General features: G+C 39.7%; 8 protein-coding genes and 3 long non-coding RNA genes across 41 annotated transcripts; 4 read left to right on the forward strand and 7 right to left on the reverse strand.

Moving 5' to 3' along the window:
* The first annotated feature begins 24,014 nt into the window (after positions 1-24,014).
* Positions 24,015-30,981, forward strand: LOC103722451 (uncharacterized). 6 transcript variants are annotated; one of them, XM_026810543.4, is made up of 2 exons: positions 24,015-24,202; positions 24,998-25,685. In XM_026810543.4, exon 2 carries the CDS (start codon positions 25,058-25,060, stop codon positions 25,202-25,204), a length of 147 nt encoding a protein of 48 aa, XP_026666344.1. In that variant the 5' UTR covers positions 24,015-24,202; positions 24,998-25,057; the 3' UTR covers positions 25,205-25,685. The 6 variants fall into 6 exon arrangements, with proteins under 6 accessions (XP_026666344.1, XP_026666342.1, XP_088559002.1 ...); XM_026810541.4 differs by lacking the exon at positions 24,015-24,202 and adding an exon at positions 30,680-30,981 and having other exon boundaries at positions 24,209-25,229; XM_088702876.2 differs by lacking the exon at positions 24,015-24,202 and adding an exon at positions 29,508-30,671 and having other exon boundaries at positions 24,209-25,229.
* Positions 30,982-31,276: 295 nt separating this feature from the next.
* Positions 31,277-73,722, reverse strand: LOC103722450 (flowering time control protein FY-like). Of its 4 annotated transcripts, none has more exons than XM_088702874.2 (20): positions 72,928-73,720; positions 67,652-67,743; positions 67,308-67,491; positions 50,176-50,218; positions 49,794-49,862; positions 48,142-48,246; positions 46,199-46,294; positions 46,024-46,106; positions 45,839-45,910; positions 45,660-45,757; positions 37,792-37,851; positions 37,634-37,694; positions 37,467-37,554; positions 35,909-35,972; positions 35,146-35,224; positions 34,765-34,854; positions 33,740-33,825; positions 33,020-33,567; positions 31,787-32,035; positions 31,277-31,628 (listed from the first exon to the last, which is right to left on the reverse strand). In XM_088702874.2, exons 3-20 carry the CDS (start codon positions 67,319-67,321, stop codon positions 31,524-31,526), a joined length of 2,010 nt encoding a protein of 669 aa, XP_088559000.1. In that variant the 5' UTR covers positions 67,322-67,491; positions 67,652-67,743; positions 72,928-73,720; the 3' UTR covers positions 31,277-31,523. The 4 variants fall into 4 exon arrangements, with proteins under 4 accessions (XP_088559000.1, XP_088559001.1, XP_038972960.2 ...); XM_088702875.1 differs by having other exon boundaries at positions 67,461-67,491; positions 72,928-72,947; XM_039117032.3 differs by lacking the exon at positions 67,308-67,491.
* Positions 73,723-80,686: 6,964 nt separating this feature from the next.
* LOC113462875 (uncharacterized) lies at positions 80,687-88,480 on the forward strand. Of its 5 annotated transcripts, none has more exons than XM_039117034.3 (12): positions 80,687-81,291; positions 85,023-85,745; positions 85,829-85,930; positions 86,047-86,136; positions 86,296-86,475; positions 86,559-86,644; positions 86,728-87,057; positions 87,171-87,334; positions 87,413-87,506; positions 87,587-87,682; positions 87,755-88,015; positions 88,100-88,480. In XM_039117034.3, the coding sequence occupies exons 1-6, from the start codon at positions 80,989-80,991 to the stop codon at positions 86,601-86,603; spliced, it is 1,443 nt and encodes a 480-aa protein (XP_038972962.3). In that variant the 5' UTR covers positions 80,687-80,988; the 3' UTR covers positions 86,604-86,644; positions 86,728-87,057; positions 87,171-87,334; positions 87,413-87,506; positions 87,587-87,682; positions 87,755-88,015; positions 88,100-88,480. The 5 variants fall into 5 exon arrangements, with proteins under 5 accessions (XP_038972962.3, XP_089780929.1, XP_088559003.2 ...); XM_089924803.1 differs by having other exon boundaries at positions 87,587-87,639; XM_088702877.2 differs by having other exon boundaries at positions 87,587-88,015.
* A 1,778-nt stretch (positions 88,481-90,258) lies between these two features.
* On the reverse strand, positions 90,259-103,565 carry LOC120105004 (uncharacterized). 10 transcript variants are annotated; one of them, XR_015968003.2, is made up of 7 exons: positions 103,424-103,562; positions 102,744-102,796; positions 99,708-102,088; positions 91,889-91,955; positions 91,190-91,787; positions 90,673-90,739; positions 90,259-90,567 (listed from the first exon to the last, which is right to left on the reverse strand). XR_015968003.2 is itself a non-coding variant. In XM_089924802.1 (2 exons), exons 1-2 carry the CDS (start codon positions 93,896-93,898, stop codon positions 92,318-92,320), a joined length of 1,491 nt encoding a protein of 496 aa, XP_089780928.1. In that variant the 5' UTR covers positions 93,899-93,924; the 3' UTR covers positions 92,130-92,317. The 10 variants fall into 10 exon arrangements, 1 of the variants encoding a protein (XP_089780928.1); XR_016396170.1 differs by lacking the exon at positions 102,744-102,796 and having other exon boundaries at positions 103,424-103,565; XR_015968002.2 differs by lacking the exon at positions 99,708-102,088.
* Positions 102,803-104,248, forward strand: LOC113463769 (uncharacterized). The gene is made up of 2 exons (XR_003388603.4): positions 102,803-103,320; positions 103,429-104,248. It is a non-coding gene; the product is annotated as an uncharacterized LOC113463769 (long non-coding RNA).
* Positions 104,249-110,032: 5,784 nt separating this feature from the next.
* LOC103722443 (putative ADP-ribosylation factor GTPase-activating protein AGD11) lies at positions 110,033-134,166 on the reverse strand. Of its 4 annotated transcripts, none has more exons than XM_008813002.5 (9): positions 133,920-134,166; positions 133,659-133,760; positions 126,506-126,599; positions 119,387-119,462; positions 114,108-114,271; positions 113,818-114,022; positions 113,563-113,679; positions 113,371-113,466; positions 110,033-110,579 (listed from the first exon to the last, which is right to left on the reverse strand). In XM_008813002.5, exons 2-9 carry the CDS (start codon positions 133,699-133,701, stop codon positions 110,298-110,300), a joined length of 1,077 nt encoding a protein of 358 aa, XP_008811224.3. In that variant the 5' UTR covers positions 133,702-133,760; positions 133,920-134,166; the 3' UTR covers positions 110,033-110,297. The 4 variants fall into 4 exon arrangements, with proteins under 4 accessions (XP_008811224.3, XP_026666335.3, XP_038972958.2 ...); XM_026810534.4 differs by having other exon boundaries at positions 110,133-110,579; positions 126,490-126,599; positions 133,920-134,164; XM_026810535.4 differs by having other exon boundaries at positions 110,439-110,579; positions 113,258-113,466.
* Positions 134,167-140,019: 5,853 nt separating this feature from the next.
* Positions 140,020-156,189, forward strand: LOC103695627 (uridine 5'-monophosphate synthase / UMP synthase (PYRE-F) (UMPS)). 4 transcript variants are annotated; one of them, XM_088702882.2, is made up of 7 exons: positions 140,045-141,042; positions 141,580-141,663; positions 154,266-154,348; positions 154,463-154,550; positions 154,643-154,897; positions 155,176-155,244; positions 155,344-155,482. In XM_088702882.2, the coding sequence occupies exons 1-6, from the start codon at positions 140,236-140,238 to the stop codon at positions 155,194-155,196; spliced, it is 1,338 nt and encodes a 445-aa protein (XP_088559008.1). In that variant the 5' UTR covers positions 140,045-140,235; the 3' UTR covers positions 155,197-155,244; positions 155,344-155,482. The 4 variants fall into 4 exon arrangements, with proteins under 4 accessions (XP_038972952.1, XP_088559008.1, XP_088559007.1 ...); XM_039117024.3 differs by lacking the exons at positions 155,176-155,244; positions 155,344-155,482 and adding an exon at positions 155,801-156,189 and having other exon boundaries at positions 140,020-141,042; XM_088702881.2 differs by having other exon boundaries at positions 155,176-155,474.
* Positions 154,743-159,069, reverse strand: LOC148702685 (uncharacterized). The gene is made up of 2 exons (XR_015968009.2): positions 158,030-159,069; positions 154,743-157,952 (listed from the first exon to the last, which is right to left on the reverse strand). It is a non-coding gene; the product is annotated as an uncharacterized LOC148702685 (long non-coding RNA).
* Positions 159,070-160,062: 993 nt separating this feature from the next.
* On the reverse strand, positions 160,063-166,829 carry LOC148702686 (uncharacterized). Its single transcript, XR_015968008.2, has 3 exons — positions 162,886-166,829; positions 162,479-162,646; positions 160,063-161,401 (listed from the first exon to the last, which is right to left on the reverse strand). It is a non-coding gene; the product is annotated as an uncharacterized LOC148702686 (long non-coding RNA).
* A 3,416-nt stretch (positions 166,830-170,245) lies between these two features.
* Positions 170,246-176,152, reverse strand: LOC113461124 (uncharacterized). The gene is made up of 2 exons (XM_026800593.4): positions 175,315-176,152; positions 170,246-175,224 (listed from the first exon to the last, which is right to left on the reverse strand). The coding sequence occupies exons 1-2, from the start codon at positions 175,393-175,395 to the stop codon at positions 174,484-174,486; spliced, it is 822 nt and encodes a 273-aa protein (XP_026656394.4). The 5' UTR covers positions 175,396-176,152; the 3' UTR covers positions 170,246-174,483.
* Positions 176,153-188,796: 12,644 nt separating this feature from the next.
* On the reverse strand, positions 188,797-242,142 carry LOC103695628 (ABC transporter C family member 2-like). Of its 4 annotated transcripts, none has more exons than XM_008776998.5 (29): positions 241,590-242,142; positions 240,662-241,095; positions 239,885-240,063; positions 238,894-238,933; positions 238,504-238,663; positions 238,264-238,378; positions 238,095-238,175; positions 237,934-237,958; positions 236,963-237,019; positions 231,041-231,106; positions 228,313-228,387; positions 225,512-225,619; positions 224,043-224,177; positions 219,854-219,960; positions 219,667-219,760; positions 219,350-219,517; positions 214,445-214,585; positions 212,399-212,605; positions 212,215-212,313; positions 211,886-212,038; positions 210,156-210,547; positions 206,928-207,108; positions 206,455-206,778; positions 197,937-198,693; positions 196,867-196,988; positions 195,989-196,234; positions 194,102-194,203; positions 189,763-190,084; positions 188,797-189,347 (listed from the first exon to the last, which is right to left on the reverse strand). In XM_008776998.5, the coding sequence occupies exons 2-29, from the start codon at positions 240,992-240,994 to the stop codon at positions 189,250-189,252; spliced, it is 4,887 nt and encodes a 1,628-aa protein (XP_008775220.3). In that variant the 5' UTR covers positions 240,995-241,095; positions 241,590-242,142; the 3' UTR covers positions 188,797-189,249. The 4 variants fall into 4 exon arrangements, with proteins under 4 accessions (XP_008775220.3, XP_008775222.3, XP_008775219.3 ...); XM_008777000.5 differs by having other exon boundaries at positions 240,662-241,101; positions 241,590-242,081; XM_008776997.5 differs by having other exon boundaries at positions 241,451-241,787.
* Positions 242,143-288,358: the final 46,216 nt, after the last annotated feature.

Raw genomic sequence — 288,358 nt, forward strand, 5'->3', positions numbered from 1 at the left:
ATCTTTCTCCAAGTTTTTGACACAACTACCGCTAGAATGTATAATTTCTTCTCCAAGCATATCACAAACGTTTCAACTGTCCAGCTTATTGATCCACAAAAAAAACATGCAATTTTTTCAATCTGACAACGCCAAGTTATTATATCTTGCATTTTTCTTTTCACGGAAGCTAGTGTTTATTTGTAGGCAAAACAGTTGAATATGACAACCCTAAAGAAGGAGCTAAGGTACTTCAAATCAATCTCTCGACTTTCGTTGAATTTTGTATAGCTGCATCCAAGTCCGTCTTAATGAGAATTTGAATCCTAAATGTGGAATACTTTGTTGGTCGGATTTTGCTAAAAAAATGATTGGAAATAGATCAAGAAACCCTCTACCCATTTCCCATGCTTTTCTGATTCTTTTTACCCTTTTTTTTCCAGCCACCAGCACAGCCGTTCCTTGACACTGGATCCTTGGGCCAACTCCTTGGCCTCCTTATGAACCTCCATAGTGGAAATCATGCCCATGGGTTGCCCAAAACAAAACCATAAAAAAATCAGGGTATATTTTTCGGCCCTTTTTCTTATTTTTTTTCTTGCTTGCTAGTCATCGTCACTAGCTACTCTCTGCCACCTGCCACCACCGCAGCACCCTTTGAGCCACCACTACAACTACCATCTAAACCACTAGTCCACCGTCCCTTCTTCCCCAGTATTGTGGAAGAATAAAAAGAAAAAAAAAAGAAGAGAGAGAAAGAAGAAGAACCATCCCTCATTTATTTCTCTCTCTCTCTCTCTATCTGATTCATGGATCCTAATAGAGGGTCTCATCTCTTTTTTCCTATGGATCCAAGCTTACCCAGTGACAGAGCCTAGAATCACATCGATATTAGGACGACATGTTGACTCATCACTCCAACCCTTGTCGGGTATCTCTAAAATATGGTCACCATTAACGCTATTGAGTTACCAAAACTATAACTGATCTTGACGAGTTAAGTTTATCTTGTTCGGATTGACTCGGGTAGTCAGTTATCGCTGCCTGGCTAACCCTATCCTTTCTATACCCTGGTTTGGGTATGAAACAACACACCCTGCAATATCCCAAAGTGAATCATTTTCCCTAATCTTAACCCATTCTCAATTCTCTTGAGTTTCAAAATTATTGATTATAGATTTTAATGCCTTTGAATAGGTTTGGACGATTTGCATAGTTGAATTTTGAAGGTTCAAAGCAAAAAGTGATAAGTAATCCAGACACTCCTTCTAGTTTTCAAACTACCGGTTGTTTTATCGTAAAAAGAATGATTCTATGTTTTTCTTATAATTAAGCATTGAGCATATGGCATTTTGAAAATATGATTTGTTATGAAGGAATGATTTATGATTTTATTTAGAATATATGCTTCAAACAATGTTTATGAAATATTGATGATTTGGGAATGCATGCTTGCCTTTATGACTCATTTTATCATACTATACTATAAAATACTTTATTTTTGTAATATATATATATTTAAATGATACATTGTTTATAGAAAAACTTATACTTGATCCGGTAAGATAGTGTAAATTTTACTTACTAGGTTGTGTTGCTCACGTCTCTCTTTCTTCTTCTTCTTTTTTCAGATGAATAGAGTAACTAGGAATGAAGAATGGTCCAGGCTTAGAGTTCGCACTAGCAAACTTGGCGATTCTGTTGCAGAATTTTAATTTTGTAATTGACTATCAATTTGTAGTTGGTGACTTTCTGAATTTCAATGTTAGAAATTTTGGTATCTAAATTTGGATTAATCTTTCTGAACTTGTACTTGTTTAATTACTTAATGGATAATGGATTTGGACCTTTTATTTTATTTGAGATTATGATTGTTGGCTTCATATAAACGTGGATTGTCCCCGTCGGTGGCATGGCCATATTATGTCCCAAATTTAGGGCATGATATTTTATGGCATCATTGCATAGGTTTGCTCATGGATGGAACTTAAAGTCTAGCAATGGGTAATTAGGTCTCGGTTACTTAGATCACATTCACTTGAATAAGAGTAGATAAGTTTTCATAAATATCTATCGTTCATTTGAGAAAATTGATTGATATTGTATTTTTGATAGGTGATAGAGAAATAGTGAGGGGGAAGTCTTGGTAAACTTTGCTGCTAGGAGAAGAGGAGAGAGCAGTCATGAGGGGAGAAGACAACTAGCCGATTGAGCAAGCTCCAAATGCTCCAGTTACCTAGGTAGACATTGCTGGAGTATGCCAAGTGGTGGAACTACTTCTGAATTAGCAGCAAATACATACCACTCCTCGACTTGCACCATGTTTGGAGTCGTACTACGAGAGGTAAGAAGCTCAACCCACCACCATTCAAAGGTGGAGCTAACTCTCTGGTTGTAGAGATCTAGATTCAAGAGATAGAGAAGATGTTCAATGCACTACAATATTCCAAGGATGTGAAGGTCAGGCTGAAATGCTAAGAATTAGTTGATGTGGGAAGAGTTCAAGAAAATATTTTATAACCAATACTTTTCCTAGTCAGTGAGATTAGAAAAGGAAAATGAGTTTCTAATTTTGTGGTAGAAGGAACACATGATAGTGATAGAGTATGCAAATAAATGTAATGAGTTAGGCCACTTCTGCCCTCACCTCATAGAATCCGAAAGAAGCAAAACAAATAGATTTTAGCACGGTCAAAGATATAGTATTCGGTCTTGCTTGTCCTCTCATCTTTTTAACAACTACAATAATGTGCTAGAATGGGATTTGAAAGATAAATCAGAGATAAAAAGATTTGATTAGGAAAGAGACAGGAAGAGTCCTAGATTGGTGAGAACTTAGAACGACCAACAGGAAAACTCAGAAAATAATTCAAAGAAAAAGAAGGGAGCTAAGACTTGTGGGTATTATGGTAGTGGGCCTTGATTTAAGAAACTTGGAGTGTGCTTTGAGTGCAGAAAGAAGGAACATTTGGCGCGAGATTTTCTTAACAAGAAGGATGACTGCAAGTCAACCAGACCAACTGATCAGAAATAGAAAAAGAATACACTCGTATCTACCTTGACTCAATAGGATGCCAGTGCAGATGATAGAGTTGCGACTGGTACAATTCTAATAAACTCAAAAGATGTTGTGTGACTATTTGATTATAGTTTTTCTCATTCCTATATTGTTTACTACACTTTTGAACTATATATCTTAGAAACTAAATGAACCGCTATTTGCGACTCCTCTTAAGCAAGTTGTTCTTGTTGATGTTGTGTTTAAGAATTGCATTATTCAGATGATGAAGCTAAGGTTAATAGAAATAGGTCTAGATTATTGGGTCCTAGAAGCATGGGTTTAGATTATTGGGTCTCCCTCTTTTCTCCCTTCGAGTCTAAGGCTCCATGTTCGTGTCTATTGGAAATTAAACTTGAAGAGCTCGCTAGAGCCAAAAGTAAGCCCCAATTCTCCTTCCTCCTCTTTTTACTTAGTGGTACGATCCCTTGCTGGTCTGATTTTGCTAAAAAAATTGACCAAAAATCGATCAAGAAAGCTCTCTGCCCCCTTTCCTTATTTTTTTCAATTCTTTTTACCCTTTTTCCAGCCATCGGTGCAACCACCCCTTAACATCAGATCCTTGGCCGAACTCCTTAGCCTCCTTAGGACCCTCCACAGTGGACATTATGGCCACTAGTGAGCGGCTAATGCCCAAAACAAAGACACAAGAAAATCTCCTATTTTTAGGCTGTTGCCCAAGGTGACAATCCAAGAGGGGGGGGGTGAATTGATTTCTTCTCAATTTTGGTGTTTTAAAAGCTTTCTTAATTAAGTGCGGTGGTTGCTTTCTTAGATTATTTGAATGAGTTAAACTAGAACAAAGATGGAAGATAATGCAAGAATAAATGTAAACACAAGCACAACACAAACACAACAATATATAGTGGTTCGGTGCTCTCCTTAGCACCTACGTCCACTCCCCAAGCGACCCCTTGGGAATTCACTATAATCTCGCGGATTACAGTTGGATTGTTTTCCGGGCTCACAATCCAAAAACCTTTGTTGGTTTTACGGGCTCACCAACGAACCTATACACTTTGGTTTTCCGGGTTCACCAAAAACCTTTGTTGGTTTGCGGGCTCACCAACGAACCTATACACTTTGGTTTTTCGGGTTCACCAAAAATCTTTGTTGGTTTTGCGGGCTCACCAACGAACCTATACACTTTGGTTTTTCGGGTTCACCAAAAACCTTTGTTGGTTTTACGGGCTCACCAACGAACCTTTACAAATAGTTTGATAAACAAAAAGGAAAGATTCAAACTCCTAAATGAGCAAACGAAACAATATTAACTACAAAGAAGAGTTAGAAAGTATTTATCGCTTTGAAGTGGCTTTGCTCTTCTTTGTCAAGGATGCTTCACTCTTCAAGGGAGGATGGAGCTCTTGATGACTCTTTGAATCTGCTCAACCCCTTTCTTTGATTCTTGAATGAAGCACTTGAATGAAGAAGATTAGGGCACTTTTGTTTTCTTATGTACTCTTTGATATCTCTTTCAAAAGTTATTCTATTTGATGAATAGTGCCCCTTTAAATAGCTTCCCACATCCTTTGGACAAGCCCCAATGGTTAGATTTGAAAAACTAGCCGTTACTGACCTTGGGAAGGACAAAAAGTACATCTGCAGAACTAGCCGTTATGCTTCAGCCCGTGTTTGGGTCGGCTCAACCTGTCCTTGGGTCGACCCAACATTCACTTGGGTCGACTCAAACATTCCTTGGGTCGACCCTCTCAGAAAACACAGAAACTTGAAATTTCAGCCTTCCTTCCCATGGGTCGACCCAACCATTCTTTGGGTCGACTCAAAGTTCACTTGGGTCGACTCAACTTCTTCTTGGGTCGACCCTCTCAGTAATTCCAGAGAACCATTTTCTGTCTGCCTTTCTGTCTTGCCTTTGGGTCGACCCTCTCAGGGTTTGGGTCGACTCAAGCTTGGGTCGACTCAACCACTGTTTGGGTCGACCCTCTCAGTAAATCCAAAGAACATATTTCTTTCATATTTTGAGGTTCTTGAAGTTTGGGTCGACTCATGCTTACCTTGGGTCGATCCAACTCACTGTTCATCTGTGCCAATTTTGCAGAAATGTGCCAAATGACTTCTTGATGTGCCGAGGTCGACCCAATCAACCTTTGGGTCGACTCAATCTACACTTTGCTGCATCTCAAGGTTAGATTCATTCAAATGAACAAAGATATGTATCTATATCAATTCATACAAATTTACTGAGAGTAATGAACTTATAAATGAAGTATCAATTTAACTTATAATATACTCTAGATAATTGCTTGTTAATCATCAAAATAACACTATCATCCTCAATCTCCTCCTTTTTGATGATTACAAAATAAAGAGTATAAGCCTATTGATACTTGTCTTTAAAAACAGTTTATAAAAGGGTTTAAATTGCTGAATTTCAGCTTTTCATATATAAGAGTGAAATCTCCCCCTATATTATTTAAATGTTGCCAATTTGACTCTTTGAATTGCTCCCCCTTTCATTTATAATTCATTAGCGATGAAACTTTAAAAATTTGAGATAAAATATGAGTTTCAGGTTATGTATCGGGGTGCGAGAGGTGCGTGCCAAATTCTGAATTTATATGTGCCAAATTCTGAAATTTGATAGAAATTTTTGATTTAATCAATTTCATTGTTACAAATTGCTCTCCCTTAGATGTATAAGCTTTCTTATATAATTTTTAATTTGTTTGCCCAATTATTTCTCTTTTCTTGCATAAATTCTTATTTCTTTTTCTCTACTTCTCCTTTCTTTAACTTACTCTAAAGATATCTTTACTTCTCCCCTTTTTGTTGCTTTATCTAATCTACACAAAATCTTTACTTCTCACCTAAGATCTTTACTTCTCCTCAAATAAATACTCTTTCTTTACTTCCTAAAATAAATAAATACTCTTTCTTTACTTCTCCCCCTTTTTGTTATCATCAAAAAGATACATGGAAAAGATGCAATAAACAACAAACTTCAAACTTCATTGATGAAAATAGAAACATTTTCATACATTCATGTCCAAAAACAAAAAAAAAAAAACAGATACAATGTTCCTTAATCAAGATTTAAAGATACATGATAAAAGCAAGATACATATGAGAACTAGATATCTAGCCTAGGCTCTAAACATAGATGCTAAGATCAGCCTAGGGAGACTCTAACGGCTGGGATCTAGTCCTCATCCTCCTAGTGTACGTGGCGAGGGGAGGTCGAGCCTGGTGAGACTGTGTCTGGCGTGGAGCACGATGAGCTGGATGACTCTGTGCCGATATCTCTGACTCAGCAGCCTGTGGCACAGATGGTCCATGGGTCTCTCTCTCTCTCCGGAGTGCTCCTATCTGCTGCCTCAGATCACTGATCTCAGCAGACATGACATCCAACCGGGCGTCCAATCGGCTCATCAGCCCGTCAGTGATAGTCCTCGCCTGAGCTGACATGAGCTCAGTCATCCTGCTCCAGAACTCATCCGTATCTGTCGGAGGAACGGATGACGATGGTCCAGCCTCTGAGGGTGCAGTAGGATGATCCATATGCTCCTCATCCTCATCCTCTGGTGCATCTCCCTCTGGCGCCTCACCCTGAATGCCTGCTCCAGTGTGAATCCACTGCCCGTTCACTTTCTCATATCCCATGCGTATAAGTGTCCGTGCAGTGTATGTATCAGTATGATGCAGACTCTTGGATGCCTCCTCCTCGAGAGGTAAACCGTGCTGACGGAAAATCAAGGTGAGTATCATACCATAAGGTAGTGATACCCTGTTGCTGCACATTACCTTCCTCATCTGTCTCAGTATCATAGCCGGAAGATTTAGGGCCCCGAATCATACACTCCATCACAGCTAGATCTCGCTCTGTGATGAGATCGAATCTCCCGGTCTTTGGAAATAAAATCCTATTGATCATATTAAGCAGTAATCTCATTTCAGCGGAAAGAGAACTAGCTATTACCTTCGTGGAAAAGTCGAAGTTCTCATTTTCCATGATCAACTGTAGAGCTCTCATTTTGTTTTCTGGCTTTTCCGGAGTGGCTCCTATGCAGGGTAGATGAAGTAGCTCACTTAAGCTCTCCTCGGAAACTCAAATTCGAACCCCTCGAACTTCCGAAACAAGCCCTTCCATACCAGTTTTGAGGAAGGCATAGAACTCTTGTACCAATCTGGGGTAGATAACCACATCTAGGGAGCAAAGATACTCCCAACCTTGCCTTTGGATCCATTCCCAAATCCGAAACCCTTCTTGATTGAAGAACTCGGAATGGATCCTTCTCCCCGTTGTAACCGGCCTCCCCGCAAATCTTGCAAGTATCACTGAGGGGGAAGGAGGAGGAGGGCCCTCCGCACGTGCCTCACGTCGTGGAGACACGGGAGATGGCTCGGTAGGTTGCCTTTCCTCCCGTTGGATCCGTGTCACTCTTCCGGATCTCTTGGCTACGGCTCTTTTGGGTCCCATTTCTCTAAGATCTCAAGGAAATCTACTGTTTGGAGATGATTGGAGAAGATTTGAGAGTGGAAAAAAGGTTTTTCGGAAGAAGACAAAGGGCAAACAGTGCCCTAGAAATGCTCTCGGGTCCCCTTTTAACAGTGGGGTCCCGACGTTGGGTCGACTCAAGATTTTTCTTGGGTCGACTCAACGTTGGGTCGACCCTATTCTGGGTTGGGTCGACCCAAGTGCAGACTTTTTCTTTTCTCTTCCTTTTTGCTTCTAAAAAGTTTTTCTTGCTTCCAGTCCTTATAAACTCTTTATGGGACAATGATACATGAGTAAGGAATCTATGGATAACAAATTTGACTCATGTTTCATGGGATTTTTGAAATTAGAGGAGTGTATCATGAGACTTCTAGCTCCCTTTTATATTTCTTCAATAAAAAGGATCACATATGCCTAATTCCCTCCTTAGCATGCAGAATCTATCTTCACTCAATGATTTCGTAAATATGTTGGCTAATTATTTTTCCGTGCATATATGCTCAATACATACATTTTCATTTTGCACATGATCCCTAATAAAATGGTACCTTATTTCTATGTGTTTGGCTTTGGAATGCTGAACTGGATTTTTAGTAAGATTGATAGCACTAGTATTATCACACTTAATAGGAATATTATCTAGTTTAACTCCATAGTCCTCTAGTTGTTGCTTGAGCCATAATACTTGAGCACAACAACTACCAGCAGCTATGTATTCAGCTTCAGCTGTGGACAGTGCCACTGAATTCTGCTTTTTACTAAACCATGATACTAAGTTATTTCCTAAGAATTGACATGTGCCACTTGTGCTCTTTCTATCTAATTTGCATCCGGTAAAATCAGCATCTGAATATGCAAGCAAATCTAGACAGGAGTCTCTCGAGTACCATAATCCTATATTGGTAGTTCCTCTTAAATATCTAAGGATTCTCTTAACAGCACTTAAATGTGACTCCTTAGGATCCGATTGGTATCTAGCACATATTCCTACACTAAATACAATGTCGGGTCTACTAGCAGTAAGATAGAGCAAGGATCCAATTAGTCCTCTATAGAGCTTAATATCAACACTCTTTCCTTTTTCATCTTTGTCTAGCTTACTAGTAGGATTCATTGGAGTGCCAATTCCCTTATGATTTTCATTCCCAAACTTCTTTAGTATTTCCTTTGTATACTTAGTTTGATGAATAAAAATGCCTTCTTTAGTTTGTTTGATTTGTAAACCTAGAAAGAAGCTTAGTTCTCCCATTAGACTCATTTCAAATTCTTCATGCATTAAATCAGCAAATTCTTTGCACAGAGTATCATTAGTGGCACCAAAGATTATGTCATCTACATATATTTGTACCACTAATAGATTTTTGTCCTTTCTTTTGAGAAATAGAGTTTTATCTACATTTCCTCTACTAAAGTTATTATCAAGCAGAAATTTACTTAAACGATCATACCAAGCCCTAGGTGCTTGCTTTAATCCATATAATGCCTTATGTAGTTTAAACACATGATTTGGCAATTCATGATTCTCAAATCCTGGAGGTTGTTCTACATATACTTCCTCCTCAATAATACCATTTAAGAATGCACTCTTCACATCCATTTGATATAATTTGAAATCCATGAAATATGCAAATGCTAGAAGTAATCTAATAGCCTCTAATCTAGCTACAGGAGCAAATGTCTCATCAAAATCTATTCCTTCTTCTTGATTGTATCCCTTAGCTACATCTCTAGCCTTATTTTATAACTAATCCATTTTCATCTAATTTATTTCTAAATATCCATTTTGTTCCAATTACTGAATTATGCTTTGGTCTTTCAGTTAATGTCCATACATTACTTCTTTTGAATTGATTTAATTCTTCTTGCATGGCATTTATCCAATTAGTATCTTTTTCAGCTTCTTCATAAGTCTTAGGTTCTAATTGTGAAACAAAAGCAAGATAATCATTTAAATTTCTAAGAGATGATCGAGTTCTTACCCCTTGTGATGGATCACCAATGATTAAGTCTTTAGGGTGTCCATATGCATACCTCCATTCCTTTGGCAAATTTTGGGGTTGTGGTGGCACGCAATCATCTCCCTTATCTTGATTTGGCACGTCATCAATATTCAACTTTTCAAAGTCGATAATTCCTGTATCATCATCAACAATATTTTTTTTTCTAGCAGACTCACTATCAGACTCATCAAATATAATATTGACTAACTCTTCTACTACTAAGGTTCTTTTATTGAATACTCTGTATGCCCTGCTAGATGTGGAGTATCCTAAAAAGATACCTTCATCTGACTTGGCATCAAATTTACTTAGAACACTTTAAAATATTTAGCAGTTGGTTTCTTATTCTTCCAGAGTTCATAAGGAGTTTTCTTGGTTATAGGTCGTATTAAAACTCGATTTAGAATATGGCAAGAAGTGTTTATAGCTTCAGCCCAAAAGTACTTTGGAAGATTTGACTCACACAACATTGTGCGTGCCATTTCTGCCAATGTCCTATTTTTCCTTTCAACAACCCCATTTTGTTGAGGCGTTCTAGGTGCTGAAAATTGATGTGATATTCCATTTTTAGTGCAAAATTCTTCAAAGTGTTGATTTTCAAATTCCGTACCATGATCACTTCGAATTGCTACTAAGGTGAGTTTCTTTTTATTTATGATATTATTATATAGTTTCAAAAATTCTGAGAATGCTTCATTCTTATGTGCCAAAAATGAAACCCATGTATACCTTGAGAAATCATCAACAATAACTAGTCCATATTTCTTCCCTCCTAGACTTGTAGTTCTAGTAGGTCCAAATAAATCCATGTGTATAAGTTCAAATGGTCTAATTGTTGATACTACATTCTTCGATTTGAAAGATAATTTAGTTTGTTTTTCCAATGAACATGGTCCACATATTTTGTCCTTTTCAAAGATCAATTTTGGCACGTCTTTTATTAATTCCTTCTTAACTAGTTTTGATATTAATTCCATACTTGCATGTCCTAATCTTCGATGCCAAAGCCAACTAGTTTCATTTTTCTTTTTTTCATTAGTAATTAAGCATAATCCATTTTTCTTGCCTAACTCATGAAGATCTACTAAGTAAATATTTCTTTGCCTTTGTCCTACAAGTACAATGCTATTATCTTTAGGATTAGTGATTATGCATACAGATGCTTCAAATGTAACTTTAAACCCTTTATCACAAAATTGACTTATGCTAAGAAGGTTATGTTTCAAACCCTTAACTAATAAGACATTTTCTACAAAAATAGATGGAGCAATGAAAATTTTACCCTTTCCAATGATATGCCCTTTACCATTGTCTCCATAGGTTACTACTCCACCCTTCTTTGATTCCAAGGTGACAAATTGATCTTCGTCACCGGTCATGTGTCTTGAACAGCCGCTATCTAGATACCATCGTTTTTCCACTTTGTCAGCTGCAAGACACACCTGCAATCAAGATCAAGAAGAAACTTTAGGTACCCAAACTAAGTTGGGTCCTTTAGGGTTAGTACTCCATGTTCCTTTTGGAACCCAAACTTTCTTGAATTTAATCTTTTGATTATAACTTAATTTGTTTTGACTGGATTTTCTAAAGTTACATTCATATGCTCTATGTCCTAACTTATTGCAGCAATAACAAGTAATATTTTCACTTTTAGCTTTTACAAAAATGTTCTTTAAGAATTTTTGTTTCCTATTTGTTTTATATCCTAAACCGGCCTTATCATATACAGCTTTTTGGCTATCAAGAATCAAATTTAATTTGGTAGAACTAAGAGTAAATTTATCTACCAAAGTTTTATATTTTTCAGCATCTTCTTTTAGCTTGATATTTTCAGCAATTAGATTCTTGGTTTCATTTGCAAGTTTCCTACTTAATGTTTCACAGTTATGAGACAGTTTTAGCTTATCTTTGACAAGAGATTGATTTTCTTCTTTTAAAGCTTTATTTTTATTAATTAGTTTCTTATGTTCTTCCATGAGTTCTAAGAAAGCATCATGTAATTCATCAACAGTAAAATCACACTCAAGTTCAGAATCTACCTCATCGTCATTGGCCATATGACACATTTGGGCCGTCTCTTGATGATCTTCCTCCTCCGAACTTGATTCCTCACTTTCACTCCAATCAGCCATGAAATTTTTCTTTTTCAACTTTCTTGCCATCCACTTCAAATCTAGGCAATCTATCTTATAATGCCTGGCTTTGTTACACTCATAGCAAATGGGAGTTTCTTTTTCCTTTTCTTTGTCCTTACCCTTTTCTTTGCTTGAGTTACCTTTAAGGAAGGCTTTCTTTTTATGGAACCTATTCTTACCTCTCATGAATTTTCTGAATCTTCTCCCAAGCACAGCCATCCCTTCTTCATCGATTTCTTCATCATCATCTGAATCTTCCGATTCAGTTAGTTGTTTAGGGGTGGTAGTCTTTAGGGCAATGGGCTTTCTTCTCTTGACCTCATCTTCTGAATTTTGCCTCATTGTCAACTCATGGGTCATGAGAGATCCTAGAAGCTCCTCTAACTGCAGTGTGTTGAGGTCCTTTGCTTCTTGAATAGCGGTTACCTTGGCCTCCCAATTCCTTGGTAGAGACCTGAGAATTTTTCGCACCAAATCAGAGTTAGAGTAAGATTTTCCTAAACTCTTAAGCCCATTTATAATGTCAGTAAAACGAGTAAACATATCAGTTATGGACTCAGTAGATTCCATTTTAAACAATTCATATTTGTGTACTAATATGTTTATCTTAGACTCCTTAACTTGATTGGTCCCTTCATGTGTGACCTCAAGTCTGTCCCAAATTTCTTTGGCGGTAGTGCAAGCAGATATTCTATTAAATTCATTTACATCTAATGAGCAGTAAAGTACATTTATAGCTTTTGCATTTAACTATGCTAATCTTCTATCACTCTCATTCCAATCCATTTCTGGTTTGGGTATGATAGTGCCCTCTATGTTAAGTGTGGGTGTGTGAGGTCCTCTAGTGATGATTTGCCATAGTTCATAATCTGAAGCTTGAATGAATATCCTCATTCTAGCTTTCCAATATGTGTAGTTTGTGCCATTAAATAGAGGTGGTCTATTTGTGGATTGCCCCTCACTCATTGCACATCCCACTTGGGTTGTCATGATCTTTAACTCTTGATTGTGAGATCAATGAGTACTATTAGAGCACCTTGCTCTGATACCACTTGTTGCCCAAGGTGACAATCCAAGAGGGGGGGGTGAATTGATTTCTTCTCAATTTTGGTGTTTTAAAAGCTTTCTTAATTAAGTGCGGTGGTTGCTTTCTTAGATTATTTGAATGAGTTAAACTAGAACAAAGATGGAAGATAATGCAAGAATAAATGTAAACACAAGCACAACACAAACACAACAATATATAGTGGTTCGGTGCTCTCCTTAGCACCTACGTCCACTCCCTAAGCGACCCCTTGGGAATTCACTATAATCTCGCGGATTACAGTTGGATTGTTTTCCGGGCTCACAATCCAAAAACCTTTGTTGGTTTTACGGGCTCACCAACGAACCTATACACTTTGGTTTTCCGGATTCACCAAAAACCTTTGTTGGTTTTGCGGGCTCACCAACGAACCTATACACTTTGGTTTTCCGGGTTCACCAAAAACCTTTGTTGGTTTTGCGGGCTCACCAACGAACCTATACACTTTGGTTTTCCGGGTTCACCAAAAACCTTTGTTGGTTTTACGGGCTCACCAACGAACCTTTACAAATAGTTTGATAAACAAAAAGGAAAGATTCAAACTCCTAAATGAGCAAATGAAACAATATTAACTACAAAGAAGAGTTAGAAAGTATTTATCGCTTTGAAGTGGCTTTGCTCTTCTTTGTCAAGGATGCTTCACTCTTCAAGGGAGGATGGAGCTCTTGATGACTCTTTGAATCTGCTCAACCCCTTTCTTTGATTCTTGAATGAGGCACTTGAATGAAGAAGATTAGGGCACTTTTGTTTTCTTGTGTACTCTTTGATATCTCTTTCAAAAGTTGTTCTATCTGATAAATAGTGCCCCTTTAAATAGCTTTCCACATCCTTTGGACAAGCCCCAATGGTTAGATTTGAAAAACTAGCCGTTACTGACCTTGGGAAGGACAAAAAGTACATCTGCAGAACTAGTCGTTATGCTTCAGCCCGTGTTTGGGTCGGCTCAACCTGTCCTTGGGTCGACCCAACATTCACTTGGGTCGACTCAAACATTCCTTGGGTCGACCCTCTCAGAAAACACAGAAACTTGAAATTTCAGCCTTCCTTCCCATGGGTCGACCCAACCATTCTTTGGGTCGACTCAAAGTTCACTTGGGTCGACTCAACTTCTTCTTGGGTCGACCCTCTCAGTAATTCCAGAGAACCATTTTCTGTCTGCCTTTCTGTCTTGCCTTTGGGTCGACCCTCTTAGGGTTTGGGTCGACTCAAGCTTGGGTCGACTCAACCACTGTTTGGGTCGACCCTCTCAGTAAATCCAGAGAACATATTTCTTTCATGTTTTGAGGTTCTTGAAGTTTGGGTCGACTCATGCTTACCTTGGGTCGACCCAACTCACTGTTCATCTGTGCCAATTTTGCAGAAGTGTGCCAAATGACTTCTTGATGTGCCGAGGTCGACCCAATCAACCTTTGGGTCGACTCAATCTACACTTTGCTGCATCTCAAGGTTAGATTCATTCAAATGAACAAAGACATGTATCTATATCAATTCATACAAATATACTGAGAGTAATGAACTTATAAATGAAGTATCAATTTAACTTATAATATACTCTAGATAATTGCTTGTTAATCATCAAAATAACACTATCATCCTCATAGGCCCCTTTTCTTTTTTTAATTCTCATTGGTTGGTTGCTGCCGCCAACTGCTCTCTGTCGCCTGCCACTATCGCATGTTAACACCCTTTGAACCACCACCATAACTACCATCTAAACCATCAGTCCGCTAACTAAACCACTGGTCTACCCTCCCTTCTTCCGCTATTTTACCAAAGAAGAAAAAGAGAAAAAAAGGGGAGAGAAAGAAGAAGACATGTCTCTTATTTATTTTCTCTCTCTACTCTCTTTCTCTCTCTATCTTATTCATGGATCCCAATAGGGAATCCTATCTATTTTTTCCTATGGATCCAAGTTGACCTAGTGAGGAGGCCCTGAATTGCCCCGGTACCAGGGTGGCATTTTGACCCATTATCCCAACTAGGTGTGGCATTCGAGTCGGATCAGACATAATCGGGTCGGGTCAGATGCAGGTCGGATCAAAAAATCATAAATCTGAACCCGACCTATTTATTAAATAGGTCAGAAAATTACAACCTGAACCTAACCTGTTTTTTAAATGGGTAACCCGACCTGACCTATTTAACCCTTTTAATAAAAAAAAAAACTTCTCATCGTGTTCCCCAGTCCCCACTGAACCCATTCTCCACCCGTTTAATCCGCCGACCAGATGTAGGCGAACCTGAACCCATTCTCCACCTATTCTTCCTCCCATCATTCCGCAAACCCGCACTCCCCATGGAAGAAGATAACGATCTCTGGCTCGATGATGATGATCTCTGGCTCGACGACGACGACTCCAGCGGAGGGCCCGACTCCCAGCATCTCTTCTCCTCCCCTTCTCCTAAGGGTTGGGCTCTGAGGGGTTCAATGGATCCGATGACGGGGAGAATAAAAACCTAATGGAGGCGGAGAAAGCATACCTGGGGGAGCTGCAGAACTCGTGCCTTCTCATCGTCGCCGCCGTCGACACCGAAACCCTAACCTTAAGCTGCTAGGGCAGGCTTAGGGTCTTAAGGGCTGAAGAAGGAGAATGGAGAGAGGAGAGGGCCCGAAACCCTAACCCTAGCCCCCGTCACCGCCCTTGTGCTCTCGGATTCTCCCTCCGGAGGTCTTCAAACTCCCAGTACCCTTCGTCTCCGGCATCCTCCCCACCGCTTGATTTCAGGTCGGCGACATCCAGGGGCGTCACGGGAGTCGTCGGGGCCGAGGATGGTGAGGGGACGGATCTTGGAGGGGGGCTTCTAGGGGTCGTTGATCACTGACTAAGGAGGAGGAGGAGGGTGCCATACTGCCATGGAGCTTCGGCCTTCGGGTAGAGACTAGAGAGGAAGGGGGAAATGGGGAAACGAAAGAGGATGCGGAGCGGCGGAGTTGCGGACCAGACCACGAAAAAAAAAGCACTGTTCGCATCAAATTATAAACGGGTTAAATGGATTAAACGGGTCAAACAACTAAAACATGTATCCGACCCAATTAATAGCAGGTTAAACGGGTCAATCTGTTTACGATCCGAATCTGTTTAGGCCAAACTCAAACCTGTTTATAGCGGGTCGAACCTAGGTCGGGTTGGCAGGTCGGGTAATATTTTGCCATCCCTAATCCTAACCCTTACTGAGTACCTCTAGAATCCTATCACCCTTGACTCTATTGAGTCACCTAAATTATAGTTGATCTTGACTGGTTAATTTACCCTATCAATCCGACTCCGGTAGTCGGGCACCATCACCTAGCCGACCCTATCCTTCCTCCTCCTAGTTTATGTATAAAGCCACACACTCTGTAGTATCTCAAATTGGATCGTTTTGTCCAATTTTAACCTATTTCTCAATTTTCTTGAGTTTTGAAATTGTTTATTATAGATTTTGATGGCTTTGAATAGGTTCGAGTAATTCATATAGTTGTTTCGAAGGTTCAAAATAAAAAGAGGTAAGTAATCCAGACACTCCTTACCAGTTGTCAAAACTACTGGTTATTTTATCATAAAAATAATGATTTTATATTTTTTTAAAAATTAAGGATCAAGCATATAGTATTATGAAAATCATGATTTGTTATAAAAGAATGGTTTATAATTTTATTTGCAATATATACTTGGAACCATGTTTATAAAATATTAATGATTTGAGCATACATGATTGACTTTATGGCTTGTTTTATCATATTGTACTATAAAATATTTTATTTTTATAATATTTATTATTTTTTTAAATGATGCATCATTCATAGAAAATTGTAGCTTGATCCTACAAGGTAGTATAAGTTTTACTTATTAAACTATGTTGCTCATATCTCACTTTATTTTTTTTTTTTTCTTTTCTAGGTGAATAGGGTCACTTAAAATGAAGAATGGTTCCGGCTTGAAGTTTACAATAGCAAGCTTAGCGACTTCGTAGCAAAATTTTAGTTTTATAATTAACCACGTATATGTAGTTGGTGACTTTTTTTAATTTTAAGGTTATGGATTTTGGTATTTAAATTTAGATTTAGTCGCTCCAAACTAGTATTTGTTTAATTATTTAATGAATGATGGACTTGGATATTTGATTTTGTTTGAGATTATGTTCGTTGGCTTCATTTTATCATCGGTTGTACCTCTTGGTAGCATGGCGAGTTATATCGCAAATTTAGGGTGTGACATTAAGAGACTCCGTCTACCTATCTTCTAGATTTCCTTACCTTGTGATAGGGGATGAAAAAAAAATGTTAAAGTGGACATTGCACACACACTCATACAATAATAATTGGGTATGAACTAACCTGTTATTAGGTGCCATTTACACCACTAACAACTCAGCTCAGCCATATGTCATGACCTTGGGTCCTAGAGACCTTACCAACTCCAAAAAGTGCGTAAGTAACGCAAAAACATCACTCAAAAAGTCATTCAGATGGGACACCATATCTTTTTCATCTTTTTTTATCTTTATATTTCATTCTGTCAGCCTTTCTCTTAACCCTTCCTACATGTACTAGCTTAAGATGAAAAAATAAATAAATAAGAGTTTATTCAATAAATTGGAAAAAATATTTCAAGTGAAGGTAAGGAGGATTATATAATCTAGGATTTTTGATTGTTATAGATCAGATTAGGGTTAGGGTTGGATCCATTTTTCATGGATTTAATGTGATTTTCCTAATATACAAACTAGGAGATTGGGTTGGGCTGAAAAATACTGACGCAGATGGGGATGGGTGTTGCTGAATTTTGTGGATGATGGCTAAAACTTCCTCTCCTTTTTTTTTCTTCTTCTTCTTTGCTTTGGCAATGGCAGCTAGGGTTCTAGGATGGAGAAGGGAGGAAGAAGAAGATGGGATGGTGGCTAATTGACTTTAATTGGGTCTATGATTGGCGGCTGAATTTTGGGATTGAACTGGATTGGGCTAGGCCGGATAGATTGGCTTGAACCCAAATTCTGATTTGGGTTTGGAATGTGTGGGGAATAGGACGTGGATGGGGTCTTGGAATCCTAAAGGAAGAAGGATTCTAAGGAGGGAAAAGTATAGGTTTAGGGGAAGAGTCTCACCTCCACTTAAATACCCACAAAACTAGGCGGAAGAGAAGAATGAGTCGCACCTTCTTCTTTCACCTCTTCTTGGCGTCGCACCAAGGAATGAGAAGAGTCTCTCTTCTCACGTGAAGGGCTCTCAAAACTCTCAAAAACTCAAGAAAATTTTACTCAAATTAATTCTAAATTTTATTCTACAACCTCTCCTTTATATAGAGTAAGAGGTTGGAAAAATAAAGACTCTTACAACTAGAATTTTAGGACTCTAACTAAATATAAACTCTTTTAAATCAAATCAATCATTTGACGAATCAACTGACGAAATCAACTGATGAAATCAATTAACAAAATCAGCTAATGAAATCCACTAAACCAACTAAGACTTCCAAATAACTAGAATTCTTTAAAGACACATACACTAAAAGTCCAAATCAGCTAGAACTCTTTCAAACGATACATGGCAATAAACAAAACTTCAAATAATCTAAGACTCCTCATGGCGCATAAAAGAGACTCTAAATCAACCAGGACTCTTTCCCAAATGCCACATGGACCAAATAGACAACTCCTAATCACTTAACATTAGAGAGAATCTATGACTTCTAGGACAACTCGACTTTGACCAAGTCAAAGTCTCCACATCATGCTTTGATCTTCATGCCATCTAATTGCCACTTGGCACTTAATTACATGAATTCAATCATCAAACATAAATCGATAAATTACAAACCCAAATTAAGGACCCATTGTGTTTCGAGCACACCCAAGCGACAATCCAAACACGACGCACATATAGAATGACTCGGGCTCTTTCTCCTGCATCAAATACCAAGCTCTTTCAATCATGCATCTCATTTCAAATCGATGTAGGCTCCAAACCACGCACGTGGTGGCCTAGTGGGTGGGTCAGAGGGTTGGATAACATCCCATGGATGGGGCTAGTGAAGGCAGATGGGTAGGACCCCAATTTGGATATTTCCAACTTTTCTTTCCATATCTATCCAAACTTCTAGATTATTCTTATCATTCAGGAGAAAAGCAGAAAAACTTGGGGCCTCGAGCTTCCTTCTCTCTAAATAATAGCCAAAACCTTTGAATGACTACTAGGTATTGACCGGTTATACTTTCAAATCTCAGCTGTTCATAAGCATTGTATAAAAGGACCAAAAAAAAAGTGCCGAAGAAAAGCCCTATTTTTGAAATCCTTATTCATAAGTTTTGAATATTGATTGAATTGCTATAATTGTTTTAAAAATATTTGATGAACACCAAGTATAGGATGGATCTCTTAATTTATCCCAAGCTTTTTCATCATTGGTATATCAAATGAGCAAGTTAGATGTTTGCCTTGGAAAAGGAGTTTCCTAATTTTCAAAACCAAGTAGGAGCCAATTAGGGCTATAAGTGGATTGGATTGATCCACTTCTCATCTAAAACCTATTCGAAATTAATCCAATTCAGCCCAAACTAAAATTATTTGGACTAGGCTTGGATGGGGAAACCTAACCTTTTAACATGGATTGTATTTGGAACACTAAATTTTCAATTTGAGCTCAAACCGACCCAATCCGATCCCAGACAGTTATAATATATACTTTAGAACCAACCAGAATAGAATTAGGTTAAATTCAAGTTTATTTTTTTGACCTAATATATTTGGGCTATGCCCAACCTTAAACTTTCTGGGGACTTAGTGCCAATAGCTCTTTGCTATATCATGTTAGGATGGCTTAGTTTCTATTTTTTGAGATAGGAGGATGAAAGCTTGGACAGCATTGAGTGTGTGGAGGTGATTCAAGCTAGTGGTCGATTTACTAACTCAACTACTTGCTGCTTTCATATTTATATTATCTAAGAAAAATAAAAAATAATTTAAAAACTAGCTATACTATTTAAGAATTTAACAACAATTCTTAATTAGGAGAATCTTTCATATTGAACTATCCATCCTTTTTTTATGGAGGATACCCTTCCACTTTTACTATAGTACATAGCTAATTTCAATTTAAAATTCTAATCCTTCTTTAAATTATTCCAGCTATTTAAATTCTGCTAATTTAGGAAAAATGAAATTTTGGCTTTCAAAAAGGGAAAAAAATAAGAATCTAATCTTCCTTTTATTAGGGAAGCAAGTTTTTGACACTACTTTTTCTTCTCTAATTCTAATCCAGATTAGAGGGTGAAAATATAAAAAAAAGATACTAGAGAAATATTGTTACTCTTTTAGAATTATTAAATTAGTTTATATTCATGTTTTTCTACAATAGGCATTGCATGCCACCAGTTGTTACGATTACAAAAGAAAGAAAGAAAAAAGAAAAGAAAGAGGCCAACTCATGCATTTTCTAAAATATATGTACTATTTTCAAGAAGCACTAGTTGGCCTTTCCTACCAAGCTACTTGTGTTTAATCCTTTCATTCCCTCCAGGCCACTCGAGTAGATGTTAGGGTTTGCTTTTACACCAAGGACAAATAAAATTATGCTGACCCTTAACTCATTGCTCAAGAAGATGGATTACTATCTTCCTATCTTCGTTAGCGATGGATTTGGAAGTGTTTTTGCTTCAATTTAGTAGTTATAGTGCCATGACCTACCAAGTTGAAGAACTATGCTATTCTTTTCCTTTTTCATTATTAACTCTTTTTTAAGAGAAATATGATACAAGATCTATCACTAGAGCTAGAACCTAGGATCTATTTCAAGTGGAGAGAGATACCAACTAGCTGAGTTGAGACTGATTGGCTTTCTATTAATTGTTTATTTCAAGTGTTTAGGATTTTATTGCAATTAATATCGAAAACAACAGCCTGAAATGTGGTTATTATGCATGGTTACATCTTCATATTCAAGTCCTCATATTAAGGAAAAAGACATCTAACTAATTCTCTATTACAATATTACATCATGGGATTATTATCTTCCTCTCTTCATTCGCGATGGATTTTGGAAGTGTTTTTGCTTCAATTTAGTAGTCGTAGTACCATGACCTACCAAGTCGAAGAACTATGCTATTCTTTTCCTTTTTCATTATTAATCTTTTTTCAGAGAAATATAATACAAAATCTATCACTAGAGCTGGAACTTAGGATCTATTTAGGTGGAAAGAGATGCCAACTAGCTGCGTTAAGATTGATTGGCTTTCTACTAATTGTTTATTACTAGTCTTTAGGATTGTATTGCAATTAATATTGAAAACAACGGCCCAAACCATTTTTATCATGTAATGGCTACATCGTCATATTCAAGTCCTCATACTAAGGAAAAAATCATCTAACTAATTCACTATTACAATATTGCATCATGAGCTAATGATGCTAGTTTGATTCAATGATCTACATCACATAATACTTACTTGTGAAGGGATCCTTGCAATGCTCTCACTTTCTTCACTGTTGATGTTTTTTTCTCTCGCTCGGGTGGTGGGAGAAAGATGACAATCTTATGGCCAGGTTACACGCATGCATGCTACTGGGTCAAATTAGCCAAAAATAAGATAATGAAAGAATAATGATGAAAGTAGCATAGGTCTGAGTGCTTTAACTGTCAAAGACCTTCACCACCGCCATACCATCCATTCAAAAGAAGAATAATTAGGTATAGCTGGAGCTACAATTACAGTACTCTACCGTTACTCCTACTGATAAATTAGAGTCCTATTAGGAAACTAAAAATGAGAAATTTAAAGATAAAAGCAAAAATAAATTAATGATAAACTAGTTTCATTGATCGATCGAAAAATCTCATATTCAGATGCATCCATTTAGTTATACCAAAAGACAAGCTAAATAGTATCATAACCGTCTATTTTCATCAACAACAACCACGTTTAGCCTCCACATCTTCCGACATTTTTGGTAATAGTACCAACTATTCTCCACCATCTATGTTGTCATAATGGTAAGATACTATATCTTCTGTCAAACTGATAGCTATGCTCAATCGACCTCGATCAACCACTAGTCTTCATTCAGCCTGCCCCATAATAATTCACGTTGGTCATCTCTCTTTGGCCTATACAATTCTTACGTAAAAGTACCTTGTGTCTATACCATAATTGTTTGCTTCGGTCTATCAAGCTTCCTTTCATTTCACCAGTCCTTTGGTTCTTTCGAGAGCTTTATGTCTTGGCTCAAAAGCCGAATTCCCTTTTTATCTCGTATTTCAGAGCTGCCACGTGTAAGGTGATCTTTGAGTGCTAGGATGTAGTGTAAACATTCATATAACATAAATTTCAATATTGTGGTGCACGAATGCTCCTTGTTCTTCACGTAAACTTCTCTCTAATCCACTGGCATGCCATATGGCATGATAGAGTTGGTGCTACTATAAAGTTGGTGCAATTCAAAAGGATAATTGTGTGATACAGTAGCACAAATTTCATACATCGAAGTTACAGCTGATGTGTAATTTCTCCATTGAGCATCTTGCTAATGCACAAGTAATTGACCGATGAGTGAGTTACCAACCAGGTATGTTTCTCTTCAACAAAATAGAGGCCATTGCTTGGTACGAACGTAAAAGAATTTGATGGCATGGTTCGAGTCCTGCTATAACCACTTAATACAAAAAAAATATGCAAAGGTTAGTCTCCCTAATTTGCCCTTCTAGGATCCTTGGATTGCAAGGGCCATAATTGGGTAATGACTATTTTTTTATTGGAGATATAAAGCACTAGTTATTTGCCATGCGGCATGCCAACTGTGCAGAAATATTTAGATTAAAAGGTTGGGCCTTTTATTATATATTAAACTTTTAATGTTCTAAAAATCCCAAACTACAAGAAACTTTTCCTTTAGTATCAAATTCTTTTTCGTTCTCTCAGAGTTATTGTCGCCGATGGCTCTTTCATCAGGTCAGCAGAGGAGCATTGCATTAAGAAGAGGCTTTCCTTAGCTGCTGGCACCATTGTCTGAGCTGCCCTTTTGGTTCCGTTTCCCGATCTCGATCCGCTAATGGATATGTTGCAGGTCTTTCTTATTTTCCAGCTACTGATGCGATCCAGCACCGTGGGATAGCGAATGAAGCAGCATCAGTAGTCGCATATCCAGTAGCTCATCCATCGATAGATCTAGTCACAGCCATGTCCGGTCATTCTAAGCGGTTCTTTATCTGTTAAAAAAGTTCAATATCCGTTCTTTTATGAATACTCTATAAAAACTTTTATGCATTTTGCACCATTTGTGTCGCTAGTGTGTTGCTTTATATTTTCAAGTAGCCTTTGAGTTCATACCCTTCTCGATATATGAAATTGTATAAATACCTTACTACAGGTACAAATGAGTCGGATTGGATCGGGTCATGAGTAACTCCGATCCAACATGATTCCTTGTTCGGATCCTAATGTCGGATACGTCGGATCGGATCGGGGCCACAAGTACAATTTTTGATCCAACGGGTCATTTAGATCTAGTCGAGCCCATACATAGCTCATTCTCGACCCAAAAAAGTTGCTATTTGCATGTATACCATCAAAAAACACTTGTTTTGCATAAATACCTTTCTTTTTCTTTGTTTTTTTAATGTATATACTCGTACTATCTAATACAATAAAGAAATTAGCTATTTAAAATTAAAATGATTGAAATACATTTGTACTCATGCCATCTAATGCCGTTAAGGTACAAGCGGTTAAAGTTAAAATGACTAAAATGTCCTAAATAGATATACGTGCAAAAAGAAAAATTTATAGAGATATACATGCAAATAGCAACTTTGCAAAAATATTTATATATTTTTCTATATTAAAAGGTATACATGCAGAAAACACTATTTTTGAATAATTTGTTGAGATTTAGGCCCAATGTGAGTGGAAGTTTTCACTTCGGACATGCCAACTATATAGAAATGATTTTGTGATGCATGTTTACCATGGTGATAAACAGTAGAGGTGCTTTGGAATCTTAAAGCGTGCCATGTATTGTAGGCAATTTGAAATTTTCTCTTTGCACAGGGCCTAGCCACAATTTTGCGAATCTCGCAAACGTAATGAACTGATCCAATCCCTATATGACACGTGGCATGCAGTATACTAGCATTACTCTTTAGCAACATCAAATCGCCAGGCCCAGAAGCTCATCCATATCCACTTCATGGTGGACCCAAATGTTCCCCTTTTCAACTTTCGCTTTCTGGATCCACCCACCAGGGTCGGACACAAACAAATTGGCAGCCAATTACACAGCTTTGCTTTCTACCTCTCATCGTCCGATCCGGATCTGACGGTCAGCTCCACATGCACAGCCGAATCCTCTGCTCTAAAATCCGGCGCGGGCGTTGCCGGATGGCCTGGTCAGAAACGTACCTCGTCACGTGACTGCGGCTCAACTCCTTGTTTCCTTTGTCTTGCCTGTTTTCCTCTTGAGCTGATCAGTGATCAGACTTCCCTGTGGAAGCTTTCTGGAAGAATACAGTCTTCTATGTTGAGTAACTTGTTTTTGCATTTTTAAAATTTTGTTTACATAGATCTGTGTGTTTCTTTTCCCATGATTATAATGTGAAGGATTTCCATTCTGGCTTCATCATGTGCAAATAGATGAATTTGGGTGTTGATGGATGGTTTCATAGAAACAAAGGAAGGAGGTTTTCTTTCTTTTTGCTTTTTTGTTCTGTTCCCCTTTTTCAAATCTTTCTCCTACCATTTTGCTCTTTTGTAATCTTCTTTCCTCATTCGTTAAATGACTTTGTGGACTGGGTTTGAGTTTGAGCACTCGGTTGTTGATCTATTCATGACGAAGAATTCTATTGGAATAAGAATAGAGAGTCTTCTCACATAGCGGCAAATTTTAAATAATCTTTATTTTCCCCTTTTGGGCTGGAGTCTCTCTTGGTTTCATTTTTGATAATTGTGTATTTCACGTGAATTGGGCAATTTGGTGCTGTTGGACGTATTCATGGTTCAAAACAAAGAACCTACTATAAGTGGCAACAAAAGGGGAAAAAGAAGGGGAAGAAGGCAAAGAGAGCTCTCTTGGAATCTTCCAGTTATTATCTCTCCTCTAGCCTGCCTATCCATAGCTTTTGTGAACTGGATTTGGATTAAATCCCTCTGCTGCTTTGTCTGGTCATGCACAAGGAAGCCTGTCTGAAGAAGAAAGTCTCCTCTTTTTTTTTTTTACTTTTTCTTTGGTTTCCTCCCTTGTGAGCTCGACATTGCATTTCTGTTTCATTCTGGAATTGGCTTTTGATGGATTCATATTTTAATTTGATCTTGCAGAAGAAAATCTCGAAATTAGGAAGAGTAGGAGAAAGAGACATTTGAGCTCCCATAGCTGCCATGGCCATGCCGTGGGGCTCGGCTATCTACCTGATGAAGATGGTGTGGATGATTTTGAAAGGCTGGATCTCTTCATGTCTGATGGTCGCTAATGAGATTGCTCGTGCGCTCAGAACTGGAGACATTGGTCCACTTCCTGTTGGCTGACCGTCCCAGCCTTCCTAAGTGTTGAGTAGGTCTCCATCTCTCTCGCTCCTTGCGATCCTCTCATGCTCTTGAATTCTTTGCTTATTGAATAGAATCTTGTCGAATCTCTTGTTCTTGCAGTTGAGTGAATTATGTAGTCCTTTAGTATTGTTTAACCAATTCTCTTGTTAATTTTTTGTGTTGGCTATGCTTTTCCTCATAGAGAGAGAGAGAGAGAGAGAGAGAGAGAGAGAGAGAGAGAGAGAGAGAGGTATATATTAAATTTGTTTCTTTGGTCGGGTGGGGGGTGGTGGGGGACCATTTTCACCAAGCTGGCTATTGTTTTGGTTCACCCATCGTTTACATTAAGAGAGGGGGTATATATTAAATTGTGTGAATTAGAGAAAAATTTAAAATGCGAGGTTTCTTTCCTTCTTGCAAGCTTTGTCTCATTAGATTTTGTTGTCAACTGGACAATTTTCTATCATAGAAAATTTCAGAATTTTGGTAAATTTATGTGGTTGATTATTTTTGTTGTGTGGAATCAGCATTAAAATTTGTGGGAGGACTTTTCCACATAACAAAAATGTAGGAGGAGTGACTTGGCATCATCACAAGAAGGGAGGGAGTTGAGAATATGAGGCATCTACTTCTGTACATTTCTTGCCAAAAAATAGTTCGCTGGCAGAGCAAGGAAAAGTTGAATAGACTGGGTGAAAAAATCAGACTTGGAGCCAATTTTCTCCTGCTGTGCAGTCTCTGTATAACAGAATTATTTGTCAACCTAGATATTTGGGACGAAGTTGTTTATATCCATTTTGACTGTCTGTATTGGCTTATAGAAGGGTGAGGTGATTGAGGTTCTTTGTAAGGTACGGGAAACTAACTGATCTGATGCAAAATATTGTTGATTTTAAAAATAAAATTATCAGTTATCAAGGAAAGTTGGCAGTAAAATGAAGCCTGCTGATTTGGGTTAATCACAAATCAAAATTTGGTGTTAACAAGGACAATGGGAAGAGAAGCAATACTTTTCATCATTTGCCCCACATTCTATTTCAACCACAGTGAATTTGCACTGAGAAGGGGAGATTTGTGTGCCATCTGTCCCCTTGCTACGCATCAGGATGTAACTCTCTAACTATGACTCAAGCACCGGATCACATCAAAACTCTGTAATTAAGCATCTTGGGCATAAGCAGCATAAGATGGTGAACACTTGAGAAGTCTTGTTGCAGAAAATTAAGTGACGGTGATAATAAAAGAATTAAAGAAAGAGATGAAGATGACAGGTGGTTGATACTCTTTCTTGGTGCAAGTGATATTTGTTTCGGAAATAATAGCTACCATTGATTGCTCACATTTGAACTAGGAGCTTGCTACATCTTTTAATAGAATTAGAAACAACATCAAGTGACATGACTAGGTTTATGCAGATGGAGAATTAAGTTTTGGTTACGCATTGTTCCAATTGGGGATCTTCCTAATTTTCTGAGTTTCCACCATTCTTCTTGAAACTCATAGTATTGGGCAGGGTTTTAACATTATTGAAGGTGCCAGGCTTTTTCTAATTTGATAGCATAATGGAAGCTAAGAGATTGGCTGCTTCTGAAAGTTGTTAGGAGGATGATTATTACTACTACAACCACTTGTGAAATATTATGGGTGATGAACTCTTTGAGATCTATGGTGATGTTGTAATTCAACAGCTATAGAAAACACTCACAATCAAGTATTAAAAAGCACCTACTGAAGAACGAAAAAACAAAAAAAAATGTTGTAAGTCCTTATTTTAGTTTTCAACTGAAGGATGATATGCGTATTTTATCCCGAGACCATGAGCTTCACTTGTGAAGAAATTGCTACCAACTTGGAAGGACTATAGAAAAGTTTTTCGGAACGAAACCATGGATTATCTTATAATATTTCAAGATGAGGAGATACTTGAGAGAATGCCCTAGTCTTATGCCTAAGGATTTTTCTGTAATCTTGGCTTATCACCTTTCATCTGAAAACTAGAAGTGGTGTATCTTTTTGCTTCTAACATGTGCCATGTTGCCAGTCACTTGTCAATAAGTGTCTTTTTCTAACTTTATTGCAATTGTAACATCATTATAGCCTGTAGAGGTCAAAGAGATTGCAGGTTCACATGTTTAAGATCTAGTTGCAGCAAAGCCAATCAACTCCATCCCATTTTTTTCTATCCCATTTGTTACAAGCAACTAATCTCGAGTTTCCTATTGTTGACTTCCAACTTTTTTGGGGGTGGCAGGTAGATAAAATTAGCTACCCAAGAGATGTGAGGAGAACATGACTCCTTGTTGCCATCATTTGAAGATCATACCAGTAACCCAACTAAACTTTGCAAGGTATGAGAATGCAAGTGGTCTTAAGATTGAAGAAGATGCTTGTGCTAGTACTGTTGTAAGGAACTTGGTAATTAAACATCTAAATATTTAATGTTTGGAACAAACCTTGACAAGCCCACTTCTTCCAAACAGGGATAGCCCTTCCATTCCTTATAATGATTGAACCTCCAAGCCTAATCCCAATATTTCTTAAAATAAAGCTGGGAACTTCGAGGAAAACCCCAACTAGAATAATGTTAAACCACAAACCCATTGTTTAACTTACAACATCCTGAACATTTTGTATGAAATTATGTCCATTTGGAAGGACCACATGATTTTCATGCAATCTTGACTGAAGAGTGTAACAACTCAGGACCTCATCCAAAATGGCTAGTCAGAAGGTATTATTTGTATTACTTGATTCCATATAAATATCCTAGATCTATCCGGCAAATAACCTATGTAGGACTAAACACACGCCCGCACGAATCCTCACATACTCCTCCCGTTTAAACCCTGACGTCCTCGTCGAGCTAAGGTTCAATTTTAATCACAAGTACCACAATCGGCCTATGATCGGCCCTATGGATTCGTGCTGCAGTCTCTCCTAGTCCACATAGGTTATGGACTGGGTCTGCTCTGATACCATTTGGAACAACCCAGGACCTCACCCAATATGGCTAGCCGAAAAGTATTATTTGGGCTTCTTGATCCTATATAAGTACTTTAGATCTACCCAGCAAATAACCAATGTGAGATTAAACGCGCCCGCATGAGTCCTCACATAATTTGATCATGCCATTTAGTATTTTTCATCTATATATGTGTATATTTTAAGAAAAAGAAATAAGTTTTCTAAAAGCTCTCGATAGCAATGTATGTTTCCTAGAACTAGAAAAATTGACCCCTGGAGCTAACATCCATACGATTATAGGCCCTGGCAGCGTGTGTAAAATTAACATATGAAACATGAAGCTACGTTGCCTTGTCACGGGTATAAAGTGACTGTAGCACGAATATATGTGAGCAATGTTTTGAACTATAATATGGCTAAATGATAAAAGAATGATTTATGTATTTATTTACAAAATAAACTTGGAATCATGTTTATAAAATATAAATGATTTATGCATGTATGATTGGCTTTATGACTTGTTTTAATATACTATATTATGAAATGCTTTATTTTGTAATATCTGTTTTTTTTTTAAATGATGCATTGGCATGAAAAAACTTGTGTTTGATACAGTAAGGTAGTAAACTTAGTGAGCTGTGTTATTCATATATCTTTATTTTTATTTTTCTCTCTCCAAACAAATAGGGTCAATAGGGACGAAGAATAATTTAGGCTTGGAGTTCGTGCTAGGAAGCTTGGCGATCTATATAGCAAATCTTTAGTTCTTTAGTTGATTATAAATTTGTAGTTAATGATTTTCTGAATATTGAGGATTATGGGTTTGGTGTTTATGTTTGAATTTAGATGCTCTGAACCGGTATTGATTGCATTTAATGGATAATGAAATTGGATTCTTATTTATTCTATTTTCTTTGAAATAAATTTGGAAGTTAAGATTGATTTGAAATCTAAGATATAATATTTGACTTCGTATTATCGTTGGTTGTACCCCTCGATAGCACGGCCGTGTCATACTCCGGATCTGGAGCATGATAAATATGGTATCAGAGCAATAGATTTGATCATGGGTAAAACTTAAAGTTTAGCAATGGGTAGTTATGTCTTGTTTAGTTAGGTTCCGCGTAGTTGAAAAAGAAAAGATAAATATTCTTAATTTTACTATTATTCAACTATGGAAATTGATTAATGTCAATATTCTTTTTCATTGTTTTATCTCTGAGATAAATATCATTTACGCCAAGAAAGCATGCCCCATGCTTCAAGCTTGATCTTCTCGACATTATTTCTTGGCCTTGCATCTATTTTAATAACAATCTGCTCTCTTCAACATATTTAGGATCATTTGCACCTGTCTCATTTGGCCTTCTTGCCAGTGCAACATATTTAGGATCATTTGCACCTGTCTCATTTGCCAGTGGAAAACAATCAAAGTCTATTGTTTTCCAGGGCTACTACCTCAATTGGTATTCTGCATCAAGATCTTGGGTACCATACACCTTCACATGCCTTGGGCAGAAAAAAAATGAAAATAAAATTTAGTGAGCAGTAAGGGATCAGTGCAACGACGATACAGTAGCAGTATGCTTCAAGCTTACTTAGCCCAATGCCGATGCCTACTAGCGCCTACCTTCTCGGCTCATGGCCGATCGGTACGCATGAGATCTCAATATGTTTATAATTTATAACTCAAAGGTTTTTCATTATTTCTTGTCAAACATTGTAAGAGATTCGTTTGTCTGTCTTCGCAATGAAAAGTTCTGCTTGTTATGCTTGCTGTCTAACATGGTGGATCCTATCACCTGTTCTTTGCCTAAGAAACAACAGGTTGCATGTCAATGACTTTATGGTGCTTTTGGTTCACTAATCAAGTAGATATTGGCATTTTAAAAGGACTTGATTCCTTGGTCACTTTGAGGCCTTAAAGAAGTGCAAACATGTTAGGTATGTCTAGATATCTAATACTGAAATTATATGTCCTCATAAAAAACAAAAAGTTTGAGATGATGCCTGATGGTGATGATATGTCTACTTTTTTTTTGTTTTTTGCCTTTTTCCCCCTACTTTTCTAATGCCCCCATATCTTTCCAAGAATGATTACCTAGATTGTAGCAGCATGTTTCCCGTTCGTGCTTTAGTTTCCAAAAGCTTGTTATTGCTATCCAACCAAAAACACCAGGCAATAGTCACCAATCAGGCAATCTTCTACCAAGCAGAAGAACGTATTTATATCTTGGCAAAGGCGGCTTCATGAAGGGAAGGCATTTTGTAGAACTTGCTAGTAGTTTGGGTTCAAAAGTTTAATTCATTCAGCATGCTTATAGATTATTGGTACACAGGCCAAATTTGTTTTGAAACATGATAGGGAAGCTTTCCACAGTCCGCATGAACAATTTGGAGCAAATTCCTGGGTTATTTGATGGATTTTCCTGCGTCATTGTATTATGTTTCTAGGTTACTCCGACAACTATTTATTGATTTGCGGTGCCGTTCATTCTTTCAATTCTGCAGTACCATATATGCACCGCAATATGATTGGCATCTCTGCTCTCGGCAGTGAAGTTCGGATTCGCCAAGAAGACAGTGATTCTTGTGGAGAAATTTCCTACAACTTAATACTTTCTTCCTCTAGCTTTCACAGAGATTTATGATGTAGGTCTGGGGAGGATACGCCCGTGAAGATGCAAATAATTCATAAAACATTCCTGATTATCGTATTCTGCGGACATTCTTATGGAATTTTCCAGTTTTCTGATCAAAGATGAATTTCAATCTGAAATTATAAAAAGTGAAGTTCGGATTCACCAAGATGACAGATGATCCTTGTGGAGCTATTTCCTACAACTTAATACTTTCTTCCTCTAGCTTTCACAAAGATTTATGATGTAGGTCTGGTGAGAATATGCCCATGGAGACGTAAATAATTCAAAAAACATCCCTGATTATCGTATTATGCGGGTGACATTCTCGTGGAATCCTCCAGTTTTCTGATCAATGAAGAATTTCAATCTGAAATCATAAAGCAGAGGCTCTGTAGTGAGAAGATGAGTCATCTTACAGAGGTAGCACTCCAGCTGTTTCAACTATACAACGTACACCAAACCTACATGGTGAAAAGAATGATAGCCCTTAACATTGTACCAGTGGACCAGCATTATGTTTCTAGTTTGTTGCCAGAAGAGATTTGTCTACAGTTTTGATAATATTATAGATCCTTGAAGCTAATAAAAAAATAAAATGATAGCAACAAACTTTGAAGCCCTGAGAAAAACTGTTGGCATACAAAATTGCATAAGATGCTACTAATAAATTTATTTTATCAGCTGACAGCTAAACAATGTTCACAGAGGGAGAGCTATTGGGGCGCAGAACCATGAGGCAGTGGCGGCGGCGGTGGCGGCGGAAGCCCCATATTGCCTCCTAGAGCCATGCCATGGAGCCGAACATCCATCATTCCAGGCTGCAAATTATCAACTCAAAATCATTAGCCACGCAAGGAGGATTCATTCCATAGGTGGACACAGATCAGGTCATAAGCAATGCTGAATCAACTAATAACTTGCTCATTTCGGCAAATTCCATTTACCGAATCAGGAGGAATAAATGATCATTTGGTACCTGATAAGCATTTAGTCCCCGAACTGCCCCTATTTGCCCACCTTGTGGCCGGTTAAACATAGCACCAAGTGGAAGATTTTGCAGTCCACCTGCATTCGTTGCACCCTGAATATTTGTGATCCCATTTGCAAAACCCCCTATGGGAGGGATATTGCTGGTGGTAACAGGCCCTGAGTGCATCTGAGTAAGGCCCATCATTTGTGCTTGTGGCATTGGAGAGATCATCTGATTTCCTGAACCTTGCACCACCTGAAATAGTAATGACAGTAATTAGTTTTTGTGGAAATGTGAAGTTTATAAGATAACGAACATAAAAAAATATGATGATCTACATTCCATTTTCCAAAAAAAAAAACACAATAAACTCTCTTTATCCCATACATACCATTTATTGACCAATCATTGCATTGATAAATCACACAAACTTGTATATACGTTCTATAACCAGTCAGCTTTCACCCTTCAGAGTGTGGGAAAAGTAGGAAATTTGTGACAGTAATTTTATGCATAAGATGATCCAAGGCAAGACAAAATGTGTGAATTCATGCATCAGCAAGGAGTTGCACTTGACCCTTACATGGCCAAAATGTCTCACAGCAGCAAAGGTGAAGAAAACAGGCCAGCAGACACTAAAATCTTGCACAAATATCAAAGCAAATAAGAGTGCAGACCAATGGTTTGTAGTTTTATCAATCAGAAACCAAAACCGAAATGCTGTAGTTCCATGCAGAACCAATCCAAAACTAAGTCATTTTCATAGGTTTGGTCAAGACTAACTCATGAGGCCAGAATACTCTATATTGGCCAAATGGAAAGATTCAAGACCAATGACTATTTTGAGGCATTATCTTCTGTTATCTCTTTCCTTTTTTGACCCTGCTTTTAGGTGATAAGACTCTAGAAATAAATTTTCAAAAAAAGCATGCTTGAGCTTTACAACTAGCAATCATACAGGTATTTGGTTGTAAGATTCCAGCAATATATGAAGATTATGAAATATGTTACAACCTTGCTGTTTTAAATTGATGAAAACTAAAAAGACCATGTAAACCTTACAATTTGAGACAAAAAAAGATGGGAAAAAGTAAATGGAGGTATGCTCAAGATTCACAGAAGTTCACACTAAAATATTAAAATTAAATTCTGACGTCAAATGAATAAAGGGCTACAAATACCTTGAGATGTTTCCAGTTAAATAATCATCTAGACTAGGGCATTTGGATAGATGAGTACCATTGGATTAGGCAAAGGCGGGGGAATGGATGGAGCCATTGATGAAGGCATGGACATGGAGCCTGGCACCGAAGAGGGAATAAATGGGGAAATTCCAAGAGGTGGCAGCTGCAGATGTGAAGGGTGAGGTCCATGAGGATGCTGAAGAAGCGGCAAATGTGATGGAGGTTGTAGCTGAGCCAGATTTGGAGGAAGTGGCAGTGAAACCATTTGCTGTGAAAATGTCATATGTTGCTGCTGTTGAGGTGGGACTTGCTGGGGAATTTGCTGAAATGCTTGCTGCTGTCCGGATGCCAAAAGAGATGGATGGGGACCTGGTGGAAGAGGAGGTGCACCACTAGGAAGAATACCTGGAATAGGCTGCCTCTGTTCTTGATCTGACCCATCAAGAGATGGAACAGATAGTGGCATTGCAACTCCAATACCAGGAATAGTTCCTTCAGTTCGTGACAATCCAGCAGCAAATGATCCTGGAGTTGGCGGAGGCTCTGGCACTGGGAAACCACTTGCTATACGACCAGCAAGGAGAGAGTTTTGATCACCATAACCTAGGAAGTCAAACAAAAAGTGTAAATTTTCTTTAATGATCTCCAGATACAAATAAACAGTTGCTCATGAAATAAAAAGGGGTAGCGCAATTTATAAAGAAAGCTAGAAGTATTTTAAATATGCTAAATTAAAAATAGAATGGAAGATAGACTGCTCATAAACAACAGCAACCTTGATGACCAATACTGCATTTATCACGGCTAGTATCTGCAGGCCTGTTTCTGCACCAAAACTTTGTCGTGTGATCATTGCCACCACTGCAGCAGAACAGCTATAATCAGCAGCAGATAAACCATAATGCAGGTGGGAACATTTATATAGTTATTAAAAGCTATGAAACGATTTCTTTTATAAATCGGACCAAAGATACACAACAGTTTAGTATAAGAAAACATCAACTTTATTATTTGCATGCATATAGCAAAGGTATTTTTCTGGTAACAAGTAAAAGCATTTTTCCGGAAGAAGGTTAATTTTAGTGATAATATAGCAATGACATTTAAACAGAAAGAAGAGACAATAGTGATGATATCAAAAAAATAAATATATAATACTAGTATGAAGGTCAACTATATGCAACTGACAGTAGTTATAAGCTCAAATGAGGATAAAGTCATTTTAAAATAAAGGAAAGATGATACAGTTAGCAGAAAAAGGATAAAACGATACACCTAGTGCTACACAGACCATGGCCTGTGAAATTCAACCGGACCCTCCCCTATTAAGGGATTTTGACATATGTTTAATTACATATACCATACCATCAACAAGGAACCAGTAACAAGAAAAAGGTATATATCATGAGCCAACAAATCCCACCATAACAGTGATTACAATAATTATCATAACAATCTTCAAGATGAAATGTGAGCGCAATGGTGACACATTTATTTCACATGCAATAACTGCTTGGAAAAAGAAATAATATTGTAATAATTATTAATAAAAGTAAAACTGCAGGGACAAAACTATGTAGACACCAGAAAGAAGTTGTGGAAAGTATCAAGTACACAATGCATAATAATGAAGACACATGGTTAAACATGTGAATAACAAAAAGAAAATGCATGTTATTTGTAATCGGAGTAATGAATAACTAGGGATATAATAATAACACGAGCAAGCATCTCAAAGGCAAAAAGTAAAACCGAAAAGTTGATATGCAGCACCAAAGTCAATTAAAATAATAAGAATACCTGCAAAGTAAATAGCCCATGGGATGCCAAGCTAGATCCCAAACACTGTTATCATGTGCACCAGGTATTTCAATCTGAGGAGTCTCATGCCTGCACAGCAACAATCATTAGTGGAAACAAGAGCCGACAATATGCAACATCTAGACTAGACAGAGATAACAACAGCTAATCAAGAATTGCAACATATAATACAGATCAAGAGCAGGTGAATAATAAGAACTAAAAATTATGGAATGTTATATATCTACTAAGAATTTTTGCCTCCAATGATTCATGCAAAAATCACTTGTTATATAAGCTGGATAAGTATTGGCTTGGCCAGATGTATAGGAAGTAAAGAAGAAGGATCTCATTGAGGATGGGCTATTAAGGATTCCTTACCCAACAAGCCAATGAAAGATGGACCCATCAAAACTCCCACTGACAAAGTATTCTTCGTGAAATGGGTGCCAAGCCAGAGCTAGCAAAAATAAACTTCCAAACAGTAAGTGTAAACTACTATAATATCCACATAAAAGAAAACATAACAGACTTTCAGGCCTCACTGATGTTCAAAAATAAAAAACATCATCAAATTCTATCATTTCTTCATGTTTCATAGTGAAGAATATGTTTCATGCATCTTAAGATACATTATGTTTAAATCCATTAATGACCAAAAAAAACTAAAACCACGCTAATAAAAATATGAGGTGCTATCTAACCTTAGCCTTCAAGATCAGATCTGAGAATGAAAAATTAATACTTCATGGCAAAAATTGGTTCATACACCCGAAACCAAATCTGCAAACTATTTTTTAGTAATATAACATCACATGTACCATCAAGCTTAAATTTGTGGTCATGTTAGTGATGATATATTATACAGGAACAAGTCATTATAAAGGTTTTTTTTCTATTTGTTTTGCAGAAAATAAAGAAAAGGTGCATTGGAGTAAAATATTTTTTTGATAAAGGCATTTGAGTAAAATATTGCATTACTGTAACATATGTTACACCATCAATGTGAATTTCGAAATCCAAATCAAAACAAGTTTGCAAACAGGTCTGTGATTCTGTCCGTGCATGTGGAAAGCTACAATTATGAAATGATAACTATCAAATAACAAAAAAGATATTAGGAAAAGGTAAACCATTCACTAACCAGTCACATCTTTGCAATGTCCACGAAATGATGCAACCTCTTTCATGGATCTAATATCATAAAGCTGAAATCAATAAACCAAAACTTTATAATTAATTAGGAGCTTAAGAAGACCAAGTACAAGATATGCTTTCCTTGAAAATAATTTCCTATCACAAAAAACACATAAGATAGGAGCTTCAAGACACTGTAACTGCAACTAAAAGTCAATTGAACACTGGTGATGGAATTTCCGTTAAGAATGTAATGGTAAATCAAATAATCTACACTCTTAACATGTTGAATAAGCATCACATCATGTTCTTCCGCCCAGATTAAGGTTCTAAAATGTGACTGGGAGCAGCCAGGGTATTATTGCATAACACGTAGGCAACATGTGCATTTGGGTGAAAAGATAGGAAGAGAAGGGACACAGACAAATATATGATGATAGCAGAGTGGGAGAAGGCAAAGGAAAAGGTGGATGAGAAGAGGCAGGGTAGGAGGGGCAGAGGAAGACCAGATCGGATATGGCATAGTGCTCAACTTGCATTTTCTACCTGATCCACATATCTACCCAGGCTGCTTCGGCATAGGCCAGCAGGGTACTTGGATAATGATAATGTTCTGGTTTTCTGGTTGCGCATATCTAGGCCACCTAGTCACTTTGCAAAGCAACTCGGGCTGCATATGCATACTATGATCTCATAGATCACTTTTTAGAAAAATGATCCTAATAAGTCCAGATACAAGTTTTCTTTTTTTTTCCCCTTCATTTTAAGACCATTGCCACCACACCCTCTTAAAGAATGTGCCGACACTTTTACCTCATAAAAGTGCATTCTGAATTATATACATATATATACACACATTTGTCAACTGATCATACCTTATTTATGGAATACCTCTTCTATGCAGTTAATCTCTATAAGAAACAAAGTACACTGCCTCGTTTCTTAACATGAAATGATGAATCAATTACAGCTTAGTTTTTGACTTTCTTGTGCTTGTGTGTGCATTGATTCATTGCCATTAAAGTGTATAGGGGTTCTTTTTCCAGTGAAGAACATTTAATGATAAACATATGAATGGTTAAATTTTAAATTCATAATGCTGATGCTATTGTACAGACTATGGTCTAGATATTAGAAATGATAATTGAATGGAGTAAATATGATGTGATAAGTCATTATGATATATGGATGCCTTTTGCTTAACTCTTCTTGCATCTTAAATTTCTTGTATATCTTATTTATGTCTCGAACCTTTTGATGCAAAGGAAAACATCTTTTTTGATGAATAAATCAAGGATTCCTGCAGTTAACATAAGTCATGACTATAAAGCCATCAATAAACTAAAGAAGTCAGTTTTTTATATATAATAGAATTATTTACATAAAGAAATCACTCATACATTGCCGTATCCCCACTGTATTTGTACCTTTAAAATGAAAAAATTGCCAGCATATTCATATATACCAGATTCATATTTCATATATGTGTTCATATTTCATAGTAAAGGTCCACAATGTTGCAAGAGTAGAATCAAGAAATTCAAAAGAAGGTGAGAAAGATGCACCTTAATTATCTGATCCTTAGAAGCAGTCAGCACCCAATTACCATTTTGATTCCATTTGACACAAAGTACAGTGTTTTTGTGACCATGACTGCAAATCGAATGTATTGTTAACTAGAAGGCATACTTTTCATATACATAAAACAAGACTATGATGAAATTGTACTAACAATGAACAGAGCTCTCTTCCTGTTTTTGCATCCCATAGTTTCACAAGATTGTCTTTGCCACCTGTTGTAACACATGCAAGGAAGGAAAAATAAATAACATTCACAGCCTTGGAAGATGAGGAAACCATTACAAACTGAACAAAGATATAATAACACACCTGAAACCACTAATGATTTTGTTGGGTGCCAATCAACACTCTTGACATCCCAACCATGGCCTGTCTGAGTTCAAAACACATATAAAGAAATCTCAGGTTACTTCATGCAACCAGTGTGATGTTTTGTTCTTTTGCTTGTAAATAAGATAACTACATGACTGGAACATGAATGAAAGATCGAAGATTAACACCAAATGTGGAAAGAAGTACACGACCATATACAATTGATGTTACCAAAACATGAAAACTAAAGTATAATTTTCTCAGTAAAGCTCAGAGTGAGGAAAAAAACAAAAACAAAACCAAAAGAGGATCTCTTTGCAATTTAAGGGTATTCAAAGAATATGAATACAATAATTGAAATCGAATAGGCGAAAAATTTCCACATACCAATATCTAGGCAATTGTGTCGAGAACTCCAACTTATACCAAGTTCATGAGCCACTTAAGATTTTCGTTTCCATGTCTAAAAGTTGTATGTTTGCAAGATTTCTGCTAGAGACAAATAGGTAGATGGTAAAGAGGCGGAGACTTTTTCAGGTTGGAGGAGGTAGGGAAGGGGGAGGTCTAGGGGATGGAGGAGGAGATGGAGGTGGAAAGGAAGGATTGCAGGAGGGAGGAAAGCACTAGGGAACAGGGAGAGAGGGAGGGAGGAGAGGTCGAGGGAGGAGAGGTCAAGGAGGAGGAGGAGATGGAGGTGGAAAAGAAGGATTGCAGGAGGGAGGGGAGGACTATGGAATGGGGAGGGAGGGAGGGGAAAAGAGAGAGGAGTGATTAAGAAACCTAAAACCTTAACTATTCTAATCAAAAGGTGTAATGGACTGGGTCCGCAGCCCAGCCCACCACATGAACTGCCTCAATTGGAGGCAGTGCCCTCTTTAATCAGAATAGGGGCCATGGCCCTATTTTCTTCAAACCACTCCACCCCTCTCCCTCTTTCACACTCTCATTCTCTTATCTCTCCCCCCTCCACCCTTCCGTCATTGCCATCAAACTACTCACTGCAGATCCAATTAGATCGCCAAGCAATTGAATCCATCATCAAGGTAAGACCAAAATCTTGAAAGGTTTAGGGTAAGATTTAATTTCTGAAATTTTAGAGACGTTCGGTGGCAATGGATTAGGGGAGAGTGAGGATTTTGTGTGTTTGATGGCGACCTCAAGACGGGAAGGTTCTGCCCTATTCCAAACCAAAAATTATAACTTGAACTTGGGTGAGTAGTTTAATCTGAAATTTTAATTGGAAATTGTTAACTCACGGATATCATTAAACCTGCAAAATTTGAGAAATTTTCGAGGACATTTTCTTAGTCAATTAAATCCTTGAAGTGACCTGATGTGCAAGGACCGGCAGAACGGAATGCTAATTTCAATTTGATTAGAATCCTACTTATACCTAATATTTTGGTGTCGTTTTTGGTGATATTGTAGCAATAATGTTTTTCTTTGAATCTGAAAATTCCAAGCATTAATTCAGAAGGAAAATATGGGAATTGCTCGATTATTGCAGCTGTCCACAAAGCAGGGCAGATTATGAAGCCTTCACTTTAGGTAAGTTATTGGACTACTTAGATATAAGAATAGCTTCTAAAATTTTGTATTTTATAAGTGGCATGAATATACTTCTTAATTACAAATTTTGGTGATTTCAGGATTTTCACTTAGGGAGAAACAAAAATTTTAATTGGATTAGCTAGTAGTGATGTAGACTTGGAAATTCAAAATATCTAGAATTAATCAGGTATAAAAGGGTGGATAAACAGAAAGCTAGCATTCAATTCTCTACTACCTTGTTTTAGGTTGATTTTGAGATGTTCAAAAAATTTGCTAGAAGTTTTGTTGGCGTGAGAAAGTAACTTCAACTTAACAAGAGTATTTTAATCAAGGTCCGCCGTACCTGTGGCGACCCGGACCGGTACGAACCGGTCCCGTACCGGTCCGAACCGGTCCCGTACCGGTTCTTCAACAATAAACTACCGGTACCGGATTCCACGCTGATCCGGTATCGGTCTTAGGCCGGACCGATACGTACCGGCCTGTACCGGCCGGTACAGACCCGTATGGCAGACCATGATTTTCATTATATATCTCTCAATTACATATTTATAAATTGATGAAAAATGCTTTCAAAATTGTATAATCTACTTTGTACCTGTAAACTGGATCAAGCAAGCGATTGTTATGTCATTGAAATTCCTAAATATCTTTGAAATTTGTACATTCATAATTATGAATTATTGTTATGTTTATAAGAATTACTTGAATCATTGAAAACCCCTGCATGAAAACTTGAATCCTATATTTTGGAAGTGTTTGAAATGCTTCTTTGAAAACCATGTGTGTATGTCAAATATTTGAAATGATTTCATAGTCATGTACAATTAAGGATTTTTATGAACACTTTGGTCCATCTCTATAATTTGGAAAATCAAATAAAATGATATTCATAAAATAATTGGATTTTGTGTATTTGTTTTAGACTCTCAATCTGGCTATATTTTGACCCTACCAATGAAGGCTATACATTAATATTTGATCATTCCAGAGCATGATTACTTTGGACCTACTTTGTAGGAATTAAATGCAGTACTTTGGACCTACTCTGCAGGCAAGATTCGTCGTCTTAGTACCGGACCTCGTATCGGTGCCACACCACTACTGTGTTGATAGGTACGATACAGGATCTTTTCAGCATACTGAGTGTCGGTACGCCACCCGTACTAAGTACTGGTACCGAATCCGGATCGGCAAACAATGTCTGTAGGGATTAAATATAGTACTTTAGACCTACTCCGCAAGGGTTAAAGTTGTACTTCAAAGCTTCTCCGCAAGGATTAAAGTGGTACTTTAGACCTACTCCGCAGGGATCAAACATGGTACTTTGGACCTACTCTGTAGGGGTTAAATATGGTACTTTGGGCCCTGCCATATAGATTATGTAGCCATAGCATTATACATAGATGAGTTGTTAAATATTGGCTTTTGAAAATTGTTTATAAATTGTTTATTAGAATTACCTATGAAAAAATGATCTAGAAAATGGGTTGGTTTTGGAAAAGTAATATGTTAGTAGAAATATTTATATAACTGATATCATGGTTTAGGAATCCAACTTATAAATTGTCCTTTGGAATTGTATGTGAAATATTGGTTTTGGAAAATAGTCTGTATATTCATATTTGGAAAAAATTGCATATGAAATTTCGATTACAAAAATCCTAACTTTGTTATGGTATATTTTCATCTTATTTGATAATCTATTTTGAAAAAAAATAATCACACATTGCTTATGAAAACCTTGCATAAGAAACTTTGGTTTTTGGTAATGGCTTATAAAAATACTCTTTGAAATCATAAAAAGAATACTGATTTGGAAAAACGATCTATGCACGGCTCTTTTGAATTAAAAATATAATTTGGATTATGGAAATCCTATATTGTTAAATAAGTTATTTTGTATCATGCATCCATAAATTGTTCAAAGTTCATTTTACTATACTCGCTTGATCCCTTTGGTTAGAATTGTTGGTTGGTTACTAGGCTTTTCAGCTTGTCCTTCTTTCTCTTTTTCAAAGCACAAGTTTAGGAGATGATGGGTTGCGATTGGCATGTAGGCATAGAGTAAGATCCTGAATTTAGTTGGACCCAAATTTGTGGTTCTATAGAAATTTTGGAAACATAAAGATTTTTAATTGTTTTGTAATGTGTACTTATGGCTTTGTTAGTAGCAATTTCTGGATTGGCATGCGTCCAACTCCAGTTTGGAAAACTTTGCGAGTTCTGTAAATGGTCATCCTGTCTGTGTTATTTTGTTTTGTTAGTTTGATTATACTTATTTTATTTGACAGGTGACATTTTATACTTGCGGAGCCCAGCCCTACGTGTGTATGGTGGGTTGCCACCTCCCTTGGCATGTACTTTTGGGTTGGTGTGTGACAAAAGATGCCAAATCTGGAAAGAAATATTCAAGCATCCAGTCATTGCAAGAAGATTAAGAAACCCTAGAACAATTCTGCTTAGAGAATCCTAGAAATCATATGGAAAAAAAGAACAAGGGCTTATTGTGCTCAATATTGGTGGCCTCCTCTTGGAACCCATGATCCTTGGTCTTCATGGGGCTAGCGAAGGGATCATCACCGATGATGGTTGAGCAAAGTTTGGGATGAGGAGGGGCAGCGAGGGTGGTGTCAATGTCGGTGTTGCCATCTTCATCCATGAGATCATCATCACTCAGCTTGAAGTCCCCCACCTCCACGTCTACCACATTTGCTGCCATGAAGACAGAGAGAGCAAAGAGGACATGGAGGTGGAGAGGAACAGTGGGGGGAGGGGGAAGGGAGGAGAAGGCCAAACAAAATTTTTGATACCACAAAGCAGTCTTGGAATCGTGATTGAGGAGAACCTTGCAACATCTATGTCTAAGTTGGGATTTAATTTTTTTTTATTTTTCATGTTGCTGATGAGCTTGAGATTGAAAAAGGTGCTTCCTTGACCCATTCGTCAATTTGATCCAGAGTTTTGTTCCCAACTTCAGTTATCATTTTTTTTTCTTTTTCTTTTTTGAAGGCTAAGAGAGGACCAAAAGCACTCGGAAGATGGGATTGGTAGTTGGAGCTTGGAATGTAGGATGTCCTTGATGTTTTTTTAGTTATTTATATTAAATCCCCTTGATCTACAAATGATGAAAGCGTGAGTCCATCATGTTGAGTTTCAATACGTGTAGGAGCCATGCTTTAGGTCAAGAGGAAAGAGTGAAGTTTTAGGTTGAATAAGACATGAACTCAGCTTACTAGAACAATGAACTCAAAGCCATAAAAGAAGTCCGAAGGTTGTAAACAAGATAAGTCTAGATATGCCATATTCTCATTCAATAAAGTATTATGTCTTCTAAATAATTTGTCTCTTATAAATTCAAAATCCCCAGTTAGATAATGGGTTAGGGTACGAAGGTCTCCTTCTGTTTTGTTTATGAGCTCAAGGGAATGTTACACGCTTTATCATGGACTTTTTGAGATCATATTAATCCTTTCTTCAGTTTCTAATGCTACTACATTAATGGACTGCCAAATTTTGACCTTGTTGCCATGAAGGGACTATGATGGTCTTGTTGGTGCTAAGGCTGGGAGGGCTTTAACAACCACTAGAATTTGGACCAAGTTTTGCTTCAAAAAACCTGCTACCCCTGTCCACCCAACTCCTACCCCTTTTTCTCTATAAGATTAATGTTTTTGATAATAATACCTTAGTAAAAGAACAAAAGCACCAAGAATGTAAAAGAAAAACAATAAAACAGTGCATTTATAGGTTTTTCAAATGAATTTGGCTTTTTTAGAAAAACCATTTAAGTCAAATAAATTTTCTCATCCCTACAACGTCATCTGTGTTTTACAGCAACTCGCAGACATCCTGACACATACTTTTTTTTGATAATAACACTCCTCTTGTATCTCATTCTACAGTTTATTTTGCTTTAAGTAGAAAATATCAACGTTGAACTCAAAAAAATTTGAAAATTCAAGGTCACCACGTGTATAAAAATTTTTAAAAAAATCAGAGATTGCATTTTGATAAGGCTAAGTTTTTTTCTTTTGTTTTTTTTCTGTTTCTGTGTGGAGTGGAGAAAGGAACTTTTAAGAATGCCTAATACAATGTGTAAGGATTGCAAGTGATTAATACATGTTTTAGTTCTTCTTCTTTTGGAAAATACTAAGATTGTCTTCGAAGGTTTTTAAGTTTGAAAAGCTATTTTTTTATTTTCTTCATGAATTAAAAAAAAAATTGTATTTTAAAAGTTTCAGATTTTTTAGGAAGTCATTGATTATTAATAATAGAAAGCTTAAAATACCAAATCCGAAGATATCAAAGAGAAAAATGTAAATTTAAAAATTTTTACTCAAGGTATAAATCTTCAATTTGTGATTTTGAGACCTCTTTAGAATCTTATTGCACAAGTAAACATTGCATATTACAAAATCATGATTAGCAATTTTTAGTAACATGAGTTTTTTTGGTATACCTACGTCAAGGAACCCTTGGTAAATAATGTTGTCTTGTGAAGCTCACGAACTTCTTCACATTCTATGACTAAATCCCCAGGAATTTATAAATTTTGTTGTAATAAATTAAGCATCAAGAATTACTGCACACCAATTTAAACATATGGAGTTTATTATTAGTCATTATCAAGAAAGGGTTTTCATGTGCATTATATGCAGCATTTGCTAGGTAAGCATAGGTTAGATAGTTTAACCTCATGCATGGCATAAACATTTTACTAATATTAATTAATACAGATTTAAAGCGGAAAAATCAATAAGCAATATGTTGTACAAACTATGTATTTTTTTCTCACATCTTATAACTTTCCATTATAGATTTTAGATATGATTAATTTCAAAAAATCATACAAAACTATTTACAGTTTAACAATGACTATCAAAATTTTATTTTTAATCAAAATTTACTTTTTATTCAGATAAAATTTCTTATAACCCAATGATGTCATAATGGAATAAATAAATAAATCTAAAACACATTTTAAATAAAATTGAGGATGAATAGAGCAATTACGCCTAAATTCTTGCAATGGGAGAAAAGAATTTGAGAAAATTAACTTGGATTTGTCCCTTTAGCCACAGTTTTTTTCCCTCCACAGAGATACACACACACACAGCGAGAGAGAGAGCTTGGGGATTTTTTGGAAGAGATATACCAGTACTGCCCAGAAAAATGAGAGATATACGAGTGATGAGGATATAAAAATCTCACAATCATCATTGCTTATAATAAATTTTGTATTTACTAAAAATCAGCGCGCAGGAAGGGGAGGGGAGGAGGGATGGTGGCGAGCTCTGAAAAATTTTGGAGATAAGACTTTGGGTGTGTAAAGTTAAGAATTTGTATTTTGATTGAAACTGAAAAGATAAGGATATAAGATCTCTATTTCAATTAGATGAGATTCTACTTACTAAAATCTATAGAAGAGACCTATTATTCATTGGGTAGTATTTTAGGACAGGGGGCCATTTTTCTATTAGAGAAATAGCAGAACGAGCTGCCATATAATGCTGCATGAATTCTCGTGTATCTTGTCTTTAAAAAATAAAAGGTTCTTTTTTTTTTGGAGGGGGGGGCATGGCCCCTGCTAGCCCCCCTGGGTCCACCTCTGCATGGCAAGTCTAGTAATGCCAATGCAGCATGGTCTGCCGTACCGGTCCGTACGTACCGAACCGGCCTGAGACCGGTACCGGATCAGCGTAGAATCTGGTACCGGTAGTTTATTGTTAGAAAACCGGTACGGAACCGGTTCGGACCGGTACGGGCCGCCACCGGTACGCCGACCGGTACCGGCACGGCGGACCTTGCAATACAGCTTAAAGACCAAACATGCCCCTCTATTGATGCCTTGCAATAGAAAGTCATGTTCCTAATTACAGATTATGACGCAAGGAGAGAAACTAAAGATCAAACGTGCATGCAACATAAACATAAAATAAAAGCTCTCTCTCATTTAGGCAAGGTAAGAAATCACATATTTGTGAAACTTCAAGCATTCAAATGAACTTTAGTTTCTTTGTATTTTCATGACTGTCCAATAAATACAAGCTAAAATTAGATCTGCTAAATCAGTCTCAAAAGTATTTACCCATGATAAGACATGTTTCTCTCCTTGCAATCAGAATTTTGTTGTATCATCTAACAGAGAAACATACATGCATGCATCAACTATAAAAGCCAATGTGGAAAATTCCTTTGTGCAGGTACAAATAGTTCCAACAAAATTCAACATCAAAAGAAGCTGCAATGTTCAATAGTCAAGCAACAACTTCACCTCAGAAGTTACATAAGGAATAAATTTGCAATATTACCAGTTAAGGATCTTTCCTCTTGGCACCGTGCAAAATCCCAGACTTTGACAGTAGTGTCATCGGAGCAGGAACAGAACTTCAAATCTGTTTTAGAAAAACTGTTTAACAAATGTTAGCTTTACACTACTAGATCCTATTTGTATAGAACAGCCAAAATATAACAGCCAAGGAATATGCACCTTAAGTCTCGGACTGATTCTTTATGAGCAGATTTATTTACCTTTACGTTGTTCATGTTATTTTGCCAATACCTAAGCAATAGTTGATAAGCATAAGACATTGCATGAGAAATAAAGGGGATTTCAAGAGTTAACTTAGAGATGGTAAAGGAACAGCAGTCAGATCTATCATTCAGGCAACTTACTTGATTGAACCCCCATCATCACCAGTGACCATCCAATTCTCATTGTGACTCCAAACCATGGACCTAATAGCTTGTTCATGAGCCTGAAGCACAAATGGGACTACTAAAATAAGTCAAGCTTATTCATGAGCAATGGATTGTTTCAAAGGAAAACAAACAAGTTGTCATTAAATACCTGAAGAATCATTTCAAAATTAAAAGATTGTCCATTCCAAAGAGTAAATTCGCCACTTTGTGACCCAGTTATAAGACGCCGCCCTGTAGGGGTCCACTATATCCCAAAAAAAGGTTATAAAATCAATGAAAGATAATTGATAAATCCTGTAATTGTATCATCTAACAAAAGTTCATTTCTTGTTAGACAAAGAAGTCAAACAGACAGCATTTCATATCTGACAGTAATGTCCAAAATGGCATACATATAAAATTACGTTTTAAACAAATGATATAGGACTACCGTGCTGATACAAGCATAGTCACGCTAGTATTAAGTGCAGAATTTTACAAAACCTAAAGTCATCTCCTTAATACGAAAGGAACGAAACAGATTCATCAAAGGAATCAATAACTCTAGAGATGGCAAGGGAATAACAATCTGACTAGGGTGAAGAAGCAATAGAACTAGGAAATAAAGGCAATTGAAAGTCACTCTTACACTAAAACCTACTGAGTTTAATTTCAAATATTTGACAGTGGAAAATTAAGTCCTATTAGAAAGTAAGAATTTATAGAATACTGATTTATCCTTCCTAATTCAACTGTCAAATCCACCAAAACTTCCATGATCTGAAGGCACTTACCGTCTACATATGCATTCTGGATGTTTTATAGTTAGTTATTTAGTACTACTTCTGTGATATGGATCTTATATTTAAATTTAAAAAAAAAAAAACAGTCTTTCTCCTTGTACAATGTGGAAACAAGAAAATCCAAGCCAAGTAGTAGGCTGCTCAGGCTTAACTATTAGGACTAACCTAGAGCAAAGCTTGTCATGATATCTTCAAGCTTGCTCATGATATCTTCAAGCTTGGCTCTGTTGTCATGTAACCAAGCTTGAGTGAGCTTTCTGGCAAGCTAAGCTGAGTTTCTTTTTTTCACAAGAAGGCAAATTTAAAGTTTAATTTTATTTGAAAAGGCAAGCTCATTTTGGTCGACCAAAGCCTTTTTCATATATGAGCTCGTAAATTAAAAATTTAATTTTAGTTACAGTTTCATTGAGAAAGTTTAATCCATTGAATTCATACTGCATAATGACAGCAAAGATTAAGGACTATGGAACCATCCTAAACCAGGTGGTTCGAGGCTTCTTGAACCGGCCAATTCAAGACATATCAGATCGAGCTAGCTGAGAACTTGGACGGTTTGCCCAACCAAAATGAAAACAAGGTTAGAACCAATCTAAACCAGGCTGAACTGACCAATTCCACCTAGTTTCGAATGGTTCTAACCTGGTTTTCCTAGGCCGAACTAGGCTTTCTATAAAACCCCTAACCCCTCCCCCTCCCCCCAAGCACACACACATTCAATCAATCTCTATCTTCTCTCCTATTTGAAACCCTAGCCTTCGCTCTCTCTCCCCAATCCCACAGCCTCACCTCCAAATCACCTACTCGTCTTCCAGCAACGACGCCATGTGAGGCCTCACCTACAGCTCCAGCTTCAATCGACAACCTATGACCCATGATTAACAAGCTTCAACCCCTTATTTGCCTCACCTTCTTTGGTAGTTCCTTCCTTCCCTTCACTGTTCACCGCCATGTTCTTTCTTTCTCACTTGTTCAGTCTCACCGACACCTAATCGACACTAGCATGTGTACTGTACCACCAATAACCGACCGATAAGGATCACAGTACTGATTTTGCAAACCTTGGCAAAGATCATTTTAAAAAAATGTATATATATGCGGATGGACTGGTTCAACTTATTCCAGAAAAATGAGCTCAAAATATCATTTCCACAAACATAAATGGCATGCATTTAGAAGTCTACTCAATTGCAAGCATTAAAAAAGGAAAGGCATACAAGAGGTGTTAAGTAATACTAGACAAATCTGATCAGTGTGAATATGTAATTTAGCAATCATACAGAAGAAAATAAATAAAATATATTAAACTTACCAATACCCGATTAATTGAACATCTATTTTTGTTTGTAGAGGCGTGAACAAATTTTGCAGCAAAGCTTGTTGATGGATTATCAGCATATGCAACTGTTGGTAACATCTGCACCCATAAGAAACTTCAGTAAAGGAAATAAATCTTATAAAACAACAAGAATAATAAGAAATCTTTACAGCACATATTTGTAAGCAAAACCTTCCAATAGTGTGATCTACCCATTTCTTAGTCCCTCCAAGTTATCTTTTTTGCATTCAAATAAGATATTATGATCAGCAGTTGAACATAGCAACCTGGGCACTCACATCCAGCTCCTAGAATCCATGTCGATTAAGTATCCGAACTCGAAACACATCAGACATTTTGATGCTTATCTTTTTTCTAATTGTAGCTTTTATAAATATTAGTAAATAGGTGGATCCCTCCAAGAATGAGTTCACCTATTATAATCATGTTAAAAGTTAGCATTTCTTTTTTTATAGATATGTGAGAAAGGTTCACAATACTAGTGCATACCGCCCTATACCTGGTGGACTTATCGTACCGGTACCAAACTGATACTTGGTATGGAGGGCGTACCGATTATCAGTATGCCAAACCAAACCCATACCGGGCGTACTAATAGTATACCAACATGGTATCTGTATGGGGTTCAATACCGAGATTGCAAACCTTGTAAGTTTTGCATAAAAGATCCACTTAATTATTGGTTTTGCAAGAAAAGATTTTTTGCACAACGATAAACATTTAGGAGTGTCCATGGACAATGTTGTCTTTGGCCTAAGTATGAAATGGGTGATAGACATTTATTGAACATATAATACATAATTTTTTGAATATCCAATGCACACTTGTTGGACTGCTGCATATCTCATACTTAGATCCAAGGGCAAAATTGTCAGAGACCCCTAAATGTGTATCATTCAGCCAAAAAACAAACAAACTTTTTTCTTGCAAAATCAATAGTTAAGTGGATATTTTATGCAAAATCCAGCATAAAGATTGGTGCAGAATGTACTATAAAAAATAACTGCAAAATGTCATTTTTCTAAAATCCTTGAGCCAACTGGAAAGTTTGGATGAGACACAAACATATTAAAAGACCATAACAAGTAGCATCTTATAATCTTTTCTTTTAAGCAATATTTTAGTAAATATATTTGAGGTAAAATTGTCCTTTCTATGCATTGTATTATCATCTTTTTTTGGCTTATCGAATCAACCACTTGGACACATGTCTAAATCCAATTCTCGTGTTTATGTACATGCAATTTGTAAGCAATGTGTAATTATTTCTTGTCTCTTAGGATATTTTTAGCTGAAAATTAAGCAGATTATGCATTCATGGAAGGTCTACTGAATTAAACTTCATCCAGTAATCATGCAATTCAAATTATATAGTAAAAAATTGAACCCCACCAAGCAAGCCATCATGAAAGTTGTCTCAGGAGATGCTTAATTTTAACATGAAACAAGTGGAAGATTTTAAGCAAAATAAATCACCATGACTAGCTAGAATAATTGTCCAATCAAGGCCTTAACCACGATGATTAGACCATAAAACCAAAATGGATTCATGGAAGAAACAAAACCAAGCTATTTATGGCAGATAACCCTTAATCAGAAATGTATAGGAAAATTTAATTACTGACATCTAGGACCGCAGCTGGAGTAGGTTGCAACACAGTTATGTCCCCAACATCCTGCTGCCACATACGAACCTGCATATGGATCAGATGACCCATGAAATAAGTTTCTCTGGTAATAATAACTCCAGGAAAGTAATAAATAAGACCAAATTTAGAAAGATTTAGAAGGTATAATAAAAACAAGCAATGAATCATGCTTAGATCCTTCCAAAATTATATAAGCTAACTCACTACTTGGTTATAAAGAAAAGAGCTACCAAGAAAATAGACAATGACAAACTATCAATGCTTTGGCTTTCTAAACATAGTGGATAATGGCAACAAGCATGACGTCAGTTTTGGATGTATAGGCCAAGTTTGGCGACTACTTATATTATTGTATTACCTTCAGTTTTGTTTGTAAGGCAAAAGCAGACCAATAGTTCGCCCTAGTTCAACATAAGCAGGTCCTTGTTAGTCCAATCCAATAAAAAAATTGGAGGATACATAAAAAACTTGAAGAAGCAAAAAATTACAAACAGACAGTTTCCGTACAGGTTTTTCGGAGGTTATATTCTAATAATTAGATAATTCTACTTCCCCTCTATTAAATCCTAGTTTCCATCATATTTAATATTAGACTTGTCACGAAGCATGACCAAATTTAAACAGAAGTTTAATAGAAAACCATCATATAACAGCTTTTCCAGCACATTTAGTGGAACAGTTTCCAAACACATTGAAATAACCAACTATTGAACAATACATTTTGTAAAAAGAAAAGAAATTACAAAAGGGAATGTGGCTTAAATCATTGAAAAGTTCCTGATTTGTAACTAGCACAAGGGAAGCATTGAAAATCTTTTAAATCATACCAAGCACCCTACATTAGAATCATTATAGAAATAAGAGCTGATTCTTGACAAGGGTAAAACATGGGCCGATGAAAGAGACATGAGAAAAATAGAGGCTGAACTCTTGAGAGTAAATCAGAACAAACAAGGATCAGAGAGAAGGTACTTAGCAAGAGGACAAAACCACATGTAAGGGTGAAAAATAAAACCAGGGTTCACCGTCTTTGGTACCATACTTCATACCGGTGCCACACTAGCACAGTGTCAGTACAGTATAGTACGAAATTTTTTTGGCGTACCAAGTGTCAGTACGCCACCCATGCCGGGTACTAGTACCGAATCGGTATGGTACGTCCTGTACCGCCCGATTTGGGCCGATACGGCATACCTTGAATGGAACACTCTTTTTGCTGATTTGCCAAGGAACTGTTCACATGAGCAGAAGCAATAAAAGAGAGTTAGCCCTCCTCAACAAAATTGCTCTAGGAAAATCATTATAGTAAGATGAGAAATCAAATTACAACAGCATCATCTTCATCCCTTAGTCATCCAACATCAAAGAACTGTACAACAATCTAGTATTTGTAATAAACTAAATCATTCTTGAGCAATAGCTACATAATCTGAGATGCCTCTTGCATCTACAAATGTGGATATCATCGAAATGCCTCTAATCCCCATATGTCACCCCTGCATGGGTGGCAATAAAAGGACTCCCATCCCATAAAACCAACCTCTTCAGGCTGGTAGACTACTTGGGTTCTTGAGAGACATTGGGTACACAGTCAAGAGGGCATATTGGCTACATGAGGCAGAATTTCTGATCAAGTTTGAAAAAACAAGTAGCATAGTTTGATGGTTGACAAAATGAAAGAGACATGGGAACTTTTGAAAAGGAGCAAAATTGTAGTCAAAACCCAGGAACAAAATGAGTAGATATCGGGGAAAACATGTCTCACTATGGGAAGCACTGACTCCCCAAATAGGCTCTGGAAGAGAAAGAAAACTATCAAAGAAGCCCATACTTCACAACTCCATTAAGAGCTCACCCAGATGCACACAATGGTATCCTGTTATGCCCCCTTCTTTCTATCTTTAAATTGGAAATCCTTGTCTATCCAACTACTCCCTCACCCGAAATTAGACTTGGCGTGGGGCTGACTAATACAAAAGTGTTACAAATAGTCTAGGTTTAAGATTATCAGAGTGCCTATACTTGTTGGCACTTGAACAAATATATGAAAAAGCCTAACACGAGATGGCCCCAAAATCAAGAAATGCAATGTCCGCAATCTCACTACCGGGAGCATACCACTTAGGTACCGATGTGATACAATACTGCACCAAACTATACCAACACTCGACACGCAAAAGCAAATCGATTCGGTACCCATTCAGTTTTTTGGATTTTTTTATTTTTATTTTTAAGGTTATTTTAAGATTTATGGATTTTTAAAATTATGTTTTACAGATAATTTTAATGTTACCTTATTTTATATTAGCCTTAAAGACTGTATGATTCAAGGTTGGCTGTACTAGTCGGTACCAGTGCGTACCGACCATACTGTACCATACCAGTACCGAACCGGTACATAGTATAGGGAATATCAACACTCAGTACGCTGAATTAGCTTTGGTACTGCTGACCCAAAGATTGATTTAAAGATTGATTTTGATGATCACAAAACCTTGAAGTATAATTACTAATGTTTGTGTTGCAAGAAGAAAGATAATTTGTTTTGCAAGGAACTTAGCAAGTTGGAAAAATACAAGAAGGCCTCAAAAGCTCTCAAGAAAAGTTGGAAGAAAGCCATGCTGCATTGGCCCAAGGTTCAAGTTCAAAGGATTCAAGTTGGAAGAACAAACTCTAAGAAAAATTCAAAAGAACAGTCCTCGAGTCGACTCCTGAAAGTTCAGAATCGACTCTGGCACTCTGGAGTTTCAAGGAACAGTGCTCGAGTCGACTCCTACTATTCACGAGCCGACTCCCGCAGAAAAAGACAGAGAGTTGATTTTCAGCGCTACAGTGCTCGAGTCGACTCCAGCTACGTCGAGTCGACTCCCAGCTACAGTGCCGAGTCGACTCTTACTTCATTCGAGCCGTCTCTCTCAGTCAGGACAGAAAGTAGTTTTTAGTGCTACAGTTCTCGAGTCGACTCCAGCTACAGTCGAGTCGACTCCCAGCTACAGTGCCGGGCAGACTCCTATTCACGAGTCGACTCCTGCTTCAGCCGAGTCGATTCGAGCACGCTAGGAGGTATAACGGCTAGTTTTTTCTCAACTCCAACGGCTCTATTTTTGTCTCTAACGGCTAGATTTTTGTTCCCACGCCATCTAAAGCTATAAAATCAAGGGGAGAGCAAGGAGAAAAGATAAGAAGTGGGAGAGAATATATAGGGAAGAGATTTCAAAGGGATTTTAAGAGAAACCTCCCAAAAGCACAAAAGGGCCATTCAAAGCAAAAGAGAGAGAAGAAGAGCATCTGAGTGAATTCCAAAGCTTCCTCTCCAACTGTGTGCTGCCTCAGCGATCCTCTACCTCGTGCGAAATCAGAAGAGGGTCAAGTAAAGAAGAAGCCGAGTTCCTTCATTTGCAAAACTTGGTTGAGGGCTTCTTCTCTTTACTCTAATTGTTTACATTGTTATATCTGCTTGTTTAAGAAGCTTGTATTTGTCTTAAACCCTTGTTCTAATATCTTGTAACTTGATTCAATCAAGGGATTGAATCAAGGGGTTAAGGTTTGTTGGTGAGCCAAAGGAAAAACCAATGGTGTAAGGTCGTGGTTGGTGAACCGGGAAAAACCAACTGGGTTTGATTGTCACCCCGAGAAAACAATCGGTTGGTTCTAATCGGTGAGCCTGTGAAAACCGACCGAGTTCGTTGTGATCTCGTGAAAACAACAAGTTAGGTTGTGAGCTTGTAAAACAATCGGCTGTAATCTGAGGGATTATAGTGAAATTTCCAAGAGGTCTTGGGGAGTGGATGTAGGTGCTGGGGTGCACCGAACCACTATATGTTTGTTGTGTTTGTGATGCTTTCTTTCATTGTTTAATTACCTCACTTAGATAAATATCTAATTGAATTGCTTGCTTAACTCTTATCCGCGCATCCTTTAGTTGCAAGTATATTCAAATTATTTAATCAAGTTTCATTTAATAAAAATGCATTAAGATACATTGTATTGAAATGCTTGCTTGGGAAAATCTAGACTAATTGTTTATTAAGTCCGCTGCTTAATAGTTTTAATTTTGATCAGATTAAAATCAAACTGTTGCTAAGTTTAAATTTCACTATGCATCTATACAACTTAACTTAATTAATTGAAAAGTTTAGAAGTGGTTAAAAGTTTTAAAAGACCCAATTCACCCCCCCTCTTGGGTTGTATCTACTGGGCAACCAGTGGTATCAGAGCAGGTGCTCTCATATTATTTGTAGTCTTAACCGACTAGAGCCAAAGATTATGACAACCCCACGTAATATATTATTTGCCAAGGGACTTTCCATAAACAGACCTCCACTGTTTGATGGAACTAACTATATTCAATGAAAAGCTAGAATGAAAATTTTTGTTCAATCATAAAACTGAGTTATGGAATATCATTATAAATGGCCCTCACACACTCCCTCAAGCTGTTAATGAAAAAGAACAAGCACAATTGAATGCTAATGCTATAAACATACTATATTGTGCTATCCATGAAACAGAATTTAATGAAATCTCTGCATGCTTATCTGCTAAGGAGATATGGGATACTTTAGAAAATATTTATGACAAAATCCAGATTAGTTCACATGTGCTTCAATTACATACTAACAATGAGCCTGCAGAAAAAGATGTTGAATCTCCCAATCAGGAAGAAAGAACAACAAATAAAGAATTCGGTGATGAAAACAAGGATCCATTCCCAAACACCGAAAAATTCAAAAGCTTCCTAAAGACAAAGAAGAAGAGGAAGCAAGAAGAAAGGAAGAAAGAGATAAAAAGCAAGAAAACCTTGACCAAGGAAGAGTCAAGCAAGAAAATGAAAGTTAGGAGCAACAATGATGATATTAGCTCCAAAGAACTACAAGAGGTAACTAACTTGTGCTTTATGGCACAAGAAGATAAGGTAAAATCCGAATCTAATCTTACACCAAATGAATTTCATGAAAAATATTCTTATGATGAACTATTAAATGCTTTTCATGATTTATATGGTGAATGTAGAAAATTAGCTATGAAAAATAAAAATCTTAAAAAGCTAAATCTGAAAATTTCAAAAGAAAGAAATTCTATTGCTGAAATACAAGACAAACTAAATTCTGAAAATGAAAGCTTAAGGTTAAATTCAGAAAAATTGATTCAGAAAAATCATAGCTTAATTAAAGCAAACCAAAACTTAAGTGAAGAAGTTGACCAACTGAAATCTCTTATTAACAAATTCACTGTAAGTTCAGAAAGATTAAAAATGATGTTTGAAAATCAACATGCTATTTTTGATAAATCCAAATTTGGCTTGACTCCCTTGCTTAACAATAAATTCCTAGAGAAAAAGATTATCAATTCACCAAGCAAACCATCAAATAAGATAACTTATTTCAAATATGAAAAGAATGGGCATAATAATTTTACCTATAGTTCTAATACACATAAATTAAATAGTAAAGCTATTAATATTAAACAAATATGGATTCCAAAAGGAACAATTATAGCTAACCTGCAAGAACCCAAAAGAGCTTAGGTTCCTAAGTTGAAAATCTAATTATTTTTTCAGCAGGTGTGTCTAGCTACCCAAGGTTCTAATGAAAGATATTATCTGGACAATGGGTGCTCTAGACACGTGTTAAAGAATGAAACTTAAAATGTAATTAAGAAAAGTGACTATAATGGAGGAAATAATGAAATTAGTAATTCTTGCATCCTCTCATACTAAAATTGCTTTATTAGTTGATTAAAACATAACTTGCAAGTATTAATCATTTTTTGTGATATAAGTGATATTTTTGGTATGAAAAAAAAATATATCCAAATCACTCCATCTTTCTATATTATGCTTTACCTATAGATAGATAATTTAGTAAATCAATTCTCCCAGAATAACTCTATGAATTTTCTATATGCTTGATTGAGAGTTCTTATCCATGGTATTATCTTCTATTGATCATAAACATAAGAATATGTACTTGATATGCTCTTAAAAATATGCATTATAAATACTAATATCAAAGAAATTTTTTTTGGCATATAAAATTAACTTATGCTAGTATGGAACTAATTTCAAAAGACCTTGTCATTGGTTTACTTAGATTATCTTCTGCAAGGTCAAAGTTTTGCTATGCATGTTAACTAAGGAAACAAACAAGAATCAATTTCTAAATCTAAAGATGTTGTTTCCATCACTAAGTTTTCAAAAGCTTACATTGGATTTGTTCTTGGCAAATAAAATTGAAGTATTTTCTGTATTTGCTAAATCTTGTAAAAGTGTTTCAAATGAAAAAGGTTTCCAAACTGTGAAAATAAAGAGTATCATGGCACAGTATTGAAAACCAAAATTCTGATAAGGTTTGCACAGAAAAAATATTGAATACAATTGTTTCTGCACCAAGGACACCATAAGTAAAATAGGGTTAATCGAATTCTTGAAGAAATGAAAAAAAACAATGTTGTATGATAGTCATTTTTTATTAAAAAGCTATCACTACTTGTCATACATATGGTTTCTATTAGATCTATTTTTAATGAAAACTTCTTTTGATCTTCTGAAAAATAGAAAATAAACTATTGCATATCTTTCATATTTTTCAGTCGTACATGTTATGCTTGATAATGTTCTTATGAAAATAATGCCAAATCTGATAAAGATACTTCTGTCTTTGGGTATCATTCATCAAGCAATGCATATAAAATATTCAATGAAAAGATTCTAGTTGTAGAAATATCAATTCATTTTATTCTTTATGAGACTAATGATCTTTCATCAAGTCACTAAAATCAGATTATATATGTATATGGTTAATCTTTTTGCTTACATATAACAATCTGAAACTAAAACACCTTAAGAAGAATGAACAAGATTATAATTGGTCAAGTTAAACTAAATCATTTTTGAAAGAGATAGAATTTGAAATCTTGCCGATAAAATCTAAAAACTTGTTAATAATTAGAACCAAATTAAGTTTTTCAGAAATGCACTTAATGAAGAAAAATTGGTGACTACTAAAAGATTCAATCAAGAAAAGATGAAATAGATCTTGATGAAATTCTTGCATGATTAGAAGTAAAGATCACCATTATCATTTGCTTGCTTTATGAGCTTTATATTCTGTCAAATGAATGTGTAGAATGCACTCCTATGTGGTTATTTCATTAAAGAAGATTTATGTAAAATAACCACCTTATTTGAAACTCATTACAAATATGATAAAGCAATATGTGATTTGGAACAAGCACCAAAAGCATGATATAAAAGCTCGAGTAACTTTTTGATATAAAGTAATAGTGATAAATTTATGCATCAAAAAGAAGAATTTGTGATATCTTATTTGCTCAAAGTATACATTGATGACATCATTTTTGGTTCTACTAATAAAGATTTATATGAATATTTTACTAAGCTCATGCAAGGTGAGTTTGAAATATGTATGATGAATGAATTAACATTTTCTCTCGAACTTCAAATTTAGACAAACAAGAAAGGGGATCTTCATTGACCAAAGTTAGTCCACAAAAAAACTCTTATAGAAGATTGGCATGAAGGTATGTCTATGACCCCATCTTGTAGAATTTGAAAAGGATGAGCAAGGTAGATCTATTGTTTTAAAGCTGTATTGAAGCATGACAGAATAATTATTTTATCATATAGCTAGTAGACCAGATTGTATGCTCATTATGTGCCCTTGTGCAAGATTTCAATCTAACTCTAATGAATCATATTTTATTGATAACAAATGAATCATAATCTGAATTTCGATAGAAACAACTGTTTAAGATAATTTGATTAAAACTTAGCTAGCATGTCTTATTGATAATTATCTTAAGCAAATAAAATCTAAGCTAAATTGATTCTGAAAACAAGAAATTGATTTAACCTTTGATGAATCTTCCTATTGCCTCACTTGCTTGTCCTTGAACCATCTTGGTTAATAAAACTATCTCTTTAGTTCAAGTGACATGTGTTTGCTTATATTTAGGCAATCTCTTGAATAAAATGACTCAACATTCAATTATTGTCATATCTTATGTTGAGTCATCTAGTTAAGAAATATGTTGTATGAATGTTTTGTATCGTGAAGAAACTAATGACTTTCTTTCAAGAAAGAAAAGAATTTTGTTAATAATGCAGGATCCTTGAGCAAGAAAATGAGAGATTTTAACTAGAAGGACGCCTCCACGTAAGATACAATAAACATTCACATGCAAACAAGAGAGGGGACCTTCTTCAGCCAAAAGTTCACACATAAGAAATCTAGTAGGTATTTGACTTGAAGAATGCAGAATGAATCGATAATTTTAGATACCTCTCTCATAAATTAGCTGAGCAAAGTCAATAACTTAAATCTTATTGTGGCATGATTAAAATCTTTAATTATTAATTTCTTAATATCATGTCTATATATGTATGGATTGACTTACGCTTTTAGAAATTGTTTCATGGTTTGCTCAAACTAAAATATATCTTTGCCTATGTCATAACCATGAAATACACAAGTTTATGTTTAAAATTTTGATTTAAAATAACTTGTGAGAAGTTATGAATCTTTAAGCATAATGAAAATATGAAAATATTGTTTGCATGATATACATGTATATAATACATTAGATTATTTCTTTATTCTGCTCTTTCATGTAAATTACTTGAGAATAACAAAGAGAGAGAGATAAAGAAGAGAAAATGAACATTATTCAAGGGAAGTAAAATCTAAGTAAAAGCAAATACTCCAATCTTAAGGAAAAGCAAAACAAGCATAATATATTCGGCACATTTGTGAAACTTGTGTGAGCATTCTTTTGGAAGGGATAAAATCCGTAGTTAATTACACTTAAACAGGGGGAGTTTGAAGTGAACATTTTAACCTTTCTATATTGCTCGTCATAGGAATGGTGCCAATGGGGAGACTAGTGGTAGTATCCGACACTATTTGATCCAACTATTCGATATAGGGTATATTAGGGACGGCACAAGAGGGAGGCTAGTGGTAATACCTCGTGCCCCTTCCAACTCTACCGCATAGGGAGCAAATAGAGTATAGAGCATAAGAAAGTAAAAACAAAAAACAAAATCAAAATGTTCATTAATTGGTTAAGGAAAGATATTCAAAAAAAATGATGAGGAAATGAATGACAAAGTAAATGAAAGTATATAAGAAGAATCAAATCAAGTTTTAATCACTTGAAAACACACCTTAAGGATGAAATCAGTGCATAATTATATAAGGAAAGTTTATTTAAATAGAATAATTTTGATGCCTTGATTGTTTGCTCCGATACGCATCTAAAACATATCATTTTCTATCTTATAAGTTTATTAAAATTGGTCTAAAAGATGTATTTTTCAATAATCTTGATTGCGAACAAATGTTTCTAAATATATGATTTTATTTTGATATTAAAAAGATTTATTGTGCTTCATGTATACATTGCTGAGAAACTATGATTAAGAAATTGAGTTCTATAAATATACACTTCCATGATCATCTATATGTTTTCTCTTCTACATTATTAAAGGCCTCTATCATTAAAAGAACAAGCTTTTTTAAAGAAGAGTGAATGATCTTAAAGCTAAAAATGTTTTAACTCACTCAAATGACTCTTAAAAGAAAGAAAATGTAATTGCTTTTGAAAGAAATTAAGCTTCAAAAGAATTATTTTCTAATTAATATTTCAGTACATTTTCTCAAAGATTAAGAGGAAGCATAACTTGTTCTTGAAAGATGAAAAAGAGTGATTGCTATAAATTTTGAAAAACTTTAGATCACTTTACATTCTTGATATCATAGAATTTCAGTTTTATTCACGTTTATCATTAAAATCTGAAATTCAACAAAAAAAAAAAGAATGATTAAAGAAGAATGCATCTTTTGAGGGAGAGTTTTAGACATATCAGTCTCTCTAGATTTTGCATCTTATTCAAAAGTCACCATTATATCATGCATACCTTGAATATTTTATGAATTGATTTTGATGAACCTCCTTGTGTTGCCATTACTTGTCTTAGTTATATATAGCCTATACTTTGAGTTTAATTCTATAGAGCGTTTATTATCTCAAATGAATATGATTTGATACTTGCAAATATGCTCTCAATGGGTTAAGATTGAAAATATGCTGAAATTTATAAAAAACATATTTTCAAGATTAACAATTTGAATGTTTTATTGAAAATTATCTTCAAATTCTAAACTCCTAAATGGAATGCTCAATTAAGAGGGAGAAAGAAAATTTCAGGAGGAGAGATCGTATGAAACTTAATCGCATAAATCTATAACTAAAGAAGAGAGAAAGAGTACTAAATGAGAAATGATCCTAATACCCTCCAATATGTATCATTTGAAATTTAAATCTGAAAATCTTTATGATACACCTTGAGGCTTTTTGGTTAATATATCTTATGCATCAATCATGAACCAAATTGCAATTCAAACAGTTGATCAAAAGAGCCTCTAGTTTAATGAAAGAGGGGGAGAATAATGTATAGAGCTAAATTTCCTTCAGTATCTCTTATAAACACAAATTTAAAGTAACTACTATATGTGATAGATTTATAGATTTTAAAATGCACCTAATTGGCAAATCAGCTGTTTTGAAAATTATTTTAAAAAAAATGAATTCTATCTGTCTCTATTAGAAAATCTATTTTGGAATTCACTAATGAGTTCTAATTAGCTTGCACTTTAGAGTTTCTATCCTGTGCCAATTCCTTTTAATTGATTTTGATGTTATTCTCTTTAACGGAGCAAAAGAAAGTCTTTAAAAGAGCTCTAAAAGAACTTTCAAAGCTTTGCATTTTTTGTATGCTCTAAGATATATCATAAATTGCATGAATTCATGTTTTGGTATTTGTGCCACAATATTGTTATATCATAAAAGAACTTTAAAGTCATTAAGAATTAATGATCCAACATGATGTTATATTTTTCGAGTATATAAGTTTTGATATTATACTCTAAAAAATTGATTAGATTGCTCTCATGTTGCTATATATTTAATATATTGGGCAAAAGATCTTAAATGAACAAGCCTTCATAATTGTTATTAAAGATCTTTCAAAAAAGGAGGAAGGTTGGATTTCCATTCGTGCTTTCTTTGAATATCATTCTTGACACTTCTTGAATTAACTTGAAAAAGATTCCACCTGCACTTGATTTGAAAACTATCTTTGGAATCTATATTTAAAGGTCTCTTTTGGTTCGTATCTCAAATGTATTATTCTTAAAGCCAAACTTTTCATTCTTGATTCTGATGACATTCTTAAAGCCAAATAATTTCGAGTTTATTCTTTTTGAAAGAGGGGTAAAAGAACTTTACAAGAATGTTAAAATTATCAAATTCAATGTGATCTCATTTAAATTTGCTCTGAAATCATTTTAATTGGCTCTGATACATGCTCATTAATCTTGTTCTGACATTATTGCCTTGAGTTATTTCATTCATATTCATGCAATAATTCGACATGCATTGACTGAAAATCAGAGTACAATAAGGGAGAGAAATATCTAAGTTTAGTTTATTACTTTGCGCTTAATGTTTCATTGTTTTGCAACCTTTTTGATGTTGTCAAAAAGGGGAAGAAATATTTGAGTATATGCTCATAATGTTTTATGTGTTGATTACGTTAAGTTGATTAAATCTAAAACATTATCATGAAGTATATTTTAAATATGCATGTTTTCTACTTCATGCAACTTAGCTATGCATTAGTTCTAGAACAAAATCTATTTTATATTGCATATACTCCAAGTTTTGTCATCATCAAAAAGGGGGAGATTGCTGACCCAAAGATTGATTTAAAGATTGATTTTGATGATCACAAAACCTTGAAGTATAATTACTAATGTTTGTGTTGCAAGAAGAAAGATAATTTGTTTTGCAAGGAACTTAGCAAGTTGGAAAAATACAAGAAGGCCTCAAAAGCTCTCAAGAAAAGTTGGAAGAAAGCCATGCTGCATTGGCCCAAGGTTCAAGTTCAAAGGATTCAAGTTGGAAGAACAAACTCTAAGAAAAATTCAAAAGAACAGTCCTCGAGTCGACTCCTGAAAGTTCAGAATCGACTCTGGCACTCTGGAGTTTCAAGGAACAGTGCTCGAGTCGACTCCTACTATTCACGAGCCGACTCCCGCAGAAAAAGACAGAGAGTTGATTTTCAGCGCTACAGTGCTCGAGTCGACTCCAGCTACGTCGAGTCGACTCCCAGCTACAGTGCCGAGTCGACTCTTACTTCATTCGAGCCGTCTCTCTCAGTCAGGACAGAAAGTAGTTTTTAGTGCTACAGTTCTCGAGTCGACTCCAGCTACAGTCGAGTCGACTCCCAGCTACAGTGCCGGGCAGACTCCTATTCACGAGTCGACTCCTGCTTCAGCCGAGTCGACTCGAGCACGCTGGGAGGCATAACGGCTAGTTTTTTCTCAACTCCAACGGCTCTATTTTTGTCTCTAACGGCTAGATTTTTGTTCCCACACCATCTAAAGCTATAACATCAAGGGGAGAGAAAGGGGAGAAGATAAGAAGTGGGAGAGAACACATAGGGAAGAGATTTCAAAGGGATTTTAAGAGAAACCTCCCAAAAGCACAAAAAGGTCATTCAAAGCAAAAGAGAGAGAAGAAGAGCATCTGAATGAATCCCAAGGCTTCCTCTCCAACTGTGTGCTGCCTCAGTGATCCTCTACCTCGTGCGAAATCAGAAGAGGATCAAGTAAAGAAGAAGCCGAGTTCCTTCATTTGCAAAACTTGGTTGAGGGCTTCTTCTCTTTACTCTAATTGTTTACATTGTTATATCTGCTTGTTTAAGAAGCTTGTATTTGTTTTAAACCCTTGTTCTAATATCTTGTAACTTGATTCAATCAAGGGATTGAATCAAGGGGTTAAGATTTGTTGGTGAGCCAAAGCAAAAAACCAATGGTGTAAGGTCGTGGTTGGTGAACCGGGAAAAACCAACTGGGTTTGATTGTCACCCCGGAAAAACAATCGGTTGGTTCTAGTCGGTGAGCCTGTAAAAACCGACCGAGTTCGTTGTGACCTCGTGAAAACAACAAGTTAAGTTGTGAGCTTGTAAAACAACCGGATGTAATCTGAGGAATTATAGTGAAATTCCCAAGAGGTCTTGAGGAGTGGATGTAGGTGTTGGGGTGCACCGAACCACTATATGTTTGTTGTGTTTGTGATGCTTTCTTTCATTGTTTAATTACCTCACTTACTTAGATAAATATCTAATTGAATTGCTTGCTTAACTCTTATCCGCGCATCCTTTAGTTGCAAGTATATTCAAATTGTTTAATCAAGTTTCATTTAATAAAACTGCATTAAGATACATTGTATTGAAATGCTTGCTTGGAAAAATCTAGACTAATTGTTTTTTGAGTCCGCTGCTTGATAGTTTAATTTTGATCAGATTAGAAGCAAACTGTTGCTAAGTTTAAAATCCACTATGCATCTATACAACTTAGCTTAATTAATTGAAAAGTTTTAAAAGACCCAATTCACCCCCCCTCTTGGGTTGTATCTGCTGGGCAACAGGTACCAAATGTAGCAACATTATAATAGGATGGTACCCGTATAAGATCCGGTACCAAGACGGCGAACCTTGGTAATGATTGCTTAATGGAAGCAATTGTAATAATTAAATACACATCTATAATAATTAAGCATACACAATACATTTTTTAGCTTGAAAATACATACATCAAATTAATTTCAATTACAAAATACATATCAACATCTAGTCCCTTGTGGAATATCTATGCCACTTGTGGACATAGGAATCTTGTTCGTAGTTGAGGCCTTGGAATGACTACAACCCAAATACACCCACCCTTACATCAAATAATTTGAGCATCTTGGATAACCATCCCAATACTGATATTTTGTCTAACACTGAGCTAGCCATCGCACTCCCATTTAAGAGAAGATCACAACAACCAATATGATCCATAATCTGGTTGATGCAGTGGAGGTAGTAGCCACTCGAATATGATGCCTCGGATGAAGGATATACATATGGGTCATATCCTGGCTATGCAAAATAGGACCTAGTGAACGATGAGGATCCAGGGACATCCAAAAACTCTAAACCATCTACTATATCATTAACTGCAGTAGCGCCACATCCTAAACCACCTCGAGCATTCAACATCGTCTGGCTATCTAAATAGAGCTGATAGCAAAACAATAGTAAGTGTTTTCAACAACAAAATAAACAAAGTTCTATAATATTTTTAGATAAACTAATGCCTTTTATGATATAAATGCACCTAGTATATGTGATAATTTATAAAATTATGCATTTCTTACCATATTTTCATGATTTTTGTTGAATTAGTAATTAGTTTTTAAGTTATTAAATGCTTCAAAAATCAGATAATTTGCATTTGTAATGCAGGAAATAGTTCAATTACTTCAAAAAAATCATTCTGCATTATCCATAAAAAATACTAGTATTTTATATTCTTATAAATTATAATTTTTTAAATATTTTTAATTTTAAATAAAAAGATTAATATTTAACATTAAAATATCTAAATAATTAGTTTTAATTTGGACTATCATAGAACCCTATCATGTGTAGTACATATGTTTTTTCTTCCCACGGATAAGTCTTAATTATCCCTTAATTTTAAAAATTATTTGCATTTAAGCTTAGTTCACATAGCCATAACTATACCTAAATTTAAACAAATTACTATCAATCAAGGTACGCAGAACCGACCGAACCGACGTACCGGTTGAAGCCAGTACCGAACCGGCCAACCAAAAAAGAAAAAAAACCGAGGCACGCGCACAGGCACGTGCACGTCCGCATTTTAGCTATATAGTGGCATTAAATGCCCACGCGGGGCCATGTGGGCTCGCTGCCCCGCGCATGGGCGAGGAGAACCACATGTGGAATCGCGCAAGGGCGCGAGCGATTCCCCGCTCGCGCCCGCGCAAGAGCACTGCCCCGCGCACGGATGGTTTTTTTTTTCTTTTCTTTTACCCTTCCTTTCTTCTTCCTCTCCTTTCTTCCCCTCTCTCCTCTTTTCTCCTCTCTTTCCCCGTTCTCCCGCAAGCAACACAGATGATCCTCGTCGGCCTAAGGGAGGAGGTCGGCCCGAGGCCTAGTGCGACAGGTAAGTTTCTTTTTCTTCCTCTTCTTTCTTCCTCTTTCTTCCTCTTCTTCTTCCTCCTCTTTCTTCCTCTTTCTTCCTCTTCTTTCCTCTTCTTCCTTTTCTTCTTCCCCATGAGTACCGGTGCGAACCGGTACGGACAAAAAATCGAATTCCATGGTTATACCGTACCGGTGGAGGCCGGTACCAGTATGGTATAGACTGAACCGGTCGGTTCTGACCGATTCAGCAGACCTTGCTATCAATATAAGATAGCAACTAATATGCAATTAACATTTTTAAAAAAATTTAAGCATTGTTTTATTTATTATGATATTTAAACGCAAAATATACTTTTAACCTAAAAATTAAACGATCAATTAAAAAATCATCATTTCCTCTTCAATACATAGATCATCCTTATATCTATAGCATATCATAAAATCATGCTAAAATACAAAATTTCAAGCATAATTTCTCTTGACTTTAAGCATTGTTTTATTTATTCTGATATTAAACCAAAAATATACTTTTAATCTAAAAATTAAACGACCAACTAAAAAATCATGATTTCCTCCTTAATACATAGATCATCCTTAGATCTATAACATATCATAAAATCATGCCAAAATACAAAATTTTGAGCATAATTTCTCTTGATTTTATCAATTTTTGGCCTATTTTAGGTGTAAAAAATTAGAGAGAGAGAGAGAAGAATAAAGAGGAGGAAGAGGATAATACCTGATTTGGCTTGGATTTGGACCTAAAAATTAACAAATCAGTATTCTTCTTTGATTTTTTCTCACAAAACCCACCCTTCCCTTCACAATTTTTTGAAGAAAAGAGAGGAGAATAGCACCCTATGGTTTCCTCCTCTCCTTTTGGTCATGAGATGGCATAAACCGACTCGAACTGAGTCACATCAACCGAACCACGCGGTTCTACTTGGTTCACAGCAGTTGGGCCAGTTTGTACCATCTTGAACCATATAGCCAAACCGACTCATTTCCCTACCTGTTCAGTTCAATAAACACAAAACCAGGCAGTTCATTGTGTTTAGCAAACCGAAAAGCAAGGCGTAATGTTCCCCACCAAGAATTTCGATAAAAATATTAATCACCATCTCTCTCATGGCTAGTACATATCGCACCAATTACCACTAGTACATGATATCGGATAGGTTTTGACAATTATCATACCAATCAGCATGTGATGAACATGTTTTTGAGCATTTACATAATCTGGAACTAATTTTTATAACAAAATAATAATTAGAATATTAAGTAAAATTACACATTTAATTATATGAAAGATAAATAAACTTATCTAAGGTGTCTCTTTAACTATAGCAAGTATCTAGTAAGTCTAATATCAAAAAACTTGGCAACATATGACTTTTCAATCGTTACCCTTCTATGTTCATAGTTTGTAGAATGATTTCTTAATCAAATTAGTAAAGAAAAAGCATAAACATATTCTAAATGAACCTCTTTGCTATTTTTCCTTCTTCCGCTTTGGATGCCGGAATGGACACAAAAAACAATAAAATGATCTAAGCATGATTTTATCATCCAAAAATATGCTTTAAATCTCAAGGTGACACTTAATCAGCCTTAAAGATCTCTAACAGCCTAAACTAGCTTGGACTGAGCAGTATGAGCATGTATTTGGTAGAACCTGTTGGATCAAAGGCCAGTTGAGCCAGTATGACAAGTCCATGGGAAACCATCCAAAAATCAGTTATCTGGTAAATCAACACCAGCACAAACCAGTATAGACAAAACAGAATTCATCCCCACCCTCTTTCCTTCCTCCCCTCCTTCAAGGTCAAAAACATTTTCTCCTTTATAAGTCCGTTACCTACCAACAATTCTGTAACCTATGAAGCAAGGTCCGCCGTACCGGTACCGGTCGGCGTACCGATGGCGTCCCGGACCGGTGGCGTACCGGTGGCGTACCGGTCCGAACCGGTGGCGTACCGGTCCGTACCGGTCCCGTACCGGTTCGTCAATAATAAATTACCGGTACCGGATTTCATGCTGATCCGATACCGGTCCCAGGCCGGACCGGTACGTACCGGCTGGTACGGACCGACACGGCAGACCATGCTGTGAAGTGTTACATAGACCATTCAACCAGGACTTTTCACAGCACCAGACTTGCTAACTTTTGCACAAGCTTTACCACTGCATAAAACTGCATCCCAGCAATGGACTACGATCTCAGGTACAATGCCCATTCCAGTCATAATATTTATTGTAATGTGAAATACAGGCACAAATCTTTATAGCATCACTCCAGTGGTTCCATGAGATGAGAACTTGTCATTCTTTTTTGTCAATGATCACTTCATGGACCTTATAACTAATAGAAAAACCAACTTTTGAACAGCAAGCATAAAGCTTCTCACACAAATGAGGCCATGCTAAGTCAAGAAAGTTTCAGGTCATCATGAATATCCACTAAATTGAGCTGGTAAAGTTTTCTCATGGTTCAACAGCAGAAATCCCTAAAGCCTGAAACAAAAACAATTTGCTCCTCAGTAGAAGTTGATGAATTTAACTTCCTTTGCCAAATAAAGGGTCCATCAATTCCTGGAAGAATGACAGAAATCCATGTGATAAAAGCATATACATATATTAAGTAATATGCAATAAAGAATGTGAGCAAGCATGAAAATCAAGGTCTAAAAGTTAATAATCAAAATTTGTACCATAAATTTAGAAGTCGTAAAAATCAATTAGTAGATATTACCTGCATATATCGAACAACTGTGCTCGTATAGTCCACGGCTCGCCGTTGAACAAGCTTTCGCATCCTTTTAGCAGCAAAACTGTCTCCATGGGCTGCGAATATAAACAGAGAGCACACCATTTAATAACAAGAAAAAGAGAGATCCTAATTTAGCAAAAGCAAAGATAATATTTTACAATCATCCCAAAAAGGAATGGAATTCACAATTCGCACCCTCACTACTATGAAAAACTAGAGATTTACAAGTATAAAAGAAATTAACTTCTTTAGAACAGGAAGTCAACTGTTTTACTTGCAGTGAAAAATTGAATTTCTGGTACAGAAGCACTGAGGGAAAACTAGTTGATGAGTAACTAACTAAATAGTCATTGAAGATAAGAACACACCCCAGGAAGTCATACTCCAGCAGGATTTGCTTACAGCCAAGTCCAGTATCTAGGTATTCATGGTGAACAAATGCATGCAATTGAATGAGAAAAATATTAAAAAAGTAAATGAAGAATTTACATTTGTTATTAGGTGAAACTAGAAACTGTCTACATCAATTCCCTAAGGCTCAATTTTCATCTTATCGCCCTTATTCTTGCAAATGCGGAGGATTTCATGCCTTCTGAACTATTAGATTCCATGGTTAGCCTCCTGTCAATAGGTGATGCTGTCCAATTTGCAACAGACTAACCTTCTAGTTATCAAAAACTTGGTAATATCTCATGCTTCTTTACCTTAAAAGAGAGCAAGTACCAAACCAAAGGGTGTTTTGTTGATAAAGTAAATGTTTATAGATGACAGTTGGGTTTACTTTAGGGTTCAGGTGATATGGACTACAAAAGCATGACATAGATACAGTACAGAGACTGGTGCCTACAGGCTATAGACACCATGAGAGGCCTTTCCCATTATAATGGTAGAGATTTATCAAGGGGTTTATGGGGAGAAAATCTAGGAAAGAAAAGAAAAATAGGATATGAAGACAAGATAATTTGCACAACTTAATAGAAAACCACAACCCCAAGAAAGAAATCTTAGCTTTAGAAGTTAAATTATCAGGGTGTATCCAATGTCATACTATTTTATACACCAGCAAATGATTAACAATGTACATCATTTCATGTAGCACTAGCACATTGTTCTGGTGCACTTTCATATTTAACAATCCAACTGCCTTCAGCATTCTATTTATTATGTATCATTTGTTAAAGTCTTGCCCACAGGTAATGTTAACAGGGTGGGGATATTTTCCAAACAGCATAGGAGTACTTGCACAGAAATTTCCTTATAAGCTTCCAAAGAAGAGGCCTTCCAATGAGATGAAAATACTAGTTGGACAGCAAGCTTTGGTATGTCAAAGTAAGCCTCCTAGGCAAAGAACAAACCAGAAAAACTAAGCCTAAGTGGAAACCAACTCTTAATATCTTAGGCCCAAGTGCAATAACCTACCTAAACCCTCCACATCAACACATTAAAACAGCAAGCAGTTTCCATGTCCCAAAACCACTGTCCTGACCACGACATTCAATAGAAAATATCGATGAATCTCCACAATTTAAAAATCATCCTGAAGCAACTACAAGACTACAATGCTCAGTCTCCGAAATCTGCTACTTGTGCAGCAAGTGCCGCGCAATTACAAGTTCCCAACAGTTTAGTTAATCAACTCACCTCATCCCAAGATCAATTTTTTCTTTTTATTTTTTGAAGAACCATCCAAAATCCACATCAAAGTACTTGTAAAGCATGCAACACAATCATCTTTACGCAATTGGAAGGCTACTAAGATCAAATGTTGCATGATTATTAGTTCAACATTTTAGTTAACCAACTCATCTCATCCTAAGATCAACTTTTTTGTGTTTGAGAAAACAAAGATTTTAAATACTATTTTTCCGCGGAAATGGATATGATTTTGGTACTGAAGTACTTACCAAAACTGACAGACTCCAAAAAATTGAAGAACCATTGGTCCCAACGATGGTATGCCATACTAACCCAAACCAGGCGGTATGGAATGTAACGTACTATACCAGTTCGGTACCAATACCCGGTACGGATGGTGTACCGACACTCGATACACCAAAAAAATTATGTATCGTACCATACCAACACTGTGCTAGCGTGGCACTGGTACGGGGCCCAGTACCAAGATGGCGAACCTTGATCCCCACTGATACGATAGCCACTAGGCACCAATACGGATCAAGACAGATTGGTAAAGCTGATATGTACTGGTACAGTTGTTTAGGCATCTTGACACCCACACCAGTGTCGATTTCATGCCAGAACTGTAAGGTACCAATTCTATCAAGTACCATCCCATCTCAGCAATTTTTTAAACCATGGGGAAAAACCATCTAAAATTCACATCAAATTACTTCTGAAACATGCAACACAATCATCTTTAAGCAATTACAAAGCTACAATGCTCAATGACTCCTCTACGACTTGTGCAGCAAGTGCCGCATAACTATGAGTTCCCAACATTTTAGTTAATCAACTCATCTCATCACAAGATTAAATTTTTCTTTTTATGTTTGAAAAAACCATCCCAAAAATCCATATCAAATTAATGGTAAACATGCCACAAAGTCATCCTTAAGCATTTACAAGGCTCAGTCTACATAATTTGCTTGTGATGCAGCAAGTACCGCACAATTATGAGTTCCCAACATTTCAGGTGTTGTTTTGGCATCACTTTTAGTTTTCTATTTTAAAAAACAAAAAACTAGAAATTATGTTTATGTTTCTACTTTCCTAAAAATATAAACATGTTTCATATAATCAATCATGTTTTAAAAAGAAAATGAAAATGGCGGGGAAGGCAATGGTAATAGCAGCGAAGGCAGAGGTGTGCAAGAGCTAGTGGCATCTCGGAGGTGGCCACGATGGTGGCGATAGCGTAGTGGAGACGACTAAGATGGTGGTGGCAGTGATGACAATAATGGTGGTGGCTAGTGCACCAATGATGTGGCAGAGGTAATAACAATAATGATGGTGTGGTGGTATAGTGGAGGTGGCAATGGCAATGATCAAGATCCGCCGTACCGATACTAGTCGGCGTACCGATGGCAGCCCAGACCGATATATACCGGTTCTGTACCGGTCTGTACCGGCTCCGTACCGGTACGGTAGTCATATCGGCAAGTTTTCCAATAAAAACTTCCAATACTGGATCCCGCGTTGATCCGGTACCGGTTGCAGTCCAAACCGGTTCGTACCGGCCGGTACGACATACCCTGGCAGTGATAGTGGTGACAGTGGTGACAGTGGTGGCAGTGATAGTGGTGACGGTGGTGGCATGACGGAGATGGCAATGATAGTAATGATGGTGTGACGGCAAGGACAACAGCAAGAATGGCAACAACGGCAACAAGGGAGGCAATAACGATGGAGGTGGAGGTAGAGTTGGTGATGGTGGTAGAAAATATGAATGTATTGCTTTTGAAAATATTGAAGGTAAGGATTTCTCGCTTTCAATTTTTCTAGAAAATAATAGAAATAACTTTTGAAAATAGAAAAAAATAAAAGTATTAAACATGATTTCTATTCAATTTCTGTAATTTTGTTCTAAAAATAGAAAAATAAAAATAAAATCAATGCCAAACAGACCCTTAGTTAACCAACTCAACTCATCCCAAGATCAATTTTTTTACTTTTCAGTTTGAAAAAACCATTCAAAGTCCACATCAAATTACTTGCAAAACATGCAACGCAATAGTCCTTAGGCAATTACAGGGCTACAATACTCAGTCTGCACAATTTGCTTTGGTGCAACAAGTGTTGCACACTCATGAATTCCCAACATTTTAGTTAATCAACTCATCTCATCCCAAGATCAATTCTTTCCTTTTATGTTTGAAAAAACTATCCCAAATATACATCAAATTACCTGTAAAACATACGACCTCAATCATTTTTAGGCAATTACAAGGCTACGCTGTTCTACACAATTTGCTTCTGGGGCAGTAAGTGTTGCACAATTATCAGTTCCCAACCAATCAATACATATCAACCTAAGATCAAATTTTGCTACTTGTGTTAGAAAAAATCAACCAAAATCCATATAAATTACATGTAAAACATACAACACAATCATCCTTCGGCAATCATGAGGCTACAATACTCGATCTACACAATTTGCTTCTACTGCAGCAAGTGCCGCACAATTATGAGTTCCCAATATTCTAATTAATCAATTCATCTCATCCTAAGATCAAATTTTCCTTTTATATTCAAAAAAACCATTCAAAATCCGCATCAAATTACTTGTAAAACATGCAACACAATCATCCTTAGGCAATTACAAGGCTACACTACTCAGGCTACTCAATTTGCTTCTCATGCAAGATGCAACACAATCACCCTTACGCAATTATAGTGCTACAATGCGCTTACTCTATAGAATCTGCTTCTTGTGCAACAAGTGCACACAATTATGAGCTCCTGACCTTTTAGTTAATCAGATCACTCATCCCAAGATCAATTTTTTTTGTTTGAAAAAAAAAATCCAAAACCCATATCAATTTACTTGTAGACCATGCAATGCAATCATCCCTAGGCAATTAGAAGGCAACAATGTTCAGTCTACATAATTTGCTTCTAGTGCAACAAGTGTCTTACAATTATGAGTTCCCAATATTTTAGTTAATCAATCCATCTCATCCCAAGATCACATTTCTCTTTTTTTATATTTGAAGAAAATCCAAAATCCACATCAAATTATTTGTAAAACATGCAACACAATCATCCTTGTGCAATTACAGGGCTACAATGCTCAGTCTACAGAATTTGTTTCTAATGCAGTAAGTGCCGCACAATTATGAGTTCCCAACATTTTAGCTAATCAACTCATCTCATCCTAAGATCAAATTTTTCTTTTTATATTTCAAAAAATCATCCCAAATTCGCGTCAAATTATTTGTAAAACCTACACACAATCATCCTTAAGGCAAGTACAAGGCTACAATGCTCAGTCTACACAATTTGCTTCCGGTGCAGTAAGTGATACACAATTATGAGTTTCAACATTTTAGTTGATCGACTCATCTCATCCCAAGGTCAAAGTTTTCTTTTTATGTTTGACAAAGCCATCCAAAATCCACATCAATTACTTGTAAAACAAGCAAATAGTAATACACATCCAAAATCCAAACAATCAGCTACAAAAAGAGCGTATAAGTAAAGCAGGAACAAAAACGAAGATGAAAATAACAGCTATCAATTCTGAGACGAAAAAACGTTTTTTTTTTTTTTATCATTTGTTTTCTTCTCCTGGATCGTACCTTCGTAGGGGGGCGGAGGGCGTTGGTACTCGGGAACGAGATTAGTGGAAGACGCCGAAGGCTGCCGCATGGATGGCCCTCTGGGGAAATCCCCGACCGGCTGCTGCTCGCCGTACATCATCGCTCCGCCAGTTGCGGCCTCCAAACCCAAATCCAAACCCTAACCCTAAGATCGATGGAAGGATGGGCTGAAGAGTCCTTCACTCCGGTGGAAGAGGCGACGGAAAAGAAACCAAAGAGACGGGAGACTGGCAGCAGAATTCGACGTGCCCTATCGGCTGCTCTGCGAGACTTGGAAATTGGAATGAGAGAGATTAGCTGGAGATTTTTTATGGATTGGGGCGGGAAGACGGAGTCCAAGTGGGAAAGCACGTGACAATGTGAATTTGGATGGAGAGGGGCAACGGCAAGCCTTGATCAAGACAGCCGTATCTTGTAATTTGTCTCATTTTAGTTTGGGTCACTTCCAGTTAGGGCTGTCAAACGGGCCGAGCTGCTCGGGCTCGGCTCGGGCCCGGCTCGGTAAAAGCCCGGCTCGAGCTCGGCTCGTTAGTCAAACGAGCCCGAGCCCGAGCCCAAAATGAGGCCCGTTTAAATCTGAGCCCGAGCCCGAGCTCGAGCCCGAGCAGCTCGCGAGCCCAAACGAGCCCAAAAGAGAGCTCCAAAATCGAATTGGATTGGTTTGGGTTGGGACTTAGCCCGTTAATCCAAACCCAATCCGTTAATCCTTCCCTCCCACCTGACTGGCTGACCACCTCCTCCTTTTTTTTTTCTTTTTTTCTTCTCCTTTCTTTTGGGTTTCTCCAGAAGCTTCCGGTGCCCTCCCCTCCCCTCTTCCGGGTATCCCTCCCCTCCTCCCCTCCTCCCCTCCCCTCTCGCCTTTCTCCTCCGCCGCCAATGACTCGCTGCCTCCCTCCGCCGCCGATGCCGAGCTCGGTTCCGTTTCTCCCCTCTCTCTTTTCCCCTCTTTGCCGACTCCTCCACCGGCGATCGTCGCTTTCGCGAGCTCTCCAGATCTGAGCTCCCTCCGCCGCCCTTCGTTCGTCTCAGAAGAAGAAGGCACCGGTCGTTAGGGCTGTTAACGACCGCGGGCTCTCCAGATCCGAGCTCCCTCCGCCGCCCTTCGTTCGTCTCAGAAGAAGGCACCGGCCGACGAGGTGCGTCTTCTCTTTTTTTATTTCTTTCTTCTGAGTCGCCTTCGTTCGTCTCTCCCTCTCCCTCTCTCCAGATCCGAGCTCCCTCCGCCGCCCTTCGTTCGTCTCAGAAGAAGGCACCGGTCGTTAGGGCTGTTAACGATCGCGAGCTCTCCAGATCCGAGCTCCCTCCGCCGCCCTTCGTTCGTCTCAGAAGAAGAAGGTGAGTCATTCTTCTCCTTTTTTTTAATTTCTTTCTATCCTTCTTCTCTTCTTCTTCTCTTTCCTTCCTTCATTCATCTCCGACGAACCGCCGGAACTGAGCTCGGCTGGCGGCTGCTCGTTCTTCTCTCCGACGGTCGACGGAGACAGGGACGGGGATGGCCGGATGGGGCTGGGGATGGGGCGGGCTCGGGCTCGGGCTCGGGCTCGGGCAAACGAGCTTCACGAGCACGAGCCCGAGCTATGCCGCCCGAGCCCGAGCCCGAGCCCGAGCCCGAGCCCAATCCTGGGCTCGGTACCGAGCCCGAGCCCGAGCCCGAGCCGGGAAGTTGGTGAAACGAGCCGAGCCGAGCCTGCGGAGGCTCGGGCTCGGCTCGGCTCGTTAACAGCCCTACTTCCAGTGATTTATAGCCAGCTCACTTTAAGGAGTTTCTGAGAGTTCGCTTTCATTTGTATAATTTAACATAATTATTTATCATATTTAATCATATTATTAAATATATTCTATTTTATATAAATTATAAATAATTCATATAGAAAATAATAACTAACTTACTTTACCAAGCGAAAGAGGAATATGTCATTTTGGATTTATTTGTCAAATTTTATGATCAGACTACTTTTAGTTTCTTTTTTCTCATGAATATCTACAAAAAAATAAGTTAGACATATAATACATATGCATCTTTATTTATTTCTATCTCTATCTTTTGTCCCAGACATCTCAAACCAATTAGTCTCTATTTTTTAAAAACAAATCCATCTTTCATCTGCCAATTAGACTCTTTTTAAAACTTGGAAAAATTATAACAGACCCTGGAAGTTTAGTCGATTTCCACTTACCACTCTCTTGTTTAAAGATTTTCAATTAGATTTCTTAAGTTCATTAAGTGATACAATATAGTCTCACTATCCATTTCTATTCACATGAACTCATGTGATTGCATCATGTATAATGGTCGCGTGATATATTTAGACATAAAATGCCCTGGATAACTTTTGAACTAAAATTGCTTGATCGCAATTAGCTCTCTTTGATCCCGTCATAATCACCGACCATGGGCCTTTCCAATATATGAAGGGAAAAAAAATGGTGGATTTGATGGTACTTGGAAGCACCTTTCTAAGAGCAATTGTGATGGAAAATTTAGGGGCAACTTCTCCTCTCTCTCAAGGAGAGCACCACCACCATCATTGGAGGAGAGAGAGGAGGCGAGTAGGCTTGGAGGGTTTGAAGATGTGGAGGGGCTTGGGGGCAATGTTAGTGTCCCATTAGGCCCAAACTAGAATCCTAACGCGTGTAAGCCATGGTGGTTGTGGCCATGGTTCTCGAAGTTGGAGGTGGATGGGCTCATAATGCTCTCTCTATTCCGACCATTGTTATGCCTAACCCTTCTCCTTTCTCCTTCCTACCAGGATAGTAGAGCAGGAGAGAGAGCCATCAATAGAAGAGAAGAGACATGATGCCATGAGCTACTACGACATTTCAATTTTGCCGCCCTCCTTAACCTAGACTTTAAGTTCACGCCAATCCTCACCCGATTCCTAGAGCTCACTGAGTCGACCTTCTAAGTCAAGCTAGCCAGTGCTGTGATTGCCAATGCTCACATCCTCCACCCCTCCTTCATCATCATCCATCGCTTGCACCAGGATCCAACATGATGATGCTTGGTTATTTGCCTTTGATGCTGGCACCACCCTACATTGGCCACAAGCGATGCTGGCACCACCCTTCATTGGCCACTAGCAATGTCGAGCTTCACCTCTTGTTTTGCAGTTGAAGACAACAACCTCCACTGGAGTTCTCCCTAGGGTCTCTATGGAACCTATTCCATCCAAAAATTATCTCCTCATTGCCTTCCCAAGCATGTCTCCTTAGTGAAATACATCTGCTTAATGGTACATGTTGGTGCCTTTTTTCCATCTAGTTTTAGATGAGTCAAGAAACTCAGGATCTCTGGGGAGCTCGATTGGTTGAGGTAGAGGGTAGCTCACTAAGCTTGATCGGGCGAGGCCTGGATGCATATGCAAGCATGCCACCGACATCTAGCTAGTTGGAAAGGGGTGGTTCGAATAGAGGATAGAGAGTAGCATGGGTCCAGGAGCCTTGACCTTCAAGGACTTTCGCGATTGTCACACCACCGTTCAAAAGAGATGGAAATAGATCAAAATGTAGTGCTAGGCTATAATAGGAGAATAATACTAAGTTATGGTAAGAGTGTAGCGCCGACCTATAGTAAAAAGCTAAGTTACGCCTCCTCCTATGATAAATGACTAAAATAAAGATAAAGATATACTGATTGGATTGATTGCCGATGATTCCTTATAAAATACAATTTCACTTATTTATACTAATGCATAATAACTATCCACAAATATATTATCCACTTTGATAGTTACTTCTCATGTCTAGTCTCCACTCTTGACGGTTTTGGTAACTATCGTCTACCATCTCTCCGCTATGCACAAGTACGATCATTCTACAACTACTAGGTTGATAATCATACCTCATCAATCTTCAACTTATCTTGGCATAGCTCATGTTGGCCATCTTCCTTCATTTATCCTACCATATTGTCTTCTATTTTTGAGAATCTAAGACTGGTATATTCACCTCGATCTTCTAACAAACTAACTCGAATTAGTTTTCTAGCCTGTTTTTCTTCTCAAGGCTGAATTCTATCTATTCAACTTAGGTGTCCACCCATGTGTAATTTCACATGGCTGCTAAGGATCCGCCGACCCGCTATGAACTGCTGCCGGCCGTTGGGGGCCGCTACAACCGGTGAACTATCACTTGATTCGAGCCTACCACCTCTCCCAAAATCTCTATAAATTTCTGAGCCCCTTCAGTCGAGCGCAGTTGCCGAACTCCCATCTTCCCTCTCTAAAAGCCCTCTACTGTCCTGTTTCCCTTGTTTCGAGCCTTGCCACTGTAAAGCTTATTGAAAACCACCATTTTTGGTCGAGCTCCATTGCACTTGGTAACCCCCTTATCTCCTTTATGTGAATACAAGATGAGTGAACCAGATTTGAGCCTCCATTCTCTTGCTTTTGAGCCAAACCAAGACCTTCTCAGTCTTGCCACCTCCACCGGCTACCACCACAGTGGCCATCACTACCAACTCTCTAAGGTCATGCTGCTGGACCTCCAACAGCACCCTGGCCTCTTTCCTCTCCTGTTCCTCCTCTTTCTCCCAATTTTCTTCTTCTTATGTATTCTTTTCTTCCCATTTTATCCCGATTTATTTATTTATTTAAAAAAATAAATTACTTCCCTAGTTGTTGTTTCCTCTTTGGCTTGTAGATTAGATGCAGGGATGATCCATGCTATTAACAACCAAAACCAGACCCGACTCTGATTTAACCTACCCTAAGATTCTCTCTCTTCTTCCTCTTTCTCTCCCTAGGTAGGCTCAGGGATCTTAGTGTAAGCCTTGTTTTTCTTTTTACTTGAATTTAAGTTGACCCAATTTGGAGGCCTTTTGTACTCTAGACGGTAGACCAACTCGTTATTTCGGCTTTTGCCAGGTTTTTTTGAAATTCGATCACTATTGATCTTCTTTGAGCCACCTAATTATGTCTGAACCTGACCAGTTAAGTTCACCTTGCTTACACCGACTTAGACAGTCAGGCATCACCACTTGACCACTCTGATTTAGGGGTATGAGGCCATGCCCCTAATAGTATTTTAATTTTTGACTTCGTTTGGCTTCTAAGATAACGATAAAATTAATAATATTAAAATAGGTGAATCTGGTTCATCTAACTGAAGTTGAATTTTGAAGTAAGAAAAATTAAGTATTTTAATGCTTCAAAGTATATTTTCTGAATTTTTAGTAAAATAATAATTAAATTTAATTATGATATTCATTTTATACTTGGTTAAACGGATTAGGCATGTTACTGTTATGATAGTAATTATTTTAAAATATGTTATATATTATGTTATAAAATTTAAAAGATATGATTGGATAAATTATAAAATGTGTTTTATATGTATGTATTCTCAGTACAGCTATGATCTAGCCTCACCAATGAAGATTATTCGTTGGCCCTATCGACTTGTGATTTGACAAACTAGTTTTGACACTGAACCATCGGTGATTAAAATAGTAGTATTTAGACATCGAACCACTGATGGTTAAAAATAGTGGTATTTGGCATTTTGTGCATTTTGACTTATGCCACTGGATTACGTGGCCATAGCCTGATATTAAGTTTCTTGTATCAGTTTATGAAAATAATAGTAAACTTCAAAAGAGATATATATTTTTCAAAAATTTATTTATTTTCAGTCAATATCTTGCTCTTTAACTAATTATTTATTTGGCATGCTTAGACCCTATTTTGGGATATTATGTTGCTTACTAGGCTAGTATAGCTTATTATCTTTTCTTTCTCTATTTTTTAGATCTAGATTCATGATTGTTTGGGACTTGGAAGAGTGTGCTAGATCTTCTGAAGATATTTATATATTTTTTTAAGAGTTCTAGTTAGACTATTTAGACTAGTTAAAATATTTTATTGATTCGAATAAATAATTAAGCACATATTGACTTATGTCACTTTGAAACAATTGATTGTAAGAATTGTTTGTATAAGATGTTTACTAAATTAATTTTCAAGAATTATTGTTTTGATATGATTTGTAGCCTTACATGCTTGTATGGTCCGCCATACAAGTATACAACATCTGTTATGCTGTGGGTTCGGGGCGTGACATATATACTGCAAGATACTTTGATATATACCTAGTAGTAATTCAATACATACCTCTAAATAAATTGATATACAACTTCTAAAACATACCTTTTACTAGTATACACTATATGGCGAGGTAATACATATAAAGCAAATTAGTCATCTAGCAAGCTAATACACGTTTCTAGGCAAATCGATACACACTTTCTAAAATATTATGTTCATTAGTACCAATACATAATACAATAGTTTTCTAACTTTGTTTAATATAAGAAATTATATACATAGTACATAATCTTCAAAATATTGTGTTCATCAGTACTGATACATAAAACACAGTTTTTTAGCTTTGTTTAACATAATATAAAAAATTATATATATATATATATGTATATATAGGGAATTGATAACCTACTCTCTGTTATGGTAGGCTATCAATCTACCTATATTTTATTGGACAAAAATTACCCTTACTTTTTATAACTCTTAAAGGTATTTTATGTCTTTTTACAATCTCACATTAACTTACCCTCTCAACCCCCAATTAATATTCTCTCTCTCATATATATATATATATATATACATACATACAAACAAATAAACATACATACATATATGTATGTATATATATACGTATGTATATGCATATATATACATACGTGTATATATATATACATACATATATGTATGTATGTTTATCTGTTTGTATGTATGTATGTATGTATATACATATATATAGATATGTATGTATGTATGTATGCATATGTATGCATACATATACATACCTATATATATATATATACATATATACATATACCAAGGAGAGAGAAAGTATTAATTGAAAAGTTGAGAAGGTGAGTTAATGTGGGATTGTAAAAAGACAAAAAATATCCTTAAGAGTTATAAAAAGTAAGGACATTTTTGTCCAAAAAAATGGGTAGATTGATAATCTAGAGTAGGTTATGGATGGAAAGATTCTCAAAGAGAGAAGTTTGGAGAATGAGAAAGGAACTTGAAAAGAAAATAGAAGATCTCATGGTCATGGATGAAAAAGATAGCTTCACGAAAAAAAAACTAATGGAGAGATTTGATAAGGAAGAAAGAGGATGCCACATGTGATTTCTTTTCTCCTATGATTTTTTTAATTACAGAACTAACAACTTCATTAGAGGAAGTTTATGATTTTTGGGCTCCTTCATTGAGATAGACAGTAGGGGATACGTGTAGTATCATTATCTAATCTGTCCGATACTTTTGTCTAGTCCAAACCAAGCATTCCAAATTCCATTTACGACCCCCCTCCCCTCTTTTGAAAATTAAGCATTTAATTTTTACCATTAACTCCATATTAACACTAAAAAATAGTAAAATTAAGCTCGAATTATCTCAAAAAACCACAAAAAGCAAACTAAAGTAGCCCATCGGTCCCCTCCATGGGCTGTACCTCTTCTCACGATCCCTGCATCTCCCTCTCTCCAAAGCCGCCGCTTCCGCCGCCGCTCCTGTTAGGGAGAACCCCCACCCTCTCCTCCCCTATCGTGGTCCACCACCCATCCCTCCACAAGGGCGAGTCCACCCACTTCGTCTCCCTCACCTCCACCATCTACGGCTCCCTCAAAATCCTAGACGACCCCGATCCCCCTCTCTCGGCCTCCTCCGCCTCCGCCGCCGTCATCATCAACGCCTGGGACCTCATGGACGGCCTCGACGATCTCCCCTCCCCTCCCTCGTCCTCCTCCTCCTCCTCCTCCGCCGCCGCCAAGAAGCCCTACCTGCTTCCCCGATCCCTCACCTACCACCATCACCGCCGCCCGACGAAGGCCAAGAACGAGCACCCCGCCATTAAGCCCTCTGGAAGCATCTAGCCGACGAGCCCAAGCGCCCTAAAGTCGTCCTTTACTCCACCTCCCTCCGCGGCATCCGCCGGACCCATGAGGACTGCTGCGCCGTCCGCTCCATCCTCCGCGGCTTCCGCGTCGCCGTCGATGAGCGGGATCTTTCCATGGACGCCTCCTATCGGCGGGAGCTGCAGGCGCTGCTCGGAAAGGGGCGGCCTTTCTCGCTCCCCCAGGTGTTCGTCGGTGGGCGGTGCTTCGGCGGGGCGAAGGAAGTCTGGCAGCTCCACGAGGCCGGGGAGCTGGGGCGGCTGCTCGAGGGGGTCGCCGGCCAGGACCCTGCGTTCGTGTGCAGCGGCTGCGGCGGGGTTCGCTTTGTGCCTTGCCCCAATTGCAGCGGCGGCCGCAAGGTGTTCGTCGAGGAGGAGGGGAGGATGCGGCGCTGCGAGGAGTGCAACGAGAATGGATTGGTACGCTGCCCTAAATGCTGCTCTTGCTGATGGTCCCCACACGTAAAAAAATTGCTACTAAAATTAGATATCAAGAAATGGGAAGGAATGAGATATGATTTTCCTGTAATTTTCTTTCTTGTTTTTGGGTCAATTTGGATGTAATTCAAATGCACTCGATTGATTCTTGAAGGGGGTGGGATCAATTGAGATATATATGGAAGTAACTGTTTCCTTGGTATGTAAGAAATGGGGGCTATAAATGACGGGCTTTTGGTAATGGTGATTGTTGGATACTTGGTACCTATGAAGGGAAAAGAACATTTGGCTTCTTGTCCTTCGAAAGGGTGTGGTTATGATGATTGAAGTAAAATTGTTTGTATAAAACTGTCATAATCAATTCATCTATGCCAATATGGAGTTTGGTTTGTAAGTGTATTTTTGGAATAACTGCAGTTAATTGCTCCAATCTTTGTAGGCAGAAGCTGTAAGTGAACAATCTCCACTTCATGCTATACTGGTTGGATTCGTTTTTCTTGTTTTTTTTGGTATGGAAATATTTGTGGAACTTCCTTTTGGGATAATACTAGTGATTAGTTTCTGGTATTATATTAGTGCACTCAAGATGGTTCTCATTCAGCAAATCAGAACAGCGGTGGCAAAATTCTATTTCATATGAGCCTCTAATTTGTGTTGTGCATGCAATGCTGAAGATATTTTTTTGTATAGGATTGATTTGGATCATTTTTTTGTTTTACAAGAAATTATCAGAAGTATGTAGGGAATGGGTTTATGTAAGGGTCATGATATGAGCCGTATGGTGCAAAGTGATTATATAAAAAAATGGTAGTAGACTTTTTAGATAGCGGAAGGAGGTTGGGGAGTTAAGAGGAAATTTGTCAAGACAGGCATCTTTGAGCTGTTTCATGATATCAACAACAGGTAATTATGTAAAAAGATGGTAGTAGACTTTTAGATAGTGGAAGGAGGTTGGGGAGTTAAGAGGAAATTTGTCAAAACAGACATCTTGGAAACAGGCAGTAGGATACTGATATGAAGGATGAAAATCAGAATAGGAAGCAGCTAAAGCGCTGTCTTTAAGAGAAACTGGATAGGAGCACTAGGATATAAAAAATTGATGTAATCACTAGAGTGCTTTTCAAAATGGATATAAAAACATAAATTAGATAACATATCCAGGCCTGAAGCTAGCGTATGAATTTAAAGGAACAATGAAAAGAATGTTAGAAACCCAAGAAACTCATTATGGTTTGTTTTGGAGGTGAGAAGATGGGGCCAAAACTGACTGGTTTAAGTTCAGGGTTGTCAGGCTAGAGTAGAACAAGAGATTGGTTCTCAACCATATTTCTGTCACAGTTCTACATGATCATTGTAAATGGTCTAATTGGTAGTATTTTCAAATAATTATAGCAATCAGTCTAGATAAGGATCCGAGTTGCATGCCTCTTACTCCTAAGAAAGATGATATCCCAGAAACTCAAGGAGTATGGTGGTCTGCCAAACAAGGTGTGTAAGATCATATGTAACATTTTGGCCCAAGAACTGAAGGGAACTTGATTCTCATTATTGTGAATGGAAGAGCAGTTATAAAGTTAGAATCAAGTACTATTAACTTTGGTTTGCATACAAATGTATTATGCATGATATATTTCCAAAGAGCAAGGCATCACTAAGAAGATTGAGTGTGGAAAGGCATATTATATCTTTCGTAGGATTTTTTGGGTATATGTTGGAGGTAGTTGGTAGTTTTAAACAACCTGTTATGTGCTGTCACTTTTTGAGGTCTTAGCATTCTTGCTAGTTACAATGAAGTGGAGGTGACCTTGGTGAGTTGTCCTCTGTGTTAAAAGAGGGCTGAAGGTGAAGAAAAACCTGAAATGAAACAGGTGATAAGGAAGAGACTTTGAGGTTATCAGTGTAATGCTATGTTACATAGACTTGAGTAGGGTTGTTGGGTGTGGATGCTTTTGTGAGTATCAGAGCCTATAATCTTCAAGAAAGTCATCCTGTGGACCTGTACCCACACAAGAAATCCATGTCCATATCCAAGTGTCCATGTGGCTACTAAGTGGCAAATTGAAAGGTCCTGATAACGTGGATTATATGGCCTTTTGCAGCCTAACTTGTATGCAGGGATGTGTTGTTTTCTAGGAGGAGCATATGAAATATTTTAGTTTTGGCAAAAGTTAAATCCTACCTTTTGAGTTTGAGTAGAGTGACTTGTGGCTGTCGTTGCATGGAAAGGTGAATTTGGAGAGAAAGTTTGGGTTGTCTTGGCAGAATATTGTAGTTATTTTTTACCTTGACATCTTTGCAAATTCACTAAGAGGATATGCTATTCTGTTCGTTATGCATTTGTTTTCTTAGTGACTTGATGTTTTGTTCATTGCATGGAATTGGCTTTGCTGAATAATGCTATACACAAATCCTGGAATTTTTTTTCATGTGGATGGTAGAGTTGAGACTGACATCCATATATGTTATTATCATTATCGAATGTCTACAGCATATGTCCCCAGGTTGGTTTTGGTATGGTCTTTAGATGTGTTCAGCTGGGGAATTGGCCCTTTCCTTTGACTTCCTCCTACTTTGGAGATTTGGTGTTTCTGATGGCCAATTATTCTCACGATATCTAGGTTCATCTTGTTTTGTTTCTTGTTTGCTGTTTCCGATGGGCCAATTACTCTTATGATATCTAGGTCCATTTTCTTTTGTTTCTTCTTGTAATCATTTATCATTTTTTTCTGGGAATTTGTTTGTTAATGTACGGCGAGTGGTGGTTATTTCAGTTGTGATGCCAGAGTGAGATAAAGCTCTAACATGATCTCAAGGTTCTGCATTTTTTTTTGGGGAAACTAATCACCGGTCCAGTGTTGGACTGGAGTATAAGGAATAGTCCCTGTTGACCGATCTTTTAACTCCCGGTCCCGAGAGTTTTTGGCTTTCTAAATGGTGACGAAACTACCCTTTATTCATCCGTTGGGCTTTCCGGCTTCCTTTGCTCCTCTTCCGCTCGGGCGAGTCCTCTTCCTCTTCCTCTCATTTTCTTCTTCCTCTGGACCCAGGAAGAAACCTTCTTCGTCTTCCTTTCCCTCTCGACCGAGTATTTCTCTTCTCGCCTTCGGAAAGAACCCCTTCTTCTTCTTCCTCTCGAACGATTCCTGTTCGTGTCGACGGAGTCCTCTTCCAGTCGACGGAGTCGTCTTCCTGTCGATCAAGTCCGCCCCGATAAGCATTCCGAATTGCAGGTAAGGTTCCGCTCGCCCAATGCTAGTGGATACCATAATGCTTGCTATTATCGAAGCTAAACCCTAATCAATATTGCTTCCCATATTTATTTTCCGAAGAAATTTTTGTTTTCGGTTTTGAATGTTACGGAATGAAATATTGATTTGGCTTAGGAAAGATTTGTTCTTACTTTTTGAGAACCATAATGCTGGCTATAGTGGAAGCTAAACCGTAATCTCTCTTGCTTTCCGTTTTTTTTGTTCCGAATAATATTTTGATTTCATGTTTGAATGCTATGGAATCGATTATTGATTTCGCCCAGGGAAGATTATTGGTAGGTGATATATTGGTATAGTTTCCTGCGAATACATGATATAAGGTTGCTGTTTTCTTTAATTTTACCCTGCAGTGATTCTTAATTTGATGTTTATTATTTGTTTGACAATGCATTCTTGAAAAATTTGTTTTATGGATAACGTGTTTCATTAATATTTTTGATGCAGACATTTGATATGGCTCCAATTCAGAGTAGAGGCAAAGCATGTTCTGTTGGCCCGAATAATATGGTCAATGGAAGGTGCTACTTCAGCCGCTATGTCCAATTTATTGCCACCCTTGTGCAGTCTATGTCTCGGGAGCAGAATGATAGGGTGACCGCAACTCCTTTTGGACATATGCTAAGTTTGCCATATATCAAGCAGAGTAGGCCTGTTCTAGACACTTTGCTCTCTTTTTGGGATGATGTCGATGAAGGTTTTTGGTTTGGTAAAGTTTTAGTGCCTTTTTTAGGGAGTGAGTTTGCACTCATCCTTGGTTTGAGTGCCACGGGTGATGAGGTAGAATTGTATAGAGAGGGGAGGGTTACTTCTGACCTTATCACCCCTTTTTTTGATGGTGACCACAAAAAGGCCGGTAGGGATGCAATAGAAAATAGATTACAATTACTAGTTGGAAAGAGAGGACGACAAGATGTAGAGGATTTTACCAAATTATGGGTTTTATACCTCTTTGTCACTATTCTGTTTCCAACTGTACACTACAATGTTCCAAAGGCATTATGTTCATATATTGATGATTTAGGGCGGTTAGGTTCATATAGTTGGGGTCTTGCCGTTTTTGCTTTTGTTCGGCAGCAGATACCTACTATATCCGAGAGTGTCAGGAGAAGGAACATCAGCGGGAATGGATCTGGTGGATATATGGATGGATGCACGGTGGCTTTGGTGGTAAGCATCTTTATATTTTTTTAAATTTCATTGTTAAGATATGTATTGTGTTGAAATTTGATGTTCGCATTGTTTTTTGGCAGGTATGGGCTGTTGAGCATTCGAATATCCTTTTAGGCAGCCACCGGCCACCGTTTATGTATCCACGTCTGTTGCGTTGGAGCAATGCCAAATTTCCTCGCAAGGTGGACGTGATTGCCAAAGTTATGAAGAACTTAAAAAAATTTTAGGTTTGAATATTAATTTGTAACATCACATTTATTTTTACATGATGCAAGACTTAAGTTTTTGCTTGCGACAGGTGATCGAGAAGCTAGAGCCTAGAGAGGAGGAGTTGCACCTTCTCTCGCGAGGAAGGCCACTATTAGAAGCTCCGAAAGAGATAAGTCAGGTAATACACATTTACAAGTACTTGGCACAGATTTATTTCCATATGGCACGCACCTTTTATTTTGCGGCACAAACTTATAACCACTTGGTACACATTTAATTTCATTTGGTGGCACTTAGTTAAAGACATACTCTAAATTGGATAATTGTGTTGTTTTAGTTTCCATCATCCAGCCAGAGTGAAGAACCTACATTGGAAAGCTTACATACCCGCTTAAAAGTGGCTGAGAGGTATTTGTTTTTGGTTGATAAGAGGGTGTCCAGAATTGAGAAGGTCCTTCGAGATAATGGTCTCTTAGTGGATGACGAAAATGTTAAGCATGATACAGATTTTATTGAGGTAAGCAATGTTTGATGAATTATTAACTATGTTGTCGTGGGGATCATGGTTGTTGTTATTTCTTAAATACAACTCATTATTAGGTGAGTGAAGAGCATACTGCGTTGAAGCTAAGGACAAAGGTGTAGTGGAGAAAGATGAGATTCAGGATAGTGCAGATGAGGTGGAGGTATGTAATTATTTGATTTTGATAAAAAAATTTTTTATCATTATACTATCTTGTTTATTAGATGAAATGCATATTGTTATCAGGTTATTTGGCCCACTGATGTTGAGGGTGAGAAAGAAGGTGGACCTATCTCCACGAAATATGTTTCCTCCTTATGCCGGCGCGTGAAGTTTGGAGCACGTGAGCGAAAGGCAACAGAGAAAGCAAAGGCCATAGCACACTTTCCAAATACTTATAGAAGGGCAAAAAAGAAACAAAAAATAGCCTCTCTAGGTGAAGGTAGTATGGCACTAGCAATTAAAAAGGAGGATTTGCCCACTCGGTCGAGTAAATTATTGGAGCCTATCACTACTGCACTTATGGAGCTCCGCAAGTCAATTCCACTCGACAAAGAAACATCACCCCCTATAGAGGTATACAAATTTGTTCTGTTCCTTAAATATTCTGCGTACATATGCAATTTGCTAAGTCCATATCATGTTCTTTGGTAAGTAAAATTGTTGTATTCTTATTTCATTTCACTTAGCTTTTAGAAGAAACCACTAAATTCATTGATGTTGAAAGAGTGGAGACGCCAAAGAGTAAACTGAAAATGGCAAGGAAACATACGTATTACGGGAAGGGGGAAGGTGTGCTCCCTATGTACCATGAAGAAGCTATTGATTTCTTCCTTCAAGAAAATCACATGGAGTAAGTTACCTAAATTAAGTTTGCAATTTCACATTTATCACTATGTAAGTAGCTTAAATATTGGAATGAATTTTGTAGGCACACCATTTGGGAGGATGCAGATACTTTGAAACCATCATGCAACGGTGATGCTATAGAGCAGCTCCTACATGATGGGCCACTACGCAGTGATGTAGGTTAATTGAAGACATATACCTCACATAAATTTATATCAACGGTTCTATTTGATGAAGTTCTTTTAATAAAATGCAGGTCGTCAACGTTTACTTTCGTGTCATGGAGCTTTGGCATCGAGAAAACACTGAGTCTGTTGATAACCCATCTATATTCTTGCCCTGTGAAATGCAGGTTTTGAATCACCCAAAATTTTTTAAGATTCTCCTACAAATTATGTGTATTCTGACATAATAAATTTTGTAGGCTGCCGTGAATCGACATCTATTGTGCATTGGTGAGGTAACTGCTGATGTTACGAAAAGTATTTTACAGTCCTTGCAGCCTAGTATTATAAAATGGTTAGGGGACATAGAACTCTGCGATCTCCAAAACTATAGATATCTATTCATTCCAATGAATATGGAATGGCATTGGTATTTACTTGTTTTGGACTTGAAGCAGCAGTGTTTTCAATGCTACAATTCTATGTGGAGCTTCAATGATGCAAACTATAATATTAAATTTGTGAGTGTCAGTTGAAAGATTTGTTACATTTTTTTTTGTATTCACAGGTACATTAAAAATAATATATTCTTCACATCCATGTAGGCATCATTTCTGCGATTTTGGCTAAGCGACCGCGTAGGATACCATATCCCGGAAACTATCATTCATGAAATTCGAGAGTGTCCACAGCAAATGCCGGATACTCTCGACTGTGGGGTATACTTGCTCATGTATGCGGAGGAACTGACACGGGGCACTTCGAGACCATTGCTGGAACAGTTCAAGGATCCCTCTTTATATAGAAGCTGGGTTGCAGGCAATATTTTGTTGAATGACCATTGCAGTACAAATGATAGTTTCTGGAATTGGTATGAGAAGATATGTAGAAAGAGAGATTAGAGCAGGCAACCTACTCCTACATTTTCTTTTTTTGTGTAATGTAACAATGAGACAGTTATGATGAATACATTTGTATTATTGAGATGATTGGCATTATTGTCTATCTTGTCGTGCTCTAAATTGGTTGTAATGATTTATAAAATGTCTAGTTACATATGTTAACTGTGCCATGCCGTGCCGCTATCATATGATTTTGTGCCATGGGAAGTACAGGTCAAAAATCGGATAGTATTGAAACTGTCGTTCATATTGTAAGTGTGTGCAAAATGGAGAACATCTTTGTTTGTGTTCCAAAGGCCATGACAGTCAGATGTTTTGGGCCCTTCTGTTTGGAGGTAAACGATAAACTGACAATCATCCATGTTTTGCTTGATCACAATCTGAGGACTCAAAAAAAAGTTGCTCATTAAGGACTTAACTTAACTGTGTGCACATGACTAATATTAGTGTGCAGTAAACGATAAACTGTGTGCACATACTCATATCTGTGTGCAGTAATCGATAAACTGTGTGCAAAAAAAGCATAAAACTGTGTTTGAGGGTAAATTTAGTGTGTGCGAAGGTTAATTAAGTATGTTTCCAGGTTAATTGAGTATGTGCCATGCTCTAGGCTTACAATAATAAGTGTGTGCAAATGGCACATATCTGTGTGCAGTAAACAATAAATTGTGTGCATTGCACAGAGCAGAATGCTTAACTTAACTGTGTGCACATGGCACATATCTGTGTGCAGTAATCGATAAACTGTGTTCGGGGATAAATTTAGTGTGTGCCAAGGTTAATTAAGCGTGCTTCAAGCATAATCGAGTATGCGCCATACAATAGGCTTACAATAATAAGTGTGTGCAAATGGCACATATCTGTGTGCAGTAAACAATAAATTGTGTGCACAGAGCAGAATGCTTAACTTAACTGTGTGCACATGGCACATATCTGTGTGCAGTAATCGATAAACTGTGTGCAAAAAGCAGAAAACTGTGTTCCAGGATAAATTTAGTGTGTGCCAAGATTAATTAAGCGTGCTTCAAGCATAATCGAGTATGCGCCATACAATAGGCTTACAATAATAAGTGTGTGCAAATGGCACATATCTGTGTGCAGTAAACAATAAATTGTGTGCACAGAGCAGAATGCTTAACTTAACTGTGTGCACATGGCACATATCTGTGTGCAGTAATCGATAAACTATGTTCGGAGATAAATTTAGTGTGTGCTAAGGTTAATTAAGCGTGCTTCAAGCATAATCGAGTATGCGCCATACAATAGGCTTACAATAACAAGTGTGTACGACGTTCTTGTAACTGATTCCATTATTTCTACATATTACAAGATGCTTAATTTAACTGTGTGCAAATGGCACATATCTGTGTGCAGTAAACAATAAATTGTGTGCACAGAGCAGAATGCTTAACTTAACTGTGTGCACATGGCACATATCTGTGTGCACTAATCGATAAACTGTGTGCAAAAAGCAGAAAACTGTGTTCGGGGATAAATTTAGTGTGTGCCAAGGTTAATTAAGCGTGCTTCAAGCATAATCGAGTATGCGCCATAGAATAGGCTTACAATAATAAGTGTAAACGACGTTCTTGTAACTGATTCCATTATTTCTATATATTACGAGATGCTTAACTTAACTGTGTGCAAATGGCACATATCTGTGTGCAGTAAACAATAAATTGTGTGCACAGAGCAGAAAACTGTGTTTGGGGATAAATTTACTGTGTGCCAAGGTTAATTAAGTGTGTTTTCAGTTTAATCGAGTATGCGCCATACTCTACATAAATCGGAATCCTTAACTTAACTTTGTTAAGTATGTTTCAAGCTTAATGAACCAAGCAACACTGCTGTGCCAGGGGATCTGAAACTGTGTTGCATGGTGTGCCATGGCACACCATGTTTATATATCAAATATTGTAGTTAGCCCTAAAAAAAAAGCTTTCTCTGAACAATTCCAGTCAACAGAAGGTCTCTCCACATAAATCAGCCACCCAAAAAGGCATAGCATCAGCTAACATCAACAAATTAATATGAAAAAGGAACTTAATAGTATTCCACATTGATAAATTCTGAAATAATCCAAAATTTGTATTAGTTGACAACATCAACAATCAACTTCCTTTACTTCAAAAGGTCTTCCTTTACTACAACGTCACCACATCCTTCCCCATCTGCGACGACAATGGAAAAATTTACTAAATATAAGTAATGTGAACTTGCAGCATAAATTAGAAAGGCAAAGAAAAAGAAACATAAACATGAAAGGTTAGGCATACCTTCTCGACTGCACCATCGATAAGCATTTGGCCATTGCAATTGCACCACTTTTGGACCATCTCGAATCTGAAAGTACCAGATAAGTAAAGGGAAAAAAATCAGATTGCTTAAGTTTTAAGTGTGCACAGAAACCATATCTGAGTGCAGGTAACAGGTAACTGTGTGCACAGAACTAAAAGCGGTGTTCTTTTTTCCTTTTTCAGATTTCAATTAGAAAAACATGGTGTATAATATCATGTATAATAAGAATACATAGTGTGCCATGGCGTGCCATGGGATTGAAATTGTATGCCATGGTGTGCCAAGGATGTGCGAAAGGTGTGCCAAGGGTGTGCAAAAGGAGTGCCTCCATGCAAGTCCATTTGACTGAAATAACTAGATGATGTGGAGTATCACACTAAAGGATAATACTGACAAAGTAGATAAAAAATGAAGGATGTGCGAAAGGTGTGCCAAGGGTGTAAAAGTTTGTCGAATGATGGCATTATATATATCGAATCATAAATTATCACACACCTTTTTATTTAACCGCGCAGCTTTGACAAACCTTCACTTGGAGACGTACGGGGTGGGTATACTGTGTGCACAGAAATCATATCTATCTGCAATAAATTGTGTGCACATGGCACATATCTGTGTGCAATAAACGATAAACTGTGTGCACAGAAATCATATCTGTGTGCAGTAAACGATAAACTGTGAAGACAGAACAGAAAACTGTGTTTGGGGGTTAATTTACTGTGTGCCATGGTATGTTTAGTATGTTTCAAGCTTAATGAACCAAGCAACACTGCTGTGCCAGGGGATCTGAAACTGTGCCATGGTGTGCCATGGCACACCATGTTTATAGATCAAATATTGTAGTTAGCCCTAAAAAAAAGCTTTCTCTGAACAATTCCAGTCAATAGAAGGTCTCTCCACATAAATCAGCCACCCAAAAAGGCATAGCATCAGCTAACATCAACAAATTAATATGAAAAAGGAACTTAATAGTATTCCACATTGATAAATTCTGAAATAATCCAAAATTTGTATTAGTTGACAACATCAACAATCAACTTCCTTTACTTCAAAAGGTCTTCCTTTACTACAACGTCACCACATCCTTCCCCATCTGCGACGACAATGGAAAAATTTACTAAATATAATGTGAACTTGCAGCATAAATTAGAAAGGCAAAGAAAAAGAAACATAAACATGAAAGGTTAGGCATACATTCTTGACTGCACCATCGATAAGCATTTGGCCATTGCAATTGCACCACTTTTAGACCATCTCGAATCTGAAAGTACCAGATAAGTAAAGGGAAAAAAATCAGATTGCTTAAGTTTTAAGTGTGCACAGAAACCATATTTGAGTGCAGGTAACAGGTAACTGTGTGCAAAGAAGCAGGTAACAGGTAACTGTGTGCACAGAGCTTAAAGCGATGCTTTTTTTCTTCTTCAGATTTCTATTAAAAAACATGGTGTATAATGGCATTTATAATAAGAATACAGGGTGTGCCATGGCGTGCCATGGGATTGAAACTGTATGCAATGGTGTGCCACAGGTGTGCCAAAGGTGTGCCAAGGGTGTGCAAAAGGTGTGCCAAGGGTGTGCCAAAGGTGTTCCATACCTTCAATGTATAGTAGAGCACCATATTGTTTACAGTATGACCTCATTACATGTCCTTCTATTGTGCCCAAGCTTTCCGCATCGTCCACATCTCATATCACGTACTAACTCAACTTGAGAAGGTCTTCTCTTCTTTTTAGGCCTGCCAGTACGTGTCTTTTTCATAGGGGGTAGAATGTGAATCTCTTCAGATGCACTGTGCGGCTCCTCAATATCAGGAATTGGATTAATTGCTTCGGCATATGTTGTTCTATACAATTCAGCTTGGAACCAAATGTCAGTGAATTGGTACAAGGATCTGCCGGCCTTCTCGATGCAAGCACAAGCATGCTTACATGGCATGCCGAAGATTCGCCACTCGCCACAAGAGCAGCTGCAATTCTGGAGGTCAACTTTGCATGAGTAGTTTGTATCCTTTACGTCATATATCATTATGTTGGACGTAAACACGGATAATCTCCGACCATCTTCTGCATTTTTATGTAACACTTTCTCAGCATCTGGACATAGGTGGGTTTGAATGCTATATCCTTGATTACGCCGTTCATGCATCATCTGCATAATTTGAAGCCTGATATGGTCAACCATCTGAGGGATAGGCAGATGACGAGCCTCCAAGATCCAACTATTAAAACACTCAGCCACGTTAGATGTCATAGTGCCCCAGCGTGGACCTGAAAAAATTGCGTTTGCCCAATGCTCGGGGTTGGCATGTAGGAGAAAGGTGGAAGCACCAGGGGCTTCTGATGTAAGCTTCCCAATTAGCTTTTGAAAAACATTAAGCCTTGGAGTATACGCAACAGCATTTACTAAATCAAGCAGCCTCTTTCTGTCAGCTGCACGATAATGGACAAGCACCTGCGATCACAATTAAATATCAGACATACCGGATGGTATATTACTTAGATACTTTCTACTTAAAATTATTTACAATATTATGATGCAAACCTGATTCTTGAAGTTTTCTTTCACATGACGAATACAATATGAGTGGTAGCAACCAGGAAAGTACTTCGGCACCGATTTAATAATTCCCTGATGTCTATCTGTCATAAATGTGAACTTTTGACCATGATACGCACTGCAACTATGAATAGCTTCTTTGAAAATCTGGCAAAACCATTCCCAATTCTCATCAGTTTCTGTATCTACCACACCATAAGCTATAGGAAACATATCATCATTGCCATCTTTGGCAGTGGCGCCAAGCAATACACCCCCATCCTTATGTTTTATAAATGTCCCATCCATAAAAATTAGAGGTCGACATCCTTTTATGAAACCCAATAGTGAAGCATGAAAACAAATGAACAGACGTCTGAATCGACCTTCAATTGTTTCGTACTCTGTAATGCTGCCGGGGTTGGTTTGAACAATGGCGTCGCAATACCACCGAATTCGGTCATAAGATAGCGATCTATCACCATAAATCTCCTTCATAGCCAGCTCCTTACCATGCCAAGCTTGATGATACGGCAATTGAACACCATATTCCCGGCGAATATCTTTTACAATGTCAGTCGGCTTATATAATGGCATATCTTGAAGTTTATTTTTAACAATGTTCGGAACCCAACGTTTTGAAGCCTTCGGATGCGACTGGACTTGCATCCCTCCTCCACATGTATGGTTACCGTTCATTTTTTAATTGCAAACTTTTCACCATTACCAAGTCGAGAAGCATGGATACGCCATTCACATTCTTCATATACACATTCCACAGTAACTCGCTCACGATCGTTCTTCATGAACACAAAATCTCTGCAATTTGCGATACAAAAGTTGCGAATGCTGTCACGAAGAGTTTCGACATTCCTGAACTCCTGACCAACGCCCTCTATACAACTTTTCCAAGCATCCAACGAATTTCTTTGACTTTCTTCCTCTTCAATTGCAGCTCTCGTCTCTTCAACAACTTGGACAAAATTACTTGAGCTACTCTTTGAAATATTTTTGGATCTCCAACTAATTTCAGCACCATGGGATGAGCCACTGTCCATACAAAACGATAAACATAATTTCAGCACATTTATTAATGTTCTTTTAGCTTCAAATGAACAAAATAAAATTTCAAATATGGAATACCTGGTATTGATTACCACATCAGCAGCTTCGATCAAGCTTGGAGAATGAGTAACAACCATCTCGATCACTGCCGCATTTAAGTTCACATGTATTTGATGCATGTTATGAACATCTTTATCGCTCATGAGCGTAACAAGCATTCTAGATTTGTTTGGAATATAAAACTTAATTTCTATCATTGTAGAAGATAAATGCCTCCACCTTTCCACTATTTTCTTGAATATTTGATCAAGAGTTGTGTCCTCACAGATGGAAATAATAACAGCTTCGCTACCGTAACAACAAATGGCCATCAAAACCGGGCTACTACTGTTCTTTGAAGCCATCATAATGAAAATAGGAGGGATCAGCACAAATGATTTGGCGACAATTCTTGGAGCTCAGCTCTGTTATAACAAAGTCAGACGAAGAGTGCAGAATCAGAGACACATCAGCAAAATATCTCTGTTAAAACAAAGTTAGAGGCACACCTGATCTTAATTCCCCACACCCTAAGGCAAAACGGAAGAAGATGGCACACTGGAGCAGAACAAGGCATTCATAAACAAAGAAAACAGTTAAGTTAATTCCCCACACCCTATGGCAAAACGAAACAAGATGGAAAACAGTTAAGTTAATTCCCCACACTTTCTCCCGCCTTCAAACCAAAAAGCCTTCCGTTGCCCCCCCGATAAGCATACAGTCCGTTGAAAGAACAGAGGACTATGCTTGTGTCGCTCCAAAGAACAGAGGTCTTGCTCTAAAAAGCCTTCCGTTGGCCCCCCGATAAGCATACAGTCCGTTGAAAGAACAGAGGACTATGCTTGTGTCGCTCCAAAGAACAGAGGTCTTGCTCTAAAAAGCCTTCCGTTGCCCCCCCGATAAGCATACAGTCCGTTGAAAGAACAGAGGACTATGCTTGTGTCGCTCCAAAGAACAGAGGTCTTGCTCTAAAAAGCCTTCCGTTGGCTGGGCCGATAAGCATACAGTCCGTTGGAACCTCACAGAACAGAAAACTATGCTTGTGGAGCTCCAAAGAACAGAGGACATCAAACCAAAAAGCCTTTCGTTGGCCCTCGACTGCCCTACAGTCCGTTGGAACCTCAAAGAACAGAGCAGAATGCTTGTGGAGCTCCAAAGTCTTCTCTGGAATTCCAACGGTCACCTTCTCCCGCCTTCCGTTGGCCACGCGAACAGGGAATTGGGAAGAACTCCAAACGACTAACTTCCTCCCGCCTTCAAACCGAATCTCCTCTTCCGTTGGCCAGGGAATACGGAAACTCCAAACGTCTCCATTTTCCGCCTTTAAAATACTGAATCGGGGCATATTCGGCAAATTTTCTTGGACATTTCTCCTCCCAGGGACCGGAAATTATGGTTTCGAGAGCCTGTTGACCGAAAGTTTCATTTTCGGTCAACAGGGACTATTCGTTATACTCCGGTCCAACACTGGACCGGTGATTAGTTTCCCCTTTTTTTTTTACAGAAACATACATGGCTTCTTGGTTTCATATATCTGCGTACAATTGGCTCTTACATACAAATCAAATTTTTATGCATAGAGTATTTTAACTATTTAAACATTGGAGTAGCTTCAAAATTAACCGGTATACCAAAAATCTTGTTGAATACTAAGGGACAATATAGACTATCCACAATAAGCATATTTTTTTTGCTGTTTAATTTTTGAAATTACTTCAAATTAGTCATCTCTTCATTCTCATAACTAACTATATCTCTAAACGAAAAATACATATCTTAGATAGTTTCGATATAAGTCTCTTCTACATGATTGTCTTCTCAATATGAATTTCGACGTTGGATCAACTATAACATTTTTTGACTATTTCTGAGAAACTTTAAAATTAACTGATTCTTCAATTATAATCTCTTTTGAACTTGATATAGTATCCAGCTGATTAAGTTCTTTTTGCTTTAGATCTTTGTTTTGACTTGATTGATCTTTGATCTGATCAATTTTGCCATCCTTCAAAACCCTTTGGACTTGATCCAGCTTCTAATCGATCAAACTCTTCAGCTTCAAATCTTCATCTTTAAACTAATTTTACTCTTTTTTTTGGATTTTCAAAAATGCCTAAAAATAAAATCGACTCTCCAGATAATTTTTGTTTGAGATGTCTCATTTTGCTGAAACTTCAGTGGATAGCCGCAAGAATAACCCATGGTTTCTTTGGCTCTTTTAAATCATGGATATGGTAATAATTTTCTTTATCAACTAAGTTTGAATAATTCACATCACTTTCTTAACCATCAAATTCCATTTTCTTCTCGCATTTTTTTTTGTTAAGAGTATCTACTGGCATTGTTTCCGACTCTTTCAAGATATCTCATAAATCTTGTTCTATTAGATATGATTTGACTATAGATTTCTAAATTGAATAACATATATTATTCAACTTACGGAGACAAGTGGTTGAGGCAAAAAGCTATGTCGATATTGGTGAAGTTGGAGACAAGTGGTAATAACAAAAGAAGCCATGTTAATGTTGGTGAAGTCTACTATTATAGTCCGAATATTGAATCATAATAGAGTCCATATATTTGTCTATATGTACAATGAATTACTGGAAGCTTTAGAACTATGTTGAACAATCACCTTTAAAACCATCAATAATCAAGTCGTTACTTCAAAGATTGGGCTCTGAAGAAATCTCGCAAAGCTGCAAACTATGTGGCTATACTCTAATCTCACTCAGATATCATGTTGAACGGCATGCCACGTGATGTAGATCAAACATGCTGACTTAGGGTTCATAATAAATACGAATTAAATTGAGCAATAGTTGTAGAAGAAAAAATTTGGAAGCCAAAATAATGAGTTTTGACTTCCAATCTCAAAGATGCCTCATCTAACCAAAAAGAATTCTCTTTCTACCATAAACACGTTTTCCTTAAACTCTCCAAACTCTTCACATCCCCTCTTAATAAAATCTCTCTCCAACCACAAGACAAAAAGTCACCATCTTCTACTGAAAGATAAAAATATCACCATTCCACTTGACATCTCCAAATCCTAAAGTTATTATAATTAATGGTCAATATAATAGAAATTCTAATAAGATTAGGGCTTAGTAAGGAATCTCAATAGAAGTTGATGGAGTAACATCTATTTCCTAGCTTATTCACCTGTCAGTTGCCACCTCCACGTCCTATCCACCATGCCATGACGGCCGTGATTTGTTTCATGGATACTTGTCGCGCCATAAGCATCCAGTCAAGGGCTCAAGGCTAGCCACTGGATCTACTTCTTTTGTAACAACCCAGGACCTCACCCAAAATGGCTAGCCGGAAGTTATTATTTGGGTTCCTTGATCCTGTATAAGTACCCAAGATCTACCCAGCGAATAACCGATGTGGGACTAAACACACGCCCGCACGAGTCCTCACATACTTCCCTCGTTTAAGCCCTGACGTCCTCGTCAGGCTAAGGGTTTAAATCCATTCAAATCTAATCACAAACACCACGATCAGCCCGTGGTAAGCTCCAATAGATTCGTGCTGCAGTGTCCCCTAGTCCACATAGGTTATGGGCCGGGTCCGCTCTGATACCATTTGTAACAACTCAGGACCTCACCCAAAATGGCTAGCCGGAAGTTATTATTTGGGTTCCTTGATCCTGTATAAGTACCCAAGATCTACCTAGCAAATAACCGATGTGAGACTAAACACACGCCCGCACGAGTCCTCACACTTGTCACGCCCCCGGCCCGAGATCGCGAGCCGGAGGTCCCGCCAACCGCCGCACACTCGTAGGGAACTCTCCCGACGAGCATGCAAGGCATCTAAACCAAACATCTCAATTTTATAAATATATATCTAAAATAATTCAACTGAAATAAATGTAATCTTACTCCATTGACTGACCCAAATTATATAGTCTCACAGTTCTAAATATGCAGCGAAACAATAAAGATAAAACATCAATTTAAATAAAGCCTAATCTAGGATAACTTGTGCTTCAGTTCTTCTAGTCGCTCTCCCATTTTAAATTCCTGATAGGTTAGTTCTCAGAATCTGTAAAACAACAAGAAATTGTATAATGAGCTAGACAACCCAGTAAGTAATAAACACCTTAACTAGTCAATTCATATAATAACATAAAATATAAATACAAATTACGATGAATCAACATAATAACATAATCAATTCCTTTTCAAGCACAAATTCATTAAAATTCGTATTTTTCAAATATCTATATACATAATCATAAATCTGATTCGAAATAAATCATATTCATCTCATCAGTCTTTAGTTACGACCACACTTATACCCTGTGGCTAGGCCAGAAACAGAACCGCACTTATACCCTACGGAGTGGGCCAGAATACCGCACTTATACCCTACGGAGTGGGCTAGAATACCACACTTATACCCTGTGGTGGGGCCAGAATTGCCAATGCATAACCCCCTATTGGCAGGGTCCAGAACATAGCCAGGCTGAGAGTTCTAAATCTGATGCACATCAAAATTCTTTTGTAACATAATAGATATATCATAATCCGATCTAAATATGCATATACGATGTAAAAACAGTAATATAACAATAGTCCGAAAAATATTATTCCAATTCACATATCCATTTTTCATTCCAAGCATCATCTCGTAAAATTCATAAATCACATATAAATTCATTAACAATTTATTCGATGCAAAAATAATATTATATAAATGAAGAGTCTAGAGAAGGCGGTTCATTACTTATATTGTACGTGATCCACAACAAATCCAATTAATCTCACAAATTCCTCGCAGAACCTAATATCCAAAAATCATATTTTCTTTTAAAATTAATCACAATATATATAAAACTTAAATTTTAACATTCTTCCAGGGCCGACCCTGCAGAAGTGTCTAGCACCCCGGGTTCGGGTTCGGATTCGGGTTCATACCCGTAAACCACCCTCCTCCTTTTATTTTATTATTATTATTATTATTTTCTTTTCTTCTTTTTTTTCTTTTCTTTTCTTCTCTTTTCTTTTCTTTTCTTTCCTTCCCTTTTCTTTTCTTTTCTTCTTCTCCAGAAGCTTCTCCCGACTTCATCTCCTTCCCTCCCCTTTCTTTCTTCTTTCTTCTTTTTCTTTCTCCTCCTCCTCTTCTTCCGACTTCTTCTCCTCCCCCCCTTTCTTTCTTCTTCTTTCTTCTCCTGCGAAGGGAGGTCGGCGAGCTCGGAAGAAGCCAAGTTGTCTTCCTGCGGAGGAGGCATGCAGACGGGAGGAGAAGAAGACCTCGCGACGGTCAGCCTTCTCCTTCTTCCCTCTCTTCTTCTTTCTTTCTTTTTTTTCTTTTTTTTTTTATCAAATGGTACTGCAAAGAGATAAAGATTAGGATTCCTTACCTCAGCCCCGGTGAAGGTCCGGCAGCTTCCTCCCTCTCCGGCGGCAATGGTGGAAGAGGAAGACCACCCGTGCCAAAGCTATCCCGGTTTTAATGGCTCTCTCCCTCTCTCTCGGCCGGCAGCCCAAGGAAGAAGACCCCCCCGACTAGACGCGGCGGCTGTGCTTCGGATGGCTTCAAGGAGAAGGAGAGGAAGCCCTAAAAAAAGGGCTTCCTTCTTCTTCGGGATGGAAGGAATTCCATCAAATGGACCGGGCCCAGTTTCAGGGTCTCACATTCTCCCCTCCTAAAAAAAATTTCGTCCACGAAATTTTCGTACATGCAATTCAAGAGTAGGAAATACTTCTTTCAAATCAAGTCATAACACTTTTCAAATCAAAGTCATCTTGTCTGACCAATGTCAAATAATTCCATTCACCACACTTCCTCTGCACATACTTTTTTAAACCTCAACATACCCATGTCAAGTCTAGATTTTTTTTCCCCTAGAATTACTTGCTTATTGGTACATTCATTATTATGTCTTAATCCGTGTGAACACTTTCGAAATTTAAAAGTTCATATTCTTCTTTTGACAACTAATCAAAAATGTTATGTAACTATTTAATCTTTTCTAGCAGTATAATGAGTTATCTAACAAAGAGCAGTGGGTATGGTTAGACAATAAATAGAAATAAATATTGCGACTAGATTAATACCTGTCGTCAACACATCAGAAGCCTGTGCATCTTACTGTGTAAGTGCAAATACTCTTCCTTTAGTCTTTGGCCCCTGGCTTCCTTCCATTGCCTGAGTAGATCTATTCTCGTTTCTTTATGGGCAGTCTGCAATTTTATGACCTATCTTACCATATCTAAAACAGGCACTGGTGTTCCAATGGCAATTCTTGTCAGCATGAGCCTTACCACATCTGGAACATTTATTGATATTCATCTGCTTAAGGTTGTCACTCGTGAATTTCTTGTTTGAACTTTCGGCGTTTTCATTGCTCTGCCCCTGAAATTCATTTGACCTATTTCTCTTCTTTTGATTTCTTTCCCTTTCTAACCGTTCATCAATAACTTCCCTTTCAATTATTAAAGCCTTATTTACCACAGCTGCATAGGTAGTCAATTCATAAGGTACCACTTGTTTTCTAATTTCAGTCTTTAGTCCCATCTCAAATTTATGCGTTCGATCTAGTTCATCTTCGACTAACTTTGGAACAAATTTGGCTAGCTCGGTAAATTTGGCTTCATATTCTGCAATAGTTATATTTCTTTGCTTTAGGTGAATAAACTCCTGCTCTTTCTGCGTCCTTACACTCCGAGGAAAATACTTATCATAAAATGCTCCTCAAAATCTTTCCCAAGTGAGTGGCTCCCTATCCTGCTCATATTCATGTTCCAACATCCGCCACCAGTTGAATGCCTCACCTTGCATCATGTATAATGCAAACAAAATCTTTTCATCATCCTGGCATCTCAAGACAGCAAATGCTTTTTCCATCTCTATAAGCCAATTATCTGCTTCCAACGGTTCTGTAGTCCCCTTGAAAGCTAGAGGAGCCAGCCTCTTAAATTCAGCTATACTGCTACGCTGTTCACACTGTTCCCCTCGTCCTTGCTGTGGTTGTGTCTGGGGCAACTGCGCTTGTTGTTAGAGCAACTGCTGTTGCACCTGCTGTTGTATCTGCATAAGGCCACTATGGTCTGCATAACTTGGCCTAGGCCCGGCTCTTGTTGTCCTGTCTGAGTATCACTAGCAGGATTGACAACTCTCTCCTGCTGAGGGGTGTTACCAGCTTGTTGGGGTATGCTGTCATTTTGCGGGTTGGGTGCCTTATTAGTAGCTCTATAAGTAATCTTTCTCGTCCGACGTGGAGGCATCCTGACCTATGTCTATCAGATAGCAGCATGCCAATAATAAGCTTACCAATTCATTACAAGTACATAGAATGGTTGCCACAATCATCATAAACTAACGTCCCAATGTCCCTAGTGTCTACCCACCTATACTCATGTCATGTCAGATTTTCTTATCTCATTATTTATCCAATTATGCTCTGATACCATAAAAGTTGTCACGCCCCCGGCCCGAGATCGCGAGCCAGGGGTTCCGTCAACCGCCGCACACCCGTAGGGAACTCTCCCGACGAGCATGCAAGGCATCTAAACCAAACATCTCAATTTTATAAATATATATCTAAAATAATTCAACTGAAATAAATGTAATCTTACTCCATTGACTGATCCAAATTATATAGTCTCACAGTTCTAAATACGCAGCGGAACAATAAAGATAAAACATCAATTTAAATAAAGCCTAATCTAGGATAACTTGTGCTTCAGTTCTTCTAGTCGCTCTCCCATTTCAAATTCCCGATAGGTTAGTTCTCAGAATCTGTAAAACAACAAGAAATTGTATAATGAGCTAGACAGCCTAGTAAGTAATAAACACCTTAACTAGTCAATTCATATAATAACATAAAATATAAATACAAATTACGATGAATCAACATAATAACATAATCAATTCCTTTTCAAGCACAAATTCATTAAAATTCGTATTTTTCAAATATCTATATACATAATCATAAATCTGATTCGAAACAAATCATATTCATCTCATCAGCCTTTAGCTACGACCACACTTATACCCTGTGGCTAGGCCAGAAACAGAACCGCACTTATACCCTGCGGAGTGGGCCAGAATACCATACTTATACCCTGTGGTGGGGCCAGAATTGCCAATGCATAACCCCCTATTGGCAGGGTCCAGAACATAGCCAGGCTGAGAGTTCTAAATTTGATGCACATCAAAATTCTTTTGTAACATAATAGATATATCATAATCCGATCTAAATACGCATATACAATGTAAAAACAGTAATATAACAATAGTCCGAAAAATATTATTCCAATTCACATATCCATTTTTCATTCAAAGCATCATCTCGTAAAATTCATAAATCACATATAAATTCATTAACAATTTATTCGATGCAAAAATAATATTATATAAATGAAGAGTCTAGAGAAGGCAGTTCATTACTTACATTGTACGCGATCCACAACAAATCCAATTAATCTCACAAATTTCTCGCAGAACCTAATATCCAAAAATCATATTTTCTTTTAAAATTAATTACAATATATATAAAACTTAAATTTTAACATTCTTCCAGGGCCGACCCTGCAGAAGTGTCTAGCACCCCGGGTTCGGGTTCGGATTCGGGTTCATACCCGTAAACCACCCTCCTTCTTTTATTATTATTATTATTATTATTATTATTATTATTTTCTTTTCTTCTTTTTTTTCTTTTCTTTTCTTCTCTTTTCTTTTTTTTTCTTTCCTTCCCTTTTCTTTTCTTTTCTTCTTCTCCAGAAGCTTCTCCCGACTTCATCTCCTTCCCTCCCCTTTCTTTATTCTTTCTTCTTTTTCTTTCTCCTCCTCCTCTTCTCCCGACTTCTTCTCCTCCCCCCCTTTCTTTCTTCTTCTTTCTTCTCCCGTGAAGGGAGGTCGGCGAGCTCGGAAGAAGCCAAGTTGAGGCCGGCGACGCTCGCGACGGCCGGCCCGCTCCTTCTTCCTGCGGAGGAGGCATGCAGACGGGAGGAGAAGAAGACCCCGCGACGGTCAGCCTTCTCCTTCTTCCCTCTCCTCTTCTTTCTTTCTTTTTTTCTTTTTTTTTTAATTATCAAATGGTACTGCAAAGAGATAAAGATTAGGATTCCTTACCTCAGCCCCGGTGAAGGTCCGGCAGCTTCCTCCCTCTCCGGCGGCTCCTTCCTCTCCGACGGCAATGGTGGAAGAGGAAGACCACCCGTGCCAAAGCTATCCCGATTTTAATGGCTCTCTCCCTCTCTCTCGGCCGGCAGCCCAAGGAAGAAGACCCCCCGACTAGACGCGGCGGCTGTGGTTCGGATGGCTTCAAGGAGAAGGAGAGGAAGCCCTAAAAACAGGGCTTCCTTCTGCTTCGGGATGGAAGGAATTCCATCCCGTTGCCTAAGGTTTGGGACTGGGCCGGTCAAATGGACCGGGCCCAGTTCCAGGGTCTCACATCTTTTATCATATATTGTCACAGGAAGGAACACTGCTGACCTTTGTACTCGATTCGGGATGTAAAATAGGTTGTGTGCTGGGACCAGATGGAGTGTGCTTTGAGGTGGGGGAGGGGGTGGTGCTGGGGAGGGCAGAGTCGGAAGGCGAAGGAAGATGCGAGGGCAGGAGCGTGAGCAACAAGAATGGAGACCATTTTTTCCCCCTCTGAAGTGAAATAGTTATGCCAAGATTTTGGATGGCAAAAACGAAACTTACTTGGACTCGTGATTTATGTTTATATTAATTATTGTGCAAGCTCTTTAAGTTGCAGAAGTTTTAGAAAATTTGCTTAATCTCTAGAAAAGACAATTGCATTTCAATAAACTCTCTTTCAATGCATAGTATTGTTTGCTGCCTCAGACAATCATTAGCCATGTTCTAGAGAGTGATACTTATCTTGTAATATCATGCATGAAGAGAAAGAGGTTGCATATATTGGACTGAATTATTTTTTTGACGAAAGAGCTGACTTATTTTTTCGATGAAAGAGCTGAATTATTACTAATCCTTAATGATATGGTGGAAAATAAACATGATGATATGGCATATTTGGATTTGTTCAACTCAAAGCTGATGCGACACTTTGTATTATCAAACCGAGTCTACCTCAACCTATTTAAAAGCTTGGTCAAATAGAGCAAAAGCAATTGACCTTCGAGGTCATGCATCGCCCGACGTGCCAGATGCAAAGTTCTGCATCTCAGACAGATAGCCATTTAGCTTGGCATCCATCCTAGATTGCCTTGAGCCCTCTTGCCTCGAGTGGCAGCTCCCTATATTATGTGGACATGCACTCCTATAATGTCGAGAGATTAAGATTACCATAATGGCCCTAAAAGATTACGCCACACCCTCATGCGTTTACAACATGATCCTGGATAGTTATATTGAATCCAAATGTGGTTACGACGCAATCGTAGATGGCTACAGCATGACGCAATTTTGGACGGAACTCGTGGATATATATAGATCTAAAATCCCTCCATGAAAAAGGTACGATGACTGTGACACAACTCCAATATACTGAGACTCTCATTCGTCTCTTCTCCCACACCATTATCCAAACCCTTTCTTTGACTTGAGCATTGAAGGGTTCGAATGGAGCCAATTCTAGCAAGTTCTCTAACCTGTTATTGTTCTACAGATTGATAAAGGCAATCAATATCAGCAATCCAAAGATCGGTAGAAATAGATTGGCACTGTCTGTGGGAATGAGGCGAAAAAAGCCATGAAGCTCAGGAGAAACAATCATCAAGGGTTCACCCACCACACCTAGCCGGAGTCCGATAGCTCCCTATGCGGCTCTTAGAGAATTCAACCTTCTCAATCAACTTCCGGAGTTGTCAACATCGAGCAATTTAACCTGCTTGTCTAGTAGGTGTAAGGCTCTTATTGCAGCGGTGCAAAACCTGTAGCAGTAAACCTGTAGCCAACCAAACCACCAGGACTGTCTGACGCAAGGCAGCGACCACCCTTCTCCTAGATGAGCTCCAATATGCGATCATCTCAGCTCTTCCTATGAGACATGCTCCAGTCCCATCAATCCTTCCTCGCACCACTCAAAGTGGGTCTTTAGGAGGGAGACCGATCTCAATTGCAAGATCAAGGAAATGAATAACAAGATCGAAGCATTAAGGAGAAAGCATTCTAGGGCAGGCGACGATCTAGAGATGATCAACGAGCCTCCCATCACCCAAGAAATATCTATGCTAGCCTCGAAGGAAGAAGTCTCCTACCAGAGGGACACAAGCAGATATTGTTGGTTCCACAAAGATCATGGGCATAACATCGAGAAGTGCCTCCAACTAAAAGATGAGATCGAGGCTCTTATTCGACAAAGGTGCCTCTATCGATAAATAGATCACCAGCAAGACAGGTGGACTCCTGAAATATGAAGTGATGATCAACCAATTGCTAGGGTAATCGCTACAATCTCCATAGGACTTACAGTTGAAGGATCCAAGCCTTTGACCTAAGAAGCTTATGACCAACTAGTCAAAGCTGAAGAGTTAGCCTCACGAAGGCGGAGCCATAGAGGAAGGAGAATACAGAAACCTCGCACCATGCTTGAAGGGCCCATACTGAGTAACCGAGCTCGAGAAGCTCGGAGGGGTGCCCATACTTTGGATGTAAAACCCCGTCAATCTCAGGGCACACAACCAGTAGGAATTGTAATACTGAATTTTGTACCTTTGATTGCTAATAATCAATAAAATTATGTTTCAATTCTTCTCTAAGGTTCGGCCCAAAGAATCAGAGTGCTACAGGCCGTACACATCTCATAGAAGCTACCGACCTCAAAGATGGAGGCACGATCTAGGCTTGGATGGGAGGAGACATGCCCGACCTGATCATCCGGATGCTAGCTATCCAGAAAACTGAATCGATCAAAGGTCCATTGGCCGCTAAGGAGCATAAGCCAACCCCATAAGGACCTAGTCTACCTTGACCTAATAATAATGAGAACCAGCGGTAGAGGCTCGTTGGACACAAAGGACCGTAGTTCAACCCCGAAGATTGGAGGGTAGAGGCTCGTTGGCTACAAAGGGCCCTAGTCCAACCCAAGAAGGACCGTAGTCCACCTCATCCTAACAACGTCAAGAATTGGGGGCAGAGGTCCATTGGCCATAAAGGATTGTAGTCCTGACACTAGATTTGGGGATAGAGGCCTATTGGCCACAAAGGACTGTAGTTCAATCTGAAAAGGATCATAATCCACCTCAGCCTAATAATGCCGAGAACTGGAGGGTAGAGGCCTATTGGCCACAAAGGACCATAGTCCAACCCTTGAGATCCAAGGACAGAGGCTCGTTGGCCATAAAGGACCGTGGTCCAACCCTTGAGATTGAGGGGCAGAGGCCTATTGGCCATAAATGACTGTAATCCAATCTCATCAGAATCGTAATCCACCTCGTCTAACAATGATAAGAACCGAGGGTAGAGGCCTATTGACCACAAAGGACCATAGTCCAACCCTACAGAGGGCAGAGGCTCGTCAATCATAACGAACCGTAGCCCAACCCCTAAGATCGAAGGGCAGAGGCTTATCAGCCACTAAGGACCATAGTCAAACCCCTAAGTTTGGGGGACAAAGGTCCAAAGGCCATAAAGGACAAAAGTCCCCTACCTTGACATTAGACAACCATAGATATTGTAAGCCTCTCTCAAGGCCAACTCCAAAAGGACTGTAGTCCACTACCTTAGCCTAACAATGCCGAGAATGAGGGGCAAAGATTTGGAGGCCCATAAAGGACTGCAGTCCACTACTTCAGCCTTAACCTCAATGTCCGTCAGACTACCTCGAATACTAGAGCCTATTTGCAAAGGTGCTTCGGTCTCATTTTGCCAACCTCGATGTTCGTGAAATAACCTCAAACACTTGAGCGAAAAATCAAACACTCAGCCATCACAAAGAAATGGGGTATGAGTGAAAAAGTTTATTTCATTAATATTTAAATATCTGATTATAAAATAGGTCAGCTTAGAATTCGAGCAGACCTCATTACAAAAGAAGAAAGTTAAAAGTTGCCATTTCTCATGGCCAAGCAGATCTCATTATAGAAAGTTAAAATCGTTGAGCATACCTTCTTACAAAAGAAGGTCAAGCTTGCTGAAGAAGACCTACAACAAGCTTAAGAAGATTAAGCACAAGTAGAAGAAAATTGCAAGGGCCCGAAAGCCTGCTCCTTGGGGCTTGGGGGAAAATCATCGACCATGGCATTATGAGGAGGGAGGTTGATGTTGTTCCCTTCCTATTCTTACTACTCCTCGATGTCGCGAAAGCTACCCTCTGTTGAAGGGATAAGGCAGCTGAAGTCAACCTCAGGGAAGAGCCTCATTGTCTAGCTTCGGCATTCTCTAAAGCCTTGCAGGAACAAGTGAATTGAGTGCTAGTGAACTCCCTTTGATAATCTGCTAAGGATTTATAGTCCTCCATGGATCGGAGGGCCTTCTCTTCAGCCTCGGCAGCTTGCTGTTTAGTTGCCTGTAGTTCCTTCTCGGCCTCAACAGCTTGAAGCTAGTTGCTTCTACTTTGCCTTTTGCAACCTTCAGCTTGGCCTCCATCTCAGCCACCTTTTGATTGGCCGTGTGCAGCACTAGCTCGAGCTTCGTTGATCGATGTTTAAAAGTAGAGAAGCTCTCATCCACTAAAGCCATGACATCAAAACTCTACAGATAAAGAAAAGTTAGTATAATGACTAAAACTCTAAAATTAAATTAAAAGGGCATTGTTTGGAAATTAGCTAGGCAAACCAGGATCTCGACTAGTTGTTAGCAATAACATTTGCTGACCAGGCAAGTTTGAACTTATTAGGTGTAGTGAGTTGAGGAGGAGGCTGGGTTATCTTCTCATTGGACCGCACTTTCGCTTGAGAAACTTCAGTCAGAACTATTGAAGGATCCATGGTAGCCTAACTCTCATAGGTGGAGCAACCTTAATCCTAGAGCTCTTAAAGTAGAATGAAGACATTAGAGTTTGCATACCTTATATAGAGTTTTGAACAGCTTGGATTAACCTGATTGTTCAACTCCATGGCTTAGTGAGCTGTCATGTGTCAATACCAACACTCTTTATAGGATAGTGTCTTTGGGAATTTAAATGAGGCAACTTGTCCTTCACCAAAAATTTAAGGCTTTTTTCAAAATAGCACAGAAGTAGATGATGCAGTTACTTCCTTCTCCCAAATCAAAAAAAAAGACGGTGTAGATCAAAAGTGGAGGGAAGTGATGTGGCAGAACATGAGCTCGATGATATGGCATGATTGGATTTATCCAACTCAAAGTTGATGTGGCACTTTGCATTGTCAAAACGAATCTACCCGACCTATCTAAAAGCCCGACCGAGTAGACAAGAAGCAACCAACCTCCATGGTTATGTTACTTGACGTGCCAGATGCCCATTTAGCTCGGCATCCATCCCAGATTTGCTTGAGCCCTCTTACCTCGAGCAGCAGCTCTCCACTTTATGCTGGAATACACTCCAATCATGCCGAGAGATAAAGCTTACCATAATGGCTCTAAATAGTTACGCCACATCCTCATGTAGTTACAACACGATTCTGGATGGTTACATCAAATCCTAAGGTGGTTACAATGCAAACCTGGACGGTTACAGCATGACCCTCAAGAGATTTCAGATCATGTAGTTTTATATGGACTCAGAATCCCTCCATAAAAGGTGCGATGATTGTGGCATAGCTCTAATACACTGAGATTCTCATTCATTTCTTCTTCCATACCATTATTCAAACCCTCTCTCTGACTTTAGTATTGGAGAGCCAGGTCGGAGCCAACTCCATTAAGTTCTTTGATCTATTACTATTCTGTAGATCGACAGAGACGATCCACATTAGTAATTCGAAGATCCAAGTTTTCACCATAGCAATTTGCGCTTTGAGAAAGAGGGAAACATGAGGAAAGAGGGAGAAAATAAAAGCATGATAAAGGAGGCATATCCTTCTCTCTTTAGGTGAAGGTTCAGTGTCAAGTGGTTTATAATAGTGTGGTACTGGGATAATGCCTTATTGTTGAGTTGGATGAATGATGAGACATGTTTGTAAAGTATTTTTCGGATTCACAGTATCTGGTGATCCATCATCTTCGTGAAAGTGCATGGCTTTCCTTTTTTTTTTTCTCTCCTAGGTGAACGATAGAAAGGGGTGGAGAAGTGGATAGACTAAATGGTTTAAACGGCGTTTCTGTTCTTTTTCTTTTTGGATAAATGAATGAACCGATGTGTTGTTAACCGCAGTTTTGGTAGCTTCCATTAAAGTCTATACAATGGTTATGACCTGCCATTATATTGAGATTTTATTTGGCCAATCATCGTCAAGCCTTTTCTATATATTTCTTTTATTTATTTACAGGGAATTATGTAGTAATAAAGGTATTGAGAGTCTGTTAAAATAGCTGCCATTTACAATCATGCTGCTGGGTGCTAGGGAACCAGGGACAAACTCGTTGCTGTTGATGTATCTTTGGAAATTTGCTAGTGTGAGAACTAATGCGGTAGATGAAGGCAGGAACATTTCTACTTGTTTCTTTTAACATGTTTGACAAAATTTCTTTTTGGGAGCAGCTAATTATATTGGTTCTGCTGACTCGAGCTTTACAGAACTACCTTAGGGACATTTGATGATTCAAAATTTAGATAGCTCCTGGGGACTGCAAGCTCCCTAGACAGGGATATCATTGATTGGTTCAAGTGTTCATCTTAGTGTTCGTTGATTGGTGACCATCATCACATGACTTAAGAAGGCAACATAATAATATTCCTCACTCCACATTAGTTTTCATCACTGCTGTTGTAGGTGGGTTGCCACTTGATGGATACCTAGAACCTGTCTTTTTCTGTGGAAGTATAGTGCCCGCTAACATTAATGACAACTAAAAAGTTCTGTGACATATAAATCAGATAATACGTGGGAATAAAGCTAAGATTCCCACAGGTCTTGTATGTCAAAATGAAAGGCCAGAGTTTGTACTACAATACTTTGTACCTCTCCGGTGATTATTGACTTAGGGGTACACATTCGAGTTCGATCTCCAATTCACCACGTTCGACATTTTGAAGTTTGAGGGTGATCTCCTGCTTTACCTTGCCATTATCAAGTGAAATGATACTATCCTTGACTAATGTATCATCATCACTGACCAGGCATTTCCCAAGCTGCATGGACTCGGAAATAGTAGAATTTTCATAAGCTTTGGCTGCTGAGACCAGTGGTTGGATATCTATTTCAGCCTCCCCCATCCGATCATCGGTTGAGAATGTATCCTTGTCATACACTTGCTGCCAAAAGATATACAGAAGATAAGCAATTTTATGCTTTGTTAGATCCATGTAATTGCTAAACACATTGTATGGCATGGACAAATTCCATACCAGCTTGGATTCAGAAAACTAATTTATCCTGACAATAAAAAGGAAATTGATGGTATTTTGTGGCAGATTTCCATAATTTGTGTTTTAATTTTTATTTAATTTACAATAATCTGGTTGATATCAATATACTATCATATTTAGTTTTTTAATTAAAAAATTTATCAACATTTTCTTGTGCCACAACACTGAGCAAGATCTCTGGAGAGAGAGAGAGAGAGAGAGAGAGAGAGAGAGAGTTCCCTGATCGTCTGTGTTCCAAGATGCACTTGGAACAACCAAAAACATGACTTCAGAATTGGATTGAGATTATATATTCTACAGCCATGAGAATTCAATTAAGATTACATAACAAATGTACCGGAGAAGACAATTCAACCTCTTCTAGTTTCACGTAGAAGTGACACTTCTACTTTTGTAGAAAAAGACACCTGCGTTCTCCATTTCGTTTGGGCTCCCAAGAATGGGGCATTAATGAACAACCAACATTCTGGTACAAGGTAGATTCAACAACCAAGTAGAAGGGCAAATTAATTAATTTGAATTATTTGGATAATGGTAAAACTACGAAATTAGGATTTATATTATCTCAAATTCACATCAAGTGGTACAGAATTCACCCAAATAGGATTGCTTCGTAAACAGTTGATTGCAACAAAAAATGCTTTCCCTTTCAGCAAGTTAGGCACCAAGAAAATCTTGCAGCTGAGGTCCTTATAAGGGGGAAAAAGTCGACTAGTCTTTTGCAAGATAATTAAATGATGTACTTTAAATGCAAGTGTGGCTTTACTAATTTTATGATAAAGCGATGTCAAACCTGAACCAAGAAGCATCTAGAACATGCCAGAAATAGTGGTACTAGTTTATGGTAAAAAGGCAATATAGACTATAAATGCATATGAATGACTCAAAGCTAAAGCATTATGGAACTGTTTTGAGAAGCATTCAAGCTTCCAAGGTAAGGAATTCAGATAAATGTTGAACTTCTAAAAGCTGGTCCATAACTGCTTATCTTTGACATAATCCACTAAAAATGATTACAATATTGCAGACTGCCCACCATCTTACTTCCTACACTACCACAAATTCACATGAGCAATGAAAATGACAGTACTATGTAAATAGGTGGTTGGCCACTGACCAATTGGACACTCATTTCTGTTTCCTCTTTCTTATATTTGAATTTGTTATTGCATCGAATGATTATATTTTCAACTACTTGATGAACGACAATAACTATACTTTAATAGCAAGGAAAAGAGTGACAAAATAAATGCGGTATATTCATCTGACATTCAGAACTATTTATAAGAAGCCAAGAGGTCGCCCATCATTAGGATCTTTATTTTCAGCGCTCTCTGGTGTAATTTTAGCATCCCAACACTACATTATACCATTTGCACAAGGTCCAGTGGGTAACACTATAGGTCAATTATACCTCTCCCTCCCTCCCTCCCTCCCTCCCTCTATCTTCCCTGTGTGCTTGAGGTAGAATCCTATCCGTAGAGTTCTATCTCATATTTTATTAATGGAAAATCAGTGTAAGGCTATGTCAAAAAGAAAACTAATGAAACTAAAACATGATTTATAACATAGAAAATGCCTATAAGTTAAAACCTACATTATTTATACTTTATAGGTTTTCCCCCTCTCCATCAAGAAAAGGTCCTATGTGCGAGTTTATATTGTAGCTTATGAGAATTCAGCCACTAAATTCTAGTTTTATGTGTGTATATATACAGAGAGAGGAGAATAAGGCTCAGGCTGGCTGGATTTGATGCCTGATCCAATCACCTCCAACCATACGATGAAGCATAGATCTCAATGCACTGATCTACAGTTAATCTCTTTCGCCGTTTACTACAGCGAAAAAATGAAAACGTTGTCACCTCAAAAGGTGCACCTCTCTCCCTCTCCACATTACCTCAAAAGGTTCACACCGGTTCCACGCGGAATCGGCCAGTTCGGACCGAGTCTGTGTGGTTCGGGATTAGTTCCAACTGGTTCCGGCTGGTTCCGATCGGTTGGGAACCAGTTTTGGTCGGTTCGGACTTGATTCCGAAAAAATGAGTGAATCGACCCGGTCCCCTGCTGGGTCAGCTTGGTATGGGCCGAATCGGGTGGTTCGGGACGATTCAACAAACCATGCTTCTAGAACTAGGTCACTTTGTCCGAATATTTAGTGTCAGCAAAAAAATGCAGGGATATTTTAAGTCAGCGGAAACATTTTCTTTGAAGCACGTGATTTGTTGGTTTAGGCCATGTGGCTGTTAACCACAAGGTTGAAGGTTTAAGCCCTTGCTCCTGTGTTTCTTGGGAAAAAAAGTACCGGTATGGTCCTGAGCATTAAATGCATGCATTAATATGCATTTCCTATGAGGACAAGGACTAACCAAATTTGTCAGTGAGACACAAATAGAACTTCTGATAATATTATAGAGGGCTTATCTAAGAAGATAAATAAAAAATCTGGGAGTACTTGAGCATACAAAATGAAAACTGAACATTCCGATTATAAACATGTCAAAGAACTATCAGTCCAAATATGTAAAGTGAACAAGAAAACTATATAAAAGTGTGGAAACTACAGAATCATGCTTCAGAACATAAGCCTTTGTGCTAGAGTTGTTGAGAAATGACTGATGTCAATTTTGGTCCCAATTACAGCACTCTCTGTTCCTGCAACAGTAAAAAAACTTACCAGCTTCAGAGGTGGGATAGGATCTGGGATTGACAACATCAGTCTTTCATTCCATATGGGATTCAAATTGCTCTTTATTACCTGTGTTTTCATTGACTGCCACCGTAAATAGAAAAGTTTATCATTTCAGACATGAATGATATATAAAAATTCAGCATGGTAAGGGCTTGATCATGTTAAAAGTTCTCTCACTTGGTGTCCCAAATTGAGGATGACATAAGGATCACTAGTCATCACATCTCGAACAGCTAAATTGGTACCTCTTATAATGTTGACCTTGATCAAACCAACAAATTCAACCATACCCATCTACAAAATTAATTTTAATTAAAAGACTCAAGAGGAAGTTGATTAGCAGATTCTGTAGTCGTAAATAAATGCAAATTAGGTGATTTGAGCCAAGCCAAATTCTGTAAGTTTGATAAATTTGGATCATGTGAATCACACCGTTTTTTTAATCGCCTTCTGCTCAGACTCCTTCCTTCTCCAGCTATTTCGGAATGCATGACCTAGTTCATGACGAAGGCCAGTGGGTTGTTTCTCAAAGCTTTTAATGGAAACATTGTTCTGTAAAGTTGTGCTCAAACTACCAGGTGTTGTAGATATAATCAACCCATTAGAGTTTGCAAACTGTTGCAGCTCATATTTTCTCCTGAATATTCAAGAAACGAAATTATAATTTAGAATATGAAATGAATATTGTAGACAAATATGAAAACTGCAGCACTAGAATGTACTTGATAAAATCAGAGCGTTCCTCTATAGAAGAATCTGGTCTTGGCTTTTTGAAATTTTCAGGCAAGAAAGCTTCATATCTCATATTTACCACAGCATTACCACCCCCAGCAGACAAAGAATCAACCTGTTCATCTGTCCACTCATCTAGCTTCACTGATAAGACCTGAAGCAGAAAGCAAATAAACTTGATTTCTATGGAATGTAAAATGTGCCCAAGTCAGCAACATACTTAAATATTTATAAACAGAGCTGGCTACTCTGGGAACCTCTATGGCTTTGAAGTTCTTGTTTAAATAGGGATGGGCAAGGTTTGCCAGACCGGGCTGAATCGATCGGTTCGGCCTGTACCAAGCCGACCTAGTGGGGGACTGGGTCGGTTCACTTCTTTTTTCGTAACCAGCTCTGAACCGGCCGGAACCGGTTTTGAGATAGAAACCGGCTAGAACTGGTCGGAACTGACCAGAACCGGTCGTGAACCACCCGGACTTAGTCCGATTCCGGATGCTTCGCATCGAGTCGGACTAGTTCCAAACCGGCCCCTCCCCCTCTCTTTCTTTTGCTTTAAAAGATGATTGGGAAGGCCTAAGAAATTTTTCAGGCCTTCCCAACCTATCAATATACTCCCCCCCATTCCCAACGGCAAAAAATACACTGATTCAGCATGATTGAAGGAGTATCCGGCCCTAAATAAGGTATGCTTCCTCTCTCCTATCTCATTTTCTCTCTCTCTTTTTTAATGCCAAAAGATACCTTAAAAATTTGCAAAATAAGAGGGGATCATACCAAAATTTTTGATTTTGGCTTGATTTTATGATATGTTGTAGATCTATGGATGATCTAGTAGAGCCCGCGAGGATACGATTGCATATAGGAGACGGACTCCTCGAAGTCATTCAGGAAGACACGATGCAGTTGCAGAGGACCTTGCACGTGGAGCAGGACCCATAGATATAACAGGTTCTAGGTCGTATACTGGATCCTATTATCCGCAGCCACAAGCAGCCTATGACCCTTATGAATACAGATATGGATATGGTGCATCTGATGCATCATCTTCTAGTGGCACTACCCTACATAGCCCGAAACATCTTACAGATCGGATTTTGCTTCCGGCATATTCGGATAGGCCCCTCCACAGCCGTATTATCAGCCAGAGGACCTCTCAGAGCCAGAACTTCAGTGAGAGATCCGAGAGTGCTTATAACCCAGAGCGCGTTCCTTATGGAATGAACATACAAGACTACAATACCATTTGATTAGAGGGGTGGGTTGATGTACCTCCTAACTATGTTAATGATGCGGATATCTTTGAGTGGCATTGCCACTCAGCAAGATTTTGGATATTGGTATGTTGTACTTTAAATATATATAATTGATCATATTATTTTATATTTTTCACCTCACTAGTAGATTTTAGAATATTTCATGTTGCTTCTTGTAGTATACAATATCTCACTAATTATTTTATGTTTTGTATCACTTTAAAATAAGATGCATCATTTAGATTAAACCGGGATCATAGAAGTATCAAAAAATATCAAAAAAATATCAAATTATACTTAAAATCATTGAAAAAGTTGAAAAATTGATTACCAATTAATCAAACTTGAAAAACTTTTTTAAAAAAATTAAGCATGGTAATTCGGAACTGAACTGCACGCCCAAGCATATCGTGTGTCAGTATGGTACCAAACAAGTACCGTACTGACTCGCCTGCCGACTAGTATGGGGCCCGATAACGATTCGGCAAACCTTGGAGACTGCCACTTTAAAATGCGTAATATGTTGGGAATTATATCCTAAATGTCAATCGTCAGCATATTGATGATTGAATTTTGTAAATAAATTGACAAATTAATAAAGTATTATTTGGCATTATTCATCATTTCATCTTCAAATGAACTCTTATATGATGAAGTTCTTAGGACTTATGTTATGATAAAGGAGGATTTATCTTTGAGTCCTTAAACTTGTTCCCGACCAAATAATATGTTGTTACTAGGACGACAACATTATCGAGATTAGATCGTTGTGTGACATATACGTTGGTTGTCCTCTTAACCAAGGAGTGTGAAGACACTGGTATGCCATACAGGTGAAGTGTAGGAGTACATTTCACTGAACGTGACCAATTCCGGAACGCTCTACTGTCGAGAGATGTTCCGAGTGGATATGCGTATAAGTTTGGCCCTCTGACCTGAGACCGCAACCTGTGACTAGCAAGCAACTCACTGTACTTTGGTACCGGACTACCTGAATTTCTAATTCAGTGACGGAAGGTCACTGGGTGCAGTCAAGTACTTGCGTAGTCAGTTGTGAGTCAAGATGGAATTGACCCCTCCTGGAAACAGGAATAATGTCTTGTGATTAATTTAGCAAAACCTTGGCCAGGGTAATCCCAGTGAGGAGTCACGGGATATCTAAAGTTAATCACATAATGGATGTACTAATTATAGGGTTGACAGTGAGCTCTAAGTCATCCTGGCATTAAGAGTCAAAGGGATTGAATTATACAGTAACCATAGTTCAGGGTTCCAGAATATTTGCTTCGCATATATTCGGCCTATTCGGACGTCGGGTACCATTGCTAGATGGTCACATCGATTAGTGTAGGAAGTCGTTCCTATACTACCGGCTTAGGTTCGAACCTATGAGGTCACACGCATAGAAGATTCCTGATTGATCAAGAAGGCTGATGAATGATTAAGAATCATTCAGGGATAATTTGGTCAATTCGATTGGCAAATTATCTTATAAAATAATTAAAATAATTATCGAAGGATTAATTAGTAATTAGATTGCTAATGAACTCAATTGGATTGAGTAATTAGACTAAGGATGAGCCAAATTGAATTAGATTCAATTCTGGGCTCAATCAGGGTTTTTGACCTGATTGGATTAGGTCTGAATCAAGAGGACTTAGGTTGATCAAATTAAATTAGATTAAATTTATGCTTAATTAGGGATTGACCTAATTGGATTAGGTTCAACCCATGGTAATTGGATCATTCTAATTATTAGGATTTAATTAAATTAAATGGGTTTGATCTGAAACTGTTCGGATCTTGAAATCCACTTGTCACATATCCATGCATGGCGCCATAAATTGATTTTTAATATGATTAAAAATTAATTTAATTTATTTAATGGTGCCATGGGATACTTGGCAACATCAGGGACCTCTTTCATCATTAGATGGGTCGAAATGGAGAGATAAATTCATGAAAAGAATTGGATAAGATCAAATTCTCTCTCTTCATGACATATGTAATCCTTATCTTTATCTCACTTCTAATTAAGGTTGAATTTCGAATTTAATCATCACAAAATCACCACGTGACCCTCTAATCTGTTTGGGGGCATGGAAATTTCGAAATTGAAAGAGGAAAGTGGCAACATGATGAATGGTTTAGATTAGATCAAGCTTCATCATGTAATGGCACATGAACTTGAATTTTGAATTCAAAATTCAAAACCCCACAAAATCCTCCACAAATATGGGATGGTTGGCATGAAGTTAGGTAGGAGAGCAACATTAAAAGGACCTCCATCATCTGGTGGTCGAATTCAAAAAAAAAAGAGAGAAAAAGAAGAAGAAAAAAGGGAAAAGAAAAGAGAGGAACCCTAGTTCATGCATGGAAAAATTCTGCATTCAATCTAGCTGACTTCTTCCTCCTCTAAGTCCATCGCGCCATTAGTGTTAGGGGTCCCTGATAAGAGTCTTTAGATCAGATCTAAGTCCTCTTCAATCCCTGTAAACCTTCCCTCCAAGTTCTTCCAAGAAGACAGATCAAAAGTTGATAGCGTTTGGAAGATCAAATTTCAGCCTCAAGAAATTCTGCGCAAGCTAGCACTTCCGCAGGATTGGATCTCTTCAGGAACTTCGCGTGGACTTCTCGTAGAGGCCATTCGTGTGCGTGGCTGCGAAGTCGAGGATCAGATCCACAAGTTTCATCCATCATAAAAGGTATTAATCCTACATTAATCTTTTATTATGGTGTCAAGATCTAGGTCTGATTCTCCGAGGTTTTACCCTCTTTTGGGGCTCCTCACGGAGATATCTTCAGAATCCATTCAATGGATATTCGGAGATTAATCGGAATAGAGTTCTTAAGTTTCAGATCTGATAGTTAATCATGCATGAAAGTTTTAACATAATTGTTTAAACGATTCCGGCATAATCCTATGTGTTCTTAAGGTGCTGATTTCTAGATTTGATCTTGTAAGCATGCATGAATTAAATTGTTTGATTCGATTTTTCCGCTGCGTTTTAAAACTTAAAAAGAACTACGTATGGCTTGATCCCCCTTATGAAGGGGTACGTAGGCAACCCGATCAGGTTCAGCTATGGTTTTTATAAAAAAAAATCAGCATGCTTAACACCGAAGAACCTAGGATTCACTTTCATAATATCCATTGTACCACCTTATTATGAGGGACCTTGGTTCTGTATTTTGTCATATGTTCTTTCTTACCTTAATAATCTTCTCATTGCTGTTACAAAGTAGGTATGAAGAACATGTATATAAAAGGCTGTAACAAAGTGTAACAATATAGTGCTTTCCCTAGTTTAAACTCCAAACTAGATTGATGAATAATAAAACTATTGATGGGAACTCTAGACTTACATAGAAGACGATTTGCAACTCTTACTAGCAAAAAATTCCTCTTTAATAGACTGGTTATATTGTACCAAATAATGTATAACATTATGTCATCATTTGCTCATTCTTTCTAGATTCATTCATATCACGTACATGTATTACTAAGAAATTATTTAAATTTCACACAGAATTCTCCTAGATATATGTTTTTTCTAGTCCAGTAACATCTTTGTTTTGAGTTGTTTGATGGTTGCAGTTTGACATTTGCATTCCTTAAGCTCAAACAACAAATAATAATCATTTGCATGAGAAATTCTTGAGACCTTCCAAAGAGAAATGCAACAAATTGAAACAATTGTACGCTTTTAGATCCTGCCATGTACTTCTCTTCTACCTAACAATAGTAATAATGAACATTAACTGAAGGGTGTTCCAATAAACGAGGCACCTACCCTTGCAAGGTCCAGGGAGACTTATATACACATCCTTATCCCTGCGTGAGGAGAGGCTCTTTTCATGTTTTGAACCCATGATACCCAGATCATGATAGAGCAACCTTACCATTGTGCCAAGGCCGAGCCTTAACAATAACAAACATTAATTAAAATAAAATAAAAAATAATCAAGCAGAATGTTTTTGATGAGTCACATCACAAACTTTATAGATCTGATACCTTTGATATATGCACTCCAAGGCTTCTATGAACTCCAGAACACTTGATACAAATAAATACTCCAAGACTCAACGATCTGGTTAGAGTAATTTGATCTAGTGAGATGCATACTTGTTGAATGAAATATAAAGCACCAAAAATCATCAAGAAATACAAATAATGTATTGAGAATGTAAGAGGCATCTTATCATCCTTGAATAAAGATGAAAATAATTTCACACAGCATAGTGTAAGAATATTAAGCCAATTTTCAAATTAAACTGCTATGGAGTCCCAAATTATCTGGTAAGTTACAAGTCAGGTACTATCTTACTGATGTGATGTCCTAATTACAATATGAGCAGAGAAATAGCAAACTGAAATATAAGTTCCCATCACGTTGATAGGTTTATGAAGACATTCTTATTAAATTATTTGATAATTCAATTACATCCATGCTTTTCAACAAGGAAAATGGGTATCTAAAAGATGGTAACAAACATAGAAAGGAACAAAACTTTTTCAAAAATAGAAAATCCAAATGAATGCATTTTTTTATGGATGATAAAATGTCCGATCAGAAATCCAAATGCTACATCTAACTACTCTTCTATGATTTACTTTCTGGATTCTTCTAAAGATCAACCGTCACACCCCAAATTCGGGATATAACATGGCCATGCTACTGTGAGGTACCGCCCACGATAACACGAAGCCAACAATAGTAAACCTGTATGAAAATGCATCTCAAATAAAATATAACAAAAAAAGTAGTCCACCAATTCCCATCAATTAAGTAAAACAAGTGCCGGTATAGAGCTTCTAAATCTAAATTTAAATGTTCAAAAACCCATAACCTCAAAATCTATAAAATTATCAACTAAAAGTCCACAATCAAGTATTAAACTAAAAATTCTGTGACAAAGTCTCCTAGCACGAAATTCGAGCTTGATCCTTTCCCATTTCCAATGATCTTATTTATTTGTAAAGTCAAAAGAAGAGTAAGCTACATAGCTCCGTAAGTAAATCTTATGCTATCTTATTTGATTGAGCATAAACTTTTTACATGAATCAACGCATCATTTAGAGAAACTTTCATTACAAAATACAATAATTTATAGTATAGTATGATAAAACAAGTCATGAAACCAATCATGTATGCATAAATCATAAACATTTCACAAATATGGCTCCAAGTATATAGCATAAATAAATCCATAAATTATTTTGCCATTTAGCTATGTCACAATACTCTTAGACTAATGCTAAGATCATTTTGTACTTGTGATAGAGCCGTAATCGACAAAATACCAACTACTATTATCTGTTGCTAAGGCCTGTACGTCAACTACTATTACCCTCCGGTAAGATCGTATGCCAACTATTGTTATCCGTTGGTAGGGTTATATGCCAACTACTATTACGTGCTGGTAGGGTTGTTTGGAACTAGCTATACATAGCTATCTAAGAGCCTTTAGCTATATCTATGTAAAACAAAATTTTCTTCAGTTATACTTTCTTAGAACATATTTTTTTAAATCATAAATAAATAAATAAGTTGAAAGACACTAAATGGCTTTGCATAACAAAATGCAAATTTCATAATTTAGAGTTCATTGTTCATAGACAAGCCATTAATATTAAAAAATTCATGGAACCATTCTTTTCATAATACATATGCTTGATCCTTAAATTAAGAAATATATGAAATCATCAATGTTAAATATCATTTTCACATTTTCACAAATCATACGCATTGAAAACAAGTGGTAATTTGAAAGCTAATAAGCAGTGTATGGACTACTTATAAATTCGAAAACAAGGAGCATAAGAATTACTTACCTCTTTCACGTTGAATCCTCACACTAAACCTATTCGAAGCCATTAAAATCTATAATCAACAACCTTGAAACTCAAATATATAATAGAAAACCCAAGAGAACCAAAAACGGGTTAAAATTGGGCAAAACGATCTAATTTGGGGTACTGCAAGTTATGTGGCTTCATGTCAGAACCAAGATGAGGAAAGGATAGGGCTAGCTAGGTGGCAGTGCCTGATGGTTTGGATCAATATGATTAGAGTGAACTCAACTGGTCAAAATTGGCTAAGATTTAGGTGACTCATTAGAGGTTGATAGTGACTAGATTCTAGAGGTACCTGGCAAGGGCTGAGATCGGGGCCAACATGTTGCTTGGCAGCCAACGGACAAAACCCCTTACTATGGTCAACTAATGTTGTAGGGGATCCCATTGGTAGGGCCCATGAGTCATGAAGAGGGGCAAGAGAGGAAAGGAAGAGAGAGAAAGGATCACAAGAGATAGGATCCATTCTCTTCCTTTTCTTTTCTTTTTTTCTTTAGTAACAAAATAAAGGAGGTGGTCCTATGGTCATAGGGCTGGTCAACGTCGGAGGGCTAGCAACCGAAGTTTCAACAGGGGATGGTGGCCGACAAAATTGGGCGGCCGATGAAGAAACGAGTGAAATAGGGTTGGACAGGGTTAAAAACAAGGGGGGTTTTGGCCCATTCGAATCCAGGCTCCAATTTGCTCCCTGACGGCTGGGGATTCAGCAAAGACTAGGGGTTGATGTGGGGGAGAGGCCAAGGGCCTCAGTGATGAACGCCAGCAACGGGATGACCCCAAAAAAAAAGGATAAAGGAGAACATGGGCAGAACAGTGGAGGGTTTTTCGCCAAAATCCGATTCTCTTCTTAGAAGATTTCGTCTGATGACGGTGGCATTAGGACTGAGGAAAGTGAGGAAGGGAGGTATTGGTCTATCACCTCAAGTCTGGTGAGGTCTCGAGGCCAGCCTGGTGAGGAATTCAACGGCAAAAACTACGAGTATTTGATGATGACATCGATAGTGGAACTAAAGGTGATCGACAATGAGTGTGCCTAGAAGGGTGAGGGTCTTCTTTAATAGATGAACCCTAGGGCCCTTTTCCTATTCTGCTGGCCCTATGTTTTCTACGCCCGCTGGAAGTCGTCGAAGGAGACTCCCATCTAGAGTCTTCCACGGCCCCAACATGTGCTGCCCAGCCTGCAAGCTGGGTTATTCTAGTCCTGGTTGGCCAATGGGCCGAGCCAGCTCAACGCGAGGCCAAGCCTCACATCACCAATATTTGAAGCTCATAGGTCATGAAACTCCTTCAACATCTATTTCCCATCACCCATTTTTGCATATGAAATATTGGCACTTCATGCAAAGATATTGTATACTTTGGATGAGGCGTCAACAGTTCAAGTACTACTTTGTTACATTGAAAGAACAGATTAGAACTCTTCAATCATTGTACTTGAACTATCATTGAAGAGTAAGAGAGAGAAATGACAAGCATAATCAATAGTTGTAGCCGCATAGATGAACTTCCAAATGAAGCAGACATAAAAAAAATTAGCCTTAGTTTTTCATATCATCACAACCATCACAAGAATATTTACCACTAGGGTTCATGAGGAGGGCTTGTGATGATTGATGGAATCTAATTAGATGAGAACATGGGTGGGTGAATGATATTAATATAATGAAAAGAAAAACATCAGGAGATATGGGCCAAGAAATATACAGACATTAAGGAAGCATATAGTATGCAATTTTAGTGAGAATAAATAATGGTGGGATATATTGATGGCCAACATCCCCCCCCCCCCCCCCCCCAAAAAAAAAAAAAACCACAAATCAATTAGAAAGAAAAAGATGCATGCATTTCCCAGAAAACTGGAGAAGTATGAAGGGGATATGTGCTTAGCATTAGGTGATTGATGACATGGGCTTGGTTGGAATTTAGATGAAACAACTGAAAGGTTGGCAATGCAATCTAGCTTAGAATGTTGGCCAACCTAAAAGAGTCTAAGCTTATGAGATGAGTGTTGTCATTATGATAATGATAAAGTAAGTGCAAGACAAAGCTAGAAAAAGATTCTGTCAGAAATGAGAACTTAAGAAAGATGAGAAATTGCACCAAAAAATGACAAAGTGATGGAAAAGTAGTTGAGATAGCAAAAGCATTTGAAACAAAGAAACTAGTAGGTCCTAGAAAGGAAAGGGGAAAAGATATGTGAGAAATTTGGGCATTGGAAACTCAGTTGGAATCTGGGAGAAAGTAAATACGAGCTTGGATTAGAAAATATGTAACTGTTAATATATATGGTTATGGGTTAGCTATAACCCTGTCAAACCCTTCCACACAGACTGCTTAACCTTTAGGCTGGGGCAGTGGAGGGTGGGCCTTCTTTAGTCCTCCCGCTAATATGGTCTGGGTAGAGGCAGAATGTTTGTGACATCATCATAGCTGTTCAGTGTCCTCTACCTGTCTCTCTATAGGAGGAGAACTAAGTTTTCTACATTACTCCCCCCACCCCCCACCTCTCTTGTGCAACCTTTACATATATAGCTATCTTATTTTCTATTAATATTTTTATTTATTTACTCAAACCTTAACATATTAATATATAAAAATATCTTTCACTTGTTTCAAGAATATAAGGCAAAAAAGAAGACAAACATCTTCACCAAATAATCTGCTAAACTTTGATATGGTATTCATAAAACTGCTGAAAAGCATTAGGTACTGTGACTATAAGATCAAGATTTGCTGTTTATGGTACATATTACATATATAATATGGTTTAAATTCTTTTTACTGAATAAATAATATTTGGGTTTGATTTAGTCATGTGCCATCTACCACTATATTCATTCCAATTATAATTCTTAAGGAATTGATCAACTTGTTCACTTTTTGATCCCCCTCATTGAGGTCACTGTGACTTGACTTTCTTCATTACATCACACATCATATTGAAATATGATCTATTTAATTTAGAAGGATAATTATTTTAACTTTCATATTTATTTCCTGGTGCAAAAATACAAAAATAATAACAATTAAGAACTTATGCTTTCAATATATAGGAGTATACATGTGTCTTAGACTAAGTTTGAAACTAGGCATTGCCGCAGCAAACACCCGTCCTCCTAAGAAAGTAAACGAGAGGAAGGGGAGTCTTCATTATACAGGATGGCGAATCGATAGACCTAAAAAGGAGGTCTCATTTCAAGTCTTGGTTGGTTGAACCCCTAGCATACTAAGTTGATTGATCAAAAATACTGTCTAGAAGAAATTATATTTTATCCAACTTTTTCCTAGCAACTCAGCATGTTCAATGCATGTAAGAAAAAGATATAACTAGCAAAAACATTGAATTATAAATTCATAAAATAAACAATTAGATCCAAAAAGATAAAATAAAGATTTAGAATACAAAAAAAGTAAAATTGAAAATCATATTGTATAAAATAAAAAACATAAGAACAATGAAAAGCAAACAAAAAGTAAACAAATTTTAAATAAGATAAACATACAGAACAAGAATAAAATGAAAAAAAATGTTTTTTCATGACGATCAACATCATCAAGGTCATAGCCCACTATTGTCAGATCCCACCGTTGTTAATTATCAGGAGATCATATTGTGACTGCTATTTCCTTACCGACTCCCTCACTTTTAGAGATTAAAAGTATAATTTGTTGGGAAAGAGCTAAAAGAAGAGAATGGCTGGTATTATGGACTGATTATTTAAAAATAAATATGGAGACATTTGTTTCCAAATGAGTTTTTCTTTTTTTTGAAAATTGCAAGGGTACTTCATAATTAACTGAAAGCATTTTGCTTAGAAAAGCTAATAAACAGAGTCCTATAGGGAATACTCCAAAAATAAAAACTTCCTTTAGTGTAACAAAGTTCCAGGAAGAAAAAGGTTCTGTGCATCCAGACCAAGAATAGAAACAGTTAAAATGCCAAATTGCTGAAGTACCCTATAATTTCCTACCATGATGTGTCCACATATGCAAAAGTCTCCAGAATCCAGAAAACTTAAAAGATAGAGGAGTTTGGACACAACTGCTTCCCAACAACTTTCTTCATTCCCAAATTTTTAATTCATATTGTACAAATTTTTTCTAGAAGGAACCTCCATAAATTTTTGTACCAACAACCTTGGGACACTTGTGCCTGTTTCCACACACTCAATCATTTTAGATATGGTTTACTTCATCGGAAGTCATTATAATATGATTCAATTACCCAGAACAAAAGTTGGCCATAGAAAATTCTTCCAAGACCACCTCTAAAACTATATCTAAGCAGCCAAATGGCATGATAGTAATAAATGTGCATTATCACATCTATTTGGAGCTACCTTATACTTCATTACTATTAAAAAAAATTTTGGCCAGGTCATTTATCGTTGCTGTTTTCTATAATCGTTTTATAGAAAAGATGATAACAGCATAAATACTCAAACACAGACAATCTTCCACTGGAAATTTCACTCATGTAATTTGTACACATTCACAGTTCAAGAGCAAAATATTCCAAATAGCCAGAAATTGATATAGCTTAAGTGTATCACCACAGCTTGAGATTTGAATAGAGCCTGTGATAACAGCAAGCATTAGATACAATATTTCTTCTGCTTGAACAGGGCAATTACCATGAAGTGGAGAGCATCAATGCAACCGAACTTCATTGGAAAAAGTTAGCGCACTAAAGGGAACTCAGATATAAGAATTATACCATAATGAGGCTCCAAATCAAATTGGTATGTAGTATGTTGAATAATATGTTTAGCTGTGTGACTAAAAAGAAGTTTTCATGACACACAAACCATAGCAAAGATTCAAAACATAACTAAAAGAATCTAAGATTGTTATCAGATCTAGATCATGCTAGATTTTGCCAATGAATTCTTCAAGCCAAATATGGTTCACCAATGAAAGCACAGATCAACCTTTAAAGAGCAGATGAAGTTTTATGTACAGTTATGGAAAATGACACTTAAACTGAAAAGATGATAGATACATTACTATATGAGTATTTACATGGTATTATGGTATGTACATAGAGCATGGAGTTCAATGTAAGATAAGTGCATAATGTCAGTAACTATCTAACAAAACAGAACTTCAAAATTAACTTTAGAACTTTATTAAGAATACCAAATCTGAACATGACAAAAGATTAACAGGTAGCACGAAAAAATAAGTAATAATAAATTAAGATGAAAATTGATACATAAGGAAATCTAATACAACTAGAAAGCCAAGACAAAGTGCTCTACTTAGTCAAAGACATACACCCATTTTGGATCTGGAGAGCCGCAATCAGCGCAAAATCTATTGGCCGGTTGACTCAACAGATTTTCCAGCCTTTTCCATGGACTCAAGGGACCTACAAAATAAAAAACAAACAAAGTTAGAAATAGTTTTAAGTTATAGACAACTAAACTCACAGCATCATGTATACATGTTCTTATCTTGCAGATTTTCACAATCATACACAACAAGATAAAAGCATTCCAAAAAGGGCATCTTAGTTCATGAGGCTCCTGCACTGCCACTGCAGGATCCAAGGAGTGTAGATGAATGCAATCTTACCCTTGTGGAGAGATTTTCTATGTTTTGAACCCATGACACCCACGTTACAATAGAGCAACTTTACCATTTCACAATCATACAGTAAATAAGATAGAAGTATCCTAGAAATAGATAATATTATAAAATCAACTTTGGTCGTCCATGGCCTACTATTTATATGCATGAATTGCAGTACCTGATTGTACCATCTAGTACAGGCGTACTATAACCTAACAAACTAATACTTGATATAGAGTGTGTACTGAGTGTTGGAGCTAGAAATCGATCCATGCTGACACTTTACTAGCATGATACCCACATGCGTACTGAAATTGTTACCGCAAACCATGTTTCTATGCTGCCAAACATAATAAGTAACATTTTTTTTCTTTTTTTTGGTAAAAACGGCAGTTCATATAACTCTAACTTGAGTACATCCAGCCATATCAAAAGAAAGTAAAGAGAACAACGGAATGGGACTATCAGCTGCTGATGTCCAAAGAAACTCTCCGGAATGCCTGGCGACGTAAGAGGCGACCCAGTCAGCAGCTCTGTTCGCCTCCCGGTACACATGTATAGCATGAGAGTCACCCATCTCCTGAACCAGTCTCCTAGTCTCACGGATGAGTGGATGACCGTCACCGAACCTGTCCACCCCCTGGATCCAATCGATCACCACCGAAGAGTCTCCCTCGAGATACACCCGGACGGCGCCGAGGACCCTCCTCGCGTAGGATAAGCCCTCCCAAGCAGCCCTCAGCTCTGCTCCAACAACGGTAAGCCCTGGTATGCGACGGCCACCAGCGGCTATCAATCTGCCCCTCCCGTCTCTGATCACAAATCCCACACCTCCAGAGACGCTATCCACCGACCGACTACCATCAAAATTCACCTTGAGATGACCAAGGGGTAGGGGTACCCAAGAAACAAGGGCGAACCTGGGCGCTGTAGCAGCGGAACGAGTACCCCAGATGTCCCTAACCATCCCAGAAGTGAACCACGCAGTAGCCGCGGTAATCTCCCCTGCATGTAGCATAGCTCGATCCACCACCATCCTCGAGGACCACCTCCTACCCTCAAATAGACCAGCATTCCTATCCAGCCAAATATGATAAGTCAAGTGTGCCATCATGATACCCGCCTCAACAGAACAAGGGCTCCGCATAGAGGCTCTCAACACGTGCATCAGATCCTGAACCGACTCCACCGAATGGGGTAACAGAACAGGAGACCTGCTCCATATCTCTCTAGCCCTGGGACACTGCAATAGAACATGGTCAATGGTCTCCTCGATACCTGAACACCGATCACAGCACTGAGAAATCCGCATGCCCCGTCCGGCTAGCATACCCCTGGTCGGTAGGCATCCCCATGCCACCTTCCAGAAGAAGAGCGCCACCCGCGGATGACACCGTAACCGCCATATCCATCTGCCCTCAATCTGCCGGTCTGACACCCTACTGGTCAAAGTGTGGAGATCCCTGGCTCGCACCTGCACTCGGCCCGTCGGCCACCAGACTAACCTATCTGGCACCTCCTACATAGGAATCGGAAGGTCCATGATCATCACTGCCAGTTGTTCCCCAAACACCTCCCGAATCAATCCCTCCCTCCAGCAGCCCCCCTCTGGGTCCATCAAATCACTAACCCTAAATCCAGCGATCCTCGCCGAGTCCACTAAGGTCGGAAGACGGCTAATCGGCTGCTCAGTCACCCACCTGTCCTCCAAAACATCTATAGACCGCCCATCTCCAATGGCCCATCTCATCTCTGGTAGCACCAACGCAGCCCTAGCACACATCTCCCTCCACACCGGGGAATGGAAGCGGCCTCCACGCACTCCAGGTATCAGAGCTCCATATTTGGCCCTCATCAACGAGGACCACATGCTGTCAGGCTCTAGCACAAACCTCACTGCATGTCGAGCCGCTAAAGCCTCCCGCCTAGCCATCAGAGACAGCACCCCCAACCCACCGAACCTGATCGGCTGACACACCACCTCCCATGCCACCAAGTGAACACCACCTCTGCCCCTGCTCCTTCCCCAGATAAAGTTTCTAAAAGTCTGCTCAAGGGTCCTCACAAGAGACACCGGAATAAAGGAATTGGAACATACAAAATGAATTGGAATTGGAACAAGTAATATTCACTTAATTCTACATACAAAATGACTAAGCTGAAACATAATTATAAGTTTTGTGTTTGGTATGAGTTCAGCTAAGAAAAAAAACCCAAATTTGGAAAGAATGCAGAAAATTTGCTAAAATTTGGAAAATGATTTGCACAAGAAAAAATTATATGAAAATTTAACAAAAAACAATGTAATATTGTTAATAACTTAATATATTTGTATGTTTATTGATGTAAGAAAAAGTATGAAAGAGGAAGAACAACAAATAGAATAAATCATCAAAATGCCAGCAACACATAACATCATCATAAGGCTTTCTTAAATTAGCCGTTAATAATGTGGTTAAATTGTACACAACTGAATATTTTTTTATGAATTCTAACTACTCAAGAATAATTTGGAATTGCTCTGCCAAATAATAAGTTGTAAAATACTTTAAGAATTTTTCAATATATTTGAGAATATGTTGCTATGAATAGAAATCATGGTTCGCCGTACTGGCCCGAACCGGATGGTACAAGGCGTACCGTACCGGTTCGGTATCGGTATTCGGTACGGATAGCATACAGACATTCGGTATGCCAAAAAAATTTCGTACCATACTGTCTTGACACAGTGTTGGTGTGATACCGATATAGGGTCTGGTACCAAGACAGCGAACCTTGGTAGAAATAGTTCTAACACCAGTAGGACGTCAAAGATGCTCGTGTGTTTGAAGCTTCCTGCTAAGTATAATGGAGCAACCTGCAGCGGAGGTTTGCGGATAGAAATATCTATTTTTGGACCTGAAGCATTGTTCGAATGTTCAAAAGGTAATTTCCACAAGGATCTTTATTGTAAGATATGTAGATTGTCTTGTTTCCATTATATCAATATTCAATACTATGGGTTATTAATTATCAGCAAACATGGAACAAATTTAGAAACTACGGATTTTCTCCAGCAACATTTTCAAACAAAAAGTTTCAGCAGAGTCTGCCCCCTTCTCCAAGGCATCAAAGTGGAACATCACATACATGCGTTTGTCAGCTCTAATATACAAACCTTTAAGCACTTTAATGGGCTGAAATGTGAAGCTTTTGTTTGATTATGCGAAGGTGATATATAGGTGAAGAAGATGTTGTGAGAAAGCTTATTTATTTAGCAATTACTAGACTTTGTATTGCATTTCTTGTGAGTTTTACAAGTTAGTTTATTCCAAAATAAAACCATATAATTTAGAGGAGCAGTCTGAATATTAAGATACAGATACTTCAGTAGTTTGCTGGAAGAGGACCCTTGTATATATCTTCTTATCAAATCTTTTCTTTGTGCATACTAGTTAGAATATCCTCTAGAAGAGAAAAAGTCACCTGCTAAATATTAGATCCTTGTTGGGGGCAATTAGTGACTTTAGAAAAGACAAAAAAAACCAAAATGCTATGGCTCCTTCAAGTAACAAAATGCCAAGCTAAGTTTCATGTCATGTGACTCGATGTAGTTAGAAACTCTGCTAGCTAAATGAAACTAGAAGTGAAGCAGCCAATGGAAAAATATTTTGATAATCAAGCAATCCTATAAGTAGCAAGTCAACCCATTAATTTCATTTATAATTAAATGAGTAGAGGTTCACTGCCACTTCATCAGAGAAATTTGAATGAAAGGAAATACGTATAATATTTGCCAATTGATAAGATGAAGCCTCATATTTGTTTGTTAAAGCACTTGAAAGAGCCAGAGTGTACAAGTAACTCAAGCTAGGATTATTTAATATCTACGTCTTAGCTCAAAGCAAGGTGTTGAAGGATGCAAGTGATTAACATAGTGACAGTATTATTTAGAAAGATTAGCAAGATATTGTTTATTTTTTACTTGTAAAATTATCCTGAATTATTTTTATGTAAATGTGAATTATAAAAAAAATCATTCAGTGACTCATATATTATACATTTATTTATGAATTATTCATGATTAGTTCATGTATTACAAATTAGCAATCCATTCTACTGTTCTTGATTTGGTGTTATCAGATTATTTGCCTTTTCCATGCTTGCTTTTATCACATAGGCAAATACATAATTATATTGATAATTATTTGATTTTGTTATATTCTTTTTAATATTTAATCATCTGAGTGCCTTCCAAACATTTGATAGATTATTTGCATTTTTTCTGAATGTCAAATCTTTGCTTGTATCCAAGTTATTCCCAAATGCCTAACTATCACTATGAGGGTTTGTTTAGATCTTTCTACATAAGTGATCTCATTTGGGCCAAATTCAATCAACCCAAAATAAATTAATTTAGAGTTAAGAATCAACAATGGTGGAGGATATTTTCACCTTTCTATATCCTTGGTACTCACTGTTGATTAAGAGACTGACCACAACAGGTCATTCGTTCAATCCTCGCTACAGTGTCTCTTTCTTTTTCTTTTCTCTTTTTACCCTTTTCTCCTCCATTTCTTATATATATTGTAATGTAAGATGGACAAAAATCTATATGCCACTACTCCAAGAATATGAAAACAACTCCAGATCAGATTTATTAAAATTATACACTGGATCCCAAAATCTTGAAAGATCACATCAAGATCAAAAACTGTACACCTAGGCCTGGAACATTCCTATCCATACTACTTGTTTCTTTCACCGAAATAGTTTCTTGCAAATCAAAATTAAACCAATTCACTCTATAGACTAATTCCAAATTTAGATTATAGCAAAATTTAGCCTTAATACAAAATTTCCTAGGTTTTCTTTACACTGAAAGCCTTGAATAAGTTACCTGCTTTATTTTTTTATCACTTCCAAAGAATTTATTGTTAAATTTTTAGCTTTTTAAAAACTCTAGGTATTTGGTATTTTATGGGTATGGCTTTAATTAGTTCTCAATAATAAGAAATGAGTTTGGGATGGTTGCTACTTTAGTTGGCAGTTCAATACATAAGCATAATAATTAGCCATATCACCACTATCGAGGGTTAGCATTATGAATTCATATGCCATTAGACACTAACAGGACAATCGGTACCCACCCTTATGGCCTTAGTATTTGTCTCCAACGATCATTTGGATGAATATTTGTTCTGATTGTGTTCAAGAACTTTAATGCAGGGAATTGAGCTTCAAATAACATTTGTAGGTGAGAATTAATGGACTGTACACATAAAGTTCTATGCACACTACTGAGGAGATACTGTTATAGAAACTTATCACCAGCAGAAGAAGAAAGACACTTCTTTTTTTTTCCTGAAAATACAGTTCATTGCTGCTTATCATTATTTTTCTTGATTTTTGTTTTTTGCAACCATGTGTTTTGAACTTTGAATTGGGGGAGATTTGGGTTTATCTATTTATCCTCATTGTGTTCCCATGTGCATTCTGTTCTTATGGGTCAAACAAAAGTAATTCAAAAGTAACAGTTTTATTCCTCTTTTGGTATTTATATTTAAATGCATTCAGGTTTGGATAGTTTTCCCTTAGGACAATCTAGGGACCTCATGCAGTTGGATTCCCTGTTCCGAATATCACATGTAGGTCTATGTGTGTTTGTGACCTAAAAATAAGATCCTCAGCAGAAGCAGAATATCGTTCCATGGCCTCAACTTGTTGTGAGATTACTTGGTTAAAAAATCTTCTTGCTGATTTGAATGTTCTGCATCCAAACGCAGCTCTCTTATTTTGTGACAATAAGGCAGCTATACACATTGCTGCTAATCCAGTATTTCATGGAAGGACTAAACATATAGAAATTGATTGTCACATTATAAGAGATAATGTACAATCAGGGATGATTCGGACTCTTCATGTATCGAGCACTAGACAGCTTGCTGATTTACTAAGGGCCTTGGAGCTGTTAGATTTCACACTCTTCTTGGCAAGATGGATGTTCACAATTTTCACACTCCATCTTGAGGGGGAGTGTTACACATCCTTATGTATTATGGATGAAGTCTGACTGAAACTAAACTAATTTCTGTTATTCAGTTAGTCAATCAGTTAGTCAGTTAGGCAGTACTCAGTTAGCTCTTAACAGTTTAGTTCCTATATATATATATGTAACTTCAGCTTGTAAGAGATAGATGCAGAAGTAAGAATAAAGACTCGGCTTAGTCTTTTCTCTTCCTCCAAGATTATTTCCTATGAATACATTTTCCATTTCCTTCTTCATACAAAACTTTACATTGTGCATTGTTATAATCTTCAATTTTCTTCGCCTCCTTTTCATCTCTCATCTTCAACTCTAATGAAGAAAAAGAAATACTTCATAGCTTGGCTGCTGAGCACTAAGCACCTAAAGATGAATAGTTGGTCGTTCCAATTTTGAAGTAAAAGTTCCTATATTTTTGTTTTGGTATTTCAAAGTTATGCTTTAAAAGTACCTTCAACCCGACAATTCCTTTTTTTCTTGCCATACTTAGGGCAATAGATCGCTATTATCATTCCAAAAGCAACATAAAAGTTCCATCCAATTGATCTTTAATGTCTGAGAATCTCCTCAAATCCGAAGCACATTCCAATGTAAAACATTTCGAAATAACCAGCAAACCAAACACTCCAAATTCAAGTATACAGACCATTAAAAAATAGAGCGACAATCCAAATAAATGCAGCTTCGATCATTTTGTTTCGAACCATTACATTACCTCCCACCCCCAACCCGTGTTAAAATTATCATAACAATAGCGACGAAGATGATATGACAAAACATGATCGTATGAATTAAAAAAAAAGTCAAGAAAATTAATAAAGAAAAAGGAACCTGGCTGGTTGCTGGGGTCGTGATTTTCTTGATGAGTATTCATTTACATAGCAAGCCCCAATCTTCTGAAAACAATCATTTCCCTGTGCTTCTACCTCTCCCCTTCAACCCAAGAAAAATAGCAACAAAAAGAAAATGGTAAGATAACATTGCATAATTATAACAAATTATAGATGGAGATCAATGGATCTCAATTTTATTACAGGACATACCAAAGGTGAATCAACAAATAAAAAAGAGACAAAGAAAGGGGAATTCTACCTTTTTGAGAAGACCAAAGGGAGTCATCACCTTCTACGGATGTAATGACCATCCATGAGATCTAGCTAATAATTGATCCATGGATTACATAATAAAATAAAAAGAAATTATTCGAATATTAGGAGAGAAGACTATGGATGCATTTCCCCACGTCTATTGTTGTTTAATTTTTTTTTTGTCATTTTTTATTGAAAAAAAGAGAGAGAGGAGAGAAAATGATGAGAGCTTGTGGCCAGAAAGTCAAAGGTTGGTTGATACTATGCGGATTGGGCCAGCTAAGGCCCGAGTTTCGCGTTGGGCAGCGAACACATACTTGAATTACAGCCGTCGGATTCACATCTTTGCTCAGCTCGTTCTGGAAACAGTGTCCGGCCGGCATTTGCTCAGCTCGACCAAAGTTTTGGCCCGTCATAACGGGGGGAAATAAAAAAGAAATATAACCCAAAATTTAATTATCGTGCTGACGGACCTCAGCGGAAGAGTTATTGATTGTTATAATGATAATGATAACTATTATTTTATCTAAAATATTTTTAAAAATTTTAATATCAGAGTAGTAGATATTATAATTTTTATTATAAAATCATAGTTTTTTTCAAGACATTACAATCATTTTTGGACAAAAAAGATAATAAAAAATTAACGGTTGCTATATTTTTCATATCAGTTATCTCAACAAAATAACAAAGGATGGCTAAAGCGATGATGATTGTTATTTGCAGCCTCTTATATAACAAATAGAAAAAAAAACAATTGGACCTACTCTAGAGAAAGTACAGGTAAATGATATCAGTTGTTTATGCTATAATAGTTCATTAAAATAAAAATAAATTAGAAACAATGGAAAATAATAACTATTATATTTTTTCTTTATATATCTCAATAACTTAAGGAAAACTATTGCAATCATCGTTATTTAAAATTACTTATATAATAAAAAAAATTACAGCAATACCTCTTCAACTTTTTGTAAGAAATATTTAAATATCAAAAATTTTAATTTTTTCAATCATAGCTCAAAATTTAGTTTTAGTTATAATATGGCCTAGTTATCCTCCAAGCTTTAACACCATTAACAGCACGTGTGAAATAATCGATTTGCCCTCAAAGGTTACTAGTGGAAAGAAATTAAATTTGGAAAAAATTACAACCAGGTGTGCGCCCAGCTAATCCCTCTCATTTCCTTTTCTATTTCGGCCAAGCGCCCGACATACTAGGCTCTCAGTTCGACTAAGCCCTCCTCTGTCCATCTTTGTAGCCTTTCATTTCCTCCTCCTCCATTTTGACTCCATTTCTCCCATTTCCCCAACTCGTACCCTCCTTCCATCTTCACGACCAAAGTGGAAATTGTGCCCTGCTGGTGTGCTAATGCACTCAACTGAGAGGTTGTTCCCAAAATCGTCAATTAGATAAGAAGAATCTAGGGTTTTGTGTATTTGGTATTTCAATATTCTTTGTATTTGATGATGCTAGTTGTTTCATGAATCAATAGGGGTGTAAATGGGTCGGATTGGGTCGGATCCTGGATGATTCCGATCCGACTCGGTTTTTTGTTCGGGTTCTAATTTTGGACCCAGACCCGACTCGGTTGAAGATCGGGTCGGGTCCGAGTCGAGCCCGGGTCAGATCCGGGTCCGCGTCGGATCGGGTTCGGATCTAAATCGGGTCCAATTTTGTGTGCTTTTGGGAAAGGATTTGGGCAATTCTAATTTGGTCATATCATAATTATGAGGTGATGGGTGACCCATGACTTGAAAGACTTGCAATTGACCTCCAGTCAGAACAGATGACCCCCGACTTACTAAGTAAGTCGGTCTACAAGCCAAATTTCATATCACACTATTTTTTGTCCATATGACTGATTGGACGGAACTTGGTGTCTCCCGGCTCCCCTCTCACGAGGGCAAAAAAAATCCCAGACCTTCTTCCAAAATCCAATTCCATTGCAGAAAACTGGCACATGACCCATATTCAGTTCGGTGTTCCCTCTCTTGCTCCCTGCAAAAGTTAAAAAAAAAACAGAAACCAAAAAACAGAAGGAAAAAAAGAAAAAAAAGCCTGCTACCGAGACACCAAAGGTATCAACAGTGTAATAGACCAAGAGAGGATCCTCATGGACCAATAGTGCCACGACCCACACAAAAAAAAGAAAAAAAAAACTCTGTTTTGCTTTTTCCCCCTCTTTCTTTCTCTCTTCGGATCCATTCGGGTCGGGTCAGATCCGTTCGGTGAACCCAGACCCGACCCAGAAAATGATTCGGATCCAATTTTAGGACCCGACCCGGACCCATGGGTCCTAAAATTCAGGTCGGGTCGGATCTACGCAGGTCGGGCCGCGTCGGGTCTCGGGTCGACCCAACCCATTTACAGCCTTATGAATCAATGACCCTAATGTGTGTTCCTAAAGTTTAATGTTATTCATGAACCAGTGACCCTATTCTTTATGTTATCCATGAATCAGTGACCCTATTTTTTATGTTCTGATTATCCAGGAGATGATGTGGGATCTGCAACGTGCTCCGAAGCGATAGAGCTACATGGCAGTGAAGCTGGATGTGAAGAGAACCTATGATAGAGTCTGTTGGTGCTTCCTTAGGTTTGTATTAGAGAGCTTTGGCTTCCACAAAATCTGGATAGCCTGGGTACTTGGCTATGTGCAGAGGCCGTCTTTTTCCATCCTGATCAATAGGTTATCGTCGCCTTTCTTCCACTCTGCCATTGGGCTTCGCCAAGGTTGCCCCTTGTCCCCCTACTCGTTTATCATTTGTGTTGATGTGTTATCTCGCACCCTACAAGTTGCTTGTCGAGAGCGGGAGTTAGATGCCTATGTGCCAGCCCCTAGTGCCCCAGCTGATCTCCCATCTTTTATTTGCAAATGTCTGCCTTCTCCTTGTCAAGGCAAGGACAAGGGACGCATTGGCCTTCAGAGGTGTCCTGGAGGACTACTACGAGGCATCAGGGCAAAGAGTGAACCTTCACAAGTCTACCATTTGCTTCAGTCTGAAGATGGAGTTCGGGCGAAGGAGAAGATCAGGGGGCCGAGGAGCTATTTGAGCGTCTCTATTACGGAGAGGAGACTACAGGTGTTAGAGTGCCTTAGCATGGGGCAGCGTATCCAGGAGCGGCTGGAGGGCTAGAGGACGGCCTCATTATCCATGTTGGATAGGTTGACACTAGTTAAGTCGGTCTTGAGCTCTACGCTGGTATACCTCATATCCAACAATATTGTCCCGAGGATTATGCTGATGAGAATTGAGCGACTTCTCCAAAACTTTCTCTAGGGCTCACATGGTGGCAGTCATGGAGTGCATCTGTCGGCATGGGAGATAGTCTGCCAGTCGACTCACAAGGGAGGGCTGGGTGTCTAGTCTTTTCTTACGAGGAGAGAGACGCTGATTGCTTGGAATGCGGCGAGACTTGTACTTGAGCCGTGGTGCTTTTGGGGTGAGGTGATGACTGCCCTCTATGGATCGGTGACGGCGAGCAAAGTAGCTCAGAGTGGCCGGAGGTGTTCCTTCCTTTGGCGGAAGATCTGTAGGTATGTACCCATTGCCTTGGCTAACTTCAGGTGACTGATCGACGATGGGTGCAGTGTAGATGTAGTGGAGGACCCTTGGATGGACACTCTTCTAGTGAGGCTCTGGCCGACCATGGTCAATGTTGAGGACACGGGCGGACTTCGGATTTGTGATCTTCTTTGCCCTAAGGGGGCAAGATGGGATACCAGCCGGATTAGCTATCTGTTTGGGGAACACCTCGCAGAGAGAGTCTGGTCGCTGCTAGTTCTAGGGAGTGCTTGTCTAGATGTGAGGGCTTGGAATACGTCATGCAACCCTAGAGTCAGAGTGAAAGATATCTATTGCATCCTTCATAGTGGGCAGCATTCGAGGCAGGACTGTGCTTGGATCTAGAGGTTCGGTCTTCATCCGAGGGTGGCCCTGTTCCTCTGAAAGGTGGGTTGCTGACGAGATTGGTGCTATGCAGGTGGAAACTAGGCATCCAACCTCAGTGTTGTGGGCGCCAGTTGGATGAGACCATGGATCACGCTTTGTTACAGTGCGAGCGACCTAGGAGGGTCTGAAGGCTCGTTGATATCCTGCCAGATGCTCGGTGCCATTTGGGCCCCTTCATGCAGGCACTTAGATAGCAAGAGGATCCAACTTTCTCACCGCTATCGCCGGAGAAAAGGGCTTCTTGGCCATCGCAAATCAATAAAACCATAGATTCTGCGCACATATCTGGCTGAATAGGAACGACTGATCTTCAAGAGTCGGAGGGGCCCTTTGAGGGTTGTGGTGGATAGAGCTATCCGGTTGGCCGAGGAGGTCATCGAGGCTACTGTGACTGTTTCATCTGGGTTAGCTAAGGATATCTGGGTCTCCCCCACTGCTGCTTTAGATCCTAGGTATGTGCTCACATCCTAGAAGCCCCCATCCTCTGACCATTTCAAGGTGAATTTTGATGGTAGTTTGACTGATAGTGGAGACGCCGGTGTTGCCTTTGTGATTAGGGATTGCAAGTCCAGGCTGATTGCGACAGGAGGGCGGCACACCTTCGAGCCATCTGTTCTGCGGGCGGAACTTAGGTCCGCATGAGAGGGTGTCTTTTATGCGAGAGTAATGCAGTTGGATCAAGAAGGCTGAAAGCCCGGCAGGTGAGTTCTGGAGGCTCGATGCATCATTCTGGAGGGGGACTCAGTGGAGATGGTTGAGAGGATTCTACGGAAGGGGGCGGGGTTCACCGATCAGCCGATCTCAGGGGATGTCCGACGCTTACTGTATGAGTGTGATATCTTCCAGGCTATGCATGTGTTTCGAAAGGTGAACAGAACTGTTGACCGAGTCACCTCCTTTGCTACTCATCACTCTGGACTGTTTCTCTAGACCCTAAATGTACATATTCCTTTAGGAGACATTTGGTAACCCCAACAGGATCACCACGGTAATCTAAGATTCCCGATGATCTAAATGCTGGGGTAATTTGATCTCCAGTGATCTAAGATCAATATGTTTGGTAAGCCATAGTCCAATGATTAAAAATCTCCAGGTATCCATAAGTAACTTATTTAGTATATAGTAAGGAGATCCAAGATCTCGGACCACATAATACCACAAATGCCCCTAATATATCTTAGATGAATTTTTTATGTATTTTAATTCTCATGAATCAAAAATGTAAGTCTATATTTTAGTTCTTATAATAGGCCCATAATTTTGTCGCATATTCTACTTTTAGTAGCCCTTATCATATATTGATTAATCATATAAAATATATTAATTATTAATATATTCTATAAAAATATATTTATTACTCTTATAAATTATTAATCTTATAAAAATATGTTATTTTTCATTATAGAATTAATATTTTTATTTATGCTTATAATAGATTTTTTAATACTAATAATTATTTTGATTAGGAAAATAAGATAAAAAGGAGTAATATATAAAATATTTTCATTATATAAATATAAAAGAAAATAATATATTTCTACTATAATTTAAAATTATCCTTCAATAATAATAGAATAATAATATGATTAGTAATATATCATAGTATAATATATAATATCAATATAATATTATATATATATATATAACATTTACATTGATGGTATATTGATATATCAATTTTTTGGCTAAATTAAGGGGTATTTTTGTCTTTAATTTTCAACCCAGGATCACTGCCCTGGGATGATCTTGGATTCCTGACCTCAAGGACGGGTATAATATTTTTGCCCTGGTGGGTCTTTCTCTTATTTAATAAATGTCTGGAACCTTGGATTACTAATTGGTGGAATACCGGGAAATCCGAAACTTTTTGATCCCATCACCGGGTTGGGCGGTGATTTGAGGAGTGGAGGTGATTTAGAATTACCGCTACGTAGGATTACCGTGGTGCAACCAAACACGGTGATCTCATCACCTCCACTCACATCATCTTTGATCCTGGGACGATCACCCTATATCAAATGCCGTTTTATCATTATGGAGCATTTTAGCTTTTGATTCTGTAGGCAATACTTATGCGAGATTAGTGTAAGTTGTCGGTAGAGAAAAAAAAAGAAAAGAAAAAAAAAGGAACGAGTTTCATTTGCAGCCGAAGGGGAGTGGAGAATCCAACGTGGCAGCACGCGGCGCGTTAGCCGTCCTCCGCTTTATTCCTCACAAGAAATAAGCCCATGGTGCCCACTCGATAGCCGCCCGGCGCCCCACCCAGTGGCTCTCCCTCTCCTCCTCCTATCTTCCCCTCCCTCGTCTTCTGCGTCGGCCGGGATACAACAGTGAGACGCGAACCAAGCACCAAACTCGTCAGAATGGAAGCACTTATATTGGATCTCCACGAGATCGGGGCGGTCAAATTCGGCAGCTTCAAGCTTAAATCCGGCATCACCTCCCCCATCTACATCGACCTCCGCCTCATCGTTTCTTTCCCCTCCCTCCTCTCCGGCATCGCCGACCTCCTCTTCGCCGCCTCCTCCTCTTCCGCCCCCGCCCCCGCCCCCGCCGCCGCCTTCGACCTCGTCTGCGGCGTCCCGTACACCGCCCTCCCCATTGCTACCGTCCTCTCTGTCTCCTTTTCCGTCCCCATGATCATGCGCCGCAAGGAGATCAAGGACCACGGCACCGGCCGCGCCGTCGAGGGCGCCTTCCGCCCTGGCCAGATCTGCCTCATCGTCGAGGACCTCGTCACCAGCGGCACCTCCGTCCTCGAGACCGCTGCCCCGCTCCGTGCCGAGGGCCTCGAGGTGCGCGACGCCGTCGTCGTCATCGACCGCGAGCAGGGTGGCCGCGAGAACCTCGCTGCCCAGGGCATCCGCCTCCACTCGCTCACTACGCTCACCGACGTCCTCCGGGTTCTCGTCACCCACGGGAGGGTGTCCATGGAGAAGGCCGCCGAGGTCCGGGCGTTTTTGGATGCCAACCGAAGGGTCGCCGTCGTGGCGGCGGCGGCGGCGGCGGCGCCGAGGTCTAGGGTTAGGGTTTCGTATGGGGAGAGGGCGGGGATGGCGAAAAACCCAATGGGAAAGAGGCTATTTGAGGTGATGGAGAAAAAGCAGAGCAATCTCTGTTTTGCGGCGGATGTCTCCACTGCGAAGGAACTGCTCGATATCGCCGACAAGGTGCGAACTTTTGCATTAAGTTTTCATCTTTTTATCCATATTTGTCCTACCGAGATACCAACTGGTATTTTAATTATTGATTCTAGCCTGCTGAAATTTTAAAGAACAGAACTGTATAATGGATGATTTGAAAGTCAGAACCTTTTTGTAATGCATTATGTATACTTGTAGTGATGATCTAGATGTATGTAGCATTAGCACAAACGTATGTGGCCTTTTCAAACGATTTGTTTAAGCTATTCTTTTTCCAAGAGTTAACGACAATTTTTAAATAGTTATAGTAGTCGTCTCATTTCGGGTTTCATTTAATTTGAATAATGTTATTAGAATTCTTTTGATAGTTTGATTCATCTGTGATTACTTGTCATGTGGATTATCAATTTTTAGTTTTTCCATCGCAGATGTCTCTTTTGCATGATTGATTCTATTGGATTAGTAACAAACAGAGGAATCATTCTGATACTAGTTAGCTTAGGTGAAGCATTGTATGGTTGATAAACGTACTTCACTTGTTCAATCTGTTTGATTTTTCTGCAGATTGGACCAGAGATTTGCTTGTTGAAAACACATGTGGATATATTGCCTGATTTTACATCAGATTTTGGCTCTCAGCTCCACTCAGTATGTCTCCCTTCAACAACATAAACCACTATAGTTTTTGAACTCTATGTAATATTTTTGATTCGTGTATGTTAGATAATATTCAAACAGCATGTACAGCCATACAATCATTCATAGATTCAATGTAGTTCTGATATTCCTTTGGAAGGTGTGATCGTTGTGCTCATTTGTGAACTAACAATTGATGCACACAAATACAACACACATATATTTAACACAGAAACCTGTATAAACTAATCTCACTAATGTGGACCCATAACTGCCCCATGTAATTGCCCTTTTTTTTCTTATTTTTTGATGCTAATGGACATGTCTTTATTTATATACTATATAATAGCTTCAAATGTGGGATCCAGTGTTCTTCACCCTGTTTTTGTTTCCAACCCTCCTCCACAGCTGCAGGACTCCTAAGTCTTATTTTCTCTCTTTTATGTTATAGTTACCAATTCTATCTATCTTTTAATCAAGTCATGTATAGAGCATGTGGCAAGGACTAGTTTGTATTAATTGTATTTAGTTTGCGTCAATGAGACCAAAGAATGTATATATATTCTTTAACATTTCTTATACGTGCTGAAATGCTAATATTATTGCACCCTTCATCCATTCTTTAATTTGCCAAGCATAACTTGTAATTGTTTATATGCCTCTGTAGTGATTCATTCTCTTTGATTGCCATACACATAGCCAGGGGCTTTATTTGTCCTTTAAAGCTGGTTTTATGAGTCCTTATCAACAATTGCTACCAAGGTTTCTATATACTGTTGAAATGGACCTTGTTCTGTCCCACTGTTTCAGTTGGCCATCTAGCATGAGATCTTTGTAAGTTTATGACACTTTGGCCTCAATATTATCAAAGCTATATATATCAGTCCACTAGCATAAAATGTTAAAGGCAGCAGATACGTATCTGACACTTTAAGTTACTGTAACATCTACGTGGTATCTTCACTTAACCTATTGAACCACACATACTCTGACAAGAATTTTGTTAATTAAACAAATAACGAACATCTGCACTATCTAGAAAGAGCTGGTGATATAGAAATCCAAAATTCTAGCTTGTCATCTTGCAGTTCTTGTTTTATTGCATTTTTATAGGTTGATCATTGTACTTAAACATTGCAAGTAAAACAATCAAGGTCTCAAATAGCTTCAACGAGGTGGATGAAGGAGGAACTTTTTTGGTGTAAAATTTACTTCATGAAGCATGATGTCTCCCATGGCTCTTGCCGTCCAGTTTGACCTGGTGATAGTTTGATTCAGACTTTTGCTAGAAGTTTTCTGTCAATTGGAGAAAATCCTTCTAGATTTCTTGGATTTTTCTGTCAGTTGGAGAAAATCTTTCTAGATTTCCGTTCTTTAGACGTGTTTTGCACAAGGAAAAAACAGGTGGAGACACAGTTTGAGTCATGGGACATGAATATAAATATAAAACGCAAGAGCTTTATTTGTAAATATTAATTCATTAATGTGGGATGCAAAACTCTTGCCCAATAGTGGCTTCCGCTTTTGGGTATTGAGGATGATAGTGTTATTTTGATGATTAACAAGCAATAATCGAGAGTATGTTATAAGTTAATTCGATACTTCATTTATAAGTCTGTTACTCTCAGTATATTTGTATAACAAGTTAAAGATGCATTTCATTGTTTACTTGGATGAATCTAACCTTGAGTTGCAGCAAAGTGTGGATTGAGTCGACCCCAAGGTTGATTGGGTCGACCCCGGCACATCAAGAAAGCATTTGGCACACTTATGCAAAAATGGCACATATGAACAGTAAGTTGGGTCGACCCAAGGAAAGCATGAGTCGACCCAAACTTCAAGCTTCTCAACAACTCAGAAAATGGTTCTCTGGAAATACTGAGAGGGTCGACCCAAGATGAAGTTGAGTCGACCCAAGCTTGAGTCGACCCAAACCCTGAGAGGGTCGACCCAAAGGCAAGACAGAACAGATGATAGAAAAGGTTCTCTGGAAACCCTGAGAGGGTCGACCCAAGAAGAAGTTGAGTCGACCCAACTGAACCTTGAGTCGACCCAAAGAAATGTTGGGTCAACCCAAGTGAAGGAAGGCTGAATTGCAAGTTTCTGTGGTTCTGAGAGGGTCGACCCAAGGAAAGTTTGAGTCGATCCAAGTGAAAGTTGGGTCGACCCTAGGACAGGTTGAGCCGACCCAAACACGGGCAGAAGCATAACGGCTAGTTCTGCAGAAGTACTTTTTGTCCTTCCAACTGTGAGTAACGGCTAGTTTTTGAATTCTAACCATTGGGGCTTGTCCAATGGATGAAGAAAACTATTTAAAGTGGCACTATTCATCATAGAGAACATTCTTTCCAAAGAATATCAAAGTGTATACAAGAAAGAGAAAGTGCCCTAATCTTCTTCATCCAAGTGCTTCATTCAAGAGTCAAAAGAAAGTGGTTGAGCAGATTCAAAGAGTCATTAAGAGCTCCATCCACCCTTGAAGAGTGAAGCATCCTTGACAAAGAAGAGAGAAGTCACATCAAGCGATAACTATTCTCTAAACTCTTCTTTGTAGATTATATTGTTATATTTGCTCATCTAGGAGCTTAAATCTTCTTTCTTTGTTTATTAAACTCCTTGTAAAGGTTAGTTGGTTAGCCCGCAAAACCAACGGAATAGGTTGATTGGTGAACCCGTAAAACCAATTGTAAAGGTTCGTTGGTGAGCCCGTAAAACCAACATAGGTTCGTTGGTGAGCCCGTAAAACCAACATAGGTTTTTGGTGAACCCGGAAAACCAAAGTGTAAAGGTTTTTGGATTGTGAGCCCGGAAAACAATTCAACTGTAATCCGCGGGATTATAGTGAATTTCCAAGGGGTCGCTTGGGGAGTGGACGTAGGTGCTAAGGAGAGCACCGAACCACTATACTTCTTATTGTTTGTATTGTGATTTGTTTATTTCACTAACTCATCAATTAACATAAGTAAGTTAGTTAAAAATAAGAGAAACCAATTCACCCCCCCTCTTGGCTTGTCACCTTGGGCAACAAGTGGTATCAGAGCAAGGTGCTCCAATAGTACTTATTGATCTCACAATCAAGAGTTAAAGATCATGACAACCCAAGTGGGATGTTCTATGAGTGAGGGGCAATCCACAAATAGACCTCTATTTAATGGCACAAACTACACATACTGGAAAGCTAGGATGAGGATATTCATTTAAGCTTTAGACTATGAATTATGGTACATCATTACTAGAGGACCTCACACACCCACACTTAATATAGAGGGCGCTATCATACCCAAACCAGAAATAGATTGGAATGAAAGTGATAGAAGATTAGCACAGTTAAATGCAAAAGCAATTAATGTACTTTACTGTTCATTAGATGTAAGTGAATTTAATAGAATATCTACTTGCATCTCCGCAAAAGAAATTTGGGACAAACTTGAGGTCACTCATGAAGGGACTAATCAAGTTAAGGAGTCAAAAATAAACATATTAGTACATAAGTATGAACTGTTTAAAATGGAATCCACTGAGTCCATAACTGATATGTTTACTCGTTTTACTGAAATTATAAATGGGCTTAAGAGTTTAGGAAAGTCTTATACTAACTCTGAATTGGTGCGAAAAATTTTCAGGTCTCTACCAAGAGTTTGGGAGGCCAAGGTAACTGCAATTCAGGAAGCTAAGGACCTCAACACATTGCAATTAGAGGAACTTCTAGGATCACTCATGACCCATGAGTTGACCATGAGGCAAAATTCAGAAGATGAGGTCAAGAGAAGAAAGCCTATTGCCTTAAAGTTTACCACCCCTAAACAACAAACTGAGTTGGAAGATTCAGATGATGATGAATTGGATGAAGAAGGAATGGCTATGCTTGGAAGAAAATTCAGAAAGTTTATGAGAGGTAAAAATAGATTTCATAAAAAGAAACCCTTTTTCAAAGGTAGCTCAAGCAAAGAAAAGGATAAGGACAAAGAAAAGGAAAAAGAAACTCCTATTTGTTATGAGTGTAACAAACCCGGGCATTATAAGATAGATTGCCCAGAATTGAAATGGATGGCAAGAAAACTGAAAAAGAAGAACTTCATGGCTGAATGGAGTGAAAGTGAGGAGTCAAGTTCAGAAGAGGAAGATCATCAAGAGACGGCCCAAATGTGTCATATGGCCAATGACGATGAGGTAGATTCTGAACTTGAATGTGATTTTACTGTTGATGAATTACATGATGCATTTTTAGAACTAATGGAAGAACATAAAAAAACTAATCAATAAAAATAAAGTTCTAAAAAAAGAAAATCAATCTCTTATTAAAGATAAGTTAAAACTATTTCATAACTATGAAACATTAAGTAGGAAACTCACAAATGAAACCAAGAATCTAATTGCTGAAAATGTCAAGTTAAAAGAAGATGCTGAAAAATATAAATCCTTAGTAGATAAGTTTACACTTAGTTCAACCAAATTAAATATGATTCTTGATAGTCAAAAAGCTGTATATGATAAGGCTGGATTAGGTTACAAAACAAATAGGAAACAAAAATACTTAAAGAACATTTTTGTTAAAGCTAAAAATGAAAATATTACTTGTCATTGCTGCAATAAATTAGGACATAAAGCATATGAATGTAACTATAGAAAGTCCAGTCAAAACAAATTGAGTAATAATCATAAGATTAAATTCAAGAAAGTTTGGGTTCCAAAAGGAACATCAAGTACTAACCCTAAAGGACCCAACATAGTTTGGATACCTAAAGCTCTTTCTTGATCTTTATTGCAGAGGTGTCCTGCAGCTAATAAAGTGGAAAAACGATGGTATCTAGATAGCGGCTGTTCAAGACACATGACCGGTGACGTAGACCAATTTGTCACCTTGGAATCTAAGAAGGGTGGAGTAGTAACCTATGGAGACAATGGTAAAGGGTATATCATTGGAAAGGGTAAAATTTTCATTACTCCATCTATTTTCATAGAAAATGTCTTATTAGTTAAGGGTTTGAAACATAACCTACTTAGCATAAGTCAATTTTGTGATAAAGGATTTAAAGTCACATTTGAAGCATCAGTATGCATAATCACAAATTCTAAAGATAATAGCATTGTACTTGTAGGACAAAGGCAAAGAAATATTTACATGGTAGATCTACATGATTTAGGCAAGAAAAATGGATTATGCTTAATTACTAATGAAGAAAAGAAAAATGAAACAAGTTGGCTTTGGCATCGTAGACTAGGACATGCTAGTATGGAATTAATATCAAAACTAGTCAATAAGGAATTAATAAAAGATGTGCCAAAGTTGATTTTTGAAAAGGACAAAATCTGTGGACCATGCTCATTGGGAAAACAAACTAAATCATCCTTCAAATCAAAGAATATAGTATCAACAACTAGGCCTTTTGAACTCATACACATGGATCTATTTGGACCCACTAGAACTGCGAGTCTAGGAGGGAAGAAGTATGGACTAGTTATTGTAGATGATCTCTCAAGATATACATGGGTTTCATTTTTGGCACATAAGAATGAAGCATTTTCAGAATTCTTGAAACTTTATAATAATATCACAAATGAAAAGAAGCTCACCTTAGTAGCAATTCGAAGTGATCATGGTACTGAATTTGAAAATCAACACTTTGAAGAATTGTGTAATAAAAATGGTATTTCACATCAATTTTCAGCACCTAGAACGCCTCAACAAAATGGGGTTGTTGAAAGGAAAAACAGGACATTGGCAGAAATAGCACGCACGATGTTGTGTGAGTCAAATCTTCCAAAGTACTTTTGGGCTGAAGCTATAAGCACTGCTTGCCATATTCTAAATCGAGTTTTAATACGACCAATAACCAAGAAAACTCTTTATGAACTTTGGAAGAATAAGAAACCAACTGCTAAATATCTTAGAGTATTTGGATGTAGATGTTTCATCTTAAACAATAGTAAGGAGGATCTAAGTAAATTTGATGCCAAGTCAGATGAAGGTATCTTCTTAGGATACTCCACATCTAGCAAAGCATACAGAGTATTCAATAAAAGAACCCTTGTAGTCGAAGAGTTAGTTAATATCATATTTGATGAGTCTGATAGTGAGTCTGCTAGGAAAGAAAATATTCTTGATGATGATACAGGAATTATTAACTTTGAAAAGTTGAATATTGATGACGTGCCAATTCAAGATAAGGGAGATGATTGCGTGCCACCACAATCTCAAAACTTGCCAAAGGAATGGAGGTATGCATCTGGACACCCTAAAGACTTAATCATTGGTGATCCATCTCAAGGGGTAAGAACTCGATCCTCTCTCAGAAATTTGAATGATTATCTTGCTTTTGTTTCACAATTAGAACCTAAGACTTATGAAGAAGCTGAAAAGATACTAATTGGATAAATGCCATGCAAGAAGAATTAAATCAATTTAAAAGAAGTAATGTATGGACATTAACTGAAAGACCAAAGCATAACTCTGTAATTAGAACAAAATGGATCTTTAGAAATAAATTAGATGAAAATGGGTTAGTTATAAGAAATAAAGCTAGACTTGTAGCTAAGGGATACAATCAAGAAGAAGGGATAGATTTTGATGAAACATTTGCTCCTGTAGCTAGATTAGCGGCTATTAGATTACTTCTAGCATTTGCATGTTTCATGGATTTCAAATTGTATCAAATGGATGTAAAAAGTGCATTCTTAAATGGTTTTATAGAGGAAGAAGTATATGTAGAGCAACCTCCTGGTTTTGAGAATCATGAATTGCCAAATCATGTGTTTAGATTACATAAGGCATTATATGGATTGAAGCAAGCACCTAGGGCTTGGTATGATCGATTAAGCAAATTTCTGCTTAATAATGACTTTAGTAGAGGAAATGTAGATAAAACACTGTTTCTCAAAAGAAAGGACGAAAATCTATTAGTGGTACAAATATATGTAGATGACATAATCTTTGGTGCCACAAATGATACTCTTTGCAAAGAATTTGCTGATCTAATGCATGGAGAATTCGAAATGAGTTTGATGGGAGAACTAAGTTTCTTTCTACGATTACAAATCAAACAAACTAAAGAAGGTATATTCATTCATCAAACTAAGTATACAAAGGAAATACTAAAGAAGTTTGGGAATGAAAATCATAAGGGAGTAGGCACTCCAATGAATCCTACTAGTAAGCTAGACAAAGATGAAAAAGGAAAGAGTATTGATATTAAGCTTTATAGAGGACTAATTGGATCCTTGCTCTACCTTACTGCTAGTAGACCAGACATCGTATTTAGTGTAGGAATATGTGCTAGATACCAATCAGATCCTAAGGAGTCACATTTAAGTGCTGTTAAAAGAATCCTTAGATATTTAAGAGGAACTACGAACATAGGATTATGGTACTCAAGAGACTCCTGTCTAGATTTGCTTGCATACTCAGATGCTGATTTTGCTGGATGCAAATTAGATAGGAAGAGCACTAGTGGAACATGTCAATTCTTAGGAAACAACTTAGTATCATGGTTTAGCAAAAAGCAGAATTCAGTGGCACTGTCAACAGCTGAAGCTGAATATATAGCTGCTGGTAGTTGTTGTGCTCAAGTACTATGGCTTAAGCAACAACTAGAGGACTATGGAGTTAAGCTAGATAATATTCCTATTAAGTATGATAATACTAGTGCCATCAACCTTACTAAAAATCCGGTTCAGCATTCTAAAGCCAAACATATAGAAATAAGATATCATTTTATTAGGGATCATGTGCAAAATGGAAACATATGTATTGAGCATATATGCACTGAAAAACAATTAGCTGACATATTTACAAAACCCTTAAGTGAAGATAGATTCTGCACGCTAAGGAGGGAATTAGGCATATGTGATCATTTCTATTGAAGAGATATAAAAGGGAGCAAGCAGTCTCATGATACATTCCTCCCATTTCTAAAAATCCATGAAACATGAGTCAAAATTGTCATCTATAGATTCCCAACTCATGTATCATTGTCCCAGAAAGAATTCATAAGGATTGGAAGCAAGAAAAATTTTTAGAAGCAAAAAAGAAGAAAAAAAAAATTCTGAACTTGGGTCGACCCAACCCAGAATAGGGTCGACCCAACGTTGAGTCGACCCAAGAAAATTCTTGAGTCGACCCAACGTCGGGACCCCACTGTTAAAAGGGGGACCCGAGAGCTTTTTTAGGGCACTGTTTGCCCTTATCCTCTTCTGAAAACTCTATTCCCCACACTCCAAACTCCTCCAATCAACTACAAACGCTAGATTACTTCAAGATCTTGGAGAAATGGGACCCAAAAGAGCCGTAGCCAAGAGATCCGGAAGAGTCTCACGGATCCAACGTGAGGAAAGACATGCTACGGAGCCATCTACAGTGTCTCCACAACGTGAGGCACGTGCAGAGCCACCTCCTCCTTCCCCCTCAGTACAACTTGCAAAGTTTGCGGGGAGACTGGTTACAACGGGGAGAAGGATCCATTCCGAGTTCTTTGATCAAGAAGGGTTCCGTTTGGGGGAATGGATCCGAAGGCAAGGTTGGGAGTATCTTTGCTCCCTAGATGTGATGATCTACCCCGGACTAGTTCGGGAGTTCTATGCCTTCCTCAAAACTGGAATGGGATGGCTCATTTCGGAAGTTCGAGGAGTTAGGGTTCGAGTTTCCGAGGAGAGTTTGAGTGAGTTGCTTCATCTTCCCTGCGAAGGAGCCACTCCAGAAAAGCCTGAAAACAAGATGAGAGCCCTGCAGTTGATAATGGAGAATGAAGACTTCGACTTTTCGGAGAAGGTAATAGCAAGCTCTCTTTCTGCAGAAATGAGGTTATTGCTCAGCATCATAAATAGGATTTTATTTCCGAAGAGCGGGAGATTCGATCTCATCACAGAGCGAGATCTATAGTGATGGAGCATATTATTCAGGGTATTCCCCTGAATCTCCCGGCCATGATCCTGAGGCAGATGAGGAAGGTGATCTGCAACTCCAGAGTATCCCTGCCTTATGGTATGATACTCATCTTGATCTTCCGACAGCACGACATATCTGTCGAGGGGGAGATCTCCAGGCAGTTACTTCATACTGATACATACACTGCACGATCACTTATACGCATGGGCTATGAGAAAGTGAACGGGCAGTGGGTTCATACTGGAGCAGGGATTCAGGGTGATGCACCAGAGGGTGATGCACCAGATATTGGAGACCCTATCCCTGAGGATGAGGAGCATATGGATCATCCTACTGCACCTTCAGAGGCTGGACCATCGTCATCTGTTCCTGCGGGAGATACAGATGAGTTCTGGAGTAGGATGACAGAGCTTTTGTCAGCTCAGGCGAGGACTATCACTGATGGGCTGACGAGCAGATTAGACATCATGTCTGCTGATATCAGTGATCTGAGGGAGCAGATGGGAGCTCTACGGAGAGAGAGACTCATGGACCATCTGTGCCACAGGCTGCTGAGTCAGAGATTTCGGCACAGAGTCATCCAGCTCATCGTGCTCCACGACAGACTCAGTCTCACCAGGCTCGACCTCCCCTCGCCACGTACACTAGGAGGATGAGGACTAGATCCCAACCATTAGATACTCCCTAGGCTGATATTAGTATTTCTGTTTAGAGCCTAGGATAGGTATCTAGTTCTCATATGTATTTTGTGTTTATCATGTACTTTGAACTTTGATTGAGGAACATTGTATTTGCTTTTGTTTTTGGCATGATTGTACTAAAATGTTCCTATTTTGATCAATGAAGTTTGAATGTTTGTTATTTATTGTGTCTATTCCCATGCACCTATTTGATGATAACAAAAAGGGGGAGAAGTAAAGAAAGAGAAATAAGTTGTGTAAGAAAAGAGAAATAACTTGTAAAACAAATTGAAAATTATAATGGAAAAGCATATACATCTTAGAGGGAGCAATTTGTAACAATGAGAATGATCAAATCTAAAATTTCTATTAAATTTCAGAATTTGGCACATAGAATTTCAGAATTTGGCACGCACCTTTCACACCTCGATACATAACCTGAAACTCATGCTTTATCTCGAATTTTTGGAGTTTTATCTTTAATGAAATATAAATGAAAGAGGGAGCAATTCAAAAAGTTAAATTGGAAATATTTGGATGAAATAGGGGGAGACTTCACTCTCATATTTGAAAAACTGAAATTCAGCAACTTGAGCCCTTTTAAAACTGATTTTAAGATAAGTATCAATAGGCTCATACTCTATATTTTGTAATCATCAAAAAAGGGGAGATTGAGGATGATAGTGTTATTTTGATGATTAACAAGCAATAATCGAGAGTATGTTATAAGTTAATTCGATACTTCATTTATAAGTCTGTTACTCTCAGTATATTTGTATAACAAGTTAAAGATGCATTTCATTGTTTACTTGGATGAATCTAATCTTGAGTTGCAGCAAAGTGTGGATTGAGTCGACCCCAAGGTTGATTGGGTCGACCCCGGCACATCAAGAAAGCATTTGGCACACTTATGCAAAAATGGCACATATGAACAGTAAGTTGGGTCGACCCAAGGAAAGCATGAGTCGACCCAAACTTCAAGCTTCTCAACAACTCAGAAAATGGTTCTCTGGAAATACTGAGAGGGTCGACCCAAGATGAAGTTGAGTCGACCCAAGCTTGAGTCGACCCAAACCCTGAGAGGGTCGACCCAAAGGCAAGACAGAACAGATGATAGAAAAGGTTCTCTGGAAACCCTGAGAGGGTTGACCCAAGAAGAAGTTGAGTCGACCCAACTGAACCTTGAGTCGACCCAAAGAAATGTTGGGTCGACCCAAGTGAAGGAAGGCTGAATTGCAAGTTTCTGTGGTTCTGAGAGGGTCGACCCAAGGAAAGTTTGAGTCGACCCAAGTGAAAGTTGGGTCGACCCAAGGACAGGTTGAGCCGACCCAAACACGGGCAGAAGCATAACGGCTAGTTCTGCAGAAGTACTTTTTGTCCTTCCAACAGTGAGTAACGGCTAGTTTTTGAATTCTAACCATTGGGGCTTGTCCAATGGATGAAGAAAACTATTTAAAGTGGCACTATTCATCATAGAGAACATCCTTTCCAAAGAATATCAAAGTGTACACAAGAAAGAGAAAGTGCCCTAATCTTCTTCATCCAAGTGCTTCATTCAAGAGTCAAAAGAAAGTGGTTGAGCAGATTCAAAGAGTCATTAAGAGCTCCATCCACCCTTGAAGAGTGAAGCATCCTTGACAAAGAAGAGAGAAGTCACATCAAGCGATAACTATTCTCTAAACTCTTCTTTGTAGATTATATTGTTATATTTGCTTATCTAGGAGCTTAAATCTTCTTTCTTTGTTTATTAAACTCCTTGTAAAGGTTAGTTGGTTAGCCCGCAAAACCAACGGAATATGTTGATTGGTGAACCCGTAAAACCAATTGTAAAGGTTCGTTGGTGAGCCCGTAAAACCAACATAGGTTCGTTGGTGAGCCCGTAAAACCAACATAGGTTTTTGGTGAACCCGGAAAACCAAAGTGTAAAGGTTTTTGGATTGTGAGCCCGGAAAACAATCCAACTGTAATCCGCGGGATTATAGTGAATTCCCAAGGGGTCGCTTGGGGAGTGGATGTAGGTGCTAAGGAGAGCACCGAACCACTATACTTCTTATTGTTTGTATTGTGATTTGTTTATTTCACTAACTCATCAATTAACATAAGTAAGTTAGTTAAAAATAAGAGAAACCAATTCACCCCCCCCCCCCCCCCCCCTCTTGGCTTGTCACCTTGGGCAACAGGTATTCATATCAAGAAATTTATAGATTGGAATTTAGGAGGTGATACATGGAAGTATTCAGTATTTGTTAAAATAGGAATTTATATATGGTTTCCCATTTATCAAGATTTTTTTATAGCTAGTTTTGAAAAGTTATGAGGGGCTTAGGTATAAATTCAACAAATATTGGGTTTATTGTCAATATAATCTTAAATATATCATATCATGTGGGCTTTATTCACTTATCAGGTGCCTTGTTGCAAAGAAGGGTGGGTAGATAGTTGAACTGGCATATGAAGACATGGGGGTTTGGGTTATGGAGTAGAACATAGGTTGATTTTTGTGCAGAACGTCATGTAAACAAAATCAGGAGCAAGGCCTACTGTAGCTTCTTGGATGTGGTTGGAGGAAAGAATTTGAAGGGACACAGTATTTGATTGCGCATTAGTTCTGAAGTGGCTATTACTATCAATTTGGGGGCTTACCATAATTTCATTGATAATAGATGATATGTGTACTTACCATAGTTTCAGCTGTTTTTGCCCTTAATACAAGGGAAGTATATGTTGCCTCTTTCTAGATAACCTTTTATAAACTGATTTTTTGGGGGTTAGTTTACATTTTTAAACATTGGATTAGCTCTTAAGCTTTCTAAAGGTAGGTAAATTGGAGTTTATTTGACTTACAGAGGAACTTATATATGAGCTAATCATTCTTATAGTTTCCAGTTTTTACCATTAGCAATAAATGACTCTTTTTGTCATAATCCAGTAAATAACCATTAAGTTATTTGAATGATGTCAAATTATCTCTATCTTAGAGTGATTCCTATATCAAGAATGTACATATTATTTTTCCAAGTCGGCTATGATGAGTTATTTGTATCTGGCTGAAGATTGCAGAAAGGCATAACTTCCTGATATTTGAAGACTGTAAGTTTGCCGACATTGGAAATACTGTAACCATGCAATATGAGGGGTGAGATAGATTCTTGTTATTGTAATGCATATTACTTGTTTATCTTAATTTTCTTTGACTCGTAATTGTCAATATTTTCTGTTTAACATTAGATTCTTGAATTTATTTCTTCAGAGGCATATTCCGCATTTTGGACTGGGCAGATATTGTTAATGCGCACATAATATCTGGGCCTGGAATTGTGGATGGTCTGAAGTTGAAGGTTGTCTGAGCCTACTAACTGATCCTTGCCTGTGTTTTAAGAAGTAACCTGCCCCTAATTTTATTGTGCATATTTTTGTTTGATGTTCAAAGGGCTTACCTCGAGGTAGGGGACTCTTGTTGCTTGCTGAAATGAGCTCATCCGGTAACCTAGCTACGGGCAATTACACATCTGCTGCAGTCCAAATAGCCGAGCAACATTCAGATTTTGTCATTGGATTTATATCAGTGAATCCAGCATCATGGCAAGGGGGACCAGTAGATCCAGCATTCATCCATGCCACACCAGGAGTTCAAATGGTTTCTGGAGGGGATTCATTAGGCCAGCAGTACAACACACCTCATTCAGTGAGTTTTACCCTTATTGTGTTATTTTCTGATTTATTGTGGATTGATTGTACTCATTGGCATATCAGAACATTGTTGGGATTGATTTTCTTATGCTTCAAATATTTTGTCCTCCTGCCTTGTAAATCTGATACTAGACCAGCCATTAGAAAAGGAGCTTTATACCAGAGGAAGAAACCTTAGACTAGAAATTAAATTAGAACTTTGAAGTATAATGTGCCTAGATGTGTAGATTTTTCTTGGATGGTTGGTTTACTACATTCCTTTTTACATGGCAGGCCTGCCTTGTTGGGTCTTAATGTTTCCAAAGATGTTGCCATTATGGAGGCTAAAGCAGATTCTTTCAAGTACCATAGCCTACCTCTATTGGGTTAAATATTTTCTTTTGGCTTGCATCATTGAAATAGGTTCTAATACCTCCTGAACACTATATGGAAATCGCACAGGATACAAAAGTATTCTGGGGTTTATAGGAACTTTATGGAACCCTGAAGAAGCAACTTTTTTGATTCTAGTGTTCTTCTCCCACCCTCAATGATAGCAGCAGATTAAGCAGACAAATCAGAAATATAATGTGTTCAAGCAGGTTCTTGATTCATTATAATTTTATTTACTAGAATTTGATTTTGCTTTGAGGTTGAATTTTTTCCCCCTTGCGTTACTGAACAATCAGCAAAGAAAATTTTGCCTTACTGGTTTTAAGGTCATGAGTGATTTATTTGATGACATCATATAAACAGAAGTAACAATAAGCATAAAAGAAGTTATTATCTGATCCAGGTGCAGTGGTGAAAGTATTTTTTTTCTATAGGTTCTCGAGCTGTTTAGGAACTTATAATTGTAACAAATTTTTTATTGTGGAGTTCTTATTTGCTTCTGCAATGAATTTTTACTGCTTTGCAGGTAATCCATGATAGGGGTAGTGATATCATCATTGTTGGCCGTGGAATTATCAAGGCGGCCAATCCAGCTGAAGCAGCTAGAGTGTATCGAATTCAAGGCTGGGATGCCTATAAGGCCAGTTGCTTATGAGACTTCTGGCTTCAAATTTTGCTCATATATTTTATACACGATAAACTTTTTCATGGATGACTACATCTTTGTTTGTCATCCAGCTCTTGATTCGGTATCATTATGGCCCATGCTCATCATAACAGCAGCCAGAAAACCTGCAGCCTGATGATTCATGTTGTTTTTGATTGACTTATCTGATGCATGTTAATGTTTTACTGCAAACCTTATCAAAAAACGGCTACTTGGGTTAAGTAATATCAGAACTAATTCCATGCTCAGATGCCAAGTGACTTGAGTGCTTTCTAACCTTACCAGCATGGACCTCATTTTATTTCTAACTGTGTTGCATGCAAATATTTATTTTTACTTTGTTTTGTCAAACGTGGCTATATTTTCATGAGGAGAATTGAACTTTCCAAAGCCTATCCACTGGAAATTTTGTTTCTTGGGAAAACTCATTGTTGCCAACCGCATGGAGGGGGTCATATTATGGTTATTTCCCCCCGCACTTGGTCCTTGATAAGCATATGTTAAGCTGATTCATCTGCAATCCTAGCTTTTGGTGTATCGTACAGCCTTTTGCTTCCAGGCATTCTGAGATGCACCATTCCAGATGTTAGCATGTGTGGCCAAATTTTGACTTTGCCACAGTAATAGTTGAGTACTTTGGTCTCCCTCTTGTGGCTGCTTTGCTTTCTTTCCAACAGATTGCCCATTTTACCCATCGCTCTTGATGGTTAGCACTGCCACCTCAACTCTGGCCAGCTAGCTGCTAGAGAGCTGCAATGACATTGATCTGGGTTCAGAGTTTCTGGTGCTGATGGTGTCTGGTGATGATGGAGCCAAAAGGACCTCATTTATGCAATGGAACGGATGTTGCAGCAGTGCTACTGTGAGTGGGAACAGGCCACACTTACGGCTTGCTGAAGTTATAGGCTATTGAGCTCTAGCATTAGCTTTTTCCTCTCCTTTCGGGTTCTAGCTCCCGTCTTGCATGACAATTATTTACAGTGCGGTGGGATGTAGGTCGATGTAGGTCTTAAAAGCTGATATAGGTGTCAACACTGATCCCATGTAGAGTAGCATTGAACTGCTCGTCAAGAGACCATCCTCCAGATGGCTTGTTCCCTTAACCAACACATGTTGCAAATTCTTCATCCTTATTTTATTTTATTTTTTTTTGTCGTGAAAACGGCAATTCATATAGTTCTTAGGTGAGTACATTCTGTCAGATCAAAAAAAAGTAAAGAGTACAAGGGAGAGAGAATATCCTCCAAGAAAGTCCAGATGATCTCTTCGGAGTGTTGGACAACAAAGAAGGCGATCCAGTTTGCAGCACTGTTCGTCTCCCGAAATACATGTAGTGCCAAAAAAGAGCTCAGCTCCTGAATCAGTCTACGGGTGTCGCGGATAAAAGGATGATCATCACTATATCTGTCTACTCCCCGCACCCAATCAATCACCACTGAAGAGTCCCTCTCGAGGCATATACACTCAGCATTCAGTACCCGCCTCGCAAAGGAGATGCCTTCCCAAGCCACTCGTAGCTCAGCACCAACTGCAGTATGACCAAGCGTACGACGACCGCCCGCTGCTATCAACCTGCCGAGGTGATCTCTGATCACAAATCGGACCTCTCCTGACGTTCGGTCCCTTGATACACTGCCATCGAAGTTCACTTTGAGATGATCAAGGAATAGGAGGACCCAAGAAATAAGGGCAAATCTGGACACTATGACAGCGGAATGAGTATCCCAGATGTCTCTGGCCCACCCATAAGTGAATTTAGTAGTAACAGTGGTGACCTCCCCCGCATGAAGCGCTGCTCTGTCCACCACCATCCTCGGAAATAACCTCCTGCCCTTAAATAGACTGGCATTCCTGGCCAACCATATATGATAGACCAGGTATGCTCATAAAATCCCCGCCTCCACAGTGCTAGGACTCCGCATGGAAGCTCTCAGTCGATGAATCAAAATCCTGTACCAACTTCACCGCGAGGGACAGTGGAACAGGTGACCTACTCCATATGTCCCTAGCCCTGGAAAAGCGCAAGAGGACATGATTAATAGTCTCCTCGGTATCCGTACATACCTCGCAACACTGAGTGATGCGCACCTCTTGTCGGGCTAACAAACACCTAGTCAGTAAGCAACTCCATGCCACCTTCCAGATAGAGATGGGCATCGGGCCGTGCCGGGCCCGGCCGAGGCCCACCGGGCCACAGACCAAACGGGCCGTGCCTGGCCCGGCCTGTTACTAAACGGGTCGTGCCTGGCACGGCCCGCTTAACCTAAAGGCTAAGCCCGACACGACCCTAGGCCCGTGAGGTGGCGGGCCATGCCGGGCTCGGCACGGGTCGTGCCGTGCCATGGTAGAAGCGGTCGTGGAGGTCGGGGGGGAGGAGGACGGGGACGCAGCGAAAGTCGCGGCGGAGGCGGGCAGCGAAAGTCGCGGCGGAGGCGGGCAGCGACGACGTCATGGTGGGCGGGATCGAGGCCATCGGGGAGGCCGCGGAGGGTGCTGACGTGGAGGACCTCGACGCCGGCGGGGAGGCCGGAGCGGAGTTGGAGGACGAGGGCGTCGGGATCGTAGGAGAAAGACCAGCCGGAGGGAGCGGCGGAGTCGGGGGTCGCGCGGATGGGGAGGTGGTGCGAAACAATGATTCGGCGCTGCGGCGGCCGCGGCGACGGCGAGGCCGGCGGGGAGTCGCGGCGCCGGTGGTGGAGAGTATGCACGGATCCACCATGACACGGGGGAGGCGGGACGGGTGGCGGGGCGACGACGGGAAGTCCGAGTCGGCGGCGGCCAGGTCCAGAAGGTTCGCTGAGGACCTAGAAGGCATCTCCTCGTCTCCTAAACGTCGTCCTTTTCTTCTTCTTCTCCTTCTTCTATTCCTTTTCCTTCTGTTTGGGGATTAGGTTTAGGGTGAGGGTTAGGGTTTGGCTATCGATGGGTGTTGCAGAGGAGGAGGAGGAAGGAGAAAGCGGGGTTCATTTGGTGGGGTCTTCTTTAACTCGATCTCCTTCTACTTGCTTCTCTCTGGGGATTAGAGAAACGGAAGGCAAGGATAACCGGAGGAGAAGTCTCGGCTTTCCTCCTCCTTTTTGGTCCTCCGGACGGAATCGAGCTCGTCGCGGGCCATGCCGTGCTTAGCCCAGCCCAGGCCCTTATGGGCCGTGCCAGACTTGGTCTGTGGGCCAGAAATTCTTAACTCAGCCCGACCCCCTTTTATGAGCCGTGCCTAGCACGGCCCGTTACTGTTTTCGTGCCGGGCCATGCCGGGCCATGGGCGGCCCGGCCCAATTCCCACTTCTACTTCCAGATGAAGAGCGCCACACGTGAGTGAATCCTCATCCTCCAATCTAACCTCCCTCCATCCGCCGCACTGGCTCCCTGCTCATCAACACCTAGAGATTCCTGGCACGCACTTGCAAGCGCCCTGTCGGCACCCAGACCAGCCGATCCAACCTCTTCCTGGAAGGAGCCGGTAGGACCAGGATCATCTTTGCCAACTGCTCCCCAAAAATCTTCCGAATCAAACCCTCCCGCCAACGACCCCCACCAGGTCACTAACTCTGTAGCCAACTAGCCTCGACGTATCTACCATAGTCGGCAGCCAGCCGATCGGCTGCTCAGTCACCCATGCATCCTCTAGCACATCGATGGACCGGCCGTCTCCAATGGCCCATCTAATCTCCGAGAGCACTAGCGCTGCTCTAGCATGCATCTCCCTCCAAATCGGTGAGTGGTGTCGGCTAACTCGAGCTCCAAGCACTAAAGTACCATACTTGGCCCTTATCAAGGAGGACCACATGCCCTCCAGCTCTAACATAAATCTGTTTGTGTGTTGAGCCGCCAAGATCTTCCGTCTCGCCACCGGGGACTGTACCCCCTATCCCTGGTCGGCTGACATGATTTTCTTTCCACTAAAGGACTTGCAAGATCTTGAAGAGGGGAAAAGGAATGTTATAGAAGCAGCCTGAACAAAGCCATTTATGAACTTTAAAGATTCAAAACTGCACTAGAGGTGGAACAATAGGAGCATCATAAGTTCCCACCAACAAGAAAAGGCATCAGATAATCTTTGCATTTTTTGTTGATTGTAGACACCACACAATCAAGTACCATGAGAAGTTATTTAGAGGGTATTTACAGAAATAAGGTGCTTAGAGAGGTTTATTAAGATCATCAAGGATATATGTAAGATAGTTGTGCTCGGAAAGTGCTCGTGGAAAGACAGCTACCAGTTCAAAGAGGACATATTACAGGTCATCTTTTTATCCATTACCTCTTAATCCTTCCTCGATATTTAAGAGCAGTCATCTAATTTGTTATTTAAGAAAAGGATACAACTACAGTTTAAAAAAGGAAAAAATTGCATGATAAGAATTATGATGGAAAGTTACTAGGAATAAAATGAGTACTTGGTAGAACTAAGATAGAGGAGTTGGATGCAATTTCAATAGGAATGGAGTTAAAAAATAAGGTAGCAATCAGAATTTATGGCCAAGAAACACCTACAATTGATACTTTTCATCATCTGGATCTGTTAGGTAGTCCTAAAGTAAAACAACGATAAAAAAAAGTAGAATTTATCTGAAACTAAGATAAAAATTCACCAGAAGCTACATGGTTGGCAAGCTTATTTGGTTCAATATGTCTGGCAGGTGAATGGATGCGATGACATTAAATGTTTTTAACAGAGATAAGGATTAAGAAATAAATTCGTGGTAAAGCTGAAGGGTGTCAAGACATCTCTGCAAATTGTATGAATCATTCTCTGCATCATCTAGTTTAGATACAAACTTATTTCTATGAACATGGAAAAAGAAAAAGAAGAAAAAATGTGGAGAGGCACCATGATTTGTCATCCACTCATTAAGAGTTTCAGTTGATATTGTACTATTCAATTCATCTGGAACATTTTTTGAAAAAAATACTTACCACCAGCAGATAGAAACTGTATGAATCAATTTATTTCTAACTTAGATACAATCTTTTTTTGAAAAAATTGTATGAATCATTCTGCACCATCTAGTTTAGATACAAACTTATTTCTATGAACATGGACAAAGAAAAAGAAGAAAAATGTGGAGAGGCACGATGTTTTGTCCTCCACTCATAAAGATTTTCAGTTGGTATTGTACTATTCATCTCATCTGGAACATTTTTTAAAAAATTACTTAACACCAGCAGATAGAAACTATTTGTAAGAATTCAATGAAGGTGCATAGAAAAGAATGACAAGCTCATCGTTCTCATGTATAAAACATCTTCAAGCGGAGTAATTAAAGTGAAAATAAAGGGAATTTCTATAATTTAACTTGTGCCCCTTTAAACTAACTATTTTTGAAAATCAATTCTTCGATAGAGGGGAAGTTATTAAATACCTAGTATAAGAACCAACCATGATACCTTCTTCCCACAAGATATTGATAGAAATGCTGCGGTTGATCCTTTTCCCTTGGTGCCAGCAATATGAACACCCTGTAGATGTTGCCATCTGAGACTCTGGTTATAATTGACTTTTTAGCTGTAGACTTCCCAAACATACAAAGATAAATATGAACTCGTACACGCATGCGCACAGAGAGAAGAGGAGGGGGAGGCAGATTGGTAGCATGTCAATGACTTGGGTCTAGTATCCTAGAAAGGCCCGGACATGCACAGAAAAGTACATTTCTTCAACATAAAGTTAAGTATGACATAAAATCCAATCCTAACACTGACAGGTTTTCATTGATTAACGTAGTCCCCTGATACAGCAGAGCTGCAAAGATGACAGGTCAAAAGAATCCACTGATATGGGTGAAAATTGAAGAAGGCTGATATAGTTGAGCTGTAAAGAAGGCTGATACGAAAGAGAATGAACACAAATCAATAAAACAAGCATCCACATGACTAGAATATTTCCGGGAACAATGTTTTAGGTAACAGAGAAGATGCAAACACATAAAATTGCCATTAGAGAGATGAGTGTTTTGAGGTGACTCATTTGATAGGGTAAGCAGAGGAAAATAGAAAGGACAGAGTCAGATATGAGTTATCAAATAACGTTTACATAATACCAAAAAATCGTTAAGTGCTGACAAATATTTAGCATTTCACATGGTAGACAAGCTCCATTAGGAGAGTATGGTGATGAAGAGCCTATGCAAGAGGGAAGGCCCAAGATAACATGGAAGAAGTTTTTTTATAAGGCCATGAAAAAGAATTAATGTTTGGATAAATTAAAAGGGGTAAACCTAAATAAAATAGATAACACCCTTTGGTTATGGTTATAATCAAAGTTTGCATCATGACAAAGTCCAGATAGGTCATATTACAACTAGAGTTGGAGGAAAATCTATATTGATTGGGAAACATCAATATAAATTACCCTTGGCTGCTTGCATCAAGAGCAGGAAGAAGAATAAAGGCAGATGCAAGAGTCAGGAAAAAAGACTATAATATAAGGATCCAGAAAGGCAACTGAACATTCACAAAATATAATTATTAAAACTACCATATAATAAAAAATTGTCCGGTAAAGGAAATGAAATCTAAAAAAGTTGCAAAACATACATCTTTGGAGTCTGTTTTCTTTTTCTAATGGGTCCTGCCTTTTCCAAAATAGAGGTTGTGAAGCAAATGGTAATGTGATCATGAACAGCTTGGGTGTTCTGACATGTGGGAGTGCTTGCAGCACACTAAATAAAAGATTCCAACCACTTCAAATTTTTTGGCAAATATCTGCGGCAAGAAGATGCAATAATGAACATATAGACATGTAAAACAATACCAGTTACTAATCCCAGACAGAATATGAACAACCACACAAGGTACAGGTACCTAAAATAAAAGATTACTATTGCATAGACGATCTAGGATCTTTCACCATCATTCTAATTTTAATGTTGTATGGAAAGAAGGGTCAGCAATCAATACAAAGAAATCGATCAAAAATAATTCTTTCCCAAAAGAAAAATTACATATCTTAAGTTGTGTGGGGGACTCCCGAGTCGTTGAAGCAGCCACCTCATCCTCCCAAGATCAAAACCATCAGCAGTATCCACTCCAGCTCCTTTACCTTATGTAGTATAAACTTCCCTGTAGTAAAAGCAAATTGCTTGATTAAGGAAATCGGGCAGGAAAGGAAGAAGTCAGTTTGCTAAAACTTGATAAATGATTTTTACTAAGATAAGGATTAAGCCACTAGCTTTGTAAGCATCAGCTGAATTTGCTACCTTCTTCTTAGAAACTAGAGTAATGTAAGTGTTGGGGGAATACGGTTTTCCCCCCAGCAATATAGTAACCCCGCCTCTAAAAGGCCGCATAGCCGCCGACCTTGGACGACTGAGGTCGGCGCCCGACCTCAGAACGTCCGACCTCAGAACCTCCGATCTGGAGAATTCCCGACCCCAGAGGTCTGTCCTTGTCGACCACCTACTATGGCCGAACCCCTCCGAGGTCCGGCCGAGGGCCATATCCTGCCACTGCCCCAGCATTTATTGCGCATGACCTCTGCAAACCCCCGGTTCACCCAACAATTAATGCGAATCCCCGGTTCACTCAACAATTAATGCGCACCTCCGGCCTACTCAACAATTAATGCGCACCTCCGGCTTACTCAACAATTAATGCGCATGGCTCCTATTATCTACGGACCCACGGCTCTCCACGGCAAATCAGCTCAGCGGAGTCCAGTCAACCGTGATAAGTCTCTGATCTCGGCCTTACCTCCGACACCAATGCAATGATTCACCCGATCGCGTGCCAGCTCGGGTCGTACGATGGCCTCATTTCCGACATCAATGCAATGATTCACCCGATCGCTTGCCAGTCCAAGCGACATGCCGAGCCGTACGACGGTCTCGCCCCATCACATCACAGGTAAACCGACCCTCCTATAAAAGGGAACCCTTGCTTCTCAAATGGGGGTTGGACACGAAAAACTCGAAAAATACTGTTCTCCTCTTTCTCCTTTGAACACAGATTGCCCCCTTCTGACTTAAGCATCGGAGGGCCGGCGCCGGAAAATCCGGCCATCGGCTTTTCTGCAGGCACCCCGACGGAGGACGCCGCCCGCCGACGGACCGCCACTCTCCTGTGTCCACCGCCGCTCCCCCTCCTCGACCGACGATCGCCCCCGGGTCCAATTTCCAGCAACAGTTGGTGCTAGAGGAAGGGACCGAGTCGCGATCATGAAGTTGAGAAGTAAGGGAGCCTCCAATATCCCCCGGCGTCGCCCACAGAGTCCTGGACACTCCGTCCAGAATTCGCCTACTCCAGCTGACCCGGTTCCTCAGGTCCAGCCGGAGCAATTCAATGCTCTGGTGCAGCAAGTCCAGGCCCTGGCCGCTGCCGTTCAAGGCCTGCGGCGCGAGGAGGCCTTACCAACGCTCCCCCCGCAGGCCCAGGTCTTGCCGGAGTTTCCTCCCAACGGCCCGATTCTTCCAGGCCAGAATCTTCATGGCTCCTTCAGGGCCAACAACGAGGGGCGAGTCTCCCCCCAAAGAGAGCTGCCGGGGGAAGGTCTCAATAGAAGACCCCAACCCTCTGAAGCCGAATCAGCCCTAGACCACCGTGAGCCGGAGCAAACCACGGTGACGATTCCACGGGTTGGGGAGCTCGACAGGAAAGTCGAGCACTTGGAGCGCCAGATCGAAGCGCTCCATAGCAAGAAGGCAAGACAAGAGGGGGATTTTGAATTCACCACCAAGTCCCCCTTCTCCCGCCAGATCGAGGATGAGCCGATCCCCGTGAGGTTCAAGATGCCTCAAGTGGAGCCCTACAACGGAATCACCGATCTCCTCGACCACTTGGAGAGCTACCGAGCTCTCATGGCCCTACAAGGATCCTCGGAGGCCGTACTTTGTAAGGCCTTCCCGGCAACTCTCCGAGGGACGGCTTGGCTTTGGTTTTTTGGGCTAAAGCCGAGCACGGTATCTTCCTTCGAGCAACTCGGCAGGCAGTTTGCTACCAATTTTGCTGCCAGCCGACGCCAACGGCGGACATCAGATTCCCTCCTGGATATCAAGCAGAAGGAGGGGGAATCCCTCAAGGAGTATCTAGACCGTTTTACCGCCGCCACATGGGAAGTTCGCGAGCTGGACCAGTCAATAGCCATGTCGGCTCTAAAGACTGGGGCTCGCTCTTATCGATTCCTCTTCTCTATCGAGAAGAGCTTCCGGCCGACTTCACCGAGATGCTGGCCCGAGCTCGGAAGTATGCTAAGGCCGAGGAGGCAATCGCCTCCAGGCGGGGTGCGATTGAGCCCGCCTCAAGGAGGCAGAAGAAACGCCGCGAGGAGCGCGGCCGCCAAAGAAGCCGATCCCCCCGCCGAGAGAAGAACCTCCCCCGACTGAGAAGCCCGCCTTGGCAGCGGGGACAACCTCAACGGAGGACCCCACCTCGACCAAGGTCCCCACCATGGCCTCGGACGTACCCGGGGAGGTACGAGAATTATACACCTGTCAATGCTCTCCGAGCCGAGATTTTGATGGAAATCGAAGGTCGGGACTTCTTCCGACCTCCGCCTCCTATGCGGGATACAGGAGTTCCCCGCAATCCCAGGAAGTACTGCCGCTTCCACCGAGACCGCGGGCACGACACGGAGGATTGCTTTCAGCTCCGGGACGAGATAGAGGCGCTTATTCGCCGCGGAGTACTCAATCGGTTCGTAAGGAACCAATGTGAGGAAAGGAGGCCAGCGGCAAACGCCACACCGCCTAAAAATCTGGACGGCAATAGGCCCATCGCCGGCACCATCAATGTAATCGGAGGAGCCTCGGCAGGAGGATCAGCCCAAAGAGTCTCCCCGAAGCGCCCGCGCACTGCTGAAGTCATTTCGTTCTCGGACGAGAATTTGGAAGGGGTTGAGACCCCCCACGATGACGCTATGGTCATCTCCATGATTGTAAATAAATTTGATGTAAAACGTGTCCTAGTTGACAATGGAAGTTCGGCCAACATTTTGTACTACCATGCCTACCAAAAAATGGGGTTACCAGAAGGACGGCTCCAGAAAATTAATGCCCCACTGGTCGGGTTTACCGAAGACTCGGTCCCAGTCAAGGGCGAGGTCAGCTTTCTTGTTACGGTCGGCCTCGCCCCTCAGGAAAGCACTGTGAGGACGGACTTTCTTGTGGTCCGTCTGCCCTCAGCCTACAACGCCATCCTTCGGCGACCGAGGCTAAATGCCCTCCGAGCCGTAGTCTCAACCCGCCATTTACTCATGCGATTCTCCACTGGCCAAGGAGTAGGCGAGGTCCGCGGGGATCAGCTGGTCGCCAAGCAGTGCTACATGGCGGCTCACAGAGTGAAGCAACCAACTGAGGCGCCGACTCAGGCAACGGGCCCCTCGCTACCCATAGAAACCCTGGATGCAAGGGACGACCTCTGGAAGAAGCAAGTAGAGCCCGGTGAGCTTCTCGTTCAAGTTCCTCTACGAGAAAATTTTTTCGAGCTAATTGTGCAGGTCGGCTCCAGCCTTGGCGTCCGCGAGAGGGATCACCTCATCAGCTTCCTGCAGGACAATGCTGATGTCTTCGCCTGGTCGCCCGCCGACGTACCAGGAATTGACCCTGAGGTCATGGTCCATCGACTCCAGGTAAAGCTGACCAGCAGACCTGTGAAGCAGAAAAAGAGGGGCTCCGCCCGGAACGACAACGAGCTGCAGCCGAGGAAGTGGATAAACTCCTTGAAGCCGGCTTCATCCGGGAGGTCTCCTACCCAGACTGGCTCGCCAACATAGTCCTCATGAAGAAGGCCAATGGGAAATGGCGCATGTGCGTGGACTACACCGACCTGAACAAGGCCTGCCCGAAAGACAGTTTTTTCCTTCCAAGCATCGACCAGCTCGTCGATTCCACCTTAGGACATCAATTGCTGACCTTCATGGACGCCTTCTCAGGATATAATCAAATCCGAATGGCGCCAGAAAATGAGGAGAAGACGACCTTCATCACCGACAAGGGCACCTATTGCTACAAGGTGATGCCTTTCAGTCTGAAGAATGCTGGAGCCACATATCAGAGGCTGGTCAGCCAAATTTTCGAGGACCAGATCGGCCGAAATATGGAAGTTTATGTGGATGACATGTTGGTGAAGAGCCGAGCGGCAGAGCACCATGTAGCTGACCTCAACGAGACGTTCTCCAAGCTCAGGAGGTACCGAATGAAGCTCAACCCAGCAAAGTACGCGTTCGAAGTTACCTCAGGCAAATTTCTGGGTTTCATAGTGACCCAGCGTGGAATTGAAGCTAATCCCGAGAAAATCTGAGCGCTGCAAGAAATGACGCCTCCGAAGATAGTCAAAGAGGTGCAGCGGCTTACCGGACGGGTCGCCGCCTTGGGGAGATTTGTCTCCCGATCGGCTAAGCGCTGCCTCCCATTCTTCAAGATTCTTAAGCGGCCAAAGGACTTCCTATGGTCAGAAGAATGCCAGCAGGCCTTTGAAGAACTCAGGCGCCTTCTGGCCTCTCCCCCGCTACTCACCAAGCCTCGGCGGGACGAAGTTCTTTACTTATACCTGGCCGTCTCCCCGGTAGCAGTAAGCTCAGTCCTAGTCCAGGAAGAGGACCAGCTCCAAAAGCCGGACTACTACATCAGCCGGGTCCTCAGGGATGCCGAGACCCGATATTCTAAACTTGAGAAGACAATTTTTGCTCTTATCATCTCAGCTCGGAGACTTCGGCCTTATTTTCAAGCACATACAATAGTCATACTGACTGACCAGCCTATGAAGCAAATATTGCAAAGGTCAGATCGTGCGGGGAGGATCGCCAAGTGGACGGTCGAGCTCGGAGAGTTCGACCTCGAATATCGGCCCAGACCGGCCATCAAAGCTCAAATACTCGCCGACTTTCTCGTGGAATGCACCTTGCCAGACGACCCCGAGCTACCGTCTGCATCTATGGAGGGAACCCCGAGGCTACCGTGGGTCCTATATTCGGACGGGTCCTCAACTTCGGGGGGTAGCGGAGCTGGACTCATCCTCACCAGCCCGGATGGAGTGGTGGCCGAGCAAACCTTACGCCTCGAGTTTCCGGCCTCAAACAACGAGGCAGAATATGAGGCGCTCATTGTCGGGCTCAAATTGGCGAAGGAACTGAAAGTGGAAGATCTGAAAGCCTTCAGTGATTCCCAGCTGATAGTGAGCCAAGTACAGGGAGACTTTGAAGCAAAAGAGCCATCGATGCAGAAATACCTCCAAAAAGTGCGGAAACTCACGTCCGCCTTAGGCTCTTTCAGCATCCAGCACATTCCCAGAGCGGAGAATCTCAGGGCGGACCAGTTGTCAAAACTGGCGACCTCCCGCATGAGCGAGCTTTCCAAGGAGACAACCCTCGAGTATTTTCAGACACCCAGCACGGAGGAACCCGAACCCACCATGTGCATCGACTTCGAGCCGAGCTGGATCGACGGGTTCGTCCGCTATCTCCAGGACGGAACCCTCCCTCATGATGAGACAGAGGCTCGCCGGATCAGGCGCCAAGCTTCTCGGTATGTCTTACATGAAAACAGGCTCTATCGGCGATCATTCACTTCTCCTCTCCTCAGATGTCTCCGCCCCTCGGAGGCGGACTATGCCCTCCGAGAGGTCCATGAAGGAATTTGCGAAAATCACCTGGGAGGTCGGGCGCTAGCCCATAAGATCCTGCGGCAAGGATATTACTGGCCCACGCTCCAGAAGGATGCGACGGACTTTGTTCGGAAGTGTGACCGGTGCCAACGGAACGCCAACATCCAACGCCGACCTTCGGCCCTGCTAACTTCAATCATCGCCCCCTGGCCGTTTGCCCAGTGGGGGATCGACATTCTGGGACCCTTTCCTCTGGCCACCGGGCAAAGAAAATTTCTGGTTGTCTCCATCGACTACTTCACCAAATGGGTTGAAGATGAACCTGTGGCCCGGATCACCGAGCAAAAGATGCGGGACTTCGTGTGGAAGTTCATAATCTGCAGATTCGGACTCCCCCGTATCCTTATATCTGACAATGGCCGGCAGTTCGACAACGTCCACTTCAGAGAATTTTGCCCCGAGCTCGGCATCGACCACCGTTTCACCTCGGTCGCCCATCCCCAGACAAACGGGAAAACTGAGGTAACTAATCGTACCATTTTGCAGGGACTCAAGGCTAGGCTCGATCGATCCAAAGGACAGTGGGTCGAGGACTTGTACAACGTCCTCTGGGCATACCGGACTACGTTCCGATTGCCCACAGGAGAGACCCCCTTCAACCTAGCGTATGGCACAGAGGCTGTCATCTCGCTGGAAATCGGCCTCCCTTCTTCAAGGGTGGAGCATTACGACCCCGACTCCAACTCTTCCCGACTCAGGAATAATCTGGATCTCATTGAAGAGACACGAGAGGTCGCCCGGGTCCGTATGGCAAGATACCAACAGAAAACGGCCCAATACTATAACTCCAAAGTCAAGCCCAAACTCTTCAAAGTAGGGGACCTCGTCCTCAGGAGAGCCGAGGCTTCTCAGCTGTAATAACCCCAAAATATTTTTTTTTATATAAAAAGGGATAGAATAGTCCTTTTCAATTAATATAAGGGGTAAAATAGGAAAGAATCAAAAGATAATGGCATAGTTGTAGATACATTGAAGTGGTAAGGGTAAAATTGGAAGGAATCAAAAGTTAATGGCATAACGGTAGATATGTTGAAGTGTTAGGGGCAAAATGGAAATTTAATAATATTAAACAAAGGGTAAATAGTGTTTTGATGTGATTTAATTAGGGGGTTTGCTGTGGCTTTTGGATGGAAACCGAGAGAGAGTCACAGAGGGAGTCTCAGACGGACAGAGAGGAAGAAAAAAGAAGGAGAGGAAAGGAAAGGAAGAAAGGAAGAGGAGAGGAAAGGAAGAAAGGAAGAGGAAGGAGATCCCGGTTGCACTTCTAGCTGAAGGGAAAAACGTAGATCTCCTTTTTCTCTACGCAAGGACCTTGATTTCTAAAAAGAAAAAGATAAATATCCATCCCTATCTAGTCTTTTGGTGACATTAGGCTATACAAAGGGTGGATATAGTCTAGAAGGGTCGGATAAGGATTGTAGAGGTGGTTAAAAGAGGAAGAATCGGATTTTGACAAATTTTTCCGGCACTACGAAAAAACTGTGTCGAAGTCCTAACTTCGGCGAATTATTTAGGGGGTCAAACGACCTCCGATAGCAAGGCATGTTACCTCTTTAGAATCTCCTATGAGTGTAGCATGTTAGGTAAAAATTTCATCAAATCTGGAGTTTGGAAAGTGGATCAAACCCGGGATGAAGTAACCGGCTGTCGGTCCGGGTTACTGTTCATCCGGGTGGGAAAATAAGAAATTATGCCAAAATAGGGTATTAAGCCTAGATTAGGCTAAGGGAGACCTTGTACTCATGCAAGGGAGTCCCTAATACACATAAATGGTGAGTTAATTAATAGAAAAAGAAAAAAGGAAAGAAAAGAAAAGATTTAGGGAACGGGGGAGTTGAATCAATTAAAGTCCCCTATATTGTAATTGGCACGTAGATTATAGCCCTTGATACAAAACTAAATATATTGTAAATGCATATATCAGTTGGGCAAGAAGCTAGGGAACAAGAGGAAGAAGTTCTCCACTGCCAGCTGTAGATTTTTGGAGGCGTATCAGGGTTGTGCCAGATTGACAGGTGAGTGGAAGCTTGTACTTTGCACCATGAGCACATTCCTTATTCATTTTCATGAATGTTGCCAAGTGTGACTTGATTCCACCTGAGCTTATTGATTAATTGTTGTAGTAGATTTCTCTATAATCTTGATTCTCTATGCTTGATTATTCTGTACATGCATTTGAGGAAACATTGAGAGGAATTACGAGGGGTTGATGAGTAATCAAATTGGATCTGAATTGTGAAATAACTTCTTTTGTAAATTGATTTCATTTTCTCTATTTCAAAGACTTGTAGAGCCCTTCTCATGGTATATTGAGTTGCATTGTACTCCCGTGATTCCTCACTCCCAACCCTGATGTTAGTTATAATTGGGTCGTGGCCGAGTGAGTGGTAGTCTTGATTATGCTCCTTTTTAGTAGAGTATTGGGAGGGTGCATTATGGCATTTATGCATGGCTTAGCAGTATCTGCAGGACACCTATAGTCGATGGGGTTGAACATCGGCCTTTGTGCACATAGTAGCCTTCTGGGTGGGCGGAGCCCAGTCCCTTCCTAAGGGGGGACACGGCCCTAGGCGTAGGATCGGCCGGTCCTACGACTTATATTCTGCTTGCCGCCGGGCATAGTAAGACCTCGCGAGGTGCAGTATGGCTTTCCGCGGATGTAGAATTCCCGCGAGGTGCCGTTTAGTATGTAGATGTAAGATGAATTTCTGTTCTGGATACTGGCCAGCATTTACATGATCAGTGTGGTGTCTTATCCTGCATATGCATGTGATAGTGGGGAGTTGTTGCTGGTTCGCCTGGGGCGTAAAACCCATCTCCCGACAGCTGTCTAGCATTTACATTATCAGTATGGTGTCTTATCCTGCATATGCATGTGACAGTGGGGAGTTGTTGCTGGTTCGCCTGGGGCGTAAAACCCACCTCCCGACAGCTGTCCAGTGATGATTTACATATTGGTGTGGTGTCATATTCGATGTATGCATAAGGCAGTAGGGAGTTGTTGCTGGTTCGCCTGGGGCGTAAAACCCACCTCCCGATAGCTGTCTTGTTGATGATTCAGCCTATTGACACCTGATTTATATGATTCAGTACTATGACCTGTTGAGCATATTCATGTTATCATACATACTTATTTGATTATTCTATATATGCTCCAGATGAGTTGATTGGGATTGTGATGATTTACTCCTTATTTCTTATGTTGAGTTATGTGTATCCTGTTCTTGATGACTGCTCATATGCTCTTGAGATTTCACCTCGAGCCATGATTATATTTGGTCTCATGTGCATAGTACTCTCTACTCCACTCACTGAGTATTTATATACTCACTCCCCAGTTTGGTGTTTTTGATTGCAGGGCAGGTATTGTATAGAGAGGAGCAGGGTTAGAGATTGCCTGCTAGTGTGCCGCTCCATAGTATAGTATAATGTAGATAGAGGTTTATACCCTTTTGGTGTATTATAAACCTTCTGTTGTATATAGTGTATAGTTACAGTCATAGATCCTGTTGTGGATATGGGTTTGACCATGGATGGAATGGGAACCAGATTTTTATACAGTTGAGTTATATGCCTGTGATGATGTATTGATATATATTGTCCAGGTTCGTTATGCGACAGGTTATGCGATTGCTGCTCTGACAGGTAGCGTTGTTGTATGTAATGAGATAATCCTGACAGGTCACCATAGGAAAGGTGATCATTTTGTGCATGCATCATGCCAAAATTTTCAGAATTTATTTATGATTGATAGGTAGTAGGGTTCTACGTGGTGGCTGGTGGCCTTATGCCTACCCGCACCCTAGGACCGTCGCGGCGGCCCGCCGGGAACGGGGCGGGGGTCGTGACATCAGCCAACTGAGCAGGAAAAGCTCGCCCCAAATTGGGAAGGGCCGTATCAAATCGCCCGAGTACAACGGCCCGAAGCATACAAGTTGAAATCTCTCGAAGGGACTCCAATTCTGCGAAGCTGGAACTCCGAGAATCTACGAATGTACTACCAATGAAACCCCTAGGGATTCTAGGCAAGCAGGAACATGGACTCAGTCTCCTTTTTATAATGATTCGTCCATTTCAATGATTATGATTATCTCTTCTAATGTCGGGTCGTTTGTGATCCTCAGATTCCTCGATTAAGGTCGGATGTCTCGAGGCTCGACCGTAGAGTCCCAAACTCCCTCGACCTCGGGAAGCGTCGCAGGACGATAAAGTATCGACTTGGCGCAAGATTCCCCGACAAGGTCGGGATGCCCCGAGGTTCGACCGTAGAGTCCCAAACTCCCTCGACCTCGGGAAGCGTCGCAGGTCGATAGAGCGTTCCCAGACCCATCGACCTGACGTACGATTCCTCGACTAAGGTCGAGATGCCCCGAGGGTCGACCGTAGAGTCCCAAACTCCCTCGACCTCGGAAAGCGTCGCAGGTCGATAGAGCGTTCCCAGACCCATCGACTTGACGTACGGTTCCTCGACTAAGGTCGAGATAACCCGAGGGTCGACCGTAGAGTCTCAAACTTTCTCGACCTCGGGAAGCGTCGCAGGTCGATAGAGCATTCCCAGACCCATCGACCTGACGTACGGTTCCTCGACTAAGGTCGAGATGCCCCGAGGGTCGATCGTAGAGTCCCAAACTCCCTCGACCTCGGAAAGCGTCGCAGGTCGATAGAGCATTCCCAGACCTATCGACCTGACGTACGGTTCCTCGACTAAGGTCGAGATGCCCCGAGGGTCGACCGTAGAGTCCCAAACTCCCTCGACCTCGGGATGTATCGCAGTCGATAGAGCGTTCTCAGACCCATCGACCTGACGCAAGATTCCTCGACTAAGGTCGGAATGCCCCGAGGTTCGACCGTAGAGTCCCAAACTCCCTCGACCTCGGGAAGAGTCGGAGATTAATGGAGCATTCCCAAACCCCTTCAACCTCGGCGGGCGCCATCGGGTCCATGAGAAGCCCGAGCTCTCCGAAAGTCAAAGAATGATTCCGAAAAGTTGGCGAGAAAATAAGGCCACCCACTCCGCTACGAGGAGCGCAATTTTGGAAATACAAAAGGTACATCCTACTTGATGCTTGCCTTGTTATATTTATCTACATATTGCCAGCGACATCTCGATTAAAATCGAGACCTTATTCTGGCCAAAGTCGCATTGCTCCTGCAAGTCGGTTTAGTCTACTGACCTCATGCATGCTCCGTCTACCGATAACCTCCTCGACAACTTATGTGAACCCACAGGCACAAGGGCCCAATTCAGCCCTCATACGCAGAGACCCCAACGTCGACCTATGAAGATAACCTCGACCGCGGGCGTACTGATCGAGATCAAGAAGATAGAGGTATCCTCTACAGGTTCCGACCCCGCTCGCCGAAACCTCGGCGGGGTCCGAGGGCGATAACTATGAAAGCCCTGGCGACGATTTGATTATTGGCTCCCCATCGGGGGACAGCACTAATCTTTTTATAGACCTACGGTCCAAAAGCCGAGCTTGAAAGCTCGGCGATACCCCCAGATAGCGGCCTATGCAAGTCTAGCACGGCCCCGCTCGGAGGCCTGAGGCCCGAGCTCGGTGCCTCAAAAATCCAAAAGCTAAATACGGCGACCTCTGCAATCTTCAAGTCCGAGTTGCAGGACTAAGGAAAGTTTCCTAAGAATCTAAGCTCGGAGCTCCCTCTGGTTAGTGTAATCAGAACTTAGGAAAGCGAAACATAATCAAAAAAGAACATGCCTTTATCAAGTAGCTCGAAAGCTATGTTAAGGGTCGGTAAAACAATAAGTCAAACTCCTGGCCTCGTTTACAACAAAGGAAGACAAAGAGAGATAAGTGCGAAGTGACAAAAGGAATTTTTCATTAATGAAATGCCAAAAGGCTAAGTACAGAATTGGAGGTCGACCATTCAAAAATTTGAAGGCCGACCTCGATTACAATGGAAAGAAGAAATAAATCTAAGTCCTAAGGGGCGGCGGTCGCGCCGGCGTCACCCTCGGGGTCATCTATGGCGATGACTGGAGGGTCTTCAGCGGGCACGGGCTCGAGGTCTGCGGCAGGGGCCTCGGCGGGTGCCTCGGGAACCCCCTCCAACTCGACCACCGCCGCCGCAGGCTCGGCTGCGTCCAACTCGGCCGACTCCGCATCGGATGCCAGGGCGGCGGGAACGTCGTCAGAATCAGAGTTGTAACCCAGCCTCATCCTCGAACGAACCGTCGAAAGATCGAGCTGGGGGCAGAATCGGGCCATCTGCCTCCGGAAGTTCTCGAAGCCTCGGAGGAACCCGTCGACGGTTTCCTCCTCTAACATGTCGCAAAATTCCTCCGATTCTTTGAAGGAGTCTATGGCATGTTCGGCTCGCTCGAGTGCCCTCCTTTCTCGAGCCTCCAGTTGCTCGATCTTGAGGCGTAGGACCCCGCCCTCGTACCTGAGGCCCACGACCTCGGATTGGACCTCCCCCTGGCGCACCTCCGAGGCGCGCAGAGCTGACTTGGCGAAGGAGTGGGCAGCCCTTTCTTCATTAAGCACCTCGACCATTGCTAGGCGCCCGGCCTCAGTGGCCTCCCTCCGTGCCTCGGCCTCGGCCAGCGCCGCCCCCAACTCGGCAATCTTCTTCTTAGCCAGCTCCAATTGCCGGCTAACTTGCCGAGTCTCTTCTTGACACCCTTGGGCAATGACTACCAGGGTGTCGACTTTGTGGATGTGCTGCAAGAGAAAAAGGGTAAAGCGATTACGAGTTGAAAAACATATAACATGTTCGCCAATAGCCTAAGAAAAATTGGAAAAATAGCTTACCCGAGCGGTATTGCGGTAGGTACCGTCGACAACCTCTTCCAGCGGCAAGTTTCGGAACTCGGCCCGGTCCGCTGGAAGCATCGCACGCCGAAACGCGGCGCATGCGACATCGGCGTCGTGGATGGCCGAGCTCCCCTCGAGGAGTGGGGATCCTGGCTCGGCCGACTCCTCCCTCTGGACCCTTGAAGAGCTCGGCTCGTCCGAGCTAGGGACCTCGGGGCCTCTAATTTCGGGGCCTCTGGTTAGCTCAGGCCCCGGGCGCCGTAAGTGGATTACGGTCGGCCCCCCCCCGCTGGGCAACGGGGGCGGGACAGAGAGGGGCCGCTGGGCCCGCGTCGCCGGCGGCCCGTGTCCGCCCCTGATCAACTGCGGAGGCCCCCGCCTCCGGGCCTCCCGTCCCGGCCGATGTGGAAGCACCGGCCGACCTCGACTTCTTCCGAGGCTGGGGAATAGCCCCCCCGGCCTCGGCCTCCCGCCTCTTCAGTCGAGAGAAGAGGGACGTGTTGCTGGTCGGCATGTGGGGGATGTCTGAAACCAAAAATTTTCTTAAGTGTCAGACCGATGTTAGTGAGGAGAGAAAACAGATAAAAACAAAGCGATGCAACTACTCTTACCCTCGGGGCGCCGAACTCAAGCCCACGCTCGCCAAGGCATCCTCCCGTAGGAGCTCGGTTAGGTTGAACCCCTTCCCGAGGGCCCGTAGGGAGTCCAAGACCCTCAGCTCCCTCTCCGAGGGCTCGGAGAGCCTGTTGAGAGCTTTCAACCGAGGGTGCCCCCACCTCGGGTTGAACCCCCACGGCACCTCGGACGCAAGAAAGAAAAATTTCCCCTTCCACTCATGAATAGAGGAAGGGGCGCCCTGAAAGAGCGACATACCGCCCCGAAAGGCGAAGTATAGCCACCTTGCATCCGCCGGGTTTTTCTTTAATAAAAAACACCGGCGGAAAATACTCACCGATTTCGGGATCCCGTGCGCAAGACACAAGGACAAGAACCCGATTATGGTCCTCCACGAGTTCGGAGCAAGCTGTGCTGGAACGAGTTGATACTCTACCAGCAAGTTGTTCACGAACTCGTGAACAGGGAACCGTAGACCGGCCCAGAGCGTCTCGCGATGGATCGCGATCCGACCTGGGGGCGGCCGCGTCGCCCTATCCTCCGGCCCCGCAGTTTCGAGACGAAACCCGGGCTGGAAGAAGAACCGGGAGCGGATTAACTCCAACTCCTCCCCCGACAAACTCGACCCCACCTCATTTGGACCAAGACCCATTTTACAGAGAAATGAAATAAACTAAAAATAAAGGGAGTAAGGAGGAGGAAGAGGAACCCTAGCTAACACAGGGTGGAAACCTACGGAAAAGTCGCCGGAAATCACTCCGGGCACCGTCGGCAAGATTTGGTCGAAAGGTGGAGTGAAGGAGGAAACGACAAAAACGAAAGGCAACCAAATAGAACTCTTAGGGCAGATTTGTGGGGTTTATATAGACCCCTCTGACGGTCCAGATCGGCGGGTTCGGTTCCCACCCCCCGTCTGGATTGCGCCACGTGTCGGCCTCGGAAGTCGAAGCACCGCATTCACTCCAGATCAATAAGTCGGGTACAAAATCGAAGCGCCGTCCCATCGGATCTCACGGCCTCATCATGGGTTCGCAAAACCGGACCACCTTGAAAGACGAGCGGACATCACCCCCGCTCCCTTTATTTAATAAGCCTCAGGGACACGTGGAGCGCCAATGTAACCTCAGCCTCCCCTGATCACTATCCTGCCAATATGAGATCCGAAACATCCGACGTCGGATCATGCCGCGTGTTCATTTTGAGGCGCGAAACGGCGTACCCATTTAAGAGGAGGGCCTCGACCACGAGATCGAGGCGCCGCCCGATTGGGCCCAGGGACCCTCATCATGAGTTCGCCGTACGAAGCGATCTCGGAGATCCAAAGGGCGCTGTCCCCGTTGTAGCTGCTTCGGGATACGTAAGGACGCAGACCCCGTTATAAGTTCACCATGTAGAGCGATCTCGAAGGGCCAAAGGGCGCAGACTCTGTTATAAAAGCTTCAAGGTACGTAAGGGTGCGGACGTGATCCCCTTCGGCCTCAATAACCACAATGACAACTTCTACTTCCCACGTCCAAGCTTGCAAACCGCTCGAACTCGGAAGTCGGGGGCTAGTGTTGGGGGAATACGGTTTTCCCCCCAGCAATATAGTAACCCCGCCTCTAAAAGGCCGCATAGCCGCCGACCTTGGACGACTGAGGTCGGCGCCCGACCTCAGAACGTCCGACCTCAGAACCTCCGACCTGGAGAATTTCCGACCCCAGAGGTCTGTCCTTGTCGACCACCTACTACGGCCGAACCCCTCCGAGGTCCGGCCGAGGGCCATATCTTGCCACTGCCCCAGCATTTATTGCGCATGACCTCTACAAACCCCCGTTTCACTCAACAATTAATGCGAATCTCCGGCCTACTCAACAATTAATGTGCACCTTCGGCTTACTCAACAATTAATGCGCATAGCTCCTATTATCTACGGACCCACGGCTCTCCACGGCAAATCAGCTCAGCGGAGTCCAGTCAACCGTGATAAGTCTCTGATCTCGGCCTTACCTCCGACACCAATGCAATGATTCATCCGATCGCGTGCCAGCTCGGGTCGTACGACGGCCTCATTTCCGACATCAATGCAATGATTCACCCGATCGTTTGCCAGTCCAAGCGACATGCCGAGCCGTACGACGGTCTCGCCCCATCACATCACAGGTAAACCGACCCCCCTATAAAAGGGAACCCTTGCTTCTCAAAGGGGGGTTGGACACGAAAAACTCGAAAAATACTGTTCTCCTCTTTCTCCTTTGAACACAAATTGCCCCCCTCTGACTTAAGCATCGGAGGGCCGGCGCCGGAAAATCCGGCCACCGGCTTTTCTGCAGGCACCCCGACGGAGGACGCCGCCCGCCGACGGACCGCCACTCTCCTGTGTCCACCGCCGCCTCCCCCTCCTCAACCGATGATCGCCCCCGGGTCCAATTTCCAGCAACAGTAAGCATACTTGATTCTATCCACTCCAGATCCTTTGCCTTGCATAATTCATGAGCTTCTGCATGTAATCCAAGAAGAAATCGTTGAGCTCTTGATCCTCCGACATGGCTAAACGCAACCTCCATTGAAGGAATCCCGGAACCAATCTTAAACCTTCAACCCACCACTCAGATGCCGAACTAGGAAAATCTATCGGAAAGGCATTGCATCCCACTTTTCACTGCATCAAAACTAATCAAGAAAAAGTTATCAGTTGAAAAAGAAACCAAAAGTAGCTGTACCGATCAAGAACTTGAACAGCAGGTTTGTTGAATAAGTTAGAAATTGAATGACATCCAATGGAGACACTAAAACTCTAGAAAAAGGGGTAAAACAATTGATATCCAAGAAAAAGGAAACAAATTATCACAACATAAAAGATAGAACTTGCATCATCATAGAGAAACCTCTGACCATCTTCTCCGGAAATCTTGGGTGGAGAGAGCGACAATTAGAAGTAGAAGAACAGGCAGGGGTAAGGATACGGCTTAGCGGAAGAGTTTACGGGAACTTTAGAATAAGTACGGCCCTCTGCGGTGAGGATTCCGACTCCCACTTAAACGATAAGATGACTTCCTGCCAAACAGAAGAGAAAAGATTAAAAAAAAAAAAAAGACTCATACTCGATATCTGCTCATATTATGGAAAGACGACGTGAGCAGATATCGACCATGAGTCATCAGCATTACCATAATCACAGCCCAAGCAAACTAAGCAGGGCTATCATTATAATGTTACCAACTACGGCTACGGTCTTTTAGCCTATAAAATAGATGAGATTCCAAGGTTCTCTTGCTTCGCTCCAAAGCCAAAGCGGTCAAGACGGCAAAGGTCTCTCTTCTCCCTTCTCTCCCTTCTCATCTCTCACGAGCCTTCTGCTCTGTCCCTCCTAAGGTATTATATCTTCGTTATTTCATATAAAACGATGTTATATGAAGCGTTTTCATTGATCTAAACTCTGTTGTCTCACGTAGGGCTTCATGTATGTTGCTTCTTATGTTACAGACAATAGCCGAACTTTAGTGCAGCATGGGTCGAAGAAAGGTTTCTCTGAAGTTCATCTCTGATAAGAAATCTCGGCAAAGCAGCTTCCTCAAGAGAAGCAAAGAACTGCAAAAGAAGGCTCACGAGCTACAAGAACTAGGCAGCATCGACACCCTTTTAATCTGCTATGACGAACGAGGGCTGCTCAAGTCATGGCCTGAGGCTCCACCTGACATCCACCGAATAATAAGCCGCTACTATAGCATCGGCGAGGCTCAACGCCAACGGTATACTCGTAGCCTCCTGGATTTCAGTGGAAATAAGGGCAACAAATCTAAGCAAGAGCAATCATCCCCTACATGGGATGGTCAGCTAGATGGTCTGCTGGAGAAGATACAAGAAGAAATTGCTGCTCTAGATGATAAGATACATTTGGTTAGAAAGAAGATGGAGTCAATTAAAAGAAGCACGAACCAAAGTGAGTTGGTGATCCCGCATCCACAGAGTGGTCAGAGTAACATCAGCTGCGCACCTACTTTCGACTTCAACGATCCAGTTTCTATAGATTATTATTCTTCTTCAATTTATCAGCATGATGACATGGGAATTCCGTACCCATGTAGTCCAATGAGCATGCAAATTACTGATTTCCCGGATTTCTCTACTTTTACTGATGATTTTCTTGGTGATATTAACCTATCAAACCCTCCAGTTTTTGATGATTCTGATTGGTGGAAAATGGAGTACCCATGTAGTCCAATGAGCATGCAAATTACTGAATTCCCGGATGTCTCTACTTTTACTGAGGATTTTCTTGGTGATATTAACCTATCAAACCCTCCAGTTTTTGATGATTCTGATTGGTGGGAAATGGGGTAATAATGCTATTGACAACAATAACGATGGACCACGCAGCTCCCAAGTTGTTGCTCTGGTGATCCTTCGGCCCTACAGCTTCCAAATGTCTCCCCTGCCAGTAAAAGCACACCAGAGAGTTTCCGAGGCCATCAAATGAGGAACACTTGAGTTTGAGGGGAACAATTCAAAGGAAGCGTGATCGCCCTTTTGATTTTGAATATGAACTACCACTAAGCACAGTTACGCATCTTAGTTGTCGATCTATAGCCTGTTATATTGAGTAAATAGTTCATGCTATTAGGCTCTCTATTATATAAAAGTAGGCTATGTTAGATAAATTTCTTTCCGTTGATTGTAACCCTCTTCTGCTCTAAATGTTGTGGGTATGAGTATTAATGCTATGTCAATTGATAACAAGTGGCCTTATGTGTTTTTATAAGCTGATTTGGTTCGTAATTTGGCTTTTGGCTTTTGATTTTCTGACGCATTGGAGTATCGAAGAGGAGAATGGTTTTCATATTTTGTTTGTATCAAAGGTTAAGACATAAGGTTTTGGTTCAATCCTGGTTTTCAATTTAAAGGTTAGTAGTTACTTGTACTTTTCTCCAGGGAAAATGTTAGCCTTTATTTAGTGTCTAATTTGGACGATATAAAATAAAATTTTTTACATACATATCCTTCCAAAATTTATATTTGTATATATATTCTTATAAAATACTTGTTTTGCATGTATACCCTTTATTTATTTTTTTTTTATTATGACCGTACCATCTAATGCCGTTAAGAAATTAGCAATTTAAAATTAAAAATGATTGAAATACCCTTAATGGGTAGATATGCAAAAAGAAATATTTATATAAGCATATATGCAAATAACACTGTGCGAGGATATTCATGCAATTTCATGTATTTAGGAGGGTTTACATGCAAAAAAAAGTCCAATGTTAATAGTGAGTCAAACTCTCTGTGTCTGACAAAAGTAACAGCTAGTTTTTTTGTGAATCAAAATAGCCGTTTTCATCTCACAATGACTCTATTAACTATCCAACGGCTAGAAAAATGTTCCAATCTTCTCCAAAAAAGTATAAATGCATGAAAATACCAAGAAAAAAAAGAAGAGCTCAAGAACTGCAAAAATAAATTCTACTAAAGCCAGAAAGAAAGTAGAAAGAGGGAGCTTCAAGAAAGATATCATGTAAGTGATTTCATTGTTACCTGAAAGTTTACATCTTCTATATAATAGAGTTGGTGAAGTGCCTTCAAGATCAATCAAATCAACTACTAGAGTCTAGGTTCATTTATTATTTTGGAGCTATATTCATTGTGCTTAAATTCTTGCTACTCTTTGCTGTAACAGGTTTCAAGGATTGAAACCTGGGAGAAAGGTTCATCTAAACCTAAAATTGGATTTTAAAATTTTTTGTTGATTGTTTGAGGAAATCAACTGGGTTGGTTGTGAACCCAAAAAACAACCGGTGTAGATTTTGGTTGATTTTCTAAAAAAATCAATTGGATTGTTTGTGAACCCGAAAAATAATCGGTTATAAGATTTGGTTGATTGACCTGAAAAAATCAACTAGGTTTGGTTGTGAACCCAAAAAATAATTGAGTTGTAATCTAGGTTATAGATTATAGTAAAATTTTCAAGAAGAAAGTCTTTGAGAGTGAATGTAGGTACAGGGTTGTCACTGAACTACTATAAATCTTTTTTGTTTGCCTTACTTGTTTTCTTGATTTAATTTTCTGCATATTTACTTAGTCTTTATTTGCTAAAATCAATATTGATCTTTTAAGCATATAATTATGCAACATTATTAGATAAAGTTTTTGAAAAATTCAATTCATCTCCCTCTTGGGCTGCATAGCTGGGCAACAAGTAGTATCAGAGCCTAGTACTCAAGCCTAACCATCAACAAGCCAAAGATCTATGGCAACCCCTGTTGGTACCTCTCTCTTTAAGATCAGTCCATAATCGGACCTCCTCTGTTTAATGGCACCAATTACACTTATTGAAAAACTTGAATCCGTATTTTTATTCAAGCACTAGACTATGACATGTGGAGTGTTATACATAATGGACCTCACACACCCATAAAGATCATTGATGGTGTGTCTCTTTCCAAATCCAAAGGAGAATAGTATGAATTTGATAGGAAAATAGCATAGTTGAATGCTAAGGCCGTAAATCTTTTATACTGTTCATTAGATGCAAATAAATTTAATCGCATATCTACTTGCTCTTCTGCTAAAAAATTCTGGGATAGGCTGGAAGTAACTCATAAAGGCACTAACTAGGTTAAAGAATCTAAAATCAATATACTTGTACATAACTATGAGTTATTTAAAATGGAATCCAATGAGTTTATTTCTGATATGTTTACTCGTTTTACAAATATCATAAATAGTCTTAAAAGTCTTGGTAAATCATACTTTAATAGTGATTTAGTGAGAAAGATTCCCAGGTCATTGCCACGAATGTGGGAGGCCAAAGTCACAACTATCCAAGAAGCAAAGGATCTCAACGCCATTTTTCTAGAAGAATTACCGGGTTTGTTAATGACTCACGAGCTATCTATGAAGCAGAATCTCGAAGAATAGGAATCAAAGAAAAGAACCATCTCTCTCAAATCAAACTAGTCAACAAGAAGATAAGAGCAAAGAATCTGGCAATACAGAGGGTGAGGAGGAAATGGCCCTCATAATAAGAAGATTCAAAAGGTTTATGAGAAGAAGGCAAGAATCAAGAAAAAGGCCTTTGGCTAAGGGGGAGTAGAGTAAAGAGAAAGATAAAGAGCAGCTGCTAGTGTACTATGAATGTAAGAAACTAAGACATTTCAGAGCAGACTACCCACTACTAAAGAAAACTCAAAAAAAGCCAAGGAAGAAAGCCATGTTTGCTACTTGGAGTGATAGCGATAAATCAAGCTTAGAAGAGAAAATCCAAAAAACAGCCCACCTATGCCTCATGGCCCATGAAGATGAGGTGTGTCTAGTACCCCATGGAGCAAACAGAAAATGGTACTTGATAGTGGGTACTCTAGACACATGACAAGGGATGAATCTCAATTCATTTTTCTTAAAAAAAAGGAGGGATGGTCATCTTTGGAGACAACGGCAAAGGAAAGATCATTAGAGTTGGTAAAATTTGTATCACTCCCTCTTCATTTATAGAAAATATTTTGCTTGTAAATGGACTTAAGCATAATCTTTTAAGTATTAGTCAATTATGCGATATAGATTTTAAAGTTACTTTTGAATCATCTATATGCTTTGTGTCTAGTCCCAATGATAATGGCATCAAGTTAACATGGCATAGGCATGGTAATGTATACTTGGTCTATCTTGACCATCTATTTATGAAGAATATGCAATGTTTCTATAAATGCCAAGATTAGTGACACTAGTTGATTGTGGCATCGTAGATTAGCACATGCTGGCATGGACGTAATTTCAAAACTAGCTGTCATGCCCTAAATTCGGAGCATGATTTGTCACGCCCCAAATCCAAAGCATGACTGAACGTACTACCAAGGGGTACAACACACAACAACACGAAGCCAACATTATATTTAGCTTTTAATTTCATCTCAAATATAATAGAATAAATAGGAATCCAATTTTATTATCCATTAAATGCAATCAATACTGGCTCAGAGCTTCTAAATTCAAATATAAATACCATACTATAATCCTCAATATTTGGAAAACCATTGACTCCAAATTTTATAGTCAATTTAAAATATTAAAATTCTTCTACAAAATTGCCATGCTTGCTAGCACGAAGTCCAAGCTTGGACCAACCTTCGTCCCACCGATTCTATTCGCTTAGAAAGAGAAAAAGAAAAATAGAGGTATATGAGTGACACAGGTCAGTAAGTAAATCTTCCACTATCTTACCAGATCAAGCATAAGTTTTTGCATGTCAGCACATCCTTTAAAGAAAATATAAGATATTATAAAACAAAGTATTTCATAGAACAGTATGTAAAAATAAGTCATAAATCCAATCAAATATGCATAAATTATTCATAATACATGGTTTCTGGTGTGTAGCATAAATAAAACCATAAATTATTCATCATTGATCAAATTCCTACTTTTAGACTAAATGTTAAGGTCACTATTATACGCGTGACAGGGCCGTAATCGACAAATATTAACTACTATTATCCGTTGGTATGGTCGTATGCCAACTACTATTACTCGCTGGTAGGGTTGTATGCTAACTACTATTACTTGCTGCTGCTTCCTTGAGCACACCAACTCATCTGGATGTCTCATCTTCTTCTGATGAAGACTAGACATCCTTTCTTGATCAATATTTAGTCTTTCTATTATGCTCCTTCTTATCTGTAAATGTCTTTATATTATCTTGTATTTGAACTCTTTTACTCAATGAAATTTACAATTTCAGTTCATGTAACATGTGTTTATTGATTTATATGACTTATGCCTATCTATCTGTTTATGCAGTGAATAAATGCTTCAATATGAATGTTTAAGTAATTCTCAATACTTATCATACCTATGAAATGATTCTTATCTTATGTGCCCTCCTTATTGATAATGACAAAAAGGGGGAGAAAGAAAAAGGGGGAGGAAAAAAATGAGAAAGATGAAAATGATAAAAGCTTAAAGAGGACAACAAGAGAAGCAAGCAAGTTTAAGAAAAAATGGGAGAAAGAAAAATAAGAAAGATGGTAATGATAAAAGTTTAAACAAAAGCAAGCAAGTTAATATAAAACAATTTCCGTAGTTAGTGATCTGAAATCCCTCTTTAAATAGTCCTGTTATCACACTAAAAAGTGGAAGAATTATTCAACTTATAAAACAACTATAATCAATCATAAAAAGTAAATGGTATCAAGCAATCTGAAATCATTTTTCACTCTATGAATTTTGAAAACATAAATTTAGATGTTATGCATGCTTATTCTTTCAAACTAAATTCTACAAATATACTCTATTCTAAAAGATGTTATCATTATTTATATTATTTTTTTTGGAGCTTAAAGGTTTTGTCATCATCAAAAAGAGAGAGATTGTTGAGCCTAAAAGATTGATTTTGATGATGCACAATAGTTGAGTCAAAAGTTGACTAAATTATTTGCTTTGAGTTTAAGTGATAAATTCAGAAAGTAAAGAAAAAAACATTCTGCTACTATTAAAAGAAGATCATCCATCTGAAGCTCTACATCAAGGATCTAACTCCAAAAGGCCATGAAAATATTTCTTGAAAGCTCACACATAAAACAAAAAATTTTATCCTAAGCTACCTCAAGAGTCGACCTCAAGATTGCAACGAGTCGACCCCGGCACACTGTTGCTAACTGATGCACCTTCACAAGCCGACTCTAGTAGATCACGAGTCAACCCCAGCATAGTCTCAAAGGACAGACAAAAAGCTAAGAAATTCATCATATTGATGAGTCAACTCATGAAATACTCGAGCCAACTCCAGTCTAACAAGAGTCAGCCCTATAAAGAGATGAGTTGACCCCTGAATGGCCGTAGAGAAAAGATAGAAAGCTGGAAAATTTATCGTATTGGCAAGTTGACCCATAGAATTCACGAGCCGACTCCAGTCAAACTAGAGTCAACCCTAGAAAAACTCGAGTTAACCCCAGAACAGCCGCAGTAAAACTTAGTCTGTTAAAGAGTCGACCCCTGAAAGATATGAGTCCACCAGTTATCTAACGAGTCGGCTCCTAATTTAAGAGACCTGAATCCACAAGTGCCACAGATGAAACATAGAGTGCAACAAAAGCAGAAGCAAGCTCGAGATTACTCATAAATATCATAAGTCGACTCCTAAAAATCTCAAGTTGATCCTAGAAAATGACGATTCGACCCCTCTACGCCTGACAACAGTAAGGTGTGAGGATCATTGCGGGCGTGTATTTAGTCCCACATCGGTTATTCGCTGGGTAGATTTTGGATACTTATGTAAGATCAAAAAATCTAAATAATACCTTCCGACTAGCCATTTTGGATGAGGGTTGTTACAAATGGTATTAGAGCGGATCCGGCCCATAACCTATGTGGACTAGAAAACACTACAGTACGGATTTATTGGAGCTGACCACGAGCTGAACGTGTTGTTTGTGAATAGATTTGAATAGATTTGAACCCTTAGCCTGACGAGGACGTCAGAACTTGAGCGCAAGAAATATGTGAGGACCCGTGCAGACGTGTGTTTAGTCCCACATCGATTATTCGTTGGATAGTTCTTGAGTACTTATACAGGATTAAGGTATATAGGATTAAGGAATCTGAATAATACTTTCCAACTAGCCATTTTAGATGAGGTTCTGGGTTATTACAAACAACTAGTTTTTCTGTGAATCAAAATGGCTATTTCATCTCACAATAGCTCTATTTAACTGTCTAACAACTAGAAAAGTGTTCCAACCTTCTCTAAAGAGTATAAATGCATAGGAACACCAAAGAAAAAAGAAAAGTCTAAGAACTACAAAGACAAAATCCACTGGAGCCAGAAAAAAAAAGCAAAAAAAGAGAGCTTCAAAGAAGATATCATTCAAGTGCTTTCATTGCAAGATAGTTTATATCTTCTACAATAGAAAGTTGGTGAAGCACCTTCAAGAGCAATCAAATCAACTAATAGTGTCTAGCTGCATTTATTCTTTTGTATTTATTATTTTGGAACTATATTCATTGTGTTTAAATTCTTTCTATTCTTTGCTATAACAAGTTTCAAGGATCGAATCATCCAAATCTGAAATTAAATTGTGTAAGTTTTGTTTGATTACTTGAAAAAATCAATTGGATTGATTCTGAACCTAAAAAACAATCGGTATAGATTTTGGTTGATTTTCTAGAAAAAATAATTAGGTTATTTATGAACTTGAAAAATAATCGATTGTAGTTTTGGTTAATTGATCTAGAAAAATCAAACAAGTTTGGTTGTGAACCTAGAAAATAACTGAGTTGTAACTAGTTTATAAATTATAATAAAATTCTTAAAAAAAAGTAGATGTTGGTATAGAATTGGCATCAAACCACTATAAAACTCTTGTGTTTGTTTTGTTTGTTTTCTTGATTTAATTTTCTGCATATTTACTTAGTGTTTATTTACAAAAACTAATATTCATCTGTCCCCACCTCCCCCGCCCCGAGTTGCATAGCTGGACAACAAAAAAAATATCTCCTAATGAGTGGATGATATAGATGAGGTACTGGCTCTCAGGCTTATAGTCCTACTAGGGAAGGGTCTAAAAGCTCCAGCAGATGGCTGGAAAGGATAGTAAGTAAGATGACTACGCTAACTTGGGAGACTAATAAAGGTGATGGAAGTCCTAGGTGCTGTAGAAGCTCTAATCTACCAATGGACTGAAGAGGATTGAAGCAATCCCTTATGTGACTGTCTCTCAAGCCTCTCATCTCCTCTTGCAGCTACCAAACACCTGACTCGATCAAGCCTCAGAGCCTTCTAGCCTCTATGGTCAACTCTGACAACTGAATGCTCTCATCCTGATTAGATCAAGCTGCCCATCTCTACCCTCTCATCCCACACTCCAGATCGATCACTATCCCATACAAACTGGTGACCATAGTCCAAATAAATGTAAGCTCGAGGTTCCCCTCAGTCAACATTTAGGTGATAAAATATAAGGCACAACAGATATATCCACAGGAGCTATAGAAGAACACTGCACACTCCCCCTGCATCTGAGCTCTGGCTGGCAGCAACATAACAACCACCTGCTCAGGATGGTCTTGAGTTGATCATCATACAGCCTAAAGAATGTCAATTCTAAACTGATCTCTAGCTCTTGAGTCCATGACTCAAACTGAAAAGCATCGGCAAAGTCTCTCCTGAAAGGATCGAAAGTATATTGCTCAGCTGCTGCCTGCTTTGACTCAGCTCTAACTCTGCAAGGTTCAGTGCACTACTTTGAAGAAAAAAAAACTCATGTCTGCATCCACTGGGTCCATCCTATTTGGAAGGAGATGGTGGTGCCTCCGCTTCAACTCCATCCTCCTGCCCAGCTCTTCTAGTCTTGAGTGGTCTCCCTCTCAAAATCTACATCATGCTATCTAAATACCAAGATGAGTACCATACCATAAGGCAATGAGATTTTTGACAGTCATAACCTAGGACATCTGCTAGATCATCCAAGCAAATAAATTCAAAAAAATCCCATTGATAATATGGTACATAATACATATACCCCACTCAGGTATAAACTTAAATCTTTCCACCTTCACGAAGAAAATCTTACTCACAGTATGATAAAAAAGCCTCGTCTCAATACTCAACTGATTTGTCTCCACCTTTTCATACTCTATGATATCCTTGCTGCCCAAAATATACTGAAGCCCAATGCACCCCTCCTCCAACCTATCCAAGCGCCATTACTGGGCACATGGAGAATGCATCCAAACATATAGCAACCTAGATCATGATGACGAGTTCAAATTCGATAATTACAATGTTGAGAAGCATGCCTCGGATATTAGAAGCTCCAAGGGTCCAAGTGTAAGGAGAAATGAGAAGCAATGAAATAAATAGTAGTATATTAATAGAAAGTTGAGATCCTATTTGAAAAAAACTCATGGATCTTTATATGCAATTGAACTATAAAGGGAGAGTTACACGCAGCCCAAATAATAATAATAATAATTTTTAAAAAAATATATCATATTTTCTAATGCCAAACCCTATATCTTTGTCCTAACCACACCTTGCCGTGAATCACTAAGAAACAAGCATTATCACCTTTTAGGGAACAAGATCACTATTAAACTAGTCCTTGCACATTTATTGTCTATCTACTATTATTAGAGCTACCATTGGCATTTCTCGATAGTCACGATTGAGAACTGACAGTGACCACTCTACAAAAATTTAGTCCCAGTAGTACATTTGTCAAGCCTTTTCTTTTCAGATATGCCAGTATTAACTTGTCAGATACCAACAGGAAAAACGGCCAAATTTTCCCGTGTTATTTACCACTTCAATATTTAAATTGGAAATATGGTTGGTCGCACATCCTACATCTCCAAATGGTCCCAATCAAGTGGTCTGTCCTCAAATGTATATTCTGGTTGTTGAAGCCGGTTACGAGCCAATCTGCTCATCACTGCAAGACCTGAAAGTAACAAACATCACATGAAAAATGGTTGCAACAAATATCTGTGGAATAAGCCAGTAACTGCAGTATCTAACATGTATTACAATCCACTGAATGGACCAGCTGATGTTTTGCTTCGATAAGTAATACATATAGTGGGGTTTCATGCTTTCAGAAAGGATGGATCACATGAAATTTTGCCATCTTTTATGAGTTTCCACATGAAACCTACTTGTGTGAGCTTACATGAATATTCATGCGCGTAGACATACTTAAAAGTAATCTACACCGTCAGGCAGACATTGTATCAGGTCTAATGGAGTGATATTGAATCTAATGCAGGCCCACAAACAAGTCATAAAAAATAGGCAGTTATTTAGATCTGGTTCATGCAAATATCTCCCTGCAATGCACAGTTATTGAGAAAATTTACCTTCAACCATTTTGTAGAGAGATGACCACCATCGATCTTTAGGGATCTCGTAGTGATCCAATGTCTCTTCGATTTCGTTATTATGCTTCCCTTCCAAAACACTCTGGAGTGTGACAACAGCTTCCTTTGTTTTCCTAAGTATGCTGTTCTGATCATCGATCTGTAGTTGTTGAAGGTCATTTTGGGAAGATGTGAGGCTGACTGCAAGTGCAAATTGTGCAGCAGCTGCCCAGCGAGAAGAAGCCAACCATCTCCTTAGACCTTCCTGTTTCTGGGTCTGTTCTCTGCTGGATCTGTTCTCCGCATCCGCAAATACTAAACTCTGTTGATTTTTTTCCCATTGCAGAGAAGAGGTACAAATTAGAATATGCAATAAATAAGCAAAACAGTTCAAAATATGAAGGCAGAAACCTTACAATAAAATACTTCATTAACATAGATACAGAAGATAATAATGAAAATTACCAAATTCGATAGATTATAATTTCTCAGGTATTAAACACATGCTAACAGTTATTTAAATATATGATAAAATCAAAATGGTTCAGTGGCATCAAAATAAGATAATAATTACCCCTCCTCCCTTTGTCCATCTCTCTCTATCAGTGTATGTGCGCGCACGTATGCACAGAACAGTATGCACGCATGCTGCTCTGTCCCTGTGTGTGCTAGAGAGAGACATCTTAATAAGGTGGAAGTGGGCAGGTTGTTTAGTTTTAATTTTAAAAGGTAGCATTCCCATATTTTTTTTTTTAGAATTTGATTTTCAGTTGTACCAACTACATATAGTTGGAACTTAACATCAAGAAAGCACCAAATGCCTCATAGCAATTATGGAGACCTAGCCCCTCAAAGGAATCACTTAAGGCCAAATTTTAATGATATTAGCATTCCAATAATTTTTTTTTTTAGAATTTGATTTTCGGTTGTACCAACTACATATAGTTGGAACTTAACACCAAGAAAGCACCAAATGCTTAATAGCAATAATGGAGACCTAGCACCTCAAAGGAATCACTTAAGGCCAAACTTTAATGAGATTAGGCTGCACATCTTTTTCAGTATTGTTTGGGATGGGGGATTGTGTTCAATGGTGGTATATGTTTCCTTTTTTTTAATCTATCATGCTATTGGTCTAAAGGTAACATAAGAGTATCGGGTCCATTAAAAAGAGGGGAAAAAATCCATTAAAGATCAGTCCAATGAGATTCATGCCAGAATATTGTGATAAGTAAAATTGCTCCTGGTGAATAGAAAAAAACCCTTACAGTGTATTACACAAGCAGACATGTTATGTATTATGAGTATGCAATCAGAGAATGGAAATAGCATGCATGAATCTTGTTAACGATGAGAACTAGTGGACCAAATGCTAACTAGTCATCTAAATGATCAAAGAGTGGATCAGAAATACAGATACTATTAGATATCCTTCAATCAAACAAGTAGTACAAGATGAGTGCAACACCATCTTTGTGTAATTAATTAAAATTTTTGGACAATTATGCCACAGCTAATCAGTGTTAAAGTTTTCACTAAATGGCATTTTCATGAGGTTGCATAAATGACAGTGCTCATTATCAAAATTGCATTCTATTATCTAACTTTTCTAGTGTAAGCCTAGAATAATATACATAAAAATATTTGTTATTTTCCTTACAGGGCACACTAAATTTTCAAATGTCATATTTTTTGACAAATAAGAAGAATTTGATGCAAAACAGAGTTGATTCAGCTACTTCAAATTGTCTCCAGGAAACCATCATTTGATGGTACAAACTGCAAAGCCTGGAGTTGTGAGTTTCAAAAGATCATGAACTTTCAGATGTCCTTCTAAATGCTGGATACAATGTCTAGAAAATGACATGGCCGTATGAAGGTCTCAGAATAGTTAGGAGTACTTTCTGGCCTAGCCTTCCAGCTCTAATGTTCTGGTGCACTGTTTGAGTAGGCTTCAAGATCCAGCCAAAGCTGTTGGAACCTAGGAAATCTTTCAGACCTTGCAAGAGCTTCAACTGGAATCTGATGAAACCCAACAAATACAACAGGGCCTTAGTTCATATGGGAGAATGTAGAAAAGCCATTAAGATTTAGAGAATTTTAGGTTGCTCTTTCTAATAAGTAGCTAATTACTCTATCCTACAAAATGGAGATGCTAATTCTCACTTAAAGGGGATCTTTAAGTTGGAAGAAAAGGTTATAGGTTTATATTATCTTCCTCTTCCTCTCTTTGCTCTCTAACTTTAATATTTTTAATTTGGAAGCGGATGTTATTTAAGTTGGAATATGTTATTTAGTGCTGTTCTTCTTCCTAGCTTTTTGTATTTCCCTCTAACACTACCAGCATAACCAACCAGCTGTCTGCACAAATCTTTCAATGATCGGTCATCAGAGTAGCCATGATAGCCGCAAAATTGGTCGTTGGAGTAATTAAAAAGGGAACCTATAAATGGCAGATTTCTACTTCTTAACCTCTAGACTCTCATGCCCTTTAATAGCTATCTCCCCTTTATTTTACTTTCCAGCATGCATCAAAACTGTTACCATATCTGACAGATTTTTTGGCTAAAATCAGTACAAAAGGCCCTAACAGCCACCTCTTTCTCTCATTAGAATCCCCATGAATAAATTTCCCAGTTATCTTCAACCATAGGAAGTCCAGATATCCTGTTATTCTACTCCTTTGCTCACTTCTATCCTTGCTGTCACAAAGAAGCATACATATCAATTCCTCCGCCAAGCAATGACTCCTTTTCACTTAATACATAAACCGCAGTTTTTAAATATTACATTATTTGGTTACCGGTCAGGAGTAAAACAATGGCTTAATGTTAATAAAGTTGAATAATAGGAAAAAACAAATAAACATGATAAGATATGGGGGACTTAATATAGACGTAATAATTTTATGACATCATCTATTACAAATTATGATGAATCCTCAATTTGTTATGTTGCTATAATAATAAAAAGTTCTACACATTAAAATTTATACAACGACCGTCAATTTAAATAACAACATTTGAAGTTAAGAGTATCAATATAAAATTTTGGGAAATAGCTAACAACACACACCAAGTTATAATCTATGAGATGTATGATGTAGGCACATTTTTATGTTTAAGATACAGTAAGTATTCTTACCAATGCACGCTTAAGGAAAACGAATACATTTCATCCAACACACTTACAACGAGCATAACCTGTATTTATTTTCCAGCTTCCTATTTCATCTTTGGTAGGCTATAGAATTTGAACACTTTTGCATTGCCATATTTTCAAACTTTGCTCATGCATAATGGATCATATATCCATATGCACATGCAAACACAAACATACATGCAAGGTACACCGTCTCGGTAGCGAGCCTTATACTGGTGCTACCTCATCACTGTGTTGGTATGCCTGGTACAGAGGCCGGTTCAACGTACCAAGTGTCGATATGCCTCCTATACCGTGTACCAATACCGAACCGGTACGGTACTGTACACCCCATACCGCCCAGTTCGATACGGTATGTCATACCATGCATATGTATATATAAATGTGCGTGTATAGGTACCCTACAATAATAGACAGATTTCAATTTATTATGAAGTTACTCCTTTGAATCCAAATAATCGAACTAGTGATTGGAAATCAACAATCTATATCTCTGCAATTTGATTTAGAGTTTGGATTTAATAGGTTTGTGAATAAAACAAATCAAACTAACAATTTTTGTAGCATACAGGTCAACCATGCTATGTTATTTGCAGAACAAACAGTAACAAGGGATCCTCCCACTTTTTTTGACAAAAGATTTCCTTTCTGTTTCATTACTGAAGAGGCATTACCGTGCAATGTAACTAGAAATTTATTTTATTTTTTTTCCTTCAATTTGTATTTTTGAGTAAAAACGGATTTAAAAAGGGTGGCCTAAAGCATGAGGCTCGCCATTGTTGGGCTTGGGGAGGGTTAGACGTATGCAGACTTACCCTAGCATGTAGAGATGGTGTTTTCATGTTTCAAGCCCATGATTTCTAGTTCACAATGGAGCAAGCTTACCACTGCGCTATGGCACCCTCATGAGTAAGAACAGATATGAGCTAGTAAAATGATAGAAATCCAAAAATGAAAGAAACAAAATAAAACTAAAATTTCAGGCAAAATGATTAAGTTAAAAAGAAGCAAGAAAGAAGATTAGTCTCCTAAGCTGCTACTTAAACCATATATCTAGTAAATCATGGGAAATTAGGTATAAAACCATGTATGTGTAGAGAAGATATTTGTATACAAAATATCATTTTTCAGCAAATAACAAAGGAAAATAAAAGAAGGAAATGCATTGTGATGGTACCCGTAAATATTGAGCATTGGCAGCTCCAGTACTTTGTACCATCTTGGAGAAAGCACTATCCTCATTTAATAGAAGTCTCTCTGGAGTGTCAAATTCCAATACCTGCAGAAATAGTCAACGACAATGGCAAAATATGCCAAATCAGGATCTTTAAACAACTTTACTCTTGAGTAAACAAAACCAGATTCAAACTCATGCACCAAACAAGCAAACTCATTTACATGTTAACAAGCAAATAAAGCTACGGACTTGCAGGTTTCATTCACATACTAATTAGTCAAGCACATTGAGTACACGAAACAACACATTCTATTAGGCAAGTTATCAAGTAGATCTGACCTGATGACATTCAGCAATTTAATGTGGATTCTTGTTAATTAACTGGATGTGACTTCATTATTTCCTTGTTAGGCCACAATTCAAAGCTAGCTATTTAGCATTTTGTTACTGACAAATGACTAAAAGAAAGGACATCCAGTGCAAAAGGCTCCAACCAAAGTAGGGTTTGGAGAGAGTCAAATGTATATAGCCTTAACCCTGTGTATAGAGAAGTTATTTCTGTGTTTCAAACCCGTGACACCTAGGTTTCAATGGAGCAATCATACCGTTGCACCAAGGCCTGCCCTCTGATGACAAATAACTCGTTAAAATAAATAATTTCTTCATATGCTAGGCAACAAGACAAAATCGATAACAAAAGATAGGTTGTGTATCAAATTTTCACAAATATGTACATGGAAGATTTAAGGTGTATGATCTTTCCTGAAAAACAATCAGCAATATTAGGACCTTATATTCATGTTGCTTAGTACATACAGATGATGTATCATCTTTTGTGAACACAAGCCAGAACAAGCTACGATTTGGTCAAACAACATGGTGTCATGGATATAGGAATTCTGATTTGCAAAAAAAAGCCCACCCAAATTTTTCATTAAGAAACACAAAAAAGGGATTTTTGATACTTTAAAATAACCAGATAAATTAACAGGGGTACACATCAACATACATGAATATGCATGGAGTATATATAGAATCATGAAAGCATTCTGATGCCACGAGACAGCAAAGTACACGCTAGAAACACATCAGACATTACAACATAGATTTGCATGTCAAATAAGTCAACCACAAGTTATAAGGGTTAAAGTCAAGTACATTAGAGAAAGGTTAAGAATTGCACTCATGGAGAATTAATAGGTTGGTACTGTCCAAGATGGTACGTGCAGGTGCAGCAATGAAAGGCAGCCCACAATAGGAGAACAATTTGTAGCAGTTCTAAGAATAAAAAAAGGGGAAGAAAGGGCCTCATATGAATGAACTCACGAGGAAGGATCTAGAAAAGATAACAATGTCAAAGTATGTGCCAGTGGAATAAATGGTGAAGAAGAATCTACATAGCCAACCTCAAAGAGTTGGGCATTTATCCGTCAGGTATAGCTAATATAATCCGAATTAAGCAATAATGCCCTTTGAACAAGATTCTGTGTGTGTGCGTGCATGCATGTGCGTATGTTTGGGTGTCTAGACAGCATATCCTTACTTATCTCCCACATGGCTTAGACCTAGCTTTCTAAGCATGAGGTGTCTATAAGCCCACTAACTCAACTGCTTGCCAAAAAAATAAATGTCAAAACCCCTAGTCTACCAAAGTATCCAAGTCTAAATTTATATAGAAGCTACAGAGCATAGCAAAAAGAGTTCCAAAGTCAACTTTGTAGTCCTAAACAAAGGAACTATATAAAAGCATGTTAAATTACCTCAAGCACACACCATAAACATATGCAACTAATATGTCCAACCAAAAAGAAATAGAACTTGGATGGAGCCATGCCATTACTACAGCTAAATGATTGCATAGCAAAAAACCTGTAATTTATGTAATACCTGGCCGGCATTAATGAGAAGAAGACGGTCGCAATCAATGATAGTATTCAAACGATGCGCTATAATGAGCATTGTACAAGATTTGAATTCCTCTCTGATTGTCTTTTGGATAAGCGCATCAGTTCTAACATCCACAGCTGCTGTTGCTTCATCGAGAACAAGAATTTTTGATCTCCGCAGCAATGCACGAGCAAGACTCAGCAATTGCCTTTGTCCAACACTAAAATTTTCCCCTGCCTCAGAAACCTTGAGAAATTGGAAGGTCAATAACTTATTTACAATTAACTTGATGAACAAAGAAGAAACTAAGTTATTTGTATCAGTGCATATTAAGCATGTCAATCTATCTTTGAAGATATAATTGACTAAAACAAATTGACTTCAGAAAGAGCCTAATTACTTAAACACCGACAAAAATGAAAATAATGTTATTAGCAAATGAATGCAATCTGCATATTTTTAGTATCTGATGGGTGCCAACACCAAACTAAAATCAAAACAATATAATTCAAATATTTACAAGTTAAAACCTATAAAAGTTCTGAAAGCATTAAATATTGTATATTCTCCTTATATTGTAAAACTATATATTTTGCTTTATGATTCCACAACTTCATATAATAAATAGACTAGTGAGCAATTGAAAGCTTTTTTTTTTTGCTTTCTGTTTATGCTGCAATTTCTAAATCATCAAATCAACCAAAGAAATTGCAATATGCATACCCCACAAAGATGTGCATATCCATATTGGACATAAGTTTTAAAAAGATATAAAGGAGGGGGAAAAAAAAAAGAGAGGGACCATGGAACCATTGCAAATGTATGTTATTCAACCAGATAAAATACTGCTAAAACAACAAAAGCTGGCATTTCAATACCTCAGCATCAAGCCCCAATGGATTCCTCCGGATGACATCTTTTAAATGTGCCCTCTCCAAGGCCTCCCAAAGATCTGCATCATTGTGCTCACTGAAAGGATCCAGATTAAATCGCACAGTTCCTGGACACATATATGGGCAACAGAATCAAAATTTGGAAATGCAGCCCTAAAGAATACAATAAGGAATGCTGATGGAACTCATGTGTGCCATTTGTTCTTTAAAAGATGGGTTAATTTTACACCTATCTGTCTCGCAAACTACAGGTTACAGGAATTGGCAGGATCATCAAGACCAGTTTACCCATAACTTCAAACAGCTACTATAAAAGTGTACGTTTAGGTTGACAACTTGACATAAACAACCACCTTATGCTTTTTCATAGTGAGTCAGTGACTGATGATCCAAATAGCCAATCATATCCAAAAACTAAATCTTTAGGTTATTTAAGTCAACAGGCTTGCAATATCGAAAACCCGAACTGCTCTGCCATATGAACAATTCGGTAATCTTTCCTTTAAAAAAACACGTTTCTGCAGTCCGTAGAAATGGGGGGAAACAAAATATTATTTTCCTATAACTTTGCATATGTAATTTAGAATTACATGAGTCTCTGTCTCCCAGCAATTAAAATAAATGTTGTGCTCTGTATATATGAGTTACTTGTGGAAACATCTTGGTTTTATTCATCCAAAAATACAGATAACCAAACCATCTTGGAAGAACTAACCAGCCATATTTTAACTTCACTATCACCTAAGAATTTTCATAGTGATAGTTAAGTTATATTTCAGAAGAAACAACATATTACTACTCTCTCAGGATCATCAAGAACTTTTCTTAATATATCCAAATAGAGTATATCAGAAACTGTACGTTCTGTAGAAGAAGTCAAAATCACATCTAAAGGTCTCCCAAATAAATAGGTAGACATAGCTAGACAAGAAAGTCATGCTCTGGTTCTTTCTGCATGAAATATAATGTTCAAAATTTTCCAATTACAACATTTTAACAAGAACTGCTATTTTTCTTTAATTAGATATTATGTATGGATACCAGAAATAACATACCTGAAAATAGAACAGGCACTTGTGGTATTATCCCTAGGACTTTCCGCAAATCCCAAAGACCAAATTTTGAAACATCATAATCATCAATAAATATTTTTCCTCCTTCCAGCTCCACCATCCGAAACAAGGCATTAATCATGCTAGACTTTCCAGCCCCAGTCCTACCAACTATTCCAACCTTTTCACTTGCTTCAATTGTGAATGATATGCCATGGAGGACAGGAGGAAGTTCTGGCCGGTACCGAAGAATGACATCATGAAATTTTATAGTTCCAGATGATGGCCAACCTGGGGGTGGCCTATTGTTTTCAATAATAGTAGGAGCTTCAGAAGGCAATTCTATATATGTTCCAACTCGCTCGACAGCATTTAAACTATTTTCAGCAAGACTTGCAAGTCGCAGAACAGCAGTCAATAGGTTGGTAATATTTAAAGCATAAGTAAGAAGCAGACCCATTGTTGATGCAAAAGCCTTCTGATGTTCAGCACGTTGGTTTTGCATAACAGCAAAGGTTGCTGTAAACCAGATCATGATGCCTCCCAATGTTTCTAAACGAATGGCAAGCCATCGGTTTGCACTCATATTCACAAGTGTAAATCTAACATTGTTGTCCATTGATTTACCATTAATGCTGGCCATTCTATCATATGCTTTATATGCACGGATAGTTGAAAGACCATTCAATGCTTCTCCAAATTGGGCATAGACAGGAGATCTGGTTATGGAATCCAAACGCTTAACTTCACGGGCAGTACTCTGCAAAAACACAAACACCACTGTCAACTTCTAGAAACAAAGTAAACTGCAAGTATGTAGAATTGACCTAATTTGCTATGTTTGGTTATTAAACATTTACAATGAGATGTCAAAATAGTCAGCATGCAATAGAACTATCCTATCTTCCTGTACTAAGGTTCTAAATACCAGTGGGACAGCAGGGTGTCCCACTGTCAACTACTAGAAACGAAGTAAACTGCAACTATGTAGAATTGACCAAATTTGCTATGTTTGGTTATTAAACATTTACATGAGATGTCAAAGAAGTCAGTATGCAATAGAACTATCCTATCTTCCTGTACTAAGGTTCTAAATACCAGTGGGACAGTAGGGTGTCCCACTGTCACAAGTGTCAGGATGGGGCATCTTCTCGAGTATTGGGGCAGGACGATTCGGGAAATAGACTAAGATGGGATGGGGGCATTCACCATCCCGAATGTTGGGCTAAAGGGCAGGCATCTTTCCGAGTGTTGGGGCCAGGCGAGCCGGGAAATGGACCAGGATGGTACAGGGGCATTCACCATCCCGAATGTTGGGATAAAGGGCATGCCATGGGAAAACAGGGATGGCCCTCTCCCATGTTAATGCCTGTAGAACTATTGTAATTTGAGGCTAGTTACCGCCATGATATAAACCAATATACAAAGTCATCAAAATACAAACCAATATAATTTGAGGCAAGATCCAACCTTATTTTAAGGTATTCTCCCAATCCCCCACTTTATTTCTTCCTTTTTTTTTCTTTTTGAAGCCAACTTGGGGAAAGTCATTCTGCAATTTTTGATTTTGGTATAATTTCATGATATATTGTAAATCTATAGATGACACTAATCATTAATTTTTGTTAAATCTATAATCTTGAAATTAAATAATATTTGTGGATTAAAAAAGTTAAAAATAAAATAACAGCCAAAAAATAACTATAAAATTAGAAGCTTGTTTAGGGATCTACAAGCTACTCTAGATCTAATTTCGGTGTCCATTTATTCAAATTTGGGTGTGATCATATTCACAATAGCCTAGGCCTAAATTTAAATAAAATTGAAAAATAAATAGCATTCCATGCCTGCCCACAGGTTAAGAAAAGTATGTCACATTTATGGTAGGGTGCTACGTGGAACTAAGTTCCAATTAACTGAATAAAGTAGAAAACATATTTTTATGAATTTTTGATATTTAAATTTATTTTTTAATTTAAAAATTACTAAAAATATATAATTAATATAAAAATATGAAAAATTAGTATTATGTATAAATAATTCAAAAGTATTTTTTGAAGTAGAAAATATATTATTTTCATCATAGTAAAATTTTACTATTTTAAATAATTAATAAACTGACATGTGCTCGACAAACCTACAAGAATGGATCCACCGAGGAAGGACCCAGAGCGTGACATTCAAGGTCCATCGCCTTAAAACTGGATCCTGTAACGATACCATGCTATTATAATGTTGGTACGCATTACTGTACAAGACAACGAGGCGTACCGAGTGTTGGTACAGTATGAGACGACGAAGCGTACCGAGTGTTGGTATGGTACAAGATTGCATACCGGTTCGGTACAGATATGGTACTGAAATGGCCAGTATGGCAAATTTTGGTGATATTGGTTCGAATCATGGACAGATGCTTTCGGATCCACATCACTAAAGATGCAACTAGTGCAGCACAAAGTTCAAAAAGGGATAACCAGGTCGAAGTAGCACTTGGTTGGTGGCTACCTTAATGTATTCATGCCGAAAAAATCCACAAGAGGTCCGGCAATTGATGAAGAAGCACTTCGCTGATTTCAGAACAGCGAACGAGAGGACTGCCCAGAAGAGGGTAGGGTGGGTCGCCGAGCAGCAGAGCCACCTTCCTTATCACTCCAGAGAGTCAGAGAAGTATCTCAGTTGTAGATAACGAGAAGGCACAGATCCAAGCTGTCATCCAAGCGAACTTGGATGACCAATGGTAATATGACGAGGTGGCCAAGCATAGGGCTCAATTTGGGCCCTCACAGTACGAGTTGGACTCTAGTTTTGGAACCGACGGGGTAGATCCAAAGTTCAAGAGAACCTTCTCAATTAGAGAGGTTGTCAGTAGTAGTGGTCGTATTGCAAATATGCTGTGGACCTTTGGCAACAGGAAGAAGTCTTCCATAGAAATTTCATCAAGAGCCATGATCCATGATCCACGATCTAGATCCACATAGCTTCCCCAAGAAGGATTCGAAGCAACCAAAAATTAACACCATGTTGAAGAAGGATAAGAACAAGTGACAAGCTATTGCATCCTAGTTTTACTTCAACCACATCCCGGCAGATGCGGCAGCAACACAAAATAAGTCTGTCATTTTCTCCATACAAGCTGTCTGTCAGTATGTGAATCCTTCATAACTGAAGGACATCTATAGTGAGCTCCGTGACACCAACAAAGAGGAGCTACAGAAGTAGATCACCTCATACTAGAGCAAGTGGCCCACATATAAACTAATGGTAATGTGTGATGGTTGGATCGACCCTACCAGACAGAGCATCAACTTTCTGACATATTGTGACATATAGACTTTCTTCTAGAAGTCAATTGAAGTTCCAGATCACATGCACGATGCCACATACATTCTCAGATTAATGGAAGAGGTGATTGATTAGGTAGGAGAAGATAATATCATGCAGGTTATCACTGATAACGAGCCATAGTACAAGACCGTCGGGGAGATCTTGATGAAATGACGGCCACGCATTTTCTACATTCCATGTGCTGCGCATTATATCGACCTCATGTTGATAAAAATTGAAAAAATTCGTAGGATGAAACGGACAGTGAAGATAGCCCAGTCCATCACCAAATTTATTTATTACCATATTGATCCTATCACTGATGAGGAAGTAATAGGAAGAAGATCATAAGACTAGCTGTCACACAGTTTGCTACTAACCATATTGCACTTGATAGTCTCCTTGAGAGAAGCATATCTTCGTTAGATATTTGTTAATGTCGAGTGGTAGGAAAGCAGAGATGCGAGTAGCAACCCCATATTGGTACCATTTTATTATGCGGTACAGTACTGTAAGGCTTGGCAAATCGAGTATCTGTATGGTATGGTACCATGCACCGATTCAATAGTAATACACTACAGTACGGTATGGTACTGACCAATACACCAAAGCTTGATGTGGAGAGCTTGGTGACGAGGTAAGCGTTCCAACAGCGAGCCAAAAAAATAGTGAAAGCGATCAAGCCATTATATGAAGTGCTTCGGGCCGTGGACATTAAAAGGTTCTCTTAGATAGGCCTCCTATATCATATGATGGAGAGGGCAAAAGCTCAGATCAGGAAGGCAGATTCAAAGCAGACCAGCAATACATTGATATTGAGCAGAGGTGGGACTACCAGATGGATAGAGTTGTATCTAGCAGGTAGGCAAAAATATTAAAAATTTGACTACTACTGTACTTATAAATATTTTACTAAAATGATTGCAAACTTTATTAGTAGCTTACTAGTTGAACTCAAGGTTGCAGTACACTGTAACTAAAATCATTATGGATGAGGAACTATTGATCACCCTACTCAATATGATCTACAAAATGAAGCATGATCTAGAAATCGTGGCCCTGTGGCTACAAGAGGTAGGTTTAATTAAGAAGCATGTGTAAGTTAACTCATATCTTCAATCATTAACATATTACAACACATCTCTTTTCAATAGAAGAAAATGTTAAGGGCACTAATAGTTTTGGAGTCTCGGCAGCTGTCACAAATAAAAAATCAATGAATCCAGATATATTAGATATCAACTATAATTACTAATATGATACTATCTTATATGTAATTTTTTTAATGCTTTTGTGTAATTTTTTTCATTCTTTTGCAGCTTAATGGTGGATTCATTTTATTCTATCAGTAAAAAAAATCTTAGGCGGCCAGCTATCCAGATCCTCTCGGACAGTTACCTCGAGTGGTTGTGAATGCAACTAATCCACCTTCATGCTCATCCACAAGTAGAAGAATCGTATGACACAAACACCTCAATGACCTAGAATATGTCCACTACAATCTAAGGTTGACGCTAAAGTGCAATCAGGAGGAGGTGAAGTTGAAATATATGGATCCGCTCTATAATGATTTTGTTCAGAATGAGGAGGATCTCATGATCAGATGGCTTGTGGCCAACAGCAGAAGTCGAAGCTCGACGAGCTAAGATCGCCTCCATAATTAGTTTCATAGCCAGAGAGGCTAAGGTGGATGCTGAACAATGGGCAGAACATAATATTCCACACTTGCATCTAGCCGATTAGCTAAAGGGGTTAGTAGGGAGTTGATCGTCATAGGGCTCCATGTCCGAGACATCCTGCTAGAGATATGACAGAGAGATGCTTAAATAAGGCCTCCAGTCTATCCGGTCTACTCAGTCAGAAAAGCACCGTTCATCCTCCCAACATAGCCAAGTAGAGAGAGGTACAAAGAGAAAATAGGCAATTGCTCAATGCAGCTTGAAAAAAAAGGAAAAGACAGTTGCAGCCCTGATGGAGAGGGTAAAGGAGTTCGTTCACTCAAACTCAGAGACTAGAAAAGGCAGCAATGACAGTTCTAATGAACATGAATCAGATAGTCAGGGAGAGAATGAAGGACATAAGACCAAGGTCGGAGGAACCAGTACCGGACACCGTACCAGTTCCTCGACAGCACAACTTGGTATGGGCCGTGCCAGGCTTGTACCGAGAGAGGGATGGTAACGTGGGAGAGAGAAAAAGAGAGAGATAAGGGAGAGAGAGGGAGGGAGGCCGGAGGAGGGTGACGGATGTCGGCCGAGTCTGCGGGAGGCGAGGCAGCGGTCGCGGCCTCCACCGCCCCCCTGCAACCTCCGCCGGGCCTGCGCCAGCGTCCCGATCTCTCCCTCTACCTTCCTCCCCGCTTGCACTCTTTCCTCCTCTTAATCCGGCAACAGGTCTCTTTTTTGTTGCCGGAACAGTACCAGTAAGCCACCGGTACGACTCGGATCGGCTGAAACCGCCTGGTTCGGGACGATTTCGCCGACCTTGCATGATACCATTTATGAGACAACTCCAAGGTGATCTTCGATTCACCGATGAATTTCAATTTACACGTCACATAGGATAGGGACTACGGTGCACAAGTTGGTCAAGCTTGCGAGGATACAATTGTATATAAAAAATGGATTCCTCAAGGTCGTTTAGGAGGATACGATGTAGCTGTAGATAACCTCACACAAAGAGTAGGATCCATAGATGTATCAAGTTCCAAGTTGTATACTAGATCCTATTACTCACAGCTATAAACATTCTATGACCCATACGGATTTGGATATGGTACATCGAAGCATCATCTTCCAATGGCTACCATTCTGCGTAGCTTGGAGTACCTAAAGGGTCGGAATCTACTACCAACATATTCAGATAGACCCCTCCGTAGTTGTATTACCAAGCAAACAATACTTTCTAGAGTTAAGAACTTCAATGAGAGATCCGAAACTAGTCATAACCCAGGACGTGTACCTTATAAGATGGGCATACGGGACTACAATGTCGTATGGTTGGAGGGGTAATCTGATGTTTAACCCACATGCACCACATGTTATCAAGCCAAACCTTAACCCCGCACTCTTCCTCCTTCCCCTTTATCACATCCATTGGGCTACACCATGACCTCCATCTTCTCCTAAACAAGTCAACACTAATCTCCTCCATTATTCCATCTATTAGCTACCTCATCTGTCCAATTAAGTAGACTAGTATCCACCTTTACACATCATACCAAGTGTATGCCCTGCAACCCTTCCTCAAACTTCTCTCTTCTATCCCCCTTCCCTCCATTTCCTCAGCCTCCTAGATTTAATCAAGACATCCATCTCTTTTTTTCCCCTTCTCCATTTTTGCTCTTGATTTGACAAAAAGATACAGTATACAAATAAACATTTTATAGGACTAACACGTTAGAGAAAATATCAGCAAAAAATATTTATTCGATGTTCAATTACAGATGAGGATCAAAACTGAATCTAATAGAGAACTTGAAACCAAATCCAATCTCAATTATCTTCTTCAGATCTTGCTTGGATCTGCCTCATTTCCACCCGAAGATTAAAATTCCTAATTAGGATGTTAAGTACACAAAAAGAACAACCAGAAGCATCAAGACTTCACTAAACTTACCATAGTGATGCTAAAGTAAGATCAAATTTCAAAACAAGGTTTTCAGTCTAAGTACAGGACCCCATAATTGGCAGATTACAGGTATGGTCAAGTTGGGTTGGTACAGTACACCCCCATACTGACTCATCGTACACCGCCAGATGTGAGACAGCATCCCTATCTTGTGTCTGTTCAGTACCCTGTCAAGCCCTTATTCCATAAGGCAACTTATTGGATCAACACAGTTGGGCGGTATAGTTCCATGTAAAAACCTTGTTTCGGAACACCCTTCATGTTATACAAAATCCTTCTTTTTCTTCTTGCAAGCAATTATTTAATCTATGAAGATAAAAGTGAAGCACTAACTTGCAACTTAACAACGATAAATTGAAGTGGGCACTCAACACCCAATCCTTCGATCAAGTGGCATTTTATTTTTATTCTTGACATAGCATGTTTTATTTAGTCCCTGAAACAGTTACGCCAATTTTGCACATCGCCACAGTTACACGTGGCTGAGGGATAAAACATGGCACAGCCATACAAATCAAGGGCTAGGAGTAGAATTTTTAGTCAACAGTGACTAAACGTAAGTGGCAGTCAATCCAGAGGGCAGACCTCAAATTTCCCATTTGGGAACTAGATGAAATATCCAATTTGGTTAAGTTATGGTGGATTCGTTAGTATATCATAACTAGATTGTAACAATGTCACAGCAAGGCAAGTCTAATAAGGAAACCTTATCAGATTCAAATTATGCCCATAAATTTAAAAGGATAAGAAAGCTGAGAAACAATGGTGAAAATATATTTAAAAAAAGCATATATTACAACAATCAGAATGTAGGTGAGCAAGCTGATTCGATGTAAAATCAACCATCACATAGAATGACTAATCAGTAGAACAGAGAAAATTTCAGATCTGCACATACAGAGCATAAAATAATGGAAATTGAGCATATTACTATGGTAACATGTGGTATATACTAGAGGAAATCCTCGTAAGGCTCTCACACATTTCTGGAAGGATAAGAAACAACAAGGACAAAAAACACATGAAAAAGCATCTGTACATTTTTATGAATAAATTGCTTAGACTAAGAATCCGTAATTTTTAAGAAAAGGAAGCCAGGTAGGATTCAGAAATCCAGCTGAACATCGCATGTATACTGTTGTCTATCATCACAGCCGAAGTCAGTGACAGGAAAACATGGTAAACCATCACAAAAAGTGCAGAACTACAAAACCTAGTTTATCTGCAGTGTTCCCCATGCTTTGTATATCAAACAATGTGATATGTCAAAAGCATCACACATCCCTAGAGCAAAGAGTTCAGAAATGCATTTCTTAATGCTACTAACCAGTACACTGGGTGCTACAAGAAAAACGAATTGATATGTCATAACTTGTCAGGCATTTAGCAACCAGCGACAACAGTGTCATGTAGTACCGAACAAGGACATTAATCTTAGAACATAGTACATGTCAGAAGAAAAAAATGTCTTTTGAACAAGTTAACAAGAAAGGGAGTAGTCTTGCATGTTTAACATTATAAATTAGCAAAAAAAGGGGGACCTTCTAGTTGAAATGAAATATTGTACCTGATAGTACAAATAGGCTGCATAGAACAAGATCAGAAGTGGCAGTATGGCCCAGAGAGATACGGTGCTCACTATGCCTATGAGAACAAATGTTGAACAGAGCTGCGAGAATTGTCCCATAAACATATTTACAAAGACAGCAACATTGCGATCGATATCACCTAAATCTTTTGCAAATCTATTGATTATCCGTCCAAGTGGATTCGTATGAAAGAAAACCATTGGAGCTCTTAAGATAGAGTGAAGCATGGCATCATGCAGCCTCTTAGCAGCATAGAGACTTGAGACGACCAACCAATAAGAGTTTGCTAAAGTCACAAGTACCTAAAAAGCAGTCAAAATATGAAATTTTGTTCAGAGTAACATCCAGAAAGCTTTGATATGCTGCTGCAACTGCATCCTATCTGAAACTGTTGAGAATTTTTTTCTAACAGGAACTCAGAACAGTATGACTTCAACAACTTGTATAATACCTGCCCAAAAGAAATAACTGCATATATCATATTGTAGAAACCAGACCCATGGCTCTTTGGGGAGGTCTGATCCGTCCAGACGCTCAACCATGTGCTACTTGAGACCCTGAGAACTTCAGTCAAGATATAGCAAATAAAGAGTATCATAACCACCCAGAGTCCACCCAATGCATTTTTGTATCTGGAAAAAAGCAGTATCAAGTGAATAATCTTATGTAACAACATCAACCACATAAAATCTAAAATGGTGGAACAGAGAAATATACAATATAAAGCATGATCAACATACGAAAGAGTTCTGGTGTAGAATAGTTTGCTAATTATTATAACTATTTCCAGCTAAAAATTAATGCTCCACTCAAAGGAAGAGTTCATAAATTAGAACACATTTAAGATATTGTGCTAAATATTCAAAAGAATTCCACATTTCGAAGCATAAGCCAGGCAGCGGCAATTGCAGAAATTTTTGAGAAGTTAGTTTCTGAATTAACAAGAAGTCTAATACATTAACATTTACAAAATATGGTGACAACGGCAGCAGCAGCAAAACATAAATGCATCAAGATGAGATCAGCTGTGGAGCATAACTCAGGCAAAGGCTCCACCTGCAGTTTTGAACAAGAAATTGTGATCAAATCTCAACCTAACACAAACCCTGCTAGTTTAGCCAGCAATTCCAACCTTATGTTAGTTAGGCAGGTGGGTGAGTTAATGAGTGGCGTTCAAGACCATGCACATAAGTAGTGTAACCGCACATGAATGTTTGCTAACAGCACTGATGATAAAATAGGATGTTATATAAGCAAATATAACTTGGTCGAGATCCATAGCAATAACCTCAATCAAACTGATGATTTGGTCAAATGCCAAAACTCGCAAAACCAGCAAATAATCAAGATAAACCAAGGTCCGCCAAATCTGTACCGAAACCCGTATCGATCAGTAGCCAGTTGGGTACGGTACCTATAGACAATACGCAAAGGCGTGCCATAGTGGTTCGGTACCGTACAGACACACGAAATGCAGAGACGGACCGGTTTAATTTTTTTTCGATATTTTTTAGGTTTGATTTATTGGTAATCAATGTTTTAACTTTTTCAATGATTTTACGTATAATTTGATATTTCTTGATATTTTTTAATGTTTCTATAATCTCGATACAACCTAAATGATGCTTCTTGATGTTTTAAAGTGATGCAAAACATAAAATTATTAGTGAGATGTGTGCTACATGAAGCAACATGGAATATCCTAAAATCAATTAGTGAGTTACAAATATAAAATGATACAATCGATTAAATATATTTAAAGTACAACATACATATCAATATTTATAATCTTGTCGAGTTGTGATACTTCTTGTAGATATCCGGATTACTAATATAATCAGGAGGCATATCAGCCCACCCCTTTAACCAAGCGGCATTGTAGTCCTGTACGCTCATCCCATAAGGAACGTGCTCTGAGTTATAACCACCCTCGAATCTCTCACTGAATTTTATTTTATTTTATAATTTTTAATCCTTAAAAATAAATTTTAATTAAAAAATTATATATAATCTAAAAAATAAAAATTTTAGTGGGATTGCGTAGATCATCCATAGATATACAACATATCATAAAATCATGCCGAAATTAAAAATTTTGGCATAACCTTCCCTTATTTTGAAAATTTTTTGGCATTTTTCGGCATTGAAAAAAAAAGAAGAAATGAGGTAGGTTGGATCCTCCTTGAATCGTTGAAATCACGTATTTTTTGGCCCCTGTGGCAGGGGAGGGGGGTGGCGGGAGTTCGAAGAAATGGGGAAGGAAGGCCTGAGAAGGCCACCACTTAAAAAGAGAGGAAGGGAGAACCAATTCAGACCAGTTCGAATCGGGCAGTTTGCACCAGTTCTGAGCGTTTCGAGGCCAATTTCAACTCCCACAGCCGAACCGACTAGGCGGTTCGGCCCGGTTCAACAGACCATGAGATAAACTATTTTAAGTGTTATTATTTTGAAAATGGAAAGGGAGATCTCTTTTGTTGGAAGGACGTATGCTAGAATTTCTACAAGGATGTTCCAGGCAAGGTTCGCGGTACCGATGGTACCGACGTACCGGTCGGCTCCGGTAATGGTACGGTACCGGTGCCGAACCAAGCCGAACCGATACCGTACCGATGGGGCACATTCGGCCTGGTTTCGACCCCATAGTCGTTTTTTTTTTGGAGTTCTTTCACTTTTGGATATTTTTTTGATGTTTTTATGTTTAGGTTTAAGGTTAAAAGTAGATGATGCAACTTATTACTTCCAAATGATTCAAATAATGAGATGAAGAACATAAAATATTTTCAAATTAAGATACAATCAATTACATACATTTAAAGCACTCTCGAATATCTAAAATCGGGTTGAGTGGCACTTTGAAAAGTGCCCCAGTGTGGCACTTTTGAAAGTGTCAGCCTCTGGCCAGCGCTGTGGCATTTTCAAAGTGCCACAGCGCTGGCACTATTTTTCAGAAGCGAACCGGTGCGAACCGAGCTGGTTCGCACCGGTTCGAGCTCATACCGGTGCGAACCGAGCGGTTCGCACCGGTTCCCACATGTACCGGTGCGAACCGAGCCGGTTCGCACCGGTACGAGGCTCAAACCAAACGGTTCCGACCCATATTGGGTCGGAACCGTTTTATACCCCTGTACCGGACCGGTGCAGCTCGGTACCGGTCCGGTACGGGCTGAACCGACCGGTACAGGTCGGTTCAGCAGACCTTGGTTCCAGGGCAACATAGTTGAACAAATTTAAGAAGTCAACTTAGTAGGTGAAGTCAAAGCTTCAAGATCTAAATATTTAATGATTCAAATAGAAAATCTCAGCACATGCTATGCACATGATTATTCTTATATCGTCCTCAGCATGAAGAATGCATGCGAGCAGGGTAAGGATGGCTGTGATCTTCCAATTTTATTAATTCATTTTGCTATTCTTATTATTTGACATATAGACAGCTAGTTTTAGGAGGTGTACCTCTCTTGTTTCCTGTTAGGATTAAGAATTGGATTGTGTCTAAATATATCTCATATATAATATGGAAATACTTAAAGCAGGGTGGAGATATGGAGATGAACAGATGCATGTCATTGCGGAGTTTTCGTTTAATAGTTGAGCAGAAATGTTGTTATGAAATTCTACTAAGAGGGAAAACAATAATAGTTCTTACACTTGAAATCTAGGCAGTAGCAATATTTTTTACCTTGCAAGTACCTTCAAGCTGACAACACCTGTTTCACGTTCCTCCTGTTTGATAAGAACAGACTTTCCTTCTTTTCGTTTTGATTCTTTCTCACTCTTCAACGAGCCACTCTCTATCTTTATCATGTCACCATTTTCAGCAGATTTTATGGTCTCTTGACCAAGGCCTTCCCCTTGTTTCTCTTCTGTCTGTTCCTCCATTTTTCCAGCATTTTCCATTAATTTTTGAAAGAGTACTCCATTGCTACTAAGTTCTTCATAGGTACCCTCCTCTTTCACCATACCTTCATGAACCAGGATAATCCTGTCCACATTTCTCAGAAAATGTAGCTGGTTGGTGACAAGCACTCTGGTTTTATTTCTCAGTTGACCCTTTATACAATTATCAAAAACCTGGATAAACAATAGATCATGCAGATTAAAATAAAGCAAATGAAACATTATCGATCAACTTCTAATGTAAGGAAGCAATTTTGAAGTACTGATGCACAGGGGAGCACTGGTGTCATGCCGCTATGATACCTTGTATAGCACAAGGTAAATACCTAGGGAAATAGGCCTCCTGTACCATAGTGCAGTCAGTTCTTCAAACCTTGTAAGCAGGTTTATTATATGCCAATAAATGATAAGAGGGCTCAGATGCCAGGATCTGTGTTCATTTGAAAGACTGCTGGAAATTTTTGTTGTTTGTTCAGTATAATGTAAGAAAGAAAAAGGTGAACTTTAAACTCATTTTCTGCACTCCATGCATAAGTTATTTCATACTCAATTTGAAAAAGCAATTTCTTTATGCACACCATCAGCCCTAATTCAAAGGATCCAATAAAATGAACCTAACTGATCTAGATCCTCAACACGATACTCATCACAGCAATTGCAAATGCTAGTTTACTTGAACTTGACAGGAACAGAAAATAGGAATACTAGGAATTCTTGTTCTGGCAACATAGCCATGTTTGTGCATGCTTATTCAGATCTGAGCTAATTGCATTTGTCAGGTGATGTAGTCGTGAGAATATTTTCTGAAATCAACTTTTCATAAGAATTGGAAACATCCAAATCAGGATAAGCTTAGGCAAATATTTATGTGAGGCAAGCAGTATTTAACAAAGTAAAAAAAAAAAGTTCTATGGAAATACTAGACAAAATTATGTATGGTCTTATATCCTCAAGTAGCTCTGCAGATTTCTTAACAACTGGTGCATTCACATTGTTGCATATTCTTTTATCATTTGGCAGCTCTACATGTTTTTAAGAATGAGTGGTGTTAGTTTGTTCATGTATTCTACTTCACTTGAATGTAGAGTTAAAATCCATTTGTAACAAAACTTTGCAGTTGTCCCATCCATCTGGGTCAGCTTTATGCTCTGGCAAATCCAATTGCAAACTCCCAACTTGATATCAACCAACTAAATTGGGGCCTAGTTCCTAGCAACAGCAACTCCAAGTGAGAGAGTCGTTTGCCATGAAACCTAAAAAGCCTGTTGCCTAGTAGGAAGAAATTTTTTTTTTTTTGACCCAAGCAGGGCATTAACGTCACCTAATAGCCAAGTCGTGCTTTTGGCACAGGTTGCCACCAATATGCAAAGCTGGATCCACATTGGGTAATGAAACCTGTGACATGGAACTGAGCGGTGCTTCTCTTATATGAGGAGGGAACAATTCAAGGAAAAAATAATCAGAGATATGACAAACATATAATTCACATAACAATTATGTGACTGGGATTACCTGCCGACCAACATGAGCATCTAGTGCACTCAAAGGATCATCAAATATATATACATCTGAGTCCGAATATACTGCCCTTGCCATGGAAACTCTTTGCTTTTGCCCGCCACTAATATTCACTCCTCTTTCTCCAATCTCTGTGAGATCACCTCCCTAATATCACATGTGAAAATGGGAAAATCAACACTCAACAAAAAACAGAATTGATCTTCAACCATAAATGTAATTCATGAAAATTTATAAGGAAAATAAGAGGGTGTGACTAGATAAATCTAAGAAGCAGATATATTGTTTAGATTTTTGTCTACATCTGCAACTTGTATACTCACTGGAAGCAAATCAATGTCATGGTGTAATGCAGTTACTTCAATTGCCCTCTCATAGCGTGATGGTTGAAAGGGAGATCCAAACAATATGTTGTTACGTACCTATGTTGCACAAAGAAAAGTGTCAACAAAAATTACCGAATGTTACTTTAATGAAGAAGAGACACTTAGAGAAACTCAAACTCACAGTAGCATTGAAAATCCATGAAACTTGAGGTACATAGGCAACAGTTCCTCGAATTTCAACAGATGTGTCTGTTTCTGGCAGCTGTTGTAATTCACCAAGCATTGCTGATATTAGAGATGTTTTTCCTTCCCCCGTGCTTCCAACAATTGCAACTAAGCTACCAACTGGTATATCCAAATTGATATTTGATAATGTGGGCCTCTGTGCCTGCAATGGCTTGCTACGTCACACATCCAGTAGTTTCCAGTAAAAGAAAAGATGTACATCTTACAAGGCAGATATTCAAGCAAAAGAATGATAGATGAAAACCTGCCCATATAAAACTAGCAAGGAATTATTCTAACAAGCAGATTATTTATTTTTAAACAATATAAAAGTTTGAAGCTCATCAATGCATTTTCATTTTGAAAGATGGCAACGGAATGGACTCTGCTTGCAAGCAAAAGAGATGTACGCACAAACAACTACAAAGCAAACTTACAAGGAGAATAAATATTGTTTATCAGCACCACAAAAGCGTTAACTCTAGCATGCATTCTTTTTTTTTCTTTTTTTTTTTGGAGGGGGGAGGGGGAGGGGGAGTGGGGGAGTGTTGATGGGGATCTCAATGTTCTTTTATAATTTTATGTTTCCCTAGAAGAGATTTGTAGGAAAGGAGCTGTACTAGGTGTTAAGTGAGAAAGGCAGAATTGGACACAAATTTGTAGTGAAATCTGAAATTTTATCGGCCTTTAGAGAACGAATTGAAATAACAAGGATCAAACCTTCATCGACCAAGGGTCGGTTCAGTATGCGCAAAACTGACTGCATCGATAAAGGTTATTGATGGGTACCCATTGCTATGCCCTAGCATCCTTTGTACAGGCTTTTTTGGCCTCTCAACATTGCTTTAGGATTTCTTATCATATTTTGTTGTTCAAATGCTATGTTTTTACTAGGAAGGTGTGAGTATCAAGCTTACTACCTTAGCTATGGTTTCCTATCTATGTTGAAGTCAGAAATATGCATATTTATCACATAAATGATGTATCAACTACTTGAATTACAGTAACATATAGATGTTAAGATTAGCTTTTGAAAAGCAATTAGATTACTAGAAATCATAAATCTACATAGAAGGGGCATACTAACAATTACAGCAATGGGATTGATGTACACTAAAAAGATCTAGAAATTTTAGAGATTTTTTACAGATGGGGTAGAAGTGCAAATATAATTACGTAACACTTAAAGTATAATTTTTTGAAATTAGAAAATTTAACATATTTATAAGTAAATCATAAATTGCTATTAAAATTCAAAAAACAAATAAAAAATTGTAATTGCAAACCAAATACAATATATAACTCAAAAAACAGTGTATAATTAGCTTGGACTTCATGTATATTTTTAAATTATAACAATTTTTGATATTTCAAGAATAATTAATTCAGTAATAAACTTTAAAGTTTAAACTACCATAAAATTATCTTAAACTGATAGCTTTCGCAGAACAGCTCTATATGCACATCATTAAAAAAAAAACAACCCAAAAGGAAGTATTTTGTAGGGTTAATTTTAAATTTATTTAACTTCGGGTGAATAGAGCACACCTACATTGACATCATTATTCGTGAAAATTTGGTAGCATGCGCACAACACAAGTGCAAACATGCTACCAATTTTTTCAAAATTTTACAAATTTATTATTTTCAAATAAACAATAGCTAAAAAAATCTATCAAATTGTAGAATAAGTCATTACCTACATCATATCCAAAAATCCATCCAAACCACCATTGTTTAATTGGATTAATTCCGGACTAAACAGACTTTTTAGTATAAGGCTCTAGGGCCACCCCAAAAACAAGGTGATGACTGGTTGCGAAGAATAATAAGGTTTGCATTCCTTGTCAGCTAAAAAAGGTCTTCGGGGAAAAGGTATTTGTTAACAAGGTCATGACATCATCTATGTTCTTCAAGGACTAATGCCAAGAAGAACACATCACAAAAAAGAGAGAGTCCAAAATGGCTAAAAAGAATAAAAAGGTAAAATATGGAAATGAACCTTTGACTCCCAAGAAAAATATCCATTCTTAATTGAGATAGCTGGATGCATTGGCTCGATTGGTGGATTTGGCATCAGTACTCTCTCTTCCAAAAGGAACAACTCCTCTAGACGTTTCAATGATACATTTGCATTCACAACCTGCCAAAAAATAAACAAATAAATAAAGCATAGTTAAGACTCCTGCATGACTGCTAGAATAACTGCAAGTGCATTATGCACCAAAAATTAAGCAGATTTTTCTGGAGGCAAACTACTTTTAAAGCTTCTAAATGCTATGGTCAACTAGAATTCCAACAATTCATAAACTACCAAAAAAGGCAACAGACACTTGGAGACACATGGACATTTGGCATCCATGCTCTAGTGTCTACTGCAGTCTTATCATGTTGTAGTTGCTAAGTGGCGATGATAGATAATGCAAAGGCCACATAAGAGCACATATTTAGAAGGAACAAGCTCACACCAGAAAAAGCAATGACATGCTTAAAGACATGTTAGTGGACAAAAGGTAGCAATAATACCAACAAAAAGTTATCTCTATTTCATAAATAACCACATAATTATTTGCTCTTTAACTAGTATAATATGTCGATTCTATATATTAAGGATAAAAAAGATTTGTGTGAGACAGTGTTACTTGGACTCATTAGTCCGAGCCAAAAAGATGAGTCAACATGTATCAATGAGTCGACAAGTGTAAGACTCATTAGGTACGCACTCAACATGCAAATTCTATCTCTTGCATCATCGCAAAGAGTCCAATTCTATCCACCAAGTATTTGACGTAGTAAATTGGCAAATTCGACAAGGATAGAGGAAAATGCAGTGAGGCTAGCAGGGGGGAGAGAGGGGCAAACCTAGGTTGTCAGCTAGCGACACTCCTTGGTTTAGGTCAGAAACGATGATCAATTTGGTAGCATGGCCAGTTTGCAAGGATTGGAATGCGCCTACATGCTAAAAGAGACAATGAAAGCAACAAGAGAGGGATTGAAAGGAGGAAGCCAAGAAAGCAAGAGGTAAGGGAGAGGAAAAGGGAAAAGCAGATAAAGGGGAAAGCGATTTGGAAATCAGGTAGTGTTGTGTTGTTTGAAGACCTGCCCGACTTGCTCGTGAAGCCTTTTGGGGGGGCTCAGGCCTAACGTATTAGGCCCGGTAGGCTAGCTGGGGCTTGGAAAATAGGCAATTACTAGGTTGGGCTCGTTCTTGGGGATGAAAGCCCAACCAAGCTCGGCCAGGCCCAAATTCTTTTATTTTTCTTGTATTATTTGGTTATGTTTGATATTTTGTATAATTAATTAATAATTATTATTGATATGTGAACTTAATGGGATAAGAAACATGTTTTACTTTGTTGGCAATCTTTAATTATTCAAACTTAGTATTTTTTTCCTAAAATATTTTTAAGTACTATAGTAATTTTTAAAAATTAAAAACTAGTTATAAAGCTCGAGACCTAGCCTGAAGCCTGAGTAAGGGTGGCTTGGGCTTGGAAGATAGGCTCAAAGGCCCAGCCGGGCCAGAATAGGTCTAGCTGGTAGTGGTCAAGCTTCTTAAATTTTGAATTGTTATCAACTCAAAAATCTCAACAACATATTAATTAGGCAGATGTAATGTTTCCAAAATATTTTATCTTGAGTTTTAAAAATATTATATATCAGCTACATAATATATATACATATTATTTTATTTGTTACTAATAATCTTTTGGGGTACAACCATCAAAGTTGTTGTTGGGAACAAATCCTATTGCTTCTAAAGCAATCCAAATGACAATTAAATTTAAAACTATTTCTATTGATAAAACTTACTTTTACAAAGTACCATGGGAAGGTACTCTTACCCTACCTCATTGAAATCTCGAAGGCAATCTTGGCTTTTAAAATAGAAAAACTCATTTTCCAAAAGCATTTAATGTCATAAATTCTTATGTCTAAGAAAGCCCTTCCTTCTTTTTAAAACATTTAATAATTCATACTCCTGTCTTGTCGTATCCTCTAAAGATTATTTTATTTCTATAAACAAATAAAATGATCACACATGCTATAAGCAACCTATAACATGATATGATAATACCGATACTTTATAATATATGATATAAATAATTAATAGGAAGTTGAAAATTGAAACCAAGATGATAATCATCATGATAATATACTTCATTTGCCTACTAAGAAATTTGGAGTTTAGGCTTAAGAACAAATATATATATATATATATATATATATATATATATATATATATATATATATATATATATCATGCCAACAATAGAGAAGATAGAACACTTCAATAATTCTAGTTTTTCTGTGACAAATTTTATTAAATTTATATATAATTATTTTCTATATATCACCAAATCTCATGTTTTTTCTCTTGCTGAACCACACGCTTGGGTGCATATCCTTGTTTGATTCTTGTGTCCGTGTCCATGTCCATGCAACATCATACTTCCAGAAATAACTGCTTAATTGCACAGCCCATTAACATGATGAAGCAAATGAAAATCTAACATAGTGATTTTTAAGGTTTGATGCAACATGGGAAAGGGAATATCATATTGACAAACATTGGAATCATGGTTTCAGACAGAATGAAATGAAACAAATGAATAAAAACTATCAATGTCAATCAATATCATCAATTTCAGTGCCGCTGACATGCTAGTCAGTGGCCAAGCAGCAAGAGCCATGCCATGCAGGAAAGAGGCAAAAAACTTTGAAAATCCCTTTTCTAATGATAAAATTTTAAAAAAAAGATTTAGTGGATACTGTGCCAATGCTGTGTCAATGTCAATACTGGCTCAAAATCGTACATGCCAGTTAGCATGAAGCCATGAACTGGCATAGATAAACAAAGAAAATTTTCACAAATATTATGGGTGGCAGCATAGTGCTGACTATAATAGGTAGGGACATTGCATCGCTTTGTACAGTTGGAATTCATCAAAGGAGAGAGGTTATAAATTATGTAAACTAGATAATGAGTTCTCATCAGCCAATTAGATCCAAGGCAAGCCAAGTCATGGTTTATTAAAAGGCTCCATAACAAGAATCCAATGATTTGGCTCATGAGGCACTGGAATTGCATTAGTTTTTAAATTCAACTTTAGTGCCAATCTTAGTTTATAATATAGGAGTATTTCATGTTCCTTATTTTGCAAAATGTTTTTGATTAGGTACATTTGACATGGTAGGAGACATGTATTTGGAGGATATCCTAGACATTGATTAGTTCATTTTCAAAATCTAGAGCTACAGAAGACAGCCAAATGTCAAATGTAAAACCTAGCCAGTTTTATTTCAAATTATTGATCATTAAGTATACAAGGATTACAACTGATTGGTTATGAGATGAAAACCATCAGGAAGCATGTTTTGGATTGTTTTGACACTTATATGAGCATGGTCGGCAGAACCGTCTCAAACCATCCGATTTGGAGTGTACCGATCCATACCGGCAGCGGACCGGGACGATTCCAGTAACCAAAACGAGAACTGGCAACGAAGGGAGAGAAGGAGAAGAAAATAAAGGAAAAGAGAGAGAGAGGAGAGAGGGAGAGGGAGAGAGAAAGAGAGAGGGAGGTGGAGGCCAGCTGGCGGAGGGCCAGCGAGCCGCATGGAGGAGGCGGAGGAGGGGCTCCTCTACACAACTCTCCGGCCCCCCTCCCACTCTACCCATTCTCTCTCTTTTTCTCTCTCCCGTTCTCCCTCTCCCCCCCTTTACTATATCGGTACAAGCCCGGCACAGAATGGCACGGGGCTGTACCAACCCATCCCGCCGGGCAACCAGTCTGGGGCCCGATTTTGGCACAACAATCCTTGGTTATGAGGTTTTACTATGAGAAAATTTAGTGTCAGAAAGTCCAATTTAGTTAGTAGCATTGAGGGAGTCCTGGTGCCATCAGTTAATGTGATGAAGTGGAAGGAGCTTCAAATATGGGGATCCATGAAGATCTGAACATTGGAAGTTAACAGGACTCATCTTTGGACTCAGATCAAATAGGCCAGCCACACAATACTTGGCAGCAAGAAATTAAAATCATAAATGAAGGTGGAGTCCTTTGTCTGAGTATTCCTATCTTTTGAAAAAAAATAAAATGTTAGCAAGTGTTCCTTATTAGCTCTTCTTGTCACCATCTACTTCATCTCACATTTGGTTTTTCTACCTCACACTGCATCACATATTCAACAATATTTTCGATCACAATTCACCAACCTCACCAAATAAAAAAAAGGCGGCTAACTATCAAATGACTAAGATGTAATGCATGTTTTAAACCTCAAAAAAAAAAAGATCCGGTAATAAAAGCAATCGCATTGCTGTTTCCAGCATCAGTTCAAACTTTTTTTTTTTGAGAACTAGAATGGGAGAAAACCCAGCCAAAATCAGGTGAGGACGAGACAAATAAAACAAACGTGGCACAAAGTGACACACTAGCTAGCAGTTTCCCAAAATTCACTGGTAGAAAAGGTTCTTCGTTTGCGCACCTTGTTATGTCATATTATACAATTGGTAATCCAATAATATCTTCTATACAAGACTGAGTTTCCTTGCTTATAAATGGAACTTACTAGGCATAAGAAGTCAATCGATCATTTGAGAGATAGGGTGCCAGTCTAGCCAAGCCCGACTAGCAAGCTCATGGCAGACATACAGACAGACAGATATTATATATATGTTCAGTCAGTGTGCTAAAACCCCATTAAAAGCCCAGATTGCAGAAAATATAAATGTATAATTACTAAATTTAATTTCTCAATAACAGGAACTCATATTGTTGTTTCAAGCTTCAAGCAACAAAATAGTTTGCTGTAGTTTTATAATCACACAAGCAAATCCAACTGGGTTTATCATAATCTTTTTCCAAGAAAAACACATCAAAGAAAATGAGGAGTATCATACCTGAGTTATCACATTAGGGAGCATGAACAGTGGAAACCTTAACACTGAAAACAGTGAAAGTGATGTAAATGCTTTTGCAGGTGTCAGATCCCCTCCAAGTAAAGAAAACATCCCAAATGATACGACTATAACAACAACTGGTATGCTGTTCAGCATAAAAGTATTCAACTGCAAAACATAACAGTGAGCCATAAACAGTATGGTAACTATATTATTCAAAAAACAAAAAGAAAAAGAAATAAGGGTTAAGATCAACATTGCCAACATTTGATTCTACCATTCCATTACAAGCATTAAAAAAATGTCTTTGGGCTTACTGCTGCTAATAGCTGAGCCCTACGGAACCATGAAAGCTCATCATTGCGAACGCTCTGCACTTTTGAGTGGAAACTTTGCTCCCATGCATAGCATCTGCCCCATAAAAAAAAATTAAGGGCAATCACTCACTCCAAAATTAAGTTAAAAAACAAATGCAGAGCAGGTCACAATCAAATTGCAGCATACTTCACAGTATCCATAGCAGCCAATATCTCATTCATAAGACCAATGCGCTTGTCAGTACGTTGCAGGCCCTCCTTAGACAGTTTCTGCATTTTGCTTATTACAAATGTCTGATGCCACAAAAGGAACCAAAAATCAGAAACTGAAAGAACATAATTCATGGTTGTTTATAAATATGAAGAATTGATACAATATAATGTAGGATGTATATAAATCTGTACGAAACTATATTCAGAGACTTTGTTGATAATTGTCTAGAAAAAGCAAATAGCATGTGACCAATCATTCTAAATATACAACAAGGTGTAGGCTTAAGATAGTAAGGCTAGCCAATGTGGCTAGTTCGATGTGTACCAAACTGGACCAGTTAGTTACTGACATGGTTTGAGACTTTGATTCGGCATATAAGGCTCACCCGGTCCGGTTGCTTCGTTCTCCACTCTACCTCGCTTCATTCACTCCGAATCGGCATGTCTCACTCTGCTTCGCTTCATCACCCCCCCCCCACCCCGAAATCCTAATCCCTTCCATCCCGGCTGGCCAAGTAAGTCTCCCTCTCCCTGTCACTCTCCCCCTTAACAATGACGATGAGGGTTGTTCAAAGCCTCTCTCTCTCTCTCCCTCCCTCTCCCTCCCTTCCTCCCTCTCTCTCTCTCTCCTTCCCTTCCTCTCTTTTCTTCTCTCTCTCCCTCTCCCCCTCCCTCTCAACTCACCCTATTTTGGTACGCCCTAGAACGGCATGATATAGACTTGGACCGCATCAAACCGATCACCAGCCGGTACGATCTCCAATACCAGTTCAACGAACCTTGCTAGATACTTTAAGGTTTAAACTTAAAAAGCACTATACTGACTATCAACATAATATAGATATAAGTTACCTACCTTCTCATTCTAGCATAACACTATTAATTTTTGCTTACCTATATAATATCATGATTTGGTCCAAGTGTTAAGTTAAAATCTCAAATAAAGATAAAGAAATTGGCAAACAAAAGCAAGACAGAATGAACTCAACATTGAACCCTTTGAAAATGAAAAAAGTTCTTCCTGAGAACAAGGTTCAACATATTAAACATTAAACCAATATCAGCCAAGGGTGGGCACTATCTCACATCCGATATCGACAAAGGGTATCAACAAATACACTTTGACATTGCCTTTATCCCCTTGGTATAGCCTATTTCAGCCACCAATCTTTTTCTCTTTTCTTATATTTTAGGGTAAATTACAAAAAAAAAAACCCCTTGAAGTTTATGTTTATTATACTTAGACCAATAGTTTGTAAAACCTAAACTTTCATCCAATTAAATTAACAGCATTAGTGAAACCAAATACCTCAGATGAAAAGTCGAAAGTGCTCTTAGGTGGGGAGAAGGATGCAAATATTTTCTGGTGTCCTTGGGTGTTACTATGTCACTTAAGGTTATTTTGGTCATTTTTGAATTTTTTCTAACATGGTATTTGGGTCCTATTTAAGGTTAACAGTTTGACTAGAGTTCTATTAAGTTATGGGTTAAAGCGTTGGATAAAAATAAATCTCGGGGGGTAAGTGTAGGTTTTTCAAACAATTTGATGTAAGTATAATTTATCCCTAATCTCGAGGGGAGGTTTGTAATTTACTCTATCTTTTATTATCTTAGTTCTATGTTTGCTCAAAATTGTGTACTTCAGACATAAATCGTATAACTTAGAAATAAAACAAAAAATCATATTACTTGATTAAAATTAACAATTGATTTTGATGCCCCAAACTCCATTTTGATACCAATACAATACAGTAGCATTGAATTTGGTGATCGAAGACCATTACACCATCAACAACACAACACTCTCCCCCTAAAGGGGAAAAAAACTTTATTTTAATTGAGTGGTAATTTATTCTTTTCTTCTTCTTTTCTTCCTTTCTTTGTTTCCTCTTTCCTCTTCTTTTCCTACATGGATAGGTTTCAAAGTCTTGTCCCCATCCCAAACCCATTTTCTCAGAGGAATTGGATGTGATGGCCAAAACACCCCCATCCCACCTGGATTTAAAACATTGCTAAGGATCACCTAAAATGGACTAAACAATAATGAAAGTGGCTCATACATGTTCCCAAGGTATAGTTAAATTTATCCATAGAAAAAACAAAAATATTTCAAATATTTTGTAAGAGATATTCCAAACAGATGCACAAATTTCTACTATGCCTATCTTTCCAATGGAACTATTATACTTTTTCATAAAAGATAATATTAAGAAAGAAATCTTTAAAATATTAAAGGCATTTTGTAAACAAGGGCTTTGGTGCTAGCAAGATGATGAAGGTGCTGAAAATGGGGATCAGTCTTAGTAATCAACCATCAACTTATAAATAAAGTTGTTTACTATCTCTAATAAAGATACTTAAATTGTGAGCTATGCAAGGTATTCCCTATTCAAATTCAAGCTTAAACTAAGGCAATAAATACTTTAAGATCTAGTTTTGAAAGTAGTAGAACGTAAAGTACTTAGCCCCATTTGGCAGAGTTTTTGGTGGGCCAGAAAGTGCTCTCTGGCCCTCCAAAAGTACTTTTGAATGGAATAGGAGTATTTGGTAAAAAAATCGGAAAGTTATTTTAGCTTTGCCAAAAAGCTGAAAATGTCTACTTGGAAAAAGCTCCAAAATGGAGCTTCTTCGGAAAAACACTTTTAGCACGCATCGAGAAGCAGCTTTAGATTTATAAAATTTTTCTTTTTGGACTAAAATACCCATGATAAAATCATATAATTATAGGAAGTGTCCCTTTATATCATAATGAACGAAAAAAGAAATCTACAGGAGCCCACCCCAACAAACAAGAAACCCTAATCAGTCTTGGCTTTCTCCCTTACCACGTGATCAAAGTATTATTTCTTTTCTCTATTTATTTATCCATCATTTTGAATGAGGAAAGCATTGGAAAGAAAATAATCGTAAAATCTCACTTTTGCAAGTATGATTGCGTGGCTCTATACTTTTTCCAAAAATTAGTTCCTAAAAATATTATATTCAATTATTCATAAAATATTAATATATAATGATAATAATTATAATGTTTTATATCAAAATATTGTATTATACTATAAATATAATATTATATTACATTATATCATAATACATTGATATGTTATGTTATATAATATCAAATTTTGTTATATTATTATGCTATAGGATACAATATTATATTACCTATATTAGAAAAATATTATATTACATTACAGTAATATTCTACTATATCATATATTTATGTATTAATACATATTATATTTTATTATGCTATGTTATATAATACTATGTAATATCCTTTATGGTCATTTTGTCATACCAAAAGTACTTTCTCAGTTTGTTTGCCAAACACATATTAAAGTTCCACAATACTTTAGAAATGTAGTTACCAAACAACAAATAGTTTTTGTTATAAAAGCTCTACTTCAAAAGGCGCTACTTTAAAAAGCTCTACATCTGAAAGCTCTACTGCCAATAGCTCTGCTAAACGGGGCTTTAGTTTGATGGCGGGCAAAGATCGAGTATTTACTTAGAAATGACCAAATTATGCCTGACCAAATGGCTCAGTCTTGGATGGAGGTAAGAGAGGTGGGGCTGGATTCGTTATCAGGGGACCGAGTTCTTATGCGGTGGCGGCGGGAGGCTGTTAGATTTTCGACACCTCGGTTCCTGGAGCAGAGCTGCGAGCGGTCTGGATGGGTATGTGCTACGCGCGGCGAGTGCTTCAGGCAAGTTCAGTCTTACTAGAGAGAGATTCGGCCACGGTGATCAACTGGGTCCGAAAGGGCCCGAGCAATTATGGAGGAGATCATCCCCTGCTCCGCGACATTTGGGAGATGGGGAGGGAGGGTGTCACATTTCAGGCTATGCATGTATATCGTGAGGCCAATGGGGCGGCCGACTAGGTGGCAGCTTATGTAGCGAGCCACTCAGGAGGTATCCTATGGCCTGGAGAGAGAGAGAGATGCCCGGAGCACTTCGGGACCTTTTGCTTTCTGATTTTCTTGAGTGTATTCGTACCCGTGAGGTATGAAATGCCCATTCCAGCAAAAAAAAAAAAAAACTATAAGATTGACACCACATCTCTCTTTTACATCATCACAATGTTTATAGGCAAGAATATATATGAGACTAATGAACAAAAAACAGCATAAAGAACATGAAATCACTAAATAGAGAACTACCTGTAAGGGGAACATGAAAACCAGCATTAATGAGCCAACAAGTGATGCGACCCCTAGCTGTTTGTACAGCAGAACAACAGCTATGGTAATACGAAAAGGAGCTGACCATACAGTGTGAAGCTGTTGGCAGACTTGCTGCACAAAGAGAATTACATATCAATTATGCATTTAAGCATATATCTCAACATAAAATCATGGTGTAGACCAATAGTTTACTGTGTCTCACAGATTCTAGAATAACATTAACATCATGTTGAGTGGTCCACAATCATCAAATAATAATAAAGTTGATTATTTATAGAAAATACTACGAAAACTAAAAGTGAATTATATACTAGTGTTGAAGATGTTGTGAAGCCAAGACATGCACATAAGAGTCGCCATAAAGCCTAGGCCAATGTTGTCAAAAGTGGCAGCCTAGTGCCTAAGCACTTAATTTGGCCGGGCTGCCTAGGCCAAGCCCGCTTAAACATTGTTCCTTTGAGATTTACTTTGTCCGCCTTCTTTCCCTATTTAAACCCCCATACGGAAAATGAAAGAGGACATTGAAGCTACTACCAACCTTACAGCAATTAGAGGGCTTATAAACAGCTACAGATAGGTCAACCTGCAGCCTTGACTAGCAAAAATGGTTATGGTGGCCAACACTAGTGCCAAGTTTGTGTATATTTTTTCCTTCTTTATATCAATTTTCATCTTCATCTTCTCTTTCTAATTTTTCTTTCCTTTCTTTTTCCTACTCCTATCCATTCTTCATCTGACCATTCTTTTCCTTTTTCCAATAACATTTTCCTCTTGTTCTGCTTTCTCATCTTCCTTCATGGTTGTTGATTGTGGTCTTCCATCTTGCCAGCTACTACTTCCTACCCTCCTCTTGCTTCTTGCTCAGTCTTGGGCCTCTTGGCTATATTTTGCAACCTGTTGGTTGCTGTAGAGGCAGCAATATTGTTGCTACTCTCTTCTTGTGGATTTTGGTCTTTGAACTTTTTGTGCATGAAAAATAGGTTTAATAATGCATATATTGGTGAAAATGGATTATATAGATGATATATTTACTTGCTTATTGATACATATGGTTGAAAGTATTTAGGATAAATGCTTCAAGGCCTTTGTCCCTTAAGCGACCGCTGACGCGCCTAGGCGCCTGCCTAGGCCATATACGGGGTCCACTGCTTCGCCTCGCCTAGGTAATTTGACAACCTTGGGCCAGGCAAACATGTAGATATGGTGGGCCTTGTTAACCTATATTATAGCAAATCATGCTGATCAGTTGTTTATATTGTATGCTATAAACCATCAAGACTGATTTGCATCTTACTCATGATATAGCAAATAACTTAGCTTAGGAAAGGCGTGAGAAGTCATGCATTGATTGTCAAACATTTACAAATTTAAGTTCATGAGTAGCTAAAACGGAATAACATAAAATATTTGATTTAAGTATTTGGGAGTAAAGTGAGAAAAAATGCCTGGAGTGTTTCTGCATCAGTTGTCATCAAATTTGTTATCTTCCCTGATGCAAATTTCCTGCGACCCTCATGTGATAGTCTCAGTGATTTGCGAAACACAGCTGCAACCTGCAAAAAAGATGAATTAACCATGCAAATCAATAATATCAATCACATGTTGCATCCACATGATTCGTAAAAAGGGTTAAAGAAAAATAAACCTACTTTATTAAAAAAATAAAGAATTCTTAAAAATTATTATTTTAAACAAATGATTTATTTATTACTTGCATTAATTTATAATCTGCTTAAAGCATCCAAGACTTCTTAATCAACATCGTATAAGTGATAAACCAAATGGAGAAGGGGAAGAAACATTATTTGAGAAGCAATCTCTGCATGAGCATATGACCGCTTTTTTAACTTCCATGCTCATCACTCAGGTAATGAGCGGAACAAGATGCAACCAAGAGAAAACACAGGATATATAAATTCTGTCAGTTTAAGTCAAACTATGACTATAAATTAAGAAGTTGGGCATATATTAGTGTGAAAGAAGGTTTGCAACACATTTGATGTTTTGGATCAATTTATAAGGCCATAGGAAGGGTTAACATTTTGCTACAGGGATACTCCTCCATCGTTTTATTGAGAATACGGATTTTCAAAAGTATGGTGGGAGGTCAAATTTAGTAGCAAAGAAAATCTAATTAACATTTGAGTCAAAATTTGTCGAAAAACTGATTTTTCTTTCTTCAAGGAATATAATTGATTTGTTATCTATATCCTTAATGCAATATTTTTATGCTACCTCACAACAAATAATGATGTCTCCATAATTGTATAGCAAATGCATCTTTCCCCTACTAAAAACTTATAAATAATCCCCCTTGACTTCTGAAAGTGAGTGTTTTCCAAATAGAGTGAAGTTTGATATTGATACAGTATGGAACATATATATCTATCATGTCCTTCATTTTCACGGAAATCTACATGCTTTGCAAAGGTGGATTGGGAATTATAGAGTTTGTGTTTGACGTCAGTGCATGTACTATATGTCACACTGCCATACACTTATGGTGCAAATTTTTTGTAACAGTAAAATGAATACACATCAAGACAGGCTCCTCAAGTCTTGATTTCAAAATAGTGTTGGGTGCCTCGGACGAAATAGAGATAAAGATAAGCTCTCAAAATGTTATGGGATCTTCACATTCCAATAAAGAAAAACTGCACTGATGTAACAGTACGAAAAGACATGTCATGATGCTATCTGTTGGATAACAAAGAGCAACATGGTGCATATGGGAGGGGAAGAAAACATATCTTCATATCTTTGTGAGTGCACAAAGTCTTCTAACAACAAATGAGGTGAGGAAACTTTGAGAAAACTCTAGAGACTAAAACATGAGAACAAAACAGAGATACATTTTCAAGTCTTAGTGGTGATACTTTAATCATTTTTAATATTTAGAATACAGAGCAAGGTCCGCCGTACCGGTACCGGTCGGCGTACCGGTGGCCGGCCGGACCGGTATGGTACCGGTCCGATCCGGTACGTACCGGCTGGTACCGGTCCCGTACCGGCCGGTACGCGGTGGTTTCAAAAACCACAGCGCGCGGCGCTGTGGTTCTTAAAAAAAAACAAAATTGTACCGGTGCAAACCGGCCGGTTCGCACCGGTAGAGGCCCGTACCAGCCGGTTCGGATAAAAAACCGGAAAATACCGGTTTTTTTTTCCCGGTTTTTTATCCGTTCCGGTACCGGTCCACGGCCGGACCGGTACGGCATTCCATGATACAGAGGAATCTCATACATTCGATCAAGCGATAATAAATTATCAAAGAGTTGGATTCAACTTTTTCCTGACATAATCCAAGTATGGAAATGCAGTAGAGTGACACTAATATAATATCCAGTGTACGTAGAATTGTTAGTGAAATTGGAGCCATGTTCTACATGGATAACTTATTCTCATACTCCCTTCTGATCTAAAATCAGCTATTTCTATAAAGAAGACATTATGGTTCTAAAAGATTATTCAGAGTTGGAGGAGGTTGACAATGTAGTCTTTCTTGGCGGACAAGTAAATCATCAAGCCACTTCAGAAAAAGCAGGTTAACAGTGCATGCACATGCTGGGGAGACAATGGAAGGTAATGCACTGGATGTCATTAATTCTCTTATAAAAGGATGTAAGTGTTGCAAGGAATAAGAACCTAATTCTATCATAGTATAACCAAGATCTTCCACTCTTACTTTTTTATAATATCAAAGTAGGCAAATGCCTCTGCTAGCATCAGTCAACTTGATGCAGATAAAAAATGCTTGAAGCATAAAACTTCGTTGGAAGTCCCCCAGGATGTTTAAAATCCCATCATCTGCAATCAATCGTGGCTATAAAAACTCTGTTGAAGTTCATCACCCTGCATCTGTCTTCTATATGGATCAGTAGGTGAATTATAGTTTGTATGTGTATCATAATACTTGTCTAGTATAGGAAGAAGTGCAGTAAGCCTCTTTAGGTTCCATTTTGACAACATCAATTTGCTGCTTCAGCAGCAACCAAGTGAATCTAGTTCTGACAAAAAATTAAACTCTTCTTAGTGACTTTAGAAAACATGATGTTAAGGTAGGATCATGGACAAAGATTGCATCAGATAGGCAATGAGTGAGAGAAGAGGATTCCTCTGATCATTACAATATGTTGAATGAGGCTTTGCTTTTATCATTACAAAACACTAAAGCAATGAGTTAGCTAATGTACTTGATGTCTTAAAATCTAATCATAGACAGAAAAATATTATGAAACCAAAAACGTACCAAGGTAGACCTCAGTCTGAAGCCAACACGCATAACATTCTGAAAGTATTGTGCTTCAAATAGCACTCCCAATGCCTGATCAGTAAAATTTCAGTCAGAAAGAAAAGCCTAACTTCAAAAAATTTTATAATATATCTGCAAAATTGAAAACATCTGAAGATTAGAATAAGTATAACAACCAAGTATAGCTCATCTCAACTGCAAAATCAATTTGGAAACCTTGTGTATACATTTGGCCAAAGTAACTTCCCTAAAGTTATGAAACAACTGTGGCATTTCGAAATTTAGGTCCACAAGCAGGACTGGCAATTTGATATTAAAATCCTCTTCTCGTACAACTTACTTTAGAAACATTATCTGTATTTGGACAATGATCTGTTATATTTTCAAAAGCAAAACCAAGCAAGAGTACCGAGATCACTCTATAGATGAAGGAAAAGGGGAGGGGATTATCAGATGAAGCACCTGGATGTCTACTTCACCTCCACAATTTTTTGTACTAAACATCACAATTTGGCTTTTATCTAATTCACGTTCCTGTGGCATCAAAATGACATGCAGCTAGTCCCTACCATGAGGTTGTTTAGCTTGATGCTATTTTTTTGTATTTTTGACTATCAATTTTAAAGCTAACTCAAATAGAGTTTGATGGTTTTGCTGAACCGGTACCAAAGGTCGTACCGGCCGGTGACTAATTCAATATGGTGCATGTCCACATCATACCGTGTTGGGACATACCAAAACAGGGAGGGGGAGGGGAGAGGGAGAAGCAGAGGGAGGAAGAGAGAGAGAGGGAGGGAGAGGGAGGGGGAGAGAGAGGAGGGAGAAGGGAGGGGGAGACAGATAGGCTTATTTGGACATCGGTCGGCGTTGATCAGCATCAAAGAGGAGCCCAACGAGTGACCGAGCAAGCGGGATGAGCAATTGAGTGAACGGGACTGGTGACCAGGTGAGCGAGATGAGCAATGGAGCTTCGGAGCTCCGATCATGGTAGAATGAGAAAAGAGAGAGAGAAGGAGAGAGGCTTCAAAGGGCATCGAGGAGGTAGAAGGGACTCGTGAGGCTTTAAAGGGGCCAAAACGACCCGACCGCACACATAGTTCAAGTTCTTGATCAGTTTGGTTCAGTATAGCCCAAATAGCCCGATTCAGGTCTATTCGGCCTTCTTGGTTTAATACTTTAATCCCTTTTGATTTTAACCATATTGAAATTTGAGAACCTTCTTCCTTCGCTTTGGTTAGTGTTAATTTTCATTGAATCTATGGGGACATACAATCCATGGGAATGAGTACCTATAAGAGGTTTGTGAAAGTATCTTCTTGTACCATCATCTTTCTTATTATGCCTTGACAAAATGAAGAATGCATCATTACTGGCTCAAGATTTAATATGCTTTCTCCTTTTGTTGTTATTTCTAGGTGGAAAACATACTCATTTCAACTTATATCAACAATTTTACACTGCCTCGAATTCTTGCAAAGTGCGTTCTCTGTGAGTAGTGTACTTATTTTTTAGTTTATATGAACATCATTGCTCGTGTATTTAATTTGTTCTTCTTATTAACTCGTCACTTCGTGTTGAACATTAAGATATCTACAATGCAAAGAGTCCAACCAAATACTTGGTCACTTTTAGAGAACATCCATTGATCGCCTGGAATGACAAGAAATTGAACATTTTTCTTTCTCCACCACAAAGGTCGAATGTTCTATAACAGTTTATATCACAGCTCATATTACTGCACAGGTCGTATTGTGACCGTCTTCATTCTAACATGAGTGTAATTAATCATATCGTTCATTATGATTATCAGAATGCTTTCAATGCTAGAAATTCAGTTTTAAAAGCTTAAGCAAATTACATTATAAATTTCTACATAGCTCATATACATCTTTAAGTACTCATGTTACTGCATCCATTAAATATCTACAGCCAAACATCATTTTAGTCACTGAACCTTTGTGAGTCTAAGGATTCTTAGAGCCACCAATTTGCATATACTTTTATTATTCATACACTCATACATCATATGTACATTTATCACACTCTTAAGCTCAATCAGTAAGATAAAGCCCATTGTAATTGTATTTTGAAATGCTCCATAACTGCACCTGAACTTTCAATTAGAATGTGTCAATCTTAGTGTAAAAGTTACTCTTGATCCACGAATAGCTGCTTATATCAATGTAATCTCCAGCATGTTAATTCTAAATTAGAAAGGTAATTAATGCAATTTCATAGGAATTTTCTCTTAAAATATTATTTTTTGTGAATAGGTTTCCCACATACATAGTAATTTTAACAAAATCTGAACCACGGTATGCCGTACCATACTGAACCAGAAGGTACGGAGCATACTGTACCATACCAGTCAATACCGGTACATGGTACAGAGGCGTACCAACACAGTGACAGGATGGCACCGATACGGGGGCCCGATACCGAAACAGCGTACTTTGATCTGAACAGCAGTAAAGGTCAAAAAAAATAAAAATACTTAGAAATATTTTAGCGAGCAGTACTACAAGTATGGAAGCAACTGATACATCATGGAATTTGCTATACTACCTTCTAAATATATGTCTTTCCATTTATTCAGCAAAATTCAATAAGATAGGAAGTGAAGATACTGAGTGTATAAAAAATTTAAAAAACATACAGAAGAAGAGAGTAGAAATGACATAAACTTTAAACTGCAAACATTTAATCTGAAAATATGGTTCCATACCACTCCAGCAAAAATTGCGAAGGCATAAATGTAGCCATTCCAAGATGGATCTTCTTCTTGCATAGACTGCATTTTATAACAATTATTTAGAAAAAGATTCACCACACTAGATGGACAAATCTAGAAAACTTATATATATGAAAACTGCATATTTGTATAGATCTACCAGACAAACTTATTACCAATAAAACAATTATGAATACAAAATTGGTTTTCAACATGGAGGACAAAATAAAAAACTTTAATAGTATCTTCTTCCAAAAATGTCCAACCATGATCTTATGTTCGAATTTGCAAGTCTGAAGCACAAAAATCAAAAATGAAGTGCTTCATGTTTTTCAGTTTTGTACTAGCCATATTACCTAATATTCTCATCCAAGAAACTATTGCCAATGAACACTCGGCAGATATCACTTCTTTGTTGAAAAGAGCATGATCTAAAGCACCTAACTATCCTACAGCGAAGATGCTTTTGTGATACAAAGCGTGCATTCTTCGATACATGTTCTGCAGTAATCTGGTCTATGTCGTAAAGTATGTACTTTGCCCGCCATCAACGGGGACAGTATATGGAGTACAAACCCCTCTATCATGAAATAATTGTCCTTGCCATTGTGTCTACCTGCCATTTGGCATAGACAGGAATAAATTAACACAATTAGGTGCCTATTTTTTTTCTTTTTCATTTTTCATGTGATTGGGAATGTGTGGCAGCATAGCATGACAAGGTTATGTACTGCACTGTGGTAGTCCATGGTGGCATGCAATACAAGATACCATGGTGTGCTACTTATCGCTGTGTATCATACAGTATCATTATAGGCATGACATGTTTTATCGGTGTAATGCAAGGTCCGGCGTACCGGTGGCAGCCCAGAGCGGTCTCGCACCAGTTCCGTACCAGTCTCGGGAGAATGGCCGAGTTTTGGGTTCCAGCATTTTTTTTTTTTTGAAGTTTTGTCTCTGTTGGATCTTATTGTGTGAAATTAAGTGAACTTTGATGTATCCGGTCTCGGAAAAATGGCCGACAACGGTCACTTTGTTTGAAAAACCATAGCGCAGCACGCTATGGTTTAAAAAAAATTTGAAAAACTGACCGGTATAGAAAATGTACCGCTCAGTTCTTCAAAAAACCAACCCGGTACTAGATTCCACGCTGATCCTGTACCGATTTAGGGTGGTACCGGTACGTACCGGCCCATACTGGCCCTGTAGACCCTAGTGTAATGCATCAAATGGCAGGCTTGTGTACTTTAGCAATGGTGCAAACTACAAAGCATAGCTCAACCTATCCCAAATATGATGGCAGATTCAACTTCTCTGTTCCACTAAAATTTGCCCAAATGCATTTTACACTATATAGTAGTTCAAATCATGCATTCGGAGATATTAAACTATGAAATAAGTGTGAAGAGGGTTGAGGCCCTTGAGGGGCCTTTGAATTTTTCTTCTAAAATGGACACATTTTTTGTAAACAAAATTAATATAATTCTTTATACATGAATATGTTTTCTCTTCAACAAATCTATGTATATATGCAGGAATTGTTGCGAGATCCAGGTTATTTGGATGGAGAAAGGAATTGTCACCCCAAACATCAAATCTCATCCATTTGGATTGCTAATTTGATATAAAATAAAATTGAGGCAGTGCTCTATAAACTATGCATGCATTCTGAGATTCTCAAACAAGAAAAAATCATCCCATCAAAATTTAATGTAAAAGTTAATAAGATATGGAAAAATTAGCAATTAATGTAATGCTTATGCATGTAAGCAGCTAAGTCTTAGGCACATTTGAAGAGACATATAATTGTCAAAATACCAAAATAAAATTAAAACATATGATAAAAATAAATTTTAGCTTAACTTTTGTGCTGATCAACATTGTATTATGTCCCATAAGTCGAACTTTTATATAAGTGAATGTTTTATCCATTATAAATGCTTATTAAACATAGAAACCAGAGAAAGATTTTGACATAGAGTGGGGGGAGAAAAGATGTGATGTCTTGCATATAAATTACATGACAATGCTAAAGAAGATCTGGTACCATTATAGCATGCCTATTTCGTATTTACTCATAAAACCAAAAATGTAAAGCTAAAAGGTACTAACAAAAAACATAAAAATAACTTCTATGCCACAATTTATGTTAAAGAAGTTGCATAGATCTAGAATTTTTAGAGTATATACTGCAACATAGTAAACATGAGATCAACCTACCTCGCATCACTAGAGGATATTCACAAGAGTACACAATACATAGATATTGATGATTTCTAGTGATAGCAAGTTAGCAATAGCTAGGGTTGAGGACATATGTGAGAATCCATGTGGGCATGTGCTAGTCCCACATTGGTTGTGCACTTGGGAGATCTTGGATAAGAAATCCAAAACAATAGCTTTCAATTAGCATTTTTATGTGAGTTTCTAGGTCATTACAAATGGTATCTGGCCCACAGCCATGCGGAGCAAGGGACACTGCAGTACAGGTTCTCTTAGGGCTAATCATGAACCGATCGTGGTGTTTCTGATTGGATTTGGACCCTCAGCTTGGTTATAACGTTGTGTTTAAATAAGATAAGTATGTGAGAACCCGTGCGGGCATGTATTTAGACCCACATTGGTTGTGCATTGGGGAGAACTCGAGAACTTATATATGGTCAAAGGACCTAAAGAATACCTTTCAGCTAGGCTTTTTGACTGAAATCCTAGGTTGTTAGAACATACTATGTATTTTATAATATGTATTATATATTTCCTTTCATCTCCGACAAAGATACGAAGTTGCTGAACTTCCTATGTTATGCGAGGACTAAAGGGTTGGTCATTCCTTCCAACAACAATATACATGTTAAAATTAAGTTGAGTTACAAGGTTCATTTAAATAATAAAAAGAAATTATTTGAAAGTCAAGTACATGACTACTTGTTATTGTAAAGCAATCAATAGTAACACAGAAAACAAGGAAAGAACTCTCTAGGATACTTCCAATATATGATCTAATATTTTCTGCACATCTTTATAAGCTAGCATGCCTTGGTACTTGGCACAAACTAGCAGTGTGCCATATCAAGCTACCCTTGCTAGTATTGTGATATTCTTTAAATTAAAATAAAAGAAAAAACTTGTATCTTGTATCATAAAAATCTTTAACAACAAATCCTAAATAAGGGACTTAAGGTACTATTAGTATCTACACCTGACTCATGGTTTATATATTCCATACCAATTGTAAGTGGTTTCATCTAAAAGCATGAGTCTTCCTACAAAATTCTAAAAAGGGGGCTAATACAAGGAAATACTTTTTTTGTAGGTTAATAGCTGAAAATTTTCCAACAAAATATATCATTTTGTATGAAACTTTAAACCATGCCACATTGAAATTCCATTCCCACAAACCAAAAGAGAGTAGATCTTCCTTTTTCCCCTCCTCAACTAGACTCTAACTTGAGGAAGGTTTTGAATGGTTGCATCCTAGATGCATGTGCATATATTATGACTAATAATGTACATCCCTTAACCTGCTAATTTACTTTCCAAGTTTCACATAAAGCCCCTTACTTCCAAAAGTTTCTCCAGACTAGAATTCAGCACCAATTCTTTAAGAGTTAATGTGCTGTCAATCAGTCATAAGAGTTGCTTAATCCTAACTTGCAGCTTTGTTGAGTTGGATTTGCATCTCCATATTCGTTTTTATAGAAGGTGAAAGCCTGGACCACCTAGCCTTTTCCCCCACACCCAACCAGGCTCCTTGCTTAGGTTCTATATAGGCCAATAGACTCTCCATGCAAGCCAGCTACTTAGTTGTTGCCTAGGAAACTCAGTAAGACCAGCATTGGCCAAGGTAGTTCATGTAGATCTAATATGGATTACTTTTGTTGCAAGCTGGGACTTTTATGCGGATGAGTTATAACCCCCATCTTTCTTATTGGTGCCCAAATGTCTTACTTACAACTTATGTCTTAAATGTTTCAATAATTCCTAATTAATTATTTTTCCCAGCTTTATGTTGCTTGTCTATTATTTGGTAGATGTGCCTATTTATTATTTGGCAGAGATGCTTATTCAAGTAGCTTGCCTGAATTATTACGATTTTTCCATTTTGGAAAGATCAATAATATAATCTATGACTCTAAGAAAATATTTTAATTTTTTACTAGTTAATATCATGCTGAACCAAAATAGGTCCTCAAATAACTTTAAGAGTATCACCTTACTCATCCTTTTTTACCAAATCTAATTAATTATATCCAATTTTGCGCTATACAGTTACTAAAAAATACCTGTCTATCACAACTTCCTTTTAATACATTGATCAATGACCACAAGCAGCCCCTTTTTAATAGGTAAAGGTGTGGATGATAATATATTCATCAATTAAATTTCACTTACCATTGAAAATGTTCAATAAAAGCAAAATCACTTGATGGACATTTCATAATGAACAGGCATATCCAAAAGAAAAGTTTTTGACGACATTTTGTTGAAGAAACTTATTTTTCATCCTGTCCCTTGTATCATCAGCTGATTCTAGCTCTATGTTGGCTACTTTTCCTGGGCAATATACATGTTATCATTGCATATGTCACTACTTGTTGTAGATGCTACATTCACTGCTTGTTCTAGATGCTATATATAATCTGTACATGCTTAATACGATAGTAATGGTATTGAATATCTCAAGCACATGAAATCAAATTAAATCCTCAAGGATATCCAACTTCAACCTCTATTGTAGTTACTTCATGACACCCATTGCCAATATAGCCTTCATTAAGGAGTCCACAGTCTGTTATACTTCAAAGCAAGGTACTGGTACTGAACCGGTACAGTACGTTATGCCCCATACTATCCGGTTCGGTACGACACGGTGTACCAAGCTTCAAAGAACAAATTACAATCTTATAAATCATTTTTACTAACTGGTGCATAAACTTCTACTGTTGTCACATCTACTAGGTCAAACGCATTTTAGTCACTAAAATGTGCAAATACACAGGTCACAATAACTCTCCTGAACAAATTTCTAACATTATATGACTTCTCAAACAAGTAGCAGAGCATTCAATTGCATTAATAGTCCTCCTACATCTGATCTGAGTTGCAGACAATGTTTTCCTAACATTTGCCTGCCTTCTTAATAACATTATTGGCTAACTTTGTAACCGCCCTTACTAGCCATGGTTAGAAAGCCCTGATTACCTCATTGTCTTGTCCTCCATGGACTCATAAGATATAAAACAAATTACAGCAGATGATATAAGTTATACATAGTTGTTCAATTTGCCTCATTCCTTTTCTTGGCTCACAATAAGAACTACTTTGCACAATAGCTGAAATGCCATGGTACGTGACCTTACTTCTGGACCTGGGCTTTGATCATCTAGGTTCCAACTCAAAGTATAACTAATTAGCCATCCCTTACATTAAAAGTATTAGTCAGGTCATCTACAACAAAAGTATGCATCACTGGCCATAGATATTAAAAAGTATAGCTAGTAAACAGTCTTTTCCACAGTGACTAGGTCATCTAAATGAACAAAATATGTTGCAAAGTTTTAACATTGTTGTACCTCCTCTAGAAAAAACTTCACAAAAGTATAAAAGCAAGAAAACATGATCATGCAGGATACCTGCATAAAAGAAAAGGCAACATTTTCTGTGCAAATACTGCAAGACTGTAAGCAACTTCCACACAGATCTACATCCATAGAAAACTAAATTCTGATTTTCATTTCAAACCAAAAGATTGTTCAGTCCGGAAAAGATGGGATCTTTATATTTGAAAAACTTCATAGAAAAATTTAAAAGTTTTGACCATTACATGTATCAAGAAGAGGAAAGACAGAGAAAATGAGGAGCAGGAGAAGGCAGTGTCTTATATAATATGCAGTTGTCACCAGAAGAAGAATTTACCTGTAAGAGTTGGTTCAGTATTAGTGGGCCCACAAATTGAGAAGCATCATTACCAATCTGCAAGGTAAGTAGCAAGATGAAGAAACAAAATTATTCATGGAAAAATATGAAAAATATAAAAAATTTGCATATGAACATATGGTAGTAGTAAATAGATAATAACATATTCTTCACTAAATGGATAGTTAAAATTTCTAAAGGTTGATGTGAAGAGATAAAATGTTTTAACGGAAAAGAATCCAGAAATGCAACCCCTTTATAATCAAGAACAGATTTTTCCTCTAGACACTTGTACACTGGTGTGATGTTCTATCAAACAAACATGTTCATAAAAATTGTAATGTGCATGTGTTAGCAACCATTTCACTACATATCTCAAAATGATAAAGCCAACAAGACAATCTTCAAGGATGCATACCATGAGAAATCTTGGATGGGAAACAATGATGAAACAAATGAAGTATCCAGAGAAGCACATTACATATAAGTACCACTGTCATGTCCTTTCATGTATCTTACTAAAACAATACATGACCATCCAATGTAAATCAGCATAGCTAAAATACAATAAAACTAGATACAAGTAGGAGATATTTCAGAAAAATCATGAGCCCTTCTTGGGTGTTTTGTTGATTCGACCCACCATGTATGCATAAGTTTCTTATTGAGATCTCAGAATATTGGTGTCATTCCATCCTTCATAATTTGTACTTTAGCGGCCCCAGAAATACAACTACTTTCAACAATCTCGGTCTAACTTGTTAGAAAAGATATACAGCAGAAAATATCTTAAACAAGGTTTTGAACATTCATTAAACAACTAAATTTCCCTGATTCCAGAAAACAGATACTACCAAATTGTTGTACCCATGTAGATTTCCAGTATGTTCACAATCTTTATCTTCAACTTATAAAAACAAAATAATTAATTAAAAAAAATCTTCTAAGACAACAAAATTAATATTTCTTACCTTGAAAAATCCCCCCAGCCAAAATCTGTAGACAAATTAGAAATGCGACTGAATCTCTCAGGTAGTTGATTTAATCATGCGAAGTATTTTAGAAAATGAAATTGAATGGAACACTTTGTCTCCAGGACCTATGGAAGAAAATTGCAATTATCAGCTCATACCTTCCTCCGAGGCTACGATGCAGTGCTCTCAAAAGCCATGGTTTGGGTCTCTTGGATTCCTCAGCCCAGCATTTCTGGAACCTGAAACAAAATGGCATTACAAAGATTATGCAATTGACAGATTGGTGATCCAAGAGGAACTAATTAAGGAGATGACACAAAAGAATACCTGTCATTCAATGTCTCTGTCCGATCCCATGTATCTAATTGCCAGACATCCTTCTCAGTAATAGGCCTTCTATAGCCTTGTTGCATGAGGGGAGTCATCCATGAAAAAAATATTTCTGATAAAAAATGTCACAGCAAAGACCCAAGATGATGCACCAGTTAGAGCAAAGCAAGTTTATCTTACTGTTTTTCATAATGGTCAATGATATATAGTATTTAACCATATTGTCACAGTACTCACTTGAAAATATATTGGCATGCCTCTCAGGACAAATCTGCTCTCCCCCAGGAAGTGCTTCATAATCTGTGTTATCAACAAACACCTCATTTCTAATTGGACTATATCCTGGGTAAGGGTCCAAGCTGGGAACATACACCAGCAGCAGAATTCCAAACAAAATCTGCATTAAGAAAATAATATCATTCACAAAGTTTTGCATGTTTTGAAATGGATGCAGAAGTTTGACCAAGATGCTGTACCAATCAAAGGGCATGACATTGTGAACAAAGACAAGTAGAGTACAGGTATGAAATTCATGAAATGCTATGAGTGAACAGACTCCTAAGGCACACATAGGTCATGATCACTAATTTAAGTATCAGTGAGAAATACACAAGATGAAAAACAAACCTGGCATGCTATCTCGCTAATATAGAAATAAAATATTGACCTGCACAGACAAACATAGATATCAATAAAATTTCCCTTCCACTTAAATGCATAAAAACTGCTATTGAATAAGAGAAGGCATGCATATTGCAACTTAAATGCATAAAAACTATTATTGCATAAATGAAAGTGTGTGTTTTGCCATTAGGTGTGAACTACACTGGTCCAAATTTAACAAAAGATGGCATCTAAATATTGGACTGTGACATAAGAAATCTGTATGGTTTACAGGTCTATTTCAGCTTCATGAACAGATGATGTTACAAATCATGATAATATTAATGCTTCATGAATTTATCATGGACACAGGATAAACTTCTCAAATCTACATGGATTCATCTTCACCTGGTGTTAAAATACTATTGCATGCTGTTGCATAAAAGCACATGCATGCACCCATATACATTAACTACTAAGAGCTTCCTAACTTTTCATTTTCAACAATTCAAACAAATTCTTGATTTTGGATGATGATATCAACTTGTCGCATGATAATTGTTAAGATAATAGCTGCTATGAAGCAGATATGGTAAAGCAGTTGCATGCATGGTCTGCCGTACCGGTCGGTACGGGCCGGTACCGGCCGGTACATATCGGTACCGGATCCTACCGGTACGGTACAGCTACAAATTTCGGTACCGAACCGTACCGGCCCGTACCGACCGGTACCGACGCGTACCGGCCCGTACCGACCGGTACCGACGCGTACCGGCCCGTACCGACCGGTACCGACGCGTACCGGCCCGTACCGACCGGTACCGAATCGGTACCGGCCCGAACCGACCAGTCCGTACCGGCTCCAATTTTTTTTGGCTTTTAACTCCATCGGTACAGTACCGGTTCGGCTCGGTTTGGTTCGGTACCGTACCGGTACCGATGCCCACCGGTACGTCGGTACAGTCGGTACCGCGTACCTTGGTTGCATGTAACTAAATATAACCAAGTATCTTACCTATCATAGTACTCTCTCACTGAGAGAACAAGATTGAACATAGAAATTTCCCCGATCAGAACATAGATGACTGCAAACCGGACATACCACCGGAACTTGTGGATGTAGATTTTAGTTTCTACTCCAATCATAATAAACATGCAACACCAAGATGCAGCCTCGACGAGCAGCAAAACTATCTGTAAAGGAGAATGGCGATAGCAGATAAAAACATCAAAGTATGTAGCTAAATATACACGTCAAACTGCAAAACAAAACCAATACAATAAAAACTCTTTTCACAGATGTAAGAAATTTGAAAGGAAGGGAAGGAAAAAAAATGCCACGCATGATACATTTTTCAGGTCTATCTCTCACATAGGTTGGAAAAGATGGGGGCAAAGCGAGTGTGCTTACAGGCATGTCAACTTAGAGTCTAACTTAATGTTTGATCATTGCATGCTAATTCAACAGCTACAGCATGTTTAAAATTTAGAAATCTTTTTCAAATCTCATCTATGGTTCAGTTTAAAGGCCTCTTATGGCATATTGCAAACTTCAGCCAATGTGACTTTCAAGCTCGTGATAATCTATATGAATCAGTTGCAAAAGCAGGGCAAACTCACAAAAGCTTGCCGTTAGGTACATTTTCACAAATTTATGATAAAAATGTAGAATACTTGATAATTCGATGAACCACACTACGGGTTCAGATATGAACATTTCCCAACCGAATAAAAAGCAACTCGATCAATCCAAGAGATAACACTATGAGTAAATTAGATTTAACTCGCTCACCTCAAAAGGGGCAAGATTGGTCTGTCCATCCAAATTCGCTATCGACATGCCCATGACCAGCCTAAACAAAGGCTCTGCAGTGCAGTACGCGGCCAGCAGCCCCAACATGTAATTGTAAGTCCGGGACCTCAGACAGAATCTCTGAACAGTGAGATCTTTCCTAGTTCTCCATATCCGATAGACACATGCGGCCAAGAGAACCAAATGGGAGATGCCAACCACCAGGGTCTCAATGCCGCAGGGCGTGTATGCTCCAAAAGCATTCTCCACCACCTTCGTCCAGACCCCGTCCTCCACCGGCCGGCAGTACCAGACCAGCGGTTTGAATCCCATAGCTGAAGATTCCAACCTCCAAATCACTTCACCACTGGCTCCGTCTCTGCCTCGCACTCTCTTCTTCGCGCTCAGACAGCTTTTTAGCGAGCAATCTCTCCCTACAACTCAAAGAATTAGGAAAGATAGGTAAGACAAACACCCAAAAAGCTCCAATTATATAACTGTACTAAACTCAGCGTACGGTAAATATATACTAAGTTTCTCCTTTTCCTTTGAAAAAATCGACCTTTTCGAAACCTTTTACTTCAAAAAAAAAAAAAAAAAAAAAAACCTATCCGATAGAAACCGTACCGAAACCACACAAACTCGATGTCTTTTATATAAAGCCATCGTTAACCCACAGGGAGAGAGAGAAAAAACAAAAAAAAACAAAACAAAAGAAACGATAAACAAATATCATCTCCAAACACCAAATAAAAACATGAATTTCAATCGGATTTCTGTTTCATCTACCTTTGGATCAGAGAACGAGTTGGATTTCACTTCCGGTTCCTCTTCCGATCAGAACACGGAGCAACTCCAACAAGAACCGGATCCAGACAGAAAACCTAACCATGCCGATCCAAACGAGAGAGAGCGTGAGAAGAGCTACCTCCGTTGTAGAGGAGAGAGAGCGTCCGTGGTCAACAGGCAGCCCACCGAAGAACCAGCTCTTTTCTCCCCGCTTTTTGCCCCTCTTTTATTCCCGCTTTTGCACTGGCCCTCGCGATCCGTCCCCTCGTAATCGTGGGATTGGGATCGGGGGCAGCCAAAAAGAAATCCAAAAGAATCGATCCAGATTCCAGCCGTCAGCGCTTACGAGATGAATGAGAGAGATTTATGCATAAATCTAGAGCTGCGAATGGGTCGCATCGCAATTACCAAAAAATCAAAAAACTAAAACCCAATGCCCAATGCCAATCCGATTTACCCGATCTAATCAGGTTTTGATTTAAAAATTAAATCTGATCTAAATTTTAGGTCAGACCCAATCTAATCTGTATATCATATAGGTTTAATTTGGATCAAAAAATGAACATGATCTAATTGAGATCCAATCTAGCCTGATCAAAAGTCCTAATTATATAAATTTTTGCTTCGCTCTAAATATCATTTCCAATTCATTGAATAAATTTTTAGCTAAGCTTATCTTTTTTTTCCATCTCAACAGCTACGGCTTTGTATGGGGGAGCTTTTGGAGGGCCAGAAAGCACTTTCTGGCCCTCCAAAAGTACTTTTAGGTGAAAAACTGTGTTTGGTAAATTTTTCAAAAAGCTGTTTCAGCTTTTGCGGAAAGCTGAAAATAGCTTTTGGGAGGAAGCTCCAATTTGGAGCTTTTGGGAGGAAGCTGTTTCAGCTTTTTCGGAAAGCTGTATTTTTGACAAAAATGCCCATATTAAAATAACATAATTACATAGTTTGTCCTTTTATAAACCTAAAAATCTGCTGGAAGCCTGGAGCCAAGAACCCTAGCCGTCAGACTCCCTTCCGTAAGAAAAGGTATTTTTCTTTTCAATTTTTTTATGCATCTCTTGAACCATATTTTAGAAGAAAAAAATTTTAATCCTCTTCCATACCTTCCAAAACCAATCTATTGTTTTTTTTTTATCATCAACCTCGCGGTCCACGCTGAGGTCCTCCTCGAGCGTGGACCACGAAGAAGAGCCCCTGGACCGCGGAAAATTATTTTATGAAAAATTATGAGAAATTATTATGAAAAATTATTTTATACTAATAATTATAATATTTTATACCTTTATTTTTGTATTATACTATAAATATAACATCATATTATATTATATCATAATACATTAATATATTATGTTAAATAATTTAATATTATGTTATATTATGGAAAATTAATTTATACTACTAATTATAATATTTTATACCTTTATTTTTGTATTATACTATAAATATAATATCATATTATATTATATCATAATATATTAATATGTTATGTTAAATAATTTAATATTATGTTATATTATGAAAAATTAATTTATACTAATAATTATAATATTTTATACCTTTATTATTGTATTATACTATAAATATTATATTATATTACATTACATTATAATACATTAATATGTTATTTTAAATAATTTAATATTATGTTATATTATGAAAAATTAATTTATTATAATAATTATAATATTTTATACCTTTATTATTATATTATACTATAAATATTGTATTATATTACATTACATTATAATATATTAATATGTTATTTTAAATAATTTAATATTATGTTATATTATGAGAAATTAATTTATACTAATAATTATAATATTTTATACTTTTATTATTGTATTATACTATAAATATAATATATATATATATTACATTATATCATAATACATTAATATGTTATGTTAAATAATTTAATATTATGTTATATTACCAAATATTAATTTACTCTAATAATTATATTACTATTATGCTATATTAACATAATATTATTTTATATTATAATAATATTATACTATATCGTATATTTATGTATTAATTTATGTTATGTTTTATTATGTTCTGTTGTATAATACTATGCAATGTCCTTTATGGTAATTTTGTCATACAAAAGTACTTTTTCAGTTTGTTTACCAAACACAAAACAAAGTACCACAGCACTTTACGAATGTAGTTACCAAACAGCAAACAACTTTTTATAACAGCTCTACTTCAGACAGCTCTACTTCCAACAGCTCTACTTCCAACAGCTCTACTGCCAACAGCTCTCCCAAACAGGGCCTACATCTTCTCCCATCTATTTTCACTTAATTATATTTAAAAATTTATATTTTATCGTACTTTGAAAATTTAAAAATAATCAATTACTTAAATAAAATTAAAGATTTTTGAATAAAGATTCAAATTTAAGTTGGTTATTTTTAATTTTATATAAACTTTAATAATTTATATTTAATTATTAATTATTATATTTTAACTATAAAAAAATAGCTACACACTGGACTCAAACAATAAACTCAACCTAACCCAAAACTGAATATTTGAAGTTGAATCTGGTCATACTTGATCTTAATTCGATCTAAATGATCTGTAGACCTAAACTATTTTCTATCGACCCTAGTAGCTAATAGATTAAGTTCAGATTAAGTCCAGATTTTAAATATGAAATCAAGTCTAGCTGGGATGAAGCATGACTTAACCCGGCCGGACTAGACCCTTTTGCGGACCTATTTATAACGAAAAGGGATGTTGTCTTCATTTTGTAGATCCCACAAGTTCTACAGCAAAGCTAATCACCATAGGATGGTATAATCTACATAGTAGATATGTTATTTTTGGGTATGATGGACGGAGGTTGTTGTCTATGCATAGATATTTTATGGGGTCATTTTCAAAGAGGGCGAGAAAATTTTGTCCTGTCTAACACCTTTTAGGAACTGTCCACCGTTAGGTCCGTTAATTATTCCGTGGTCAGCACAAGGGTATCGGACACGGCACTGGAAACTTTGTCCATGGGTCATGCAATGGGGCCCACCAGAAGTGGGTCCCTCTCATCAGCGAGGGATGTGGAAAGCGTCGGTCCAACAAGCGGCTGTTTTCGTCTTCTGGGCTTTTATTGCACCTGGTGGGCCCCACTCAACAGCGAGGGGTGTGCACAGCGTCGGTCTAACAAGCGGCTGTTTTCGTCTTCTGGGCTTTTATTGCGGTGCTCGTGGGTTGACCCGGACAAGGTTGACCTGAAGGCAGTCACGCGCACGCTTTCGCGATTAACAGCCCCATCAGCGAAGCCCATGCCGCATTCCGCTAGAATGCGGGACACTGTGGATCCGGTGCTAACCCAAAAAAAAAAAAAAAAAACGTGATAGATAAATACATACATACATACATACATACATATATATATATATATATATATGTGTGTGTATATGTTTGTAGGTATAAAGATTAGATTGGTCCAGTAATTCAGCAATAAATCTGAACCAACAAAAACTTACACACAAAAAATAGCCCATACATTATAGAATATTGTGCATCTTTAAATGACTACCATTAAAAGATAAACGACTATCAAACAACACATACCATATATGATACGGCACGCGCTCTATCTTATTTAATGATAGTCCATATCTTGATGGCAACCATCCACGACTTCACAGCCTTCGCTATAAATGATCGATGCTCATTTTTGTTTTACTTCAAAAACATTTTTTTCTCGAGAAAAGAGAACAAACAAACTATAATATTTTATTTTTGGATGATAGAATCTATGGTCATTGTGGCCTCTTTATACTATGTTCTTGCCTAAAGATATCAAGCTTTTAATAAGCTAATTTTGAGGTACAGAACCTTTTAATAAGCTTTGGAGATTGATTCAGAAGCAAAATTAGAAGGCCAAAATGCCACATCAATCATGCAATCCATGTCATCAATGAATGAACATAATAAAAGTGTAAAGACGGCCTGTACGAATTCATTTTGGAGTATCTATAGCAAGTTTTAAGAAAGTTCAAGGAAACCCCTCAACAACATCAAGCTTTCTTAATTCAACAAAAAGGAACTACCGGTCTGACCATGGACGCATGGAGGTTGGCTGATGAACTGTGAATATAACCGGGCCCAACTCCTATAAACACGTCCGTTAAAGGTGGTAGTGCTTCAAATTAAGTGGGCTGCTGGTATTAGGCATGGACGTCACTGGTGACAGCCACTTGGTACCTTTAGATTTGAAAATAGAGGGCGTTTTTTCTCCTTCTTCTGGCCCGCCTAGACCGTCCAACTATAAAATATTTTGGTTGAGCCTGTTAAAAATTGAACCAGGACCAAATCGAAACTGACAGCGTTGAAATCCTGGTGAACCTTTTCTTTTTTTAATAAAGAACGATGTTTTTATTGCTCCATGAATCCGTAACATCTTGGAAAAGCTGGTTCAGGATTAATATATGGATCCGGGTAAATTTTATATTCCAAATTAGGTATGGATTTAGATTTCCGGTGCTTTCCCTTCCATTGTCTATAATTAAACCATGCAACACCGTCATCGCATCCATCAGCGACTGGTCAATTACCTACCGCTGGTTGATGCATAGATGGTAGGTGATCAATTCTCTTGCATTCTCTAATATGTTGGACTATAGGTTGGGTGCACCATGTAATATATACTTCAAAATGTTTACAGGAGTTTTCTGAGGATCATTTTATATTGTTTTAGTTAGCTTTATAAAAATATAGCCAAGTGCCGGACATATACTTGATTTGTTAACCGTCGTATAATATAGTCAAGTGCTTGACATATACTTGATTTCTTAACCTTCCTATAATGAGGGGTTTTTTTATCTAATCCACGCCATGGAAGAGTCTTTTCTAGCATGTTAGAGACGCTTAAATATAATAACTATAACTAGGTCGACTACGCGAGGGTGCTGAATGGTGGAATGGACTAATACAAAAGATTGTATAAAAAATGTCTTTATATTGAACGTTATTTGACCAGAAACATCTTGTTAAGATGGAAACAAGTGGGAGCAACTACATAAGATTTCAAATTAGAAATATTAAAATCTGCACCTGATACCTGCTTCACTCTACCGATTTTGACATGATAGGTTTTTTTTTTTAATTCAAATATCAAGATAGTCCTTCCTTTTTAAATAGGTGGCTTTTGCTATACGGAGCTCCAAAGAGTTTTTAAATTCTTTTACTGCTGGCTTTTTATAGGCTTTCCGAATCAACATGGACAATGTTGATTTACTTACCAGCAACCAATTGTAGCCATATAGAGATTCGGACAGCTCAGCTCAACCCATGATCGCATACGGTTGAGTCCCGCGTGCGTAATGCATGGGTGATTATCTAGCAGTTAAAGCGTGCGATCACCTTACCCGGGAACGAACGTCGACCCTCGCTTATATAAGCAGTATTAGAAAAATTAAATACGCATGCAGCCATTCTCGGGCCGCATGCGCAACAGCCAGCGGGCTGACGCTCGCTACGGTTTTATTTTTTTGTTTGAATTTCGTTGTTCGCGAAATCACCGCGGGTGCATCCGCAAAAAGACGAATAACCCCCTATAATCAGTTCTATATATATTTCTCAATTTCATCCTATTTGGGATACGAAAAATTAGAGAAAAATACCAAAAAATTTCTGAAGAAAAGTTCTTCCTCTTATCCACTTCTGATTTTTATTTTTACAATTCTATTTATTTTATTTTATTCATTTTATTTCGTTCTTCGCTGGATCTGCAAGTCTGATCGGATTCGATTTGGCTTCTTCCGAGACGTACCGAAGAAGAAGTTTAGGGTCATCGTATTTCTAAGGAGAGTTGCCGGGAGATCCATACGTGAGGGTAAACACTTCTTTGGGACAGTGTCTACGCGCTTCGACCGGCCTTCAATCAAGCTATTTCCTCTTACTTTTGTTTTAAATTTAATATTAGTAGATATGTAGGATATGCAATTTTATAATTTAAATATATTAAGTGAATAGATTTATTTTATGCTAGAATAGTTTCTTTTTTGATAAAATAGATTTATTATAATGCCGAAGAATATATATATATATATATATATTATTTCTTTTAAGAATTTCTATTAATTGTGATTATAGATTTATTTGCTTATTTAGGTGATATATTGCTAACAATCCAAAGAAGTATTTGGTTTATTTTTTTTGTTAGTAATATATAATTCAGTAAATCATTCTAAAAAGGTAATAATTTGTTTAACCTCCAAGAGGTTTATCATACCTCCATTTGGACTCCTCAAGGAGTAATTTTTAGATCCCATTCAAACGAAAAATTCGGAAATTAGTTAATACATAATAATTAATTCATTGAATTGACTTATTAGATCTTAATCAATTATTCTAATAAAGTAATAAATTATATAATTTATTGAATTGACATTTGAGATCTAAATTACAATAATTAATTTGGTAGCACAAAATTAGTAATTAATTATTCTAATAAGGTAATAAATTATATAATTCATTGAATTGACATTTTAGATCTTAATTGCAATAATTGATTTGCTAGCACAAAATTAGTAATCAATTATTCTAATAAGGTAATAAATTATATAATTTATTAAATTGATATTTTAGATCTCAATTACAATAATTGATTTGCTAGCACTAAATTAGTAATCAATTATTACTAATTCGAAAAATTCAAACATAAAGTTGGAAAATTGATTGATACACAATAACCAATTTAAGTTTGCACCTAGGCTTTTCTAAAAATTGAATTTGTGTGATTTCTAGTGATTATGTTCACTAACCAATAGTGTCAAAAAAAAGTTTGTCAAAAATGCATACGGGCCTAAAAAAGATTCGTACTTAAGTGAGCCTAGTGCTCCAGCACCGATCTAGAGCTGATCTGGCTATTATTTTTTGGATATATCAACTAAACATCCAAAGTTCAATATAAAAATTAATGCAATCTTTTAATATAAACTTTTTGCCTTCGTTCAGATTTATGTCCCTTCTCTATAACCTTGAACCTATGGCCTCTAATACTAGTAATCACCTTAGTGCCAAACCTGAAAACTTTGATGGCCATAACTTTAGGAGGTAGCAGAACCAAATGCGGTTCTAGTTCACCATATTAGGGTTGATCTCAGCCATAGGTGAGAGCACTACTAAAGTTCATAACGGGTCCAACCCAACTATTTCACGACCTGCTACTCGCCAAAACCCAAACCCAAACTGGAGTTCATCCTCCTCCTAAACTGAACCTTCTGCCTCCACCAGCACACCTTTTGGGACACTTGATGAGATAAACTATTATTGCATCCATAGAATCCTGGGTGCCCTTTTTGAAAGGCTGTATGTCATTTATTACACAGCCAAGAGTGCTAAAGAACTCTGGGATATCCTAGATAGCAAATATGGTCTTGATGATGCTGGGGTAAAGAGGTTTAAGGCCTCCGACTTCAATAACTTTAGGATGGTGGACTCAAAGCCAATGAATGACCAAATTCATTATTTTGAAATCCTGATCCACCAGATTAGGGCTAATGGAACCAATTTGGATGAATCATTCTAAGTAGCCTGTCTGATAGATAAACTATCCAATTTCTGGTCTGATTTTGCTAAGACTCTGAGCCATACCCATGGAGGTCTCTTCCTAACCCAAGTTTTGAACTCCATTAGGATTGAAGAGCAGCACATGCTCAGGAGTAAAACCTCTGCTAGAAATAAGAATGATGCTTATAATGTAGAGGTTCCATCTAGGAAAATTAGAACCGCCTTCAAAAATAAGCATTACAAAAAGAAACCCTACCATCCTAAAAACCCTAACTACCACAATGGGAATTCAATCCAATCCCAGGAGCAGAAGAAGAAGAAAGAGGAAGGTGGTGTTCGTTTCTATTATGTGTGTGGTCGGACCAACCATTTGGCTTTCCAGTGCTTCTATAAGAAGACTGCATCTCTTCAATCTAAGAAGAAAGACTAGTGCTCAAGTCAACATGGTAACTTCCGGCGTTGGCTCCTCTTAGACTACTTTCAAGTCTGTTTCCTTAACTTCCGAAGTTAACATATCTTTACAAGCATTTGATTGGTGGATTGATACTGGAGCTGGTATTCACATTTGTTTGGATTGCTCCTAATTTTCTTCTTACCAAGTCTGAAGTGGAGGAGCTGTGATCATGACAAACAGCTCGGAGGCGTGTGTGCTAGGAGTGGGACGTATATACTTAAAGCTTACTTTTGGAAAAGTCCTGTCCCTGCACGGCATCAACATATTCCGGTCGTTAGAAGAAACCTAATTAGTGGTTCCTTGCTTGTCCAACAAGGCTATCGTCTTAATTTGAGTCCAATAAAGTTATAATTTCTCATGGTGTAATATTTATTGGAAAAAGACTCCTTAGTGAAGGATTGTTTAAGTTGAATGTAATAGTTCCTTCAATAAATGAAAATTCTTTGATCATGAATATAGAACCTCCTTCTATTTGGCATGGTAAATTAAGTCATGTAAATTATAATACAATTAAGCAACTAATGAATCTAAATTCAATACCAAAAAGTGATCTTAAGAACCATGAGAAATGTGAAATCTATGTAGAAGCCAAACTTTCTAGAAAGCCTTTTAAATCTGTTAATATGGATTCAGATCTATTAGAGTTGATTCATAGTGATTTTTGTGACTTTGGTAGAACTTCTAGGAAAGGTAACAAATACTTTGTGACCTTCATAAATGATCTATCCAAGTTCTGTTACATCTATCTCATTAAAACTAAGGATGAGGTGCTTAGCAAATTTAAAATTTTTAAGATCGAAGCTGAGAACCAACAGGAAAAAAAAAATTAAAATTCTTAAATCAGATCAGGGAGGTGAATATACACCTAATGATATAACTCAATTTTGTGAAGATCATGGAACATTAATGAAGTGACTGCTCCCTATTCTCTTCAATCAAATGGAGTAGCATAAAGGAAGAATAAGACTTGTGGAGTGATTGGTTATACCCCTATTTGATTTTGATGAGCTCAAAGCATTTGAGTATATTTCATGTTGTATTAATGAATTCAATCTAATGTCTCAGGCAAATATATGTGAATTTATATTTAAGAGCATCGAGCTTTTGTTCAAGGTCATTTGGCTAAGTGCTGAATTCAATTAAGCCAAAGTCTGAAGCTCGAGTCGACTCCGGAAGATTACGAGTCGACTCCAAGTGTTTCAGAGGTTCTGGCACAAGCCCGAGTCGACTCCGGTATACTACGAGTCGACTCCGACTGAGAACAGACAGAAGGATAGAAAGATGAATTTCAAATCCTGTCACGGAGTCGACTCCGATGATTTCGAGTCGACTCCGATGCTTGCCGAGTCGACTCCCGACGGTTCCGAGTCGACTCCAAGGAGTAACAGACAGAAAGACAGAGAAGTGTTTTCTAGACCATGTTACCGAGTCGACTCCAGAAGGATGCGAGTCGACTCCAACGTTTGGCGAGTCGACTCCTAAACATGCAAGAGTCGACTCTCAGAGGAAAGCAGACTGAAAGGGAGAAAACCAAACAAAGTGACTCTGTGAACGAGTCGACTCCGAGAATACGAGAGTCGACCCCAAGTCAGCCGAGTCGACCCCAACAAAGTGTGAGTCGACTCCGAGGCAGTTCTACTTGAAAGACAGAGGATCAGTTTTCGGGCTCTGAGAGCCAAGTCGACTTCAAGATAATCTGAGTCGACTCCGAGACAGTTCAACTCAAAAGACAAAGGATCAGTTTTTTGGGCTCTGAGAGCCGAGTCGACTCCAAGATGATCCGAGTCGACTCGAGAGAGAAATGCAGAAAATATAGATCTCTGGAAACCTAAGAACGAGCCGTCTCCAAAAGTGCCGAGTTATCTCCGGATATTGGCGAGTCGACTCCAGGTTTGGCCCGAGTCGACTCCAGAACGGGACAACACTTTAATTCAAATCCTGAACAGTGGGCAAGTCATCTCCAGTAAAGCATGAGTCGACTCCAGCAACAGCCGAGTCGACTCCAGATCGAGCGAGTCGACTCCGACCCCAACGGATACATTGTCAGGAAGTGCAGACTGTGCAGAACGGCCACAAATCAGTGTCTAACGGCTATTTTTCAAAGGAGACTGTTTAAATAGCCAGAGTGAACAGTAGTAGACATCAAGAGAGTTACTCCATCTGAGCATTATGTGTTTTCCAACTTTCAAGAGTCCATTAAAAAAAAAGGAAAAGTCAAGCAAAAGAAGGAAGAACCGCATTCAATACATTCCTAGAAGTCTTCCCTTCGCATTCAAGGCTCTTCCTCTGACATCAGATTTTCAGCGCACTCAAGAGGAGACTCAGAGTTCGAGAAGCCCCTTCTTCCTCTTTCAAAATCTGTTTGAGGGCTTCTAACTCTACTCTATTCATATTGTTTAATATTTGCTTATTAAGAAGCTTTCCTTGTAACCTTTCCCAAATTGTTGTTTTTCTTGATTCAATCAGGGGATTGAATCAAGGGTAGTAAGGTTTGTTGATGAGCCGAAGTTAAAACCAACGGTGTAAGGGTTCGATTGTAATCTCGAAAAAACAATCGGGTGGTTCTAGTCGGTGAGCCTGCGAAAACCGACTGAGTTCGTTGTAATCTCGCGAAAACAACAAGTTGGGTTGTGAACTTGTAAAACAATCGGCTGTAATCCAAGGGATTATAGTGAACTCCCAAGTGAAGCTTGGTGAGGATGATAGTATTATTTTGATGATTAACAAGTAATAATCAAGAGTATGTTACAAGTTAATTTGATACTTCATTTATAAGTCTGTTACTCTCAGTATATTTGTATAATAAGATAAAGATGCATTTCATTGTTTATTTGGATGAATCTAACCTTGAGTTGCAGCAAAGTGTGGATTGAGTCAACCCCAAGGATGATTGGGTCGACCCCGGCACATCAAGAAAGCATCTGGCACACTTCTGCAAAAATGGCACGGATGAACAGTAGTTGGGTCGACCCAAGGAAAGCATGAGTCGACCCAAACCTCAAGCTTCCCAAGCCTCAAGAAAACAGTTCTCTGAAAACACTGAGAGGGTCGACCCAAGAGAAAGTTGAGTCGACCCAAGCTTGAATCGACCCAAACACTGAGAGGGTCGACCTAAAGGCAATGACAGAATACATGACAGAAAAGGTTCTCTGGAAACCCTGAGAGGGTCGACCCAAGTGAAAGTTGAGTCGACCCAACTGAACCTTGAGTCGACCCAAAGAAATGTTGAGTCGACCCAAGTGAAGGAAGGCTGAATTGCAAGTTTCTGTGGTTCTGAGAGGGTCGACCCAAGGAAAGGTTGAGCCGACCCAAGTGAAAGTTGGGTCGACCCAAGAACAGGTTGAGCCGACCCAAGCACGGGCAGAAGCATAACGGCTAGTTCTGCAGAAGTACTTTCTGTCCTTCCAACAGTGAGTAACGGCTAGTTTTTGAATTCTAACCATTGGGGCTTGTCCAATGGATGAAGAAAACTATTTAAAGTGGCACTATTCATCAGAGAGAACATCCTTTTGCAAAATATCAAAGAGTACACAAGAAAGACAAAGTGCCATAATCTTCTTCATCCAAGTGCTTCATTCAAGAGTCAAAAGAAAGTGGTTGAGCAGATTCCAAGAGTTATTAAGAGCTCCATCCACCCTTGAAGAGTGAAGCATCCTTGACAAAGAAGAGAGAAGTCACATCAAGCGATAACTATTCTCTAAACTCTTCTTTGTAGATTATATTGTTATATTTGCTCATCTAGGAGCTTAAATCTTCTTAATTCGTTTATTAAACTCCTTATAAAGGTTAGTTGGTAAGCCCGCAAAACCAACGGTGTAGGTTAATTGGTGAACCCATAAAACCAATTGTAAAGGTTCGTTGGTGAGCCCGGAAAACCAACATAGGTTCGTTGGTGAGCCCGTAAAACCAACATAGGTTTTTGGTGAACCCGGAAAACCAAAGTGTAAAGGGTTTTTGGATTGTGAGCCCGAAAAACAATCCAACTGTAATCCGCGGGATTATAGTGAATTCCCAAGGGGTCGCTTGGAGAGTGGACGTAGGTGCTTAGGAGAGCACCGAACTACTATACTTCTTGTTGTTTGTATTGTGATTTGTTTTAATTCCACTAACTCATCAATTAACATAAGTAAGATAGTTAAAATTAAGAGAAACCAATTCACCCCCCCTCTTGGCTTGTCACCTTGGGCAACAAGTAGTATCAGAGCAAGGTGCTCCAATAGTACTTATTGATCTCACAATCAAGAGTTAAAGATCATGACAACCCAAGTGGGATGTTCTATGAGTGAGGGGCAATCCACAAATAGACCTCCTCTATTTAATGGCACAAATTACACATACTGGAAAGCTAGGATGAGGATATTCATTCAAGCTTTAGACTATGAATTGTGGTATATCATTACTAGAGGACCTCATACACCCACAATTAGTATAGAGGGCACTATCATACCCAAACCAGAAATGGATTGGAATGAAAGTGATAGAAGATTAGCACAATTAAATGCAAAAGCAATTAATGTATTTTACTGTTCATTAGATGTAAGTGAATTCAATAGAATATCTACATGCATCTCTGCAAAAAAAATTTGGGACAAACTTGAGGTCACACATGAAGGAACTAATCAAGTTGAGGAGTCAAGTTTGGAAGAGGAAGATCATCAAGAGACGTCCCAAATATGTCATATGGCCAATGACGATGAGGTAGATTCTGAACTTGAATGTGATTTTACTGTTGATGAATTACATGATGCATTTTTAGAACTCATGGAAGAACACAAAAAACTAATCAATAAAAATAAAGTTCTAAAAGAAGAAAATCAATCTCTTATCAAAGATAAGCTGAAAGTATCTCATAACTGTGAAACATTAAGTAGGAGACTCACAAATGAAACCAAGAATCTAATTGCTGAAAATGTCAAGTTAAAAGAAGATGCTGAAAAATATAAATCTTTAGTAGACAAGTTTACTCTTAGCTCAACCAAATTAAATATGATTCTTGATAGTCAAAAAGCTGTATATGATAAGGCTGGATTAGGATATAAAATAAATAGAAAACAAAAATACTTAAAGAACATATTTGTAAAAGCTAAAAATGAAAATATTACTTGTCATTGCTGCAATAAATTAGGACATAAAGCATATGAATGTAACTATAGAAAGTCCAGTCAAAACAAATTGAGTAATAATCATAAGCTTAAATTCAAGAAAGTTTGGGTTCCAAAAGGAACATCAAGTACTAACCCTAAAGGACCCAACATAGTTTGGATACGTAAAGCTCTTTCTTGATCTTTATTGCAGGGGTGTCTTGCAGCTAATAAAGTGGAAAAACGATGGTATCTAGATAGCGGCTGTTCAAGACACATGACCGGTGACGTAGATCAATTTGTCACCTTGGAATCTAAGAAAGGTGGAGTAGTAACCTATGGAGACAATGAAAAAGGGTATATCATTCGAAAGGGTAAAATTTTCATTACTCCATCTACTTTCATAGAAAATGTCTTATTAGTTAAGGGTTTGAAACATAACCTACTTAGCATAAGTCAAATTTATGATAAAGGGTTTAAAGTCACATTTAAAGCATCAGTATGCATAATCACAAATCCTAAAGATAATAGCATTGTACTTGTAGGACAAAGGCAAAGAAATATTTACATGGTAGATCTTCATGATTTAGGCAAGAAAAATGGATTATGCTTAATTACTAATGAAGAAAAGAAAAATGAAACAAGTTGGCTTTGGCATCGTAGACTAGGACATGCTAGTATGGAATTAATATCAAAATTAGTCAAGAAGGAATTAATAAAAGATGTGCCAAAATTGATTTTTGAAAAGGACAAAATCTGTGGACCATGCTCATTAGGAAAACAAACTCAATCATCCTTCAAATCGAAGAATATAGTATCAACAACTAGGCCTTTTGAACTCATACACATGGATCTATTTGGACCCACTAGAACTGCGAGTCTAGGAGGGAAGAAGTATGGACTAGTTATTGTAGATGATCTTTCAAGATATACATGGGTTTCATTTTTGGCACATAAGAATGAAGCATTTTCAGAATTCTTGAAACTTTATAATAATATCATAACTGAAAAGAAGCTCACCTTAGTAGCAATTCGAAGTGATCATGGTACTGAATTTGAAAATCAACACTTTGAAGAATTTTGTAATAAAAATGGTATCTCACATCAATTTTCAGCACCTAGAACGCCTCAACAAAATGGGGTTGTTGAAAGGAAAAACAGGACATTGACAGAAATGGCACGCACGATGTTGTGCGAGTCAAATCTTCCAAAGTACTTTTGGGCTGAAGCTATAAGCACTGCTTGCCATATTCTAAATCGGATTTTAATACGACCATTAACTAGGAAAACTCTTTATGAACTTTGGAAGAATAAGAAACCAACTGCTAAATATCTTAGAGTAAAAAATTTGGATGTAGATGTTTCATTTTAAACAATGGCAAGGAGGATCTAAGTAAATTTGATGCCAAGTCAGATGAAGGTATCTTCTTAGGATACTCCACATCTAGCAGGGCATACAGAGTATTCAATAAAAGAACTCTTGTAGTCGAAGAGTCAGTTAATATCATATTTGATGAGTTTGATAGTGAGTCTGCTAGGAAAAAAAATATTCTTGATGATGATACAGGAATTATTAACTTTGAAAAGTTGAATATTGATGACGTGCCAATTCAAGATAAGGGAGATGATTGCGTGCCACCACAATCTCAAAACTCGCCAAAGGAATGGAGGTATGCATATGGACACCCTAAAGACTTAATCATTGGCGATCCATCTCAAGGGGTAAGAACTCGATCCTCTCTTAGAAATTTAAATGATTATCTTGCTTTTGTTTCACAGTTAGAACCTAAGACTTATGAAGAAGCTGAAAAAGATACCAATTGGATAAATGCCATGCAAGAAGAATTAAATCAATTCAAAAGAAGTAATGTATGGACATTAACTGAAAGACCAAAGCATAACTATGTAATTGGAACAAAATAGATCTCTAGAAATAAATTAGATGAAAATGGGTTAGTTATAAGAAATAAAGCTAGACTTGTAGCTAAGAGATACAATCAAGAAGAAGGGATAGATTTTGATGAAACATTTGCTCCTGTAGCTAGATTAGAGGCTATTAGATTACTTCTAGCTTTTGCATGTTTAATGGATTTCAAATTGTATCAAATGGATGTAAAAAGTGCATTCTTAAATAGTTTTATAGAGGAAGAAGTATATGTAGAGCAACCTTCTGGTTTTGAGAATCATGAATTGCCAAATCATGTGTTTAGATTACATAAGGCATTATATGGATTGAAACAAGCACCTAGGGCTTGGTATGATCGATTAAGCAAATTTCTACTAAAAAATGACTTTAGTAGAGGAAATGTAGATAAAACACTGTTTCTCAAAAGAAAGGACGAAAATCTATTAGTGGTACAAATATATGTAGATGACATAATCTTTGGTGCCACAAATGATACTCTTTGCAAAGAATTTGCTGATTTAATGCACGGAGAATTCGAAATGAGTTTGATGGGAGAACTAAGTTTCTTTCTAGGATTACAAATCAAACAAACTAAAGAAGGTATCTTCATTCATCAAACTAAGTATACAAAGGAAATACTAAAGAAGTTTGGGAATGAAAATCATAAGGGAGTAGGCACTCCAATGAATCCTACTAGTAAGCTAGACAAAGATGAGAAAGGAAAGAGTATTGATATTAAGCTTTATAGAGGATTAATTGGATCCTTGCTCTACCTTACTACTAGTAGACCAGACATCGTGTTTAGTGTAGGAATATGTGCTAGATACCAATCAGATCCTAAGGAGTCACATTCAAGTGCTGTTAAAAGAATTCTTAGATATTTAAGAGGAACTACAAACATAGGATTATGGTACTCAAGAGACTCCTGTCTAGATTTGCTTGCATACTCAGATGCTGATTTTGCTGGATGCAAATTAGATACGAAGAGCACTAGTGGAACATGTCAATTCTTAGGAAACAACTTAGTATCATGGTTTAGCAAAAAGCAGAATTCAGTAGCACTGTCAACAGCTGAAGCTGAATATATAGCTACTGGCAGTTGTTGTGCTCAAGTACTATGGCTTAAGCAACAACTAGAGGACTATGGAGTTAAGCTAGATAATATTCCTATTAAGTGTGATAATACTAGTGCCATCAATCTTACTAAAAATCCGGTTCAGCATTCTAAAGCCAAACACATAGAAATAAGATATCATTTTATTAGGGATCATGTGCAAAATGGAAACATATGTATTGAGCATATATGTACTGAAAAAATAATTAGCTGACATATTCACAAAATCCTTGAGTGAAGATAGATTCTGCACGCTAAGGAGGGAATTAGGCATATGTGATCCTTTTTATTGAAGAGATATAAAAGAGAGTAAGCAGTCTCATGATACATTCCTCCCATTTCTAAAAACCCATGAAACATGAGTCAAACTTGTCATCTATAGATTCCTTACTCATGTATCATTGTCCTAGAAAGAATTTGTAAAGATTGGAAGCAAGAAAAATTTTTAGAAGCGAAAAGAAAGAGAAAAGAAAAATTTCTGAACTTGGGTCGACCCAACCCAGAATAGGGTCGACCCAACGTTGAGTCGACCCAAGAAAATTCTTGAGTCGACCCAACGTCGGGACCCCACTGTTAAAAGGGAGACCCGTGAGCTATCTAGGGCACTGTTTATACTTTATCCTCTTCCGAAAACCTTATTCCCCACTCTCAAAACTCCTCCAATTATCTCCAAACAGTAGATTACTTCACAATCTTGGAGAAATGGGACCCAAAAGAGCCGTAGCCAAGCGATCCGGAAGAGTCTCACTGATCCAACGTGCGGAAAGAGAAGCTACGGAGCCATCTACAGTGTCTCCACAAGGTGAGACACGTGTAGAGCCACCTCCTCCTCCCTCCCCTTCAGTACAACTTGCAAAGTTTGCGGGGAGACCGGTTACAACGGGGAGAAGGATCCATTCCGAGTTCTTGGATCAAGAAGGGTTCCGTTTGGGGGAATGGATCCGAAGGCAAGGATGGGAGTATCTCTGCTCCCTAGATGTGGTGATATACCCGGGACTAGTCCGGGAGTTCTATGCCTTCCTCAAAACTGGGATGGGAGGGCTCATATCAAAAGTTCGAGGAGTTAGGGTTCGAGTTTCCGAAGAGAGTTTGAGTGAGTTGCTTCATCTCCCCTGCGAAGGAGTAACTCCAGAAAAGCCAGAAAACAAGTTGAGAGCCCTGCAGTTAATTCTTGAGAATGAAGACTTCGACTTCTCGGAGCAGGTTATAGCGAGCTCTCTTTCTGCAGAGATGAGGTTGTTGCACAACATCATTGATAGGATTCTATTTCCGAAGAGCGGGAGATTTGATCTCATTACAGAGCGAGATCTAGTAGTGATGGAGCATATTATTCAGGGTATTCCCCTGAATCTCCCGGCTATGATACTGAGGCAGATGAGGAAGGTGATCTGCAACTCCAGAGTATCCCTGCCTTATGGTATGATACTCACCTTGATCTTTCGACAGCACGACATATCTGTCGAGGGAGAGATCTCCAGGCATCTGCTTCATACTGATACATACACTGCACGATCACTTATTCGCATGGGCTATGAGAAAGTGAACGAGCAGTGGGTTCGTACTGGAGCAGGGATTCAGGGTGATGCACCAGATATTAGAGACCCTATCCCTGAGGATGAGGAGCATATGGATCATCCTACTGCACCTTCAGAGGCTGGACCATCGTCATCTGTTCCTGTGGGAAACACAGATAAGTTCTGGATTTGGATGACTGAGCTTATGTCAGCTCAGGCGAGGACTATCACTGATGGGCTGACGAGCCGACTAGATATCATGTCTGCTGAGATCAGTGATCTGAGAGAGCAGATAGGAGCTCTACGGAGAGAGAGAGACTCATGGACCATCTGTGCCACAGGCTGCTGAGTCAGAGATTTCGGCACAGAGTCATCCAGCTCACCGTGCTCCACGCCAGACTCAGTCTCATCAGGCTCGACCTCCCCTCGCCACTTATACTAGGAGGATGAGGACTAGATCACAGCCATTAGATACTTCCTAGGCTGATATTAGTATTTCTGTTTAGAGCCTAGGATATGTATCTAGTTCTCATATGTATTTTGTGTTGATCATGTATTTTAAACTTTGATTGAGGAACATTGTATTTATTTTTGTTTTTGGCATTAATTGTACTAAAATGTTCCTATTTTGATCAATGAAGTTTAAATGTTTGTTAATTATTGTGTATATTCCCATGCACCTATTTGATGATAACAAAAAGGGGGAGAAGTAAGGAAAGACAAATAAGTTGTGTAAGAAAGAGAAATAAGTTGTCAAACAAGTTGAAAATTATAATAGGAAAACATATACATTTAAGGGGGAGCAATTTGTAACAATGAAAATGATCAAATCTAAAATTTCTATTGAATTTCAGAATTTGGCACATACCTTTCACACCTCGATACATAATCTGAAACTCATGCTTTATCTCAAATTTTTGAAGTTTAATCTTTAATGAAATATAAATGAAAGGGGGAGCAATTCAAAAAGTTAAATTGGAAATATTTGGATGAAATAGGGGGAGACTTCACTCTCATATTTGAAAAGCTGAAATTCAGCAACTTGAGCCCTTTTAAAACTGAATTTCAGATAAGTATCAATAGGCTCATACTCCATATTTTGTAATCATCAAAAAGGGGGAGATTGAGGATGATAGTGTTATTTTGATGATTAACAAGCAATAATCAAGAGTATGTTACAAGTTAATTCGATACTTCATTTATAAGTCTGTTACTCTCAGTATATTTGTATAATAAGATAAAGATGCATTTCATTGTTTATTTGGATGAATCTAACCTTGAGTTGCAGCAAAGTGTGGATTGAGTCGACCCCAAGGATGATTGGGTCGACCCCGGCACATCAAGAAAGCATCTGGCACACTTCTGCAAAAATGGCACGGATGAACAGTAGTTGGGTCGACCCAAGGAAAGCATGAGTCGACCCAAACCTCAAGCCTCTCAAGCCTCAAGAAAATAGTTATCTGGAAACACTGAGAGGGTCGACCCAAGAGGAAGTTGAGTCGACCCAAACACTGAGAGGGTCGACCCAAAGGCAATGACAGAATACATGACAGAAAAGGTTCTCTGGAAACCCTGAGAGGGTCGACCCAAGTGAAAGTTGAGTCGACCCAACTGAACCTTGAGTCGACCCAAAGAAATGTTGAGTCGACCCAAGTGAAGGAAGGCTGAATTGCAAGTTTCTGTGGTTCTGAGAGGGTCGACCCAAGAAAAGGTTGAGTCGACCCAAGTGAAAGTTGGGTCGACCCAAGAACAGGTTGAGCCGACCCAAGCACGGGCAGAAGCATAACGGCTAGTTCTGCAGAAGTACTTTCTGTCCTTCCAACAGTGAGTAACGGCTAGTTTTTGAATTCTAACCATTAGGGCTTGTCCAATGGATGAAGGAAACTATTTAAAGTGGCACTATTCATCAGAGAGAACATTCTTTTGCAAAATATCAAAGAGTACACAAGAAAGACAAAGTGCCCTAATCTTCTTCATCCAGGTGCTTCATTCAAGAGTCAAAAGAAAGTGGTTGAGCAGATTCCAAGAGTTATTAAGAGCTCCATCCACCCTTGAAGAGTGAAGCATTCTTGACAAAGAAGAGAGAAGTCACATCAAGCGATAACTATTCTCTAAACTCTTCTTTGTAGATTATATTGTTATATTTGCTCATCTGGGAGCTTAATTCTTCTTACTTCGTTTATTAAACTCCTTGTAAAGGTTAGTTGGTAAGCCCGTAAAACCAACGGTGTAGGTTGATTGGTGAACCCGTAAAACCAATTGTAAAGGTTCGTTGGTGAGCCCGGAAAACCAACATAGGTTCGTTGGTGAGCCCGGAAAACCAACATTGGTTCGTTGGTGAGCCCGTAAAACCAACATAGGTTTTTGGTGAACCCGGAAAACCAAAGTGTAAAGGTTTTTGGATTGTGAGCCCGGAAAACAATCCAACTGTAATCCGCGGGATTATAGTGAATTCCCAAGGGGTCGCTTGGGGAGTGGACGTAGGTGCTTAGGAGAGCACCGAACCACTATACTTCTTGTTGTTTGTATTGTGATTTGTTTTAATTCCACTAACTCATCAATTAACATAAGTAAGATAGTTAAAATTAAGAGAAACCAATTCACCCCCCCTCTTGGCTTGTCACCTTGGGCAACACTTGGAGAGTGGACGTAGGAGCAAGAGTTAGCTCCGAACCACTATAAATTGGTTTGTGTTTATATTGGCTGCTGATATCTCACTCTCTCTTCATTAACTTCATCTAGTAACTTAACTAATTTGCTTGCAATAGAATTAGTTAATTACTAATCATAGTTTTTAATTGGTCGAGAATTAATCCAAACCCAATTCACCTCCCCCTCTTGGGTTGTCTTCTTGGGCAACAAGTGGTATCAGAGCAGGTGCTCTTACATTTAAAAGAGTAAAAAATTAAAGATGACAACCCCTTTTGGATCTTCTCTTAGTGAGGGGCAATCCACCAATAGGCCTCCATTCTTTAATGGAACCAACTACACCTATTGGAAGGCTAGGATGAGGATATTCATCCAAGCCCAAGACTATGATGTTTGGAGCATCATAGTTAATGGACCATACATTCCTTCTATTTATGTAGACAACATTGCTATACCCAAGCTTGAAAAAGATTGGGATGACAATGATAGAAGGAAGGCACAACTAAATGCCAAAGCAATGAATGTACTTTATTGTGCCTTAGACCATAATGAATTCAATAGAATCTCTACTTGCAATTCTGCAAATGAGATATGGGACAGACTTGAAGTGACCCACGAGGGCACGAATCAAGTCAAGGAATCCAAAATAAACATGCTAATTCATAAGTATGAACTATTTAAAATGGAATCTGTTACGGGGGAACTTAGCCACCATGCCCCACGTGACCGGCACGCGCGCCCAGGAAGACTACGGCAGCCCCTTGATCCAACAATCCGACCCCGAGTCGGACATCTTCGGCTCCGCAGCCCGACCCCGAGTCGGCTGCCCCTTGATCCAGCAATCCGACCCCGAGTCGGACATCTTCGCCTCCGCAGCCCGACCCCGAGTCGGCAGCCCCTTGATCCAGCAATCCGACCCCGAGTCGGACATCTTCGGCTCCGCAGCCCGACCCCGAGTCGGCTGCCCCTTGATCCAGCAATCCGACCCCGAGTCGGACATCTTCGCCTCCGCAGCCCGACCCCGAGTCGGCAGCCCCTTGATCCAGCAATCCGACCCCGAGTCGGACATCTTCGTCTCCGCAGCCCGACCCCGAGTCGGACATCTCTCGACAACGACAGGCTATTCCCCAGAGGCACGCCGCAGCCTCCTGCTCCACTACTCCCTGCAACGGTTGTATCTGGCGCTGCTCCACGATCCCCTGTAACAGCCGTACAAGGCGGAGCCCCACGACGCCCTGTAACGGCCGTGTCAGTGGCAGCTCCATCGTGCCCCACGATGACGAACCCCCCTGAAAGACCCCCCAGCCTGGTATATATGCGGCTGGGGGGAGAAGGGGGGGTAAGCAAGAACTTCCAGAGCATTCTCCTACTTGCTACTATTATCTTTCCTTCTCCTCCAATCTCCTCTGACTTGATCGTCGGAGGGCCCCCACTACCCCAGTGGTGGTGCGAGGCTTGCTTGCAGGTTTTCCGGTGGAAAGTGGAGCGCAATCAACACCAACCAAGGCAACCCAAACGGAACCCCGTTCACACCGCTGTGCCAATCGTTCTCGGTTTGGACCACCAGCAACAGTTGGCGCTAGAGGAAGGGCCCGAATCTCAGAGCGATCGTAATGGCACGGCGAGGTGGTCGTGGAGCTTCCAATGCCTCCGGTCGCGGGGCCTCTCGCGCCTCCGGCCGGGAGGCCGCTGCGTCTCCAACACATTCTCAGCAACACTCCACCGTTCCACCCCCCATTCAGATGGTCGAAGCCGCTCAGTTCGACCAGTTAGCCCAGCAGGTTCGCACCCTCGCGGAGGCAGTGCAGAACCTGCAGGGTGTGATGTCTCGGGCGCCGCAGCGGGCCCAGGAGCCGCTGCTCCCTGAGCGCTCACCTGTCCTCCTCAACCCGCGCTCCTTCCTCTCCCATGGGGAGGAGCGCCGGCGCGAGGAAGATTCTCGAGCACGGTCCATTCTGCCGGGACCTTCCCATCGGAGCTGCGCGGGGTACGAGAGGCGGGCCCGGGCGCGTTCCCAGACCCCCCAGTCCTCAAGGAACCCGTGCTCCAGTCGGTCCCCCTCTCGGTGCACCTTGTCTCCCACCCATCGGTCGCGCTCCCTGGACCGGCGGGTGGACGATCTCCACCGACAACTCCAGGTCCTGAAGGGCCACTCCAAAGATCCCTTCGCCGACTTGGAGATCTCCTCCCAGCCGGCGCTTGCCTCGAGGATCCTGCGGACCCCGAATCCGCCGGGGTTTAAAATGCCGGCGATCGAGCCCTATGACGGGGCGGTGGACCCGCGGGATCACGTCGAGAGTTTCAGGACCCTTATGCTCCTCCACGGAGCATCAGATCCTCTCCTCTGCAAGGCCTTCCCGGCGACCCTCCGTGGCCCGGCAAGGGCGTGGTTCGCCGGCTTGGAGGCTAACTCAATCCAGTCATTCGACCAGTTTACTCGCCTCTTCATCACCCATTTCGCCGTCAGTAGCCGGCGGCGACTGGTCTCCGACTCCCTCTTTGATGTCCGGCAAAACGAGAAAGAAAGCTTGCGGGATTATCTTACCCGCTTCAATAAGGCTACGCTGGAAGTCCGGAATCTGAGCCAGGAGGTGGCTCTTTCAGCCCTGAAGCGTGGCTTCCGAAAGGGCAGACTCACCTTCTCCCTGGACAAACGCCTGCCGCGGAGCTTCCCGGAGCTGTTGTCCCGGGCGAACCAGTATGCGGACGCCGAGGAGGCGGCCGCCCACCGGAGCAAGGAGGCCGCCGAGATCCCTCCAAAGCTCGGGAAGAAAAGGCGAAAAGAGGCACGCCAGAGGAGGAGCCCGACGCCTCAACGTCGGCGCAGAAGCCTGTCGCCGGCGAGGAACCACGGCGCCCTACGCCCTCGTTCTCCGTCCCGACGTTTCAACCGGTACACTCCTCTCCTGACTCCCCGGGCCCAGATCCTCATGGAAATCAAGGGGTGGGAGGACCTCCCGGTCCCGAGACAGATGAAGAAGATTCCTGGGAGGAGGCCCTCTCGGGCGTACTGTGAGTACCACCGGACCACGGCCACGACACCGAAGACTGCTTCCAGCTTCGGGACGAGATCGAGGCTCTCATCCGCCGAGGGCGTCTCGGTCGATATGTGAACGACCGACGTCCCCCCGCAGACCCGCGTCCGGCCGACCCGGCCCCTCAGGAGCCTCGGGAGCAGAATCGACCCGTCGCGGGCGTGATCCACACTATCACTGGAGGCTGCCCCCGGCCCGAGAGGAACGCAGGGGGCTCGACTGAAGCGTCAGGGGCAGCCGTCGCAAAGAGGCAGAGGGTCGGTAATGTAATCACTTTTTGTGATGAAGATGTAAAGGGGGTTCAGACCCCCCACGATGACGCCATGGTGATCTCCCTCACTATGGCAAACTATGATGTAAGGCGTGTTCTTGTGGATAGTGGAAGCTCAGCTGATATTTTGTTTTACGAGGCCTTCCAAAAGATGAGCTTGTCCAGACAATTGTTGCACAAAACATCCACCCCCCTCTTAAAGTGCCTCCGCCCCTCGGAAGCGGCCTACGTCCTCGGCGAAGTCCACGAAGGCGTTTGCGGATCACACTTGGGGGCTAGGTCCTTGGCGCACAAGATCATGAGGCAAGGCTATTATTGGCCTACCTTGTTGGAGGACTCAAAGGATCATGTATGGAAATGCGACGCCTGCCAGCGCCACGCCAACGTCCAGAGAGTCCCTTCTATCCCCTTGGCACCAATCACTGCACCCTGGCCCTTCGCCCAGTGGGGAATGGATATCCTCGGACCATTCCCCGTTGCTTCAGCTCAGCGGAAATTTTTGATTGTTGCAATCGACTACTTCACCAAGTGGGTGGAGGCAGAGCCGCTGGCCACTATCACGGAGGCGCAAGTCCGGAAGTTCGTGAAGAAGAACATCATTGTCCGATTTGGGGTACCTCGGGTCCTCATCTCGGATAATGGCCGACAGTTCGACAATAAGCATTTCCGTGACTTCTGCGAGGAGTTCGGGATCGAGCATCGGTTCACATCTGTGTCGCATCCCCAAACCAACGGCGAGGCCGAGGTCACAAATCGGACAATCCCCCAAGGAATCAAAGCGCGAATCGGTCGGACGGGGCAAGCTTGGGTCGAAGAACTCGAGAATGTCCTTTGGGCGTACCGGACCACGCATCGGACCCCTACCGGGGAGACGCCTTTCAGCCTAACCTATGGCACGGAAGCCGTTGTCCCCGTGGAGCTCGGACTCCCCTCACCTCGGGTGGCCGCGCACCGACCCGAGGCCAATTCGGAGCAACTCCGAGGGAACCTGGATCTCTTGGAAGAAGCGAGGGAAATGGCGCAGGTTCGGATGGCGATGTATCAGCGGAGGGTGGCCCGATATTACAACTCCAAGGTCCGACCGAAGCTTTTCAGAATCGGAGATCTGGTGCTAAGGCGAGCTAAAGCATCTCAACCTGCGGAAGGTGGGAAGCTAGCGCCAAATTGGGAAGGCCCGTATAGGGTTCGCTGGGTAAACCGACCTGGCTCCTACCAGTTGGAGGCCCTAGATGGTCGAGAAATTCCAAGGAGCTGGAATTCCGCTAACCTGCGGATGTATTACCAGTAGAACGACAATGCCAGAAAGACAGTTCAAAAATGTATAACACTTTTCAATTCAATAATTTCTGGTTACAATGGCGTGCTCGTGTGATTACAAGGAATTCCCAGAGGAGAATTAGGGTGTAAAGAAAGTAAAGAAGAGGTGGAGACTCCGAGGAGCTGAAGATCTGGGATCCCGAAACCTCCATCCGAAGCGGCTGCAATCCCGCCGGAAGTGGGTGCTTCCAACCGGAGGCGCCATCGGCGTCTCACGAAGAAGACGAAGAGCCGGCGCGGATGAAGAAGAAGTGGACGAAGGAGAAGTCCACACTGCTCCTACCCAGAGGCGCCATCCACGCCTCACGAAAAAGACGAGGAGCCGCCGCAGACGAAGCTCCCGCTGCCTCCAGGGAAACGCCACCTCCAAGGGATATTCCGGTCCTCCCCAGTGTTAGGGGAGAGAATGAATACAAGGGAGAAGAGCATATGGAGGCGCGGTCCCGGATCAAGCGCCTGGTGCGGAGCTCAATCGGGAGGCCGAACTTCAAGGAGGGGAGACGTGATCCCGGATGAAACGCCTAGAGCGGAGTTCCGCCGGGGAGAACCTCCTTGTTGATCCCAGATGAAACGGCTAGTTGGCGGAAGTCGCGAAGGGCGCGCCTCCCGTTCCTTCGGTAGGGTTCTCTCAACCATGCGCCGGAGAGGAGGCCCACGATCCATGGCAACCTGAACAGCTCCGGCTTGGCAGGCTCCATCGCACCTGCACCTATATTTATAGCCAAACTGCGGCCCCCCGGTCGTTCCGCTGCGGGTGGCTCCAATAAATGCGGGCGCATTGAATCCGGAGCCGATCCGGCTCTCGAGGCGTATCTTCCCGCGATTTCCTAAGCGTTATTCTCCTTAATCGCATTCTTTGTGCAAGACACTCCGGGTGGCCTGTACCCCTAGGTCCACATATCTCCGCTCGCGCCCAGGCCGCATCCGCCTCGAAGAACGCGCGTATCGCGGCCGCTTAACTGACACTCCTCGCAAGCAGCAACTGGCGATCCGATTTCCCAGGTAACCCCTCAATTAGCATTTAATGCCCATCTGATGTTCCCCAGGCGACGCTTGGAGAGGAGGAGAAACACGGTCGCAGCTGGCCACGGGGAAATCCCGTCGGGCGGCAAGCGACAGGCGCACGACCAGCGAGCGGAATTTCCCGAGGCTCGACCCTCGGATGCCAGGCTAACCCGATGATCATCCCGGGAGCAGACTAGCCTGAAGCCCCGACCGGTCGCCTCGGCTTGCGCCAGCCTTGGCCGACCAACGAGCGGAATTTTCCGAGGCTCGGCCCTCGGATGCCAGGCTAACCCGATGGTCATCCCGGGAGCAGACTAGCCTGAAGCCCCGACCGGTCGCCTCGGCTTGCGCCAGCCTTGGCCGACCAACGAGCGGAATTTCCCGAGGCTCGGCCCTCGGATGCCAGGCTAACCCGATGATCATCCCGGGAGCAGACTAGCCTGAAGCCCCGACCGGTCGCCTCGGCTTGCGCCAGCCTTGGCCGACCAACGAGCGGAATTTTCCGAGGCTCGGCCCTCGGATGCCAGGCTAACCCGATGATCATCCCGGGAGCAGACTAGCCTGAAGCCCCGACCGGTCGCCTCGGCTTGCGCCAGCCTTGGCCGACCAACGAGCGGAATTTTCCGAGGCTCGGCCCTCGGATGCCAGGCTAACCCGATGATCATCCCGGGAGCAGACTAGCCTGAAGCCCCGACCGGTCGCCTCGGCTTGCGCCAGCCTTGGCCGACCAACGAGCGGAATTTCCTGAGGCCTGACAACCCTCAGATGCCAGGCTAACCCGATGATCATCCCGGGAGCAGACTAGCCTGAAGTCCCGACCGGTCGCCTCGGCTTGCGCCAGCCTTGGCCGACCAACGAGCGGAATTTTCCGAGGCTCGGCCCTCGGATGCCAGGCTAACCCGATGGTCATCCCGGGAGCAGACTAGCCTGAAGCCCCGACCGGTCGCCTCGGCTTGCGCCAGCCTTGGCCGACCAACGAGCGGAATTTCCCGAGGCTCGGCCCTCGGATGCCAGGCTAACCCGATGATCATCCCGGGAGCAGACTAGCCTGAAGCCCCGACCGGTCGCCTCGGCTTGCGCCAGCCTTGGCCGACCAACGAGCGGAATTTTCCGAGGCTCGGCTCTCGGATGCCAGGCTAACCCGATGATCATCCCGGGAGCAGACTAGCCTGAAGCCCCGACCGGTCGCCTCGGCTTGCGCCAGCCTTGGACGACCAACGAGCGGAATTTTCTGAGGCCTGACAACCCTCAGATGCCAGGCTAACCCGATGATCATCCCGGGAGCAGACTAGCCTGAAGCCCCGACCGGTCGCCTCGGCTTGCGCCAGCCTTGGCCGACCAACGAGCGGAATTTCCCGAGGCTCGGCCCCCGGATGCCAGGCTAACCCGATGGTCATCCCGGGAGCAGACTAGCCTAAAGTCCCGACCGGTCGCCTCGGCTTGCGCCAGCCTTGGCCGACCAACGAGCGGAATCTCCCGAGGCTCGGCCCTCGGATGCCAGGCTAACCCGATGTTCATCCCGGGAGCAGACTAGCCTGAAGCCCCGACCGGTCGCCTCGGCTTGCGCCAGCCTTGGCCGACCAACGAGCGGAATTTCCTGAGGCCTAACCCTCGGATGCCTGGCTTAGCGCCGGAAGAATTCCCTGAGGCCTAACCCTCGGATGACTGGCTTAGCGCCGGAAGAAGTTCCTGAGGCCTAACCCTCGGATGCCTGGCTTAGCGCCGGAAGAAGTTCCTGAGGCCTAACCCTCGGATGACTGGCTTAGCGCCGGAAGAAGTTCCTGAGGCCTAACCCTCGGATGCCTGGCTTAGCGCCGGAAGAAGTTCCTGAGGCCTAACCCTCGGATGACTGGCTTAGCGCCGGAAGAAGTTCCTGAGGCCTAACCCTCGGATGCCTGGCTTAGCGCCGGAAGAAGTTCCTGAGGCCTAACCCTCGGATGCCTGGCTTAGCGCCGGAAGAAGTTCCTGAGGCCTAACCCTCGGATGCCTGGCTTAGCGCCGGAAGAAGTTCCTGAGGCCAAACCCTCGGATGCCTGGCTTAGCGCCGGAAGAAGTTCCTGAGGCCTAACCCTCGGATGCCTGGCTTAGAGCCGGAAGAATTCCCTGAGGCCTAACCCTCAGATACCTGGCCTAGCGCCAGAAGAATTTCAAGAGTCGGGAGTCAGCGAGACGCTACCAAGAGTTAAAAAGAAGAAGGACGAAAGTGAAATGAAGAAACTCTATTTGCATTAACTTTCATTGTTTCAGGGCCGAGACCCATACAACTTGGCAAAACGCCAACACACAAAGAAAAGAACGAAAATACAGAAGGTCAGCTTGGAGGAACCCCCGGGTCGGGAACGCCGGGCACGTCCGCAGGGGGTAGGGAGACGGTTGGAGAAGCAGCAGGCAATGGCGCCGGAGGGGAGTCGAGAAGGGAGATCCCACTCAGGTCAATTTCGGGGTACTTAGCCGACACCCTTGCCAGGCCTTCCTTGAAGCCTAAGACAAAGGAGTCGGACCCCGCGTCCGACATGTCACGGACGAACTCGTCAGACTGACGATAGGCCTGTACCGCCTCCGACATATCACGGGTGAACTCGGCGGACTGACGATAAGCCTGTACCGCCTGACGCCCGATTTCCGCACTCTTCTCGGCCAGCGCCGCCTCTGCCCGCTCCATAATCTGAGCCTTCGCCTCCAAGACCTTCGCCACAATCCGGTCGTCCGCCTCGGAGGAGACCCTCAGCAGATCAGCCTGAGCCTCCTTGTGCTTCGCCTCGGCAGCAATGCGAGCAGCCTCAGCCTCCTCCAGGCGCGAATGAAGCTCCTGGTCGCTCGCGCGGGACTTCTCCAAGGCCGACTCCAATTCGCCCAGCTTGGCTTCAAGAGACCGGGTTCGGTTGCGGGCGTTGTCGGCTGACCGCTGGGCCTTCTCCCACCTCTCCCGGTAGTCGGCAGCCTTCCGGGACTGCTTCTCGGCCCGCTCCTCTGCCTTCTTGATCTCGCCCTCGAGACCCGAGGCAACCTTGAGTTGCTCCTGAGCCTCCAACAGTTGCTTCTCGAGGGTGACGAAGCCGAGTGCCCGCTCTTCGGCCACCCGGAGCCTCATCTCGAGGTCCCTGGTCGTCCTTCCCGCCGCAGCCTGACCTTCCTCCTCTACTGCCTTCAGTTGGCTCTCGGCCCTCGCCAGAAGCCTCGCCTGTTCCTCGTAGCACTCCTCCAGGCGGATCATGTACTGGGCGAGCTAAGAGATAGGAAAAACGAGGGCGTCAGGCGGGGATCAACAGAGCCTATAAATGATGAAAGCGACCAAAAGAATACTCACCGACATGAGACAGACGCAGCTGGCAGCCCCAACGTCAGGGACCCTCATCTCCCGGACATGCCTGCGGTCCTTCTCCAGCAGTACCGTCTCGATGAGGTTTCGGGCGCCGGCGAAAGTGAAGGCCGACCCCGACTTCTCCCCGGAGTCGGACGGTGGTTCTGCAGCCTTACCCTTACCCATCGCTTGGGGAAGAGTCATGCTGACCATGCTCGGGGCGGGGACCGCCCCTGGAATTGACAGGGTCCCGCTCGGCCGGGGCCTCGGCGCGTCCCTCCTCGTATCATCCGGAGCCGACCGAGTCGAAGGCTGGGCTGGGGACCGATCACGTCCGACCCGTCCATCTCGGGCGCGCCCGGGTGATGCCTCCGGAGAAACGGTAGTCTCGGCATCGGAGGGCTGATACAGCATCAACTCCCGGTCCGCGCCCGCGGCGTCCCCCTGATCGGTGGGTCCGGACCCGTCTGTCGGCGTCGGAGTCGCCTGCCGGCGGGACTTCTTCGCCGGTGGGGCCCTGCTCGGAGGAGCTCGTTTCTTCCTCCGGACTGCTTCCAGTAGGGACGTCCTACCAACAGCCGTTGCCTTGTCCGACCGCATGACGTCGTCGATCTCTGCAAAAAGGACGAGGTGGTCGGAGGTTGAGAAACTGAAGGAAAGAACGAGACGAAAGAGGAGAAAAGAGCTAAAAAAGAAATGGTGGCGGGCTCACGGTCAGTGGGGACCGAGCTCAGACCAACGTTCACCAAGGTATCCTCGGAAATAAGGCAAGCCACCGGGGGGAGCCGGCCCTCGGCAACCAACCCCTTCAGGACGGCGACGCCATCGGATTCCTCCCTCGACAACCTCGATAGGCCAATCGGGGACTTCATCGGCGTCTCCCAGGTTGCCCTGATTCCCCAAGAGGGATCTACGTCAATGAAAAAGAAACGCTCCTTCCAGCCGTGAATGGAGGAAGGAGCCTCCTTGACGAGGCCGCACCTTCGCCGCGCCGCAAAGCACCACCACCCTTTGTCCTGGGGGTGGCCGCTCAGGCCGTAGCATTCCCAAAAGACATTCAGGGTGGCGGGAACCTCGTGCATGCGGCAGAGAACCTGGAAGGCCGTCAGGGCGCGCCATGAGTTCGGCACCAGTTGCGTCGGCGCCACTCTTAAACCCCGAAGCACCTGCACAACTAAGTCCGAGGGGGGAAAGCGAAACCCAGCCTGAAGAATGCCCTCATTGATGGCGACCTTCCCTGGAGGAGGATGGGACATCCTCTCCTCAGGCCCCGGGAGCGTAACATTGCAGGCCTCGGGAAGGTGGTATCAAGCCACGAACCTATCTAGGTCTTCAGCGACCAGCTCCGACTTAATGCGGTCTGCTCTCACTTCGCCCATCCCTAATGGCCAGTGAATCTACGGTCAGGACGGGGTCAAGAAGGGGGAAAGGACCGGAACGACTGGAGTACCCTAATACAAAAGGAGAAAGTATGGAGAGCCTTAAATTGAAGAATGGGGCAACTCACCGGAAGAAAAGGAAGAACGGCTCCGAGAGCGTCAAAGGAGGAGCAAGCGAACAGTCCGACGGCAATGACGGCAGCGCAAAGGAGAAACTCGGAGATGTCTGTAAAGAGAGAGGCGGACGGAGGAGGGCCCCCGGTTAAATAGGCGGAAAGGTGGGTGACGCCACGGTGAGGACGCCTGGCTGCCGAAGGGTCGCTCGCGCCCCAAAGGCGAATCGACGCCATTAAGGAGGGATGTCCGCCGAAATCCTCAGACTGCCAGGTCAGCAACAACCGCCATACGCCATAAAGAAGGCGGGGAGCTCGAAGCGCGCGCGCCTCTCCGAGGGATGGCGGCAATCACGAAGCATCACTCCCTTCACCCGTTCCCCTTCTGGTTCCAGGCTCGGAAGTGGGGGGCTACTGTTACGGGGGAACTTAGCCACCATGCCCCACGTGACCGGCACGCGCGCCCAAGAAGACTACGGCAGCCCCTTGATCCAGCAATCCGACCCCGAGTCGGACATCTTCGGCTCCGCAGCCCGACCCCGAGTCGGCTGCCCCTTGATCCAGCAATCCGACCCCGAGTCGGACATCTTCGCCTCCGCAGCCCGACCCCGAGTCGGCAGCCCCTTGATCCAGCAATCCGACCCCGAGTCGGACATCTTCGGCTCCGCAGCCCGACCCCGAGTCGGCTGCCCCTTGATCCAGCAATCCGACCCCGAGTCGGACATCTTCGCCTCCGCAGCCCGACCCCGAGTCGGCAGCCCCTTGATCCAGCAATCCGACCCCGAGTCGGACATCTTCGTCTCCGCAGCCCGACCCCGAGTCGGACATCTCTCGACAACGACAGGCTATTCTCCAGAGGCACGCCGCAGCCTCCTGCTCCACTACTCCCTGCAACGGTTGTATCTGGCGCTGCTCCACGATCCCCTGTAACAGCCGTACAAGGCGGAGCCCCACGACGCCCTGTAACGGCCGTGTCAGTGGCAGCTCCATCGTGCCCCACGATGACGAAGCCCCCTGAAAGACCCCCCAGCCTGGTATATATGCGGCTGGGGGGAGAAGGGGGGGTAAGCAAGAACTTCCAGAGCATTCTCCTACTTGCTACTATTATCTTTCCTTCTCCTCCAATCTCCTCTGACTTGATCGTCGGAGGGCCCCCACTACCCCAGTGGTGGTGCGAGGCTTGCTTGCAGGTTTCCCGGTGGAAAGTGGAGCGCAATCAACACCAACCAAGGCAACCCAAACGGAACCCCGTTCACACCGCTGTGCCAATCGTTCTCGGTTTGGACCACCAGCAACAGAATCTAATGAAACTATCACGTGCATGTTTACTAGATTTACTGATATTGTCAATGGCCTAAAAAGCTTTGGCAAAAGTTATACTAACAGTGACCTTGTCAAAAAAGTTCTTCGATCTTTACTAAGGTCATGGGAAGCCAAGGTAACGGCGATCCAAGAAGCCAAAGACTTGAACAAGCTGGCACTCGAGGAGCTCCTTGGATCCTTGATGACACATGAGCTCACAATGAAGCAACACAGTGAAGAATAGTCCTCCCACAAGAAAAAGATAATTGCCCTTAAGTCTACTTCTTCTAATAAGGATCCCTCTTGCAGTAGCTGCAGTGAAGAAGAAGACAACGAGGGAGATGAAGATGAGGCTCTTCTCGTGCGAAAGTTCAGAAAATTCATCAACTGGAAGAAGTCCTTTCATCAGAGGAGAGGTTCCTCAAGTTCCTACAACAAGAACAAAGGTAAGGAAAGAGAAAGTGAGGGAATCAGTTGCTATGAATGCAAGAAGCCGGGATATTTTAGAATCGACTGTCCCTTACTGAAGAAGGATAGCAAATACAAGAAGAAGAAAGCTCTTGTCTCCACCTTGCCAGACTCCGATCAATCATCATCATCATCGGATGAGGAACAAGAGGAAAAAGCAAATTTTTGCTTCATGGTAAATGATAATGAGGTAATATCTGAAACACATTTAGATTTTACCTTTGATGAACTATATGATGCTTTTAATGAACTAATTGATGAATATAAGACAATAAACCTTAAAAATAAAGAATTGAAACTAACTAATCAATCTTACACTCATAAGTACGATAAATTAATTAAGGACAAGGATTCTGTTGCCCAAGGTGACAAGCCAAGAAGGGGGATGAATTGGTTTCTCTTAATTTTAACTATCTTACTTATGTTAATTGATGAGTTAGTAGAATTAAAACAAATCACAATACAAACAACAAGAAGTATAGTGGTTCGGTGCTCTCCTAAGCACCTACGTCCACTCTCCAAGCGACCCCTTGGGAATTCACTATAATCCCGCAGATTACAGTTGGATTGTTTTTCGGGCTCACAATCCAAAAACCCTTTACACTTTGGTTTTCCGGGTTCACCAAAAACCTATGTTGGTTTTACGGGCTCACCAACGAACCTATGTTGGTTTTCCGGGCTCACCAACGAACCTTTACAATTGGTTTTATGGGTTCACCAATCAACCTACACCGTTGGTTTTGCGGGCTTACCAACTAACCTTTACAAGGAGTTTAATAAACGAAGTAAGAAGATTTAAGCTCCTAGATGAGCAAATATAACAATATAATCTACAAAGAAGAGTTTAGAGAATAGTTATCGCTTGATGTGACTTCTCTCTTCTTTGTCAAGGATGCTTCACTCTTCAAGGGTGGATGGAGCTCTTAATAACTCTTGGAATCTGCTCAACCACTTTCTTTTGACTCTTGAATGAAGCACTTGGATGAAGAAGATTAGGGCACTTTGTCTTTCTTGTGTACTCTTTAATATTTTGCAAAAGGATGTTCTCTCTGATGAATAGTGCCACTTTAAATAGTTTTCTTCATCCATTGGACAAGCCCCAATGGTTAGAATTCAAAAACTAGCCGTTACTCACTGTTGGAAGGACAAAAAGTACTTATGCAGAACTAGCCGTTATGCTTCTCCCGTGTTTGGGTCGGCTCAACCTGTCCTTGGGTCGACTCAACCTTTCCTTGGGTCGACCCTCTCAGAACCACAGAAACTTGCAATTCAGCCTTCCTTCACTTGAGTCGACTCAACATTTCTTTGGGTCGACTCAAGGTTCAGTTGGGTCGACTCAACTTCCACTTGGGTCGACCCTCTCAGGATTTCCAGAGAACCTTTTCTGTCATGTATTCTGTCATTGCCTTTGGGTCGACCCTCTCAGTGTTTCGGTCGACTCAAGTTTGGATCGACTCAACTTCCTCTTGGGTCGACCCTCTCAGTGTTTCCAGAGAACTGTTTTCTTGAGTCTTTGACAGGCTTGAGGTTTGGGTCGACTCATGCTTTCCTTGGGTCGACCCAACTACTGTTCATCCGTGCCATTTTTGCAGAAGTGTGCCAGATGCTTTCTTGATGTGCCGGGATCGACCCAATCATCCTTGGGGTCGACTCAATCCACACTTTGCTGCAACTCAAGGTTAGATTCATCCAAATAAACAATGAAATGCATTTATACAAATATACTGAGAGTAACAGACTTATAAATGAAGTATCGAATTAACTTGCAACATACTCTTGATTATTGCTTGTTAATCATCAAAATAACACTATCATCCTCAATCTCTCCCTTTTTGATGATTACAAAATATAGAGTATGAGCCTATTGATACTTATCTTAAAATCAGTTTTAAAAGGGCTCAAGTTGCTGAATTTCAGCTTTTCAAATATGAGAGTGAAGTCTCCCCCTATTTTATCCAAATATTTTTCAATTTGACTTTTTGAATTGCTCCCCCTTTCTTTTATATTTCATTAAAGATGAAACTTCAAAAAAAATTTGAGATAATGCATGAGTTTCAGATTATGTATCGAGGTGTGAAGGATATGTGCCAAATTCTGAAATTCTATGTGCCAAATTCTGAAATTCAATAGAAATTTTAGATTTGATCATTTTTATTGTTACAAATTGCTCCCCCTTAAATGTATATGCTTTCCCATTAAAATTTTCAATTTGTTTTACAACTTATTTCTCTTTTCTTACACAACTTATTTCTCTTTCTTTACTTCTCCCCCTTTTTGTTATCATCAAATAGGTGCATGGGAATAGATACAATAAATAACAAACATTTAAACTTCATTGATCAAAATAGAAACATTTTAGTACAATAATGCCAAAAACAAAAGCAAATACAATGTTCCTCAATCAAGGTTCAAAATATATGATCAACACAAAATACATACGAGAACTAGATACATATTCTAGGCTCTAAATAGAAATACTAATATCAGCCTAGGGAGTATCTAATGGCTGTGATCTAGTCCTCATCCTCCTAGTATAAGTGGCGAGGGGAGGTCGAGCCTGATGAGACTGAGTCTGGCGTGGAGCACGGTGAGCTGGATGACTCTATGCCGAAATCTCTGACTTAGCAGCCTGTGGCACAGATGGTCCATGAGTCTCTCTCTCTCCGTATAGCTCCTATCTGCTCTCTCAGATTAATGATCTCAGCAGACATGATATCTAGTCGGCTCGTCAGCCCATCAGTGATAGTCCTCGCCTGAGCTGACATAAGCTCAGTCATCCTACTCCAGAACGCATCTGTGTCTCCCGCAGGAACAGATGACGATGGTCCAGCCTCTGAAGGTGCAGTAGGATGATCCATATGCTCCTCATCCTCAGAGATAGGGTCTCCAATATCTAGTGCATCACCCTCTGGTGCATCACCCTGAATCCCTGCTCCAGTACGAACCCACTGCCCCTTCACTTTCTCATAGCCCATGCAAATAAGTGATCGTGCAGTGTATGTATCAGTATGAAGCAGATGCCTGGAGATCTCCCCCTCCACAGATATGTCGTGCTGTCGGAAGATCAAGGTGAGTATCATACCATAAGGCAGAGATACTCTGGAGTTGCAGATCACCTTCCTCATCTGCCTAAGTATCATGGCCGGAAGATTCAGGGGAATACCCTGAATAATATGCTCCATCACTACTAGATCTCGCTCTGTAATAAGATCAAATCTCCCGCTCTTCGAAAATAGAATCCTATCAATGATGTTGTGCAATAACCTCATCTCTGCAGAAAGAGAGCTCGCTATAACCTGCTCCGAGAAGTCGAAGTCTTCATTCTCAAGAATTAACTGCAGGGCTCTCAACTTGTTTTCTGGCTTTTCTGGAGTTGCTCCTTCGCAGGGGAGATGAAGCAACTCACTCAAACTCTCTTCGGAAACTCGAACCCTAACTCCTCGAACTTCCTATATGAGCCCTCCCATCCCAGTTTTGAGGAAGGCATAGAACTTCCGAACTAGTCCGGGGTAGATCACCACATCTAGGGAGCAAAGATACTCCCAACCTTGCCTTCGGATCCATTCTCCTAAACGGAACCCTTCTTGATCCAAGAACTCGGAATGGATCCTTCTCCCCGTTGTAACCGGTCTCCTCGCAAACTTTGCAAGTTGTACTGAAGGGGAGGGAGGAGGAGGTGGCTCTACACGTGTCTCACCTTGTGGAGACACTGTAGACGGCTCTGTAGCTTCTCTTTCCGCACGTTGGATCCGTAAGACTCTTCCGGATCGCTTGGCTACGGCTCTCTTGGGTCCCATTTCTCCAAGATCTTGAAGTAATCTACTGTTTGGAGATGATTGGAGAAGATTTGAGAGTGGGGAATAGAGTTTTCGGAAGAGGACAAAGGGTAAATAGTACCCTAGATAGCTCACGGGTCCCCCTTTTAACAGTGGGGTCCCGACGTTGGGTCGACTCAAGAATTTTCTTGGGTCAACTCAACGTTGGGTCGACTCTATTCTGGGTTGGGTCGACCCAAGTTCAGAAATTTTTTCTTTCTCTTCCTTTTCGTTTCTAAAAATTTTCCTTACTTCCAATCCTTACAAATTCTTTCTGGGACAATGATACATGAGTAAGAAATCTATAGATTACAAGTTTGACTCATGTTTCATGGGTTTTTAGAAATGGGAGGAATGTATCATGAGACTGCTTGCTCCCTTTTATATCTCTTCAATAAAAAGGATCACATATGCCTAATTCCCTCCTTAGCGTGCAGAATCTATCTTCACTCAAGGGTTTTGTGAATATGTCAGCTAATTGTTTTTCAGTGCATATATGCTCAATACATATGTTTCCATTTTGCACATGATCCCTAATAAAATGATATCTTATCTCTATGCGTTTGGCTTTAGAATGCTGAACCGGATTTTTAGTAAGGTTGATGGCACTAGTATTATCACACTTAATAGGAATGTTATCAAGCTCAACTCCATAGTTCTCTAGTTGTTGCTTAAGCCATAGTACTTGTTGCCCAAAAAGACAACCCAAGAGGGGGGGTGAATTGGGTTTTAAAATAATTTGGCTATTAAAACTTTTGTGGATAACTAATTAATGCTTTTGCGAGATGATTAATTAGTTTCTATGTGCGGTGAATGAAATGCGAGAGATAGAGAGAGACAAACAATCACAAACACAATGTTTTATAGTGGTTCGGAGCTAACCCTTGCTCCTACGTCCACTCTCCAAGTCTCACTTGGGAATTCACTATAACCCCTTGGATTACAGCCGGTTGTTTTCCAAGCTCACAACCAAACTTGTTGTTTTACGAGCTCACAACAAACTCGGTCGGTTTTCCCGGGCTCACCGACTAGAACCAACCCGATTGTTTTTCCGAGATCACAATCGAACCCTTACACGTTGGTTTTACACTCGGCTCACCAACCAACCTCAATACCCTTGATTCAATCCCCCGATTGAACCAAGCAAAGACAAGATGGAAGTAAAAAGGAGTAACAGAAAAACAGAGCTTCTCAAAAGCAGATAAATAACAATATAAACAAAAGAGAAGTTAGAAGCCCTCAAACACGTTTGAGTTGGAGTAGAGTAGGGCTTCTTGAACTTCGGGTCTCCTCTTGAATGTCTGGTCGACTTGAATGCAGGAGGAGATCTCTTTCAATGTTGGAAAGAAGTAGGTGGATGCAGTTAATGTTGCTCTTCCCTCTTTTCCGTTGAAAATCAGGTTGCAGAGATTGAAAGCTTGATTACTTTGAGTGGAATGGTTGTTCTCTTCCTTGCTACAGTCTTCTGTGGCTATTTAAGCCATCCCCCATGGAAACTAGCCGTTAGAGACCTTTTTCTGCTCGTTCTGCACACTCTGTACAGCCTGACAATATGTCCGTTGGTGGGTTGGAGTCGACTCGCGCGATCAGGAGTCGACTCGGCTGTAGCGGGAGTCGACTCGGCTGTAGCGGGAGTCGACTCATGCTTTTCTGGAGTCGACTCGGCAACTGTTCCGGATTTGAATTAAAGTCGCCTCTTCGACTGGGAGTTGACTCGACTTGACCCGGAGTCGACTCGCCAACTTCTGGAGCTGACTTGGCATTTTCGGAGTCGGCTCATCCCATGGAGTCCGTGGATCTATTTTTGAACTTGGTCCACTCGAGTCGACTCGACAATCCTGGGAGTCGACTCGGCGCTCAGAGCCCGAACTCTCGATCTACTGTCTTTTGGCTCGTCCAGTCTTGGAGTCGACTCGAACTGTTCCGGAGTCGACTCGGCTCTCAGTTTCCGAAACTTAGTCTTCTGTGTTTTTAGTGAAGCGCTGCCTTGGAGTCGACTCGAGCTGTCTGGGAGTCGACTCGAATTTCAGAGACAGCAAATTGGTCTTCTGTCTTCTTTGGGGTCGCGGTGTCTCGGAGTCGACTCGTGCAATGCGTGAGTCGACTCGAATCTCAGAGTCCGAAAAACGCTCTCTGACTTTTGCCTTGTATACTGCTGAGAGTCGACTCTCACTATCTTTGGAGTCGACCTGCCAACCATCGGAGTCGACTCGCGTTCCACAGGAGTCGACTCGAATCTCAGGGTCGAAAACCGCTCTCTGACTTTTCTGCCTGTAACTCCTTGGAGTCGACTCATACTTCTCCGGAGTCGACTCGGTAAACATCGGAGTCGACTCGCGCACTTCAGGAGTCGACTCGCTGACAGATTTTGAGTTGATGCTTTCTGTTTGTCTGTCTGTTCTCAGTTGGAGTCGACTCGTAATGGTCAGGAGTCGACTCGAGCCCGTGCCAGTGATCCTGATACGCTTGGAGTCGACTCGTAATACTCTGGAGTCGACTCGAGTCTCAGACTTTGGTTCAAACTGACTTCTTAACTTATCCAAAATATTATGAACCAAGTCTTGAGACACTTAGACAAGATTTTCACTGAAACACTCAATTGAATTCATTAGTAAACAACATATATACTCTAATGCTTTGAGCTCATCAAAATCAAATAGGGTTTTAATCAATCACTCCACAATCTCCCCCTTTTTGATGATGACAAAACTTTGAGTATATGTAAAGTGAATTGCTCAATAAACAAGGAAATAAAATCCATAAATAAATTCATATGTCTGGTAATTTAATATATCCAAGCTTGAAAGGTGTGAAACAATAAATTTTGGAGTTAAAGCTCCCCCTTTTATTTGGAATTATATAAGCCTTCATATCATGCAATCAATTGTTTGGCTTATATATATTTAATGATTTGGCTTTCTTAAAAATTCAGATTCTCCCCCTCAACATATGCATTCTACTATGTTTTGATTCTCTGAATTTCCTTTTAGTATATTGAAGTTTTTGAATTTTAAATTTTGGTATTTAGAGGAAAAATCTGTCAATTTGTTCTTGAGTTGGATTCAGCTAATCTCCGAATATCCCTTGAATAGATTCTGGAGATTACTCCATTAGGAGCCCCAAAAGAGAGATAATGAGCCTCGAGGTACCAAATCCACTAAGAACAAATTATGTTTTAATTTTTGATTCTCATTTTGATTTCTTTTATGTTGATTCCATTTACATATCTATTCAATATTTCTCCCCCTTTTTGTCATCGTATCAAAAAAAAAGGAGGTAAGCAGAACACACAATCAATCATAGATCAAATTGCACAGAAATGAAGATAAGATGTCTACTCATTGTATTGATGTGTATGTGAATACATTTGAGAATACAATAAGTAAAGCAAAACAGTACATGTCAAAATAAAACACAAAAGCAGCTACGGTCTCCTCGAGGATGTAGCTCCTCCTCTCGAGGATGTGGCTCCCCCTCTCGAGGATGTATCTCCTCCTCTCGAGGATGTATCTCCTCCTCTCGAGGATGTGGCTCCCCGAGGCATGCGCTCAACCAGTGCTTGGACCGCATTGGTGACGTTCTCGAGCTGTCGGATAACGGCCTGAATGGCCCTGCTCTGTGTCGTATCGAGCTCGAGGACCGACTTCTGCAGTGCGTCCTGCTTGTCGATGAGCACATTCGACAAGCGCTCGGCCCCCTGGGTAGTGGTGCTCATGTCCTTCCGGATGTCATCGCGCATCTTCCGAGTGATGCCCGTGACCTCACTCATACTGGAGAACTGAGCCTGAATCAAACTCCTCACGTTGTAGATCTCTTTCCGTACATGGGCCGTCATGTCAGTCACGGCTGTCAAGGAAGGGACCAACTCAGAAGATGTGGGTGCAGGAGTGGGAGCTGGCACTGAACCTCGGAGCTCCCGAAGTAGCTCATCTCGCAGGTCTCTAACAATCTCCTGCCGCAACTCCAGGAGCTGCTCAGGAGCAATCCGGACCTCCATAGGTGGTGGAGCTGAGGAGGAAGGTCCGGCTGAGGTGGTAGGAGCAGAAGTGGAGGGAAAGTCAGGATAGTCAGAATCTGGCTCAGGGCTAGGAGAGTGTCTGGAGGTATGTGTGGAGGTGGATGACTTCCTAACCCATGTTCCCTCTACCTTCCGAAACCCCATCCTGTGTAGGGTCCCCGGACGCATGCGATCAGTCCATCGCAACGCCTTAGAGGGTTCCCCCTCAGGAATGGGAATCTCGTACTCCCTAAACAACAGAGTGAACATCATACCGTAGGGGAGGGTGAGCCTAGGTCTATCTAGGGGCTCACACAGATATCTATAAATGAGTTTGGGAAAGTTGATTGGGGTGTCCTGAAGAATATAAAACATAAGGGCGAGGTCCCTCTCAGACACAAAATCGAAGCGGCCAGTCTTCGGAAAAATGGACCTAGACAAAATACTCAGGAGGATCCGCACCTCAACAGGAAGTGAGCTAGCGGATACCTCGTCTAAAGGGGACTGAGGAGGATATCCTAGTATGGCCGTAAGGGCCTCAGTCCTGTCCTCGGGGTGTGTGGGAGCCACCCCTACTTGTGGAAGGTGGAGGATGTGGGCAATAAGATCCTCCGTAACGAACAGAGGGACACCGGCTACCGTGCCCTCGATACCCCCATCTCCCCGATGGACGGTACCGTAAAACTCTCTAACTAATCCAGGGTAAGTGGGGAGATCTAATGTAAGGAAATACTCTAAGCCCTGGACACGCAATCTCTCACCTATGGTGAAGCCCTCCCGAGAGAGATAGTCGAAATCGACGTATCTCCCGGTGGAGACCGCCTTTCCGGCGCACGGCCTCGCGGGAATCGCCCTCGGTGGGGAACGAGCCGGAGGTTGTGACCTCGCGGGATCGTGCCGAGTCTTGGAGCGCCTCTCGGGACTGGCCTCGGGTTGGGGCCTCTTCCGGACGACGGCTTTACGAGGCATAGTGACCTAGAATGGGAGGAAAAGCCCTAATGGACGGTGAAAAGTCGACGGAAAAAGCTTGAGGACGACCGGGGACGACCTAGGAGTCGGCTCTAGGGCTTGTGAACAGTGGCGGTGGAGAATAGAAATGTTTTGAAAACGATGGAGCTAGGGTTAAAAAGTCGGATCCCGACTGCGAGTCGACTCCTCTGAGTCGCGAGTCGACTCGACCTCGAGTCGACTCCAAAGTATGCGCGAGTTGACTCTCCTTATGCGCCTATTGACCCCGACTCTCCTTATGCGCGAGTCGACTCCCGACTGTATGCGAGTCGACTCCACCTCTGCTGCCATCGACCTCGAGTCGACTCCCGACTAAGCGCGAGTCGACTCCCCCTTACGAGCTGACTCTGAAACTTACTCGAGTCGTCTCGAACTTTGGCACGCACCTAAAAATCATGCTATGTTCGTGCCGAATGAGGGAAAATCACTAAATTATGATCTGATTTGATGATCATTGAAAAGAAACTCTATTTTCACCACAATCTAATCATCAAAATCAATGAATCTAGTGGAAACTACCACTAGGATGGATCAATCACTCCTAATCCCCTCCTAAGCACACTAAATCTCTCTTCACTTAGGGGTTTTGTAAAAATGTCAGCTAATTGATCATCAGTACAAACAAATTGGAGTGTCACATCACCATTCAGTACATGATCTCTTATGAAGTGATGTCTTATCTCAATATGTTTAGTTCTTGAATGCTGAATTGGATTTTTAGTTAGATTGATGGCATTTGTATTATCACAATTAATGGGTATTTTATCTTGTTTAATGCCATAATCTTCTAATTGTTGTTTGATCCATAAGATTTGAGCACAACAACTCCCGGCTGCAACATATTCAGCTTCAGCAGTAGATAATGCAACCGAGTTTTGTTTCTTGCTAAACCATGATATTAAGTTTTCTCCTAGGAATTGACATGACCCGCTGGTGCTTTTTCTATCAAGTTTACATCCAGCAAAGTCTAAATCTGTATAACCTATTAAGTTCAGGCTAGATTCTTTAGAATACCATAACCCTATATTCTTTGTTCCTATTAGGTATTTAAAGATTCTCTTTACTGCAATTAGATGTGATTCCTTAGGATTAGCCTGATATCTAGCACACATGCAAACACTAAACATGATATCAAGTCTACTTGCAGTAAGATACAATAAAGATCCTATCATACCTCTATATAGTTTCTGATCTACAGATTTACCTGATTCATCTTGGTCTAATTTGCATGATGAGCTCATGGGGGTGCTGATTGATTTGTTTCCCTCCATATCAAACTTCTTGAGCATCTCCTTGATGTATTTGGCTTGATTGATGAAGATGCCTCCTTCAGATTGTTTGATTTGAAGTCCAAGGAAGTAATTCAGCTCTCCCATCATGCTCATCTCAAATTCACTCTGCATCAAGTTAGCAAATTCTTCGCAGAGACGATTGTTAGTAGCACCGAAAATAATATCATCAACATAAATCTGTACTAACAACATATCTTTGTTTTTCTTCTTTAGAAACAATGTAGTATCTACATTACCCCTAGAGAACTCATGTTCTAATAGGAATTTGCTAAGCCTCTCATACCATGCTCTAGGTGCTTGTTTTAAACCATAAAGTGCTTTGTTCAATTTATAAACATGATTAGGGTATTGATGATTTTCAAAACCAGGAGGTTGTTCTACATATACCTCCTCATTAATATACCCATTTAAAAATGCACTTTTTACATCCATTTGAAATAACTTAAAGTCCTTAGAGCATGCAAAAGCTAGTAAAAGTCTAATTGCTTCAAGTCTAGCTACCGGAGCAAAGGTTTCATCAAAATCTATACCTTCTTCTTGATTATAACCCTTGGCTACTAATCTAGCCTTATTCCTTATTACAGTACCATTTTCATCAAGTTTATTTTTATAAATCCATTTGGTACCTATAATTGAATATTCAGTAGGTCTTTCAACTAGATTCCATACTTTGTTTCTAGTAAATTGGTTTAATTCTTCTTGCATTGCATTTATCCAATTTACATCTTTTTCAGCTTCTTCTATGTGTTTGGGCTCAAAATGAGAAACAAAGGCTAGATGATTATTTAAGTTCCTAAGGGATGCCCTAGTCCTAATAGGTTGAGATGGATCATCTAGAATTAATTCCTTAGGATGCCCGTGAGCATACCTCCAAGCTTTAGTTAGTCCATGATCCACAATAGCCTCTTGGCTTGATGATGCACCTTCAATTAATTTTTGATTATCATCTTGTAATGTTATCTCATCTATCTTTTCTTCAAGAATTTCAGCATCATCATCAAAATTAACTCTCTTGCTAGAATCACTAGAATCATCAAATACAACATGTATAGATTCTTCTATAACTAGGGTTCTTTTATTAAAGACTCTATAGGCTTTGCTAGTTGTAGAGTACCCCAAGAATATAGCCTCATCAGATTTTGAGTCAAATTTTTCTAGATTATCTTTCCCATTATTATGAACAAAACACCTACATCCAAAAACATGAAAGTAGTTTACCTTTGGTTTTCTGTTTTTCCAAAGTTCATAAGGTGTTTTCTTTATAATGGGTCTCAATAAAACTCTATTTAATATATGACAAGAAGTATTAGTGGCTTCTCCCCAAAAGTACTTAGGGAGGTTACTTTCACATAACATAGTTCTAGCCATTTCCTCTAGAGTTCTATTTTTCCTCTCCACAACTCCATTTTGTTGTGGTGTCCTAGGTGCAGAAAAATTGTGAGTTATTCCCTTTTTACTACAAAACTCATCAAATAAATGATTTTCAAATTCGGTACCATGGTCACTTCTAATAGCTATTACTGTAGTATCTCTAGCATTGGTTACTTCCTTATGAAACTTTTTAAATACTGAAAAAGCTTGATCTTTATGTGCTAAGAACATAACCCAAGTGTATCTAGAATAATCATCTACAATGACTAGACCATATTTATTTTCACCTAGGCTTGTTGTTCTAGTTGGTCCGAATAGGTCCATGTATAATAATTCTAGAGGTCTAGAGGTAGAGACACATTTTATGGATTTAAAGGAGTTCCTAGATTGTTTGCCATATTGACAAGCTTCACATATTTTATTCTTTTCAAATCTTAGTTTTGGCAAACCTATCACAGAATCTCTTTTAACTAGTTTAGATATTGTGTCCATGCTTGCATGACCTAACTTACGGTGCCATAACCAACTAGCATCATTATCCTTAGTTTCATTAACAACTAAGCATGGGTTGTGTTTGGCAAGGTCCTCAAGATCTACAACATACACATTCCCACGTCTTATTCCTTTAAAAACTAAACTATTATCATTTGGGTTTGTTATGATGCATAGTGATGGTTTAAACATAACATTATAGCCTCTATCACATAATTGACTAATGCTTAATAAATTATGCTTAAGACCATCAACATATCGAATATTATCAATAAAAGTAGAAGGGGTAATTTGAACTTTACCTATACCAATGATGTGACCTTGGTTATTGTCTCCAAAAGTCACAGCACCTCCCTTCTTAGCTTCAAGGGTGAAGAATTGATCCTTGTCACCCGTCATGTGTCTTGAGCAGCCACTATCCAAGTACCAGCAATTTTTGTTGACCTTGGCTGCAAGACACTCCTACACAAGCAAATCATGTAATCTTAGGTACCCAAGTTTTCTTGGGTCCTTCATGGTTAGTCATGTTGGTTCCTTTTGGAACCCATACCCTTTTAATTTTTCCTTTTGTTTTTCCTTTTCTATAATTACACACATTTGCCTTATGTCCTAATTTTCCACAACAAAAACAGGTTATTTTCTTAGTTTTACTTTCTCCTGCTTTAACAAAGAAGTTACTAAGAAGTTTTTGCTTATTTTTAGGTTTATATCCTAAACCTACTCTATTGAATACTGCACGTTGACTATTAAGTATCATATTTAATTTTTCAGAACTATAAGTAAATTTCTCAACCAAAGGTTTGTATTTTCCAAGTTCTTTAGTTAGAGTTTGTTTTTCCGTTTTTAGAGTATTCAAGTCTTTTATGAGATTTTCGTTTAAGATTTGTTTATTGTTTTTAAGTTCTGAAATTTCCTTAGTTAGTTTTTCATTATCTTTACTTAAGGTGTTAGTTTTTTTAATTAAGAGTTGGTTGCTTGTCTTAAGTTCTAGATTTTCTTTGGTGATACAGTCCTTATCCTTAACTAGTTTATCATATTTATGTATGTAAGTTTGATTAGCTAGTTTTAGCTCTTTATTCTTAATGTTTATAGCCTTATATTCAATCATTAGTTCATTAAATGCATCATAAAGTTCATCAAAAGTAAAATCTAGATGCGTTTCGGATGTTACCTCATTTTCGTTGGCCATGAAGCAGAAATTGGCCTTTTCTTCTTGTTCCTCATCCGATGATGAAGATGATGCGTCGGAGTCCGATAAGGTGGTGACAAGGGCTTTCTTCTTCTTGTACTTGCTGCCCTTCTTAAGTAAGGGACACTCAGCTCTGATGTGTCCCGGCTTCTTGCACTCATAGCATCCAATCCCCTCATTTTCCCTTTTCTTACCTTTATCCTTGCGATAGAAATTTGAGGGGCCTCTCCTTTGATGATAGGACTTCTTGTGGTTGATGAATTTTCTGAACTTGCGCACAAGAAGAGCCTCATCATCATCTCCCTCATGATCTTCTTCTTCACTGCTGCTACTGCAGGACAAATCTTTGTTAGATGATGTGGATTTAAGAGCTATTACCTTTTTCTTATGTGAGGACTCTTCTTCGCTGTGTTGCTTCATGGTTAGCTCGTGAGTCATTAGGGATCTAAGGAGCTCTTCAAGTGGAAGCTTGTTCAAGTCCTTAGCTTCTTAGATTGCCGTCACCTTGGCTTCCCATAACCTTGGTAGACATCGAAGAATCTTTCTGACAAGCTCACTGTTAGTATAGTTTTTGCCAAGGCTTTTTAGGCCATTGACAATGTCAGTGAATCTAGTGAACATGCAAGTGATTGTTTCATTAGAATCCATTTTAAATAGTTCATACTTATGAACCAATATATTTATTTTGGATTCTTTGACTTGATTCGTGCCCTCATGGGTCACTTCAAGTCTATCCCAAATCTCTTTTGCAGAATTGCAAGTAGAGACTCTATTGAATTCATTCCTATCTAGTGCACAGTAAAGCACATTCATTGCTTTAGAATTGAGTTGTGCCTTTCTCATGTCGTGTTCATCCCAATCCTTTTCGAGTTTGGGTACAGTGACCCCCTCTACATAAATGGATGGGATGTATGGCCCATTTGCTACAATGGTCCACATCTCATAGTCTTGGGCTTGGATGAATATTCTCATCCTAGCCTTCCAATATGAGTAGTCAGATCCATTAAAGAATGGGGGTCTTTGGGTGGACTGACCCTCAATGTGGGAAGATCCAAATGGGGTTGTCATTTTGATCTTTGACTCTTAGGGTAGAAGAGTTTAGGCTCTGATACCACTTGTTGCCCAGAAAGACAACCCAAGAGGGGGGGGTGAATTGGGTTTTAAAATAATTTGGCTATTAAAACTTTTGTGGATAACTAATTAATGCTTTTGCGAGATGATTAATTAGTTTCTATGTGCGGTGAATGAAATGCGAGAGATAGAGAGAGACAAACAATCACAAACACAATGTTTTATAGTGGTTCG

Source organism: Phoenix dactylifera, chromosome 8 (assembly GCF_051530095.1).
Source record: "Phoenix dactylifera cultivar Ajwa chromosome 8, Ajwa_hap1_PhDact_Kaust_v1.1, whole genome shotgun sequence".
Classification (NCBI taxonomy): domain Eukaryota; kingdom Viridiplantae; phylum Streptophyta; class Magnoliopsida; order Arecales; family Arecaceae; genus Phoenix; species Phoenix dactylifera.

Excerpts from the sequence above, each read along its gene's own strand:
- LOC103722443 (XM_008813002.5), bottom strand. The coding sequence starts at position 133,701 with ATGAATACTCATCAAGAAAATCACGACCCCAGCAACCAGCCAG. Across the intron at positions 114,023-114,107 it reads GAACGCTCTGATTTTATCAA|GAGAAAATATGAGCTGCAAC; the intron begins GTACATTCTAGT and ends TTGAATATTCAG. Across the intron at positions 113,680-113,817 it reads AGAAGGCGATTAAAAAAACG|ATGGGTATGGTTGAATTTGT; the intron begins GTGTGATTCACA and ends TTAATTTTGTAG.
- LOC113461124 (XM_026800593.4), bottom strand. The coding sequence starts at position 175,395 with ATGCTTCCAGCGGACCGGGCCGAGTTCCGAAACTTGCCGCTGGAAGAG. Across the intron at positions 175,225-175,314 it reads CCTACCGCAATACCGCTCGG|CACATCCACAAAGTCGACAC; the intron begins GTAAGCTATTTT and ends TTTCTCTTGCAG.
- LOC103722451 (XM_026810543.4), top strand. The coding sequence starts at position 25,058 with ATGGCCATGCCGTGGGGCTCGGCTATCTACCTGATGAAGATGGTGTGG.
- LOC103695627 (XM_039117024.3), top strand. The coding sequence starts at position 140,236 with ATGGAAGCACTTATATTGGATCTCCACGAGATCGGGGCGGTCAAATTC. Across the intron at positions 141,664-154,265 it reads TTGGCTCTCAGCTCCACTCA|ATTGCAGAAAGGCATAACTT; the intron begins GTATGTCTCCCT and ends ATCTGGCTGAAG. Across the intron at positions 154,551-154,642 it reads TGGATGGTCTGAAGTTGAAG|GGCTTACCTCGAGGTAGGGG; the intron begins GTTGTCTGAGCC and ends TGATGTTCAAAG.
- LOC103695628 (XM_008776998.5), bottom strand. The coding sequence starts at position 240,994 with ATGGGATTCAAACCGCTGGTCTGGTACTGCCGGCCGGTGGAGGACGGG. Across the intron at positions 240,064-240,661 it reads CCAATCTTGCCCCTTTTGAG|ATAGTTTTGCTGCTCGTCGA; the intron begins GTGAGCGAGTTA and ends TCTCCTTTACAG. Across the intron at positions 196,235-196,866 it reads CATTGGGGCTTGATGCTGAG|GTTTCTGAGGCAGGGGAAAA; the intron begins GTATTGAAATGC and ends CAATTTCTCAAG.
- LOC113462875 (XM_088702877.2), top strand. The coding sequence starts at position 80,989 with ATGGACGCCTCCTATCGGCGGGAGCTGCAGGCGCTGCTCGGAAAGGGG. Across the intron at positions 86,137-86,295 it reads CTCCGAAAGAGATAAGTCAG|TTTCCATCATCCAGCCAGAG; the intron begins GTAATACACATT and ends GTGTTGTTTTAG. Across the intron at positions 86,476-86,558 it reads ATGATACAGATTTTATTGAG|GTGAGTGAAGAGCATACTGC; the intron begins GTAAGCAATGTT and ends ACTCATTATTAG.
- LOC103722450 (XM_039117031.3), bottom strand. The coding sequence starts at position 73,048 with ATGATGTACGGCGAGCAGCAGCCGGTCGGGGATTTCCCCAGAGGGCCA. Across the intron at positions 46,295-48,141 it reads GTTCAATTAATCGGGTATTG|TGGACCCCTACAGGGCGGCG; the intron begins GTAAGTTTAATA and ends TTTGGGATATAG. Across the intron at positions 46,107-46,198 it reads ATTTTGAAATGATTCTTCAG|GCTCATGAACAAGCTATTAG; the intron begins GTATTTAATGAC and ends TTTGTGCTTCAG.
- LOC120105004 (XM_089924802.1), bottom strand. The coding sequence starts at position 93,898 with ATGCAAGTCCAGTCGCATCCGAAGGCTTCAAAACGTTGGGTTCCGAAC. Across the intron at positions 93,146-93,235 it reads AAGAAAACTTCAAGAATCAG|GTGCTTGTCCATTATCGTGC; the intron begins GTTTGCATCATA and ends TTGTGATCGCAG.